Source organism: Toxotes jaculatrix, chromosome 9 (genome assembly GCF_017976425.1).
Source record: "Toxotes jaculatrix isolate fToxJac2 chromosome 9, fToxJac2.pri, whole genome shotgun sequence".
NCBI lineage: Eukaryota > Metazoa > Chordata > Actinopteri > Toxotidae > Toxotes > Toxotes jaculatrix.
In genome coordinates this window covers 3,890,032-4,141,152 of record NC_054402.1, presented here as the reverse complement: position 1 = coordinate 4,141,152, position 251,121 = coordinate 3,890,032, and the positions used below count along the sequence as shown (strand labels likewise).

Below are 251,121 nucleotides of genomic sequence, written 5' to 3'. Positions count from 1 at the left end.
TCTGTATCACAAACCAAACTACTTCTAATGGCCTGTTGCGCTTACAGACTGGAAATTTTCCATTCAAACTACTGTAGGCTATTTAGCTTTTAGCATGTTAGCTTTTTGTAAGACTTTTTTACCATTTACTTTTTTCTCCATTATGATGTAAAATGTAGCTACTCCATATTGCAAAACAATTTCAATTACTAATATCGGATTTTTCATGGGAAAAAGTGGGTGAGTTGAGTTTTGCTAAGCAGCTATATAATCTTAACTAGCCAGAATGCAGTTTTTCATGCTTCTTTTTCTTTGCCAAAAAGGACACAGTTCCATGGTATAATAATTTTATATGAGTGAAATGGTCTATTTGTTGTTTTTACTTTGTATGACAGTGCAGATAAAGAAAGACTGAATAAAGAAGTTTGCAGACAAATAGAGAGAAATGTATGGTATTTGTTTCCTTTGATCAGCTGTGCAAAGGATTTAGTTTTTGCTTGGTAAACCGTTGCTGAGGAGAGCTGTTTATCCAGTTTGCCTGTGTGGTCATCTCTACACATCTACACTGAGTTTACATTCACACAACAGTTCAGATTGCACAAATGCAGAGACACATAATCCACCACAAGATGTGGAAAGACATCATCTAAAGCATTATTCTTGTGCTATCACTGGGTACTCATTTTAAGACATGAAAGCCTGAGCCTGAGATGTAGTAAGTACCCAGTGTTAGCGCACTCTTACCAAGTCATTGTGATGTGAACAAAAGGAAACTGAGCTACTGAAACAAGAAAAATGTGTACAGAAAAGAACAAAAGAGACAAGTTAATGGAAACAAGATGGAGCGCACTTTTCTACAACGCTTAATTAGTATTTTGAGGAATAGTAGTAGTACCAAGAATAATGTGTTTAAGAATTTTATTTTAGTCCTTGAGTAATTATAGCAAACTTGAGGAAGAACAGCGTTCTACAATTATGTTAATAATTAGCTTTAAACACACCATAGGTCTTTTACCTCTATTCAAGACAATTTGTCTCTTCTTGATTCTTTTGTTTAAGGTTTGTTTTGCCTTATATTCAGTAAAAACATGCAGTTTTGTGGTAATTTGGCGCATTTCAGGTTCAGTTATAGGTTCTTCTTTTCAACATATAATTTTTATGCCCTGTCACTGTCTTACCTGTCTGACTTTTGGGTGACTGACCAACCATAAATTAGTGTAGTATGTCCACCTGCAGCAGTGGCAAAACATTAGCAACCATGCATCCTTTGAGTCTGCACAGCAACTGAGTGTGAGCTTGTTTACTCTGGCCTCTCATCTGATGGCTAGACTAAAAGCTCAGTGATCTAGATGGGAGCTTTAAACAAACATTCTTTTTTTTTTTTTTTAATTTCTGATGGATAACACCCACACTCCATAGCCTGGAACCTGTTGAATTGTTTGGCTTTTGTTCCTATTTCCTCATTAGTAATGCCTTATGGTTTTAAATTTTGCGAAATTCAAAATCATCGAACTGTGTTCAACACCGTACAGCCAATGCCTCAAATAACAGATGTATCATTTACAAGTAAATGCCTGAAATGGATTCACATGGCTAAAGCTTATTCAACTGGTGGTTACCTTTTGAACCAACTGTAATGCCTTGGATAATTACATTCTGTTTCTCAGGCTATTATTCATCAGTTAAAGGTCAAGAGCATTATTTGTGACACAAACTGAGCCTTGCATTGTATGGCCCAGCACACAGTCTTCTAGTTGCTTAGTCACTTTGATATGCATGTGAATGTCAAATTAGAAAACTGAGCCCTAATAGGCAGCCATTACTGCAAGTGAGGAGCCTTTGTGTAAACCTGAGGTCTAATCACTTATTCAATCACTAAGCATTGTGTCCCTGCTCTCCACCACCCACCACCACTGCTCTCTCTAAAAAGCAGCTGATTTTCTATTTCAAAAACCATGGATACACTTGAATAAAATATATATTTCTGCCCATAGCCAGGGCCTAATTGGTTATCTGAAGTCCTAACAAGGTTCTCTTGGTTGCTCTAATTAAATGAAAATCCATTGTCATGTTAACTAGGTAATTAAGAGAGCCATAGATGATCCCTAAGAACTTTCTTTCTCTTATAAATGGCAACACTAAATCTTACAAACAAGTATAGGAAGGATACAAAATCTGAAATACACTGGTGATTACAGCACAGGCAAAGGCTGCAGCTTCTTCTATCTACATAATCAGTGAGATGTTGAAAAGATAATAGGAACGTGACTAAAAGTAGAAACTGCCATCTACTTGTTTAGCTCTTGTGAAACTCATCTCTGAACCATCAACACTGAGGACAATGTGGAACCAAGCCAGGCAGGCAGAGCGTGGATCACACTTTACCTCTGTCAACAAGGAAAAGCACCAAAAATGGATGCTTTAGCTTGTAATAAGCTGAGCTACTGCTTTATTTGCTCACTAAAACATCTATTTTAAGGCACAATTCCAGGCCATCACACAGTGCTATCTATATTTTTAAAAGACAATACTTCTCAATACATACTCACAAGAAGAAAAAAAAATCCATATTTAGACTGATATGAATTCCAAAATAAGCCCCAGCAGGATTCATATCCTTTTAAAGAATTTTTTTTTTAGAAGTAGAGGCTTCTATTGCACCATTTTACTATTTAAATTTACTCTGCACTTCACAGTCAAGATCCATCAAAGAAACAATGAGGAAGTGTACTCATAAAGTTCCAATAATGTTTTGTAATGGAACATTACACTGTAATGAACAACCAAAAATGGTTCTTTATGGAGCCACTAAAGTGCTGTGAACCAGAGAAACACAGCGACTGCCTCATGCTATATTACTAATAGATCTGCAGACTGCAGTCACAGTCAGAACCATTAAGGATTTTAAATTGTTCCTCCAGAATGTAAAGAGTCTATAATGCACAATTTCGTTCAACTCTAAAGAGTCATCTCCTCAAGTGTGTAGGGTAACTATTACCCCGCAGATCACCTGCCCCCAGAGAGGTGACAGTCCTTTCACCTTGCACCTGCTGGTGTTTGACACCGCATGCCTCACACATCTCATCCCTGCATCTGGACTACACCAGATGTTCTTGAATAATTTCTCATACAGGTGAAAGTTCCTTCCCTTCGCAGCTGAACCTTGACTTGCTCTACATTTTTTCCAATCTAGACACATCAAGACATGTGAACGCAATTTCTGCTCAGATATTTCTTACTTTAAAATCTCCACTGCAGTGAGGGGAGGAGAAAACCTACAGGGAGGGACACAGAAGAGCCCTTTTCCACTCATTTCATTTGCCCCCTGCTGAAAAATAAGACTTTAACCCGATCCTGAAAGGTAGCATGTCTCAAATGCATCACAATGTCCAAAAAGCAGATGGCTGTCTAGCAGGGCAACAATTCTTTCTCTGAAATGCTGAATAATACATGCATATCTTGCTGTGATCCAGTGAATTCAATAGCCTATAGAAAAGGATTGCTCTCAACGTAAACCATTTTGCTAGAGGCCGTTCTCTTTCCTCAGGTCCAGTCTCCCATAAATAATTTGCCTTCAACCTTCACATGCATAAAAATTGCAACTTGTTGGTTATGAGAGAGAACAGTGAGGATGCACTTTGAATGCCAATGTGGCGATGAATAAACAATGGCTCACTGCTCCAGGAGCAATGCAGAGCTGCCAGGAGACATTGCTTTGAGTCCACAGGCTCTCTTAATGCTTTCTGCCACAGACCAAGCCTTTCAGTTAGCTGTGAATGGGAGGCTGTTTTGATGTGAAGGTTGGGGGGGGGGGGGGGGGGGGGGGGGGGGGGGGGGGGGGGGAGGGGCACTTTAATAATTTCTAACAAAGCAACAGTTCCCAAGGCATTTTGGACAACCTTGGCTGATTCCTTCTGATTATCCTCCAACCACTCAACTTACTTTAAACCATGATTGAAAGGGCTTTCTATGGCAACAAGCTTATGGTATATTAGAAATAGCCTCATGCTCAATTTCAGAGCATGTCATCTGCAGCTAAGGTCACTTCTATTGTCACCTGAAGGGATCTATGGCACTGACTAAATAAGTTCTTTATATGTTTTTACATCAAATCCTTGTAGTTTCAATTATAATCTCCACTGAAATTCAAAAGCAATTTAACAATCAGGATCCTCTGCAGTATTTCTGGACAGATTTGAGATGTCTGAGAAGCAAATCTAAGTCTGATTTCCCCAGAATGCAATAAGGAGTGTTGTGATTTCTGCAGTACTACAGTGCCTCCTGGTGGTAAGCAGACACCACTGTGCATGTTCTGGTAGTATCCTAACATATCGCTCCCAACCTGGGGGTCAGGCTGCAAGATAATTAACCAGATAAAAAAAAAAGAGGAAAAAAGATATTAGTTTCTTAAATTGTTTTCTGACTTTTCTTTTTTAGATAGTTTTACTTCCCCAGGCCTAAAAAAAAAAAAAGTATTAAAATCAAGCAGTCTGAGAAGGGGACACTACTCTGTTCACTAGCCTCTCACATATTAGTTTGTGCCTCTCACATATTATCAGATCAATCCACAGAGTATCGGTACTACCAATACAAACACTTTCAAGTTTAAAGTATAGCAGCAAAATAAGGCTCACAATATAATGTTTGCCACTGCCAACCAATCAGGTGGCTCTATTAACTTCAATGATGGCAGAGTGCGCATTTGCTAGCAGCAGGAGCTAGTGGACTGGCCTGATTCTGGCAACAAGAAACAACATGCAACATCAACATGAACCCAGAGCTAGTGATGGCTGATCCTCACTGCTGATGGTTTCAGCAGTGGGGATCACTTCCGCGTTCAAAAAGCTGCAGCTCCTCGGCTGCCGCTGGGGTCTGGCTCCAGAAGTGAGCAATTCTCCATTGACTCCCAACTTTACAGAGGCCTCCAGCTACCTCCAACGGTTGACAGGGTCTGCAGTGTGTTTGTTTGCCAATGTTCGGATAGGTTTTTGTGACTATTTTTTGTGACAATATGGCTTGTTGTAGTGTAGACTGTACTAACCTACCGTCGAAGGAGTCTGTGTTGCAGTTTTTTGTTTAGTAAATTTCTCACTATTTTACCTGGATGCTGGCACTAATTAGCATGTATTAACATATTTTGCTGCTGGCTTATGACTTGATTTTGGTCGCTGCTGATACAGATAGAGAACCGGAGCAGCTAATGTTAGGAACGCTGTTGCAGTGTGTTCCGTACTCTCAGAGTCGTTTATTGCGGGAATACTAGGCTACAATTTTATTTCATCTCATTTCTCTGTTTAAAAAATCCGACATTGCATGGACAAAGCGGCTCCGTCAGAAAACGGCTGGTGTAACTAGTGATGTTCCTCTGAGACCAGAGGCTCCGACACGTGCAGTAGCTCATGAAGCAGTTGTATCGAACCACTGTGCTGAGGTGTGGTTTGGTCACGTGAGTACTGACATTTGAAGCACTTGAGTGATGTTGAAGCAGGTGAGTGCTTCAAATGTCATACAAATGACCTGATTGGTTGTCAGGTGAATCACGTGGCGGGATCGAGTGTGTTTAGGGACAGGACAGCGGTATGTAGTGGCAGTCATTTGAATTTTTCTTTGCAGAGTAGGTTGGTTTGTTGCAGTTGTTAGGTGTTTTGAGAGATAGTAGAGATAAACCTCTTTACCAGTGAAACCCAAAACATACCATGATATAATCTGTATTTGCATACAGATTACCAGCATACCATTTGAAAATTATATCAGTCTGTATTTTGAGACATTTTGAGGCCAAAAATTTTTTTGACTTTTTTTGACCGATTTTGACGCCTTACTATAGTATGACGTTTTTTTATGACATTTTGAGGTCAAAAAAAATTTTGACTTTTTTGGCCAATTTTGACACCTTACTATAGTATGACGTTTTTTATGACATTTTGAAGTCAAAAATTTTTTTGACTTTTTTTGGCCGATTTTGACGCCTTACTATAGTATGACGTTTTTTATGACATTTTGAGGTCAAAACATTTTTTGACTTTTTTGTCCGATTTTGACGCCTTACTATACTATGACGTTTTTTATGACATTTTGAGGTCAATAAAAATTTTTGATTTTTTTGGCCGATTTTGACGCCTTACTATACTATGACGTTTTTTATGACATTTTGAGGTCAAAAAAATTTTGACTTTTTTTGGCCGATTTTGACGCCTTACTATAGTATGACGTTTTTTATGATATTTTGAGGTCAAAAAAATTTTGACTTTTTTTGGCCAATTTTGACGCCTTACTATACTATGACGTTTTTTATGACATTTTGAGGTCAAAATTTTTTTTGACTTTTTTTGGCCGATTTTGACACCTTACTATACTATGACGTTTTTTATGACATTTTGAGGTCAAAAACAAAATTTGACTTTTTTTGTCCGATTTTGACGCCTTACTATACTATGACATTTTTTATGACATTTTGAGGTTAAAAAATTTTTTGACTTTTTTTGCCCGAAAAAAAAACGGCAAACTATACTATGACGTTTTTTATGACATTTTGAGGTGAAAAAAAAAATTGACTTTTTTTGACCGATTTTGACGCCTTACTATAGTATGACGTTTTTTTATGACATTTTGAGGTCAAAAAAAATTTTGACTTTTTTGGCCAATTTTGACACCTTACTATAGTATGACGTTTTTTATGACATTTTGAAGTCAAAAATTTTTTTGACTTTTTTTGCCCGAAAAAAATGGCATACTATACTATGATGTTTTTTATGGCATTTTGAGGTCAAAAAAAATTTTGACTTTTTTTGCCCGAAAAAAACGCCATACTATACTATGACGTTTTTTATGACATTTTGAGGTCAAAAAAAATGTTGACTTTTTTGGCCCGAAAAAAACGCCATACTATACTATGACGTTTTTTATGATATTTTGAGGTCAAAAAAATTTTTTACTTTTTTTGCCCTAAAAAAACGCCATACTATATTATGACGTTTTTTGTGACATTTTGAGGTAAAAAAAAATGTTGACTTTTTTGGCCCGAAAAAAACGCCATACTATACTATGATGTTTTTTATGATATTTTGAGGCCAAAAAATTTTTTGACTTTTTTTGCCCGAAAAAAACGCCGTACTATACTATGATGTTTTTTATGACATTTTGAGGTCAAAATTTTTTTTGACCTTTTTAGGCCGATTTTGACGCCTTACTATACTATGACGTTTTTTATGACATTTTGAGGTCAAAAATTTTTTTGACTTTTTTTGGCCGAAAAAATCGCCATACTATACTATGACGTTTTTTATGATATTTTGAGGCCAAAAAAAATTTTGACTTTTTTTGACCGATTTTGACGCCTTACTATACTATGACGTTTTTTATGACATTTTGGGGTCAAAAATTTTTTTGACTTTTTTTGCCCGAAAAAAACGGCATACTATACTATGACGTTTTTTATGGCATTTTGAGGTCAAAAAAAATTTTGACTTTTTTTGCCCGAAAAAAACGCCATACTATACTATGACGTTTTTTATGACATTTTGAGGTCAAAAAAAATGTTGACTTATTTGGCCCGAAAAAAACGCCATACTATACTATAACGTTTTTTATGATATTTTGAGGCCAAAAAATTTTTGACTTTTTTTGCCCGAAAAAAAACGCCATACTATACTATGACGTTTTTTATGACATTTTGAGGTCAAAAAAAAATGTGACTTTTTTTGTCCGATTTTGACGCCTTACTATACTATGACGTTTTTTATGACATTTTGAGGTCAATAAAAATTTTTGATTTTTTTGGCCGATTTTGACGCCTTACTATACTATGACGTTTTTTATGACATTTTGAGGTCAAAAAAATTTTGACTTTTTTTGGCCGATTTTGACGCCTTACTATAGTATGACGTTTTTTATGATATTTTGAGGTCAAAAAAATTTTGACTTTTTTTGGCCAATTTTGACGCCTTACTATACTATGACGTTTTTTATGACATTTTGAGGTCAAAAAAAATTTGACTTTTTTTGTCCGATTTTGACGCCTTACTATACTATGACGTTTTTTATGACATTTTGAGGTCAAAAACAAAATTTGACTTTTTTTGTCCGATTTTGACGCCTTACTATACTATGACATTTTTTATGACATTTTGAGGTTAAAAAATTTTTTGACTTTTTTTGCCCGAAAAAAAACGGCAAACTATACTATGACGTTTTTTATGACATTTTGAGGTGAAAAAAAAAATTGACTTTTTTTGACCGATTTTGACGCCTTACTATAGTATGACGTTTTTTTATGACATTTTGAGGTCAAAAAAAATTTTGACTTTTTTGGCCAATTTTGACACCTTACTATAGTATGACGTTTTTTATGACATTTTGAAGTCAAAAATTTTTTTGACTTTTTTTGCCCGAAAAAAACGGCATACTATACTATGATGTTTTTTATGGCATTTTGAGGTCAAAAAAAATTTTGACTTTTTTTGCCCGAAAAAAACGCCATACTATACTATGACGTTTTTTATGACATTTTGAGGTCAAAAAAAATGTTGACTTTTTTGGCCCGAAAAAAACGCCATACTATACTATGACGTTTTTTTATGATATTTTGAGGTCAAAAAAATTTTTTACTTTTTTTGCCCTAAAAAAACGCCATACTATACTATGACGTTTTTTGTGACATTTTGAGGTAAAAAAAAATGTTGACTTTTTTGGCCCGAAAAAAACGCCATACTATACTATGATGTTTTTTATGATATTTTGAGGCCAAAAAATTTTTTGACTTTTTTTGCCCGAAAAAAACGCCGTACTATACTATGATGTTTTTTATGACATTTTGAGGTCAAAATTTTTTTTGACCTTTTTAGGCCGATTTTGACGCCTTACTATACTATGACGTTTTTTATGATATTTTGAGGTCAAAAAAATTTTTTACTTTTTTTGCCCTAAAAAAACGCCATACTATACTATGACGTTTTTTGTGACATTTTGAGGTCAAAAAAAATGTTGACTTTTTTGGCCCGAAAAAAACGCCATACTATACTATGACGTTTTTTATGATATTTTGAGGCCAAAAAAAATTTTGACTTTTTTTGCCTGAAAAAAACGCCATACTATACTATGACGTTTTTTATGACATTTTGAGGCCAAAAAAAATTTTGACTTTTTTTGACCGAAGAAAACGCCATACTATACTATGATGTTTTTTATGATATTTTGAGGCCAAAAAATTTTTTGACTTTTTTTGCCCGAAAAAAACGCCGTACTATACTATGATGTTTTTTATGACATTTTGAGGTCAAAATTTTTTTTGACCTTTTTAGGCCGATTTTGACGCCTTACTATACTATGACGTTTTTTATGACATTTTGAGGTCAAAAATTTTTTGGACTTTTTTTGGCCGAAAAAATCGCCATACTATACTATGACGTTTTTTATGATATTTTGAGGCCAAAAAAAATTTTGACTTTTTTTGACCGATTTTGACGCCTTACTATACTATGACGTTTTTTATGACATTTTGAGGTCAAAAAAAATGTTGACTTATTTGGCCCGAAAAAAACGCCATACTATACTATAACGTTTTTTATGATATTTTGAGGCCAAAAAATTTTTTGACTTTTTTTGCCCGAAAAAAAACGCCATACTATACTATGACGTTTTTTATGACATTTTGAGGTCAAAAAAAAATGTGACTTTTTTTGTCCGATTTTGACGCCTTACTATACTATGACGTTTTTTATGACATTTTGAGGTGAAAAAAAATTTTGACTTTTTTTGCCAGAAAAAAACGCCATACTATACTATGACGTTTTTTATAATATTTTGAGGCCAAAAATTTTTTTGACCTTTTTAGGCCGATTTTGACGCCTTACTATACTATGACGTTTTTTATGACATTTTAAGGTCAAAAATTTTATTGACTTTTTTTGCCCGAAAAAAACGCCATACTATACTATGACGTTTTTTATGACATGTTGAGGTGAAAAAAAAATTTGACTTTTTTTGTCCGATTTTGACGCCTTACTATACTATGATGTTTTTTATGACATTTTGAGGTGAAAAAAAATTTTGACTTTTTTTGCCCGAAAAAAACGCCATACTATACTATGACGTTTTTTATGACATTTTGAGGCCAAAAAAAATTTTGACTTTTTTTGACCGAAAAAAACGCCATACTATACTATGACGTTTTTTTATGACATTTTGAGGTCAAAAATTTTTTTGACTTTTTTTGGCCGATTTTGACGCCTTACTATACTATGACGTTTTTTATGACATTTTGAGGCCAAAAAAAAATTTGACTTTTTTTGTCCGATTTTGACGCCTTACTATACTATGACGTTTTTTATGACATTTTGAGGTTAAAAAAAATGTTGACTTTTTTGGGCCGATTTTGACGCCTTACTATACTATGACGTTTTTTATGACATTTTGAGGTGAAAAAAAATTTTGACTTTTTTTGCCAGAAAAAAATGCCATACTATACTATGACGTTTTTTATGATATTTTGAGGCCAAAAAAAAGTTTGACTTTTTTTGGCCAAAAAAAACGCCATACTATACTATGACGTTTTTTTGACATTTTGAGGTCAAAAATTTTTTTGACTTTTTTTGGCCGATTTTGACGCCTTACTATACTATGACGTTTTTTATGACATTTTGAGGCCAAAAAAATTTTTGACTTTTTTTGCCCGAAAAAAACGCCATACTATACTATGACGTTTTTTATGGCATTTTGAGGTCAAAAAAAATTTTGACTTTTTTATGCCAGAAAAAAACGCCATACTATACTATGACGTTTTTTATGATATTTTGAGGTAAAAAAAAATGTTGACTTTTTTTGCCCGAAAAAATCGCCATACTATACTATGACGTTTTTTATGATATTTTGAGGTCAAAAAAAATTTTGACTTTTTTTGCCCGAAAAAAACGCCATACTATACTATGACATTTTTTATGACATTTTGAGGTCAAAAATTTTTTTGACTTTTTTTGGCCGATTTTGACGCCTTACTATACTATGACGTTTTTTATGGCATTTTGAGGTCAAAAAAAATTTTGACTTTTTTTGCCCGAAAAAAACGCCATACTATACTATGACGTTTTTTATGACATTTTGAGGCCAAAAAAATTTTTGACTTTTTTTGCCCGAAAAAAACGCCATACTATACTATGACGTTTTTTATGACATTTTGAGGCCAAAAAAAATTTTGACTTTTTTTTCCCCGAAAAAAACGCCATACTATACTATGACGTTTTTTATGGCATTTTGAGGTCAAAAAAAATGTTGACTTTTTTGGCCCGAAAAAAACGCCATACTATACTATGACGTTTTTTATGACATTTTGAGGTCAAAAAAAATGTTGACTTTTTTGGCCCGAAAAAAACGCCATACTATACTATGACGTTTTTTATGACATTTTGAGGCCAAAAAAAATTTTGACTTTTTTTGACCGATTTTGATGCCTTACTATACTATGACGTTTTTTATGACATTTTGAGGTCAAAAAAATTTTTTGACTTTTTTTGCCCGAAAAAAACGCCATACTATACTATGACGTTTTTTATGACATTTTGAGGTCAAAAAAAAATGTGACTTTTTTTGGCCGATTTTGACGCCTTACTATACTATGACGTTTTTTATGACATTTTGAGGTCAAAAAAAAATTTGACTTTTTTTGGCCGATTTTGACGCCTTACTATACTATGACGTTTTTTATGACATTTTGAGGTAAAAAAAAATGTTGCCTTTTTTGGGCCGATTTTGACGCCTTACTATACTATGACGTTTTTTATGACATTTTGAGGTGAAAAAAAATTTTGACTTTTTTTGCCAGAAAAAAACGCCATACTATACTATGACGTTTTTTTATGATATTTTGAGGCCAAAAAAATTTTTGACTTTTTTTGACCGATTTTGACGCCTTACTATACTATGACGTTTTTTATGATATTTTGAGGCCAAAAAAAATTTTGACTTTTTTTGCCCGAAAAAAAACGCCATACTATACTATGACGTTTTTTATGACATTTTGAGGTCAAAAAAAAAATGTGACTTTTTTTGTCCGATTTTGACGCCTTACTATACTATGAAGTTTTTTATGAAATTTTGAGGTCAAAAAAAAATTTTGACTTTTTTTGCCAGAAAAAAACGCCATACTATACTATGACGTTTTTTATGATATTTTGAGGCCAAAAAAAATTTTGACTTTTTTTGGCCAAAAAAAACGCCATACTATACTATGACGTTTTTTATGACATTTTGAGGTCAAAAAATCTTTTGACTTTTTTTGCCCGAAAAAAACGGCATACTATACTATGACGTTTTTTATGACATTTTGAGGTCAAAAAAAATTTTGACTTTTTTTGCCCGAAAAAAACGCCATGCTATACTATGACGTTTTTTATGACATTTTGAGGCCAAAAAAAATTTTGACTTTTTTTGACCGATTTTGACGCCTTACTATACTATGACGTTTTTTATGACATTTTGAGGTCAAAAAATTTTTTTGACTTTTTTTGCCCGAAAAAAACGCCATGCTATACTATGACGTTTTTTATGGCATTTTGAGGTCAAAAAAATTTTTGACTTTTTTGCCAGAAAAAAACGCCATGCTATACTATGACGTTTTTTATGACATTTTGAGGTCAAAAAAAATGTTGACTTTTTTTGCCCGAAAAAAATGCCATACTATACTATGACGGTTTTATGACATTTTGAGGTCAAAAATTTTTTTGACTTTTTTTGGCCGATTTTGACGCCTTACTATACTATGACGTTTTTTATGACATTTTGAGGTCAAAAAAAAATTTGACTTTTTTTGTCCGATTTTGACGCCTTACTATACTATGACGTTTTTTATGAAATTTTGAGGTCAAAAAAAAATATGACTTTTTTTATCCGATTTTGACGCCTTACTATACCATGACGTTTTTTATGACATTTTGAGGCCAAAAAAAATTTTGACTTTTTTTGCCAGAAAAAAACGCCATACTATACTATGACGTTTTTTATGATATTTTGAGGCCAAAAAAAAGTTTGACTTTTTTTGGCCAAAAAAAACACCATACTATACTATGACGTTTTTTATGACATTTTGAGGTCAAAAATTTTTTTGACTTTTTTTGGCCGATTTTGACGCCTTACTATACTATGACGTTTTTTATGACATTTTGAGGCCAAAAAAATTTTTGACTTTTTTTGGCCGAAAAAAACACCATACTATACTATGATGTTTTTTATGACATTTTGAGGTCAAAAATTTTTTTGACTTTTTTTGGCCGATTTTGACGCCTTACTATACTATGACGTTTTTTATGACATTTTGAGGTCAAAAATTTTTTTGACTTTTTTTGCCCGAAAAAAACGCCATACTATACTATGACGTTTTTTATGACATTTTGAGGTCAAAAAAAATTTTGACTTTTTTTGCCAGAAAAAAACGCCATACTATACTATGACGTTTTTTATGACATTTTGAGGCCAAAAAAAATTTTGACTTTTTTTGACCGATTTTGACGCCTTACTATACTATGACGTTTTTTATGACATTTTGAGGTCAAAAAAAAATTTGACTTTTTTTGGCCGATTTTGACGCCTTACTATACTATGACGTTTTTTATGACATTTTGAGGTCAAAATTTTTTTTGACTTTTTTTGCCCGAAAAAAACGGCATACTATACTATGACGTTTTTTATGGCATTTTGAGGTCAAAAAAAATTTTGACTTTTTTTGCCAGAAAAAAACGCCATGCTATACTATGACGTTTTTTATGACATTTTGAGGCCAAAAAATTTTTTGACTTTTTTTGCCCGAAAAAAACGCCATACTATACTATGACGTTTTTTATGACATTTTAAGGTCAAAAAAAAATTTGACTTTTTTTGGCCGATTTTGACGCCTTACTATACTATGACGTTTTTTATGACATTTTGAGGTCAAAAAAAAATTTGACTTTTTTTGGCCGATTTTGACGCCTTACTATACTATGACGTTTTTTATGACATTTTGAGGTAAAAAAAAATGTTGCCTTTTTTGGGCCGATTTTGACGCCTTACTATACTATGACGTTTTTTATGACATTTTGAGGTGAAAAAAATTTTTGACTTTTTTTGCCCGAAAAAAACGCCATACTATACTATGACCTTTTTTATGATATTTTGAGGCCAAAAAAAATTTTGACTTTTTTTGACCGATTTTGACGCCTTACTATACTATGATGTTTTTTACAACATTTTGAGGTCAAAAATTTTTTTGACTTTTTTTGCCCGAAAAAAAAACGGCATACTATACTATGACGTTTTTTATGGCATTTTGAGGCCAAAAAAATTTTTGACTTTTTTTGCCAGAAAAAAACGCCATACTATACTATGACGTTTTTTATGATATTTTGAGGTCAAAAAAAAATTTGACTTTTTTTGGCCGATTTTGACGCCTTACTATACTATGACGTTTTTTATGACATTTTGAGGTAAAAAAAAATGTTGCCTTTTTTGGGCCGATTTTGACGCCTTACTATACTATGACGTTTTTTATGATATTTTGAGGCCAAAAAAAATTTTGACTTTTTTTGCCAGAGAAAAACGCCATACTATACTATGACGTTTTTTATGATATTTTGAGGCCAAAAAAAATTTTGACTTTTTTTGCCCGAAAAAAAAACGCCATACTATACTATGACGTTTTTTATGACATTTTGAGGTCAAAAAAAAATTTGACTTTTTTTGTCCGATTTTGACGCCTTACTATACTATGACGTTTTTTATGACATTTTGAGGTCAAAAAAAAATTTGACTTTTTTTGTCCGATTTTGACGCCATACTATACTATGACGTTTTTTATGACATTTTGAGGTGAAAAAAAATTTTGACTTTTTTTGCCAGAAAAAAACGCCATACTATACTATGACGTTTTTTATGATATTTTGAGGCCAAAAAAAAGTTTGACTTTTTTTGGCCAAAAAAAACGCCATAATATACTATGACGTTTTTTATGACATTTTGAGGTCAAAAATTTTTTTGACTTTTTTTGGCCGATTTTGACGCCTTACTATACTATGACGTTTTTTATGACATTTTGAGGCCAAAAAAATTTTTGACTTTTTTTGGCCGATTTTGACGCCTTACTATACTATGACGTTTTTTATGACATTTTGAGGTCAAAAAATCTTTTGACTTTTTTTGCCCGAAAAAAACGCCATACTATACTATGACGTTTTTTATGACATTTTGAGGTCAAAAAAAATTTTGACTTTTTTTGCCCGAAAAAAACGCCATACTATACTATGACGTTTTTTATGACATTTTGAGGTCAAAAAAAAATTTGACTTTTTTTGTCCGATTTTGACGCCTTACTATACTATGACGTTTTTTATGAAATTTTGAGGTCAAAAAAAAATATGACTTTTTTTATCCGATTTTGACGCCTTACTATACCATGACGTTTTTTATGACATTTTGAGGTGAAAAAAAATTTTGACTTTTTTTGGCCGATTTTGACGCCTTACTATACTATGATGTTTTTTATGACATTTTGAGGTCAAAAAAAATTTTGACTTTTTTTGGCCGATTTTGACGCCTTACTATACTATGACGTTTTTTATGACATTTTGAGGTCAAAATTTTTTTTGACTTTTTTTGCCCGAAAAAACGCCATACTATACTATGACGTTTTTTATGGCATTTTGAGGTCAAAAAAAATTTTGACATTTTTTTGCCAGAAAAAAACGCCATGCTATACTATGACGTTTTTTATGACATTTTGAGGCCAAAAATTTTTTTGACTTTTTTTGCCCGAAAAAAACGCCATACTATACTATGACGTTTTTTATGACATTTTGAGGTCAAAATTTTTTTTGACTTTTTTTGGCCGATTTTGACACCTTACTATACTATGACGTTTTTTATGACATTTTGAGGTCAAAAAAAATTTTGACTTTTTTTGTCCGATTTTGACGCCTTACTATACTATGACGTTTTTTATGACATTTTGAGGTCAAAAAAAAATTTGACTTTTTTTGGCCGATTTTGACGCCTTACTATACTATGACGTTTTTTATGATATTTTGAGGCCAAAAAAAATTTTGACTTTTTTTGCCCGAAAAAAAACGCCATACTATACTATGACGTTTTTTATGAAATTTTGAGGTCAAAAATTTTTTTGACTTTTTTTGGCCGATTTTGACGCCTTAGTATACTATGACGTTTTTTATGACATTTTGAGGCCAAAAAAATTTTTGACTTTTTTTGGCCGAAAAAAATGCCATACTATACTATGATGTTTTTTATGACATTTTGAGGTCAAAAATTTTTTTGACTTTTTTTGGCCGATTTTGACGCCTTACTATACTATGACGTTTTTTATGACATTTTGAGGTAAAAAAAAAATTTGACTTTTTTTGTCCGATTTTGACGCCTTACTATACTATGAAGTTTTTTATGATATTTTGAGGTCAAAAAAAAATTTTGACTTTTTTTGCCAGAAAAAAACGCCATACTATACTATGACGTTTTTTATGACATTTTGAGGCCAAAAAAATTTTTGACTTTTTTTGACCGATTTTGATGCCTTACTATACTATGACGTTTTTTATGACATTTTGAGGTCAAAATTTTTTTTGACTTTTTTTGCCCGAAAAAAACGGCATACTATACTATGACGTTTTTTATGGCATTTTGAGGTCAAAAAATTTTTTGACTTTTTTGCCAGAAAAAAACGCCATGCTATACTATGACGTTTTTTATGACATTTTGAGGTCAAAAAAATTTTTGACTTTTTTTGCCCGAAAAAAACGCCATACTATACTATGACGTTTTTTATGACATTTTGAGGTCAAAAAAAAATTTGACTTTTTTTGTCCGATTTTGACGCCTTACTATACTATGACGTTTTTTATGACATTTTGAGGTGAAAAAAAATTTTGACTTTTTTTGCCAGAAAAAAACGCCATACTATACTATGACGTTTTTTATGACATTTTGAGGTCAAAATTTTTTTTGACTTTTTTTGGCCGATTTTGACACCTTACTATACTATGACGTTTTTTATGACATTTTGAGGTCAAAAAAAATTTTGACTTTTTTTGTCCGATTTTGACGCCTTACTATACTATGACGTTTTTTATGACATTTTGAGGTCAAGAAAAAATTTGACTTTTTTTGGCCGATTTTGACGCCTTACTATACTATGACGTTTTTTATGATATTTTGAGGCCAAAAAAAATTTTGACTTTTTTTGCCCGAAAAAAAACGCCATACTATACTATGACGTTTTTTATGACATTTTGAGGCCAAAAAAAATTTTGACTTTTTTTGACCGATTTTGACGCCTTACTATACTATGATGTTTTTTATGAAATTTTGAGGTCAAAAAAAAATTTTGACTTTTTTTGCCAGAAAAAAACGCCATACTATACTATGACGTTTTTTATGACATTTTGAGGTCAAAATTTTTTTTGACTTTTTTTGCCCGAAAAAAACGGCATACTATACTATGACGTTTTTTATGGCATTTTGAGGTCAAAAAAAATTTTGACTTTTTTTGCCAGAAAAAAACGCCATGCTATACTATGACGTTTTTTATGACATTTTGAGGCCAAAAAATTTTTTGACTTTTTTTGCCCGAAAAAAACGCCATACTATACTATGACGTTTTTTATGACATTTTAAGGTCAAAAAAAAATTTGACTTTTTTTGGCCGATTTTGACGCCTTACTATACTATGACGTTTTTTATGACATTTTGAGGTCAAAAAAAAATTTGACTTTTTTTGGCCGATTTTGACGCCTTACTATACTATGACGTTTTTTATGACATTTTGAGGTAAAAAAAAATGTTGCCTTTTTTGGGCCGATTTTGACGCCTTACTATACTATGACGTTTTTTATGACATTTTGAGGTGAAAAAAATTTTTGACTTTTTTTGCCCGAAAAAAACGCCATACTATACTATGACCTTTTTTATGATATTTTGAGGCCAAAAAAAATTTTGACTTTTTTTGACCGATTTTGACGCCTTACTATACTATGATGTTTTTTACAACATTTTGAGGTCAAAAATTTTTTTGACTTTTTTTGCCCGAAAAAAAAACGGCATACTATACTATGACGTTTTTTATGGCATTTTGAGGCCAAAAAAATTTTTGACTTTTTTTGCCAGAAAAAAACGCCATACTATACTATGACGTTTTTTATGATATTTTGAGGTCAAAAAAAAATTTGACTTTTTTTGGCCGATTTTGACGCCTTACTATACTATGACGTTTTTTATGACATTTTGAGGTAAAAAAAAATGTTGCCTTTTTTGGGCCGATTTTGACGCCTTACTATACTATGACGTTTTTTATGATATTTTGAGGCCAAAAAAAATTTTGACTTTTTTTGCCAGAGAAAAACGCCATACTATACTATGACGTTTTTTATGATATTTTGAGGCCAAAAAAAATTTTGACTTTTTTTGCCCGAAAAAAAAACGCCATACTATACTATGACGTTTTTTATGACATTTTGAGGTCAAAAAAAAATTTGACTTTTTTTGTCCGATTTTGACGCCTTACTATACTATGACGTTTTTTATGACATTTTGAGGTCAAAAAAAAATTTGACTTTTTTTGTCCGATTTTGACGCCATACTATACTATGACGTTTTTTATGACATTTTGAGGTGAAAAAAAATTTTGACTTTTTTTGCCAGAAAAAAACGCCATACTATACTATGACGTTTTTTATGATATTTTGAGGCCAAAAAAAAGTTTGACTTTTTTTGGCCAAAAAAAACGCCATAATATACTATGACGTTTTTTATGACATTTTGAGGTCAAAAATTTTTTTGACTTTTTTTGGCCGATTTTGACGCCTTACTATACTATGACGTTTTTTATGACATTTTGAGGCCAAAAAAATTTTTGACTTTTTTTGGCCGATTTTGACGCCTTACTATACTATGACGTTTTTTATGACATTTTGAGGTCAAAAAATCTTTTGACTTTTTTTGCCCGAAAAAAACGCCATACTATACTATGACGTTTTTTATGACATTTTGAGGTCAAAAAAAATTTTGACTTTTTTTGCCCGAAAAAAACGCCATACTATACTATGACGTTTTTTATGACATTTTGAGGTCAAAAAAAAATTTGACTTTTTTTGTCCGATTTTGACGCCTTACTATACTATGACGTTTTTTATGAAATTTTGAGGTCAAAAAAAAATATGACTTTTTTTATCCGATTTTGACGCCTTACTATACCATGACGTTTTTTATGACATTTTGAGGTGAAAAAAAATTTTGACTTTTTTTGGCCGATTTTGACGCCTTACTATACTATGATGTTTTTTATGACATTTTGAGGTCAAAAAAAATTTTGACTTTTTTTGGCCGATTTTGACGCCTTACTATACTATGACGTTTTTTATGACATTTTGAGGTCAAAATTTTTTTTGACTTTTTTTGCCCGAAAAAACGCCATACTATACTATGACGGTTTTTATGGCATTTTGAGGTCAAAAAAAATTTTGACATTTTTTTGCCAGAAAAAAACGCCATGCTATACTATGACGTTTTTTATGACATTTTGAGGCCAAAAATTTTTTTGACTTTTTTTGCCCGAAAAAAACGCCATACTATACTATGACGTTTTTTATGACATTTTGAGGTCAAAATTTTTTTTGACTTTTTTTGGCCGATTTTGACACCTTACTATACTATGACGTTTTTTATGACATTTTGAGGTCAAAAAAAATTTTGACTTTTTTTGTCCGATTTTGACGCCTTACTATACTATGACGTTTTTTATGACATTTTGAGGTCAAAAAAAAATTTGACTTTTTTTGGCCGATTTTGACGCCTTACTATACTATGACGTTTTTTATGATATTTTGAGGCCAAAAAAAATTTTGACTTTTTTTGCCCGAAAAAAAACGCCATACTATACTATGACGTTTTTTATGAAATTTTGAGGTCAAAAATTTTTTTGACTTTTTTTGGCCGATTTTGACGCCTTAGTATACTATGACGTTTTTTATGACATTTTGAGGCCAAAAAAATTTTTGACTTTTTTTGGCCGAAAAAAATGCCATACTATACTATGATGTTTTTTATGACATGTTGAGGTCAAAAATTTTTTTGACTTTTTTTGGCCGATTTTGACGCCTTACTATACTATGACGTTTTTTATGACATTTTGAGGTAAAAAAAAAATTTGACTTTTTTTGTCCGATTTTGACGCCTTACTATACTATGAAGTTTTTTATGATATTTTGAGGTCAAAAAAAAATTTTGACTTTTTTTGCCAGAAAAAAACGCCATACTATACTATGACGTTTTTTATGACATTTTGAGGCCAAAAAAATTTTTGACTTTTTTTGACCGATTTTGATGCCTTACTATACTATGACGTTTTTTATGACATTTTGAGGTCAAAATTTTTTTTGACTTTTTTTGCCCGAAAAAAACGGCATACTATACTATGACGTTTTTTATGGCATTTTGAGGTCAAAAAATTTTTTGACTTTTTTGCCAGAAAAAAACGCCATGCTATACTATGACGTTTTTTATGACATTTTGAGGTCAAAAAAATTTTTGACTTTTTTTGCCCGAAAAAAACGCCATACTATACTATGACGTTTTTTATGACATTTTGAGGTCAAAAAAAAATTTGACTTTTTTTGTCCGATTTTGACGCCTTACTATACTATGACGTTTTTTATGACATTTTGAGGTGAAAAAAAATTTTGACTTTTTTTGCCAGAAAAAAACGCCATACTATACTATGACGTTTTTTATGACATTTTGAGGTCAAAATTTTTTTTGACTTTTTTTGGCCGATTTTGACACCTTACTATACTATGACGTTTTTTATGACATTTTGAGGTCAAAAAAAATTTTGACTTTTTTTGTCCGATTTTGACGCCTTACTATACTATGACGTTTTTTATGACATTTTGAGGTCAAAAAAAAATTTGACTTTTTTTGGCCGATTTTGACGCCTTACTATACTATGACGTTTTTTATGATATTTTGAGGCCAAAAAAAATTTTGACTTTTTTTGCCCGAAAAAAAACGCCATACTATACTATGACGTTTTTTATGACATTTTGAGGCCAAAAAAAATTTTGACTTTTTTTGACCGATTTTGACGCCTTACTATACTATGATGTTTTTTATGAAATTTTGAGGTCAAAAAAAAATTTTGACTTTTTTTGCCAGAAAAAAACGCCATACTATACTATGACGTTTTTTATGACATTTTGAGGTCAAAAAATCTTTTGACTTTTTTTGCCCGAAAAAAACGCCATACTATACTATGACGTTTTTTATGACATTTTGAGGTCAAAAAAAATTTTGACTTTTTTTGCCCGAAAAAAACGCCATACTATACTATGACGTTTTTTATGACATTTTGAGGTCAAAAAAAAATTTGACTTTTTTTGTCCGATTTTTACGCCTTACTATACTATGACGTTTTTTATGACATTTTGAGGTCAAAAAAAAATTTGACTTTTTTTATCCGATTTTGACGCCTTACTATACTATGACGTTTTTTATGAAATTTTGAGGTAAAAAAAAAATATGACTTTTTTTATCCGATTTTGACGCCTTACTATACCATGACGTTTTTTATGACATTTTGAGGTGAAAAAAAATTTTGACTTTTTTTGCCAGAAAAAAACGCCATACTATACTATGACGTTTTTTATGATATTTTGAGGCCAAAAAAAAGTTTGACTTTTTTTGGCCGATTTTGACGCCTTACTATACTATGACGTTTTTTATGACATTTTGAGGTCAAAATTTTTTTTGACTTTTTTTGCCCGAAAAAAACGGCATACTATACTATGACGTTTTTTATGGCATTTTGAGGTCAAAAAAATTTTTGACTTTTTTGCCAGAAAAAAACGCCATGCTATACTATGACGTTTTTTATGACATTTTGAGGTCAAAAAAATTTTTGACTTTTTTTGCCCGAAAAAAACGCCATACTATACTATGACGTTTTTTATGACATTTTGAGGTCAAAAAAAATTTGACTTTTTTTGTCCGATTTTGACGCCTTACTATACTATGACGTTTTTTATGACATTTTGAGGTCAAAAAAAAATTTGACTTTTTTTGTCCGATTTTGACGCCTTACTATACTATGACGTTTTTTATGAAATTTTGAGGTCAAAAAAATTTTTGACTTTTTTTGCCCGAAAAAAACGCCATACTATACTATGACGTTTTTTATGACATTTTGAGGTCAAAAAAAATTTGACTTTTTTTGTCCGATTTTGACGCCTTACTATACTATGACGTTTTTTATGACATTTTGAGGTCAAAAAAAAATTTGACTTTTTTTGTCCGATTTTGACGCCTTACTATACTATGACGTTTTTTATGAAATTTTGAGGTCAAAAAAAAATATGACTTTTTTTATCCGATTTTGACGCCTTACTATACCATGACGTTTTTTATGACATTTTGAGGTGAAAACAAAGTTTGACTTTTTTTTGCCAGAAAAAAACGCCATACTATACTATGACGTTTTTTATGATATTTTGAGGCCAAAAAAAAGTTTGACTTTTTTTGGCCAAAAAAAACGCCATACTATACTATGACGTTTTTTATGACATTTTGAGGTCAAAAATTTTTTTGACTTTTTTTGGCCGATTTTGACGCCTTACTATACTATGACGTTTTTTATGACATTTTGAGGCCAAAAAAATTTTTGACTTTTTTTGGCCGATTTTGACGCCTTACTATACTATGACGTTTTTTATGACATTTTGAGGTCAAAAAATTTTTTGACTTTTTTTGCCCGAAAAAAACGCCATACTATACTATGACGTTTTTTATGACATTTTGAGGCCAAAAAAAATTTTGACTTTTTTTGACCGATTTTGACGCCTTACTATACTATGACGTTTTTTATGACATTTTGAGGTCAAAATTTTTTTTGACTTTTTTTGCCCGAAAAAAACGGCATACTATACTATGACGTTTTTTATGGCATTTTGAGGTCAAAAAAATTTTTGACTTTTTTTGCCAGAAAAAAACGCCATGCTATACTATGACGTTTTTTATGACATTTTGAGGTCAAAAAAATTTTTGACTTTTTTTGCCCGAAAAAAACGCCATACTATACTATGACGTTTTTTATGACATTTTGAGGTGAAAAAAAATTTTGACTTTTTTTGCCAGAAAAAAACGCCATACTATACTATGACGTTTTTTATGATATTTTGAGGTCAAAAAAAAGTTTGACTTTTTTTGGCCAAAAAAAACGCCATACTATACTATGACGTTTTTTATGACATTTTGAGGTCAAAAATTTTTTTGACTTTTTTTGGCCGATTTTGACGCCTTAGTATACTATGACGTTTTTTATGACATTTTGAGGCCAAAAAATTTTTTGACTTTTTTTGGCCGAAAAAAACGCCATACTATACTATGATGTTTTTTATGACATTTTGAGGTTAAAAAATTTTTTTGACTTTTTTTGGCCGATTTTGACGCCTTACTATACTATGACGTTTTTTATGACATTTTGAGGTCAAAAAATTTTTTGACTTTTTTTGCCCGAAAAAAACGCCATACTATACTATGATGTTTTTTATGACATTTTGAGGTCAAAAAAAATTTGACTTTTTTTGCCCGAAAAAAACGCCATACTATACTATGACGTTTTTTATGACATTTTGAGGCCAAAAAAAATTTTGACTTTTTTTGACCGATTTTGACGCCTTACTATACTATGATGTTTTTTAGAACATTTTGAGGTCAAAAATTTTTTTGACTTTTTTTGCCCGAAAAAAAACGGCATACTATACTATGACGTTTTTTATGGCATTTTGAGGCCAAAAAAAATTTTGACTTTTTTTGCCAGAAAAAAACGCCATACTATACTATGACGTTTTTTATGATATTTTGAGGTAAAAAAAAAAAAATGACTTTTTTTATCCGATTTTGACGCCTTACTATACTATGACGTTTTTTATGATATTTTGAGGCCAAAAAAAATTTTGACTTTTTTTGCCAGAGAAAAACGCCATACTATACTATGACGTTTTTTATGATATTTTGAGGCCAAAAAAAATTTTGACTTTTTTTGCCCGAAAAAAAACGCCATACTATACTATGACGTTTTTTATGACATTTTGAGGTCAAAAAAAAATTTGACTTTTTTTGTCCGATTTTGACGCCTTACTATACTATGACGTTTTTTATGACATTTTGAGGTAAAAAAAAAATTTGACTTTTTTTGTCCGATTTTGACGCCTTACTATACTATGAAGTTTTTTATGAAATTTTGAGGTCAAAAAAAAATTTTGACTTTTTTTGCCAGAAAAAAACGCCATACTATACTATGACGTTTTTTATGATATTTTGAGGCCAAAAAAAATTTTGACTTTTTTTGGCCAAAAAAAATGCCATACTATACTATGACGTTTTTTATGACATTTTGAGGTCAAAAAATCTTTTGACTTTTTTTGCCCGAAAAAAACGCCATACTATACTATGACGTTTTTTATGACATTTTGAGGTCAAAAAAAATTTTGACTTTTTTTGCCCGAAAAAAACGCCATACTATACTATGACGTTTTTTATGACATTTTGAGGCCAAAAAAAATTTTGACTTTTTTTGACCGATTTTGACGCCTTACTATACTATGACGTTTTTTATGACATTTTGAGGTCAAAAAAATTTTTTGACTTTTTTTGCCCGAAAAAAACGCCATACTATACTATGACGTTTTTTATGACATTTTGAGGTCAAAAAAAATTTTGACTTTTTTTGCCCGAAAAAAACGCCATACTATACTATGACGTTTTTTATGGCATTTTGAGGTCAAAAAAATGTTTGACTTTTTTGCCAGAAAAAAACGCCATGCTATACTATGACGTTTTTTATGACATTTTGAGGTCAAAAAAATTTTGACTTTTTTTGCCTGAAAAAAACGCCATACTATACTATGACGTTTTTTATGACATTTTGAGGTCAAAAAAAAATTTGACTTTTTTTGTCCGATTTTGACGCCTTACTATACTATGACGTTTTTTATGACATTTTGAGGTCAAAAAAAAATTTGACTTTTTTTGTCCGATTTTGACGCCTTACTATACTATGACGTTTTTTATGACATTTTGAGGTCAAAAAAAAATTTGACTTTTTTTGTCCGATTTTGACGCCTTACTATACTATGACGTTTTTTATGAAATTTTGAGGTCAAAAAAAAATATGACTTTTTTTGGCCGATTTTGACGCCTTACTATACCATGACGTTTTTTATGACATTTTGAGGTGAAAAAAAATTTTGACTTTTTTTGCCAGAAAAAAACGCCATACTATACTATGACGTTTTTTATGATATTTTGAGGCCAAAAAAAAGTTTGACTTTTTTTGGCCAAAAAAAACACCATACTATACTATGACGTTTTTTATGACATTTTGAGGTCAAAAATTTTTTTGACTTTTTTTGGCCGATTTTGACGCCTTACTATACTATGACGTTTTTTATGACATTTTGAGGCCAAAAAAATTTTTGACTTTTTTTGGCCGAAAAAAACGCCATACTATACTATGATGTTTTTTATGACATTTTGAGGTCAAAAATTTTTTTGACTTTTTTTGGCCGATTTTGACGCCTTACTATACTATGACGTTTTTTATGACATTTTGAGGTCAAAAAAAAATTTGACTTTTTTTGTCCGATTTTGACGCCTTACTATACTATGACGTTTTTTATGAAATTTTGAGGTAAAAAAAAAATATGACTTTTTTTATCCGATTTTGACGCCTTACTATACCATGACGTTTTTTATGACATTTTGAGGTGAAAAAAAATTTTGACTTTTTTTGCCAGAAAAAAACACCATACTATACTATGACGTTTTTTATGACATTTTGAGGTCAAAAATTTTTTTGACTTTTTTTGGCCGATTTTGACGCCTTACTATACTATGACGTTTTTTATGACATTTTGAGGCCAAAATTTTTTTTGACTTTTTTTGCCAGAAAAAAACGCCATACTATACTATGACGTTTTTTATGACATTTTGAGGTCAAAAATTTTTTTGACTTTTTTTGGCCGATTTTGACGCCTTACTATACTATGACGTTTTTTATGACATTTTGAGGCCAAAAAAATTTTTGACTTTTTTTGGCCGAAAAAAACGCCATACTATACTATGATGTTTTTTATGACATTTTGAGGTCAAAAATTTTTTTGACTTTTTTTGGCCGATTTTGACGCCTTACTATACTATGACGTTTTTTATGACATTTTGAGGTCAAAATTTTTTTTGACTTTTTTTGCCCGAAAAAAACGCCATACTATACTATGACGTTTTTTATGACATTTTGAGGTCAAAAAAAATTTTGACTTTTTTTGCCCGAAAAAAACGCCATACTATACTATGACGTTTTTTATGACATTTTGAGGCCAAAAAAAATTTTGACTTTTTTTGACCGATTTTGACGCCTTACTATACTATGACGTTTTTTATGACATTTTGAGGTCAAAATTTTTTTTGACTTTTTTTGCCCGAAAAAAACGGCATACTATACTATGACGTTTTTTATGGCATTTTGAGGTCAAAAAAAATTTTGACTTTTTTTGCCAGAAAAAAACGCCATGCTATACTATGACGTTTTTTATGACATTTTGAGGTCAAAAATTTTTTTGACTTTTTTTGCCCGAAAAAAACGCCATACTATACTATGACGTTTTTTATGACATTTTGAGGTCAAAATTTTTTTTGACTTTTTTTGGCCGATTTTGACACCTTACTATACTATGACGTTTTTTATGACATTTTGAGGTCAAAAAAAATTTTGACTTTTTTTGTCCGATTTTGACGCCTTACTATACTATGACGTTTTTTATGACATTTTGAGGTCAAAAAAAAATTTGACTTTTTTTGGCCGATTTTGACGCCTTACTATACTATGACGTTTTTTATGACATTTTGAGGTCAAAAAAAAATTTGACTTTTTTTGGCCGATTTTGACGCCTTACTATACTATGACGTTTTTTATGACATTTTGAGGTAACAAAAAATGTTGCCTTTTTTGGGCCGATTTTGACGCCTTACTATACTATGACGTTTTTCATGACATTTTGAGGTGAAAAAAATTTTTGACTTTTTTTGCCAGAAAAAAACGCCATACTATACTATGACGTTTTTTTATGACATTTTGAGGTCAAAAATTTTTTGGACTTTTTTTGGCCGATTTTGACGCCTTACTATATACTATGACGTTTTTTATGACATTTTGAGGTCAAAAAAAATGTTGACTTTTTTTTGCCGATTTTGACGCCTTACTATACTATGACGTTTTTTATGACATTTTGAGGTCAAAACATTTTTTGACTCTTTTTGCCCGAAAAAAACGGCATACTATACTATGACGTTTTTTATGACATTTTGAGGCCAAAAAAAATTTTGACTTTTTTTTGCCGATTTTGACGCCTTACTATACTATGACGTTTTTTATGGCATTTTGAGGTCAAAAATTTTTTTGACTTTTTTTGGCCGATTTTGACGCCTTACTATACTATGACGTTTTTTATGGCATTTTGAGGTCAAAAAAAATTTTGACTTTTTTTGCCCGAAAAAAACGCCATACTATACTATGATGTTTTTTATGACATTTTGAGGCCAAAAAAAATTTTGACTTTTTTTGCCCGAAAAAAACGCCATACTATACTATGACGTTTTTTATGACATTTTGAGGCCAAAAAAAATTTTGACTTTTTTTTGCCGATGTTGACGCCTTACTATACTATGACGTTTTTTATGACATTTTGAGGTCAAAAAAATTTTTGACTCTTTTTGCCCGAAAAAAACGCCATACTATACTATGACGTTTTTTATGGCATTTTGAGGTCAAAAAAAATTTTGACTTTTTTTGCCCGAAAAATACGCCATACTATACTATGACGTTTTTTATGACATTTTGAGGCCCCAAAATTTTTTGACTTTTTTTGGCCGATTTTGACGCCTTACTATAGTATGACGTTTTTTATGACATTTTGAAGTGAAAAAAAATTTTGACTTTTTTTGCCCGAAAAAAACGCCATACTATACTATGACGTTTTTTATGGCTTTTTGAGGTCAAAAAAAATTTTGAGTTTTTTTGCCCGAAAAAAACGCCATACTATGACATTTTTTATGGCATTTTGAGGTCAAAAAAATTTTGACTTTTTTTGGCCGAAAAAAACGCCATTCTATACTATGACGTTTTTTATGACATTTTGAGGTAAAAAAAAATGTTGACTTTTGTTTGCCGATTTTGACGCCTTACTATACTATGACGTTTTTTATGACATTTTGAGGTCAAAAATTTTTTTGACTTTTTTTGCCCGAAAAAAACGCCATACTATACTATGACGTTTTTTATGACATTTTATGGTCAATCAGGCCAGTCCTCTAGCTCCTGCTGCTAGCAAATGTGTGCTTTGCCATTATTGGAGGTAATAGAGCCACGTGATTGTTTCCTAATGGCAAACAATGCCTCAACACAATTAGTTTATTTTTTCATGCAAGATTTTAAGGAAATTATGTTCATAACATGTAATGAGTAACGGCATAAATTGTAGAAATGTAGTGGAGTAGAAAGTACAGATAATTGCTGCAAAATGTAATGAAGTAAAATCAAAAGCATGCATTGTTATTTTTACTTAAGTAAAGTACAGATAAGTAAAAAAAAATACTTAAGTACAGTAACAAAGTACAAATACTTTGTTACATTCCACCACTGATCACTAGTAATTTTAAATCGGTGGGAAACGAACTAAAAACATTAGGGATAAAGAGGAGATGGCCTGAATTCCTCAGTAGCTGGGCACCAAATATTTACCATAAAAGATCAAAAGCACATTTTGGGGGAAATGCCCACTTCTACTTTTAAGCGGTGATAAGGCAAAGAGGTTGTAAGCTCCAACTACAACATACATCTTAAATTCTCTCCTTTAAAATATACCCATGACATAAGAGTTCAACAAGCTATAATCATTGATAATATATCTTTATTTTTTTAAGACTTTCACTAAAATAACGCATTTAACATGTCTTAACAGAATATCCTCCTCTACATGATTGGATTTGAAATAGCAACTTTAATGAATAAAACATCATAGTTCATGTAAAACACCACATTGTTAAAAGTTCCCTTAAAAGAGGAAAGAAATGTTCATTTTTGTGACAAAACCACATTGCTATACAAAATACACTTTTTCACCTAATTGAATCAGCTGATTTGCATTTATGTTGAGCATATTTCGCAATGGTAGCTTTGACCTTGAAATCATAGCACTCATTATGTTAAGATTGCATTATACAATATGTGAAAGAAAAAATGTGAAAAGTTAGAAACCATAAGATTATCATCCATTTAAACCCCCTCACCCACCCCCACAAAAGTGCTAATTTAGTATTTAACGATGATTCAGAGCAAGCCATTTCTTACAGAAAAAAATATATACTGTATATCAAGAGGCTTCATGTACACCACGTTAAGACAATGTGTTTCATACACAGTTATCCTCAAAAGTGCTTGTTGAAGTCTGAGCAGACTAGAATAGAAAACAAAATGTACAGTACATTGGCCACATGTTAGCTGTTTTATACAAATATAATACATTTAAAATGAATGTTATTTTATACACATTCCTACATGTACTTTAAAATCATATTAATAAAACCTGTTACTTTAGCTTGTCATCTCTTGTTGTTTAGACATTAAATAAAATATATAAGCCATCATTTTCTCATACATGCCCTCTCACTGTTATTTTCAAATCTCTAAATTTAAGACAATATCTGCATACGATTCATTTGTTCCCTTTGAGTGTCTTCAAGAGGCATTGCAAAATATGAAACTACCATTGATAGCCACAGTATGAATCCTCAGCAGCAGTCCTCACTTCACACTTTTTAGCAGCTCCTGAAGGTTAAAACAAACACACTTTCAACGCAACAGTCTGTTGGTCTGGCAGAGGATAAAGTGCTGTTCTCCTTTGGCCCCGATGTAGAATCAGATAAAATCCAGGGGTCAGAATCCCTCGTAGACCCCGGCCTCTGATCTCAGTGCAGCATGACAACAAGCCTCATGACCCAGAGCCTTGGACAGCAGTCTGTGCCCGCGGGGAGACATGCAGCCCTGGCCAGGCAAATATCCGGCCACAGCTTTACCGGATCTTGTGGGTTTAAGTTTGGGAGCTGCGTAATACCCCTCCATGTGGTCATATTGTGTGGGCCTGACTTTAGTGCTCTGAGTCCTTCTGTTGAGCTGACTGGAAAAGGATCCCAGATGTTCAGGATCCAGAGGGGATTTGGCATGGTAATGATAGTAGTGACGATTTTCTCTGGTGCTCTGTGACCGCCCGGGCCTCCTGAGGATGCCGGGTTTCACAATACCGGAGTAGCTGTTGACAGCATTGGTCATCATTACTCGATCCTGGTCATGACCTCGCGTATGGCTTCTGTCTTTGTGCTCGATGTTCTTGAGGTTAGGGCAGCCCCTCTCTGGGAGGGAGGGGACCTTGCGAAGCGGAGGCTGCTGTGAGGAGCTCTCTTTGATCTGAATTCGCCTGGATGGTCCTAGCCCTGCGCTCGACCGGTGACCACACAGCTGTCTGGTGTCCTCAGGGTCTGCCTGTTGAGACATTGGGGATGTTGGGGACGTAGCAACAACAATATTTTGGCTTTCTGCCTTGTCGGTGGAGAGGAGGCTGGCATTTCCAGGGTCTGACTTGCTCCTTGTGTGCATTATCTCTCTGCTTCTTGTGTCAGTCGGTGAGATAGGACTCCCGTAAGGAGTTACAGCTGGACATGTATTTTTTCGTCTGGATTTACTCTCCTGCTTCACTGGTTGATATACAACTCTTTCAAAAACTTCTGCATCTCTAGCCTCGTAAACAACAGTGCCCCTGCTCTCTATGTAAAGTTCCCTGTTCACAGGGGGGACACGATGTGGAGAATTGCTGTATTTATCTGATTGTCCGCGCTCCCTCGTGCTACGCATGGTATAAGACTGACTGTGTCGGATACTGCTTTGTCGGCAAGGTTCTACATAATACCGGGAACTATCAGCTGGGTTCACATCTGAGTAGGTGCCATAACAGTAGTCAGCGTTTGTGTTCTCAAACTGCGGCCGAACAGAGTGGATACCTGTCTGAATCAGCCTCTGACAGGGCACTTCTGGGCTTGTCTGCTCAACGTAAAACATGGTGTCAGGGGGCAAGACTTCTGTTTTTGCCAGCTCGTAGTGACTAATCTGAGGAGCATGGAAGGAGCGAGCCCTCCGGATGGCCGGGTGCCCAACTACTGTATCTTCTGACCTCTGCCATTGGCCTTGTTGCCTGTGGCAGTCACTGATAAGGTGCTCATCTCTATGGTAACGTCTGATCTGAGGTGACAAAGGGTGCCTTAAACCTAAAGTGCTGTAGCGGCTTTCAGAGGACTGCCTGTACATGCTTTTTGGCCCCGAAAGGTGATGTGGCAGAGCGTCAGGCCAGGGGTAGTGAGGTGTAGGCATTCGTCCTGCTTGAATTGGCTGATGATGATGATGATGATGATGAGGACGATGATTACTGTAGACATCCTCAACCATGCCCAGAGGTCTGTCCTCCTCTGGGCTGCAGTTAAGGATTGAGGAGGGCTGTAATGGCCGTGGAAGGACCTCCTCGATGGAGGCAGGCATGGAGGTCTCAGCCAGAACAGCACGGAAATTAAAGACATTGATAGAGTCTGCGTTCACATATACAGGAGAAGTTGACGGGCTCTGAGCCGAGCAGACAGGCAGAGTGGGTGTAGAAACGCCAACGCTTTGATAGGTGGGCTGTGCTTGCGTGACATCTTGAAGCACTTTTTCCTCTCTGCGCTCTCTCCTCTCTGCGCTGCCTTCATCCAAGCTACCTGACCCAAGAGGGCTCACATTAGGTGTGAAATTGCACAAGCTTTCCTGTCCGTCAGTGACCTGCAACGGCTCCGAGCAGAGGTGTGCGGGTGGGAAATGGACAGGGTGAGGGCAGCAGAAGCTCTCCACAGGGCCATGCGCTGATGTTTGCCACTGGGAAACAGATGCAGAGACATGAGGGCTGCAGTACTCCTGGGGGTACACTTTGAGATCGAGAACAGAGGGCCGGGGTGGTCTGTCTTGGGAGTGAGAAGCTTCCTGTCTCTGGAGAGGGTGTGATGCGATGTTATGTCTTCTTTGGGAGGCACTGCTGGCCTTCTGGGCAGATTCAGCCAGAGCCAAAGCCAACTTGCGTGCAGCACTCGTCAAGGGAGGGTGAGGAGGGAGAACAGACACTGAACTCATAAGTCTATCTGTTCCTGGGGAGGGATAAGACAAACAACGCTACAGTATGACAGGACAAACAAAGCTATGGTAAGACATGATGGGACAAGACACAAAAGCTTTCATAAGAAACTACACAATGCATTATTATTTAAATATTTAAATAAATACTAACTATATAAAGCAAATGTTATGTATGATGTAACAGAGGAGAGGTACTGACCTGGATCAGGCAGGTTCTGAGCAGATTGACTGAGGTCTGTCACGGCTGATGCCTGGCTCGCTGTGCTGAGTGGGCTGCAGTGTTGGTAGGACGCTCTTGGCTCTTTTCCATCTGCCAGTGAAGCTTCACATTTCTCCACTGGGGGAGAAGAGGAAGGGAAAGGTGGCAGAGAGGCAAACGCAGTCTGAACATCTGCTTGTGTCTTAAAGGATTTCTTCCTGAGTTTAGGAGAGATCGGCTTGGAGGTAACCTTTTTTCCACCTTTACCGAGAACCGGGCTAATATCTGGAGACTGAGAGCAGCTGAAGTTGTTGTTTGGTGAGGAAATTGGCTCCGATTCACTAGAACAACCTGCACTCTTCCTCCATTTATTTCCATCTCTGCTGTTTTGCGGTCGAGGGGTTGCTGAGGGTGGGCTGCACTGAAAAGACATGGGGTCAAAGTCCAAAGTAGAGATGCCGGCAGCCGGAGGACAAAGATCGAGATCGTCCTCCTGGTGTGGAGGTGAAATATATGCCGGAGTGCGGGCACGATCAGCACCATTTTGACTCTCATTCAGTGGGTGGGTTTTGTTGTCGTCTTTACTTCTGGTGTTGCGTAGGTCATCTCTACTGACAGCAGAAAGGGCCTCACTAGTCGAACGAGGTCTGAGGGGGCGGTAACTTGGAGGTTCCCCTGGGATGATAAAAAAAACAAGTATATTCAGACTGAGCCTTCATTAGGCATAAATATGCAGATAATATAATCCACTGGGAGCCAATTGCAGTGCAAGATTTTAAGGAATAATTACCTTCCACATTGTGCAAAGAGGTGAGAGATTCTTCACTTTTGGTAGAGCGCAATGTGCCGCTATCCCCTCTTCCACCTGCAAATGTTTAAGTTCTCAATCAAATTAATTATTACCTCTAAAAGAACATTTCAACGCACAATCACTAGTTGGTTTAACTGAAGTAACTGACAAGTTAAAATTCATTAAAAAAATGTAGAAAATTAAGCTTTGAAAAGTCAAGGGACAGAAGTCTTATCCCTTCTAGCTGTTTAACAGAAGCAGTGATCTGACCTGGCAGTGCAATGCTCTTTATCTCGTTAGGCTCGCTGGGGTGTCGCTTCAGTTTACGTTTAGACACAGAATGGGACTTGCCCAGGTGGAAAAAGGAGAGCCAGTTCCCCACAGGAGACTTCTTAGCCTTAGCGGGAGGTCGCTTGCTGCTACAACACAGAAACAAATCATTTACAACATTTGCACTTTCATCTAACACAAGTACAAGCAGAAACAGCCAAAACTGTTGTCCACACATTTTCTGTCAATCCACTACTTATTTAATCAACTAATTCTACAACTAATTAAAAATATGGCATGTTACTCACACTGCAAAGCATCATGATTGAATAGCTCAAATAACCAATGACTGCATGTAGAGTGATACTCAAGAAGCAAAGGATTTCATACAAGAACAAACGTGCAGGACTGCTCTGCCGGTCAATAAATCTACCTCTCCATCGGGAGCTCGATGACTGTGTGGAACTTGCCAAGCAGAGCTCCGGGTCCCTCCCCGACCTCAATGTAGTCACTGTGGGTGAAGCAGGGGGTGGTGGCCGGGGAGCCCAGCTGCGCCTGAGTGCGAGCCTGGGCCTCCTCCAGAGACAGTAACTTTGTGGACGGGGAGCAGACCAGCAGGGACTTTGGTCTAGATAAGGTGTTGTTACCTATAGTTGAGGTGTTCAGAGAAGTGCATTAAAGATGCATCTGATCTCTGTCATTTTGTTTCTATTTTCAGTTTCTTCTTTTATTGAGACAGATTTTACTGAGAAAGACAACGTACCAGTGCTTTCCCTTATGATGGCATTGAGTTTCGGGCTAAAGAGTGCCTCGGTGTTGTTGAGGATGAACTCCACCACCACCGACTGGATACGCACTTCCATGAACGCTGCTGTGCCACTAAAACAGGCCGACTCAATCTGTCTGGACCTGAAACACAGTTACAGTACACCACAACCTATTTCACAGCTCTGAACCACTGAGACATGCCCCAGTTCACTGTCACAGAAAGGCTGGAGCGAAACAGCAGTGCTAACAGTGTTATGCGTGCAGTCAGATATTGGTGTAGATAGTGACAGTCACCTGAGAAGATTAGGAGCCCAGACAATAGCCAGGTTTTTTGTATGCATGCTAGTGATGGAGCTGAAGGTGGCCAGGTGGGAGAGATGTCTCATGAGGAACTCCAGAGTCCTGTAGATAAAGAAATGTAAATATTTAATATAATTATTACCTCTTAATTTTAATGTATTTTCTTTTCGATTGTTAAAAAGTTCAATCCTGGGTCATAGTACAGGGTCATAGAGGTCATCTAACACTGCTGGATTACCCTTGTATTACCAACAGATGGAGTCATAATTTATGATTTTAGTGCATCCATTTGGAAACAGGATTAATGTCACTTTGCATTGACTTTGTTAAAAATGCCTCTGTAGAGCAGGAATGTTGTACTGTACTCAGTGATCATCAGAATGACATTGTTGGGAATCTAGAGCTGAGTCATATCCCAGAGAAGGATTTTCTGTGTGGCTGTTGATGTAAGTAAAAAAAAAAAAAAGGAGAAGTGAGAGTTTTGATGCACAACTCCCTTTTCTGAAAATTAAACATTTTCAATTCAGGGCACCAGGGTGCAGCAGTGAGCTTTAATCCTGACCTGTAATGTGGAGGAGGCAGCTGCTGGATGACATTGTGGATTTTGACCAGCCTCTCCTCATCTGTGGCTGCAGACACGGCCTCCTGTGAACACAGAGGATAAAGTGCACATCACTGAGAGGCTGATAATCACAGCGGAGGGAGCTGCCTTAACATTCCCGCTCTCTTTTCCCCCTTTATGTTCGCAGCAGCCAGTGTTTCGGCTCGCTTAATCTGCTATTTGGTTTTAGTATGCGCATCCCCTGCTGTTCCTAGAAAGCTCAGAAGCTCAGTTTAATGCAATGACCCCATTTTGAGCAGCACTTACAAATGAGCTGAAATTTTAGAACTGTTTCCTCTGTTTAAGTTTTTTCTTTTTTTTTTGTTGTTATCACTAAACAACCTAAAATTTGTCCTATGCAGCTTTTCCCTGCTATGCACATTCCCATTCCCATATTTAGTTTCACTGCTCTGGTCCTTACTGAGAATCTTTCGTAGAGCTGGTAGGTGAGCAGAGGGTTGGGCAGCTCTCTGAAGTACAGCTTGCAGAGGGAGCCCACTGAGTGGATATCCTGTCTGAAGACATCTCTGCTGAGGTCTGGGATCTGTTCAGAGTCAAACTCGTGCCTAGACAGAGACAGAAAAAAAGAAGAAGATATAGAACAGCGTGGGAGTCATCCTGCTGCCCATCTGTCAGGATAAAAACACAAAAACAAGGAGTGCATTTTAACACTATAAGCTACTTTTGACTCAGTAATTTGCTTGGTGAATTTATTATTTAGTTTGATCTCATATCTTCTGAAAATCTCCTTACTCTCCATACTTTGATAACAGTGCACAAAATTGGTAAATTTCTAAACATGATTTCCATCTGTAATAATATTCCTCCCAAAAAAATAACGACGTTCTTCAGTGGAGCAGGAAAAGAAGAAGGTCCTCCAGCACAATAAATGAGTATAAACTGTGAGAGACATCAACATGTCACCAGATATTTATCATTTCCTAAAACAATGAGATGTGATGTGGCGATAGTCAACACGTTTTTCATGTGAGAAAAGTCATTGTAATTAGCTGTCAACACCCCATCAGATTATGTGTCTCACATTTTATCTACTGATGCTGAGTTTGCTTCACCAATTCCTCCTGGCAAGTATAAAAAAGATCATTACAGCCCTTCAAAGCTGCACAACTTGAAACAAATTGTATTTGATGGATTTCAGATGAAGCAGCTCAAAAACAACACTTTTCATCCCTCTTGTTGACAGTGGACTCGTGCAGTCTATTTCTAATAACTGCTTTCAAGTCAGCGCTTGCTCGTGCATCATATTAACTTTTTAAAACTAAATAGAAACCCATAAACTTATCAGAAATGAGTCGCCAACCAAGTCCTCTGCCATGCAAACACACATTTTCAGTTGTACCCTTATCAGACTCTTGTTAAACAGCAAACCATTCTCTATAAAGCACATTAGTAATTACAAGAAATCGTTTTTTATGTGGGACTTTTCAGTGTACTTAAAGGTGCTTTACAAGAGATGGTGGGTCTCGGGTGAAGAGAGTTCCAGAGGGATTAAACAGCAACTAAAGAAACTCCCAGGTTCAAGTGCGCAGTCCTCTAAGAGTCAAGTGAAGCTGAGACATTGTTTGGGTTATACTCCTCATCAGTATCACAAACAAAACACACAGACACAAACCTCAGTTTCTGGATGTTGGAGGAGATCCCAGACAGTCTGTAGATTCCATCCACAACTCCATGCTTTTCTATGAATTCAGCACAGCTCTTAACAACCTGTGGGACTATAGGACACAACAGACAGTATCAGGACTGTGCTTTCATTCATTTAGGACATCTTAAGACACATGCTGGTTTATTTTGAGTGAATCCAACATGTACAGTCCTGCTGCTGTACCCTACTCACTAGCACACCAAATGTGTATTATCTGCAGCTTAAACAGTAGCTGATAAATGCACCATTTACTCCTGTATGAGTAACATTTGCTATATGTATTTGTGACCTTTCTTTTTTGAGATATGTGTCACGGGCCTTTCAACATGTTTGGGAAAGCAACTAAAGAAACAGCTTCTGGCAAATCTACAAGGATCCATGCAGAATCACACCCTGCAGGCAAACATGAAACAGTTATTCACACCACCGACTCAATTCGCATCAAATATCACAGCTATGTGCCACAAATCCACTATACAGGCAGCAGATTCACTGGGTAATCCCTTCTCGGGGTATTTACAATTTGAAAATGTGGAACATTTCAGCGTGAACAGCCAGCAGGTAAGAATTACACAATGGAAAATAGGAAAGAAAAGGAAAAAATAAACCATTGTAGGAATAATTTACCCTCATGTCCTGAGTTGTGGAGATGTTCCCCCAGGTCACAGCCAAACACTCGCTCTCTGAGGATACCGCGCTGCCGCAGCTTCTGTGGCGGCGGTCGAGACTTCATAAAAGACCTCAGGAATGTTACCAGCTTCCCATGCTTCTTACACACTGATTAAGATGGCATACACACAGACACACACACAAAAAAAACAGCCACTTTAAATCAATCCAACTCATATCCTCTGAGCAAGTCTTAAATAAGTCATCAACGGCAGGACAGACGCACACTGAGGAGTACCTGGTTTCGGCACCGCGCTTTGAACACTGGGGGGAATCTTGTCATTTATCAGCTCAACACAGTCGCAGGGGAAGAAACCAACCTGCAAGAGGAGAGAAGAGAGGATGAGTGGGCTGAGGAGGAGAGACAGAGATGGTGATACACTTATAACCTCAAAGGACCATTGGAGACCTTTAGTGCTGCAGCAGACTGTTGTAGGGTGAAGGTACAAAAATAGGTCAGTGAGCATGAGGGTACAAGCTGCCTCAGGCTGAAAATTGCCAGCTTACTTTCTTATTGTGCCGAGCATCCTTGGGTATCACTCAGCCTAGTTTGTCAGTGACAACATAGGAAGCCAAGTCGTCAGCATGTCTTTATCTCTCAGTATGAATTACCTGGACTCCTAAATGTATTTTAGATGAAGAAAAGTTCTACTTTATCATCGCAAGACGAAGATGTGTTGTTGTAGACGATTACTTTCTATTCGACACAATGAAAGTCCAGCTTGCCGTCTACGTGATATAACCACGATGTAAATGAAGAGAAGCACAGCAGATGTTTTACCTGAAAGCCATGTTTCCCCCTCCACCAGCCTGTGTCTTCTTTAGGAGGCATGTCTATCACTGACACAATGTCCCCCACCTGAATCACAGTGAGAAGATGAGAAGAGTCTGATCACAGCTGAGCACATAAAAAAGTCACGAAGATGGAATCAGAAATGTGCAGACACAAAACACGCAATGAAAAATGAATGCTCAAAGATTAAAGAGCCGTGAGCAGATTCATGATAAACTATATATCTCACAGTTTACCTCAAAGGTCAGCTCATCTGTGGCCTGAGCTGTGTAGCGTTTGGTGACGTGGGCAGCAGCGATGGCAGGGACGTTGATTGAGGCTTCTTCAGACACTAGCAGATGGTTTCCTTTATTGTCAATCTGAAAAAAAAAAAAGAAAGCATTACTTGAGGAAATGCCTTCTCCATAGTTAGAGACATGTTTGACTAGCTTTGCTCAGAGATTGGATACAACACAGTACAATAAAAGATAAAGTTTCTTATTTTACAGTTTTCTCCCACCTGAACTTTGATTCACTTAATTTCTATTTTTCCTGATATTCAGGTTCATTTACAAAAAGAAAATAAAAATAAACTTAGATTTTGAAAAGTGAATATTAAACAATGGGATCCTTTCTGTAGGACACAGAATCAATAGCCAATCTGAGCAAACAACTGATAAGAAGAAGTTATACCTCCATCCATGTCAATACTGGACCACAGTTGATTTTGTTGTCAGCGATGGCAGAGAAGCGGGACAGGTAGGTGGCCAACATGTCTGTTACTGACTGAAGAGAAACATAAGATTGTCAAGTTTTCTAAAAGTCTAACAAATTAAGTGTCATGTTCATGGAACATCAAAGAGAAAAAGATCACTTGAAATCCTAATTCATCTATGATCTGTGACATTAAGTGGTTTGTGTGTTACAGATTACAGATAAAGCCATTGTGGCTCTGTGGTACCTCAACAGTGTCCTTTAACGTGTCGTATCGTGGCAGCTCGGTGAGGTGGGAGTAACGGCGGTCATAGATACACAAGTGCAGGTGTTTGTCCAGCACCCGGAAGTCCTCATAGGACCTCTTCACCAGCCAGTTTCGACCCTGACAAAGAACAGTTGAGAAACTACAGTCGAACAGAAGAAACACACTACTAACCAGTTGGGACATCATAAATCTAATCTGTTTCACAAATGTAGAAAGTAATGGTACCTGGCAAGTGATCTGAACCAGAAAGACCAGCTCTTTGGAGTCCAAGCCAGCCTTCGGTCCTTCACTCTGCCCCTCAGCGAAGGCCAACTACGTGGGAAGAGAACCGATGAAAGAAACAGAGGAGCTAATATTGAGAGGGCCCATATTCTAAATAATGGATGCGTATTATACAACAGACTGTCTGTATGTGACCTGGTATACAACAAAAACATCATGTCCAACCCCATTTTCCCATTAAATAGTAAAACCACTTTTGCACTGAGCAGCGGAGCAGAGGACAGAAACCTTGAAAACTCAGGCAACACAGAGTCACGGGAAGAAAACCTTGACAAAAAAGATGTGAGCGCACACTTTTGAAAAATTCCATAAAAGGATTCTTTTATTTAGAAACGAGCTCCTTTAGAAATTCTGACAGATGTCCGTTGAATGTGCCAGCCTTTGTGATAAAGTTTATTTGGGAAAGAGTATATTTCCTCTGCTGCCGGCATAGAATTGATTCATATTCTCACTTCACCATAAATCCTGCAGTATGAAATGTATAATACATAAGCTGCAAATACATCGGTGCTTTGGAGGCTGTGTAGATTTAGCACAGATTTCTTCATCTCCTCACCAATATTCTATATGCCCCCAAAACCAAGCAGATCAAAGCCTCAAGGGAGTTTGGGAATACGCTGACAGACATGACTGTAAGAGACACTTCAAAGACCTGGAAGCCAAGGGAAGTTCTGGTTATTTATAAATGTGGCTCATCCAGATACAGTGTTACACAACACACAGCGACCTAGTTACTGCTCAACAGTAATACAGCAAATCAGACTGACAAAGAACCCAGAATGAGAAATTGTTGTTGAGTCCGTCATGATGGAAGAGCTTTTATTCACTGCAAGGATTTTATGGAAATAATAGTCCGATCCAAACAGCTGAATTAAGTACCCAAGAGGGTCAAAGGCCAAAAGGATGATGGGAAGCATAATCATACACAAACTTAAAGGTAAACCAAGACCCTTTCTTGATTTAACAAAAAAGCTAGCTTGATAAAAGTAAAGCAGCAAAAATCTTCAAGTTTTCACTGAAGGCATGCTTGAGCATCACTTCCTCCATGATGCTCACACCTCAAAGATTAGTCCTCCTAATCCTAAACATGCAGACACAGCTCAGACCTCAGCCCTTCGCACAGAATCACCCCTGCATTGTGTTATTTATTCACAAGAAGCTAATATTAATACGTAATCATCCACACGTTCTTGTTACCTGCCACTAAGGCGTCTCAGATATCCATCCGCAACTGGAGGAAGTGGCTCTCTCTTTGTGTGCAGCCGCAGTCCTGGACCTCAGTAAGCTCCTCCAACAAGCCAAACCTTGGCTGAGGGCAGCAGAGTTTAAATGCTGCTCCTTACTCGCCTGTTTGCCGTCCCCTGCCGCCTTACGTAAAATGCTCATTCAAAGGGCTTTGGATCACCACACGCTTACTGCGCTATTCAAAGCAGAAAATATGAAAAGAGGATGCTTCCCACTCTGTGTCTTACCCCCCACCCCGTCCTGCCTCCCTCTTTCAATCTCCTACCCCTCCTCCCTCTCCTGCACGCTGCCTCCCTCCCCCCCTCTCCATCTTGCCCTCCCTCTCTCTACTCCTCTCCCCAGTGGTAAAGGGGGTTTGTCAGTAAATGGGCTCAACCGGCACACACATCCAAAGCTCATCCATCATACAGAGGCAAGGCTGCACGGGATAGATAGACGACCCTCCTTCATTTCAAAACAATTCTCATTCATTCCACTCTCAAGGCGAGACTGGGGCTAATCAGGGGAGGAATCAGTCGGGCAGGCTGCAGACAGAGACACTCCGCTGTCCTTGTGCTTTTCTGTGAGTGGGATACATGAGACCTAATCAGTACGCTCCCTCCCTGCCGCCACAGTCTGTGAATACAGAGACAGACAAATGCATCATGGGAGATACCATAAGAGATGACTCATCTCTCAGGATTAAGTCAAGAAATTAATCAAAAACAACATACCAAAATAAAGATAAATCGCAGTGGTATGTGCCAGCCTTATGTTTGTGTACGTATGTGAGGTCAGTGTGTACAGCTTTTAAAGTCAGTGTCTCCCCAGACGGATATTTCTCTTCCTGCTCAGCTCGGCTTTCCTTCTCCCTGTGGAGCGTTTCAAGGTCACTGAAACTGAGCTGAGCCGCATCACTTCCCTCCACTCGAACGATGGAGCCACACTGGCCATGGCAACCACAGTAGGACATTTACCCGACAGGGTGAGAGCATCCTGGGACTTAAGTCCCATCTAGCCTGCTACACTGTAGCCCATTAATGCTACATGTAGGGATTCAGCACCCCCAGCATGCAAGCACTGCTACACCGGCAGCTTCTGGTTGTGGAGAGATTACTACTGCACTCTGCTGGCAAGCAAACAGAACTGCGCTGAGCTTAACCAGGCGGTTAACAGCCACTTCCACACATGACTGAGCAACCAGTACTGTTTCACTGCAACTCATTATCACCGCTGCAAATATATAATTTTTTAACCTTAAAAATGCCTACCTGTACAAATCATGTTCGTCATCAGTCGTTAAATAGATAGATATAGAATAGATAGATACTGCAGTCTGGACCAAAGTGGTGAACCTATCCCTAGATCCATGTTGCTAGTTTGACAAAAAATGTCCTGGGTTTGATGACAATAATTTGAAAACAGTGTACAATATATAGTATTTACCTCTACCTAGATTTAACTGTAACCGTGTACACTCACACCCCACATTGTTTTGTCAGAACAGGGTTTTACTTTCAAATGAGTCATCTCCTTCAGTTCCTACATAGACTCAGCTGTCTGTCCAGGAAACTACTGTATCATATATACTCACTGGCTGACATCATGCGCTCAAGTCAAACTAAAAGCCTGGATCACTGGTTTACACAGGTCGGATGACTGCGACGTTAATATACTGTAATATAGAGGATAAACACGACGCTGGAATCGGATCATAGCTTCAACATGAATGAGACTAATAAAATTTGTAGCAGTGAAAACATAATGATCTATGCACGGCGGGTTATAATTCTGGACAGATTTATATTTTATAGCTCTCCTGATAAAACAACACATTGCCAGCGCTAGCATGACATTTCAGGAAAAGGAAGGAAAATGCCAGAAATGACAAGCATGATTCAGTCTGCCACACTGGATCATTTAGAGAATGAGTGATGCATATTTGGAGAAGTTCACCAAAATGGCCATTGAACCTGAGCCAAAGACATAATTTCTAAACATAGTAACTCTTCACTGCAGAAGTCACCGTGTATGTATTTTCAGGGCTCACCTGAACATTGCCAAAGTCAACAGTCTCATAGTGGAAGTGGGCACACTCTGCCAACCTGGGGAAGTGACCTCTGGGGAACGTCAGCCTAACAAAACACAGCACAACAGCAGCTCATCAGTATTCAACACAGTGTCACCGTGATGGAGAGAAAAAGCAAAGTGAAAGAGAGCAAAAGAGGAGAGAGAGGAAGGGAGAGATTAGGCCTGTGTGTGTGAGAGCAGGGTTAGAGATGCAGCAGGCTGACTCGTCTGTCTGTACCACGCCCATCATTTTATAGGTCCTCATTTCACTGGCCTGGATAAGAGCCCTGGTTTACAGCCTATAATAGCAACAGCACTGTCACAGGGAGCACCTACTTCTTCATGTTCTTGACCTTCATGCTAGCCGTGCTGACGCAGGAGCGCAGGAGGGGCTCGGCTGGATGCTCTGTGATATCATCGCTCCTCACCTGCCAAACAGGGACAGCAAACATCACTAAGTGCCAGTCACAGGACAACTGATGGAGAAGACATCACAGCCAAAAATAATCATGTTGATCACCATAAAATAGTGGCTGCGCAGCAAAAGACACACGCTAAACTTAGATGTCCAGTCTAAGAATAAAGTTGTGCAACTGAGTAGATCATTTTCAATCATGCCGCTAATGTTATGCTATACTGTTATGTGATAACAATGTTATGCTATGCTTTGCAATTGTAAGATAAGATAAGATACACCTTTATTAGTCCCACAACTGTAATACTGTGATTCTATGCCATGCTGTTTTGTTATGTCATACATTATCCTAATGTTATTATGCTTTGCTTAACTTAACTTGTGGACATGCGAGTGGTGTGCAGGATGATGTATAATATGAAAATCTAAATTTAAAAAGCTTATAAAAAAAAGAATGCATGCATAAAAATCTACTGTTCTTCAAGCTGAAGGTGTTATGCCACTTGTCTAAGAGACACAGATTCTAAAACAGAAGGTTAATTCCCACATGAGAATGAGAATTACATGAGAATGTAAAGAAAGATGCTGTGGAGGCCATTTTCATAAAACTGGAGTAACCAGAAATAAACTGAAGGGGAGAGGAGTAGAACATCACTCGTCTATGACAATATTGTCGTAACATTACCTCAGCAGTTACCACGCCACCTCACTCTCAGGTGACACATCCTCAAACGCAAATTTACACTTGTCCACACCTTTATCACTGTGACTAATGTTTCACATGTGACTGCCATATGACCTCGGTGACATCGTGTTGACATCATTGTACGAATCACCACCAATGCAGCCTCATGGAAGACGGGTGACACGTACGTTGGTGTGTGTGTGTATTTTTTTGTGTAAGTGATGAGTCAGAGTTGTGTGCGTGGGTGTGTACCATGGCAGTGGATGTCTCCTGGGGCTGTTTCTCTTCTAGAGGATTACTGTTGGTGGCTTGAGGTAAGGCATCGTCTTTGTCCAGGTCAGTAGATGGTAGCACATCTCTGCAGAGAGACACAGGAAGAAAAATAAAAGAATGACGACGTGTCCACATCCATGTAGAGAGAGGTTTTTGAAAAAGTCTTGTAGTTCATTTAAAAATACACCAGAGGGAGCAAGTGAGGGACATGAATTCACAATGTGTGGATTGGGCTCAAATCATGACATTGCACCAGCATGGCCCAGAAAACATGTTGTACCTGTTTCCAATCATACTGTGATGTTTAAAAACATACAACATGCAACATAAAACATGAGAATATAATCACCTGTTCCAATCAGGTCTAGGTGAGAACAAATGCAGTAAATTCATCCTTGACACAGATTAGACTGAAAAACGGATGCATCTTCCGCGGGGTCAACAAAAAGCCATGGTGTCTTTTGAATGCATTCATGAAAGCAAAGCTTGTCTATTCAAAGAGTCATAAAGGCAATCCACCCACAAGGGAGCGCTTCACAAAACCTTCACTTGAAATGTGACTCAATGTGCTCGGGAGTGGAGGGTGAGGTCCATTCAGCTCAACTTTTATGAGCAACAAAGAGAGGAGAGAGACAGGCCTTGGATTTGTCACAGTGATTCAGCCTGATGAGATCAGGACATAAGGCTAAGAACACAGACACAGTATAATTTCTGACACAACAAATTACATACACATAATGTAAATTCACAGGAAACACAAGCTTTGGACCTGATGGAGCTTTTCTCTGTCTGGCTCACTCTGAACATAGGATCATGCTTTTGCCTTAACATTCCACTTCTCTGACTTCTATTCACATAGCATCTCATTCAAATGCACATGTAAATGACCATGCAGACACGTAATACTCAGACATAATTCTCTTGGTGAGCATTTGTATGGTTTTACATAATTCAGATCAGCTGACATGAAGCGAGGAAAAAGAGTAACTCACCCCTCAAGGACGTCACTACTTCCTGGTTCTCCCTGGGGTCCTGAAGCAGCATTTTCAATCACCGCGGCAACCACACATCCAGCCTCCATGATGCTGCCTTACTGCAACAGCCCGCTGTAGAGAAACGTGAGTGGGAGGGAAAAGGGAGAGAGAGCGAGGGAAGGAAGGAAGGTGGGTGGGTAAAAGAGTATAAGATGGGAGGAAGAGTCCGATGCAATGAAGCCGCCAGACGTTAACCCACTTGAGGCTGCAGCGCGTGCGACTCTCAAGGCTACGATCCACAGAGCCCAGACTGTAATGTGCGATGACATCATGCTACAGTGCCAGGGGCTGCTCCAGAGATAATGCATGCCAGGCTGCAAATTCATAGGATGGGTTCACGAGAATAGCAGCTTCTTTTTAGCAGGGCACTGACTTAGCTGGAAAACATACTCATATCTTCCTCGGGGAAATGTCAAGACTGTCATGGCAGCTTCAGTGTCCCTGGATAACATCTGCAGGTTTACTGTTGTTATTTTTGCTTTTATCACTCAAAAAAAGATATATATTTCTGTTTTTCTTTTTCTATGTGGCCCCTAACAATGGTGCCCATTCACCCATGCAACATCTATACCGGCTTATTCTTATCTAGGGGGCTAGAGCAAAACCCAGCTCACAGTGGGTGAGAGGCGGAGTGCACCCTGGACAGGTTGCCAGTCTGTCACAGGGTTAACACACATAGACAAAAAACCATTCACGCTCAAATTCACACCTGCAGGCAATTAGTCAGTCATCAACTCGTCAGTCACCCTAACCTGGATGTCTCTGGACTGTGGGCCATTTACCAATCCAAGTATTACACAGGAAAAATAAAATCATAATTCTGATATTTTAACTATTTTTTTAAATGAATATATTTATACATGCGTCTGGACTGTACTCAGTCCATGAGAGGACTGATCCTGGGACAGCCCCTATCACTGTCACTCCATAATTACTACTCCTGTCTTTATGTACTGTAAACAAACAGAAGGAATGTCCTGATGAAGTGAAACTAGACTCTGTGGGTGCTTAACATTAAACAATAACCTTAAAAAAAAGGGCCCTTCTCACACCTCAGAGGTCAAGCTACAGCACTAAGAAAAAAAATCCCTCCAATTAACACAGAGGCAGTTTTACCTCCTCCCTAAGCAGGTCCACTAATCAACATAGCCATCAGCCACAACCGCTGCTGTAGTAGCAGTTTCCCCACCAGCCCCTCTGGCCTGGAGCCTGACTGAGTTGCTGTTGACTGACTTCCACAAAGCCTCCTGACTCAGCAGAATGTGAGCAGGCAGACAGGAATACAGGCCAGATCGGACTCCACTCTATCCACATCTCATACTGTATCTCCTCTCTAATAGACCCCATAACCCTGCCAGAGGAGAGCCAATGCATTACACCGACAGCAAATTAATTTACTGTATAGAAAGTCCTGCTTTATAGGAGCCACTTGGGGAAAACATCTTTGGAAAGTCATGTGAATGAGCAGCATGCCCCCGATTTATGTGAAACTGGGAGTACTAGGAGTACTTGTAATATAATTAGTGCCTCTTTATATAGTTTCAATATGTAGGACAACACAAAAATACAGCTGTACTGCACAGTCATCAAGATACAGTGATTACCATCGCCCAAGTTACAATATTTTGGCTATGTGGTGCTAACAGAGGACAGATATTCCCAGAGGCTGCATGTAATCCATGATAAAAAAAAAAAAAATGTTGCATGGTACACTGTACAACGCCTGACCCTGCTGATTGTACCACATCAGACTGCAAGTCTTTTCAAGTGTAGGAACATGTTGTACTTCACACTGCAGAGGAGGCTGGCTAGCTGTGTGCTTTATAAAGCTGCCTGCCTGGTAAAGGAGTCATGAGCTTTTGTTTCTATCTGAAAGACCTTGTGGGAGAAGAGCTGAAGACAACAGAGATGAATATATGAACGAGTGAATGCCTTACAGCAAGCAGCCCATGGTATTGTGAACACAATACATGAAAAGTAGAGTATTTTGGAAATGCCCCAAATTGCTTGAGCTATAAAAAGTCACAATAGTAAACAGAGTTTTAGGATGAGATCTTGCTCTGTGTGTGACATTGTCCATGGCAGAGGAAAACAGGTGGCATATACTATATACTACATATACACAAAACAATGTTAAACCAAATACCACAAAATCTCTACACACCACTGCGATAAATCTGGCAAAAATAATCATTTCGCTACTTTTCTCTCAGTCATTTCCAAAGTACAAAGCAAAACTTCCATATGCAAGAACAAAGGTGACGTCTACCTGCCACACATAAAGGCAGAGACATTGTTCTGATGTCAGGAGACTGGAGCAGCACAGAGGGATGTCGCCCCGGTATCTGATGGCCTACATGGCTTTTTCAAGAAAAATAGGGCAGCCCACACAATCCTGAGCACACTGTTTATGAAACCGGTATCTGCAAATGTGTTGACATGAAGAATGGCAGCCTACATATTTGTAGCTACAAACACACAGCAGATGTATCTAAGTGAGTCACAGCTACTTAATCACATATGAGAGGAGGGCGGAAGTACGGCTGAGGAGAAGAAGAGGAAATATAAAAACTGGCATTTCACTTTTTTCTTTATCAGGTTTTGACAACACAAACTCCACCCTAACACAATTAAGTGTAACTGACACACATCATTGCTATGACAGCTCATTTATGGATCTTGGGCAGTACCTTTATGGACCTCAACAGGTGATTGTGGAATTGCAATGGCATCAAAAGGTTATCTTTAATGTTCAACGGAATGAGAATCTGGTACCTAAAATGTTCATCATAAGCTTTCCAAATCCCTGCCGGTGAATATCAGTCACTTTGTGCTACTGCATGTCAAAATAATACATAAACCTGATTTTGAAACAAGCTGATAGATAACACTTGTTAGCAAACAGTTGCTAGTTTACACATCCAGCAGATACAGAGCAGCATTATTATTCATTTGGGGTCATGTTTGCGTCCAAATGATGACTATAAGTCCAATATTCGCTGTTCCTTTAGCTCTATTTTTGGTCTCTACCGTCTCCAGTTGGACTTTTTAGCTGTGAAATGCTCCACAGTGTTTGTGCCTCCTGTGGCTGGGAATAATGCAGATGGGAGCAGTTAGACTGGGCCAGAACAGTAAAGTTGAAAGCTGGAAAACCAAAACAGTGTGCTGAAAGACACCGAAGAGCCCTGTAGAGCTGAGGGCAACTGCAAAGTTGGGTGACAATTCTCTGTGGGTTCATCACTACAAGCCACCCCTTTCACACGCACACACACACACACACACACACACACAGCTATGCTAATGTAAAAAATTTGATCACAGCTTTAACTGCATGTTTGACATCCCTTGATTTTGCTGCAGATCCCCAAGAAGAAGTAACAGGCTCATGGCGTCAATGAGGGGAAAGTTGGATTCATGCTCTCATTCTGAGCTCTGGAATGCAGTCAACACAAGTGAGAGTTGCAGTGGAGAAAGGCCCACGGTTGCCATGGTAACATGTCTCCCGTCCATTGTGACTTGATGCTCCTCCAGACCGAGGATGAGGCAACACGAGGAGGGAAATGAAGCCTTAGAGGAACCTTTGACCGCAAGCTTTGACACATCATCACCGCCATCCTCACTCAATGTGCCCGAGGTGGTGGTGCAGCATTCAGATACCCGGTGTGCTGCTTCTATCTGAGCAAGCCACAATGCAGAAAATATATATATTTATAAATCAACCATCTTTACTGAAGCTTTGTCACTTGCTTCACTTGCAGGGCGAGGAGGAGTTGTGTGTGTGTGTGTGAGGGGGGAGGTGGGGGTGGGGCGGGTTCATATGATCCTATAATCTTCTCGAAATCTACCAGAGTGAGATTAACTTTATTTCATCTGAATCGGTGTCACAGCTCAATCTTTGTCCCTGCAACCTTCAGAGTCACAGAGATCCCAGATGAAGGGCAGAGAGCAGGGTGAACAGCAGGGCGATTAAGTTGTAGACAACAAAGATCCAAATATTTAATCAACAAGCTGATCTGTCACCAAGCAAGACAACCTATGCCTCACAGTGAAGTATAGGCCTTTCTGTTTAAAGCACAAATTTACTTCCTCACAAAACAAAGAGATGTTATAGTGAACATAGAGAAAAATTTATTCTGCGGCACAAATGTTTTGGGAATGTGAGAGTAGTATTGGAGGATATCGCCATGCCACTATGCTACTGGCTCACTAACTCAATGCTGAGTGTCACAGAGACTCCCACACAGTGTTACAAGATCACAGCCAGTAAACGCAATCCAATACAACATCCCTGCAACAATTACTACCTTTATCAAGGTTATGTTCAGCTAGGTCACAGCTGGCTCAACCCTGTGGTAATCATTTTTCAGGCAGTGACTGTACTGTAACATTGGACTGCATTACATCATAAAATACCCAACAAGTACCAATTATTTTGTCCCCTGTACATTCCAAAACACAGGCACAGTACAGATACTGTATATCCTGGCAACAGGCTTCACAATAAAATGCAGGGCTGCAGCTAATGATTATTTTTTATTCTTGTCCTATAAAACGTCAAACAATTTCCTAAGGCCCAAGTTAAAGTCGTTAAATAAATCTAACACCCAAAGATTTTCAGTTTTCTAACAGATATGACAAAGAAAACCTGCAAATATTCACCTTTGCCTAGTTGGAACCTGTGAATTTCTGGAATTTTGTCTTTTGAAGAAACGACAGCCGATTAATCAGTTGTCAAAATAGTTTCCTCTTTGAAGTCGATTACTTTTCTCTTGATCCTCATCTACTAATCATTTTAGCTCAGCATAAAATACCTAACATGTAGATATTGTTTGTCCTCAACACACAAAGTTTTGCTTATTTGTGGGATATGTTGCTAATGACAGACTCCAGACTCACTGATTTATAATTTCTTCTATAAAATGGTAGAATATAGGGGGGAAAAATGCAAAACAGTTTTCCAAAGGTAAGGCCTGCTGTTATCAATATTCCAAAACCTAAAGATATTCAGTATATCACACACAGCAAAGAAGAGAAGCTAATGGCTAATATCTGTGGTGCAGCCAAATAAAAATCTTTAAAAAATGATGAAGCACTTGTTGAGGGCTGTTGCACTGTATTGCATTAGCTCATACAAGTCTTTCTCATTTACGTGCCCACCCACTGAATTACAGTGATTCCTAGAAAAACAGCACCAAAATCCTCCTGACAGATAAACTCAGATGTGTTTTCATAACCTGACGCAATCAGACACACATTACCAAGTGCTCCACACCGGCTAGAAACCAAACTGGGATCCACTGGGGAAAGTTTTACCACCAGTGTACTCTGACCTGTTGGGCCTGACAGCTGCATGAAGCCGTAAACACACACACACACATACACATACATGCAGACAGGCACACACACGATCCTTTGACAAACTGATCAATCGAAAAAAAAAGCCTCAACCAGATGTTGTGATCACAGCGTCGGGAAAGTGGCAGCAGGAAAGAAAAAAAAAACCCACAGTAACCTGATTTTGTGTCTGGGTGATAGTTAGTGACAATCCTCGTTCAAACAGCCTACCTGTAACTGTGCGCGTCGCTCCACTCCGCTGCCTCCTCTATGCTGCACAGCGCTGAGCTTCTCGACGAGGAAACATGTTGTCAGCATCGCACTGCAGAAACCGTCAGACTGGACGCGCACACACGGGCCACGGCTGATCATCTGAGGTAGATGTTCTCAGGATAAAAACTGGGATCGGGTGCGACGCCGCTGAGGCAGCGTGGGAGTCATTCCGGAGCGCCGCGGCTGGCTGCCTGTCTGCCTGCCTGCCTGTCTGTCTGACTGACTGACTGCCGAGAACCTGCACTCGCCACCAGGGGCGCGCACGACTGGTACCGTGCCCGCGCCTCGGATGTTTTAGCCCCAGGGTTTCCCACACCTTTTCAAAGTCAGGGACCCGAATATTAGGTAGGCGTGGGAGTATGCATGGATCCCCCGTTTGATAATATTCATAAGCCCGAGGAGCCCCATCTGGCAAATTGTGTGGTGTTAGGTAATGCTTGGTACTGAATTACATAACCATCTAGTGTAGGTGGGGTGGTAACAGTGAGAGGAGTGAAACCTGGTGTGCAAATAACTCATCCTAATACATCATCTCATTGTGCCTGTCCACTGGAGGAGATAATGTGAAATTCAGAGATCCTCTTTTTGCTGGGGGGGGCGCTTTTATGACCTAATTTGGTCCTGCACTGAAATCCTCCTTTTACTCCCTGAATCTACTTTCAAACTTTTTGACAGTCGATTAATCGTTCATGTCATTTTTTTTTCATGCAAAAATGCCAAACATTCTTCTCATTGCTTCTTAAAAACATCAGTTTCACATTTTTGGGAAATACGTTAACGTGCAGTGGTGAAATGTGACTATGACCGAAGTACATTTACTACATAAGTACTGCACTTATATACAAATTTGAGTACTTTACTTGAGTATTTCTATTTTATGTGACTTTAAATTCCTACTCCATTACATTTCTCTGGCAGCTGCAGATACGATTTACGTTACCAGTCATTTGCATGCAAAACATTTGACAAGCTTATAAAATGTGGTGCATTGTTATAGATTAAATTATCCAACAGTATATAGAATTGGAGATTAAGTGAACAATTGATTAATTGATTAGCCAGTCAACAGAAAATTGAGCCAACTTTTCTGCTCTTTTCTCTGTTGCATGTCATTGTAAATCCGTTGAGTTAACCTAATGCAATCGTGTTAATAGAAAGTGAAAAATACTGAACAGTTCAAACCTCTGTATTCAAGAGTCCCCTGTGAAATTTGGACAGCTCGGCCTCCAAAGGTCTTGTGTGTGTGTTTGACCAGTGGATTTCCTCAGGTGTATGCAGATGGCTGCTCATTTGTTTGTTCCCCAGCCTGCCACAGGGAATTTGAACAAAAGCACAAAGGTCATTCTGACAGACTTCATCCTCTTTCAGGTTATTTGTTTTCCTTGTTCTGGCTCAGCCGCCACACGATTCATTCCTTAACGTCTGGGTGGAGATGGCAGATCTGGGGTCACAGTATTAATCACTGACCAACATGCATGCATTTAAACACTTTGATCTTCCTTGGACAAATTTTCCTCTAAATTAAGTTGCATTTGTTGATAACAGTGATTTATTTTTGGGAGGAAAAAATTGCATTTGAAACCTGTAACTTTAACTCCATCAGGACCGCTGCAGCCTGTGTGTCCTAGAATGAAAAAAAAGAAAGAAAGAAAGAAAGAAAGAAAGACAGAAAAACCTTGACCTGATTAAGCTGCTCCAATCATCACACTATCTTCCCCACTCTCTGCCCAATACTTACACCCTGTGTCCACCATATGAACTACACCTTCTTCTTCACAGATTGGATCAGTTTGTTCCAAGATACAAAATCACAAGAGTAATAAAACCTCTTTTGATTTTTTTTATTATATCAAAATACAAAAATTTGAGAGGAAAATTTCGTATGGGACTAAGCATTTGAAATGATATGGTGACATGAATACAACACTGCTTTCATATTCTCACAGACATGCCATAGATAGAGCATAGATCATGTGCTAGGCCCATGTCTACGTCATGATGAGCTACCAGGAGAGAGCCTGCGCATTTTCCCTATACAGGCTTGAGATGGCGACTGTCACTATATTTCCAGGCCAGTTGGTAACAGGCCAGAGTGTTTTTACATCATAGTTCATTCAGGTTTCTGTTTTTACTCGATAAAGAAACGAGATCCATGGCAGTTGAACATGAAGAGTGAGTAAGACATGATCTCAGACGATACAGAATTCACTGGACAGCAGTGGCAAACGAGAGGAAAGTAATACAAATATTATACATAAGGCTTTGGTACAGCACCATACAGTATGAGTTAATTGCTCACAAAAAGTTAAGTGAAGCGTATTAGCTGATGTAGTGAGAGAACAGAATGACAAGTCTAAAAAACTGACAAAAAAAAAAAGAAAAGAAAAAAAGAAACATCAGGTTATCATTTTAAAACAGAGAAAAGTAAAAAAATGTTTTTGCTTTGAAGTATTTACATATGAACATTGTTGAATACATGTTTCAACTTAAAGAAGGGCATTATGGAAACATTATGCACAAAAAAAAAACTGAAGAAAAAACATATAATACAGAATGTAAACATGTGATGTACAGCACAGAGTTCAGTGGATGAGAATGAAATGAAATGCAGTAAATTTTCTTCCTTTTTAAGCACTACTTGGTTTGCTTGAGTATGAGCATTAGCTAAAACAGTCAACGATGTAGTGCTTATTGTAGCCTACGATAATAATACATTCTAGTTTCTCAGTGCTGGTACACATGAAAAAACAGAGAATATAGAAAATACTACATATTTCTATTTTCCGTCCAATAACAACCAGCTCGGATGTCCATGAATGATTGCTAAATAGGCGTTTTTTTTTTTTTGTATTGTCTCTACATGCAAGATTAATACAATAAAAAATCAAATCGGTTCTAAGTATCATCCTACCAGCACCTAGTGATGCACTAAAAGCTGTCAGCAGAAAAACTGGAAAAAAATGACAACAAAAAAACAAAACAAACAAACAAAACAAAAAAAAAAAATCCAAACTGAGCTAACAGTACGTCCAAAGCAGCCCTCTTAAACACTGTACATGTTTCTGTTGAATATGCAAAAAAGAGCCCGGAAGACGACATCCATTCTTAAAACCCATGGAGAGGCTGTGTGAGCTTTCCCAATATCTTTCTACTAGGACAATCAGCAATAAATACAAATGTGGTCTGGTGACTGGTCATGGTTATACTGTACAGTACTAGTAGGAATTCTTCCGTCAAAAAGGTGGTGGGATTGGTGGGATGACGTGAGACGGTTACGCCCCTGCAGTAGTGTGCTTGAAAAACAGTGCCGTTAACCAAAGATTGTAGACCTACAGGAAGTGTGTAGAAAAGATCCCCTCGTGACCTGACCATGCTCTCAGATTCCCTCCCATGTTTCCTGTGGTGTGTACTAATCTAAATCAGGTTATGTTGCTCCTTTTAGGCTGGGTTAATATTCTCAATATCATCACAAATATACTTTAGAGAGGGTACCTTGGAAGCACAGACAGACGTTGCAAACACACTATAGAAAACAGGTCATCTTGAGTTCATTTGAATGTCACAAGTCTCTATTATTTGAAGTTATACTACTATTTTCCATTATTGTCTATCACTGTCATCACATCATGATACTGTTATGAATAAGGACCTATAGTGTCTACTGGAGCTAGTTTAGTTGCTCGAACACACAGGGCCAAAAGAGTCGCTTGTGGAAACAGAAAAGGAAAAAAATCTTTAGACCTCTATTCTACAGCACCACAAAGTTAAACATAGCACCAAGTCGTAATGTTCAAAGCAACTATGCCCTAACACACTTTTCTTTATCAAACTAATGTAAACACAGTTTCCTCCACAGCACGTATTGTACATGACTATAGCATGTCTGTGACTCTTAGTAAAAAGTTTCCTTCAGTTTATTTGCTTTGGACACCTGAAGGCGAAGAGATCTGGAGTGAATCTACATGTGTGCTCATGAACGGGCAAAATACAGTATTACTTTGTTCCAGAAATATTATAGAGGGCAACACACTTCTGCTTCTAAAGCTTTTTCCAATGGGCATTCACGTACTATACATCAGAGAAAATACTACTCAACTTGTGCAGCCAGCGGGCTATGGCAATAATACATTGTACGGTACTAACATTAAGGTTTCTTTTCTTCTCAGATAAAATAACGTCTGCTAAAGTATGACAAATGAGGCACCTTAAAATGTTTTAAAAACATTATCCACTTAAAGCCGCACTGTAAGCAAATACTTTTATATATAATCTAATTTCTTTTACCTTGGGATCCTTCCCGTCTTTTCATACACCCTCATACAAGAACGTCTTCCTGTAAAACATGGTTGGATTTATCTTTACAAATACAATACACACCATGTACAGTACATAACAAATATAGATTTTTTTTTTCCTCGTATCATACATGAAACCAATTTGTTAAAGTAGAATATGCACTTTGATGCTCACTTTCAGGCAATCATCACTTACTCACTTGTCAAAAGAGTTTTCAATAAGCAGACATTGAGTCGATTCATTCATATGGATATTTGTCGGAAAACCTCTGATTGGTTGGTAGCAGATGGACATCTATCTGATATGTCTTTGAGTGATTGAACTAGCTTTAGCAATAAAAGGAAAACGGTTGTCTTTGTAGCCATCAGAGCAAAGGGATAACCTGTGCGGAGGGGGGGGCCCACCAGTTATTATCGCATACAGGAAAAACACAGAGAATTAAAACAGTTTGGACTTCGTGTGCCAACTGGTCATCTCACCAAGCTGCACTATAAACAACGTAATGAGTCATTCAATGTACTGTGACATCGGGACATTCATTTCCTGTACAGCAAAACATACATTCATTATCGGTTAGTGTCGAAAAAATTAACAAACATACAGAGAAGTAGCGAGCAAGTAATATACAGTTGTCGAAGATAAACAGTCAGGTTGGCCATTGTTTGAATATTTCCCATTGCTTGTTAACAGCTTTATGAAGCAATCACATTCTCCTCTAACAGCTGCTGTTAAACATTAACATCCTTACTGTTCTGGTTTGTTCTTTCTGCATGAAAACTCATGTACTTTTCCACTGAAGTTATATTTATTGATCTATTTGCCTTTTTTGAAGCAAAATTTCTGTATTTTTTTTATTTTTACGGGTATTCTGGTTCTGTCCTATTACTTAGATACACACAGTTGAAGCAGGTACCCATTTAAAATATAAATGTAAAAAAAACAAAACAAAAACAAACAAAAAAACAAGAGTTATGCATCCTCTGTAGCATTTTCTCTCATGTGTCCTTGGCAGAGAAAGTAAAAACACACATAGTATTGGAGTCCCTCACTCCCCCCGAAGAGACGAATATGAGAAGGCGAAGGAAAAAGGCAGTTTATGTTAGAAAAAACAAGAGAGAAAAAAGGCAAAAAAAGGCACCGCCACACGTGCCACATTTCACAAATGATTCCTTAATAATGAAATACATACTACAGTACACTTCACAATTCATCACCCTGTTCTTCTGATCCTACAAGTCCAACCTCTGTTGAGCGTGTAAGTCCCAAATTATAATAATCTGGGACTTACTTTTGAGAGTTCTCATGAAGGCCGTGATCTTTGTCTTAATGCCGTGCTGTAATGATGAGTGTAAACAAACTGAGCCACCGAGCACTAAAATTAAGACACTGTCCCCTAATGGTCGGCATTGGATCACAAATCAAAATAAACACAATATGCCAGCTATTATTGATAATAAAAAGCTTCTAAATTAGATCAAGTTAGGCCATATTATCCATTTGAATGAGCATTGTGTGTGATATAAACCTTTTTATCCATACGTTTCATATGTAAAAAGGTCAAGCACGTACAGTATACCACAAGAATTACAGCAATTCTGCGTTTACTCTGAGGTATATTTTGTGGTAAGAACCCTGTGTTTAAATACTGAAACTATTTGTATTGTAGGAAAGGTAGACTCATGTCCCTGTCCGAGGACGCACCAGGCTTAACAGTACACCGTATCACTGAAAAACCTAAAGATATGGACCCCTCAATGACCAGTGAGTGAAAAATCTTTAACGTGTTGTCACATACTCAACCAACACATTTTTATTACTGTAGGAGGAAGCTTAATTCCCTTGTTTTACTATTTATATACATTATATATTTTCAGAGCATTTTCAAGTGAAATTCCTCAGAGACAAGTCGTGGTGACAACTCAAAAAAGCCATTGTTCAAATAAGATTTTCCAACCCTGGAGTATTCAGCTGGATGTTTCCCGCTCCCCAAACACCGATGAACTTTTAGAGATTATAAGAAACGTATTAGCTTGATACAGAGACCGGGATGGAGCAGGGAGGGCTGAGGTGTGTTTTTTTTTTTTTTTTTAAGGATAGGGGTTGGGTGGGGGTCAGTTTAGTCAAGTCCAATGGCTTGGTGGGCTCACCGGTCAGCGTAGAGTCCCATAATTTGGGCCCTCAGAGTCTGCACTGGCCAGAATGCCTGTCTGGTCCTCCTCAGACTGCCTGCGGTGCAGGAAGGAGGTCAAATAGAGATAGGGGTTCTTCTTGTTTTGCCTTTTCCTCTTTCTGTGGAAGTTGAGATCCTTTCCCTCTTGGGGTGTCTGAGATTGCTGCTGGGTCTGAGAGGGAGAAACACCTGAAAGGGAGGCAAAGAGAAGTAACACCACCCACCACCCCATTTTTTAAAATGAACCATTCATCTGTTCTCTCTCGTCGTCAGACTAACCTGTTCTCTGTCTGGAGGTTGTGTTGTTATTGTTGTTGGCAGCCACTCCCTTGGCTTTAGTAATACAGTGGTGTAGCAGTGCTGGTAAGCTCTCAGACCCGGCAGGATCACTAGACGCACCTAGAGGTTCCCTGAGAAAAGGAGAGACAGCACAGCATACATTGTCCTGCATTAATCCAACAGTCGTGTTCAGTCCCATCTCAAAGTGAAAAGACAGAATGGCACTTTCATTGCTATTTCCAGTAGGTGCTATCATATGATTGGATGAGCTCTTGTACTCCTATTGAGAGCCCTTTCACTAAGATGATGAATTTCCTCTTTCTATCTGCGTTGATGGATGATAAAAGTTAAGACACAAAGAAAGCAAGAAAGAGGTAAAGAAGGAAAAAGAAAAGAGAAAGTGAAAGAAAGAAAGAATAGTTGACATAAGGTGGTTGTGGATTTGGTGAAATTATTGGCTATAAGTTTGTTCTCAAACAATCATTACATTAAAGACCCAGTCCAGGATTTACAGAGACTATGGTAGGGCAAACTACACATTGATTCTTAAAGGTTATTTGTTAGTGAGACAAAACAGGGACATTCTGTAATCTTAGCAACAGCATTGAAAAATTTAAATTTAGACAATAATTGCAATTATTGTGCTTATTCAGGTTTGGGTCTTTAAATAGTGACTGCTTCAGAAATGCAGGCAATCTTGGTCACTTTTCTGTATAAAACTCATAAAATGAAAATAATTTCTGGAACTGTAAATGGCAGTTCCCGTAACAACGAAATCTAATGGTGGATTTTATTTTAACATCCTCCAACACACCATTTTCAGTATACACTAGGTCAGGGGTCGGCAACCTGTGACACGCAAATCCATTCTGAATAGCATGTGAGAAATCAAACACTACACGACAATACAGACACATGTCACTATATTGTGAAATATTACATTAGCATGGTCCCATAAGTAGAGCTGGACAATCAAGTTCAGGTTTGTTGAGCTGTGTGTGCATTTTGAGCTGAATGTCAAGTCAAAATTTTAGGGTATAGCTAGATGCTTGACGCCATTCAGAGACACAGAATACATAAAGGAGGCTGTCCTCAGCGGTGCTTTTGTTTGATGGACTGCCAAGTAAAGACATCATCATGTCCAGAATTGAAGACTGAAATACTGAGAATGCTGACTAAGCAGCGAATGTCAGGGACAGGGATCGCAGTAATTGGTACGGCCAGTTTACATTTTACTAGCCTGCATAACAACATGGTTTTGCACAAATAAGAGGCCTACGACTCTGCAAACGCAGCTGGCACACTGTCTTTATCTTTGTGAAATGATACTCAAATCAAAGGTTGCTGACCCCTGCAGAAGGTGCATGACAGTTTCTCTGACCGTTTGTTCAGTGAGCAAACGTGTGTTTCAAAACAGGAAAATGAACAGGAATGTGTTCCTGAAACCTGAAGAACTATTTTCATTTCATGAGTGATACATGCTACCGTAAGTTGAATGAAAAATAATCAGTGTTTAATCAGCGAAACAATAATCACATCAAGTTAAAGTAGCTTCACTTTCATAGTATGCAGTATGTTTTAGAAGTAGTTTCACCTCATACCCAATACTCTGGTTTTGTTGTCCATCTCTCATAGAAATACGCAATAAAGTTAAAGTGAAATCCAAATAACCTCACAAACTCAACACTTAGGTTTGACGAGGCTTTAGGTTTCATGAGGCTCAATGTTGGCTCAATGTCTTTGCCTTTCAAAGAACTGAATACAAACAGCTTCAAAACCTGACTTAACGCTTCCATTAAGCCAAGTTGTTGAGCCAAACATGTATTGTTTCAAAAGGCATAGGAACACAAAGCTTTAGAGATGCTGTCCATCATTTGTCACTGTGGAGAGAGAGATTGAGAGCCATTAGCAGAGAGGGCGAGACAAATCTGAGAATTGCAACAGTCCTGGACAGATAGAGAACACTTCCATTATCACATCAACTGTGAGCAGAGGCCACAGTGTGTTAAAATATAATACATTTCCATAAACATGAACACTTTACAGCACACTTTCATAAACATGAACACTGCGTACAGAGGCTTCACCATGCTGACGGGAGGAGATGGCAGGAAGAGGAAATGGCCGTTAAAGAACAAGTCACATGACAGGAAGAGGAAATGGCCATTAAAAACAGTCACATGACAGAAAAACGAAAGCACTTAGGACAACAAATATGACAAAGAATTTAGTTTGAGAATTGTTGTTATTTGTTTGGTCGTAGAGAGAAGTTTAGAGAATGCATGCATGGCATTTTGCACATGGAACAAAACTTTAAAGGGGAATACTCCAGTCTATCATTCATGTGCGTCCTCTATTGATTCAAGGCTTTTTTTGGTGCAGGGAAACATGTCTGTATTCAAACAATCAAAGGACAAAATCAAATGCTTCTCCACAGTCCAAAACCGCTCCTCGTGCTTGCTCACAAGCCTAATCACTGCAGCCTACGCCACAGCATAGCAGGCTTACTGTGCCTTGGAAGTGTATTGACAAATGTGTCCTGCAATCATTATTACCATTAGTTGTACTTCACTTGAATCCAGCACAGAGGCACAACCCAAAGCGATTCCCCTTTAAAGGAGAGAGTGATTAGAGCCCTCCCCCTGCTGACCCCTCCCCTCTCAGACATGGGTCCGACCCTTACCTATTGCGGCGTGGGGGACCGGGTCACAACAACGCTGCCCAGATAGCTGAGATCAATCAAAAACAAATCAGGTAAGACCCTTACCCTCTATAAAGCAGCAGCCCTATAAGCTACTTTCCCTTAAAGGCCAGTGCAGGAGCAAGTCTCTGCCTCATGGCTTTAGCTACTACATCACTGTAGCATCTAGGGTTGTGAGGTGGGTGTGAGGGGGCGCAGGATAGAAATGCAGTATAGAAACACTAAGGGGCGTAAAAGCATATGAGCCTCAGCTGTTTTTATGTAAGCTTTCCTGCGTTATGGCTAAATTTCTGCACACAGGGACACTGATCTATCAAAATGTTGGATGTATTGGGGAAAATCCCTTCTAGTGATATTTAATCATAGGACTCCCTCGTGAAAAAACGTATTCTCAGTGGGTTTTTATCCTTGTGGTTACCACTTTCTAATAAGGCACCTCTTAAAAAGGGTTTATAAGTTGTAACTAATTCATCTGATAACTAATTAAGTTATTAATTTAATGGTTGATAAATCATTTACTTTTGCCTTAGACAGTTACAAGCAACCAACTCTGGTCGGCATGACACTTCATTTGTCTTTTCAGCTTCTTAATTCATTAGAACGATGAATCAAAGATTGTTTGACATCCAACCTTCTGGAAAAGATCTGCAGAACATTTGGGCCAAAATGTTGTTATCAGCAGCTTTTTATTATTTATACAATTACAGATGTGGATTTTCATGAGAACCACCTATTAACGACATACTAACTTTATAAATACTGTACAGATGATTTACTGTTGGTTTGTTACTCTTTATAATAAGCCTTCATGAGGCATTTAAAAGCTACAGTTAATGGCTTTAATTTAACTTTGGCTCAATAAATTGTTTACTGAAGCTTTATAGAACAGTTATAAGCTATTAATGTTGATAAGTTATTAATGGATGGTTCTTGCAATAATTCAACTCAGAAGTTGTTTTTATTAATGGATTATCACTTTTCTAAAAAGCATTAGTAAGCAATTTATTAACCAACAATAAAGCCATTAGCTACAGCTTATAAATGCTTTATAAAGGGTGTCTTATCAGGAAGTGGTACCATGTTATGTAATAGTATAAATGTAAAAATCTAAATCTTCATTAATTGTACACTAAATAGCCAAAGTTGAGCAGGAAAATTATTTCTGCTTGTGCTTCACACACGTTTTTAACTTCTATCAATAACTGATATGATCAAATTTAATTTATATCAAGCTGTGGAAAACTCTTCAATTCAAAGTTTCAAGGGTCAAAATGAGGGACAGAAAAAAAATGGCACAAATTTAAAAACAGTAAACTTGAGGGTTTCTGTGGTTGATGTATCTAAATTATTCCTCCAGTCATTATTTTTAAAGTTGACCTCATTTTGCATTATTACAATCAATATTTTGTAAGATTAAATATGGGCTATGAAATAATAAATAAATAACAAAAATACATGATCTTAAAATCAAATTGAGCTTTCACATGCCATTAAAAGTTTAGACAACTGTCATTTTTATGAACTCATACAATGTGTGCTAAATGCAATTACATGCCTTCTGCATATTTAAGTATAATATGCATCTTAATTATGCCTAAATGGAAACATCAGAGTAAAACTGTGGATAAATACTGAGGAAATTTGGACTAGAGAGCAGATGAGGAGACAAGACTCCTCTTTAAATAAATATGTGACTGTTCTCTACTGGAATGGATCACCTACCCTGAGGCTGATATCTGGAGCTGGGAGGGCTCTGAGGGTAGCATCTCCTCCTCTGTCCTTCTCTGGGATGGCCTCTGCCCGAAAACATCCCTGCCCTCCGGAGGGGGAGAGGGGGACTGGGAGGGATAACTGGCTGCAGTGGAGGCATAGGACATGTGGGCGTGGTAACTGGGGCTGGGTTGCGTGGTGCCCTGGCTCTGAGTGGGAGAGGCGGTCAGGGAGGACCTCCGGGAGAAACTGACAGTGGCCGAGGGCTGCAGGGTGATCTCAGGCATCTCCAGAGACCGAGAGGTGCGGAGGATGCTGGGGCGCGGAGGGGGCCGCACTAGAATATCTGGAGAACCTGGCTGGGTGCTAAGGGGGCTTTGGGAGAGTGGAGAGAGGCGGGAGGGCTGGAGTACTAGCGGGGGTAGGCTGGGGTCTGCCCGGCGCCCCGCCCTCGGGCTGAGCCAGGACTGAGGACTACTACTGGGGGCTGTGCTTGGGCTCCCTGCACGGGCTGCCGGGTCAGGGTAAGGCAACACTGGTACACCCACACCGTGGGCCGTGTGTCTGAGCTGGCCGAGACTTTGGGCCTGTTGCATAGCTAAACGCCTAACCGGAGGCCCCGGGGGCCTGTCTCTGCCTGGGGGAGCCACAGGGACCTCCAGCTGCAGGAGTCCAGGGCTTGTTGGATCCTTTAGGGAAGGGAGGTGCAGGCGACTGGGGGGTAGAGAGTGAGGAGGGTATGGGGGTGGATCGGGAAGGTCCTGGGGATGATGTAAGGGATGGTGAGGTGGGTATATGAACCGTGGACCCTCTAGACCCAGGAAGGGTAGCTCATGAGGCTGCCAGCTTTCAGGTGAGTGAGGAGGAGGGCTGTGTGTGTGAGACAGAGAATGGCCAGAGGCAGTGTACTGATGGTGCTCCATCTCTCCACTTTCCTCGGGGATGGAGGGGTAACCAAAGGGCCCCTCGGCCATGCCTGGGGGGGAGGACAGAGCGGAGCTACGCGGGCTGATGTCAGGCATGTAGAATGGTGGTGGAATCCCTGATTCAGCACGGCTGCCTAGATACCCATAGAATGGGCCCTGGGGAAAGCCCCTGTAGCGGGAGGCCGGGGCCTGCCCTGAGGCGTGAAGTGCACTGCCCTCTGCAAAGCTCATACCTTCCATGGGCCTGTGTAGGCGGGGGCTGTAGGTGGGGGGCTGCGTTGACTCCAGGCTGGAGGACGTTGGGGAGAGCTGAGGCCGCAGCGTGGGCATGATGGGCGGCAGAGGCCCGGGGTCAAAATCATTCTCCTCATCAGACTGCCGGAACTCAGGGTACATGTCAGACTCCTCTGCGAAGGGGAAGCCCTGGATGCGGCGGGGCGGTGGGCTGCTCTCCATGACGAAGCGGCCATCAGGGCCACGGCTTATCAGCTCAATAGGCGTGGTGACCTCTGCTTCATGCTTGGACACACTGTATTTCTTGCTGACTATGGCACGCTTGGTTTTCTTGTAGAAGGAGAGCTCTTTGTCTTTTTCTCTCTGAGGGCTGGGCAGCTTCCTGACATACAGGCCCGGACCGTGGGAACCCTCTGAAGAAAGAGAGCGCGGCCGTGATGGAGGGGAGCTCTCTGGACTTATCTTCCCCGACGATAACCTGATAAAAAAATGCAGACACGAGACACTGGCTTCATTTAACGTACACCAAAAGAAATCCAAGGGGAGAACGCCTTAAGTGTTTAAAAGAAAAATCTCTGATGCTGTAAATTAATAGGCATGATTGAAGTTTCATTGTTAAACTCAAAAGATTACACAGTACAAAAGCCAAAGCACTCTATCAAGGCAGCCATAATGAAGAGCATTATGATAATGACCGGTTTATGGCAGCAGCAGAGTCCTGATGGGACAGCAGCTAATGAACCAAGCCAGAATGACGGGATGAGAGGAGAACCAACGACGCAACCATGACAACCGTATCGCTTATCTATTGAATCTACATCTTCTTGAGCAGACGTGAGACCAATTTCCATATGCTGCACCAAATGGTGATGTGAGGAAAGCAGATGACATCTAACCAGGCCTCATTTGCCCACACCAGGAGCAGCACAGTCCACATTTACTGGGTCACTGAATGCATCACGTAGACATATATTATAAAAAGTGCATATACACAGTATCGTACTGTCCATGCAGCTGAGCTAGTGCAATTTAATCCCTGTATGGTGCGTGAAAGTCTGTGCATGCAATAAGACCAGCGGCTGGGCTTCACTACAACAAATAGTCATTGTCAGTTGATCGTTTCTATGCAATGCATTAACCATGCAGCCGAGCCAGTGCAGTGCAGCACACTCTGTATTTTGGTGCAGGCAGGCACTCACAGGGGGCTGGCGGGCGGGGGCAAGAAACTGCTCCTGGCAGGCTCGTCCCAGCAGGGCTCTACCCCTGGCAAGGGGGTGAGAGGAGGCCTGCGATGGGAGACAAACGACATGGGCCTGGTTCATCTTTATCTATGCCACTTGCAGGAAGGACTAAGTGTGAACTCCCTGACCTGCCTGGACCATTTAATAGAAATAGTCAAAGGTATGTGATACTAATAATTTCCCTGAAGTCTCAGGCAAACAAACATTTACTCTGGAATGGGATTTACATTGATTATTGTCACAAATGAGCTTCTTTTGAGATTGAAGTGCAGTCATTCATGTACACAAGTTTTACACACAGACAGACAAGTACACACACGTAGCTGATACTGTACATTAAATGTGCAGCTAAACAAAAAACAGCATTATTAAACACAGATTCATGCAGAAAGCAGACAGCGTTTGAGGTTAAAAAATACAGATGGATCAAAAATCAATACACATACTGCAGCTTGGGCACTCTGGGTAATGTGTTTAAAATGCTGACTTGGCTGGTTTGAACTCTCCTTAATCTGCCCATGATCTGCTAGAGGTTGCTACTGTACATGTTCCTCCACACCATCCAAAAAAACTCAGGCATATAATCAATGTTCTTCTTATCTTTCGCCTGAGCTGCTTCCTCGTCCGTATGCTTATTCGTTCTGTACTTAACAAACACACCGTCTCCGGACATATTACCTCATGTCTAAAAGCCCAGGAGAATGAATGTTGTGTGTATCAAGCAGCTTCACCAACAAGGCTCTAAAAAAGACTGTGTTCTTCTACTTTCTGTTTGTAGGTTTTACTGTTGCCTTGTCACAGCAGCATACATGGCGAGTGAAATTGTATAAAAGGTGCAAAAGAAGATGCACAGTAGTAGCCACCTCTGGTAGACTGCAGGGGCTCTGGAGTTGGCTTTACTTACGGTGACTCAATGCTTTTCCTGAAGTGTGTCACCGACAAGGGAGGATCTGAGAGGACAGAAATATTTCAATTTAGCATTTCTTCTACTGAATACCACGAGAAGAAGTCAGACACATGGAGGGATTATGAGACAATGGACCCCTGGGCACAGACATGAAACAGGCCTCCCAAACCTCATACATAGGCTGCACCGTATGTAGTTGTGTTGTGTCCCTTTGCAGTCGTATTGCATCTCTTTGCAGTTCTTTTGTGTCTTTTTGTGGTTGTTTTGCACCTCTAGTTACTTTCAGTCTCTTTGTAGTAGTTTTAGTCTCTTTTTACTCCTTTCTTTCTCATTAAGGTGATTTTGTATTTCTTTTAAGTCACTTTCTGTGTCGATCTGTCATTGTTTTGTGTTTCTTTGTGGACATTTTGCATCTTTTGTGGATGTTTTGTGTTGCTTTATAGTTGTTTTGTGTCTCTTTTTGGCCATTTTATGTCTCTTTGTGGTAGTTTGAATTCCTTTGGGGCCATTTTGTGTCTATTTGTAGTCCTTTTGCATCGTTTTTTGTACATTGTGAGTCTCTTTATAGACATATTGAATCACTTTGTAGTCTTTTGATAGAAATATTAACAGTCACAAAAAAGAGGCTCTGGCTTAGGGACCCCTGACTCTTCGCACCCCAGGGCCTGTGCCCGCTAGGCCTGTTCAGTAATCCATCCATGGTGAGACGTACTATATTTAATATATGTGAATTAAGTGGAGAGGGAGACCGACCTGGTTTACGCTTGAGTTTGCGACGGTGTTGTTTATTGACAAAGCAAGCTGCTAGAGTGCTGAACAGTACCGCCGCTGCCAGAAAACAGATAGTTGCCACGACACCTGCCACCACAGGCCGCGCCAGCCCCTCCTCAGGCAACTCCGCAGGAGGGAAGGGATCTGATGGAGCAGACGGGCAAATAAAATGGAGAGGTTGCAAACAAAAAAAAACAGAAATATATTCCTCAAAAGAGCCAGTCATTCCTGTGTGTAGTCTGTAACGTTTTTCTGTGAAGAAACTGACCCGTGCTAGATACTCCCACGACATTGCTGCTCTCACTGATCAGGTCATCCATGACAGCCATCACTCGAAACTCATACCAGGACTCCTGTCAGAGAGACACACCAAACACACTCTTCTTATGACCGTCTCATACACCGGTTTTTGTGTACAGATTATTAGACCATGGATAAACACACTGCACTATATTAAATATATATATCTATATTGATATAGATATATGCAACATTTGGCACCATGAAATGGGGAGACTGTTAACAAAAATGGGATTCTGTTAATAATTAGTTAACTGCCCCTGTGCCACCTACATTCAACAAAATAAAAGCATGAAGTCAGAGAATCTCCCACAGACTCGTGTTTCCACATCCAAATGTGCACGTAACTGACCTGAACGAGGTCTCTGGCTATGAGCTCGGTCTCAGTGGATGAGATCAGGTCATCCAGAACCTCCCACCTCTCCCCGAGGCGGAACTCCATGATGTATCGGTCGATGGGTGAGGAGTGGTTGGCTGGAGGGAGCCATGTGAGGAGGACACCGTGCTGCGTGCGATTGGCTGTGAGGCACCGTGGTGGAGTAAGAAGCACCAGTGGTTCTGGGGTACCCAGAGGAGAGCCTGTGGACCAGAAATGGGGGCACCGTGAATGTCTGTACCAAATGTTGTGCCAGTCCAGCATTTTGAGATATTTCACAGGATAAGTGAAAATGTAGGTGCAAGAGGAAAAAGATCACCAAAGTTAAAGGAATTCATCTTCGGGGGACACACAGTTTAATGTAAATCCATCTGACAGTTAGAGGATATTTCACTAGAATCCAAAATAGATAAAAACATCATAAAAATTCAAATTCACTGCCTGAAATTACCAAATCCAAAAATCCAAAGCAAAATGCATGAAATGTAAAACTCTTGACTGTCGTGTCATGAGTGAAAGACACTGTGTCAGTGATACGGTAACAGAGAGAGACACATTAATTATGCATGAGTTGGACCTCATCCTGGGTCACAAAGATGCGTTGTGATGTTTAGTTTATGCAGAAAATTCAATTTTATATTTTAACAAGTCAAACATCATCATTTCAAATCCTTTCTTGTCTGAGGAAAAAAATGTTGTTAGTTAATAAGTCTATGGGTAATGGCTGTGATTGGCTGATGTTTGATTTATGTTGCAAAGATATAAAAGAAAATTTCTGAATAATAAGACTGAGACCATGGGTTTTTGCTGCATATTGCATTGTTCCATAACCACTTATTTTTTATTCAGATATTTTTGTTAAATTTTCACAACATGAATCATCCATCAATCCATTGCCATCCATCTATCGGCTGCTTTCTGAGTGTGTGAACTAGGTCAGAACTTTGCAAGCCTCATTTAGCCTTTGTTGAATGAAGGAAAGCTTTGAATCAGGGTTTAGACTCTATAAAACAAGACCGGTATTGTGAGGAAGTTGCTGCCATCAAGTCTCAGAGATTATGATCAGACTGTGGAATCATCTAATGAAAACGGCAGAGGAAAGAATGAATAAGACGGTGTTTATAAGGAGCAAATCACCCAGTTCTCTGTGGGCAAAAGAGCTTTACTCAGGCTAGTGTTTAAAACTCATCGTTTTTACAACCGAGTTCTTCACAGCTCAGGGTCTCATTCATAAAATACGTAACTTAATGCACTTATTTCCATTGTTCAGGAAATGTGATACAACCTGACCTTTTTTTCACCAACTGCCAGAGTCAGGCTACATCGATTTGTTTGAGGTATCGATGCTGTTTCTTTTTTTAGAGTCTGACGTTTTGTACACTAAGAGTCTTTAGGTGTGCCTTGATTTATGCCTTCCTTCATTCAAAACCTTCACTTCTTTGTCCTGTCCATCCTGGTATGGTGGAAAATCTAGCCATGCAGTTTTTTTTTTCCCCCTTCATGCCTTTCTTTTTGCTGAGACATTGATTTTAAATACCATACACCTTTAATTCAGTTTCTGTTCAGGCAGCCTGCCCTTGAGACATGACTTGGATTAAAACACACAAGAGTCTAAAAGGTGTAACATCAAAAATACACTTCATATAAAAAACATGGGTTTCTGTATAACAGCTACATTCAGCTCAGTTGACTGAGCTATTTCATAATGGCTCTTTCGTAGGCAAACATGTTGACTCGTCAAACATAGGTGGAACTAATGAACTAATGCCTGTGATACTGTGCATGCTGGTTTACTGGCACACCTAAATGGACCAGTGCCATCATTAATGCCATTAGTTCCACCTGTGTTTTTCCTGCTATGAGAATTTAAAATCTTTGCAGTGAGAATTATCCATTACTTTGCTCGGTGGGCTAAAATCTATCCACAGCATATTTAGGATTAGTTTAACAGTTTAATGCTTTCCTGACTCACTTTGCACACATCTTTTCTAATAATACCTGTAAATCTCAAGAATGTAACAGAAAATGGCACATAACAGATTCAAAGATTTGATTGATTTTATTTCTTCTTTTTAAAGCAGTGAGGTTTTTTTGGGTAAGAAAATATGATAAATGTTTAATGTGATTTCCATAATAATGGTAACATAACAAAAAATAAAAATATAAAAAGGAATATTTGCATGTAAACTTCTTCATGATCTAACCTTACTTGATGGAGACAATAGATGATCTTTATTTCCATCTTTACTACAAGGAGCTCTTTGCTTTTCTCCCTTGTTTTTGACTGATGGTCTATTCAACCTATTTTTGGGAGAACATGTAGCAAACTCAAATTTTTTTCCATTTTCAATTTTCTTCAGGCTCCACCCAGTGACAGGCACCAGACTATATGCAGCCTAAGAGGGAAAACTCAGGGCAAAGAAAGAGAGAAAAGTGCTGCTGCTCTTTACTGCTCTGAGCGCACAGCAGTAATCGAAGCTGACTGATGAACATTTCTATCCACTCAGATCTCTCATCTGTAATTTGGCAGCTGGACAGTCAGACAGTCATTGTTTAAAGACACTTTAGTAGGATAATCAAACCGAGACAGTAAAAGTGAGTGGGACAAGCACAGTGAATAGTGAAGTGAGGGGAAGATGCCCCCCTCACCATCCCCAGTGGAAATTACACCCTTATATACATTAATTTAAACATCACTAGAGGGCAGTATCCCCCACTTCGTGTCTGATGATATTCTAAAATTATAAATAGTCTCTCAGTACAGCTCAGTGGGTTGATTCTAAAGTCAGGAAGCAGCAAACATGGAAGGAAAAACCTTTGATTAACTTCACCCACCTGCAGTGTTGACTGTCACAACTTCGCTGAATGGGCCCGTGCCCAGTTTGTTTTGCGCCAACACACTGAACTGGTACTCCGTCCCAGGCTCCAGCCCTGGCACCACCAACCAGGTCTGAGCACCAGAAACTGGCATCGAGTGCCAGTCGTGAGGACCGAAGTCGATTCTCTTTGACCTAAGAACAGAAATGAGACAGGAAAACAGAAAATTGTAAACACCATGATTAAAGGGAAAAACTGCATAATGGTGAATAATGTAACTGTAATTAATCACAGCAGTGTTATTCAGTAGGTGGGTCCTGAAGATTTGCAGTTAATTAAAGGTCAGGCACAAAAATGTACATTTTTTTTTTACTTGTCTTTGAAGCACATCATGGTCATATATACGTCAAACACAAATACATTCAATGATTCAATGATTTTTCTTTTCCTGAAAAAACAGTGCAGATAAAATTTGAAGATTTTTTTCTCTTGCCACACGTCTTCCCTGCACTCCTCTATTCACACTATTTGTCCCTTCAAAGGAAGCTGTGAAGGGACAAAGGACAAAGTCCTCCACGTATCCCCAGTGAAAATGACATCATTTGATTTGCTAGAACTAACCATTAAGCTATTTCCTGAATTCAGTTTGAGTTTAATGAGGTTTGATGTCTCACTTCAAACACTGATGATTCATAATCTCCTAACTTTTAAGTTAATATGATCACGACAGCAAAAATGTCTTAATTTTAAATTCACTTGATTTATATTTGTTTAATGTAACCTGTAATTTAAAAAGGATGACTGACACTGACGAGATAACACAAAAGTATTTAAATGTAAACCAACCTATCTCTTTGGTGCATTTTTATTTTTTATCTATTAGAGTTATGGCCATAAAAACCACAGGTCACCATTAAATAGCTGTGTTTACATCGGCAATGCTCCACTCCACTAGGCTACAATGTGAAAGGTATTTAGCATGTAATTATCTCTTACCAAAGTAATTACACAGCTTTGACTCACAAATTTGTAGCTTCAACTCCATGTGAAATGTTACTGTACATTACATACAAAGTTGTGGCAACACATTCAGAAGTGTTACTTCCTTCTTTTCAATTACAGTCAACAAATGTGTATATATTGATTCCTCGATGGATGATTTACTCACAAGCATGGAAAAAATCAAAAAATATACTCTGCTTTGGCTACTAGCAGGTGCATACCTCATGTGTGATGCTGAGTGGGATGTTACTGCCGTGACACTCCATTACTTTTCCCAGTACACAGCATGAATTATGCACATACACATAAATACCCTGAGAAATAAGCTGTCAAAACAATTCTGTGGTGAGCTTCTGACTGAATTTCATATTTTACCATCATCAGTGAAGAGGGCAGCAGAAAAAAAAAAACCCTGCTCCGACTGTGTGCCACTAGACACTAGACTGATAACCTCCAGGTAGTATCCACCCATCTGTAGACTGCTGCCATTGATTTGAAGTAAAGTAAGAGCACTCACACTGGACCGTACCACACAGAGAAGGTCTGTTCGAAGCCGCCATCGTAACCTGGTTCCCAGGACACATTAGCAGAGGTTGTTGAGGGCAATACATGGATATTGCCAGGAGCGTGTGGGCTGGTGCCTGAGCGGTTTATAGAGACAGAGACAGAGAAAGGGAATAGATTTAATACGCACAAGTACTAATTTACTTATCAAATACATAATTACAGTCATTAAGCTATTGATATCCTGTTAATGTAAACACTGTATTAACATTTTTTTATTCATATTAATGGTAATTCTAAGCCAGACTAGCTCAGATAACTATGAGCATTTAGTTGCTGTTTCCATCCCCATAATGCAGCGCTGCACCATGCGTCTGCTCTCTGTGGATAATGTCATGCTGGCTGAGGTGGTGACCAGTGTAAGGTCATGTTCAAGAGCAGCAGCACTGTGTGCGGCTCTGCTCATCCCACCCACCTAACAGCTGTGCAGTGTGGCCTGAAGCCAGCTACTTCCCACTAAAAGAGAGACCTGAGCGTGGTCTGAGGAGCACAGCCGTCTGCGTCGCCCTGTGACACCTGTCAGCTGAGGGCCGGTCACACATCTGTGTAACAGTATAACGACTCCACAGGCACAGGGGGCAGCACTGGGGAAAACTTAGTGAGCGGCTCACATTTTATGGACTAACAGACTTAAAGGAATAGTTCAACTTTTGGAAAACATGATTATTGGCTTTTTCTCCCAGACTTAAATGAAAAAAACTGACATCATCATATATCTCTAGCTAAAATATGAAGCTAGAGCCAGAAGATAGCTAGCTTAGTGAAAACTTAGCACAAATTAGGTTAGTTTTTGTACAGACAAATAGTTTCCTGTACTTCTCTCATCCCTTGTGATTTCCTTATTTTAGAATTTCAATGTATCCTCAGCCTTGAGGAAAAAAGAGGTGCTATGGTGGAGCCGTTTTATAAGAAACAGATGATTTCTGTGAAGTAGAATGCTGGTCTTTATCCACACTGACTTCAAATACTTTATTAAGTACTAGTGGGGGATCCCTGCTTAGTGGCTGAGGTGCATGATATACAGCCACAGCATCTGTGGTTCAATTCGATTCCCGGCCAGGGGACTTTTGTTGGATGTCCTCTCTTCCCATGTCTCTCTTTCTGCTCAGTGTCAAATAAAAGTAATCTGGAATATATACGTATATATAAAGTTATCTTTTTATTCTATAGGGGATGACTATTTGAATATATATTTTTTTTTATAAAAGCCTGAACTACAATTAAAAAATAAGGCAAAAATTTACAAAATGTTTGCAATGTGTGTGCAATGACTGAAAAGACTGCACTCTCTTGTTGCTATGCATATTCATATTTAACATAATCATCTCAAAATAGCTGCTACTGCTGCTGTAAAAACATCATCACAACTTAAGCAAGCAAAGGGCATAATAAGTGCAATAATCTGAAATTGTATAGGAGAACACTACAGTTAAAGGCACCATGATTAGCTATTAAAATCTGCACCCTATAATTTGCATTATCTGTGTATCTACAATGTTCAGTTTAAGGGCTTGTCGCACTACAACTATTACACACAGACTTTTCTGAGTGAATGTGACAAAAAAAGAAGAAAAAACTGTTTAACAATGTGTAACTATTACTATTACTTTATTAATGCAATCTCAGTGCATGTGGCCTTAATAACCTTGTTTAAACTTTATAACCCTGTGTGCCTTTGTCAACGCTTCAGTCAATCAATTTAAGAGTGAAAAGATGTCCTTGGCCCATTAACTGAACCGACAAAGGCTGTAGTGACAGGGTTTTAGCAGAGGAGTGGATACCACACTGTAGCTACAGAGTCACGCTTTAATGTAACTGTCTAAAGCTATTACAGATAAGATCAACTGAAATTTTAATGATGCCCAAGGGGAAATTGGGTAGAGGCAAGGAGTTTGAGGGATAAGTGTCGCTACTTCTTTTGTGCAAATCATTTAAAAGACAGAGCAAAGTGGGATCACAATGAGCTCAAAATAACTAAGAAAGGTCAGTGGTGGAGGAAGCAGAGAGCGCTGTGCAGATTGTTTGTACCGATGACTAGGATACGCGTGCTGGCAGTGATGCTTGTGACCACATTGGTGGCTACACACTCCCATTCTCCATGGTCTTCCTTGCTGAGGGACAGAAACTGTAAGCTGCCACTGGGTAGGATGTTGTGTTTACTCCTGCTTGGCTTCCCCACCTTCAATGGACACGAAAATTGCAAGTAATATGGTTAAGAAGTGCTGGGCAAACACATACTTCAATACACGACAGGTAAAATCAACGCACAAGATTATTTACTATCAGGAGAGTTGTTATTGTTTGTCTACTGCACCTTTCTCCAGGTGATGGTTGGTATATCAGGGTCTCCAGAAGCAGCACAGGGGATTACTAGCTCTCTCCCAGCCTCCTGACGGTACTCCCCCCCAGGCCTCACATTAAAATAAGGGGGATCCTTTATAAACACAGAGTGAGCAGATCAGTCTGTGCCGAAACATGGAAACCGAACATCGGACACTACCAAACAACAGCAGTGATGTACCTTTAGCACCAAAGTGGCAGGGGGGGACATGCCCATGGTACCCAGGGCGTTGTAAGGCACACAGGTGTAGGTGCCCAGGGAGTCTTCTGTGGCCTCCGCCACCCGGATACTTCCATCTGGCATCAGGCTCCAACCGGGGTACTACAAGACAAGAGGGCGTCTAAAATGCTTGATTTCGGGGTTCCTGAAATGTCAGGGTCCCATCTAAATGTTTTTCAACTGTGCAAGAAAACAAAAAAACAACTCCATTTAAATCAGATGAATGAGAAGTGAATGTTTATGCATGAAATACTGTGCGACCTCAGTGGCAGTAGAGGAGATAGTGGATAAACAGAGAAACAGATAGAGAGGTACTGTATCTGTGGAACACACCAGAAAAGATTGGAAAAGATTGCAAACTACTACAGTATATTTGGGTCGTAATCTTTGAATCACAGTGGGACAGTTGAAATGATCAAAGTTCTATTACTGTCTTTAACAAATCAGTGAAAAATCCAAACAGTCACAAAAACAGAGGAGTGGGAGTTTTGTTTTAACCTCTCATCACCCAACAGACTTTCATGGTCTGCTATCACGATAAAAAGTTACCTGAATATGAACATGTAAAATACATATCAATAGGTTAAACTCTTTTTAATTTAAATAAAGAAATAATCCTGGTAAAATGCACAGAAAAACATGGAAATAAAACTTTAAAAATATGGTGTCTGTCACAAAGCAGTCTGGAAGCCCCAACAATGCAATAAAAACTTAAAAACTAATGAAGCAGAAAAGAAAAACAGAAACATAAAAAAAAGAATGATTAATAAAGGAGGCAGACTGACCTTCTCCACTCGGAGAGGATAGCCGTCTTTCTCCCACTTTACTGATGTCACAGGAGGGTTGGCGTCCACCGGGCAGCGGATGATGCCTGGCAGTTTCCGTGGGACGTAGATGACCGGGGGCATGTTGATCACCCGGGCAGGGTCTGGATGTAAAGGAAACATCGGCGTTAGGGGATGTTGGATGCATAATCAATCACGTCTGAGCCAAATGTTTCATATGTTTGGAAAGAAATCTCTTAGCAGAAAATGTACATATGGTGAACTATCTGATGGAAAAGACCAGGGTCTCAGGAAAGGAAGGAACTTGCCAAAACTTTGCTGATGCATTTTCGGCCCTACTTTTAGGTCTAGAAGTCACTTATTTACTTTATAAGGAAATCACTTCTATCTCACCCAAAATTTAGGAGCACTCCAGAGGTGTCCTAACCCATTAGGAGTTGTCAGGAGATGACGTTCAGGTAGAAACAATCTGTGACAGGACAGATGGCTTGGGAACGCTTGATGACACTGAGCTTATTAAAAGATCGTTTTGACAAAATAATTTTTGAGATTGAGTTTGTGCAGGACGCAGAAGAGAACACATGGTCTGATCTGAAAATACAGCTGTGCAACAACGCTGATTCTGTCAGAACCAACAATTCTAACATAACATAAATCAAGCTTTGATTGTGTTTTTACATCACAAAATGTGTTTAGTGAGAACGGACCATGTCGCCTGCATGATGAAGGATATCTCCACTTAATTACAAATATTAATTAAGTGGAGATATTTATACAAGGTTTAAAATCTAGCTAATTATTATTATTTTTTATTTGTTTGAAATAATTGCTATAATATTTGAGAGACGTGTTCGGATTTTTACGGTGCATTTTCCCAGACTCTGTAACACATAAATGACATAAAAGAGGTGTAGTTTTAGGAAAATTAGTAGAGTTTTTAAGTATTATTGTTTCATGTACCTGTGCAATGTGTGCAAGATACAGTGCAGCACTATGACAGGCTGTAAAACCATGTGGGGTTGGACCAGCTCATAGGCAGCTCATATTACCCACTATTTTAATTTCCATACTACATTTACAGATTGCATGGTAACACTTTAACTCCCTCTTTAGCATTAATACCAAGTACATAAACAATTAATAAGTGGTGTGTAACACACTACGATGCAGCTGTAAGCAGCTATAAGGGCATTTTAAAGTGTTAATTAATGTGCAGCATTCGTCATCAGCTATAACCTGTCCTGTGAAGACATGTTTGGTATTATTACAGCTGTGTTTTACCATACTGTCATTTATCAAGTGTTTACACCGCAGCCTCCACTTACAACTGTCAACAGGAGGAGATAATAAAAATACATTAATAGACACTAATCTGCTTCGAGCTACATAATCGAGTGCTATAAAACATTTATTAAATGTTTTATATACTGGCTCTGAATGCTTAATAGTGGGGCTGAAAGTTAAATATTAGTGACAACATTAATTTTTTTGGCTTGGCAATGTTTACTCCCAGTCTAAATGGCATATTTATAAGTATCGATGGGCTTTAATTAATTTTGCCATTACACTTTTGAGTGGTGTAACACACACATAACCTTGATAAAATTATTCGCTTATTCCCATAAAGCCCATAAAGATGTCAGAAAACCTTAAATTCATGTAGCAAACAGATTCAGCATCAGACAATGTGAGTAAACGTGCCTGTTTTTGATGGACAAGTGGCTACGGCAGCTGATATAGTATGGAAAAGGTGGACAGTAATTATCTTTTGACTAAACTAAGTCTGCCGAATTTTCTCAGCCACCTGCTGTTGCATTCAATTTACTGTTGTATTTAAAAATGTACTTGATTTCATTTCAGTCCACCCAGAATCAGTACTTCTTTCAGGGAATGAAAGTAAGTGTAGGACATTTCATAAATGACTCTCATCTGAACTAGTAGGAGTATCTGGTTAACTTTAGCGCGATTGCTGGGAGTGATTCTCAGATGCTTGATAAATACGGGCTCAGAGTATGTTTTGCATGAAGCATCCAGGACACTGGTTTCATTACGTATCTGTATCTGAGGCCAGTGATGAAATCAGTGCCTGCATTGCTGCGAATCCCCCAGCTCTCTCTCTCTCTCTCTCTCTCATACTGTAGCACAGTAATCAATGACCAGCAGCAACTTGGGAGCAAATTAGCTCAACACACAAGGGCTGAAGATGAAACGTCAGATGGCCAGGAGTGTCGTTTCTCTCTCATCAGTCTCAGCTGATGAACAGGAAGGTCACCATTTCATCTAGCGGGGGGGCCAGATTCAAAAGAGACCAGGAAAAATGGAGTCTGAGGATGAGTCTCCGTCTCCATCTTTGCTCACAGGAATGAGGCTGGAGTCGGAGTAGATAATAATTCAATCATTAAAATCCTTTGAGAGTATGAAAATGGTCAAAGAGGCTGAGTCAAAATGACGAGGGGGGAATCTCTGCTGCCTCTCTGTAATGTCTGACCTTGAAATTCAAGAAGGTTACTTTGCACTACAGTGGTGGAGCGGCGCTGCCAAATAATACAGCAGCCTCCACCACAAGCAGCCTCCATACTGCTGCTGCTGCTCCCTTCTCCTCACACAGCCCGCTCCCGCCCCTCCCCCTCCACTTTGTTGCCACGGTAACACTCACACTGAACAGTCAGGTAGGCTGATGCTGAGGGCGAGATGCCGAGGCTGTTGCTCGGACTGCAGGTGTATTTCCCAGCATCCTCCGGCTTGACCCGGAAGATGATAAGGGTGCCGTCGATGAGAATGCGCACTCGGAGCTTCAGATCACTGCAAGAAGACACAGATGTTTTGTCACACCGTGTTGCTGAAACACACCAACAGGACAGGGCACCCATCTATTTTTTTTTTTTTTCTTTTTGGTAAATTACATCAAGGTGCCATAAGGGAGCAGCAGAGAGTCAAACAGCAGCCGGCTCTGAGAGGGATCCAAAGAACACAGAGTACAGAGCAAGAGATTCAAATAAATCTGCTAATTGTCATAATCGCCAAATGGTACAGCCTTCATGTTTCCCCCCTTGACACCATTTAAAATGAAACACACTGATGATGGAGCACAGTTTCACACAGTATTCGGTTTGCTTTGTCTTTTTAAATCCAGCTGCTCTCCATCTCCACACAGTGAAGTAATTCAACATTTAATCACACAACAGAAGAAACAGGTACCACTTCAATCAAAGGAAAAACATTTGGGTTGTTCGGCTGTGAAAAATCCCTTTGACTGATTGAACTGTATGACAACCTACTTTCTGAAAACAGACACAGGGAATCTGGACAAAAGCACATTAATTATTAGCTCCATTAACCCATTAAATATTTATTAATGGATTAACAAAGTTTATAACTGCATTATTGCCAAATAGATTTTTTTCACACCCTGCGAAGTATTGGTTAATGATTTATTAATGATTCATAAAGCCAATAGGTAAAACTTCCACAGTGGAAATTCACGTTTTATGTCATCAGCTCTACATATATATTTTTTCTTCATGATTTGCTTATGAGATAATCTCTATTTGTTCCAGAAAAACAATAATATATTATCACAAGCTGTATATATGTATAATAAATAATTTAAGTGCAGTGTATGTTATGCACACAGTACAGTAGTAATATGATGCTATGAAATATGTCTAATAGAAATGTAAGAGAATACAATGATATGCTATATAATAAAATAATATAAAAATAGAATAATAACAATGTGGAAGTAAGATAGTATTATAATTGTATAAATAATATAATCCAATGTAAAATAAAGCAGTTTTAGATTCGTTACCCAAAAACTGGGTGATTTGTAAAATGTTGGATTTAAAAAATAAAATACTTTCAAACTGAAGGGCGCTCCAGAGGTTTCATAAGTGGGTTAGGAGAGGTGATCACACATCTGAGACAACTCTGATGGTGATGATGAACAACAGGTTAATTGAAGCAACATGTTGAAGTCAGAATAATGTTTCAGGCTGATATTTGTGAGTGATTTGAACATTTCATAGGATTTTAAATAACTTTGTCTTAAGTTTCAGCATTTGTCAGGGTGTCAGGCTCTTTAGATGTTTAAATTATTATCCATCACACAATACCATGGCGTCTAATTGGTCCCAAATTCATTATGCAGCATGACAATGAACCCAAACACACAGCCAGAGCCATGAAAGAGCTATCTTCAGTGACAAGAAGAACAAGGAGTCCTGCAACAGATGGTCTGGGCCCCATAGAGCCCTGATCCCAGCATCACAGAGTCAGTCTGAGATTACATGAAGAGACAGAAGACAGTGAGACGCCTAAATCCACAGAAGAACTGTGGAAACTTCTCCAGGATGCCAAATACCGCTGGTCTCACCATCTACTGACTGACTGACTGTTGTTTCAGTTTACTGCAGTTTGTATGAAGTAAACAGACAAACAAAAACTACTCTGTGTACAGCACATGTTAATTTTCTTTTGGAGATACTGAGCATTTAAAACAAATAAATGATTTTGAAAATTAAAATCAGATTTGGTTTTGCAGAGAATCCTTGCCTCTAACTGGTTGTGTCTGCTCTGAGTATATATATGTGATTAATCATGTGATGAACTGAGAGGTTAAAGGTCAAAGGTTACTCCTCCACTTAGCTGTAAGTGGTGCGTCTTATTCCTCACACTCAGCAAAGAACTTTGTTACCCCTACAGGCGCCTTTAGACTGTGAAACAACAATCATGCAAGTTCACTGCATGTCAGACTGTGTGAAATGAGTCAAATAAAATCTGTGGCATCGGCCTGAGACATGTCAGATTGTGTGATGAACGTGTGGTGAATTGTAGCGCTACGATGTAAATCCCAAAAAAGTAAATGAGAGCAGAGACACGTCATCGGCTCCTGTCAAATGCAGCTCCGCAAGGTTCTCTTCTAGGCTAGTGTCACGGAAATTTCTTTTTGATTTTCTCCTCCGTCTTTTTGGACTGTGTGTGTGTGCATGTTATATAAATGTTATTCAAAAATGGCACGTATGACTGCGTCATTCCATATTGCACTCTGATTGGTTGGTTTGTAGGTGTGGCTTGCCTCAGCAGTCACATTGTGAGAACTTGATGCTAAATTTGTCTGATTTTTTGCTGCAGTAGTTAGTGTATCTCTTAGAAATATGATAAATGCAGGCTCTTCTCCCAAGTTGCACTGTCCAACGTATTAAACTTAATATTACAGACGCCTCATTAGAAAGAGGTACCAACACGAAAAGTACATCTTACCTACCCTGCAAAAAAAAATCAAGACAGCCACCGTGAAATCTGTTTAAAATGAGACCGGACACTTCAGAGCTCTTCCTCTGTGAACGTCCCACAGACACTTGTTTTCGCTGCCAGTCAAAACCCCATTCACTTGTTCTTCCTTCCCACTTGTTCTGTCTGTCACTTGTCCGCTGTAAAAACCCTCTCAGACTCTAAAGGCCTGCTCTGGGGAGCCCGCAGAGGTGCTGGCTACGCTTCAGATCATCACTGCATGAGAGGCACATGATGACACAAGGCCTGAGTCATGTGATATTGTCATCAGAGCGCACTAACTCGCCTGGCACGCTCCAGACAGACCCCTGCCAGGCCCCTCTCGTACTGGCCCTGGGGTCGCAGCAGGACAGGACACTAGCATGCACGCACACATACACATATATGTACGCGCACACGGCGAACACCCTTTGACAGTCACACAAAATACAGCACAGCAAAGACCTCAGAGACACAAAATGTCACTCACATCACAAAAGCGATTTACATGACTGAGCCCTGACACCCATGTGCTTAACTGAGATGTTTCTCTACACACAGAGTTACAGCCGCCACGGTACAGAAGTGAACTTGATCATAACTTTACTTCTTGAAGTAGACGTTATCCTCTTCCCAAAACCAGGTGTAGGTCAGGTTGCCAGGATACGCCTCCGCTTGGCAGGTGAAGAGTGCATTCTGGGATATGTTTACAGTGACGTTTTCTGGTGGTGACACGATGTATGGAGGCCCTGAGAGAAACAGAAACATGAATTTTAGTTTGCTGGGCACCTGTAAGACCTCAGGCTATTGTTTTAACCGTTTAATGAACCCACACTCTAAAGAGGAACTTTGCATTTCTCTGTTCATCAGGACAGTAACTTCATTTTAACTCATCATAGTTATCCTTAATAAGCAGTACATAAACACAACTTGGAAGTTATAATTGTTAACATATTGTACATTAATAAACACTTAGAGTGCACACAACTAAATATGACACAATAACACTAGCGTGTTATTAAATGTATGCACATTTACAGTGCTTACAATTAACAAGCTTAAATGGGCTACATACGGTTAAAAGAAAATCTCTTTCATGACACCTCTCCCATGTCCTTTCACACATCTCTTTTTATAGAAAAGAGCAAAGTCTAAAACCCTGCACACAAAAATTTTACATATAACATAAGCATAAAAAATGTATGAAAAATATATGAAACGAAAAAAATACTAATGGTCATTAGTGAAGTTTTGCTTTTTAGTTAAATCATTTTTACCAAATATTTGTAAGTATGAAATATCATATTGAATTCACATCATCAATTCCTGTACTTCAAAAAATCTCCAACAAATACTGAATAGTTTTTTCCCTCTAAGATGTGCAGTGTGTTGCATGTTATATGTTTGTAATAACATATATGACTGCAATGCAGTTTTTATTCTCCTGTTTAATCTCTTACTTTATTTTTATCTTCCATTTCATTCTACTCACATCTATATAACTTTTTATATTGTGTATCTTTTATATCTTACAGCCTTTCATGTCTTATAAAAAGCACTTTGAATTCCTTGGTGTTGTTACAAATAAACATGCTTTGCCTTTAATCGAGTACCAGAGATGTCTCAGTCAAGTTGACTTTAAGTACAACTACTTTTTCAACAACAAACCACAACTTAAAACATGTTCTTCCAAACAGCAGAGAAGAACAGTAAAGGGATGAAAAGTATTATTAAATCATAAAATCCTCTTAAACCACCGGCAGGACTCCACTGCTTCCACTTTAGGAATGTCAACTTTTTTTTTTTTTTCATGACTGAGAAAGAGCACACACTATGTATTATTTACAATATATCACCACAGTCTGATGTAAAATACAGTGAGCAGCCAGCTATCATAGCCTTAATAGTAGTCAGTGTTGAAGCTCATGCATGCTTCACATTGTAACCTTTCCATCCCCTGAGGTACTCTAGGTTTGCTCTTAACTCTCAATAAAACAGCAGAAGCCATGAAAGGTAAGCTGTCTTTTATGAGTGGGCCCAGATACAAGCCTCCTGGTTATTTTCCTCTCAGCGTGCACGGCTTTATACATCAGATGGGACTGCTGACGGCACTGTGCGGGTGTCTCACACAACAATTAAAAACAGATCACAGGAGTGAGACTCATGACTCCTAAGATATCTGTTTGTTATTGTTCTGGGTATGAGTCCTAATCAGATCGTCCATTTTATTTCACAGCACTTTTCATGCCAGTATTCAACTAAACTCAGCATCAGGAAAACCATTTTATTTTGGGCGTTTTTCTTTAACAACTCACTCTAGATTTCTAGTTTGAATTGAGAAGGTTTTATGAGGGAAAAGATAAAACTGTTTATGTACATGTACAGTCAGTGGTGAAACTTCTTTGAGATTCTGCTGTTATACTGGTCTAATTTGACAGAGGTCTCAATTTTGTGGAAAGGAAGGAAAAACAATAGAAGGAACCCTGATACATTTATTTTGGGATTGTCCGATGCTAGATTTATTCTTCTCTCATATTTTTGGCCTGTTTTCCAGTGCATACAAACAAACTAAAACCTCCCACAGAAATTTTTGCACGATGTGAACATTATTAGCCCCCAAAAAAACCTGATTCTCGGAGGTTGGAAAATAGCAATTCCACCTTGTTTCCAAAGTGTAGATGTTAGTTATTCGAGTAAATAAAAATCCTGTTTTCATACGATGGAGGCCACCGTTTCACCGGCACTGCTGCAGAGTGCTGTGGATGAAAGAACGGGCGTAGTAGCATCGGTGGAGGTCTGCAGTTGCATCACGCGCACCGCTGGTTTCACTGTACACTTGGTTACAACATGATTTTTTTTAATGTGTGTTTGAAGTGTGTGTGCACATTTACATTTACAAAGAGACGAGTATTTCCTCTGCTCTGTTTCCACCTACAGAAGGATTAAAACAGACCTTACGCTAACTCATAAAAGCAAGATGCTCAGTTGCTTGTTAAATACACACTGTTAACTCCCTCAAGTGCTTCGGTATCAGGAGACCGAGAGAACTGGAGGCTGGTATCACAGCCATGTATCTGATCTGTGTCTAGCAGAGAGCCTAGTTAATGGACCGGAGAGAGACAGTGACGTTCTCACAGACAGATCCTGCTGTACACACATGGCTGTGCACAAGAGTGTGCACACATGAACACACAGAGGCCCCAGACTGAGCTATTGACTGACTGATACAGACCCAGAAGGTGTGTTACATTCATCAGTGCTCCACAGAGTAGCATGACTTTGCTTTTGAATGCTACTACAGTAAATGCCCTCAAGTATAAATAATGAAACTAAAGTGATGCAAATGCAATATTAGGCCCGCAGGTAGAGGAAACATGTTTTATTTTAATTTCAAAACCTAGTGATCCATGCAAAATACATTTATGAACAGCGCTTATTAATAATCTGCTTTGTAGTGGCCTTAATAAAGTGTGCTCATTTGATGGATACAGTACCTTGAACCAACAGACGGGTAGTGTGGAGCACCTCTCCCTGGTCACTGTAGGCTCGGCATGTGTACGCCCCTCTGTCATCTCTAGTGATGCCAAGGATGGTTAGACTGCCATCGTGGACCTGCAGTTACATGTGCAGGAGAAACAGATAAACGTCCGACCTCTGACGCAAAACAGTTAAATAATGTGAAAAGCACAGGTGCTGCCAATCATCAATCGGGTTTCTGGCTATAAATGACAGCGGTGGAGTAAGCAACAGTTTTGGTAACTTAAGCAAATTATTATCACAAAGATAAGGCACTCATTAGATCAGTTTTACTGATGTATAAATGTGTAAAGGCAATTCCAATGTTTGTTTTGTCCAACCAATTGTACAAAGCAGCAAATCCTCACATTTGAGATGGAAAAATTCCTTAAGTTGATCAATTATAAAAACTAGTTGCAGATTATTTTCTGTTGACCAACTTTATGAATCATTTTAAAAACTCTTCATTTGTTTTGTGTGTAAATGCTGTATCCTCGTTTGTATCTCGTATCTGTAGCTGAAGCAGAAGAAGCAGCAGAACAAAAGTATTAAGTGGCATAAAATAAAAATACAGATATAGACAGAAGATATATGACACTCCCCCTCTTGCTCTAAATCTGTGGTTAGAGACTGCTCCAAAGAAAACACATCAAACACTTAAAAGTCATGAATGTGTCATGTTTTAATTAACTCTGGGCCTGATTCCCGCATGTGGTAACCGTGGAAACGTCTAACTCTATGTTGCTGCGCGTCCCTGTGTCCAGGCACTGATGAGAACCAATAAGTGCTGAAGAAACACATTAACCAAACCTAATAGAAATACCCTCATAAATTATGCAACAGGTTGCGAGAGGCTCTGTCCATTCAAGTCACACACAGCTGTAGTCTGTCCATTGATGCAGCTGAGGGGGAATCTGCTCCGCCTGCAGAATTATTCCTATTCATCTGTCTCTCAAATGTTTTACAGCCAAGAGATGGTACTAGTAGATCAACCCGAGCAACATTCAACTTCTGTCAGTCTGTTGGCAAACTGTATCACCATCACTCAGATTGTCTGTCGCAAGATAACACTTTGTGTATCACTGCTGTAGTATACAACATGTGTGGGGGGGCGGCTGAGAGCTCAGAGTGTAAACTAAACACTGATGTGTTGTGAAGCATCAATTCGAGGCTTGGAAGGCCTTTTTGAATTGATTAAAAAAGTTGGAAGATTAAATCAATCAGAAATTGATTAAAATAGTCTTTATTTTAATCACACACTTGCACTGAAAACTGTCTGGTTGCTTTGGCATATTTTCTGTTCCTGCTCAGCCTCCTTCACGTACCAGCAACTTTTATTGATCCTCTGTAATTTAAGGCTTTTTGTTATGTCTTAAAAATAAATGTCAATCTTGGTGAGAGCCTCTCACTGAGAAATGATGTCTTTGATTTGTGTTGACTCTTTTTATTAGTATTTATATTATTATTATTTATATATGTGGAGATGTAAAGGTAACAACAGGGAAGCAAATTTTCTATAAGGTGAATTCCCACCAAGCGTGGTGTGCAGCGAAGTTCACCCTCATTCATTTTCTATGGGACTTGAACTAATCACTTCGCAAGGTACTGTGGGATTCCAGGTGATACGAGACTGACGAGTGATGTGAAAGAGGGGCGGGGTCAAAAGATGGGAAATGTCATCTTTACGAAATTCACCTGGCACGCAGTGTTTTTGCAGGCCAATAACTTCCAGTTCTACCAATAAGGAGACGATCATTACTGTAGGTTCTGGGATCCCTCTCGTCTATGCCTTTGACCTCCAGCGTTACAAACAAAAAACTACTTGGCGAAACGTCACACGAACTGTTGGAGAAAGTGCAGGTTGCTTATTTATACACTGTTTGCTGATGAGGATGATACTTGCGATATTGCGCAATTTATTCACCTCCAGCAGGTCCTCACTGCTAGTGTTTATTTGTTCCCAGCAGCCAATGTACTGAACTGTACAGACTGTACTGAGTTTAGCCGTAAATTAGCTAGCACTGGGCGCAGCAGCTGTGTGTATGGGAGTGTATTTTCGTGTGTTTTTGTTCACCAGAAACTCTTTTTCTTTCAGTTATTTCCCTCCGGTCTCTCTCCTGCTTCCTTCTGTCTCTGTATGTTTATGAAGCAGACTGAGCCCTGGGATACACGCAAATTTTCCTCTCAAGCTGAAACTTTTCCAACTCAGTCAAATTTGCATCTAATCGCGTCTTTCCATTAACTCTGTACGCAACTGTTGCATTCTGTCCAAACACACAGTTAAATTACTTTTTTTTTTATATGCTGCACCGAAAATCAAACACAGGCAACACATGTAGTCCTTTTGGTAGCAGACAGTAAAATTAAACAGGATCTGATAACGTAATGGTCATCGGTCCAGTTCCAAAGCTTTCTGTGCCACTGCTGAACTCAATCCGAGGTGAGGGAGAGAAGATTAAAGAGGAGGAGGAGGAAGTTTGCAGTAGATGAGGAAAAAAGGGACAGAAGCAGTAGATAAGGTGAAGCATGAGATGAAGGCAGAATCTCAATTTCAGTCACATGCACTACACCGACACATCCAGAGAGACCGACACTGGGTTCTGAAACAGCGGGAGCTTGCTGTTATTTTCCTGCTTGCATTTTTTGTTTGTGATTTGAGCGCACTTTGGAGAAGACCCTTACAATCCCACCACGCTTTCCGTCCTCTCCTGCACAACTATTTAATATTTCTGTTTTGCAGCTGGAGCTCCGTGCATGCAAAAAAAAAAAGAAAGGTAATGAAGTAAAGAGAGGAGGGGGATGAGGATTCCTCCTCCTCTCTAACCCTGTCTGTCACATTCCCCTCTTTCTCCATGACGTCTCCATGGATCTGAGCATGTGGGTGAGCAAATACACCCTCATGCTCGCACACGCACGCACGCACGCACATACACACACACACACACAAACAAACACACAGCTCTCTTCTCACCACAAGAAGGAGCTTTCCCAAGTTTGAGGTCTGCTTGAACATACGGTGGGAAATGGATGAAGAAAGCTGATAAATGCACAGCTTTTTTCTATTTTTCAGAAAATAACGATAGAGCTAGTGAAGCATGGCATTTGGCTCTCACTAGCAATTTTCAATTTTAGTGTAACATTCATATTAGGACTAATGTAATATTGATGCAGGAGAAGGAGATTAATAATGCATCAGAATGTTGTCATTCATTCAATCATTTACCGAGGGGATGGTGTTAAAAAGAGGCGATTGGGGGGGAGAGATATTGGAGCAAAAAGGGAAAAATAAAAGAAAAAAGGGGAAGAGGCCCTTAACAGACACTCCTGTACGCTCCAGGCAGCTGTAAAGAGTTGATAGCGCCTGCAGCAGACTGCCATATCGGAGACACAGGAGAATGTGAAGGGATGCAGAAAAGCAAGGAGGCATCCAAGTAAGTTCCATAAACAATTACAGCAATATATATATATCGCTTGACCTCCATCACCTACTTGTAATTCCTGCTTTTGCGAGACTGACTCCTGACAATTCCCAGGTGTGCATACTTGTTGCATTCAGCTGTCAGCCACACGTGTGGGTGGAGCGAGTACTTCTGATCGTATATTAGGTGCAAGGAGAGCAAGAGTTTCTCCACTTGAGAAAAAGTGACATTTGCACCATTTAGTCAAGCCTTTGGTGATTGTGAGTCACCGGTAATGGAACGGTGTGTGAAATGTCTTTGCAAACCTTTATTTCTTTAGAGACGCAGGAAGAGCCTGAGTAACGTGTTCATGCATATTCTTACATGTAAACTTACTACGATTTATCATCAGCTAATGTCTCAGCGCCACACATTTTAAAGACTAAACAAGATGTTCACCTATTGACAGGTTTTACTACTAAAAATAGGATATTTCTGCAGCACAGCAACATAATAAACTGATATTTGCCTGAGTGAGATATAGTCCATCCATACAGATGGACTCACTGGATGACACCATCTGTGCACAAACCCTGCTTCTATTTTTGTACACGATCATGAATCAGAATTATGGCCATTGTTATTTCTTACTGAATATTTTGCGTTGGTTGCGAGCTCCTCCCCCTCTCTCAGCCAGCTGATCATTGGTTTTGGATTTCCCTGGGCAGAGCAGCTAAGCAGAGTGCTTCCCCCTTCCTTCGCCTCCACATACTGTGGCGGCGTTGCTGTAAATGAAGGTGGGGCTGTGGAGAAAGTGAAAGAGAAGCAGTCGTCATTACAACAGTAAAGCAGTGAAATTAAAGTGGAAACAGTATAAAACTGCATTAAAATGTCCTGTCAACTGTTTCTGGTTCTTTGCCAAATCTAGATTACGTTTCTGTTTTCATACACAGGCTCTGTGGAGGCAGTGTTGGTCAGTCCATTACGCTGGTCCAGACCGAAATATCTCACCAACTATTCAACGGATTACGATTCAGTTTTGCACAGATGTTCGTGCATCCCCCAAAGGATGAGTCCTCATGACACTGATGATCACCCAGCTTTTCATCTGACGCCACCATGAGGTCAAATCCTTTCTTTGGCCGATACTTTAGCAAGTGCTCCTTGAGTTTATTGTTAATTAATGAACTCGGATGGTAAACATAGTGGACATTATACCTACTACAAACCAGCATGTTAGCATTTAGCTCAAAGCACAGCTATGCTACAGCACAGCCTCACAGAGCTGCTGACATGGCTGTAGATTCTGAATGATCAACGCCACTTTAAAACAGTTTCAAATAACACGAAGGTAGAATTTTTTTTGCCGGGTGCTCACACTGTGCACACATGTAGAACAATTGTGCATTTGAGGAATGAGAAAAGTATCTCAGGGAAGCTAGAAAAAAAAAAAAAAACATACTCGTGGACAAAAGCAGATCGGATATTGCCATTTATTCTTCAAAACCTGAAGAAGCCACTCAGCAACATCACTGCATCTCCACCTGATGTTTCAGCCACAGGGGAGCTCCTCACCACCTCCTGCAGGCCAATAAACAGTAGTTTCCTCAGCCAGCTGCTTTCACTGATTCAACGTAATATTTTGATTATAAATAGTGGCACTGTGTTTAGTTAAAGCAAAAAAAAAAAAAAAGGTGCTGCTATACAAGTGGGTCAGCACTTGCTGCTGGGAGTGTTGCCACGCTCCAGACTGCACACAAACACCTGGTATGGAGTAAACAAATCGCCCAATTAGCACATTTAGACATCTGCCTGTCCATAGTGCCCTCTCACTCAATAACACCCACTACAGTGTATGATTCAGTAGATTAATGCTGTTGCTTCACAGCGAGTTCATTCTTTTATCTTAAGATACACTTTACTGATTCTCAGTGGGAGACTTGACTCATCCTAATTATTTAACAAGAGCTGCTCGTACCTGCATCCACCTCTTAGATGTATGAAGTGCTCAGTGGTGCATCGTAACTAAGTACATTCACTCAGGTACTTGAGTACTTCCATTTTCTGCAACTTTATACTTTGACACTACATTTATTTGGATACAGAGCTTAGTTTGGAGTTTATTTGTTTTTAATTATTTAGTATTATTAATCTGAATCTGCAAAGTAACTAGTGCCTAAAGCTGTCAAAAATATATAGAGCAGTAAAAAGTATAAAGCAGCAGAGAATGGAAAGTACCCCAATACTGTACTTGAGTAAATGCACTTAATTACTTTCCACCACTGCTTTTACTGTGGGATCTGAATACTTCTCCCACCACTGTAAGTGCTGTTATTAATTCTAATCCTAATTCAGATTTTTCCCAAGGGATTAAGCATCAGTTGACAGGAAATAGGTGGCACACATGGCGGTGACAGCAGCAGGTACGTTGGTCAACCTGGGAGTTGTTTCACGCCGTCAGGTACAGCTCGTCACGGATGAAGTGTCACAGTGGCTGGGAAACCTGGGAGTTGCTCTACAAAAAAAGTAAGCTGAGCATCAAATTCTCGCCCTACTTACTGCAGCTCTTCATCAATTATATACATTAAAAGATGCTTGAAGATCCTGCACTCCCACGGTTCTTCTCTGTAGACCACACAGCACATCAGCAGACGGCCTGGATGCTAAGACACAGGGTTTGGCCTGTTCTTTGAAGGTTTACATTCACTGTTATTCAGTCACCAACCAAAGAGTGTGTCTGCATCATTTCACTCCCTCACTTGGTCGTTCTCTTCATGTTTCTGCTCCTGAGAGAACACGGCGACATAGAGAACACATTTTTCATTGATTTCTCATCATGAGCCTTAAACGTTCCAGTGTAAACTGTAACAAAGAGAAGAAAGAGGCACACAAGGATGCTTTCCTTCCTCTTCTAATGTCAGTACACTCACTTCCTCACTACCATCCTCCCATCCTGCCTTTCTTTGATGGCAGGATCAGGCTACATGATATTGTTGTCTTGTGAGATGGTCACATCAGGTGAACATAGAGTCATGACGTCTTGTTGTGACAGACGTGAAGACCACATTATGGACCCTGACCAATCATCACATGCTGACTAACTTCACCGTTCCACTTCACCAACAAGGGATGTTTAAGTGTTCAGAAGTACTAACACAACAATGTAAAGATGTATATCTATACATCTACTACAGTTAACTGTTCACCTTGAAGTTCAGGTGAGCCCAATGGGTGTGTCAGGTCAGTGCACCGTGATATCGCTGCCAGGTGTGGCTACAGGTGCAACAGAGCACACTTTTGAGTGTGCTTATTATTTTCATTTATTTTTTCTATTATTCATTATTAGTCCAATGTTGTGTAGGGCCAATATTGATAAATACTTTTTTTTATTATTATTATTAAACAACAAAAAAAACCTTGTCCACATGCCCAACGTAGGCCACACACGAGTTCCTAATGGGATGACATTTCGGTCAATGTGAGCATGTGAGCATTATTTAAATTTGCACCCATGGGGTCCCATATGGTCCTGAGGATGACTGTTCACATGGCCACGTTGGGCCCATTAGTGACTGACAAGGACAGACACACATGGGGAATGTACGGAGCTGCTGGACAAATGAGCTGGCATTTGAGGCCCCAACTGGGTCAACCAAATGAGACCTAAATGCCAGACCATCACTAACCCAGTGACGCGGCAGCAGCAGGGTCTAATTTTTTATGTTTCAGTGTAGATGGTTAACTCAGTTCTGTGATGGTTTACGTTTTGATCTCTGAAAAGCCTGCTGATGCTTTAACAGAGAAGAAGGACGGTCAGGGGAGACAAGACTAAAGAGCAGAGGAGTAGACGGAGGGAGGGCAGAGAGTGAGAGAGAGAGAGAGAGAGAGAGAGAGAGAGAGAGAGAGTGGCCTTAGTGTCTTTTTCGGGCACAAGGCCTTGCCATCTGACACCTGCCACTGAGTGGGCATGAATTCCCTGTCCGCTTGGCAGGAAGTGAAGGCCAGCAAACAGGAACTCAAAGGAGGAGTATATGCAAATACCAACGGCCAAAGGAAATGGGCGCCCTTAGTGTCTGTGTGGAGGCCAGGCGAAAAAAGCACCTGCTTCCCTCACAGACAGCCATTTAGAGGACAACAGTAGCATAAAGTCTTCCTATGAATCCCCCTGTTAGATGTCTAGACACTGAAACAACTGCTGCTTTTGATATTTCCATGATAATTCCTCTATTATTCAAATAACAACCCCAAATAATAAGAAAAACTAAATATCTGTGCCTGTTACACTACAAGCGTACATGAGCTGCATCGCTTTAGCTACACGCGTTAAATACGTGAGGTCACGTGAAATGCCATCATTTAAAATGCCAAATATATGTGACATTCAGGGATATTATTAGTTCTGCTGCAGCCCGAAGAGCTCGGTTTCTGTTGAAAGGCCTGACAGGAGTGGAGAGCAGCAGAAGAAGGAGGCAGGGCGGGAGAGGTTGAAGTTAAGAGTGAATACTGATGAGGCAAGCTACAGAGATGCAGTATGCCTACACAACAAGACATTCATACACACACACACACACACGCCTACAGACGTTCACAAACTCCAAACATCACGAGAGTGTGCAGGTGACACTCGGCGGCAGAGTACGACCCATTCACCCTTCAACTGCAACTTCAACCAGCAGACAGAGATCTCATTTAGGGACATACAAACGCACACAATGGGACGCTCACATGTCAATGTTGATGTAATGCGCTATACACAGAACAAAAGTGCGGAAAGTAATTTGCAGTGCGTGACGTACCAGCACTCCCCGACACACAAATACACACAAAAGGAAACATTATGTTCTGCATTGATAATAACCATTTATACAGATCAGCATTTTTTATTCTAAAGTGATTATGCGGTGCAGTGGACTTTATAAATGGTTCTTTACACAGTATTTTGCATACAGCGCGTTGTAATCATTATTCAAATACGAGAATTGCATCCATTGTAAAACATATGCATGATCAAATCGAATATGCATGAGTTTCACACAGCGCTCATAAGTTCACAGACCAAAAATATACATGTGAATGAGCTTGACAGTACATTGCTCGCAAAGTCTCTCTCTAACAACACAGAGGATTACAGCTTTCTGAAGTTAGAGACCTGTGAAGCTTTAACGCCAGAAAAATCACCACTTTTGGCCGGAACATTTCTTTTTGAATGCCTGTTTAGGAAATATTCCACCACTGATATTAACCAGTTACAGAAAACCCAATTAAGGAATGCAGAGGAATGCAATAATACTACAAAATTAAACATACTACCACACATGAATCTGCTGCATTTACTTTACTGCATCGTGCGTCTGCAGACAGCAAGCATTTATTCAATTACATCTACTGCAAAACATATGAAGCAGCTTAATATAATATCTGTCTAAAAATCATTCCTCATATGAAACAGATACAGGGCTTAAAAAAATAAAACAAAGACACTGTTGTCTCTGTAGTGCTCGGCAACAATGTGAAGACACACTTCACACAGGCTTCTCTAAGCCACTGGGGCATTCCTGGGAAATGCAAAGGTGCAGATTTTTTTTCCGCCTGGTCATCAGTTTGATAGCTCTCAGACTATCACAGACGATCCCTGCCGGAACCGCCTTAAACAGGCCACAATCAATTCTCTTCTAACCAGACTCTCCTCCCGTTTTTTTTTTACCCGAGGCCCTTTTGAGAAGGAGCTGCAGGAGTGATCCAAGACAGTGTCTGACATTTGAACCGGGCTGGTAAAAACTTACCAAACCAAACTCTTCACACAGAACAACCAGTGTGACTTACCAGCTGTTAGTAAGGCAACAATTTATGATTAAGTCTCTTTCTTTTTCTTTAGTTTCTTTTAAAAAATTTAAAAGTATATTTTATGAAAATTGTAAAATGTAAATATTCAAATCAAAGGGGGGGGGGGGGGGGGGGGGTAAAGTAATCAAATACATATTTTTCCATATAAAATGTCAGATAAATAATAAAAAAGAATTAATTTACAGTGATAAAAGAGAAAAGAAGCATATCCTCACATAGAAGATGCTACCATAGGAGGAGTTGTGGTTGTTGACAAATTAATATACGATTACAGCTTCTTACAACTACATTATAATGTTTTATATAAACTATTTATGAATGCTGCTTATAAATGCTTAATATGGGGACATAAAGTAGAGTGTTGTCATAAAATCAAAGTTACATTTGTAAACTAAAACCAAGGCTAGGATGGGAAACAGGCATTAAAAACATACCAGTCTGTACAACATAAATATGAAAAACATGACTGGTCTGAATTTCCACCATTACACCCGATGCAAATAATAAAAAAAAATCATTATAACCCTTTCAAAAGTACAAAAGTACAAGAAAATAAATGTAATCAAAAACAAAATAACCGATTTATGCAGCATTACAATAAACCCTCAAAGCGCCATTACTGGATGGTTCCACACTGAACGGCTGAATATATGATTATCATCAGACTATAAAGGCCTGTCCTTGTTCTCCAATGTGTGACGCAGGTTTTCTAATTTATTTATTTTTTTCATTCACACCCACAAACACACGTTCCCAGGTGTGATCAGGTGACTCACCATTGACTGTCAGATGCACCCAGCTGCCGTTGTGGAAGGTGTCGTACTGTTGCTCCAGCATCAGGACCCTGCACTCATACCAGCCCTGGTCCTCGGAGCGCACTGGATCAATCTGCAGGGAGGCCTTCCCATGCAGAGAGGCTCTACCTGCAGACAGAGGGGGGGGGGGGGAAAACCCACCAGAATTTACCTCTTCAGGGCTTTACATTTATCTTTTTCTGCTTTCCGAGACAAATGCGTGCTCTTTTCCAGCGACGGTTGGCTTCTCCATTTAAACTCACACCTAGTAGCTTTGCCGATCGCCACAAAGATCCATCATAGCAGTTGGGGGCTAAGTGCTTCACTTCAACCTTTTTTTTTCCCTCCAGCATGAAACACATTTATGACATGCTGGGTTGGCCTTTTGCATCAACAGTGGCCTACAAGTCATGGTGTATTTTTGAGCAGGATCTAGAATTTTAAAGTAATGAATTGTCTTCTAAAGAGATAAAAAGATAATTTATTCTTTCAGAGAGTACTTTGCTCCATAAACTCAGATTTTGAACTACTAGTTATCAAAATAAGCACAAACACAAGCCTATTTTGATGCACAACGTCCAGGTCAGGTGTGACACCATGATGCTTTTCACCAACTTATTCCTATTCAGGGAGTAAAGCAGTCTGGAGTTTGTCCAAGCACTGGATGGAAGGCAGGAAAATATCCTGGACAGGCTGCCATTCTCTGCCAGAGCTAACAGAGACAGACAATCGCTAACACTTACTGTACATTCATATCTTCGGGCAATTAGGAGCCTTCAATCAACCTTATTTACAAGACTTTGGGCTCTTGGAAGAAACACAATGATGTATGCACACCTTGCAGACTCTAGCACACACCTAGACTCAGAGGATTATTTAGCAGAAGACTTTTGTTTGTGGATTTAGAAGACTAGTGCTGACATTTTGGGGAATACTTGGGGGGAATTATTTGCTTTCTTGCAGAAAGTGAGATGAGAACATCAGCATCATTCTCATATATGTCTGTTGAATATGTGGCTACAGCCAGCAGGCCAATTAAACTTCAGTTTCTGCACAGATTAAACAAAGAAGATATATATGGTCTTATTTTTGAGCTGTAGAGGCGCCGATAGGTGGATTTTATTATCTTTGGACAGAACCAGGCTAGCTGTTTCAATAGCTTCACATCTAAGGGACGGATAGGAGACTGATATCGATTTTCTCTTCTAACCCTCTGTCACAATATTTAACCATAAATGAACAACCATCTGGATTGAAGCGTTAGCATAAAGCTACCTTGGAGCCATACCTTCATCTAAATTAAAATTAAGTATTTGGTGTCAGGGTGGAAAAAGACCGGCCTTCTACTTCACAGAAATCATCTATTTCTCCTAAAACTTCTCCATCCATGCCTTTTTTTTTTTTTCTTCAAGGCTGAGGATAAATTGGAATTCTAAAAGGAGGAAATCACAGGGGATGAGAGAAGTTCAGGAAAGCAGGCATGGTGAAATCTTCAGCTGCTAAGCTGTCTGTCTTCAAGCCTCCAGCCTGCTGCTCACATGGCTGCCTCTGACAGCCCAACAGACTAAAACACTCGCTTCTGCTCTGTCTGACGAGTGTTCTCAGATGAAGCATTTTTCGAAACTTTGATGTGTAGATGTACTGTAAGCACTGTTTCCTGTTACTTCAGAGTGAGTGTCAGGCAAATATATTGATGTTGAGGGTGGGCTGAATTGCTCTACCAGCACTGTATATAAATGCAAGCGATAGATACCCCCAACCCTGGGATTGCTGCCATAGTTGGGGTGGAAAACTGACGTTTTTTTTGTTAGCAGAAAATCAATACAGCAAAGAGGAAGAGAGACGAGTGGGGGGACTGCAGTCTTGCAGTAAAAAGGTAGCTTGTCTTTAAAAAGTCAGGTCTATTCTTGCCTGGGCATTGAAGTGCTGAGTGGGATGGGTGGTGGCGTGAAGGGTAGGGATCAGCCTCAGCTCCCATTTGTCAGGGAGTGAGATGGTGCTGCTGTAAACAGAGTTAACGGCACTGTATCCACGTCAGGACCGTCCCCCTGGGCATACACCACTTACACAGTACAGGATTCTGTCTACTGTGAAAACAGAGGAGCTAACACCTTGTTCAGATCACATCACAAATTTTGTCAGCTCGGAAAGCTTCAGGAAGGAAATACTAAAGATCCAAAGTGACGAAGCTGGCAGGCAGTGTGGTACACTAAAAAAACAACTTTTAATCCCACAGAGCTACGATTAAAAGAGGAAAAAAAATATATCTAAAGGGCAAAGTTCATGTCTATAAAGTAGCTGTCGTTCTTTTCATCGAGTGGGTGATATCACGGCTGTCAGAAACTCTTGTTATCTCCAACTTGGAATTATTACTAGCGGGCTGAATGTTTTTGTCCCACGTGGCTGCTTGTAATTACAGTCTAACAATATGCAGCATCTTCTAGCAACAACAACAACAAAAAAATGTAGTGCCAAGCTAATCACTGACTGCATGATGAAGAGCTAGCAACTCTATTCAAGAAAAAAAAAGCAAATGACACAAAAAGGTGTCCTTTAATATTTTTTTATGTTCATCGCTCATTAACTCCCTCTTTCTTTTAACAGCAGAAAAAAACGTGGTATTTTACATCAGTCACCAATAGCCTCCTGTCTACATGTAGGACAAGTAGATCAGATCACGATTAAAGCATTACATATACGCACATATGCATATTATTCGTGCGCAGGCTGCAGTTAAATCCGGTGCTAAGAGAGATATGATTTAGTTTTCCAACAGCTTGTCCCAAAGCGGGAGAATCTGACACTAAAATTTCACAAGCTGCACATCTGAATTATTGATCGCGTCTTTGCTCGAGTAGGCACAAAAATAGATGTTTTTAAAAGTTGTAATTTCCATGTAGCCGCAATGATACAGGATAGATTTAAGTCTGCAAGGAGCTGTGAGCCAATTCTCATTTAGCAGTGAGTGAGTTAGAAGGCGAAAATAAACAGTCTTCTTACATTTGAATTACATATTAAAATGAATATACTGTAGGCCCTTTAACAATTAGAAAGACTGAGTCCCACTGAAACTGGATGGATTTAGTATCACTCAAATCTGCACTACTTTGCGTTTCATCCATACTGTAAATATAGTAATCATGGATTCAGCTCAGTTTCAGTAGCAGCTGTGTGATGGAATAAAAGCACATTTACTTTATTCATTGATTCTATTCATATTGAGTGATAACAACTCATGGGAATAACCCAAATGACCTGTTATAGACCTACTGAGCGCTCTAAAGAGCATTTCATAAACTACAATCCAGCGTCATTATCACACTGTCACCATGCACATGCAGTCCCCCAGAATACACTTTAATCTATGTAATGAGACTGGCCATATTTATGTTGCATCTGTTCACTGGTAATTCCTCAACAGTGGACTTAACGGCACATGGCAGCGGCCCACTACCAGAGCCCCAGTGAGCACAGCGGAGTGTGAGGCTGTTTGAAAAGTGCTGTTCGCTCATACCCTGCTGTTAGTCAGTAGGTTAAAGTAAACAATGAAACGCTCCAGCAGCTGCAGTATCTACAGTAGCCACCACAAAACAAAAAGAAGGGTTCCCCTGACAGCGAGTCACTGCCATTAGGTTTCTTTGCAGTGACGATCTTGCTTGAAAAATCCCACAGGGAGGAATTTCAATGAATTCAATATTATTCACACCACTTTCACTCTACTCCCATTTATTAAAAAAAAAAAAAAAAAAAGAAAAATCTGTTATGTCCACGTTTAGGATACTCACACCAGGGAGATGAATCCTCCAGCTTTTCGACAAGTTGTGCTTTGTCTTTATTTTACAGCCTACTGCCAGGTCAGGGAGGAGTTTTGTACTTGTTAAAGAGGTGGGAACAGGAGGGAATAATTCTGACCTCGTTCTGACAGTTCGCCATCTTGTCACAGACACTGAAGCAACATCAGAAGAACCAATTTCTTGCTGTATGGAGTCTGAGTGAAGACAGCCGCAGACATATTGTCTAAGCCAGGAGAGGGAGATTTTAAGGTTGTGTGATGCTGTGGTGAACGTGAAGGAAAAACACATATTTAGTGTTATTACCTAGATAGTGTTGCCCTAATTTAAAAATAATCTAAAAATAGTTTTTTGGCCACAACAGACAACTGTTTTCAGCAAAAAAAAAAAAGCTCTACAAGCTACCTGCCCAGCACCAAAGAGCAGGCTGACACAGTTAGCAACTACCTGGTGAACATTGTGGAGCATTTAGCAGCTGAAGAGCCAGATATTTCCCTCAGGGGTTGGCAGAGACCAAAAACACCAGGTTGCCAGAAACATGACTCCAAATGAATGCTAATGCTGCTCCTTATCTGCAAGCTGCGTAAATTACCAAAAGCTTTCCAACAATATCAACATAAACTGTTTTAGGGAGGTGTTCATGCAACTGTATAGTCATGTTGGAGGCTGCAGCTTGTGGTGCAGTTGATTTGTACTGCATTATGCTGACAAGTGTTTCTGTTATGTTGTCCAGAGCAGGATAAATAACAGAAACATGTCTCTGTCGTCTGAGTGTATGTCAGTGTTGTGTCACAGCATGTTTCCTCTGCCCTCAGGCGGCTAAACACTCACTCATCAATCATTTTTCAATTCAAAGCCAATAACTTGTCGGTTATAACTTCCTAAAAGCAATGATTTTTATGATTTATTTTCATTAGAATACTTCTCTTTCTAAAACCCCCAGTCTATATGTACAGCACATGGCGTTTTTGTCAGTGTATTGTACTGACTCTACACCATATGTGCTCTTTGCTGCATTGTCACTGGAGTGTGCAGGAACGCATGTATGTACTGTAATGCAGTCCCAAATTGCTGAGACACAGTTATTTGCCTCTATGCACTTAGACGCAGCAGATGTCCCTGCACAGCCCTGAATGCCACGTTAGAACAGAACGTAGCGCAGCTCAAGAACCGGCACAGCCAAGTCTTTCTCTTAGTACTCTCAGTACTTAAAGGCCTCGGTGTACTGTACCATGCCTTATACTTAAAGCCCAAACAGATGAAGTACCATTCGGAGGGAAAACACTCTGGCTCATGCTGAAATTGCAGGTCAATGAAATAGCATTGGGAGGCACATGTACACAGCACATTTGCACTGCAGTATGTTTAACTGGTTATCAGAAATGGCTCTGCTTTCAGCCAGAAGCTCATAATTAGGTCTGCAGTAGTGTGGGGAAATCTATATACTGCACAATCATAGAAATGTTTACAGAATGATTATAGTTATACAGGACATGCCGTTTGTTTCTGAAGTAATATATCATTATCATATCCATCAGTTTCAGGTAGATTAACCATGGTTGGACACAAACACCTATTTAATCCTCAGCAAGAAATCAAATAAGCATATTTCCCAAAATGTCTCCTAAAACTATTCCTTTAAACCTAAACATATGCTTTAATGCTGTTAGAGTATGTGGATTATAAGTGTTCTAGTCCCACATTGTATCCTATATGGCCACTGTTAATCAGCATATACTGTGAAATTCTGTTGTCAGCTTTGTATCTGCTGAGTCCTGTGGATTTACTGTACTTGGCAATTAAAAAGATCTTGATCCTGTTTCATCCCAAGATGCAACCAAATGCTCATTAATTCACAAGTTTTCCACTAAATCCACACACTCACAATATATTCTTTCATAATTTACTTAGCTACATTTATCTTACCGTTGTACTCTGGATCCACATGAGGAGGGTAGAAGCGGAAGTTGATGAAGAAGGGAATAGGCACTCCAAACTTGAACCACTCCACCACATAGGGGGGCTGCTGGCCGTCCAGGGGAGGGGACACGTCACACCCCAGGATCACGCTCTCTCCAGCGCGCGCCGTCACAAACCTGGGCTCCTCTCTCACTCCGTGGGCACCTGAAAGGAGAAAGACGCACCTTTCAGTACAACCAATGCTCATCTCGGTGGGGCCACAGTCTGACATGCAAGAGAACGAGGTGCAGGAAAATTCTTCTGTACAAAATTCCTGCAGACAAAGCAGAAAAATCTCATTGCATTCTAGTCATCCAAGACTAATTTACAAACAATAATTGGGTGGCAATTAAAGGTGATCGACTGCACAATGGTTAAAAACTACATTTTGCTTAAGATGCATAGAACGCTCATGGCCTACAACAAGATTCTGAACGGTCACCGTGCACATGGGTAAACCCTCTCCCTTTCATCAGCTCTCCTCATGCCTCCATCGTCATCTGTCACCTGCATCTGTTGGTGAGTGTTTTGTGGCTGTGCCATACTGTACTATAAATGAGCTGCCAAGGGGTTCCATTGATCATAGCTGGCTGCTGCTCAGATGAGCTTTACTATGAGCACCACCAGTGCTTGGCGTTTAGCCATGAATGTCCAGGCACGCTGCCGAGCGTTGACCTATCAGATGACTGAAAGGTCGGCATACCTGCCTCAGCAGAACGCTCACTCTGGGAATGGATTTTCTCCAGCTGCCACCCCCGCTTTCATTGAACCGGCTGTATCTCCACCGTCAGAGCAAGCATGACTGCCCGCCCTCACCCAGGGGGGAAATCGCTTCAGGGATCAACAGACATGCTGACGTTTCACTTCAGAGAAACACCAGCTGAATAACGTAAGGCTTTCATTAGCAGTATCATTTGCATTATCAGGCCTAATTTTTTACAGGAAGAACAAATACGCTGGGACTTGGAGGAATTATGGGCTCAAGCAGCACTGGTGTTACAGTCTATAATGGCATTTCTCTGCTTCATGTTCCACCACCACCACCGTTGTGCGAAATGGAAATTTCATATGACCGCAAGCACTGTGCCTTGTCAACTGTGCACACTGAAATTAAAACCCAAAATATTTTCACCCAGTTCTTCTTAACTCCACCCCTAAAGGCCATATGCACAATCACTTAGTGATTGTGTTTACCAGTTTAATCTGCATTATCCTGTGATAGAGTTAATCCACTTTATTCGTTTCAACCAGCACAGATTCTGGACTGAAACAGAGCAGATTTAATCAAATTGCACTTTTTAAAGTGGAGATGTGGTCAGCCAGTTACGGGCCTCAGTCCTGGAATCTGCTTTGCTATTGTGGCTCTTTAGTAAGAAGGTGAAAGCAGCCATGCTATGCTACTCTGAGCTCTGAAGAGCACCAACCAAACATGTGTATGACTCCGTGAACCCCACGTGAGCATTCAACAGCCCCTGTGGCTCCAGGGCATCAGGGGCCAGGACCAGGACCAGGACCACAAGCCTGTGCCCTAACCTGCAACAGAATTTACTTCAAACCGACCCACCATAAATAAGTGAAAAAGTAGGGGAGCAGACTGACAGCTACAAGAGCATCTAAATCATGCCAGTAATATAGCAGCATTTTTCATTAAAGTGAAACTAAGGGGGAGTCGGTGTTTGATCAAGCACACTGTAGCGTGTCAAAATGCATGAAGATTGCTGAGACTGAACGAGTGGGGAGTTGACTGTTGCAAAGAGCTTCTGTGGGCATGACGCTGCCCTGCAAACTGTACAAACCATGACCTTTTAATGTGCTTCTGAGGTAACCTGTCCCATCCAGTTAGAAGCACAACAAAATCTGAACTCTGCTAAACTAATCCTTTCAGGCTCGCCTGGAATTCACACCCGAACACACTCCACTGCTGCCTCATTTATAACACCTTTCAAAACAGTTATAATAACTCATTTTCAACACCACGTACAGTGCTTGTGCTGAGGCATATGACACCAAAGTTATGTGTTACATTCTGCTTAGAAAAGAGAAAAAAGTTCCAAATGGATGCTTTGGCACAAGGAGGTTTCTTAAAGGAACCTGCTTATTCTCTTTCTCGCTGAGAGCTAGATGAGAGGATTGATACCACTCTGATGTCTGTCCGTTAAATATGAAACAGTTGGTTAGGTTTGCTTAGCACGAAGGCAGGAAACCGCTTTTCTGGCTCAGTGCAAAGGTAATAAAATCTATCAACCAGAACCTCTAAAGCTCACAAATTAACACATTATAGCTTGACTGTTTAATCCGTACAAACGTTTAACAACTTTCAAGGCGCTGGTAGGCGGATTGTGCTACCTTTGGACAGAGACAGGCTAACTGTTTCCCCCTGGTTCCAGTCTTTGTGCTATGCTATGCTAAGCTAACTGTCTGCTGAATGTGACTTCGTAGTTACTGCACAGACATGAGAGTGATGTCCATTTTCTCACCTCAGTCTTAGTTAAATGTCAAACTGTGGAAAGTTGAATATTGCAGCTTTCACTTCATTTTCAAGCCACCATCTCTCACATATGCTAAAACGCAGTTATTAAGGGTATTTCTCAAAATGATGAACTATTTCGTCTGCAAGATATTTACTGGACATTTTTAAAAACATTTCACCACATCAAGAAGATCGCCTGAAGATTTTCGAACCAGTGGCGTTGGGTAACAGATTATGGCAGAAAGTGTCTTTTGGAGAGTCCTTTGTTTTAACTCACTCTGTGAGTCCAGCTCTTGTGTTCTATGGCTTTCAGACGGAAATAGCGAGCAGGCTCCCATCCATAATGAAACACACTGGACACATTGTTTGGTTTGAGTAAGTAGAGTCACTTGACATGAAGCACGGGCTCAAACCCTGTGGCACAATAGCGCCTGCTGCTCGAAATCCATTGTTTTCTCTGCAGACAGTTCATGTTGCAGAAGTTTAGCGTCTCAGGTTTCTCACTGACATTATTTTTGGATGCTGGTGATGAGGGGAGCACATCTTAGACCAAGAAGAGACTTTAAAGACTTTAGATAATATATAAGGGGGGGTAATAATTCTCAGATTTCTTTATGAGATCCTCATAAGGGGACAATCAGCACAAACTTGGTCACCGCTTTTGCCTTTTTCATTTCCTTAATGGAGACGCTGTGACCTAGTAGAGTTTATGGGGGTTTCAGGGGGACTATTTATGTCCTCAACAAGACATAAATGTGATACAATGGTCCATGCTTCAGATCTTCCAAATAAACACTACTGTAGATATAAAGGGATCAATACAGTTAAGAGATGATGGCAGCTCATGATTGCTTTGGCACCGTAAACATCAATTCAACTGAAGTTGCAGATTGAAGAGTGAAACCCCCCCAAATACACAGAGGCAGAAATCTGTTGAGTAAGATCTGCATTAATCAGGCAGCTAATAAATCCAGGAGACCAATATGTTTTATGTATCTATCCTCGGCATATAGTGGATTTACCGCTGTGATCATGAATTCCTGAAGGGTAACAATTCAGTCACCTGCCAGATAAATCACCCATACAGCAGGCAGTTCATGTACAAAAGCAAAATACAGGGGGAACAATTCTTCATTGCTGGGAACAGGTTAAACAGGCAGTGTCACAGCAAGTTAGTAAGAGTGAGAACCAGGGCTGCAAATAATGTTTATTTTCATTATCGATTAAGCTGCTGAGTATTTTCTCAGTTAATCCATATATTCTTTAGTCTTTAAAATGTCAGACCACAGTCAAAAATGTGACGGGTCACCTGTTACAATCTCCTAAAGCTGAAGGTGACATCTTCAAATACCTGGTTTTGTCTGAACACTAGATATTTAATTTACTATCACATACAACAGTGTCTCCCAGCCTTTTTGGATTGTGACCCCTTAAAATAAAGCAGTCTATTCCTGACCCAGGTTACAAATTTTGACCTTTAAATTTCAATTTGTTTGAAGCACAAAGTAGTAAAACGATCTTATATTTCACAAAAAAAGGGAAGCCTCCAGGACTTTCTCTGAGCACTGGATGAGACGGTCCCAAACAGAACAAAGACAGGTGCTAGGAATATAAATCTCTGTTCCAGAATTTACTATGTTCGTACCTATTCCATTAAGCATCTTGTGACACCTTGACCCCCAGATAGTGAAACACTAAGATAAGCAGCACAGCCTCTCACAAGCAGCTGGAACTATAAAGAATGTTTGTGTTTTTGCCTGAAAAATGACTTAAATAATTACTCTAATGTCAAACTAGCTGCCAATTATTTTTCTCTTGATCAGCTAATCAATTAATTTACTAACTGTTGCAGCTCTGATGAGAGTTTTGCTTTTGTAATGGCTCACTTAATCAATAATTACAGTAATATTTAATTATAGAGCACTTATCCAAGAGGTATTTTACGGTACGTTATTAGATAAACAAAAAATATCAGCAAAGCACAAATGTGAACGAAAATATCCAGAACTGAGTGAAGCAGAAAAAGAAAATTGTACGCTGGCACACACAAAGTGATGTAACAAACATCATAAACCAATAAAAGAGACATCTGTTCGAGGTCAATCAACAGCTGTCCAGACGGCAATATGATTCACCGCAGTAGAACTGCAGGGGCACGCGGGGTTAAATCTGCAAGAGATTTCAACTCGGAGCGTTTCTCAAGTGGCAGTGGCTGAAAATGGCTCTTTTACTACACTGTACTTTCAGTAATGATCACAGATTTGTACAGTAAATAGACTCAAGGCAATTTTGGGCAATAATCAGGCAGAGCAGAGCTGGCGAAATGTTTTGACAGTAATGAGGTCCAATAACACACTGAACAATATTGAGGAAAAAAATATGAAAACTGAGGGAGTTCAATGAGAGGCAATTTTAGATGAACAGTGCTTGGATTTTCTGGTCTAGGGTGCCTAAACCTCTTTTTTTTGACACCAGCGCAATATTTCACCCAGTAAAACTAAAATCTAATATTTACCTCACGCTTGGATTTGATTTAGCACGCGAGCGAGGACAACCATTGCTCACTGCAGCTGGAGATTTTGTAAAGGATGCATCAAGAGTTGAAGGGCTGTGTGTGTGTGTGTGTTTCACAGTAGTGAGGATATGAGCGCCGCTTTATGCTGGACAGAGCTCCTGATGTGGAGGATGTAATGGAATATAGACTGGACAAAGGCTGGAGTGAGAGTCTCAAGGACGTGCAGCCACTGGGCTGGATGGGCCACTGACAGGGCGGTAATTGAATGCCAGCCTGCATGTGCTGAAGGTCACATCAGAGAATGGGCCGAGTGTGTGCCGGCGTGCGTGTGTGTGTGTGTGTGGTGTTGGGGATATGCCTGTGTGTGTCTGTGCTTATCTGTGTATCAGTGTTAATCTGGGTCTGTAAAATTCAAGTGTACAACAGTTAAAGTACAACAGAATACAAAAACAGTACATGGTATATAAACTGCTTTTGTTCTGAAATGGACATTTCAGATGCATGAACAGCCACGCCTTAAGACAAATACACACCAGCATGCTGGTTTTAAGTCTAAACCAGCTTTTATATCAAGAATATGAAATTCACGAGCTTATTAATGTCCCAGCATACATAATTCTCCCTATGTGGTTTTTTAGCCACATTTTCCACCCTGCTAAATTTGGCTTCTCTACCAAATTTAGACATTAGTGGTAACACAGTTTATCCTACACATTTTACATGACTAATGTTGGGAAGGCCTGTAGTTGGATTTGAGCACAATGGCTCTCTGAGTTTCGTTGGACAGCATATACAAGAATCTGGAGACTCTGGAGCCAATCAGCTCCCTTGGGTGTTAAGTGGCATGTTGTCTAATTTAGTTTGTCTGCAAGTTCACTCCAGAGAGCTCGATGAATATGTTTGGGATAAAAGTCGTCTTTCTGGCTGCATAGGAAGTTATGTGCATCACATAAGTAGGCTTTATATTCTGTACCTTCACTTGGAGGCAAATGGTTTAAGGCCCAGGCTCCCTTTTCATTCATTATGCGATTCAGGCTCAAAAAGAAGCAGTAAGGCAGCAAGAATATCAAATTATGGATTAAAAAAGAAATGATAGAAAATGCTGGAAGTTCAGGTTTCACGTCTCTATCGGCCGACCCAGCCTAGGTGGCAAGGTAGCAGGTGAGTCCTCACACTTGCGGTTGTTGTTGAGTAAAGAAGCTGCTTTTTACGAAGTCGGCAAACATCCTTATCTTTATCTGTAATTTTGCCACCTGCACTAAAGAACCCAAAATACATCCACACACGTTTTTTTCAGGTGTTTAGTGGTCAAGCTGGATCACAAAGTGCTGTCTGTTCACAAAGGTCTGTTTTTTATTCCCATATTCAAACTAAAGTTCCCATCTGGAATTTAAAGCGATAGCCCTTATCCCTACTCATAACTGCTCACCAACATGCATTCACACTGGTACAGTCAACATGGAAACTAACACATTTTACACTACAGTCTGCAGACGAGAAAGTTCTGGCTATGATGCTGACCAGAGGGTGGCATGCATTCGGCAGACAACAACCTCAGTCTCAGCCGCTTTTACTTTTGTATAGAGACAATCCAAGATAGATCTGGTCTCTTTATTATTTAGTTCTCTTTAATGGCAAAGTTCCCTCCTCAGACAAGCAATGCTCAGTCAGGGATGCAATGGATGTGCTGACACCTGCTCGAACACACAGCGAGGACAGAGGGAAGAGAGAAAGAGAGATGTGTGAAATGGGCTTGGCTTGCCAAAGGCACAAAGGGCGAACCAACAATGCAAGACACTGCACTACCAGAGGTGCACATTACAGGGCATCTTTGGCAGAAATTCCTCAGTCCAGCCATGATTCAGTCAGAATCGCTCACAGCATTTTTTTTTTTTTTTTTATGAGTTATAAATGCTTTAGCCAAGGTGTTTTAAAGTAATTACACAAAGAGGCATATTCTTGCTAACAACGCTTATCAGTGCTTTCATGTGGCGTGTCTAATTACAGCTGGTTATGAGACTGGGTCTATTCAGCATCAATAAATCATATGTAACAGTGTGAGTGGAAAAAGACAAAGCAACACAGAGCTCCTGTATTACATGTGAACTGCACAGAGCAGCATCAGCTCCACATATCTTCCGATAAACGTATCCACTTCCACATAATTCCCATTCGCTCCCGCCCTCTCTCGCGCTCACTTCCTCTCTCTATGACTCTCTCACGTACACACTTGAGAGGCAGCTCAGAGCAACATAAGTGTGCTCAGTGTGGATTCAACACTTATCTCTGGAAATAAGTACTTCTTGGGCAGATGCATGTATGTGTTTCCCCAAAATAGAGGAAAGACATGACAGATTCAGCATTCTGCAAGTTCCTTTCAGATGCGTGAAATGTGGGCTTGATTGAAGGTGGAGCAAGTGTGGCGAGTGCAGTGGTGTTTTGAGGAACGATGAAAATAGTACTGATTGCTGTATGAATGCTCTATCAGTATATAGTGGTTGCTTGTTTACCAAATGGCTTATATGTCTAAGCATTATTATATAAGTTTAGAATCAGTAGCACCATTAACGTTGTTTGATTTTGGAATATTTGCCTAAAAGTTGTTTTATGAAACATATTCAAATCATAAGGATCACTAACAAATATGACTTCATTTATGATGAATACAAAAACTTCCCCCGTGTGTTAACAGAGGCTAATGTATGTAAATCTACCAGTGCAGCAACAATTAATCAATTAACTAAATAGAATATTGATCAGAAACTATTTTGATGATTGATTAACCATTTTAGTCATTTTTCAAGCAACTATTACTGATCTTTTATAAACATTTATGAGACAGAAACTGAATATCTTTGGGTTTTGGACTAAAGGTTGAATGAAACAAGCTATCAAACTGGATCACTTCAGGCTTAGGGAAATGTTAACAAATAGTTTTCACTAGTTTTGGACATTTCATTAACTGAGAAAATAATGGGAAGATGAATTGATAATAGAAGTAATCATGAGTTGCAGCCCCAAACGCTACAAGAGTCAAGCAAACTGCTTTCTAAATAATTATGTCTAATAATAAAGATCTAAATAATACACAGACATGATTATTTTACATAGCATATAGAGTTAGTTCATTTTTGTTTGGTTGGATGGTTGGTTTTTCTGTGTCATACCAAGCGTCTGGTCCACCCCTCATGGGATTACAAGACACTGCAGTTTTACTAAAGAAGCATTTATAAAAATGACCAGAAAAAGTTACAACACTAGAAGTACCAACTATATGCTGTATGATAACATATTTATGTCAAAAAATTCCAAATTAACTGTACACTGATAAAAAAAAATTGCAAATTACAAACCTACAGTTTAACTTGATGAAGTTTTTTTCTCTTCAAACATATTTCACACCTCCTCTTTTTCAGGACTACCAGGGTAGTTTCAAAATGAGCATGAAAAATTATGCCTGGACCACAAACAGGTGTTGGCCTACAACTAAGTTTGATAGATTATGCTTATGAAGGCTGCTGAATGCAGAGGGAGATCAGAACCAGTAGCTGGGATGTTTCAGTGGGATCTGAAGGGTTCAGCATCTGTATTCTGGACACCTCTCAACAACAGAGGTGGAAAAAGTGATAGCAATTAGTCCAAAGCAGGAATAAATAGTACTCTAAAGGAAGCAAAGTACAGTCTGATAGCTCTTAATACAAAGAGTTGACTAAACTGCTTCATCAGGTCACCCCTGACAGAATGGGAGGTGTTTTCTGGGACAGAGCCCAGTCCTCCTCCAGGATGAATGACAGTTACCAGTCTGTAGGCCTTCATCCACCAATACTGCAAGGAACCATGAAAATTGATTCCAGGAATATGTAGTTCATTGTATAAATTCAAAGACATGATCACCCTCTTGACGGAGATCCAGTCTGCCTTCTTTAATGAAGTGCCTCGATATTATCTGTTCAGTCCAGCCCAGTTCAATGATACAAGTGTCCATATCGTTATCTCTAACGCCCAACCCTGGATAATCAGAGGGGTCAGTGACTTCTCTTCATATTCAAAATCCACTACACTCAAGCCCCTCAAATACTAGCCTAAATACCAGCTAAGTTTTATGAAATTATGAGGAAAGTCTGCAGGAAATTACAGGATCCATAATATAAAGCACTGATGTTGTAGGTGCCAATTTATTGGCTGTCGATTGAGTAATTGATTAGCTAATTACTATAAGTAGCACTACATGTTTTCAGAGACATGATAATCTAGTATCTGAGAGAGTTAGTCCATCCAACCAGAACCACATGATCTGAAAAACTGGCTTTCCCAGAATGCTGCAGGGTTTGTTTGCAAGGAGACTCCACAGAGACTGGACTGAGGGAGGAGAGACGAGAGGGGAGGGAAGGAGAGGGAAGGGGGAGGGGGCATCACCGGAAAGAGCTGGCACATGCCCAGTACTGATAGTCTGCCATCCACACTTTGAGCACAGGCCCTCTCCCAAGCTTTACTCCTTATGATTGTGAGCGAGAAAGTACAGCATAGGGGGAAAAAAATGACTAAGAGAGATGAGGTTAGTACAGTATGTCTGTTAGAAAACTGGTTGGACCAAAAATCAGGGGGAAATCATTTCAGAACAGCTCGGCAGGCAAGTTAGAGGATCAGTCAGGCAAATACATTCACAGTCCAGGTGAACTTTTTTTTCCTTTTGGTTGGGATTGTTGGAATGATATTTCCTGCCTTTTAACCAACGAGATAAGGGAATGACAAGAATCAGCAACTATTCTGATAATCGCCTAATAATTTCAGTCATTTTTGTCAAGCAAAATATAGTAGAAGAATGTGAAGGATGAGAGGATTTCCTGTTTTTATTTGTCGTACATCATTATAAACTAAATGTTCTTGGACGTCTGGCTCTGCAAAGCTCGGATGGGCGTTATAGTTACTAGTTGCCTTTCAGATTAAGAGTTTTTACTTTTACTTTTACTTGTGATGGGGTATTTTTATAATGCGTTAGGCTTATTGCTACATTTACTCAAGCAAAGGCTGTGAATGCTTCCTCCACTCTGGTAATAGGTAATAATAGAAATCAGTGAATGAATGAGAAGGGAAATATGATGAGGTGTTACTGCTCCTTCTCAGGTCAAGTGTAGCCAGCAGTGACACAGTAAGTGCTACCATCTGATACCATCTAATATAACCCCATTCACTGTGTATAGTGTATCATACAAAATGGCCTTTCACTATAGCAACACCTACAGTAATGTCAGCTCAGAAAGATTACAGTCCAGGTACTCATCAGTGTGGAGCATTTACAAAAACTTCGGTGGGGGTTTTCACTTCTGCTGCAAAGTTTTCCTGAATTTCTTAGCGCATGTACTGCAAAACTGTTACTGTTTAATGAATGAGGTATCTAATCTACTCTCTTTTTATTAGTAGTATATAAAAATATCTTATTTTGAGAATCCAAAGACAGCGGGTGCAGACCAGCGTGAGCTTCAATGAAAGTCTATCAAAATTTAAGTATGTTCTCCAGTACAGAATGTTAGTGTTTGTGTGCTGGAGAAGAGCAGTGTCTTAATTTTTGATGGTACATAAAAAAACTTCAGAAGTAAAATAAAAAATAAATAAATAAAAGCAAAACATTTGCGGGGTTTTGATTAGTCAGTCAGGACATTATGTGTCTGTGATCAGGCCAGAGCAGAGAGCTAAGCATTTATTACCACAAACTCTGAAAAAACAGGAACAAAAACTTGCAATGTATCGAATTCAGAACCTCATCAAGTCAGAAATAACATTAAAACCAACTGCAGCCTTCAGATGTTGTTTTTCATTCACTGTATTCATTTGCAGAATTGATTGCTTTCAAACAAACTGACCCAACCTCCGCAGCCCTGAGTGCCAGGGCCTGCAAGAGCTCCCAGGGTTCAAGAGGGCCTTGATTCTTATAAATGGTGAGGACCAAACAACTTTATGTGAAGTGCCAAATATGATTAATTCATATCAAACATATTTAAATAGAAATTCCACTAAAAGGGATTTTTGTTGTTCTTTACCAAGAGTAGAAACACTGAAATTTGTATTCTTTTGTTAGTTTTGAGGTTTGCATTCTGAGTTTAAACCGACATGACAACGCAGTCATAAAAACGTCGTTAGACTGCTGTGAAGCTACTGTGTAAGGAAAAGGCACTCATGTGTCTCACTCATATCATTAAAACTTTTAGAAAACGCTGCAGATGTCAGACAAATTAAAACACTGCTGTCAAAACATTTTCAAAATCATCTCATGAAAAGCAGCCTCGCACAATGTCCCAGACAGTTTCAACATCCCGACAAAAAGACAGCCCAATCTATCTGAAACTGGACCCGCAGAGGCAGTAGGAGGGCTTTCAGACACCGACTCAGCACTACTGGGAGGCCTCAGATACGTGAGTGACAGTTCTGACACCTTCACAAATGCTGTCTGCTTCTATATATCTCTGTCTTTGAAGAAACGTGCCCTCAGAAGAAACCCGGTGACAAGAACAAGTGTGCCAAGGCACGGTTCACGAGGGAGCTCTGGATCCTGTGAAACATCAAGGAGCCGGCTCACAAGAAGGGAATTACAGATGAATACCATCTGGCCAAAAGCCAGCTCAACAAATGCTTAAAAAACTCTAAGTCCCAGCAGTGGACCTGAGAGGAGAGTCAGTCTGCCATCAGCGACTCAGGCTGAAAATAGTCCTTCAAATATACCACTCCCCAACACTTGCCAATGACATTTAATTACTTCTATATTGCCATCAGCGTCCCTCTTGCTTCACCTTGATTGGTTGCCAAGACACCGGTGACTTTGTTGAACTAACCTCGAGTCTCCCTGACCATATGCTGCCTCCCCAATGGGCACTTGGCACAAGAAAACTTCTTTGACTGTCCATTTGCCGTGACTGATTTCTCATACCTGAGCGACTCAGTGTAAGTGACTGACTGACATTGTTAACTGCAGTACAAGGTAAACATTTCTTATTACATTTTTTGGGGGGGAATTTTTTTTTTTCTTTGATTTTTTTAATGTAACTTGTTCATTTATTATTTAATTGCTAAACTTGTGGAATTATTAATTCATAAACTTGTGGGTTGCATCAGTTTTCTATAATTAATCTTAAAAGTAAACAGAGGTTTATTTATATCATTACGTTACGTTACGAAGTAATCCTCCAGGAATATGTGCCTTACTTTTGATATGACATACCCTCTGACTGACCTCTGCTTCAGTTTCCTTTATTAGGTACATTTGTCAATGATATGATCAACACAGATGACACTGTCTTGAAAAATCTTGACGTCCTGGGCTTGTGTGTAAGGATTTTGTTCACTGACTTCTCCTTCTACATAACACATCATCTTACTACTTCACCAAAAAATAATCCCAGCTGAACTTGACCTATTTACTGTGTTGGTGGCTTTTAGTTTTCCTTACTGGGACTCTACTTGTCAGACAGCCAAATAGGAAATGGAGGCTGCAACAAACGATTATGTTCAGTACAAATGACCTGTTATTATTACCCAAAGGTATTTTATGACATAAAACAGAGAAACGCATTCAAATCATATTTGAAAATAACAAACGTTTTGCCTTTTTTGTTTTCAATATTATCAAAAAGGGTTTATCAGCTACTCACTGCAGTATTATGGGAATCTGTGCTCTTCGATGTTGAAGCCTGTGAGCCTCAGTTTCAAACCACCCATGTTTGTAGATGATGGCACTTTAAGTCAGTGTATGGGAAGAACATGACCTGTTAGTGGCACATTGTGTTGTGCCACTAACAAAACGTCCATATTGTGCCACTGTATTGTTTTACTATTTCAGTTGGGCTGTGTGAAATAATAGCATGAGTTTTATTTTTTTTTTGTTCTGTTTTTCTGTTTTTTTAAATTCCAAAGTTACACCAGTTTCTCACTTTGGGTTTAATACGTCTGTTTGAGCTTTTCAGTTAAAATTACATTGATGTAATTATGTATTTACAATTTTCTCTGTCGTAGAACTCTTCTATTCTGTGGCCTTTATCCAAATATAGTCTATTATGATTTGGTTATAACAACAAATTCTTAATTATTATTGATGTTAATGTGGAATTTTATCTTTACTGCATAAAACTGTACATCTACAGTAGATCATGGAGCACAGCATTATATAAATACAGTGGTACAGCAAACTGATTATTGTTATACCTAATTTCATAATATATTATCCAGCCCCACAATGAAGCTGTTGAAATATTGCGAAGACAAACTATTTTACATACAGGAAATTTATTCTATTTTTAATTGTACTTTTCTACAGGAAGTTGAAGCATTTCATGTCAACATTTTGCTGCAGACTCATTGGTCCTTTGTTTACGCCTAACACTAAGCAAAGTGCAAACATAACAATACCACTCATGAGAAAGGAGCCAAGTCTCAGCTCAACTGAGCCGTCCTAATCCTACTTTTCTTTTGTTTGTATTGGAGCATGTTAGTTTTCAACCATCTGTTTTCATTCATGTCTGTTGATACCTAGAAATCTGACCTGCCTCTCCCATGCATTTATGGGAAAAAAAACAAAAAAACAAAACTCATTCAGTCACATTATCAGCACTGTTACCACTGTTACCTATGGTTTTTTCTAATCAGTAGACTGGGCTCAGGTGTTTTTATGTCCAATGTATTATATGGATGTATTATATCCAATCAAACAGGATGGGATCAGATTGGCTCTCAATGGCGAGGGCAGCTGCTAAAACAGCTAACATACACATCATTAGCCTTTTGTTTCCAACAGGAAAGTACACGATCTGCAGCTTCATACCACAGAGTAAGCGAACAGCAGTTTATTTAATTACCATTACTTAAAGTAATAGTTCAACATTTTGTGTAATATGCTTATTCACTGTCTTGCAGAGAGTTAGATGAGAAGATCGATACCACTCATGACTGTACAGTAAATCTGAAGGTGAAGAAAGCAGCAGATTAGCTTTTCACAAAGACTGGGAACAATCTTTGTGCTAAGCTAACTGGCTGCTGGCTCACACCTGAGGGTGATATCAATTTTCTCATTTAATTCTCGGTCAAGAAAGCAAAAATACATATAATTATTATATTTAATATGTGTTGCTCAAAATATCAAAGTAAACAAAACTACAGCTGAAATTTCATCTTTATGTTTTAAGACATTGTGACTTATTTTCTAGCGTACTTTATCTATTTTGTACTCTACACATATCTGTCTGCAAACAACAACCTGTACATAGATTATGCTGCACAAAAAAGTATTCGCCTGTCAGCACTCGTTTAAATGTAGTCAAAAAGGCCTTAAACTTGGATGTCACGGTTGGTGTTAACATGCGTTTCAGAGGTTCTGTGACTATGATCAGACACTATGTTCTGGGACAGTGTAACAGAAGAAGTAAACCAGCTCTCATTTTTAATATGTTGTGATTTGTGAGTCTCCGCTGCAGCCTGTATTTCTAAAGTAAATCACCTTCAGTGCAGTGCCGAAACCAGACAACACCTTTGAATCGATATTATTAAGCCACATTCGAACCTTCATAAAATGGAGTGTTTGTGCTTTAAGCAGTTGAGAGGCTGCCTTTCTCTAAATCAAATGTGTTTCACTGCATTATAAGAGGAAGTTGTCACATTGTGCTTAGCTTGGATCTGGCTGTCATCACAGGAGGAGCCAGACCTGTGAGCAGACCAGTTTTGACTGGGTATGTGGGGTCATTGGGATCAGTTACCAGGCGACAGCTTGGCACATGTCTCCCTCATCTGGGCATAAGTGGAAAAGCAAGGTTAAGTAAGTACATGGGTCAATACAGAGTGCTCAGGAAAAAAAAATATATGAACAAAAGGGATATTGTGCAGTTTGTAGCTTCAGGAATGACTAGTTTATGAAGCACTTAGATCAGCACTAGGCGAGCCTCGCAGCTCGTAATTGCTCAGTGCACCACACACAACACCGTGACCCTATCCATGTGCAATGTGAAATTCAGCATATGAATCCCATGCCTGCAGGAATGGGCTCTATCAAATTCAACAGTGCATTTTATCTGACACGTGATGCATTATTTAGTTACTTTTCCATCTTGAGGGCTGAGGCGGTCACACCCCTCTCTGGAGAACTCAAATGGGACTGCTTGCCATGATACAATGCACACATTTCCCCTCAGCAGCGGCAACGCTGTTTTCCAATTAACTCGTTGTTTTATCACACAAATGAGCCCCCACAGACATCACGATACGGGCCAAACCCACAGCCATATCAATCAGGCTATATTTCTCATGGCCAATAATTGTGGACACTAACATTTCTATCACTGGCATGTGAATTATCCCATCTCAGACATTATCATGCACACGAGCCAGGCCATTTCAAGGCAACTGTTGTTTTCCTGATACGATTTAACCAAGGCTGAACTTTCACGTGACATATGAGATATGCAGCCATTTGTTAGAATTGAAATAGCCCCCACAGTTCATATGACCTAACATACGGGGGGGGGGAAAAAAAATGCCATGCGATTATAAAAAGCAGCACCAAGCGCACACGAAGACAGCAGAAATCATATGCTATGTGCGGCACAAGATATACTGCACTTCAACTCACCTTGAGCGGCCGTTCCTCTGGTGCTGAATACACTTGCTATCAGAGTGGCCACATACCAAATCATAGTACTATTGCCGACCAGCTATTACCACGCAAAGTGCCCCGTTCAACCAATCTCTCATATTCGACCTTGCACCTCACGGTCTCTTAGCATAAGCCTCTTTTCATATCCTATTTTCTTTCCTCGTGGCGTTTCCCTTCATCCCTTCCCTCCCCCGTCCTTCCATCCGCATCCTCTCCCGAAGAGACAGAGCACCTGCACCGCCGCGTTTGTAGTAGACGGAGCCGTTTTACGAGCGCATAGTGAAACCAAGTGTGAGAATGCAGCCACAGGTCCGCCTCTTCTGTCATCGGATTGGCTGCCGATCGAGGCTTTGGGGCGTGTATTGGTCCTCCGTACGCCCCGCACCCGAATGACAGGAGCGGCGGCCGTGCGCCGATTCAAGGTGAGTTGGAGCGTGCCGTAGTAGTGGAACCGCAGTATCATGCGCATTGACAGAGAGCCGTGTCCACATCTTTAAATACCTCTCCTAAACTGGCCCCACGTGCACCATCGCTGCCCATCATCCATTCATCCACACCAGCCTTTTCCACTATTCGTCATATCAGTATTGGCACCATCCAGCCATTTATGCTGCAGGTTTTTTTTTTAAACTGTATCTGCGATGAAAAGGGGGGAAGCTGGTGGATGTGTGTGACTCATCTGTCGCTCACCCATAGCCCTCGGCTGTTGTCATGTCGCTGTCACCGACATAAAACGCTCTTTTTTTGCCGCTACCGCGCCGTGTCTGGCTTTATGTGATGGGTGTGGCGACAGATACAAAACCGTTAGCCTGTTTTTGTTTTTTTTTGTTTTTTTTCCTCGACGACCGCGAGTGCAAGGATGCAGCTCCATCACGCTGCCCACTGCGCACACATGGTTACCACTGATAAGGCTGCCTCAGACTCACTCCCTCTGTTTTCTACACGCATGACCACGGAGGATTCATAACGCCTGTGCGCCTCTGGCTGCTCGACATCAGCTCAGATCTCACACCCAAATAACACCGCTCACACCGGCTGCTGCCGTCGCCGCTGCTGTTTCTGCGTGTTAGATAAACACATAGGTGATCCATCATGTGAAAGGAATTCGGTCAAGACTATGGTCTCAGGACTATATTTTGCAAATCTTGGTCTTTTTCAGCGAAATTTGTCTCATTTTTGCCTGGGCGTTTATGTCTGTCTGTCTGCCTGCCCCCCCACCCCCTTCTGTTTTTTTTGGAGACTGACATATTCCTGTCTGAAATCTAAGAAAATCTAAAGAGGTGACTAAAAATCAAAGACATTCACAGTTTTTTTTTTCTGCAGACCGTTTTAGTCCTGCAGTAAAATCCTGCTGAGTAATACTTTCATAACACATTTGAACGTCTTTTCAACCAGCTTGGGGTCAGTTTGGACTATTTTGACAAAGGACATGCACGTTACTTACAGAAAGGCTGGCAAATAAAAACAAAAAACAACAACAACAACAACAACAACAACAACAACTAACATAGTATTAAGTGTCTCAGAGCAGCCTCAGTGCTCCTGATCACTGATTCTCAAAGTCTCTGAACTCTACTGGAGGGATGAAAACCATTCTTTCAAAAGATACTACCTTGTTGGTTGTTTTGGTCGTGGTGGTGGCGAGCATTGTCTAACCTGTCACTCCAGAAGGTGCTGGGTTGTGATCTGGTGACTGTGAAGGCCATAACTTGTGATTCACATCATTTTCATTCTCATCTCATCGCTGACTCCCTCCTGAGCTACTGTATGTTTCTCCACTTATTTAGTCAGATTTTTCTGTAATGTTTGGACTTTCTGTTTTTTTATTCCTCTTAAACAGTGGTTCCCCACGTGGACAGAATCCCTCAAGGAGATTAATCTGAGGTGTTGTCAGATGATTAACAAACGACAAAAATTTTATTTCCGTCTCATCTTCTCTCATCTTTTTCTAATTTTATTGTGAAAGGCCACCAAAAACTGTTGACATTAATGAGTTTGGGAAGTGAACATTCTCACAACTCATGGACGTGTTCTACATGTGAAAAGAGGGGACACGTAAACAGCCAGCTTCATCAGATCTGAGCAATGCGATGAAGTGATGAGATAAAGTACTGCATGTTTCATTGTAAACGGGTATAGATGTGAGACTAAGTGTTGGAAGCTAAAGAGAACTTAAGCATAAAAAAACCATCCCCTAGTAAGTTTAGCGCCTGCATGAGAGCAGCATGAGTAATGCTGGAGGGAAAGCTTTACTCTGCAGGAGACTCAATGGCACATACATCTCAAGCTATGAGTCATTTTGAATTTCAAATCCCAATTATTAATAGCTGCGCAGCATGGAGTCCTTGTTTAGTCGTACAGCTGTTAGACCAAACAGGAGAAACGGAAGGTTTCGCATTTTAAAGTGTTCTCCGCAGACAGGGCTGCAAGGAGGAACTGTTCACCACCAACGACCAAGTCATTTTAAATGTGGAACATCCGTCAGCCTCACCATTACAGTTAGCGGAGGTGTGCAACAGTGTGGTGTGAGCGCTGCACATGGCAAAGCAAGGTCATGTTACCTACACACCTCCCTCCTGCCCTCACCTAAAGTTACAGAAGTGCTGATACAGCACCAGGACATGCTGTATGCCTATGTGTTCAGTATAGGCAAGTGTGTTTCATCAGTGACGTAAAGGCATTTGCCTCATGAAGCCACAGGAGAGATTGTTTTTCTGTTTTTTTTGTTTTTTTTTCAATGATAGAATTTTATTTCCTACAAGCCAAAGCAGAGAAAAGATAAGAACAATTAAGATAATCTCTTATGCAACACAACTATTAGTTTTCCAGCTCTTTTGGGGGATGGCTGTTAGCAAAGGGCAGGGAGGGAACATGAAATGTTACTAAATTTTAAATTCAGCAGGGACCAGTGGTGCTGCCCAGAAAAACATCTTGCGGATTATTTTCTGCAGATAACACTCATATGCCTTGTTAAATGCATGATTCGACAGATTCCTCTTTTATTGAGTTTCATGTGGATGTTTGAACTTGCAATTATCCATTATTCTAGAAAAAAAAAAGCAAAGATGAGACAAAAGACCAAGAAATTAAAAAAGACTTGTGTTGCAGAACTTTGTTTTTTTATTCCTATCTGACCTGTTCATCATCTCATGACCCCTGTTTCTTGTAGCTCGTGGGAGAGGCCCAAACCCCTCAGGCTGGGAACCACTCGACCAAACTATCTAGCATATTAGCTAAAACTGGCTCCACCTCAACCAACCACAGTAGTAAACTATATATACATCAGGGTAAATAGTCTACAAAGTCTAAATAATCTTCCGCCACTTATTAAAACTTACAGAGTGGTATCATTTTGAGCAGAAATCATTAAAGGTAACAATCCAATGTTTTCCTTATCAGACAAGGAAAACTCAGAGTTTCTGCTGTATGCCAGGTGCTCTGCCAAAAATAATGGAATGAAAAATTAATAGATATTTGTCTTAGAGTACAGCACACTCGTTTATTTTTAGGGTCATAGCCCAGTGGGATCTTCTCAGTCTGTCACCACAGTGAGCAAGCAGCTTTTTGATGTCTGGGGTGGTGAAGGTTTTATTTTATGTCCTCTAAAGCAGGAGAACAATGTAAAAGTAGAATTACAGTATAGCATTCCTAATCCATAATGTTCAACCCAAACCAAAGCAAATTCCCGCATTGTTCCCTTATTCCCATGTAGTGTAAGCCCGTACATTGGCGTGACTAAGCATGGACCCAAATGCTTCCAGACGCTCATGCTTTAGTGACAGAGACATATGGATGTGTATGCTGAAGGGCCCCATCCAGCATCAGTCAGTCAGCCTGCAGCTGACTAACCTGCCTGCACCAAAACAAGACGTCGAACACGTTGGCTGCTGGACAGATGTTCTGTTACGTGTCTGCTTATGGTGTTTTATAAGCTCTGCTTGTCCTTATAGTCTCACACTCTCTGTCAGTATAATTCATACGTGTGATCAGTTATGGTCAGCAGTGTTTTACACAGGAGATTAGCCTTGCTTTTCAACAGTTGTATTTATTTAAAATGCCAAATATTTGCTGGTTCCAGCTTCTCGTTGTATGAACTTAATCAGCTGGATGTTTTTGATGTAGCAGTTGTAATGTTTTTGCATGTGAGGAAACAACGGTATCTAATTTGGCTGATTTCAGCTCACATCTAATTTACTGTTTTATTCACTTTTTTGCTGCTTACAGTATAAATCTGCCTGTAGAAATGTGTTTGAAACTGGGCAATAAATGTTCAGTAAAATCTCTAAAAGCAGGGCTGGGACGAGTCAAATTCCCTGACTTCACTGTTTTTTCTCTCTCTGTCTGTTGAAAAGCAGAGTGAATGACACATGCATTGCGCTGGCAGGAGGACTTAGGGCCTCAAAGTCACTTTCATTCTCCGCACTGCTGCTCAGATGAGAATCACTTGTCATGTTCGGTGGTCATCAGTAGAGTCTGTGAACAACCTGCTCAAATGGTGGAGCTGTGGAGAGGATATGCGATTGAGAGAAGCGCGCCACCCATCGTCCTTTTTAGCATACTAAAAAGACACCTCAGGAAGTTAAATAATGAACTGTTTAGTAATTTACTGTCCGTCCATTAAGTCTTCACATGGCATGATTCGGCTCCAGCTTACTATTCTGTCTATTTTCACGCGATATCTGCCCTCACATTGGTGTAAAAGAGCTGTACTTAGCTCTCAGTATAACCACTGCATAGATTTAAACATGTTGCTGAACCCATTTCAGCTGGAGGTAACAGTTATAGTTGCCATGGTTTCACATATCTCTCTACAGGTGTGTGTTCCTGCCATTAATAGAGCTCCTTATTGGTTAGTGTAATTAAAATACACACAGTAGTTCATATTCCAGGCAAAGAGACAGTCACAGTGTGAAAACTAAACAAAAATCTTAATTTAAAAACTGCCTGCTCCCTTTATTGTCCTGAAATCATCAAATCCCTAAACATTTTTTTTCCTGTGCATCATGCCGCCTTTCAGCTCACTTGTGAAATCTATTAATACCACAGTGTTAATTGAGCTGAGCTGCTAATTCCTGACTCTTGATCTGCACCATACAGCATGATATACTACTTTGCCTCTCAAACTATGATGAACTGTGGGTGAAACTCTGTTACCAGCATCTCAAGAATAAGGAGTTCAAGCTGCCGTGGCCGAGGGGAGAGTCTGTATTTGTGTTTGAGAAAGACAGAGAAAGCGTATTTAGAGTCAGTTATTGTTTTTCGACTTGTGATGACTTTCAGAAAGTTAATCCCATTGCGACCAATATAGAAACTTTCTGCAGTGCTTGGCAACGCAAACTGATTCAGCCTGCCAGCCAGCTGATCACTACAGTCTATTCCCAAATGATTAATACTACTGTAGCTAAGAACATTAGACTGTTTCTCACTAACAGTGGTGGAAAGTAACTGTGTACATTTATTCAGGAATTGTACTTAAGTATTCGACTACATGTCATTGTACTTTTTACGGCACTGTATTTATCTGACAGGTTTATTTATCTTCACCAAATAAGATTTTACACATGAAGACATTAAACTCAAAAATACAATATTGTATAGTCAGTGGCATCCAAAAGTATGTAAAATTAGAACTGAAATAATTAGTAATTGATTAGTCAATCAATAGAAAATGAAATAACTGTTTAAGTCATTTCTCATGCTCTGTTAGAGCTTCTCAGATGTGAGGATTTGCTTCTGTTTGTTTAATAGTTTAAATTATTTACTGATGATTTTGAGGTTTTGACTATTGATCAGACAAAAAAACATATTTTCAAATCTTCGTCAGGCTGCACATTTCTGTGAGATGTGAGCCGTCTCCCAAAAGGTGTTGTTGTTTAATTTGTGGAAACATGTGGAACTATTCAGGATTTCTCAAAAAGTAAACAACAGGTTAGTGGTTAGAATTTTGTACAAAACAAAAACAAGGTGTTTTTTCCCCCCCTTGCTTTTCCTTTGCTTTCCCATGATGGTAATCATCTCGCAACATTTCGAATCTTTACCTTGTGATCCTGTTGGGGAAGGGGTGACCAGTGGCTTACACGAAGAACACGGCAAAACCCAAATTAAATTCAAGGGGGAGTGAGCAAAGGTTATAGTTCAAACGGTAAAAAGGGGTTTTTGACTGTGTTTCATGATTCTACTTGTTTGCTTATTTAATTCATGGTTACCAAAGACTGATTGATAGTTTTTCCATAATCCATCTGCTCGATCATTACACCAAGTGCCTTAGTTTGGATCCAAACATGTAAAATTTCTATTTGTATTACATGACTACACCATCTAATAGTGTTCAAGAAATCCATGCCCATCAGTTAAAAACAAGCACAGCAGTTACAAGGTTTTCAAAACTATGCACATATTATTTGAAAGGGAGATGAGGCTGTTTTCAATCTGCCCTCCTGAAGTTCTTTTTTTATTTCAAGAACATATTTAAAAAAAAAAATCAAACAAATCTGTACTTAAGATAACAGTATAACAGTGACAAATTAACGATAATGAGGGCATCCATGAAAAGCACTAAAAAGAACAAGAAATCATGTACATTAACTGTACTGTTTTAAAGTAACTAAATAAGTCATGCTGTAAAGCCAAAGAAACTGTGGGTCCTGATGAAATACAAACCCCTTAATGGGCACATTTAAGTCACTCAGCCTCCAGGATGTGAAACTTTGTCCTCTCCTGCTTTGTTCGTTTGCCGTTTCCTTCTGATCGTCATGTCTGGGAATTTGAGCCGTCTCCCTATCTGAACCTCAAGCTGCTTCTTTAAGTCCCACTCCTGTTCTGAGAAGCCCCGCTGACACTTTTGGCTGCAGCTTTTTAATGAAATCCAAAGCTGAATGTGTGTCAGCTGCAATCTTCAGTATGTAAAATAAAACTCTAAGAGCACAGAGCAAAAATAGCCCACACATCCCGAGGAATCTGTACAGTTTTGAGTTAAAACGCAGACTATAGCTTTGAGAAAAACTTAAATTGCAGAGTTAGTGGAAGAACAATAAGCAGCAGAAATATTAGGAGGAGAAGAAATGTCTCGCTTCACAAGCTCACTAATAATAGCTGCAGGAAGGGGGTTGGGAGTTCTATGGGAATCTTCAAAGAGAGGGTTTCTGACACTCACAGAAGGTTACTTAGAGATAAGAATATCCATCAAAGAAACTGTGACAGTTATGACCAATATACAGTCGCATATCGTGTACATTAGCATTTCTTTGAATCACTTAAGACCTGGAGTGCAATTATCTATCCAACCTGTGTCTCACTCATCCTGCATAGTAAGCGTAGAGATCATGGTTACAATGGCTTACATCAACATGCACTATTACAGGCCTGATTCATTGTTTTGTATAATACCTTGCCCTCAATCACATATATTAAATAAATTAATAAAAAATGTCAATAACAGTTAACATTTAGCTGTATTTTTCTGAATTTGTTATGATGATGCATTATATGTCTGCAATGACCCACTGTGTGTCTCCCATAGTCTTTCCAATGAGATAAACATGAAATAGATATTTCTGCAAAAATAAAAATCCATTTTCCCATTTTTATAGATTACTACTGTGAACTGTCTGCTCTGTATTCTACTATAACTCTTTATAATAATCCAGCAGTTAAGAGGTAGTAGAAAGTATTTACATTTGCGGAAATAATGTCTTTTATTTAACTAATTTCAGGGAAATAAAAGTCTGAAATTTATGAGACTGAAATGAAAAAAAAAAGAAATTATAGACAAAACTGTGGTAAATTAAATGCAGTAAGTGCTGTGTGTAGATGTGTATACTTGGTGAAAATCAAAAGTGTAGAATACAAATTCTCCACAAAAATAATAATGTCTTCAAATATTCTAACTTGTTTATGAGGCTTTTGTCCACATTTTGCTCTGATAAAGTCCAACAGCTGTTGTTTTATTGATGCTGCACTACAGTGGCAATCTCTGTATTATGTTTCTTGATATACTGTAGATGTCAGCACTCATGCAGAAGAATATAAAACACAAACTTCTTCTGTTTATTCAACTTGTTATAATCTTCTTTTATGTAGAAGAAATTTGCAGTTTCATATCCCTGTTGTTTTTTTCTTTTTTTTTTTTTTTTTTTTTTTTATAATAGTGCAAGCTGATATGCTTTAATATCCTGTGCTTATTTCCACACCGTAAATAGCTTGGTTGGTGTTAGACCTGTCTGTCAAGATTGCAGGAACAGAGCTCACGGGTTTGGGACTGAATAAATGAGTGGATAAAAACATCAGCAGTTTAGTGCATTATTCATAACGTGAAAGATATACATTCAGAGTGCAAACGATGCATGGAGGCAAAAAACAAACAATCATCACCTCGTGCAGCAACTACATTAAACAGGAAACGAAGGCGCCAATGAGCAACACCTGTAATAAGAGTCACTGTGATGCAGTGGTGACGTCACTAATTTGGCTCAGAATGAGATTCACCTTAGTTGACTGAGCTATGAACAAGCTGAATATCACTATTTCCTGCACACAAGGAGAAAAACACCCAAACTAAAAGAGACACAGAACAGCTACAAATGACACACTTGTGTATAGTTGCCTTGCATCACTTTGTGGTAATTTTGAGTCTCTCTGTGGTTGTTTTGTGTATCTTTGTCATAGTTTTGAATGTTTTTATGGTTGTTTTGCTTCTGTTTGGTTAGTTTTGCATCTCGTTGTGGTCATTTTGTGTCTGTTTGTGGTCATTTTATGTCTCTTAGTGGCTGTTTTGCGCCTCTTTCAACACTTCAGACAGAGTATATTTGACTACTTGTCGGCCCTGGGCTTATATGCACAGTGAGTTCAGTAATCCTTCAGTGCCTGCTCAGACTTTTCTCCCCCTTCTATATTCTGTTGTGATGAATACATATGAAATGTCCTTGCAGGTTAATTGCAATTACAAAAACAGCTCCTTGGGTCTATTCTCAGAGAAGAATCAGTATTTTTCTTAATCGTGTCACTGTGTCTGTGAAACAATGAAAACGTATCATTTTCTAAGAGATGCAAGAAAGGGCAGCCTGAAGGGACCTTGCAACAGAAGAGTGATTGCCTAGCAACATATACTACCAACACTGCAACGGTGTATGGCAAGCACGATGGTCATATGGTGCAGGAACATTCAAACACGGCTGCATGTTCATTTATTTTCCCCTTTTTGCCTCATTTACATTTTAGTGGGTGGATCAGAGGGTTGTATTCAGAGGGCACATACTTCAATTTCTGCAACATCAGTCTGGGAGTTTAGGTGACTGTAACGTAGTTTTTTAAATTCAGCTTATGTTTTCTATGGCTAGGAATGGAAGCTGTATATAAACAGCCCCTGTAACATAACAGGTTTACTGATGAATCACAGAATAAGCTGTACATTATATGATTATCATTGTAGTTCATACGTTGCAAGAAGATGGTGCTGTTATTTGGATGTGTCTGATGTTTTGACAGCTGCAATAATGTCTGGTTTTACACTGCCACCTGCTGTTTATTTGCGGGACTCCAAGCAGCTACAGATAATATGAGCAGTAAAAATAAATACAACTCCAAAAAATAAATTACATGAATTAAATGTTAGAAGGGTCCCTTTGTTGCAAGCAGTACGGACCTACATACAGAGGGTGCTGCTGTTTTGTGCAGAATTCTGATATTGCAAAATGTTCTGCTTATGTTTTTATTTAAATTCACATTCTGTACGAGCAGTACTTTTATTTCTGATGCCTTGGTAATATTTGTTTTGGTCTAGGATTGGGAAAGAGTATTGATCCAGTGAAGACGCTGGTGTTGATTTTACAGCTCAAAAAGCACATTGACACAATGATGCACAGGCATTTCCTGTCTGTGAAGGGTCCATCTTCCGCCCTGATGCCCTTGTAGCGATTGTTTTATAGCTCCTCCTGCCCTCAGTGTTGTCTTACAGGCAAGGGATAGCTAGATAGGTAATCTAGATCTGCTTTAACAAGTCATGCTCATTTTTGTACATTTCATACATTTAGAGTACATTTAAGCCCATGTTTCAGTGGTTTATATGCGCACAGATTGTCCTCTGCTTTCAAAATGACTGAATCATATCCTGATGATGTAAATGCATTAACAGGTGCCCCTGAAATAGAGAAGACTGTGGAGCTTAAAGGGTGGCAGGTCATAGACATGATTTTTAAGGGGTGACAAGCAAAAAAGGTTAGTAACCATTGGTTTAATTTATAAAGTCTTGTACTTTATAAGACTATCATATGTTTTTAATGTAAAATTATTCTAAGGAATTCCTAATAAGGAACTAGTAAGCATAGCTGTCAAATAAATGTAGTGGAGTAGAAAATATAATATTTTGAAAGGTGGTGGAATAGAAGCATAAGGTAGCAGAAAACAGAAATAATCAGGTAACTACAATTCTTGAATAAATATACTTAGTAATGTTGTATATAACATTATATCAGTCACTGTGGTCATTGTTTTCTGCAGAATGAGTGCTTTTACTTTTAATGCTTTGTGCATATTTTGCTGATGAAACTTTAAGTAGGATTTTGAATGCAGGACTTTTACTTGTAACTAAGTATTTTTACATTAACGTATTGGTACTTTTACTTAAGCCAAGGATCTGAATACTTCCACCGTTTCCTCCACAGTTTTTATTTTTGTTGAGTGTGAAATGAAAAAGGGTAAAACAACCTCTGCAGCAAACAGGCATTAAACATGAAACAAGCCTTTCTTCAGGGGTTGTCTCTACTTCTTTTCACTCCAAAATCAACAAAACGTGCAGTTTGCCCAGGAGTGCCAAGACTTTTGCATACATATCCGCCCAACTACATTGTTTATAAATATATGACCACCACTGCACAATTTATACTCAGCATACTGTGTAGCTATGGGTCTCTATTTTTTTCTATTTCTTTTTCTTTCTATCTATCCATACTCCCATTACTCCCACAGAAAAATATAACCACTAGGGGGTGTAGGTCGACACTTTCCCACGACAGCATACGTCCAGGGCCGTGTGTGGTTTGTAGGAGGAGGAGCACACGTTTGGCGCCACCTATCGCCTGTCAGACAGCGTTGAGGGCTCGGCCCCCTCAGCTCTTGTAGCTATGGAAACTCGTCGATGGCAACATCCACCAGTCTGTTCTGCCCCCCATCCTCATACCTCTCAGAGGTGCTGAGTGTGTGCAACTGTAACCGCTAAATGAGACGCTGCAAGATGGCGATTGCGCGACTCATGGCTTGTTTTGTTCTTTACACCAGCCTGGGTAAGTTAGTATTTTTTTTTTTTTTTTTACTCTTTACAGCGCTATTGCGAACGTAAGGAGGTGCGGCAGCCGTTAAGTTAGTTAATCAAAGCCGTTACGGAGCTGTCAGTGCTAACCTTTGACCAGATGTTAGCTTGATAGAAACAGGCTGATGAATTGTCGTGAAAGCTTCGTCGTTATGCATTGCTTTGTCGCATGGGGCAGTTTTAATGTCACGGATATATTTTTTACCGTTGACGCGGTAACGTTAACAGCGTTGCTGTTGTGCGAATCGGACCTGATAAATGGCGTATATGAGTTGTCAGAGCATCCTTCAGTCAACGGTTTAATTAACGTGTGCGGTTAAGATCCGCTCACGGCAGCAGGGGAAACCGTGCGGAGCGATAAATGTCGCTTTATTTCTTTAGTGTAGGGACCCCTAACGAAGCCTCGACATCATTATTCCGTTTACTTGCCACTGGCGAGTGATTCTGGGGAATTTTCCAGAATGAAAACAAAGCAAACGTTACTTTGGGCGAAAGGAAAAAGGGCAACCCCAACTCACGGTGAGGGAGACCTGTGGTGTTGGTCCTGTCAGGAAGGGTTCAAGAAATCACAGGCCTGCAACAGCGTCTCACATAACATGCGTCCACTGTATGTCCGTGCATGCAGCAGGACAGGCCCCATACACACACCATGTTGAATGTATGGGTATCACGTTCTGATTAGGCTTTCTGAGCGCTAACTAACGGGATCATCAGCGGTTATTAAATTTAATGCTTCACAGACCAGTTACAAGCCATTAATAACTACAACCTTTGGATTGCCTGCAGGGCAGAATTGACCTCCCGAGCAGACATTTGTTGTGGGGCCCCTGCTGACCCCCAGTATTCAAGTACATGGTGGTTTCATTATTTTCTTAGGCATCCAGAAACCACATAGAGCTCTATCCTGAAATAACTAGTCAGTTCATCACTTAGCTGGTAAATAAAATGGCAATTTTAATGATTTACTTATTACTTTAACCTTTTTTTTTAAATTAAAAGTGGCCAAAATTTTGCTAATTTATTTTTTTAAGTTGTTCTTCTCTACTATAAAGCATTAGTAAATGGTAAATGAACTAGTAATAGAGCTGTTCAGTATATAAACCATTTATAACTGCTGCCTAATCAGAAAGCGGTATCACTTTGTGTGAGGGTCCTTTGGTTCAGGGTGTGATTAAGGATTATTTTCATTATTGATGAATCTGCCAACTGTTATGTTGATTCATTGATTATTTGTTCTGTCCGTTAAATGTCAGAAAACAGCATAATAGTCTATGGATCGTCTGATAGAGTAAGGTGATATCTGCACATCTTGCTTTGTTTGATTCACAGTCTAAGACCCAAACACTTTCAGAGTACGATGATATAAAACACAATCCTCACATTTGAGAAGCTGAAAATTTTTGCTTGAAAAATTATTAATCATTTATCAGAATAGTTATGGGTTAATTTGCGCCGTGACTAGATGCCATCCTTTTAACCAGCCTGAGTCCTAGTCAAGTAGCGGATTTGATAGAGTGTGTATTGACCTTTGGTGATCACATGGTGATTGACGACCGTGGGTGGGGTGCTGTCAGTGCGGCAGGTCGAGGGCATCATCTGAAAATGCAGTCAGTCATGTTGAGGTTGCGTGGCGGAGATGACATGTCTCATCGTGCCTGCCCCTAAAACAGCTGGAGCTTTGGGTTGATCAATGCAGCTGATGCTGAGTGATATGTTGGATCCGCCCTGGTGTGCATTTGAGGTCACCCTGCTGCTGCTGAGTGAAAACTGGCAGTGGAGTGGTTGGTTCCAAATGGCAGATGGCATCAGTAAGTGCTGAACTTTTGACCTAGGTCTACCACAAGTGCGAATCAAATGACTAAGTGGCTGACAACAAAGCTTACTGTTAAGGTTGTGAAACAGGTCTGACCTGAGAGCTGATGTAGTGGCTAAACGTAGCTCACAAGTGTAGTAGCGTTCATGTTTGTAGATTAATGTTTAATATTCTAAAATTGTGCCCTGAGGTTTTAGACTGCCTTTAGGGTTGAATGATGAATATGAATCGGAATTAGCATCGTTTAATTCATGCTTCACATTAGTGCATAAAGAAGAATTATTTGATTTAAATTAAGTGTGAAATCTTTTTGCCTTCTTCCTCTGGTCCTGATTTTGGACTAAGATGGTGTAAATCCCTTAACATTCAGTTTCATTAAATTTACCCTCTATGTTATTCCACACTGGCAGAATCAACCTGAAGATATGCAGTTTACAGTCACATAGAACATGACAAAGAAGGCAAATAGTCACATCTGAGAAGCCAGAGAATCAATAGTATTTATGTTTTTAAAATGGCTAAAATGATCAGTTATCAGTGCTAATTAATTTTCTAATTGTTGACTAACTGTTGCTGTTTACACTGGGTAAAATATTCAAACCCTCAGCATGTCTTTGAAAGACTATACACCATTCCATCAAATGAAAATATGGTTGAGGTTTTGTGCACATTTCCCCAAAATACAGCCTGATATATCTTTATCGTGTCTTTATCAAGACTTTGTGCAGTCTGGTGCATCAGCGTCTCAGGCTTTATTCTCTCTGGGTTCCTGCAGTGTTGGGACTTTTTCTGCACCATCATTAGAAAACACAAAGTACAGTTCACGTGTCCCTTTCTTACATTTCCCTCAAGTATTTGTGACAACATGACTGTCTCCATCTAATCTACTGGAGTGATTAATTGTTATTACACAGTCACTCCAGTATGCTGTGAATCCCAGTGGTCCTTGGTCCTCCCTCCACTCCATGTTGCTAACTCTGCCTTCAGCATATTTGCAGCGACTGCACTGGAATGTCTGGGAAAAAGGCTTTTTATAGATTCACTAGATCAACAACTTTTTGTTGCAGGGACGGGGATGGGTGGTTGTTTTCACATTTAGCGCATAAGAGGATTGCAGAATGTGGCTATTTAAGAACGCGTTTCTCTCAGAACTGACTATAGACCTACTTTGTCTATGCATTACAATAACAGAGGGATTAAAAATGAGCCTCTGTTTGCTTCCAAGCAAGCGCTGAGATTATTTTCATAATTTAAAAATACTGTCTTCTCCTCAGCCTACATCAAGTCACTGGGGGACCAAGCATTGTTGTATGACTGCCTTTATTCTAAGCTCGAATTAGTAATTAGTTACACATTGTCTTGTTAATTGACTGTGGTTATTCTTTCCCACGGCCTACTTTTTGTTTTGTTTGGGTGGAGATGGGCAGAATAAAATAAATAAAATCATGTTAACACTGTGCCTGGTTGTGCAGTTGGTACACAATTTTTGGATTTTGGTTACCCTAGTTTCTTTCCAGCCTTCTGTATCTTGCAACCACAGTATCGGTTATTACGTATTACAAAAAATAAAGACAGACTTTTTTTTTCAGTTTATTTTTTGGACGTTTTTGGCCAGAGGGATGTGGGGGAGGGTGACATGCGAGGACCTTTAATCAGTGTTCCAGAGTGCTTTACAAAAACAAATGGACTCTAACCCATTACACACTGCCATGTTGTAATCCCTGAAATGATGAGTTTTTAATGTGTATTTGTTGTTTTTTTTTGTAATGTAATACTTTGCAATGTGATTGTATCAGATTTTATTAAATTGCTTATATTAGAAAGAGGTGTAGTTTTATATTTTGTTCCTGAAAATAAGTCATTTCGATTTAGCCCTCTGCTGCACGCTGTCTTAGCCGTAGAAGAAGCAGTTTGAAGCGTAGCTTTTCAGGCTGAGGACCGAGTACGTGCATATGTCGAGGGAGCGTTTGTTGGACGAGCTCCCCTTGTGTCTCTCAGGATGTCCAGTCACAGCTGGGGTAAAAATAGCTCTTGATGCACAGGGTGGGAAAGTCAGCAACAGAGACGGAAGCTGAGACCTGAGAGTCAGATCTCATCAGTGTCCGCAGCTGCGCTTATATGACCGGATGCTTTGGCAGGACCCATGTTTTCATCACTTTCAGGCTGAGCGTCAGCTATACGCTAGCTCCCTTTGGCCCCAAGTCTTACTGTACATCTCAGGGTCACTCGTGTGCTAACAGGGCCGCCTTAAATAAACGCCGCAGAGTTAGTCAGAATGCCTCGGGTAAACAGGAGGGGATGTCTTTCTGTATTGGAAGCCTGCTGAGATGACTATTATTGTCTACTTTCAGCCTTCATTTGAAACCCTTCATACTTCCCCCACGGGAAGCGGGAAAGCCTTCATTACTCAGCATGGGTGCTGTTAGTTGCATGTGTACCCAACAATTACAACATTTGGAAGCGACACAGACACAATAGGTTGAGTGTAGGGTACCAGTGGAAGGTGGAAACATGCTTATTTATCCTCAGCATTTCAAATCCTTGTACTGCATCGTTAAATTATGTATATATTTCAAATTGTAATTTTCACATTTTCATAATTCGTCGTTGCACCTCCTCCCTCCATACGCGCTCATTTTCCGCTTAAGTTGGCATTCTGCTGGCCCAATTTTTTTTTTTTTTACAAAACTTGTGAATTATGCCTCTTGCCATTAAAGTCTGACATTTACAAAATAACACTAATTGCTTTAAGGAGTTCACTGAAGCAAAGACCTTAAAATAAGTACATCTCATGTGTTGTTTGTGCCAGAAGGAAACCAAGACAATGACGTTGATTAAATATGTTTCAGATTTAAGCACATTCCCACTGTTAAGCTATTTTTGTGCTTCTGAACTTGTTTCGGGATTGCGATAAATTATTTACTCCGTGAACCTCAGTGTAAGTTAGTGTCACCATTTAGCAAAGAAGCTCATGTGTCTTGTAAAGTTTTAGGGCATGTGGCTGGTTTTAAACAACAGTTTGTTATAAAATAAATGGATAAATATCATACCCCTTTGCCAAACAGTTTTTTTTTTAATGAATAAATGCTTTAACAACACATCGGCCCAAATACTGAAATGATTTGTTAGAGAAGAGAAATGGGAGCACTTTGTTCTAATGGGTGACACATCATTGACCATTTCAGCCATTACTCTGAGGCATATCATCACCCAAACACTAGTGAGATCTGATCTTGTGACTTACTGATGCAGATGCTCATATTATAATTATTATAATATTTGTTTCTGACAAAAATCAAGCATGCAGAGGATACATGGTCCATCTTTTCTTTTTTTGGTAGCTTTTGTCACCAGAAGACGAAGAGAAGAAGTTGGTACTGCAATTGAAATTGAAAACTCTGCATATGTGAATCATATCAGGTTATGCTGAACTAAAATAGCAAGCATAATCAAAATGAAGTCATCATAAATAATTAGCGAATCCCTTGTTTATACATTTACTTTGTGTCATTCTTTGAAAACCTTTGCCAGGCTTGGCTGTACTGCAGCACTTAGTACAAAGACTGCAGTCTTCTCACATGTTTCAGGAGCAAATGCAAATAAAGTGAAATACAATACAGATTATTTGTATTTGCTTTTTTGTTGTTTGCATTTACTGTTAGTCTTGTCTCAGGAGCTTTTTACCCACAGTCTCAGTCTTCAGTAACTGAAACAAACTGACTTTGGCCCTCAAAAACTCTGTGGTTGCCCTGTTTGTATGCTTATTGTTATTGCCCCCTACACTGTCCTCAAACTGGAGGGACTATGTATAAAAAGCTTCCTACAGTGGCTCTTCAGTATGCACAGAAACTCCCTCAAACAAAAACGCTGAAAAGCTGAAAGTCAGCACTTTAACCTCAGTCAGGGTTTCACTCTGGATGCAGCGTGCTGGAGCAAAGCCAAAGCAATAAAAATGTGCCTCTGTCCAAATATTTACAGACAACACTGTATTAATATTTTATTGCAGCAATTTAACTTTTAAAACCTGCTCTCTCTTACGATGATTCATCACTGGCCAAATTATTTAGCGGTTAACCACTACAAAGGGACTGATCCAAATACTGAAGTCAGAATATTTCAGCTGGGAGTCAGTTTATACCAAAAAGGCTCTAATGCGCAGAGCACATGTTCATTAAATATGTACAACTTACACATTTTGGCCTTAGCTGTTAATCTTCTTAAACAGAAGTGGGAATTAAATAATAAGATATGTTTACCCTAAATCAAATCCCAAGCCTCTCACACTCTCTTAGTTTCTATATTTATCTCTCTAATCCACTGTTTATTAGGCAACATGCCCAGTAGATAATGTATTCTAATGAAAAAGCTGGTGTGTGCCATCAGGGTCATTCACCGTTCAGTGTCTTTCTTCCTCTTTTTTTTTTTTCTCCCCACAGGCCACATTCCATCATCAGTAGGGGTAACCCTCCGAACCACGGACAAGATTGTGTGGGCAAATGAGTTTGAGCGTAAGTTTCTGAAAAATCACTCTAACATATTTAGTCAAAGTAGCTTTTCCTTTCTTGATTTGGGTTCCCTTTCTCCCGCTCTCATGCATCCTCTTTCCTTCACAGCCATCGAACTGACCTGCTTAATAGAGTCCATCTCAACAAACAACCCAAGGATTGAATGGAAAAAGATTAAAAACGGTGTCCCCAGTTACGTGTACTTTCAAAACAAGATAGCAGGTAAACCGCTTGGAAACTCTTTTTGAAAACCTCATCAGCCAGTAGGCCACAGCATTTCAAAGCAATGTCTTAGGATTCAAAGCTTAGCTGAATGAATGGTACCTTTAAAAAACTTGGCACTTAATCCTGTTTTTGAACTGTGAAGTCATGCTCTGTGTTTGAATGAGCAATTGTAAAGTGTTCTTTTTTTCCTATTTCTCTCTGTAAAGGGGACTTGGAGCACAGAGCTCAGCTCAGAGAGCCAGCCAACATTCTGATCTTCAACACCACTCGGTCAGACACTGCAGAGTACCGCTGCGAGGTGGCCGCCATCGATGATCAAAGGGACTTTGATGAGATACTTATTAGTCTTGCAGTGAGAGGTATGGTGGGCGGGTTCTTTGTGGGGATACCACACCACTGATGACTGTCAACAGCACATCTAGATCTACATTCTTGTGGGTTAACGGAAGAGAAAGAAATGCTCTATTTCTCACTAGTAGATCTTTCAGTTTGAGAGAAATGGAAAAAAGAAACTTCACAGGACTCCCTTATACTCCTTCACTTATTAACTCATATATAATTTTTTTGTTGATGTTATTTCTGTTTTATAAATTTGTCTTTGTTCCTTAACAAAGATAAATTGTTAAAATAAACGTGTCACTAGTTGTCTTGCCTTGTAAATGTGGTAAGGCCTGTTTCTGATGGATGTGCGTCTGTGTGTGTGTGTGCAGTGAAACCTGTTGTACCTCGGTGCAGCGTGCCAGAAGCAGTCACAGTGGGAACATCAACAGAGCTGCGGTGTCTGGAGAACGAAGGCTTCCCTGCTTCTCAGTACCGCTGGTTCCACAACAACGAGGAGCTTCCTCAGGACCCCAAAAACAGCCCGAAGTTTGTCAACTCTTCTTACAGCATCAACCCGGACACTGGAGGCCTGGTGAGAAAGACAGGGACATAGCCTGTTATTGGTGCATTTATTACTTGTTTATTTTAGTTTTCATTGTACAAACCTTTGCTAAAGCGTGGAAAAAAGAATATCGTTATTACTATATTATCAGAAACAAACTTCTTTTCCCTTTGTGCTCTTTGTGAATGGGACTCTCTTTAGTATTAAGAATATTCAATGGCAGCTTATCTAATGTAAATATGAATAGCTTAATCCAAATAAATCATCGTATGACTAATAGCAGGATTAATTCATGCGTGTAAAGATAGCCAGTGAGGAAGCTAAACCAAGCATTTGGCATATAGTATGAGAGGAGGATAATGTTGCATCCAAATCGAAGATTATGGGATGTGTTCACTTCACATTTCAAGTCCATATCATAAAATGTTACAGAACAATTAAAGACAATCAGTGACACATGAATTTATCCACAGGCAGACACCTTTAAGCATTTTGTTGATAATGCAGCTGCATGTCAATGCACTGAAAATTTTCTAAAAATGTCTCCTCAGAAATTTCGAAGGGTGAGGAAGCAGGACGCAGGGGAGTACTACTGCCAGGCAAAGAATGATGCGGGACATGCACAGTGTCCCCCACAAATGATGGAAGTCTGTGAGTGACACGTGTACATGTGCACAGAAAAGTTTTGAGGCAATTTCTGAAACTTTCTGAGAAAAGATATGCCTTGTTGGTGGACTATACTTGAACCCAAAGCAATCTCAAAGAAGCCAGGTGAAATTTACATAAAGATGTTGTGACACATTTCTTGTTCCTAAACCTGACTTTGAAATACAAAAAAATCACAAAACAACTTAGGCAGCCATCCTCAAAGTTTCAGGTTAGTTATTGCAATATAGTGCAATTGTTGTTCTGGTTGTGTCCAGCTGTCAACAGTATATCTGTCAACAAAAAACTGTTGTTGTAAACTGTACACAGAAAGGAATGCGTTTCTGATTGTTGCCTGGTCTTTGATTAATCATATTCTATGTGAAATGTCAAAATCAGTGGCTATTTTCCATCCATGAAGACATCTACATCAAGAAGACATCACAGCCCATAGATTTATCTAAAGTTCTCTTAATGAATGTGATCAGCTGCCAAAAGATATTTATTTCATAATGATAATGAAAGTTTTCAAGCTGTCAGCAGCAAATGTTTGATATCTTCACTTGATAACTGGCTGAAACTCATTGATTATCAAATTCATCGATTATCAAATTCATCAAGTGATGATTTCAGAACCATGCCAAATAAATATAAATAAAGTATACATTATATATCCCTCAGACCACTTCAATCTGCTAAGCTACCATCTGTGTTCTGTTGCAGATGATGTCGACATCCTTGGGATTTTCTTTAAATCCTTTGGTGCTGTGATTATAGTCTTCTGTTTGGCTGTATCCATTTGTCATTCCCTTAAACGTGGATGCTTCCCCAAAAAAGGTCACAATGAGAATAAGTGAGTATAAATTAATTACATCTCTTAAGGAGAGAGAAAATTACTCTATGTTATTCTGTCTTAATTTTTTCTTTTTAATTTTAATATGTATCTCTTTATTTTTTGCAGTCACAGTTGGCCAGCACAGACTGATGGCGTTGACTATGGTGAGGCAGATGAGGTAAGCAAAATCTGTGATACATACACAGCAGTTATTGCATGTATTATATGTAATTGCTAATTTTCTAATTCTTATTTTTCACAGGGCCATTTTCGCCACAAGTCCTCATTCATCATTTGACAGCTGAGACAGAGGATAAGACAAAAACAAAAACTGTTGAGGTTAATTTGCAACAGTGATGCTCCAGATTGTAATGTTTGAGGTGTAACATGGCACATTATTCTCTGATGCACATCAAAATAAATTATAATCAACCAACTTGCCAAAGTAATTTTAATATCATTTTATGGCACCCTTTCATGTTTTTTATAACATAACAGTGTTTTTTATTCTCTTCTGTTAGTATTAATTTCCATTGGAAGCACTGGGGGTTTACACCTTATTTTGGTTTTTTTTGTTGCTGTTTTTTCCCAGCATATTTTAAAGACATAACAAAACCATTTCAAAGCTGTGAAATTTGATATTTGGCCCACAGTGTCACCATGCTGGAAGCTACATTCCTTATTCCTTGTTTTTTGGACAAATCCTCTTTTGTAACTCTTAAACTTTTTACAGTGTACACTGAAATTGTTTTACAAAACTCCTTTACGTTGTCTTTGTTCACAAGATAAACATGTTCTAAGTTTGTTTGATGTGGGGCAGAGTAGAAACTTGTTTTTGTATATACTGTAGTTGTACAGGCAATAAGTAGCAGACTGCAGACGGCTGATTAGCTCAGATTGATATGGCACAATTTATTAGCCTTTATGTACAAGTACAGATTAGTATTATTTGAATACCATATATCCCACTATGCTGCAAAATCAATATGTACTATAAAGGTGATGAAGTATGATTTTTAGAGTGCTGTTTCTGTGTATAAGTGACCTTCTGTACTTAACTAATTATTTTGTGAGTATTGGACATATTGTCCAGTTTTGACTCAGTATTTAATGTACATAAATATATAAATTTTTTGAACTTTTAATTTTCATACATTGCACTCCATACCTTATTGTAAATAGGGCAATAAAACTGTTTGTTGGAAATAAATTTACAGTATTTACTGTTCAGTGTGTTTCTGCAGTGTTGAGCCTGTCAGTGATAACAGTATATCAGTTCAAACATTAGTGTCAATGATTTGTGTAACAACTCAGGAACTGTTGTAAAATGTCCACTGTTCATTTGATATTGATGCTGTATGTTCATGTTATTTTTGTTACTATTAAATACAATTGAACAGTAAATGTCTTGGAGACTCAAATGTTTCACGTGTTTAGTTGTGGAAAGTTATTTGGATTTTATCTGTGTAATTTGATTTTGAGAAAGGATTAAAAAACAATTGTGTTGAGAAAAGTGACAGGTGACAGAATATTGTAAAAAGCATTTACAATATGTGAGGACTGTACGCAGTGTAGGCAAACGTAGGCAGAAACTGGAACTGCTGATGTGCTACCGCAAAAACAAGGTGATTTGTAAACTTAGAGTTTTAACTATGTGAATTGTTACACATTTATGTGAACATTCATTGCAGCATTGAGCATTTTGTTGGAATGTGTCTTAGTAAGCTGATGGATGATAAGAATACACAAATACACATAGGGCTGTCTAATAGTGAGTATATCTGCATGAGTACAATTTTGAGGCACTCTGTTTCATGCTACTTTATACTTCTACTCCACTACATTTGAGAGAAAACTGTTATGTGGCTGTACTCCACTACATCTTTTGACGACCATAGGTAATTGGCATGTTTACATAAAAACCCTGTGATGAGATATCATACATTATATATTAAACTCCCCATCAGCATATAAAGAAATCTAAATCAGCTGCACTTCAGCCAGTTACAATAAATAAATCTCTGAAAGCAGGACTTCAGACAGACTTTTTGTGGTACTGCTACTTCCACTTAAAGTCCTCAGTACTTACACTATCCATGTCTCAAAACTCTACTTAAGTACAGTAGCCTAGTAACTCTACTTTCCATTACAGGTGCTACTTAATTAAAAACAAATTCACATAGAAAGCATAAAGCAATAAACAACACTGAAGATTTTCATTTGACTGTGAAAAAAAAAAAAACAAACCTCCCTTCCGGCGTGGCGCGCCAGTCTTTTCAATTTTATTTTGAAAATCTCCACCCGGAAGTAGTCGTGCCGATACAGGTGGCGTACATCCTGATCGTTTGACAACATTCGCCGTTTTTTTTCTTACAGAAAACAAACATGTAATATCTATCTACACTGCGGGGGGTTTGTGTCCGTTAAAGCGTGATTCGATGCCGTTGCAGACTGTTTATTGGTGACACCGAGGTCAGCAGAAGAAAAAAGAAAGGGCTAATTTGCTGATGGACGTATTATTGTGCGTTTTCCTTGTGCCACCGTTTTGCTATTTAGCTTCATCGGTGGAAATGAGTATGTACATGTAGCTAACGCGGAGTTTTCCGTGAAATATCTTTTTCGGGTGCAATTGTGCGTTGCGTGTGCTCCGACAGGGAACTGCAGGCCTTTAATTGTGTGTTTGTCTCCTACTTTGAAACATTAGCAGTTAGTTTGGGTCGATTTAGTTTGCTAACAAGGCAAAGAGATAAGAGTTACCGCCGCACAGACGTTACGTTACAATGAGTTTCTTTAGTTTTGGACAGAGTGCAGAAATTGATGTGGTCCTGAATGATGCTGAAACGAGGAAGAAGGCTGAACACAAGACTGAGGATGGAAAGAAAGACAAATACTTTCTGTTCTATGATGGCGAAACTGTCAGTGGAAAGGTGAACGTCACGCTGAAGAACCCCGGGAAGAGGCTGGAGCACCAAGGGATCAAAATTGAATTTGTGGGCCAAATAGGTACGAAGAAAAACTAATATAATTCATGTTAACATGTTTACCACACAATCCAGCTTCTTTGTTTTTTTTTTAATTTAGCAGGATCCAGTGGTGGAAAAAAATACGTTTTACTTAAACTAATAATAATAACAACTAATAATTGTCAGTTGGCTATTTTTGTAAACGATTCATCCTTTGGATAATTTTTTTCAAGAAAACTTGTCAAAATTCTCTGTCATTCTCTATCAGCTTCTCAAATGTGATTTTTTTTTTTCTAATAGAAAGCAACTTTATTTTGGCACCTTTAACACACAATTTAAAATTTAGAACCAGAAGTAAACGACAACACAAAGTAGAAACTATGCAAACATATAAAGTAGCTACATTAAAAGAGAATAAATTAAAATTTAAAAAACATAAATTAAAAAAAAAGTTAATATATAAGAGGAACTGGAAGATGTAATGACATAATTTGTATTAGTCAATCAATTGATTAGTTGAGCACCAGAAAAATAATTGCAACTATTGTTAACTGATATTAGTTAATTATTTCATAAGAAGATATGTTAAAATTCTCTGGTGTCAGCTTCTCAAATCTGAATATTTTCTGGTTCCTGTAGTCTTCTATGATATTTAAGTCACAATAAATGCATCTGGCTTCATATTATAAAATCAGTAAATTTTTTTGTTATTGTCTTATTACAAGGGTAAAAATCTCTACATATGCAATAATCTTACAATGGATTTATTTTGCTTTTGTTGGTAACATGCTTCTTTTCTAGAGCTGTATTACGACAGAGGAAACCATCATGAGTTTGTTTCCCTGGTGAAAGATCTTGCAAGACCTGGTGAAATAACTCAGTCACAGACGTTTGACTTTGAGTTCACTCATGTTGAGAAACCTTATGAGTCCTACACAGGCCAGAATGTCAAGCTAAGGTAAGTTTGATCATTCACTCTACTTTACAGTAAAATGTGTGACTGGAGGTGTCACTCTTTAACTTGCCTGTCATCTGGTAACACTCAAAGTGAGCAGTTAAAAAGAGTTGTTGCATTTACATTTACCCTGTAGTGCACTGTCTGTTTCATGGGTTAGATGTGTTAACAGTGGGAGCAGTACTGCTTACAGTCTGTTTGCTCCATTTGCAGATATTTTCTTCGTGCCACAGTGATCAGAAGACTAAATGACATCAGTAAAGAGATGGACATTGTGGTCCATACACTGAGTACTTACCCCGAGCTTAACTCCTCCATTAAAATGGAAGTTGGAATTGAAGATTGTCTCCACATCGAGTTTGAGTATAACAAATCCAAGTAAGATTTAAAGAGCTGCAACTGACCATTATTTTCCATTGTCAATTAATCTGTGGACTTTTTTTTTTTTCCAGTTTATCCAATTGGGCGTCGGAGTTAATTTATGCTTTTGTTTTTATTTATAATTTTTTTTGACAGGTACCATCTGAAAGATGTTATTGTGGGAAAAATCTATTTCCTGCTGGTAAGGATTAAGATTAAGCACATGGAGATTGACATAATCAAGCGTGAGACAACGGGCACTGGCCCGAGTGTATACCATGAAAATGACACAATTGCCAAGTACGAGATCATGGACGGCGCTCCGGTCAGGGGTAAATGACTCGATTGTAATTTTTAAAGTTTTTTCAAACATAAAACGTCTTCTTATCCAGTTAAGATAGATAGTATTCGACCTGATGCAATGCATTTCATATCGCAGGAGAATCCATTCCCATTCGGTTATTTCTGGCTGGTTATGATCTGACTCCCACCATGCGAGACATCAACAAGAAGTTCTCTGTGCGCTACTACTTGAACCTGGTGCTGATTGATGAGGAGGAGAGACGCTACTTCAAACAGCAGGTTAGATAATGATGAAAGACAGTACTCAAAGCAGAAAGGGCAACAGGCCACTCTCCTGCTCAGTGAGTGGGGTTTTCATCTGTTAAAATAATCTGAATATTCCCTACATCTGTAACCTGAGTTTAAAAACATCCATGTAAATGTAGTAACCGGTTTGACTAACATTATTTATAAAACAATTATTTGATTATCAAAATAGTTTTTTTCTTTCGATTGAATTCACCATTTGATGCAGCTGCTTTAGGACTTCTTCCAATTAAAGAGCAGCTGAACATTTATTTTCTTCTCATGTTCCTTACCTTATTTAATTTTTATCTTTAAATGTACCTATTTCATAGTTTAAAAAAAAAAAAAATTGGATATGATTCTTTTGAAAGTGTGATTACTGGCATGCAAACTGAGAGCACTAACACAGTGTTTAGTTTTCCTGGATAAGGAGTCAATACACAGATGACAGTAATATCATCCGTACAAATAAAGCACAAAGTCTAAAGACCTACCTACACTTCCTTTTCTCCATCTATAGGAAATCACACTGTGGAGGAAAGGTGACGTGGTGAGGAAGAGCATGTCTCACCAGGCCGCCATCGCCTCTCAGAGGTTTGAGGGCTCGGCTGCGTCAGAGAGCGCATTGGAACAAGCTGCAAAGGAAGAGAGTGGGTAGAGCCGCTGGCCTCCAGTCTCCTCACACAAGACTCATCTGCGTTGTAGTGGAGGAGGTAACTGTCAACTGTACATCTGGCCAAGCAGCTGTTTTATTTGCTGGTAAAGGGAGGAAGAAGGGAGACCGACATACTATAATACAGTTTGTGAACAACGAAACAGTTTGCATGAGGCATTCTAAGTGGCTTCAGGCTGCTGGTCTTGACCTTCCTCATTAATATATATTTTTTTTCTTTATGGGAATCAAAGTAATCACCTGTCGCGTTATCCACGGTGTAAAATCTTTCATGTGAAACTCTTGGATTTTTAGCCTTTTGTTTGTTACATTCTCACGCTTTTTGGGGATAAATTGATTTCTAATCACTTAATTAATGCAACTGAATTATCATGAAAATGTATCTCCAACATTCCACGTTTAATGAATGCATTCCTAACATTGTTAGAAGGTCAAGAAATCTCAGATAACTTTGCACTGCTAAATCTTGCTGAACACGTTTTTCTTTTTTTGTGTTTGTATGTGTTTGCACAAAAAAAAATGGTGGAAGTGGAAACTGGAATCCTTTTCCTTTTTGGCCTTTTTAAGTATTATCCCACCCATTTTTTTTTTCTAAATTCTGTAAATAAGACCAGCTAAATCCTGTTATCCTGTACCCTGTTCCAGCTTGTGTACATCGATTATATAGTACACAGTGCCACAAAATGACCTTACATGTTCATATGCTTTACCTCAGCATTCCAGTGGTATTAGGACAGAGTGTCAAAGTGTTTGTATTAAGGTCTGATAGTAAGAAGTCTTCTGTATCCTCTTTATTAGAGACTTGAAAGTTGTGCCTCTGTGTATCAAGCAAATGAAATCCTCCTGCCTCTAACATAATTTTAGTCTTTTAACCAGAGAAAAGTTACAGTAGAACTATCTATCTTTTGCAAAATGCTAATCACTTATTCCTTGTCCCCAAAAGTTCAATAAATTGATGCCAAATGGAAAAAACTGACTTGACACTGAGTTTGTATTGGTTGCGTTACATAAATGAGACAATGCATTTACACGATTAACCTGAACGGACAAAATAATGACAGCATCATGTGAAAAAGAAGTTGCATGTCAGAATGGCTGCATCTTAATAACACTGCTACATACAGTACATGAGAGTCGTACATACAGCCCGGCAGAAGTGGTTGGTCCCTGAATTACTCATGAGCCAATTACAGAACTACAAACTTACCCTAAAACAACAAACAGACAAACTTTATCTGCAGGTTTTTTTGATAATAAATTATTTCAGTAGTTTTTTAAGCAACAACGGGGAAAATTCACTGTGATTTCAAGTTGGATATCTTTTGGTTGTGGATTGTTTGAAGATGAAAGCTTGGTCTATAGGAATTTGTGACATTCTCATAGACCAAACAACTAATCAAGTAAATAATAATCAGATTAAGCTTGCTGCACTCTTACTGCAGATGGTGGAATGTTACAAGGAATACAGAAACAAAAATGAGTAAGAGCCTTAATCCACATTATATATTGCTGCTGTTTTGTATTCAACCTCTGTGATGTCAAGATTTTATGGTTACACCAAAAACACTCATGGGAGTTGTAATTTAAAAAAAAAAACGCATTTAATAATATTTATGAACATGAAACACTAAAAACACAACAGTATTTTATACTGATTACACTTTGCATACATACAGTGGCTGATGTTACAGTAGGTTTCAGTTTCATGATTTCACATCCTCACAGTGGCTGTTTGTTCTCCAAACTCAGGACAAAGTCAAACTCCTCTGCAGAGAAAACAAAATTCATTTTCAAAACTAGTTCATGAGTATGTATTAAAATAAAACAATAAACCAGGACTGCACAGTTTACTTCTTTACGTACCAGCGGTGAGGGGCTGCACAGAGAGCCTGGCCCTTGTAAGAAGCGCCATGTCCTTCAGAGGCCCTCCTTCAGCGCGATGCTGCAGGTGGTACTTTTTAAGCTCAGACAGAGGAAGAAAACGCTTCATCATTCTTTGATACTGAACATCTACCTGCGGGAGAAGAAGACAAGTTCAACCTTCATGCTTTGCTATCATCAGTAATTGTAACTGATGAACATATTCATGTGTTTGCATTAGCTGTTAATCCTTAATCATTTTACCATGCTCCACTTTGGGTTGTCTGGTTTGCTGCTTGGATCATAATGAACATCCTTCTTGTCAAACTGAGTGTGATCCACGTAAGCTTCCTTCACAATCTGGAAAAGGAAATACAGTTGAATGTCATGCCTGTTTGTATCTGTGTTTAAATCACTAAAATATTCCCAGCAGGGCAGAGGGAGAGTGACTTACTTTCAGGACTCCTGCTATTCCTGGTTCCTTGCAGTTGCTGTGGTAAAAGAAAGCCGTCTGCCCTTCTTTCATCTGTCTCATAAAATTGCGCGCCTGCAGGTGATGGATATGTTTGTGGGACATTTCCACAGAGAAATGGAAAAAAAAAATCTGTATTCATTCTCTTCTTGAGAAAAGAATACACCCAAGGCTGGTAAGAGTAAGATGACAAAATGCCTTTTTCCGAGTGGTTTTGTGCATGTTTTCATTACAGGAGTCAGTTTTTGTTGCTCTACCTGATAATTGCGGACCCCATCCCAGCAGCTGGTCTGATTAGGCAGAGCCTTCAGATCCTCAATCCCAAACTGCCAAATGAACCAGAAGCATCAGACGAGTGCAGCCCACTCACATTTTACAACAAAAAACAACAGGCTGTGCTGATGAGACTGTCACCTTCACATCGATGCCGTTCTCAAAGCGGCTCTCAGGCTCAGACTTCATCAGCCAGTGACTGTACTCTGGAGGACCAGGTCTCTCCTTCTTTTCTCCAGCCTGAACAGAAGCTGCAGCTTTCCTCTTACCACCAACTCTTTCTTTTGCAGGAGACACTGTTTCACCAACATCGCCTCTGTCTGCGGTGTTGAGGCAACAATCGTCACTAATTAGAAAATAAGACACTAAGTTTTACTCTGTGATTTCATTTGCTTACCTGAGTTTGCTGTTCTTTTACCCACTCTGGCCTTTTTCGCTGGTGGCATCTCTCAAAATCTGTAAAGAGAGATGTTACAGTATTACAGACATGACACATCATCCATAATAGGTTTGGGTGATATGGTGAAATACATCTCAGATTTTCTACCATCAATTTATAAACATTATTTGTACCACAGTAGCTCTCCCTTTAACATCTCTATGAACAGAATGACACAACAGTTATTATGAGGGTGTCCGCCTCATGAACCCTGTAGACTCGCCTGCTCTCTCACACTCACAAACAAATCCGTTCTCAAGCCATGTTATTTTACTTGGTAAAACAGGTCAAGGGCCATAATTAAGTGAGAGGGGTTGCTAAGTATTGGTGAGATTAGTGGGATTATATAGTGATGGTGGCTGGACAACTGAGCTGGCCTGGCTCTCAGATGAAGCTACCTAACAAGCCAGATGGGCCAGCCGTAGCTTAACCTGAGCAAATGCAATGCAGACATAAGGCCAGGTCATGCTGCCAAGTATCTGCTCTTTGCTTGGAATTAGGACAAGACTCAAAAACGACACTGTGTCTTACTGATGGTGCAGCCTCAGGAGCAGTTAGCGGTTCAGTGTCTTGCTCAAGGACACTTCGATACGCTCTCAGGGGGAGCTAAGGATCAAACCAGGAAGCTTCCAATTCTGACTGCTCTACAGCCTGAGCCTCGCTGCCCCCTAGTAACAAATTTTTTGTGTCTTAATTGTGATAGGACAACAAGTAAGAAAACATGCTAAACGAAACTCGAGTATTATCTTTACTCTGACACCATGGAAACACATGACCTCTGAAAGATTTCGGAATTATAAACAGTTTAACATTGAAAAAATGAGCTTAACAACACAGCTGGAAATGCACATAATCTTTACATGACACTGGGGTGTACTAGGCCAGAGAGTGGGAACTTCCTCATATACCTGGTAACTACTAGTAGAACTAGTGGAGCTATCTAAGCAGGGGTAACACCGCTGGTCGACTGAGTGAGCCACGGCTTTAAAATGAAACTGCTGATCAAACCACAGCAGCTTAGTCTGGGCAGGTGAAGTGTGGATATAAAAGCAGCAGTAAGTTTGTTAAGTAGTGCAGATCAGGGCTGGTGCACAGTGTCACCACAGACTGTATAAAAGCGCTGCGCCATCTTGGATTTTAGTGGGAGTGTGCTTTCCATATTTGGCGAAGAGGCGGTTACTCTATGGGTCAGCCGGCCGAAAACCCGGCCACTTAGCTCGGAGCAACCGAGCTAGCATAAGGCTAACCAGCTAGGCTAACCAGCTAAGCAGCTACATCCACCACACGACAGCGAGTCAACGAGTCCGACCCGGCTAGCTCGAAACACAAACAACAGCAGCCGCTTACTGACGGAGCTGCTCTGTCCATGTAATGTCGGACTTTTTAAACAGAAAATGAGCCTAGTATTCCCACAATAAACGGACTCTGAGAGCACGGAACACACCAAAACAGCGTTCCTAACATTAGCTGCTCCGGTCATCTATCTGTATCAGCAGCGACCATTGGCAGTTAAGTCATAAGCCAGCGACAATATGCTAATACATGCTAATACATGCTAATTAGTTCAAACATCCAGGTAAAATAGGGAGAAATTTACTTAACGAAAAAACAACACAGACTCCTTCGACGGTCGGTTAGTACAGTCTACACTACAACAAGCCATATTGTCACAAAAACCTATCCGAACATTAGCAAACAAACCTACAACTCTCCCTTGAGTGTCACCTGTAATGGGGCCAAGCAGCCTTAAAATGGCACCACCTGATACCCACAGCGGGGCCCATTGGCAGGTCAAACATCATTTAACGTGAATGCTGGGCTTCCATATGCTTAATAACAACACAGGAAACAGAAACATATATTCCATTTGAACTCCAATCTCCTTGTTTCTTCCCTCCCTTGGTTTGCACGAACCTGCATTCAGCTCTTGAAAGCAGCATCAGACACGGCAGAGATTAGCTAGAGCTTTAACAGCTGTACACAAACCTGAGCGACACATAACGTAAACTGAACGTTCATTGCGCAGTTTGCTCGTTAAACACTTTGCACAGTAGCTGTAGATAACCTCTACAAACGCTGATAAATCCTACCTTCAGCTCAGCAGGGCTTCTGGTAGGTGGTCAGCCGCCAAAACGCGCGGAAAAACTCATAACACGTGACCCGGACAAACTTCAAGGTGCATTTGATTTATCCACCAGCTCCTCCCAGCGATGACGCTGTTCTCGGTTTGACGGGCGGTGAATGAAGGTTGGTTTAATATCGTCTAAGGTTAGGGGCTCGGTTAAGGGGCTCAGTTAAAGGAAACAGAAAATACAAAGAGGAGGACTCTTTGTTTTATTGTTGAAAAAAATATTTAAAAAATCACTTCCCCCATCCAGACCACAGCCCCGCTCTTAGCGTGTGGTTAACCCGGTAACCCAGATTAGAGCTTTTGTAAGAGCAACAAGCCCAGACCTGCAAAAGTACAGACCTATTCACGGTTCACCTTAGACCATGACCTTCTTGGTCATGAGATATAATAATACAATTTTGATATTATTCTGATATAGATAAGAACATGCAGGTTTATTGAGAAATCAGCATAATATATCTGGTGGTGCAGATACTGTGATCAACTGAGGTACTTTTGCTGAGAATTGTTTAGATTATTAAAAGTGTTTTTTGTAAACAGATTTTAGTAAACTGCCACTTATATAGCAGGCTTATGATTATCACTTAGAAGTCTCGTTTTTTTTTCATCTAGACCACACTAGACCAAGTTTAGATGAAAAACCACTAGACCTTGACTCTTTTCAAATCCAGACTCCAACAAAAGTGTACTTAAAGTGTCTTTCAAAGGGCTTTAACTGGGATGTCTAACATCTATTCACGACAACATATGATGCAAAAAAAAGAGAAACACACGCTTACTATTGTCACTGACATTAAGTTTCCCCCAAATTTTACCATTACCCACAGCGTTATCCCTCCCTGGTGGTAAAACTACATTTCCCAGCAGCAGCAGCGGCTCAGTGACATAACTCAACACTGTGGAGGTAAACATGGCGGCGGTCGGACCTCTAGCAAGAGTCGCCCGACTGGGCTCCAGCATCTGTAGGAACCAGCGTTTATTATTGAACAGAAGCGCGCAGAGACGAGGAATAGCTTCGTGTATCGACCGTAAGTCCCTGAAAATGTGAACTTGTTTGTTACCTGACAGCTGTTTGTTGTTATGAAAGAAAACCTGACGGCATCTGACGTGAACACAACGAACAGCCGTAACTTAACTTTTACAGCTCTCCAGCACCCTAATCAATATTTTGAGCTTCAGAAGAACAGCAATTAGTAAGCGCATACATTCAGTTTGAAATAGTTTGATATTAAATTTACCTAGCTGTCATTGGTTAGTTTTGGTCCTCCTGGTCCTCCAGTCATGAGGCAGAGGGAGCTACACACCCCTCCTTAACACCGCCCCTCTACTCAGGCAGGTTGTATGATGAATGAAGGACTCTCACAAAACCTGTATTTCATCATTTTTTTCCCTTCCGAGTCTGGCTTTCCTTGCTGTTTCCTTTTTCTTAATCCAGTCAAGTCAATTTAGACACGTCAATATCACAAATGTGCTTCAAGGGGTTTTAACTAGTCAAACTAGTCCACATCGGCATCCAAAGATACTCAAAAGCAGTCTGTAAGACCTCTTATGTCCTTTGTGGTCTCTGCTCTTTGTTGACAGCTGCTCATGGACTCACAGATGAACAGAAGGAGTTCCAGAAGGTGGCCTTTGACTTTGCAGCCAATGAAATGGCTCCACACATGGCAGAGTGGGACCAAAAGGTATTTTGCAGCAAGGTGTACATTTTTACTAAGAAAGTGTGAAGGCAGCAGACTTAAGCCTTCACAGGCTGTACTTTTTGTTAATTAACTACTTGTTGAGAAAGACTGTTCTTTGGCTAGATTACGCTTCTATAGATGCAATAATCCTTTGTAGCATAGCATGAATAAGCAGCTGCAGAGGAAGGAAATTCAATGCCCCAAAGGAGATGACTAAAATCACCCATCCTAAAACTGAACTATTATTACTATCATTTAGAAATTATTGGTATGGTAGGAGGCTTTCATATCTTTGCCAGTATCTCATAGCAGTTTTCATATTTTGTCAACATCATCATTTGTCATCATATATCGAACATCTACATCTCCCTCCTAAATCCAGTATCAGTTGTGCTATAATAATTGTTAATTGTTAATTTTTCCTTTTCCTTTCCAGGAAATCTTTCCAGTGGAGACAATGCGGAAAGCAGCTCAGCTGGGGTTTGGGGGGATCTACGTTCAGCCAGATGTTGGAGGATCAGGTCTTTCTCGGTTGGACACATCAGTCATCTTCGAGGCCTTATCCACAGGATGTACCAGCACCACGGCCTACATCAGCATCCACAAGTACGAAACCCCCATACGGCGACAGATAACGACTTGTACCTGCCATTAAAATTTGATGAAAAGATTGTTTTGTTGTTTAGAAGTTGACAAGATGGCATTCTTAGATAACTTAGATAACTTGACTTGAGGCTGGTTGTGTTGTTAAGATCTCTTCATGAAATTGCCCAGATAGCAAAGCTTGCCAGTTTTTTTGTTGGTTGTAAGAATACATATCGTTACATCTTGAAAAAGTCCAAACAACATAAACAGCATTGTGTCTGGCAGTTTATTTGTACTGAACAAGGATTTTCCTCAAGTAATCAAGTTGGGAAATTAGTTATGACATAATATATTTCCTTTGCCTGACAGTTTGCGGGGTTGTTCTCCTTTCTTTGCAGCATGTGTGCCTGGATGATCGACACTTTTGGCAATAATGAGCAAAGGGAGAAGTTCTGTCCTGATCTCTGTTCGATGGAAAAGTTTGCTTCTTACTGTCTCACTGAACCAGGTCAGTTAATACACACTTCAATGAAATATGTGCTCCCAAAACATATCACCAGCAATCATATTTTGCCAGCGTACTAGTTTTTGAAGGTGGTCGTCTTAATGTATTCTTAAATAAAGGACTGACTTTTGACTTTAGGCAGTGGCAGTGATGCTGCTTCACTTCTGACCTCTGCACAGCGGAAAGGTGATCACTACATCTTGAATGGCTCTAAGGTACTTTTTTTTTTTTTTTTTTAAACATGCATATGCACACTTGTGGCTTGATGCCTAGCTGACCATAAGTTTTTGCTTCAGAAGGAAAAGTGTGAGCTAGAAACACGTTTCTTCTCTTGATGACTTTCCAGGCCTTCATCAGTGGAGGAGGAGACACAGACGTCTATGTTGTGATGTGCAGAACAGGAGGTAAAGGCCCTAAAGGCATTTCGTGTTTGGTGGTGGAGAAGGGAACCCCAGGCCTCAGTTTTGGCAAAAAAGAAAAGAAGGTAGAGTTCACTGGTGTTGAGATAGCAACACTTTAAAGACAGTGTGTATTTTTGACTTATATGTACACACTTTGACATAATTACATCTAATTATTTTGCTCTCTCGAAGTGTTTTCAGGTAACCACTAGATGGCAGAATTAAGTCACAGTCTCTCAGCTGTTATCCAATCTGTTCTTCAGGTGGGCTGGAACTCTCAGCCGACCAGGGCGGTGATATTTGAAGATTGTGCGGTTCCAGTGACCAACCGGCTTGGTGAGGAAGGACAGGGCTTCAGCATCGCCATGAAAGGACTGAATGGAGGCAGGATTAATATTGGTGAGGAGGAAAACACTATCCAAGTAGTCAACCCTCTATTGCATAGAAATGTATGATACCCAAATATGTCAATTATCCCTGTAGCTAGAGAGCTAGTGGAAATGATTACATACAGTTATAGATTTTATAAACATTTAAATAATTAAACTGAATTGTTTTGTACACAGGTATTATGTCAAAGTTGTGAATGAGCCTGTTGACAACAGGTTTACCCATAAAATGTGCACATGCTCTGAAGAATGGAGGCGTTAAGTTGTTAAGACATCAAGCTGACATTAAAGCAGGACTATGACTATGTAAGAGGAGCTACAACATTCTTTCCTTTCAGTTCAAATTAAATTCATAAGAAGTAAAACACACTCTTCCATATACTCAGATTTACTTAGTCTTGTATCACAAACACTACTGTGTTTAGAAAAAGTTACAGACTCCACTTTTGAACAAAAAAAAAAAAAAAAAACTTACCCTGGTGACTGGCTCTATTATCTGCTTTACACATTGTTAACCATATGCAGCATCTCAGTCCGCGGTTTTCCGATAAATACTCTGCCGACAGCTTCCTGTTCTCTCGGGGCGGCACATGCCTGTGTACAGCTGGCGAGGGATCACCTGTTGGTTCGCAAACAGTTTGGAGAGACACTTTCAAACAACCAAGTAAGTAGTTCACATTTTTACACTCATTTCAGACACAGATACAGAGAATCAAACCTTGAAGTAAAATTAATCTTTCCCTCCGTTGGTGTTGTGTGTGTAGTTCCTTCAGTTCAAACTGGCAGAAATGGCCACCAAGTTGGTTGCGTCTCGCCTACTTGTCCGTGAAGCTGCTACAGCACTGCAGGAGAACCGGCCCGATGCCGTCTCTCTCTGCTCCATGGCCAAACTCTTTGCAACAGATGAGTGTTTTAATGTGAGTAGAGCTGAGTGGTAGTAGTAGTATTAATTGACACTGAAGTTTTTTTTGGTTCGCCTTTTTCTAAATGACATGTATCCATGCTCCGTGAACAGATCTGCAACCAGGCTCTTCAGATGCACGGTGGGTACGGTTACCTCAAAGACTACGCAGTGCAGCAGTTTGTCCGTGACATCAGAGTACATCAGATCCTAGAGGGTGAGCTTTTTTTTTTTTTAACAATAAACATCTGTTCTGACTTGGACTTTCAGAATTTGAAATTAAATTAAAAAGCTGTCAGACTGTGACTTTGTAATGTCTGTGGTTTGTCTGACTCTCCTTTTGTTTTTCTGTTTTCTCACAAAGGAACAAACGAGGTGATGAGGATGATCATTTCCCGAAATCTACTGACAGAGTCGTGATAAAACTCCTTCCCTGAATCATTAAGTGACTTCGGTAGTGACCATATTATTATGGTCTTCATCTTTGGTTTGTTACTGTGTGACTGGTTTCCTAATTTGTCCTGTGCATTGTAGTTTTTTTTTTGAGAGGTGGCAAAAGTCATTGGTGAATTTGGGGTAAACCAATCAGTAAAACATGGGTTGTTCCCTGTTAAGCTGCTAGTGTGAATGTAGAAGTTTAGGGTTGTTATTCTATAAAAAGCTGCTCTGCACAGCATTCTCACTCAATTTGGGGAAAATTTCAGTTGTTGAAAACAAGTTAACATCAACTGAAGTGCTAATAAAACTGTATGGTTGTTTTACATCAGACATGCACTGAATATCACATGCAGTCTCAGTGTCTCTCTCCCCAAAGTGGCTCTTAAGATCTTATTTATGTTAATGGTTACTCCACTGTTACTGTATTTTACCCCACTGTGTGTTCTATGTACAATGGCTGCAGAAAAACAAACACACAGTACTACCACATGTAGTTTTGTATGGGTTGTGCATTAAAATTTCACTTTGCAATTTGCAGATCACACTCCAAATAAAATGATCTCAACTGTCACAGAAGCAATCAGCCTTTTCACTGGCATCCTGAATCACACCAAACTGGGAATTATCGTTTGAATCTGCTGTTATTGTACGTGGTTGTAGTTCAGTTAAATGCTAAAATCAAACACTCCAGAACACTTTATTGAAAAAAATGTCAACACTCAGAACTGTACTGAAAGTGCTACATGTAGCCTGTCAACATCAATTAATCACTGTCACATTATTTCCAGAGTTCGGTATAATTACAAGAAAACAAACGAGCATCAGTAGGAAGACTGGGCGAATACTCTCAACCGCTTGTCTCAACTAATGGCCTTGCATGTTTACAGTAATTATATCAAGTGTTACCAAGCACCTTTGAACAACTTAACTTCAACACTGTTAAACTCACTATTTTGGTTACATTCCATCTACCAGAACAGGCAATAAACTCATACAGTATGTTCTCTCAGTAGACACAAGTGTCATGAAACCATAAACCATTGTTACAGTAGGTTAAATAAACAACCCTTAAGTGAACACAAGTAAATGTGGGTGAAAGAAATCAAGATATTCTAAAGAGAGCAACTTGTAATACCTGAATTGTGACTTTGCTGGGTTTTCTTCTTTTTTTTTTTTTGCTTTGAAGTAGTGCAGTTAGCCTGAGAGAAGTGACTGAACGGGATCCTTACATAGGCAGGTACAGTGAGATAGAAATTAAATTATAAAAATTTGCTTATGTTTAATTTATACATTATACAAATGTAGCCAAAACTTTATACTGTATTTGGCAAGAACTGCAAAACTAAGCACACTCAGAGAGCTTTCTCTGAATTTACAAACCTCTCTTGAAGGAACTGGCATTTTAATGCTACTGGATTCCATTTTGAAGATCACTTTCTAAAGGTGTAAATAAAAATATATTTGTCTTTAGTGAGCCAGAATGCAGCATACGAAAAGAAACTGAAATGAGCAACACTGCACTCACTCGTATTAACAAACAGAAAAGAGAGTTTGTGCAAATGAAGCACAAACCGCCTGCGAGATGCTTTGTTCTCGCAGAACCTTTCAGGTCTTCATGGAGAAAGTGCTTTACATTCCAAGGCATTCTTTCTCTCCCTCCATAACTGCTGTCTTTATACTTTCCATCAGAGATGCCTCTGCAGGCTACACCAGCGAGCCGGCTTGGCTTTGAGCAGGCACCATGACAGCAACAGCTCCCATGCGCGTCAGAGTGGAGGAGCTGATCTGAGGGGACGCAGTGACTGGAGGTGGCACCTGAGGCTGAGCCCCCTCAGTCCTGTTGGGGATGGCGACAACAGGGCTCCTGAGAACCTGCAAAGGGGCCCCGTTTGTACAGGGAGGCCGTCTGTGTTTACGTGAAGGAGTGCCCCCGATGTTGTAACCGGGAAGTCCCTGTAAGGTGTTGGCTTCTCCAGGTCGCAGCTGGTAGGCGTTGATCACTGAGCCTGTGTCTGAAACTGAGGTTGGGGAGTACAGGTAGTGGAAGTTAGGCTGATGTGGGTCTCGTGGTCGAGGACTGGTGGCTATGGACGACAGCGTGCCATTCTTGGACACAATGTCAGAGCCGGTGTTACTCTTTGCCCATGACACTCGCTTCGGTGCCTGAGCATCCTCCCTGCGGCAGAGAGAAAAGAGGAAGGCAGAGAAAGCAAAATTTTTTTATTTTATTAAACTGTTCTTTGTTCTTTCTCTTCTTGTTTCCATAAAATAAAAACACATTTTGACCTTGAACTGGGAAATTTCATTCAGCTTCAGTGTTTTCATGGTATCATGGTGTTGCAGTTTGCAGTGTTTGGTTTGTCAGTTGTCACTAACAAAGAGAGCAGCTGACCTTTGAATATTAGATGTACTGTTATCTTCTCACCCCAGGACAAATCTAGGTGGATAAACTCGTGTGTAGCTGTAAGGTTTAAAAACTGTATGATTTCTCTGTCTCGCATCTCACTCTGTCACTCTGACGCTCTCTGACACTGAAATCCACATGCACGTGTTATGCACACACGCACTTAATTGCAATAAATGTTCTGGAAACGAAGCAGTGTTGTGTCTTAGTGTCTGAAGCACCTTCTCACCTGACCTGAATTTCCACAGCAGTAGAATTTATGACGGAGCTATTGTATTGAATTGCATTAAGTTGTAAAGGTATATCTAATGAAGTGGCCACTGAAGGTATAGAGAAACTCTCACTTGATCTCATTGGCTATCTCCTCCTCAGTGTCCCGTCTCCTTCTCAGTATGAATATGAGGAAGAGCACCATGGCCATCAGTCCCACTACTGACCCCAGGGTAGCCGCTGCAATCATACCCGCATTGGAGGCTGGGAAAGGGATCATAGTCAGTATTTACACTCAGTAAGGGTCACAGCTGTGCCATTTAAAAATACACTGCTGAACACACTTGTGTGGAGTCAAAATAGAGCTTTCACTGTGTACGTACAGGTGATAACCTCCAGGTTAATGGAGCAGCTGTCGGAGCCGGCAGTGTTGCTGGCTCGGCAGACGTACTTCCCTGACATGCTTTTAGTCAGGTTGCTCAGCCTGAGGGTGCCGTGTCTCTCGTCTGCAGAACAACCACACAGTTACACACACAGTTACACACACTTCACAATCACATATTTATGTTATCTGGGAAAGTGGGCTAAGCAGAACTAGCCAAGGAAACTATACGAGGTTAAGATTATTATTAAACCACAAAATTACCTGTTGGGGAACTACTGTCACAATTTCACGGTACGTAAGATAATACTGCAATAAACTGGATGGAAATTTAGACTTTCCAGCATTTTCCAATTCCTGATCATTTAGTTTGTAATTTCAGACGTATGATTTCCTCTTTATTTACACAGATATCATGAAGCACTGTCATATCATGATATCATTACTGTGTGCAGCATATCATAACAGTACTGATTCATTAGTCACTGATTCTCATCCTTAATCCAGGCTTTGATCCAATATTGGCCCATTCCCAGTGCCTACTGTATATGGTTTGGCACTGGTGCAGTTCCACAGCAGACACTCTGCAGATGATTCTGCAGTCTCTCCACATAATGATGCTGGTCAGCAATGTTTGTTTTAATATTTTCATGACCCAGCAGTGACTGTGTGCGCATATGTCTCGGTGCTTTCACAACTGGATGTTTCCATTCAACACAATCTGTTCTTGGCACATCTGGCTTTAAAATGCTATGTTGCTGCAAACATAGTCCGTAGAAAAATAAACAAGCTTTATGTGGGACTTATCACAACAAATCCTCTCAAATCCAATCTGAGACGTCACATCGCAGCATGTCTTCATCTGATGTGTTCTTGCTTTCGTGGGGACGTAAGGAAATCAGAGCGGAGGTGCGTCCGTTTTGTGGAATCACCCTCGTAGGGTGTTGTTCGGAAGGGGGGGATGTCGGATTCTCACCCATGCGCGGCTGTGGCACTGTGCACTGAGTCGTTCCCCAAAGAGAGAAAAGTAATGCAACCCAGGGACTCATCCAAATCGTCCCTGATGAAAAGCCAAGGTTCACATTATGCCAGCAAGCGACATATTAATGCAAGAGACCAGAAAATCCTTGACAATCATTGGATCCAAACAGCTGCCTTCATCCCAAAGTTTAGGTGAGCGAAGGGTGAACTGAGCTTTGGGTTTTGTCTGCACCATCTGCCACTGCACCACCAGGAGCGGGGTTAATTTAGGTAGGTGCACACAAACCACAGTCAACAATACAAGTACAGCAAAACTGTTTAAGTGTTTAAAATAAAACAAGTGTAACTGAGTGAAAAAGTCAGGAATTATCTGTTGTTAACCTGCTGCTGACATGTATTCCCAGCTGGGTTTCAGTCACTGTGAGTACACGTGATCACATAATACGTAATTATTAACAAATCAGAACTGGAATATGTTATTGTTAAGCTTCTGAACAGACATTAAAATCATGCCTCAGATACCAAAACAAACACAGGTGCCAGGCAAACTATTGCAGATGAGTCCGATATGCACCTGTCCCTCTCTGATTATTTAATCCCTGGGCTTGAAAACCAGCTGCGAAGAACCAAACCCAATTATGACAGATTAGCAGAACATCAGCTGACTTTGAGCTTGGAGCAAGTTCAAGCCTGCAAAGCAAACGGATCCCAGCAGCGGCAGAGCTCGAGGCGATCTGACGTCACACTTTGTGCTGCTTCATATCAACACGAGAGCATTACTCATATTATGCTGCCATCACTGCAAGGTCAATGAGCGGCATTTGTTAAAGCTCTGACACCTGTCACGTGATTAATGGAAATCAGCAGGTTTCCTATATGAAGCTCAAGCTACGGTTTGCTACCTCACATGACAGTTTTAAAAATTAATGTAAAAAACCACACACATTCACGTGTCGAGAACACACCTTTATGAAGAGAAAGGGATAAAAAAAAGTAATGTACCAATTACTGTAATTTACTCATTAACATTTATATTCATCTTGAAGGATTAACAGATGAGGATTAAAAAAAAATTCCCATCTATGAATGCAGATTTTCTGCTAAATTTAATGAACAACTGAAACAGGACGGTTCAGGAAACACTCCTCTATTTATTCACTGTTCTATTTGTGTATTCATTCACGGCCTCCATTTACATGCTGCTGATTATAAACTAATGAGTGCACCACAAACGATGCCTTCAAACAACAGACCAAACCATAAAGATATTCTAATCCTAATTAAAACCACATCTTGTTGCTTTTACAGGTTTTAAAAGCCTGTGAGTCTAAATATAGCACAAAACGAAAAGATGAATGAACGCAATGGGATGACAGCTAAATCTAACACAACATACTTTCTATAAAGATTTAAAGGACAAATTCAACCCTTTATCACAAAATATTCACCTATGCAAATCAGAAAATCCATCTTATAGATTCGTTCAGGAAAATACTAGAAAGTAAAACAGCTGTTCATTATTCCATATCATCATAACATGCTTTTTTTTGATGATTTAATCTGTGAATGTGCGAGGAGAATGTGAATCTTTGTAGCTGAATGGGATTATCACCTGGCTTGACACCTATGCTAACCCCCCCACTCCCCCTTTTTTTTCTTTAACAGTAGATTGTAATCATTTCTGAACCATAATCCTATAAGCATGGTTATAAATTGGGTTGATATTTTTTTCCTTTAAAGCTTCTCTACAGCTCATGGCTATGATTCGAGTAGCGACATGACTCCAGAAACCGTGACTCATGTGAAGGTCACGGTTTCTGGTGAGGGTGGGATGGAGCTGGGGATATAAGTGGAAAATGTATGAGTGAAAATCCTTACCCATGAACCCAAACACAAGCATGGGCTGGGGGCAGGTTCTCCATTCTGTTTTTTTTTTTGGTAGATGGCAGAGAAAGAGTGAGCATGAATAAGAGGCAGCGAAGGAGTGATATAGACCGATGGGGATGGGGTGGGAAGAGGAAGATGCGCTGAACTCTCAGTCCCAAATCCAACTTATGCCTCTTAGAGGGGTTGGCCAAGTAATGAAATGGGGCTTGTTAGATTAGGCATCAAGGTCAACAGGAAATGAGGAGTGCCAAGAGAGGATCAGCAGAAAGAGAAAACAGAAAGAGAGAGATTGCTGAAAGAGATAAGCAGTGATGGCAGAGTAAAGTTCAAGTGTCAGAGAGAGAGAGAGCAGATAAAAAGATGAGAACAGGGTTTGAACTCGAGTGTCGATGGCATGTAAGAGGGTGCAGATACACATGTGATGTAGACATGATTGTGCCTACTGCACTACAAAACCCTGGGTCAGTGCACAATCAGAGGGAGTAGTTTTCATTTTATGAGTCTCAGGACTTGTATGCTATAAAGAGATGAGGGCCAGAGATCAAAGCAGTTAAGTCAATACTCAATCAATCAGCCTAAGTCCTGTTGTTCAGAAACAGATGGTGTTTTCTCTGCAGCATCATTTGGAAACAAACATCTACAAAATCATGCAACAATAGAAGCATATGCACAGCTTACAGAAATGCATTTTCTTCTCTGCTGCATGGGCAGTTCTGTGAGAGGAGTATGCTGTGTGTCTCAATCTGTAAAGAGGATTTCACGCTAAATGTTATGGCATGATCGAGGATCTTCCTCTGAGGTACATTTGGAATATCTATCAGCAAAGTAAAGCCCATAGGCTGGATCTGGGACTTGAACTCAGCTTCATCTGCATAAAAGATCAGCAGCAAGGTCCATGACCTTTAGACCTGCATGTAAACAGGCTTTAATGATCACTTGTCTACTACAGTTGCTTCTGTTTGATACATATCTGAATAGAAATGCTAAATAAATTTGCTCTGTTAATGCACTAATCCTTCTTCAAACCATGTTTCTATAATTTAAGATGGATTCATGTGGAATTCTAGCAAATTTTAGTGAAAATATGAAACAATTTTTTTTTTTTAAATCTGAAAAGCATGCAGACTTTTTTTCAGTCGTTCTGCGGTCTTCCTCTCAGGCTGCATATAACCCCTTCACCAATGAGATAAGAGAACCTGTACGTAACCTTAGAGGCAAAACCCAGGGCAAAAAAATATGGAAAGCATCTGCTACACCTCTGCTTACTGCATCTTAAGGTTACTTGCTGTGAGCATGTGGTAATAAGGTGCCATAGATAAGCCCATCAACATTTTATCAACTGCTCTCTTCTCTCATCTGGATTTTGACACCAGGACAGTCAGAATACGATATTCTGAGAGATTTTTAGTAAGAAAATCAAACATGAAACTGTAAAAGTTGGGGGGAGGATTTAATTTTCTAGTGAAAATCAAATCCTTGTTTTTTGTGTACAGTATGATACCTGTTTCTGGGAAATGAATGTGAATCATGTCTCCTCTCATCAGTAAAAAAAAAAGCAGCATCCTTATTACTCTGGATAATCCACAGAACAAGGTACAGCAAGTGAGAAAATATGTTTTTTTGTAATATGGGTCAACTCGCAATCTGAGTACAAGAGTTCATCCTTGCGATGTGCTCCGAAAATACTCACTCTGCATTGGTGAGAAGAAGACCTCGGACATGGGTGCAGCCTTGGTCCATTTGTACTGAGGGACGGGTTTTCCATAACTGGACTTACAGCTCAGAGTAACGTTGCCCTTCACCACTGGATTTCCTGTCATGGTGCATACCGGGGGAGAGGGAGGGACTGGGGCAAGAGACAGACAGACAGGCTGAGTGTTATTAAACACATGTAAGATAAGGATACAGGATCAATGACCCCTTATTGAACTTGTACATTAGCTTTAATCCAATGCCAGCGACATGGAGAATTCTGGGGACAGTAGCCATTCTGTAAAGAAGAAAATGTTTTGCCCCCCCTCTCCTCCTCCTCCGTGCTCCATCTGCTGCTGGAGGATGACATAATGACCTTGGAGCCCAGCGAATCCCTAAACAGCAGATGAGTTTTATTTGTACAGTGCTTACTCACATAAATATATGATTTTTTAACAGACTGGTCCAATCCAAAATCCTTCAAAGCATATTCAGCATTTATTCTGCCTGGATTTCCAAATCCGAGAAAACGTGCGGGGTTCGTTGCAAACTATTCGGATTAAGTCTGGCCTTTGAAATTCCTCTGATGCTGTGACCTTTTACCTTTGACATTAAGGCGCATTTCTCCAGAAATGCCAGTAGCTCTAGGGATGATGACATTGCAGACGTAGTGTCCAGAGTCAGACTCCTGGGTGTTGTTGATGTAGATGGAGACGTTGGCTGAGGGCATGGCCACACTGAAGCCCACTCTTTTGGTGAACTCGTTCTGGCCGTGCCCGACCTCACCTGAGCTAAAGTTTATCACCTGCACAGAGAAAACACATTCAAATAAAACACTTTTTAAATTTTATTTGCTGCAGACGTAGTAAGATATACAGATTAACAATATAACAGAAATCAGCCTCCTGCATAAAGATAATCCTGACATGTACAGATGGTGGAGGTTGAATTTTAGGCTGATTTTCTGTTTGAGATAAGCTCACATGCATCAGACACTGAAACTGTTTAGATTATGTTAATCATGCAAAGCCCCTACACACTCACTCTGACCCACACACACACACATACTGGATGTACAGATATGTAGCACTTCATGCTACATATAGGAAATGCATTCTAAAGTAGAGATGAAATGTCATTAGTGGCATCCTTTCATTAATAACACTCGTCATCTTTCCTTCCGCTATGTATTAGACATCAGCAGTGCTGCTGGCAAAAATCCTAATCTCTACAGATCATCTTTTTTCACCTTGCACATCACAAGATGGGTTCTCAGGATAAACAGTGTCATGCAATACACTGTTACATACTATATAAAAATTTATTTAAAAAAAAAATTTGTATCTGCAAATAATTATTGTCATATCAACGATTTGACTGTTAATTTTCTAAATAAATCCATCTATGAAATGGCAGAAGATGTTTCCTGAGGCCCATGTTGTACCTTCACATGTCCACTGAAAGTAAATTGTTTAATCTCAAAGATATTGATAAATAAATTAGAATGATATAAAACAAGGAAAGCAGCAAATCCTCACAGTGGAAACAATTTTGCTAAAAAAAACAACTTAAAATCTTAATTAATTATCAAAATAGCTGCCTATTCATTGTTTCAGCTCTAATATTTTGGTTTGTAGATGTAAGGCTTCCACTACAGTAGCACGAGGATCAGCAAACACACTGTACTTTATTTTAATCCCTTTAAAGAAGCTCTCCTTTCTCTACTCCAGCCGAGGTTAGAGCCGGGCGAACTATGCAGCAGATCACTGCAGATTTATCTCTTGACCTTCTCACCTGCTTGGACTCATTTCCCATGAAGTGCCAAATGACAGAGTTTTTGGAAATGTCTGAGTTGGGGCTGTACCAGGCGTGTAACACCACCATCTGGCCTTTCACCACCTCCATCTCTCTTCTGGGGATCTCCACCTTCTGGGAGTCACCTGGAACAACAACACAGACCAGTATGGAAATGATTAATCACATCTGTTCTGTAGCAGAGACACAGCAGTATTCATTGTTATCATGATTTGGAGTGAGCCAGTTAACTTTTAGTGTGTTTCTCCCATATCCATTTTATCCATAAAAATGGTTGTTTGTGTTATTTTTTGTTTTTGAGTTTGCATGCTTGATTGAATCAGTGTGCTTTGTAGGGCTGCATCAATTTATTTTTATTATGGATTAAGCAGCCAATTATTTTATTGATTGAAATACTTTGAAACAAAAAAACTGGTTACAGTTTCCTAAAACTCTTTTTTTGTCCGAGCAACATTTCAAAACCCAAAGATAATCAGCTGCAATGGTGCAGGTAATTAAGGGAAATTTTTTCTTTGGTGTTTTTCTTCAGCTCTAGTTTTCTATTTTGTTTTTAACATCTTATGTGTTTTATCTTCATGTTCTGTATGACAGGATCAATATGTAACATTGCTTAAGTAAGCTGACTCTGTTGGCTGCGTTCGTCTGAGGCACAATATGAAAAGAGCTGCGCAGAGTGAAGTGGTATGACAAGTGAAAAACAGGGACATGAGGGGATTTTGTGAACTGGGGGGAAAAAAAAAACTCAGGAAAACATTTCCAATGGAGTCTGTCATCAGGCTGAGTTTTATAAAAGTAATATCAGCTCATCTGATCTGTTAACTCCTTGACTCCTTGTTGACGCGTGTGCTGTCGCTCTGGCTCAAACATACAAATGTGTCACTTCATATGAGAGCAGCAGAAAACTGAATGATTACAAGCAGAGACTGTGCTTTACTCACTATAAAGCTGAATGACACTGAAAAAATATCTCTGCTGCTGTTGAATTAAATAAACGTTCACATTTGAAAGTGCAAAGCCGACATTTGAGCTACGAACCATGTTTTGCATTTTAAATGGTTCATTTATCTGTAGAAGTTGGAGAGTTTTCTTAACGAATAAAGGAGCATGTAATCCTTCTGTTTATATGAAAAAATATAAATCACCAAAGTGGGAAATACAAGGTTTTCACTGGATGTACAGATCTCACTAATTTGCAGCGATATTTAATTATTTTTTGTGATGACCTCCTTTACCATCAAACTTTACTGGTCTGTATGTAAACTAAGATTATTTACCATGCAAAAGAGAGCGAAGCCCAACATATACAGCAAGCGTATCACATTTTCTACGTGCATCTAAGAAAAAAACAGCTAATCTTAAGATTTTAAAGGGTAAAGTAATACATATATCTCGTAAAAAATCTCAAAGCATTTTAGTTCAAAGCAAATAAGTTGCAAGGATTATCTGAACATGATAACATCAGTTTCAATCGCTCAGATCAAGGATTTTGTTGGTCTTCTATAACATGCAGACAGAGACATGCTCATAAATGTCAAGAAAATACAAAGCAGCTGGGGCGTCCTGGTCGCATCATCTCTCTCTCTCCTCATCTTCTGTCCTCGCTCTTCTACTGACTAATAAAAAGGCATTAAAGGCCAAAAATGTATGTAAAACAAGGAAATATAAAGCTGTGAGGGAAAGCTTACACACATTTCCACGCAGAAAACAAAGCAAAAGAAAGTTGTTACAGAGACGGAACAATGATCATGACGATGACGATGTGAAGGAAGCATGGTCAGAAGAGCCAGTGCCAAAAAAATGGGAAAGATGATGATGATGAAGATGAAAAAAAAAAAGAGGAAGATGTCCAACTCACAGGGTGCCCAGTCACCTGAACCAGACAGCTGGAGCTGGACCAACTGATCCCAGCAGTCGGAGTCTGTCTGTGTCTCCAGTTTGAAGATTGGTTATAAAAAATACTCAAACAAAATAAAGGGAAAAAAAAAAAAAGGAAAAAAAAAGGAAAAAAAAAAAGTAAGTAAGAAAAATCTTGTGGCCAAATCCTCAGACTGCAGAAAACTAAGTGTCCTTCGTATACTCAAACAGATAGACGGGGTAGAGAGTTAGACAGAGGAATACACAGAGAGACAGGGAGTGTTATGATCCATAAACAGGCAGCTGAGATCTCCACATCTGTTCATCCAGGCACGCCTTCCTTCTTTTCCAGACTGAAAGCGTGTGGAGGCAGGAGAATTAGGCGATTGGTGGTGGTGGTGGTGGTGGTAGGGATGGGCAGTGGAGTGTACAGATGAACAGGAGTGTGTGTGTGTGTGTGTATATATGTGAAAGAGGCAGAAAGCACAAGAAAAAAAAAAAGACAGAACTTGTTTTTGACTTGTAGTTTGGCTGCAGTGTCCATGTGCTTTCTTATTCCTCCTGGGACAATGTGACCCCCACCGTTGTGGCGATCCCGTCCCTTAATTTCTGAATCTCTGAATCTGGTAAGTCCTGCTGACTAATCCCTAAACAATCCCAGGCTCAATCCTCTCACCTCATGTGAGCAAAAGAACTCAGCTGGACATGGATATGATGTAACACATGGTCACTTCTCTCACCGACGCTGCTGTCACTGCCATCAACATCATCGCTGCAACAGCATTCATATTCTCTAAATTCCGATTAGCAGATCGCTTTGCTTTGAATTTAATCATTCATGTCATGCGATCTCTGCTGAGCCTGTTTGTGGATACCACATGTTGTGAGTTTGAAATGAGGACATGAAAATTTGTTGATGAAAAAGATGTACTTAGCAACATCTGGTGGCACAAAATTTAATTTAAAAAAATGCAACTTATTAAGAACAGGAACAAGCCTGTCTTGACGATAGAGTTATAATTGTCATGTTTTTACAAAATTATAGATACTGAATGATAAACCAGAGAGTTTTCTTTGAAGTGGAGTCACATTTGTCTTCCCCCAAACAAAACTGTCCTACATTCAGACCCAAAACCGACGTGATGTTAAGATTAGTTAAGACTGTCCGGATAAAACTAGAATAATGACTCCCTCCACCTCTCCAAACAAAGTCCATCAGCATTTATATTGGCCGAACGTGCAAATTCACAAGGCAAATTTGCAGGTGGACTAAAATTCTCACAAAAGCAATGTTGACATACTAGTTTTTAGTAGGCGTATGTTAAGCATCTTAGAATAGCATGTTAGCATGTTGATGTGTGTTAACTAGCAGCGGACACAAATTAGGCCTGAGGGTAGTGGTAATTTTTTGCAGGTATTTAGACATGAAGTATTGGATAAATTGAAATGCTGACATGATGATGGTGCTAAATGAAAAGTTAAGGGATCAACAGATTCATCCTGAGGGAGCCTGATGGGACGTCTACCCACAGCAATGTCAGTGACAGTGCTTTTATCATCAACACCTGAAAAGATGTCAAAACTCTGATGTATACTCTGAGACATAAACGCAAAAATGTTCCTCCATTTAATCATAAAGCATGTCTTCATATCCATCCTGTGCCATGTCAGTGGTGTTGAGCAGTAAAGCCATCTACTGGACATGCATGCACGAGATTAACATCTTTATCATCATCATCACTCCTGCAGCTGTCATCATATCGGTCTGTTTTTGATCCATAATGTACAGCAGCCCGTGGTACAGAGGTATTATCTTTTTTTTTTCTTTTAGATTTGAAACATAGTTTTTCCCTCACAAATCCCGTTTGGGCGCCAATTTCATTTTCACCAGGTATTGTCTTTGCCGTCGCGCCGTCCAATGAACCCATGTGTATGTATGTAACAATTATGCAACAACGTTAAAGGAACGGTATTGTTTGTTGTTTGGGATACGATTGTGTCTACATGGACAATGACAGCCTGGACGTTGCCGTTGGATCTTGATTAATATAGATTGTGTACCAGAGACCACACAATCAGAGAGGATCAGGTTTTTCTGTAGGTTGATGAGACTGTGCTGCTCCTTGATGTGAATGAGCGCCAGCTGTAGGGAGCATGCAGCGATGGAGGCCGACAGTAATTCTGAATGATACACAGATATTCCATGATGAAGTAGGATAATGCCCTGTAGTCTCCTCACTCCAACTATTCTTGTGCTTCTTTGAGCAGGTTTATCCGCGGAATTGTGTCATTCAATTGTTTATTAAATGAAGGAAAATCTTCACTAATCCGTGGCCGTCTCCATCTGGGATGTGTGTGTTTGTATGGCTGCAGACACAGACAGATAGAGAGAATTCAAGATGTGGGTATGAAGTCAACTTAAATCCTGCACAAGACTGGAAAAAAAAAATCTGGAAAAGCTGCCAATAAATGGGATGCAGATATGATACTATGTAGTCTCACTCAACTCTGTCCTAATTATATTTTGCCAAAGGCTATCGCTCAGCCTAGCCACGCTTTATATCTGCTAATTGGATTCTTCTCTTTAGAATAAACAATGTTTTTTTTTTGTTTTCCTGCAGGGCATCCTGGCTATGAGATACTGGCAGAGCTGCAACACCAATTAAGGCAGCAGGGATGCTGGACTCGCAAACCTGCACAGAATAATCAAAGAAAAGTCAGCCCTGTCATGCATGTATGTGCCGGGGCACAATTAAGAGCTCAAATGTGCGTCTGCTGTAGTATCTTAAGTCACCCGTAGGGGGCAGCACACTCAAATGAAAAAACAATTCATCTGATTATGAGATAAAACCACAGTGGAAATCATCGTATCACCAGAGCAGATGAATCTCTAACGATTCAACTCAACAAATGAAACAGTGTTTGTGCAAATTAAATTTTGGGCAGGTAGGTGTAAAAATAAACAGATGTCTTATTTATTATTCAAACACACGTAATTTGCATTATTAACAAGGCATCCCAACCAAAGTCTGTTGTCTGCTGTCGTGATCAAGTGAAGGATAAAAAGTCAGTCCCTCTCTGGAAGCCCTTGGGGAGCCGTGTAGGCCTTTGTGAAGATAAACTGATCCTCTTTAACCAGCACCACTCTATCTCCCCGAGTAATCTCTGCTTCCACCCATGTCTCTCTCCCATGTGAGTCCCTCTCTCGAGCTAAAGCTTTAGCTGAGGCTCTCCATTTACACCTCACCCCCCCGCCCCCCTCCCTTTTCCCCATCGATACAACCGGGGTGGGCGTGCTGCCTTAAAAATGAACTGATAATCTAAAGCACGTGAAAGCAAATACAAAGGTTAAAAGGTCTTAACGCAGCGAGTTATTTTAAACTTTTTAAAATGCTATGCTGTAAAAACGCTTCTTGTCCACAACTTTGAAGTCACAGAAAATGCTTCATATTTATAATCAAGCTACCTCATATAAAAATCATAGAAAAAAACTCTGACAGTTGACAAATTTCTGTCATCTCACAGAATATATAGTGATATGATCCAACTCTATACTACATCATTAATTGAAGAGAATGCCACAGTTTTCTGCTCAGACAAACACTGTGGATGAGAACATGCTTGTCTGAGCTGTACAACATGTTTTGCTGAGCTGGGATCTGTGTCAGAGCAGGGATAACAAAGTCTTCAAATGACCCCATAAACGTTCTAGCCATGCACGAACAGACAATACAATAATAAATTATTTAAGCATCAGATTTCTCTTCCTCATTAAAATCTTTCCTTAGTCTGGCTGGTTATGAAATCTGGATGACCTTGAGTTTTACTTTTATTAAGAAAACTCGCCGCAAACTGATTTTCCAGATTTGCTGATGTCAAACGAGGACAAACACGAACAAAGATTATGACCGAGCCAGAAAAAATAGGGATATTCTCTGAATTTTTGACAGACAGGACAGGGAGGAATGTAGGACAACAAAATAGCCTTGTTGGTGTAAAACTGCATATTGGACTGACCCTACAGGCTTCAAACAGATGGTGCTTCAATAATAAATATTTGGGGAAGGCTCCTTTAAATTGGATTACATTAGTGTAATCTCTGCAGCTATTTTAAACCATTTTGAGTGTGCTATCTCATCACAGTAGCTTTAATCCCTCTTAACTTTTGATTGTGTTTAAATTGATTCTCCTCGCACACATGGCTCCAAACTCCCACAACCTCCCTCTGGTTCTCACTGCAAACTTGCTCGTTTTTTTTTTTCTTTTGCACAGACAAACATGCACACATGCAGACTATATATATATACACACACATACACACACACACACACACACATATTATTTGTTTTTACAGTACCACCTTGAGCTCACAGCAGATGTACTAACCCACTCAGGGCAGAAAAGTGGCAGCTTAATTCAGAAGTGGAACCAGTTACTGTACCACCCAGGGGAAGGATTTTAAACCCGCTGACTTAGGAACCAACTTCAGTTTGAGTCTGCATAAGTTTTTTGATGCAAGTAAGTCATTAGCTTGTGTGTTTATTACGAGTGCTGAACATAAAGTGAGTTAAAACGCCTCACAATTCTGAGGGGCTTAAAAAAGTTCCTGGAGATGTTCACTGTTTTCTAAAATCACACTACAGCATCCCTAAAAGCCAGATCCTCATCAACAACCTGCTAGTCTACTTCGTATGGCTTCCAAGTAGCAGCCACTAATCCATGTTTTGAAAGGCTAACACATTTCACATGTTATATGAAGCCTTAAACCAATACTCACACGCCCATTTAAACACTAAAATAGACACTGCTTGCTGTAATCATTCCCCCCTGTTCTGATTTGGTACAATGAAGGATCCCTTACTGGCCAGCCTTACTGGTTTTGTTGAATATATGAGGACCAAATTTTGGCCACTTGGGGGCAGTACAACAAGCTGTAAACATGAAAATGACATATTACCACCGAATAAAGTTGATATGGCGAACACCACAGCAACACAATGTTGGCATCCACCTGGGAGTTGTATTTCTGGCCAAGTGGTAATTTAACCTCTTTCACAGCCAAAGGCTCTGCTCTGTTCAACAGCTAATTCCTAACTTTGTCAGTCTGCTGCTTGGTGCAGGACACAGACGACAGTGATCATTGAAGGCGTACCAATACAGTAAAGTTGAGGGCCGTAAAACCAAAACAATGAGATGAAAGTTGCTCTAAAGCTCCCTAAAGCTGAGGCGAACCTCAAATGTCTGTGGGTTCATCACTAAGAGCTTGTTACACTTGCTCTGCAACAGGCAAGATCACTGTGGACTCGTGTAGGAGTTAAACAAAAAGACACAACATAAAGAAACAATAAAAAACCCAGTGATTCATGATTTCCTTTCTGCAGCCACATCATTCACCGTGCCATTGTTTCTGCTGCCTACACAAAAGTGAAGATGCTTGGGTGAGATATGAAACAGAGTCACGTAGTTTTTGTGAGGGCCAATCAATTTGGGAACCTTGTAATTTCTCATCGCTGAAACTATTTATAATATTTAATTCAGGAACATTAAATCATCAGAAACACGATTACTGCCATCACAACCTCTGATAATCATCTTTTCTGAACGCTCACATCACTGACACACAAAGCCGACCTCACATTTATTCATTGCACAGTTGTGTGTATGTCTTGTGTACTGTCCCTCCTGTCTGTAAGACCTCACTACAGTTCAGTGTCCCTTTGAACCTTTTCACACGCTTGTCATTTGTCCTCTGACTCTCCTTACAGCATTTATTTACCTGCATGGTTACGCACTTACAGCCACAGGGGCACACATGCTTGTGTGTTTATGCTGAATGCCTTTCGTGTCTTCTTACAGCTCTGACATCCAACACATTTAACCACAATGCCCTCTGAGCTGAGCACGACATGAGACAGACAAGTAGGAAACAGAGAAACGGGTTTCTATAGTAAGCGAAGGAAGGAGGGAAGGAGGAAGCAGTGGGCTGCGGTTTTGATCACATGCAAATACCACACACAAGGGGCATATAGGTGTTTATGTGTGAGAACAAAGACTCCTATTGTAGACCAACTTTGGTGAATTATGCATGTTGGGGAAAAGCTTTACATTTGTTTGTGTGTGGGTATTAATGTATGAGCTGTAAAAATATTTAAAACCCAAGAAACAGTATGTACAGTGGTTGATGTCTTCCTGCGGTTGTGGTGTGTTGGTCAGTCTGACTCGGAGTAGCGGATGCCAGCGGCCTTTTCATCCCAGCTGTCCATCACCAGTCCCACAGCGCCCTTCCTAACCCCCCTCCCAATCCAGCTCTTGGGTCCTAGTGGCAGGGAATCAAAGACAAACTGAGAGCTTAAATGGGTCTGCAATGTTACACCACAACAGAGCCCATAACCACCATGCCACCCCTCACACCGTCTCGGGTCTTTGAAGAAGATATTTATAAACCATTAGTGTGGCAGCGGGGAGAGGGTTGGCTGTTTTATCTCCCAGATCTGTCATGTGTTACCATGCATGAGGCGAGCTGTGCTGACAGAGTGACAGAGTAAGGGCTGATAGGGCCGCTGCCGCACAAGTCCAGTGTCGAGCGAGGCGGCTGAGGTCCCCCGCCACTTCACTGCCTGTGGGACATGGGGACGGCTTAATGCAGTGAGACTGTAATTAAGAAGTTGAGTGATCTGATTTCAGACTTCAACTGAGCTCTCATCAGAGAGGAATTACAGGATGAGGCTTATAATCTGTGCACAGCATCAGAAACGCAAATGCCTCCCAAGTTCATTGTGAGAGACGTGCAGGGCGAGAACTCGGATGCATGCGTGAACATCTGGAGAGTGAAACTGTTCCCTTTCGAAAATGTGTCTGCTTTATGTCTGTTTTTAAAGGAACAGTTTTGCGGGGGGACACACATTTATCCTCTGAATGTTTAATGTAAGGACTGAGCCAACAGCCAATTATCTTAGCTTAGCACAAAGCCTAAGAACAGGAGGAAACAGCTAGCCATGCTCTGTCAAAATCATAGCCGGACCCATACTGGACTTTTGAGGCCAATTCCAACAACAATATTCGGAAGTTTCAAAAGTCTGATAACAATATATGATGTTTTAACTAGTGAGCTTTCGAGGTGCTGGTTGGCAGATGTTTTTTTTAGCTTTAGCTTTTGATTTTAGGCTCAGAAGGCCATGGCATTAACAGGAAAAGAGAAGTCTGGCTTTCATCAGGCACTCCAAGGTTAAATTCTGGTCTATGCGCCCACATGCAAAACCAAAGCCTTGTGAGAATCATCAGTTTCCCCAGCCAGAGCCACTCCTAAAACCCCAGGTATAGATTGTTTTTGAAATCCAATCCATAGGACTCAGTTTGTCATAACTAATCAATATGATTCAGCAGAGTTCTCTTCATTGATTGAACCTTTTATTTAGTGGAAAAACACTTGGCATCAAACCTTCAAGGGCTATTTTACTGATACCACAATTTTTAAACCATAAGCCTGCAATAATAATTGTTTGGCCACTAGAGGGCAGCGGAAACAAGCCATAAACAACACAGACATATTATCATAATATACAATATATACAGCAAAATTGTTTCAAAATCCACTCTCGTTTAGCTCTGCTCTTCCTGAGGAAAATATCTGGTTCTTTAGCTGCTAAAGGTTTGTCACTGTACATTACACACTCTCATTCCATCCACTGCCATTATAAAAATATTATTCTATTATATATTATATATAATTTTAATAATATTATTATACAAATTCAAACTGAACAGCTGCAGAAAGATTTTGGGCTTTCAGGATTTGGTGGACCTTTTAAAATGCTGTTCATATTCTGAATATAGATTGAAAAATTAAATTCAATATAGCAGGTTAAATTATACAGCAGTGACGCACATGCCCACCTCACCTTACATCTCAACCTCTATCTTTACCTTAAGCACAGAAATGAGGTGATTAATAATTCACTTCACCTCGTGCACAAGCCATTACATAGGCTAAATCAATATTTCAAAAAAATCCTAATTATAGCATGCCATTTTAACATGTATTTAGGACATGGGAGGCACAATTCACTGCACATATCTTAAAAGAGCAGGAACAGGTATAGGCAAAGAGCGTAAAAAGTAGATAGACGCTAGCTTTGTAAAACATACGACCTTTGTAAAGTTAAAAATGCTGTGATGAATTTATCTGGAGTGCTGAAATCTTCAAAGAGACAGAACATGCGGGAAGACTCGGGCTCAGATGGTCAATAGTGATGGTCAGAGCCCTGTTGGCCCTCATCTCCAATGTGCCTTATATCAAACAGCCTGTTACACGCAGATGACCCTCGCATCCACGCACCCCCATGTCCACCTACAGTCCAGCTGAGGGGCCTGACCAAAGGTGAGAGTGTCAGCTTAGAGCCTATAGAGACCACAGGAAATAACTTGGCCTGTCATGTCTCCCACCTGAGCCCTGACTGCTGCTCTGTTCTCCTATTTAGAGCAAGGGCACATTAAAGGGTCAGTACACCCAAATCCACAAAAAGAAATTTTCCAACTTCCAGCAAATGTTTAGTCTGAAAACAGCGACGGGAAACTCAGAGTAATTAAGTACTCAATATATCAATCGAAGACTTAGCATATAGGTTTTTGCAGCCCTGGAACGTTGCCAGTTTGACAATAATTTTGAGGTCATGTTGTGATTATGGTAAACAGCAGAAATATGCATTCACAGTATTATGTAATCTACCAGGAACTCTGCATTTAAACATACAGTGCAGCGCCTTTCCTCGTGACGTCTCACTGTGTTGATGCAAAAGCTGAGCCGGGATCAACTTTGCTATGAGACTTCTTCCACAAACCCAATACAACAATGGTGGAAACCTCAGCAGCAGCAGCAGCAGCATGTGATTTTGAGAAAAAAAAAAACACGTCCAGATTACTCTGAATAATCCACAGAGGTCACTGTGTCGATGATTACCATTATAGTTTTTAAAAATAGCTCCCAGTGATAACTACCAACCGTAAGGTCTGTGGATTATCCACAGTAACTTTCACAGTAAACAGATGAATTTTCAAACGTTTGTAATTTGGGTGGAACTGATCCTTTAACAGTTGCTTTACCTTTGCCCCCGTTTCACTCACCTGGTGCACACGGTGCAGGACACCTGCTTCAGGACAACAAACTGTGGCTAAAATTGCAGCTGTATTGTTACATAATGAAAGGACGTGACACAACGAGATTATTTTCCAACCACATTTGCCACAAACAAATGTGGGTATTAAAAACCAATTTATCCTCAAAGTATTTTTCCTGTTAATAACATTAAACTAGTTTAATAACATTAAACTAATGTTATTAACTTGTTTAAACTGTTAACCACCTAATTATGTTGTTATTATTATTTCTATAAAACCAGTTGTTCAGTCTGTCAGCAGCAGTTATTACTGTCCACTGCATCTCTTCTCTCTGCAGCGGTGTTCATGTGTGACATTTTACCGCTGAGTGAGGTGGCTTGTGGTCGTCTTGTTTGGCACGCTCACAAATCACAGGCATGATTAATGTGGCGCGGTGATTTGTACAGGTAATTTCGCTCTTGCTTTACTTCCCTGCTGTGCATTACTGTGCTAATGTGACACTTTATTGATCCCTGTAGGGGAATTTTCTTTTCACAGCAAGGTCTAAGTGCAGGGTCAGTAACAGGAGAGCAGTCCTGCAGCTGATAAAGATTCAGTGTCGCGTTGAAGGATGTTTGCCGTCATGGGGGCTTAAACTCGTGGCCTGTGGTTGAAGGACGGTCACCAAACTCAATATGCTGCCAAAAGCTGCCTGTTGTTACAATTTCAGTATATTTTCCCCTATAAGTAAAAGAGGAGGCACAGCTTAGTAATTTCACTGCTTTGTAACCGCACTTTAAAGGCCACACTGGTGATCACAACTGGTTTTGGTTTCACTTCAAATAAGTGCTTTACATTTGAATGTTATGACACGTTCACCTCCCTTTCCTCCCTAAAACTGCATTGTGATTTCTGTCACATGACCTTTACTTTAGCGATGAAGAAACATGCAGCACAGACAGATCAGGGTTCAAGGTCACAACCAAAGAAACAGCCTAAAACAGCCTATGAAGTTGTATAACTATATACAACTTTTTATACATTTATTTTATTGACTCCAGAGCTCAATAAGTTGATTAATTGACTACAGAAAATGACAGAAAGCTAATTTAACAATAGATTACTTTCTTCAGCAGTGTTCTCCCGGTTTTCTTTGTCTTATGTGAATTTTTAAAATTCCTTTTGGTTTTATTTCTTTTGGTGTTATACATTATCAATACCAAAGACATAAATAACATTCACAGCAGACTGCTCTCCCAGAATGATTAGCACTGAGTGAGTGAAGGTTTTATTTTACAGCCACTGACAGACTCCCTGCAAATAACAAATAGATTCATAAACGCACAGCACAGAGAATGTGTTGCGTGATGGACCACGTAATTCAGCTGTTGTACCTATAATAGTGCCATTTCTATTTCAAAGAAAATGAAATAAAATGGTTTCAAGCCTACACGCAGGCAAAGAGAAAACAAGATGGTACACAACAGAGTGGCTCAGTCAATGCATGCTTGCTTTCTACACAATTAAGAGCAGCAGTGATTTAAGAGAGGTGAGAGGACTGTAATCAACATGGATTATATCAGAGTGTAAAAGGATTCGATGGCTCCCACACCCTGACATGACAGATTAAGCGAGAGAGGCTTTTAAGGCCTCTCGAGGGTCCGCTTGTGAATGCATTATAAACTGTGCCTTTGTCAAAGTGCTCCCTTCAGTGTTGGGATTAGATGGAGAACAGTCGCTCCCTTGAGACTGACCGTGTGGTGTCTCTGTGCGATGGTCAAAGACATATGAAAGAGGTGTTTTGGGGCGTTTGTGTAATCCTCTTCAGCTACTTAACTTTTCCCTTCTACATTAAGTTGATAGATAAAAAGCTGGTGCCTTAATGATAGCAGACATGCTAAATTGCATTGACTCTGAGATGCGGGCCAAAAAGAAATGGGTGAAATAAATGAAACAAGTGTATGCTTCAATCTAGGGATGCAACTAATTATTATTTTCATTATCCATTCATCTGATGATTAATGTGTTATGTATTGTGTCTGTAAAACCCAAGAACGTTCAGTTTGGTTTCACATATGACAACAAAAACAATAAAATCATTTTTATGAAGCCGGGGACATCTGGCATCTCTGCTTAGAAAAATGCTTCAGATGATTATTTGCTTATCAACACAGTTGCTGAGGAATCTTCTGTTGATCAATTAATCAATTAATCAACTAACTGCTGCAGCTCTACTTCAATCCAATTAGTATAATAATCTAAAGTACATCTGATTTGTAGCATTTACCTGTGATAGCATTAGTCATACAGCCAGGTATCAAACCTTACCTGCTGGTATCGTCTGAAATGTGTCATTAACTCCGAGTATGGTCACATACCAGTCCAGAGCTGCAACTAATGATTATTTTCACTATCAATTAATCTGCAATTCATTTTCTATATGAATCAATCATTTGGTCTAAAAAAAAAAAAAATGTTGGAAAATAGTCAAAAATGTCCTTCACAGTTTTCTTCCTCTAACGCTTCACAAAGAAAAGAAGAAAATCCTTAAAATCAATTCAGAGGCCTGACAACTGACACAAGCAATTAATCGACCGTCAAAGTACCTGCAAGTCCAACTAATCAATTCATTGACTTATCATTTATCTTAACAGGGATCAAATGTTTGACTATTGTTTGTTGTTGTTTTTTGCCCTGACGTGAAAATAGATACATAGACTTTAACTGAGTGGAGACCAGGGCCATTTGGGTTAATGCTTTCAGATGTTCCATGCATTCATTTTGCCTTTGTTTAGACCTTATAAACTGCCCTGACCCCACGCATGGTGTCCTTTATTCAGCACAAACTCAGCTGTGTTAGGATAAAACCACCAGAAACCCAACATACAAGAAAAACACAACAGGCATCTTTAAAAATGTAAAGGTCTTTAGTGATAATCACTCAAAATATTACTCTAGAAGAGTTCAAGGTTGCAAAAAAATAAACTCTTTTACTATCTATACATGCAAACACCACGGAAAATTGTAGGAAATAAAACTAAAATACAGCCTACTTACCGGTACATGTAAAGAAATGTTATAACTTGTTTTTGTGATTTTGTACAGCTGCTTGTGTTTCGACAACATGCAACATTAGTGCAGCGTGGGTATTCCTCCAAGCAAGGAATCAAAAAAAGTATTGTTTTAGTGTCGGCGCTCAAACTCAGGAATTGTGTCAGCACTGTATTTGGATTAATGAATCGTACTTTGAACTGTCACCAGAGTTTTAAAGATGGATGGAGGAATTAACGGCTACGTGTTCACTTCAAAAAGTGACACAAATCCCACATTGTTTTTGTTGTGTGTGTGTGTGTGTGTGTTTTTTATTATTAGTATTAGTATTACAGGAATCTGACCGTTACCCGTCAAACACAATAATCTCACATGAAACAGATGTGAAAAGTGTGTTAGCCTTCACTGTGCAAACCTCCTTTCCTTGGTTTCACACAAATTTCAAAGTAACAGTAATAACTGACAGGTTTGTCTTGTCAATCAAACTATTTATTTAACCCAATGTTACTGATTTATTTCTAATGTTAATACAGTACAATGTCAAAATTGTAGATAAAAACACACTTTTTAAGGGGCACTCCCATGTTGGGTCCCTGGGTAGTTACTTCCACTACTACGCCCCTGAATACAATAAATACATGTAAAGAAAAAACTTCTGTATTAGAGCAGCTTTTTAAAATCAGAACTAAACCTATTGCATAACTGATTCAGAGTTTAAACCCTGGAAGCTCAGTGATCTCAGTATTTTCATGTTGTTGTATGTGGCTTTTGCTCCACAACAGAGTGCCTTCTGTTAAGATCTTTGTAGCCAGTTGGCAGCAAAGGGGTTAAGCTTTTAATTCTGCCACAGTTCAACAGGGCATTGATTAGTTTGGATGGGGCCACTGATGGAGGCGAACGTTTGCTGTGGAGGAGGCGATTATAGATGGTAAACAGAGTGTGTGTATGCACATAAAATAAAGCATTCAATTTTATTTTGGTGCATCTTTCAGTGTTACGTATATGTGCGTGCTGCAAGCCGTCTCTGGATGTAAGTGCAGGTGCACTGATTGCCTTCTGCTCTGGCAGTTAAAGCTGAGCACATGTTGATTTTATGGACAAATCCAGTGTGCAGTGACTGAATGGCACTTGCTGGCCTTTAACCTCTGCAGCCTCACACCCACTCACTGCTCTGAGACCCCTTTTTCCCAGCCATGCCTATCCGCAGCAGCCTTACAGATAAACGATCACTGTTTCTTAGGCCAGGTCGCTAAGCTGCCTCTCCACACTCTAATCTTATTATCAGCCCAAGCTGTCTTTAGCAGGGAGGGAGACGGGATAGACAAAAGTCGCACACAAGGAGAAAACATAACATGACCACTGTCCTTTGACTCGGGAGACAATCGCATTATAGCAGAGAAACAAACCTGGTGGTGAGGCTGCGTCTAGGAGCGAGGCTGTTAAATGAAGATTTTCAATATACAGTGAATAAATGATATCCTTCTTTAAAAGAAAAAGGAAATTCCATACTGTTTAAAATTACAGTATTTTCACCTATAATACCGGATCATAATGTCATGTATAAGAAATAAAACCAGTAATAGACTTTTGGATTGTGCACTTCCATCAACTCCACCATTTAAGATGGAATTCATTTAGATCATACAACCAGTAATTTGTTGTTTATCCAGTCTTTGAAAAAAAAATGAAATTTATCCAACTCAGTATCATCTGTGATTCAAATTTCAGGTGTTGCACAACATGCAAAAATGCAGCCAACAAGCCATTAGCTCTGGACACCATTTTGTTTTTCTGACCACAAACTCAATTTAGATGTGAGACATGAAGCTGCTGGGATTTTTGGGCTTTGTGTCATGAAACACTAACCTGGTTTAAGGAAGAAAAAAAAAACTCCCTAACCTTTGTTTTAAAGGCTTTTCAAAGAAAACAATCTTCTAGGAAGGAAACCAAGCTCCTGAGGGCATAAACCATTGTCCAGGCCTCCAGATAAACCAATTAGGTCTAAGTGCTGGTGAACTGCTGCTCTCCCCTCACCCCACCCAACTCTCTCAAAAGACGAATAAATACACCTGTAACAGGGTAGAAGTGTTTGCTTTTACTTTCCAAAATAAAAAATACATACATTTTGAGTTCAGAGCAAAGATTCTCTCCTCTCCTGTTTTAAACAGACCTTTTTTAATCTGCCTTGATCTCGGATGGGATGTGTTTATAATTTTCAAGCATTTTTTTCCTGCTTAAAATGGCCATCACTCATGAAACAGAGATCCTACATGGCAAGTAACTATCCTTCCTTTTTTGCTCAGAGTAAGGTGAATAATTTAATTTAGAGCTGCAATGATCAGCTGATAAACTGATTAGTCAGTCAACAAAAAAATTATTGACAGATTAATTGATGATCAAAATAATCATTAGTTGCAGCCCCAAAATCTTTTACACTCTCTTACTGTACTGTATCTGATGAAAGGTGAATTTCAGAAAATAAAAGATCACACTGGAACAAACTTTCAACACTATTTCAGTAATTAAAAATATCCTGCCACACTTTGGGAGAGAAAAATTATTCTAAAAATAAAACTTTGACTAAAAAATGTAAATAAAATGAAAATGCATCGGAAGTTTTATGTGCTTTAATACTGAAACTCTATTTCTGTGGCCGAGGCAGTTCCACTAATTTTCTCATTTTAAATTAGTGAGGATGGACGTCTGCACTGATTAGAAGATCTAAATGCACGACGGTCATCTCCACTGCTGGATTTTTACAGAAAACTCCAGTCGGGGGTCTCTGTCAATACTTTGTTCGTCTTTTGGGTAATTAGTCTCAGTGAGGAGGAGAACAGATGAATAATGAAATAAAGCCCTTAAATACTACAAAACCAGGAAATGTTTTAGTCTGAATTGTTGATTAATCACAAACTGCATATGACGTGCTACAGTCTGAAAATGGAGCACTGGTATTTTTGAAGGATAAGAAGTGCTATTTTCCACCTTAACACTGAACATAAAAGCATCTCTGTGATAAAGTTTATTTGTAGCTTAACTTTTATTCTCTCAAGCTCTTGAAAGCAGCTGTTAATCTCTACTTTGTTTTCGGTCAATGCTGTGACTCTAAGTGATAAAGACGAAAAAGAGGGTGTTTATCTGAAGGTGACGCCTTTGTAACTGCTTAAAGTCAAAGAGCTAAAAACAGAAGCTGAAAAAATATTATACTTTTATCTCCCTCAGCCTGCAGGCTTATTTTTAATAAACTGTAAGAACGGCAACAATCCTGTCATCTGTAAATACAAAACAATTTCTGAGATTATCTCCACAGCTTTAGCGTATGAAAATCAAATATGTTTCACAATGTGCCATTACAATGGCACAGGTACAATGGTATTTACATAGTTAATGAAACAACTGGCTATTTGCAGGAACACTGAAAAATGTAAATTAACTTAAATTAATATGAAGAAATAACAGTGTTATGTGATGTTAAGTCAAAGACATCTATGTACTGCGAAACGGAGACGTTTCCTGAAGTTAGCAAACCTAACTTCATAACTTCATGTCTTGCAAAGTTTAATCTGGACACTTTCTGTTTGCAGGTGTCTTTGCAGCCATCAGGGTCAGTCCCTTGGTGGAGATTTTATCGTGGATGGCTGAGGGCTTTCAGCAAAGATCTAGCACATGTTCAGAATTTAACCTGGCAAAATTAAGTTAGTCAGTAAACCTCCTTCCTGTCTCACTGTACAGCGAGGGGAGACTGTCGGTTTGAAAATACCACAAGTTCTGCTACTAAGAGACCTACACAACAAGCAATGCAACTGTGAAAAGAAGCTGTCCTGAAAAAATACAGACATCAAATAATAATCTGAGCAGCTCTTTAGAGAACAAATACATGGTGGGAAACTACCTAAATAAAAGCCTGCTGGTATGATTTTTTTGTGGAATTTGTCAAAGCAGAATTAGGGTTTTTTTTTCCCTCGTTTCTCTGAATCTAGTGGAAGGTGTTTCACAGAGAGGAGTCATATGTCAAAAAATGGAAATGACTTTACGTATCTTGTGTGCAGAGCATAGGTCAACACATCCGAAATGTGAAACAGCGATAGGATGAATATAACAGTCTGTAGTATGTCACACTGTATGTGCTGCACACAGCCAGGTGCAGCTTTCAGGGCTGAACCATTCCTCCTATGTCTCACCAGTCCCAGGATAAATTCTACATTTTCGTGGTAGACCTGATACCAGAGAAAGTTTATGACTTCATGTTCACCATCTGAAATGAAGCATATTTGATGTCTGAGCTTTGCCGGTAAAGGTGCCACGGCTGCTGTGCTTATCAGGTCTGAGCAGGTTCCTGAGAAGCAGCTGTGTTCGTCAGATCAATTTAGAGGACCAACCAACCTCTGGGCTCGAAATAGAAATGAGAAAATTCCCCTCCTGGGAGAAAAAATATATATATATAAAAAATATATATATAGAGAAAGAGAGAGAGAGAGAGGTAAGACTCACTCTATAGACATCAATATATGTAACTTAATGCACAACTGTCTGCTGCCACTTTGGTGACAGAGATACAGGAGAGGGCTCAACAAAGCAGTTCATGTTTTTGGACACATGTAAGCTAATTTAATTTCAGTTGAGATAAAAATTCTATCATTTGAAAAGCTACTTTCAACAATCACAACTATTTAAGAGTGGCTATAAAACAGCTGCACAGGTTTACAACCCAGCTGCTGTGTAAGCAAACTGTCTGTTAACATGGTTTCAGACTTTCATGCACACATGGTACCAGAGAAAGTAGAGTGGACTTAAAGAAGAGTTTATTAAAATAACTTTTAATGTTTATATTCAGTATAATCTATATCTGCTGTATGCTAATAGTTAGTGAACCAGTTCTTATTTATAAAGTTTCACTCTTTTTCTTCTGCCACATGTAGACGATCTTTAAGCACAGCAGATACATAACAGCCATTTTCAGTCAACATGTGAATATATGGCAGTGGAGTGTATGTATTTTAGCCACCACAAAACTTCTCATTTGAAATTAACCATAATGAGGTAAGTAGGTACCTCGTAAAACAAAGGTGTGCATTTAATGGCTATTATTAACAATTAATCAAGATAAAACACACAACATCACGGAATTCTGAGGTGACGTCCTCAAATATCTTATTAATTTCAACAAAATGTTCAAATCCCCAAAACCTAAAATTTACTGTAATGTAAGACCAGGAGCAACCAGCAAAACATTCTCAGGAATTGAGGCAGGAATGAATACTGTGTGGTCAAGAAGGAAAAATGGAAAAAAAAAATGGCTCTGGGCAAGATTGAAATTTTCAAAAATGGCTCCAGTCATAATTAAAACACTCTTCCTACTGAGGAGAAACTAATCCCATTCCAATGGGTTCAATCCTGACCTCTGGGAAAATCACTAACTCTGGCCCTAAATGACAGAAAAGTAAATTTTCAGTGTCAGTGACAACATGAGAAACAGCGGCAGGATAAATGACTGTGTTTTCTATTGAGCCTTTAGATGCAGAAATACACTTAATAAATGGTTTGAGTTTTGCTGTATTCTCATTCAACTCCAGCCTCCGGTTATTGTTGCCACTGGAGGTGCTGCAGTCATCATCAAATACATTAAGAAACACATCAGCTTACAACTACATGACAGTAAAAAGCTGCAGTGATCGACAGAAAATTAACTGACAACTATGCTGAATCTTCTTCTAATGATCATTTTAGTCTTTTTTTAAAGCCAATATTTGCGGGATTGTATTTTCTTGGAGAAAAAAATTGAAGATCTTTGGGTTTTGGACACCTGAGCAGACAAAACAAGACATTTGAGGACATTGTCTTGGGATGTGGGAGATTATAATGGGCTCGTTTGAACTCGTTTGTAATATAGTTCTGTTCCTCACTAAATGGAGAATTAAGATTCTCTCAGGAACTTGCTGGTGTGTGTAAAATGAATCTCACCTGGATAGGAATACAGTCTTTGCAGAAACGCTAATATTAGTGATGATGCCAAGGAGAAATTTCTCTTATCAAACCTCCCTGGTCATACTAATGACATCTGGAGAGGCTTACAGACAGGAGTGTCACTTCAAGTGATGGTAAGGTCATTACTCTGCGCGGCTTCAATTCTCAGTCATCCCAAAGAGCCAATTATTCCAGGGTTTGACAGATCACTGAGATTATAAAACACTGTTTGGCTTCGTATTCTGCTTGGTAGGTTGTTTCTATTTTGAGCATCAGCGCCCCGAGGTATTAATTCTAATGGCAATTCCCTCACCACCGCCAGAGGGACCAAACAGAATGAAAATTTGATCCACAAACTAAATTGATGTTACAGCTCCAATAAACACTCGAGGGCTGGGAAAAACTAAGCGAGGAGATTCATTGAAACAACAAAAGGCCATTCCACGAGGATCTGTTGTAACACCTGTGGTGAGCAGATGAGGTTAAGCAAAGAAAATAGTCAACATATTTTGTCAAAAATTAGTCAGCCATGTGGCAATAGTTTTTATAGCTCACATGGTTTAGGTTTTGTTTTGTTTTTGTTTTTTTAGATTTATGCATTAATGACCCTAAAATTTGAAACCAGAAAAAGATCCATCTCCGAAGCCATAAGGTTCAACCTGCAAAGAACCAATCAGCGCTCAGAATAAACACAGGTGGACCAATCAAACTCCACCTCTTTACTGTGTCACCTCATTGCACTGTGACTGAGGTTAAAAGAGAATGAACATTGCACTTATGTTCACCATGTGGCCAAAAACATGACTCCAAGTTAAGGATAATGTTGCTCCATAACTAAGGGAAAGAGAAACAAGACCAAGAGACCACAGCGACGCTAGCAGCTCTGCGAGGCTGTGCTTAGGCAATGCTCTGCTTCGACTTACTGTAAATATTAATGTCAGAATGCCAACATGCTCATAACGGCTCTAGATGAAAAATCAGAGGGTTCCAACACCAACACTGCAGAGTGAAATCATTACTTTTAAAACAGGTAAAAATCACACAGATCTCAGACGAAACTTCATTATTTCACTGTCAGTAAATCCTCAGTAAAGAAAAATAAAAAGGCAAGCTTTCCTTGAAGAGTGCATTACATGAGACAGAGTAACATTACAGAGGCACAGTGTAATGCAGTTTTAATCTGTGAGGAGGACTAACTGCAGCCTGTGCGGTCGAGTTGCCTCGCCACTGCAGGATTGACCTGAGGGACCTTCTTTAGCCTCACATAACCACGCCTGAAGCCTGCGAGGCCAGGTTACACCTCAAACCAGATGACAGCATTAATCTGGCCACGACAACCCTCCCCTCCATCTGTCGAGACAGTCGAGCAACAGGAGAAAGGAGCAAGGATGCCTCTCACTCCTCAATGAATACTAATCTCTCATCTCTGCTCAGACAGAAGCCATCCTGCTTCCAAACACACCAATTCTGTCCTTTTACATATGTTGGAAAAAAGCTATCATCTACCATTTTAAAACAAACCTATCACCAGTATAGCTTGGCAGAAAACCCATCCAACCCTATGACACCATAGTGAAAAAAAAAAAAATCCCATCTCCTTTTGCTTTACTATAACCACCAAACAGGGCTATAATCTTGTAGCCTCTTAGTGACAGCCCATTTCCCACCTGCACTACAAAGTCAAAAGAATAAAGACTTTTATTTCTTTTTTCCTTCTTTGCAGACGAGTGGTTTTCACGCCTTTTACCCCTGAAAATCAATCTTACTCTTTGGATAAAGGCAAACATTTTAAAATGCTGATGAAACACATTTTTTTTTTACAGTCATACTGCTTTTTAAAAGAAAAAGAAGTGTAACAGCATCTTGCAATTACAGTTCTGACGCTGATTTTCAGATGGAGGAACGGAGTGATGAACCGCAGAAATTGCCTGAAAATTAATTTCAGCAGGTTAACAGGTTCTCCAGCCATGAGCACCAACAATAATAGGATTTCTTTGTCTCTAATCTCAACATAAATGCCTCCTGGCAAATCAAATGCCGCTGCAGATGTTAGTTAGTGGCCTTGCATTGCGTACGTGTGGAGTTCGCACACTGGTTTCTACCGAGAGCAAAGGTCTCGTTTACAGAGGGAATGTATGTGATTAGTGTGTGCCATTTTCTCAGAGTGCACCTGGTCTAAATCATAACGACCCTCGCCTACGCCTGGAGTGTAAATGACACAATCCTCCGAGATGCATCATTTATGGGCTACGATCGGCGGGGAAACCGCCAGCTAGAACAAACTCAACACATCTCATTTGGACGCTTTTTCCTTTGCAGAATGTCTGATTCAAATGCTGAGAAGGTGCTGTAGCTAAGGCAAGACTGAGGCAGAGTGGGAAGACTGAGGTGGAAGTGTCTCATCTCTCTGGCGCCCAGACCTGACTGGTCTCCACTGGCCACATCATTAGTCTCATGGAGATGGAGCATGGATGGAGAGGTGCCGGGGGCGGGAGGGGGGTCACATGTCAGGCTGCACCACCACTCTCTCAATCAGCCTGGACTTCATTATGATTCACTGCATTGAATATTTAAGTTTAATTACACTACAACCTGCATTTGACTCAGTCATTCTGTAGGTAGGTTTACAGGTGGATGTAATTAACTAACAGAACACAGAATATGCAGCGGCTTCTGCTCTGTGGTTAGCTGCAGAGGATCTCACCACCTCTGCAGCTAACCACAGAGCAGCGTCTCAGCATCTCTTGTGATGACACATTATCTCTGAACTGTGAGATTTAAAAACAAAACATAAATATAAAATACATTAATACAGGGGTGTCAAACCTGTCCACAAAGGGCCGGTGTGGCTGCAGGTTTTTGTTCCAACCAATGAAGAGCACACAGTTTGACCAATCAACTGTCTGAAGACTGAGATCAGTTGATTAAATGAGTCAAGTCTGGTGTGCTGCTGCTTGGTTGGAACAAAAACCTGCAGCCACACCGGCCCTTTGTGGAAAAGTTTGCCCACCCCTGCATTAATACATTTCAAGACCTTAACATTGGCCTTTAAATCTAAAACTATTACTCGTGTACTCAATATTCAAAGACTTATTTATGACATATGATATGTTCATACATAATTCATGTTCTTAATTTGAGATGACTACACATGAAGATATGGAGGTGGAGGGTAAATTTATTTGATGTACACTGTATAAACTGGGAAATCTAAATAAAATCATAACAGGTGGCCAGTAAAATCCAAAGTAAAATCTAAATCTAAAATAAAAGCAAAATATATTCAGCACAGTATATGTTGTATATGTCTTACCAGCATGGGTATCTACCACATAATGCACCTGGCTTCTGTCTTTTTACAACCTGCCACATCTGTTGCATTTGACATGAGAAGCTCATTTCAGCCGGTTCAAATCTTACGCAGTATCTGCAGCTGTTCCATAAAGATATTAATATCTGATCGGATTAGATAAACATATCACGAGATTAGTTGGACAGGTTTTTAGACAAAAAACATAAAGAAGCCAAAGAGCTTCTACAGCCACGGTTACAGAAGTGAGCTGGTGACATCTGTACATTTTGTGTCTTCTTCTCTAAACGTTTTCTTCAGTCAGGAGGATGAAGTTATTGCTAAAATGCCTCCAAATCATTCCTCACTGAGCAGCACAATGAAGAGTGTGATTGGGCTGTTAAAGTGTGCTGTGGATAGCAAATCACTAACGCGCTTCGTGTACCTAACATCAAAGCAAGACATCCAGCAAGCAAAACGCTGATTAGTTTGTGAGCATAGTCGTTAACACTGTGTGCTGTAACGGGGGGGAAACACGGACTGTTCATTTAATGTGCATCAGCTAAAACGTGCATGGCTCGATTACAAAGCAAAGCAAACTGTCTACGGCAGGAAAGTAAAAATATTGAAGACCTTGGTAAATAAAATTTAAGTTTCAAATGACCTGCATCCACCGTAATGAGGCAGAGTTTATGTAACTGAGTGTAAAAATCTCTACTGCGTCACTGTTAACATACTCTAAAATCAATCAACATTACCTCAGCACACTCAGGTTGTTTTGATCACCTGCCTCAAAGTCACATTAGCTCAATGAGCCGTCACGCAAAGCTCCAATCAACGCCTGTCGACCTCCACTACTGTCACTGTCACTGGAAAATCAGCACGGATAACTTGGTGTTTTGATGCATCCGTGTCAGTATGAAGTCGAACACGCAGCAGCTGTTGTGTGTGGGAACATAAAAATCTGAGCATCACTGTCCGCGCGAGAGTGAGCCAATTAATTTGACCTAGTTTTACATGAGAGAACCCTTTAGGTAGCTTTGGCTCTTTCTGCCTCCAATCAGTGTCTGTAGCCTCTACAGGGGTCCTCGGGGTGTTCATGGTACACAGACTGGACTGTGGTCAATTAGGAACACCCACACTAAGGTATGTGTCAGCCTAACAAATGCAACCGTGTGTGAAGCTGGTGGCAATTTACCGGTTTGAGCCAGAGAAGATAAATTCAGCTCAATGAAGTGACTCAGAAGATGTACAGCGTCAGGATGTTTTCTCAGCAGCAGACTGTACTGGTGACGAGGAAGAATGACAACGGACACCTTTGCTTTTAATGGTTTTTGGCTTATTAGGTGAACATTCTCTAGTATATATTACCGTAAACTGAATATCGTAAAGGTTTAGACTTGGGCTATCACCTTGGGCATTTTTTTCCACAACACATAAGAAATACAGAGCAGATTAAATGATAATTAGAATTTTAAGTTAGAGCCCTAAAATGAATTCAGAAAACTTCATCATCAAGTTAATATGACCAGTAGGAGTCATTCCTTGGCATTCCTTGAAACAGCTGATATAACAAGATAAAAACAAAAACACTGGACGTTGAATGAATGACGTTCAAATACACCGGGGGCAGCAAATGACCCTGAAGCTTATCAGTCCTACGGCTCTGACCAATCAGGAACCAGCACGTATCGCTTCATAACACAGGCAACTATTCAGTGAAATCTTTATATGTCTTTATATCCCGTTGTCCTTTCTAACCCCATTAAGGACAACGAGAAACAACCAAACTTTGATGTGCACATGTAGTTTGCCACAACAACGCACAAAGACAGGTTACATCAGCTCATAGCCCAACTCGTTCATGTGCGAGCGTCACTTAAACAGCGGGCATTCTGCTATTTTAATAACCACACGTTCACACAAATACTTTGGAATCGAGAAGTACTTTGACTTTGACTTCCAGATATCTCCCAGATCTCTGAGACTCCGTTCTCTGGCTTTGCACAGATCGTTAATTCTCATGCAGCAGCCTGCCGGGAACGCTGTTTGCTCCAAACACCGGACCACGGCCGTTTAATTTCTTGTTTAGTTAATCACGCGATACATAATCAGAATTACCCTAAGCTCTGTGAGTTATTCTGTGAAAAGGGATATAGCTGGCTCACAAACATCAGCTTACACCAGAGCCAAGTGGCTCCTGTCTCCTTATAAACCAGCCGTCACTGAACACAATCAGCTGAGGACATGACAATATTTTAATAGCCGGGCTAAAGAGAAAGGCATTTACATCGGGAGGGGGGAGGACTGGCATGCTAACCTGACTCTACAAACAGACTACTGGGTGCCAAGTCACCTTGTCACTGTCCTCAGGCCAATTTGAGCTATCTGATTGGCAGCAGTAGCATGTAACAGCATGGACATAATATATGGTACTGAATAAGTAGAATGTGATTCATTGGTAGCAAAACTTAAAAAAAAGGTCCATGGTCTGTCTCAGATCAGCAGAAACAAAAGGATCCCAGAGGCAGCTGGGTATTAAGAGATTTATTTTAACGTTTAGTAGCCAATTAGCGACAGTATGGATCTTCTCATGCAAAGCCAATGAGCTGCTGTGTTTCATTAATACAAGCTGAGTCTTCTTGGCTCATTTGAAGTTCTAGCGGACAGACAGGCCCTTCAGTTTAGTGCTGCGGTTTCTCGAATGTCTAATTCTGAAGTTTCTGACAGGCAGGATTGGCTTTTGACAGGCTACTTAGCTGCTGTCAGAACCATGAAAAGAAATCCATCATGCAAATGAAGAAATCCATTCGATCATCAGAACAGGAAGCGGCTGTAGTTGCTTGTCAGTGAGCCACAAATCGAGTTCATTCATTTGTTTCATTCCATTTAGCAGTTACACCAAATCAAAGGATGGCAGATGTAACGTCACGCCACAGCAGCTTCCATGATGAAGCCCATAAGAACAACACAGATTTTAACGCGCATGTCCTCTGCATTGTTGAGGAATGAAATATAAATGCTTTCTAAGTAACTTCAGCATGCAAAAGTAAGTTGAAGATGGATATGATGTCCCCCTTTTTGTCTTTTCCAAAGCTGCTCCTCAGTGAAATCGGGAGTTTGAACCAAATACATCCTGACATAAAAGACACAAGCTGTAACAATCTCTGATTTCCACACTGGAGGAAAGCTAACATCTGGTAAGAAATGATGCAGCGGCACAGCTGACAGCAACAAGATCGGCCAAGTCAGAGGAGCCTAAAGGTTTTTTTTTTTTGGAGTAGAGCCTGAATGATGCAGATATGTGTTTAAAAAGAGGAAAACTGATCATATTTAATCAATATATTTGTATGAGTTTGTGATAATGTGGAGAAATAACATCCAGCTGGAAAATGGCTCCCTGTTTTGGCTCCAAATAAAATGTTTACAGTTCCAAAACTCTTTTTATAGCCAGTTACTGTTCCACTATAAAAGCTATGCAAAATATTTAAACTGTAATGTTTCATTTTGACACGTTAGTGGTGTAAATTTGCAGCATAATTCACAAGTTATTCTGCCAATTAACTTGAAATGTTATTAGTTCATAGCTAACTATGTGCATACAAGCCATTCCAGTTCAAAGCCAATATTTAATGCAGGACTTTGAAACTGTAAAACCATTATGTTACTTAAGCAGCCTTTTTTTTTCCTAAATGTGACAGGTGGGACTTCTTGTCCAGAATCTTTAAAATGACATCAGCTCTCTCAGGTAGACCCGTGCTTTTATATTATTTTTAACCTCACAGGGGACAATAACCATCAAAAGAAAGAAAGAAAAAAAAAAACATCAGACTTCCTTGAAACTCATTTCAGAGTATTCAACCATGCAACAGCATTATGCCCTCTTAAGATGAAGAGTACTCTGCTGTGTGCTTAAAAGGGGACCTCTAGTAAAAACACAAGCAGCCGCAGCCACTGAGGAATTCACAGCGATAAAAATTACATATTTCATGAATTGTCAGCGTGCTTGTTCCTGCATTTGAATTCAAAATTTTGCTGGAGCATGGAAGAAAAAAAGAAAGGGTTTGGGGGGGGCTCAGATCTGTGCAAGCTAATAGCTTCTCATAACTGCCAATAAGCCTTCTTCTTCTGGGAATGAATCTGAGTCATTTGAATGAATTTACACTCGCTCAGGATTTAAAGCAAAGTGGATCAAAATCTGGAGCCTGTGTGAAAGGTCACACAGGCGCAGGACACACTTCAGCCTCTCACTGAGCTGTATTTCACTTTACTGACTTCATTCATCATAATTAACCCTAAAACCCCACTAATCTGTATGGAACAAGCTGGTTAAAAGAAGATTTGAGTTGTTTTCTTTGTAAGTTTGGTAACAGGAAAAGCTTTTAGGAGAAACCATGAAATGTTTCCTCAAAACAAACAAACAAACAAAAATGTTTGAAATACACGTGTTTCACTTTCTTTAATGCCAATAAACATCCACTGGGCTCTGGTTTCACTCAAAGGCCGCCGCTTGCAGCAGCTCGCGGTTTAATGAGCATCGAGTGAATTAATTGGCTTACCTTGAAAAATCCATATGAACATCAGCACAGCTCGAAGTCTCGTCTTTATCTCCATGGCGCAACATCCACCGGCGTCTCCAGCGGACGGGAGCTTCTTTAAAGTTGACACCAAACACTCGCTTCACTTCCCAAACTGCTGCTTAATTGTCCTCAGGTACAGAGACACGGAGAGTAAACGTGTGCGGAGTAAAGCTTCCTCTCCTCTTCCCATCCCGCCTACAAACGGCGGCTGACATCACAGAGCGCACCGGTGGCTCCGCTCGCCTTTACTCCTCAAACCGGAGGAAGGAACAAAGCGCTCAGGCTTCCTTTTTCTTTCATTTCTCTACTGAACCCAGCCTTGTCTTACTTCTGCTACGCGCCTGTGTCTGAGCGTGTGTCGCCACTTCGTCCTCTTCTCTCGCAGTAAACTGCACAGGAGCTTATTCACCTGCCTGAGCTGCTCGGTGTCGCCCCCTGGCAACAGAAACCTCAACTGCAGCTCGTCAATCAACAAATATCTGTTATTGATTAGTCAGGTAAACTGTTCTGTTTTAGTCCTGCAATCCAAGCAGTGGTGGACGAGGTGTATTCAGATCCTTTGTTCAAGTAAAAGTACTAATACTTCATTACTAGTAAAAGTTCTGCATTGACATTGTTACTGAAGTAAAAGTATGTAAATACAAACAAGAAAACACTGGAAGTATTGAACAACGCTCCCTGAGTGTTATGTTTTTTTAATATCTGTGTCAGATGATCATTACTCATGCAATAATCTGTAAGCAGCATTTTAATGTTGTAGCTGCTTGAGGTGAAGCTAATTTGAACTATTTCACACAAGGCTACCACTAATGATTATTTTCATCATGGATCAATCTCCAAATTATTTTCACAGTTAATCAATCGATTGCTTGGATTGTAGACATCCTGAAAATTCCCATCACAATTCAAATCCCAGATCCCAGATTGGTACCTTTTGTCCAAGCAATGCGGGTAATTGAAACCTGAAATATATTTTTAAATAAAATAAAAACACAGCACATACTAAGAAGCTGTAACCATGAAATGTTTGGACCTTTTTTCTTGGCTTTTCTTTCCTTTTTCATTCTATTTTCTCCTAAAACTAGCACAAACTGTTCACTTACATTACACACTGATTGACTCTATCTACTGTATACCAAAAAAAAAAAAAAAAAGAAAGAAAAACCTTCCAAAAACTCCCTAATGACAACACTCAAATACACTCAGGCCCAAATAAATGTACTGTCAACTCAATTATTATGCATTACCTGATGTATTACAAAGTCTAGTTCAGAGCAGAAACAAGTGTCACAGGTAAGAGTCTCACAGGAAAACGCTGTGCAGCCACTTATACCAGAGAACAGGAGCTGCCGTGGGATTTAACATTGTAATGTCAGTCTGAGGTCCCGGCTCAGCTCACAATAAATGGGTCGTCGGGTGAAATATTAATGGAGGTGGGGCGATGTGTTGTATTTTTAATGCAATATAATGGATTTATTACATGATATCAGGATTCACATGTTTCCTCAGAGCGTCGCCGGCGCTGCCTCCTCCACATGCATCGAGGTTTACAATTAAACACGCAAGCAGCCACCAAACCTCGTTCAGACACATGAAGGCAGACATGTAAGGCTCTCCATGTGTGTGCGTGTGTGTGAGTTGTTTTGTTTTTATCTTCTTCAATAGAGTTACTGTCTGACAGGCAGTCATACTCCTGACTTATTTATGTTGCTCTCATATAGTAAGACCTTTAGTCCCCCCGTCCTCCTGTATCATTGTCTGATTCTAAGGTCAGGCCTGGTTGAGTTTTCACTGAAAACACTGTGTAAGTGTTGTTTTATCCAGTAACTCAGTATTATTCAGTCTAACGAGTCGGGAAACCTTTTATGAATTATACTGCCCTTGAAACATTAACGCTGTATTCAGTGCAAGGGAAGAAGACGAGACGTTATGAAAGCTTGAAATGAATTATTGTTTGCTGTTCCTTTGGGAGGGAAACACTGAAAACTGGGGGGGAAAAAAGAAGACAAGATGTTAATGAATAAGGAGGTAACAGTTTGGTGTTTAGGAGAAAACTACACTGTACTGTACTGTACTTTAGAATCACTTCTTAGTACTTATTTAATAATTCTGAAGTACATTTTTCGGGAACACCCTGATCACAGTCACACAGTTACACACATTCACACCTGGAAGCTGCCCAGTACAATCACAGTCTGACCTGCTGGTCACTGAGCACTGAGCTGTTGAATGTTGACAGGTGTTTCTATTATTTTGCCCACCCCATTTATATCAATGAGGGTAGGATAGATAAAAAAACCCCTGAAATACCTCTCTGTGTAATATATAATACACTCTGAAACAGTTTAAACACAAACTGAACAGAATATCCTTCATGAAGGGAGGATTTATTGTTGGGCTGTTGAATTAGGGTGCGTTAGTTTTAGGTTTGTGTACCAAACAATCTGAGTGTAGGTTTAAAAAACAAAAAACAAATTTATGGCATGGACAGAGTCAGAGATCTGAGGAAACACCAGGTGAAAAACACTCCAAAAGTGCACAAAATAATAAACGTATTGTTCCTGTAACCTTAAATATGGACGCACAATTGACTAATTTGATGTTTCATATGTAGTAAAAAGATATAAAGGTATGTTTTTGAAGTGAACGTGTGGAGACTGATCTGAGCTGACATTAGATTCCCGACCTGAACCAATATCCCAGTCCAGCCCTGGCTTTAAAGTAGGTCCCCTGTCTGTAATTATTTAATATGTACTGGGTAAGTAAAAAAGTCCTTACAGTGTAAGTTGTATTTCTAAGCCCCCCCCCCCAGCTCCCCACCATCACCCTCACCAACCCCCCCCCCCCCCCCCCCCCCCCCCCCCCCCCCAAATCAAACCTGTCTGAAGTGTTTCCTATGGAAATGTGACTTTTATGTCTGTGTAACTCTTGGACACTTGAACATTAGAAATTTGATGTCACTGCTACGTGTGAATAATTGATTGCTTGAGCGTGAAAGAAGTACTGATATAAAACTGCACCGCTTGCATGTTTGGGCCTTTCCAACCCCGTTCCCCTTCAATAAGTTACATTTTCCGTAGGTCAGGTAGATTTTCTGCAAAAATGTTAAACGCTACCTGCGCTTTCATGCAGTGCACACATGATAAATTGCTGCACGAAAGACACCGAAGCGGCAGAATCTAATCTTCTCTGGCATTTAGTTGGAAAAATGTTTCTGTGGTAGATTTTTCCAGTCGCTCTGATTTGTGTCATTTTCTGCAGATATCTATATTCGGAGAAACACTCCCCGCTGTTTTCCTGAATACATCCATTGTCAGAATTGTCAGAGATGCTGTTATTTTGCTGCCAGATGGTGGAAGATGAGCTTAGCCTTGACAGTCTACTCCTAGATAGCATGACAGGACTTCTTTGTGGCAACCATTTCCAAGGGGCGTTTCTAGCAGCTGACAAGGTCTGGGGCTAAGCCCAGGCCGTCTGGGGCTGAGGTCGGTGTGTGTGCATGCTCTGAAATTTGATTTATTTATTTATTTTTTTGATGAGACTCGAGTGCTCCTGTGTAACAAATGAAAATGTGTGTCCTCGATAAACCTTGCATCTCTTAAGCTTAACTTGATTGGGGAATCGCTGCTTGTGCGCTGGAGTCTGTAAACAGAATGAAGGCTTTTGGCCACTTGTGTGTCAATAGCTTTGTGCAAAATCAGCACATGAAAGTTTTGAGAGTCCAGCTACAGTCATTTCAACATCATCCATACGGAACTGTGCTGAAATGCCGTATGCCGCTTTGTTCCTATGGTCTGGATGTGACTCCTCATCACCAGGCAGCTGCGCCAACCCAGAGCCAAACAACTCTTTTTCTATTATATCTCTAAATTTATATGATCAGTACATCAGCTTTCATTCAATACCTTTTACTGATAACAGGAAGGATGGCTCTGACCGTCCCCTCCAGCAGCAGATATCACAGTGGTATGGGTTTGCTCGGCCAACAACTAAATACTCGCCAACACTTTGTGTTTTACAGTGTCTGAAGACTACAGTCTGAATCATTACTGGTATTTCTACATGCAAAGAGTTTAGATTTGTGTATTCTTTTGTGCCACCTAGTGGCGTACTCCTGAAGCACAGGTCTCTGCGCCTTTATTCATCACCTCTATCTACTTTTTTTTATTATTTTTAGACGTTGGTGGGGGCGTAGCAGTCGAGTGGCTGCAGGAGAAAACCTGTGGACAGGTCAGCAGTCCCTCACAGGACTTGACAGACAGATTGACAGACAATCATTCACACTCATACCTGTACCTGCTGGCAGTTTTTTTAGTCTCAGCTCCCGACCTGAGTGTCTTTGGGCAGAGGGAGAAAACACCCAGGAGGGCAAAGTGAGAACATGCAATGTCCTCTTGGAAAAGGCCACAGCGGGAGATCAAATCTGTGGATCTTAATGTCAAAAAATGTCAGTCTGTGTTCCCAAACCTTGATGAAAAATAAGTCAGCTGAGGGTAGAATTGATTAAAGTTTAAAGTGGCTAGGCTGAGCCGCTTTGATCCTTTATTCCCATGTAAAAGTTGTGTTATCAGGCACTGATGTCTTTTTTCAGCAGCTCGTTGAAGGACAATCCTGCACTTATTCTATATAACTCACTGCCAATGCATCCTGACCTTCCTACCCTGCCTGTGTCCCCCAGCCCTAAGACAATTTGTTCCTGCTGACCGTGTAAAAAAAAAAAAAAAATTTCCACAGGATACTTCTGTTTAAAATGCAAAGTAACATTAAGCAATCATAGTCTCACTCACACAGGGAATTTTATAATGTCACGGTCAAGTCTGTAAAACATTTTGGAAGTGCAGGAGTGTTTAGAGTAAAATGTACTCAATCTATAGAAAACACCCTCTGTCACTGATATATTATTGTACTTATTTCAATTCAATGGTTCCAGACTTTGGGGTCAGGCTCCTCCAAAGGGTCACAAGATAAATCTGAGGGGTGCCGAAATCATCAAGGAGGTAAAAAGGAAGAAAAATGAAACTCTGCTGCACAAATGTTTCTTAATCTCGTGTCTCTATGATAGAATAACTCACAGAAATGTCACAAGGACACTAGGTGCTAGACTCAACACATTTGGAAATCACTTGTTTAATCTATAGCAATGTTTTGCATTTTAGAAAGTCATCACAGGTTTAGTTTTTTTTTTTTTAATGCAAAACGATCTCAAAACTAAAACAATTAAGTAACTACATCTGTCAAAAAACAAAAGCCATGATGAAAATATTTGGTCATAAACCAAAGTAATGGACATATTGTAATGTTGACCTAATGATGGCATAAGATGAAAAGTTAAGAGTTCAGTAGAATATATGATTTGGAAACCATGAACCAAACTCTGGGAATGCATCTAATAGTTGTTGCTATAGTTACCATATATGAACCAAGCCGTTTGCTTACAGGGCTAAAAATACCTGAATTTGGGGAAAATTATATAAAATGAGGCACAATACATCTACAGTGTTCCCAGCTGATGTAACAGTGCAGTCATGGTGTACATGAAATTTCTGCTGCATTAGCTTTCTAGCTTTTCACTTTGTGTACAGTCAGCATTCAGCAGCTTCAATAAAGTGTCAGAACAAGCAGATACAGAACATTTTCAGTTTGTGATAACCATATACAGAGCAGGAAATGTGTCTTTTAAGCTACTTAATGTGAAATAAATCAAGAGGAAAATCGGTCTTTAAGAGCCTAATTACTCGTTTCTAGAACATTTTATGCTCCACATTAACTCAGGACCTCAAAACCAAGCTCAGCGCAGCAAATGTGGGCGCAGAAGTGCTTTCTGAAGACACGCAGAATCAGATTTGCAGTTTGTCACTGATAATAGATTTTCTTTTCTTTCTTTTCTTTAACCATCTGTAATGTTGTTGACTTGCTCTGTTATGCTGTGTCATGTTCTTCATGCACCGGTGTGTGGCTGTGTTGCCAAATACTGTGACATTTTCAGTGCATGGGTCAGTTATTTTTACATTTCTGTGAATCAGTTTTGGCCTTGTTTAAGTTTAGAGAAGCTGGTTTTCACTGATAAGCGCTTTTCTGATAAACTCACCTCACCACCTCTGCCATTTCGTATGAAAAAGCATAAATACAGGTGGTAATAATGGTGTTTTTTTTTGGAAGATTGCGAAGGTTGACATTTAGATAAATTACATTAAAATCCACCCACACCAAATCTCAGCAAACATTGACAGCAGTTGCTTCAGTGACCTGAAGATTTACCTGCACACCTTGTCATTGAATTCTTTTAAATTAATTCTCCTCTCTGTTATAAAAGCCTTCTTTCTTACAAAGAATGTGCTGGAAACATCTGCGTTTAAAGGTGACGGGAGTTTGAAGGATTCTCACTGTGAAATTGGAGCTATTAGTTTGCTCTGGACACTGACTGCTTCCTTCCTACATTTCCATTAAAAATTTAGGAGCCACACTGACTGACTCATATTGTGCAGCAGGGACGTGCAGCAGTGCGCTGTGACGGTCGGGCCAGTGAATAATCTCAGGGGCTGTTTGTGTGTGAGGCTGGATGCCTGCCACATGTTTGGTGATACGAGCCCTCTGTGTAATGGGCCCTCGGTCATTTATCAGTCTTTACCATCATTACAGAGGAGATTAGATTTGGACGAGCATAAGGGATATGAAAATGACCTTGTCTGAGCCTGAGACATGCATCAAAGATTTATTTTTTTTCAAGAGGAGATAATACACTTGTGCCTGTGCAGCACAACAACATGTATTCTCAGCCACTCTCTATGAGTTTGAATCTGCCTTTTTACCTTATGAAATTCTCCTTTTTAGTCAGAAGTACACATCAGTCCTCACAGGCTGCTCTAATGTGACTCAGCAAGATCATGCGGTGAATCTGCCCCATCCTCGTTCTGTTTCTCTCCAAAGGCTTAAAACAGCCGTGATTCTGGTTTAATCCTAATTGCCAATTTGCTTCACACTAGCATTGCATCTGTTTCAAGCTCTCCCCGTGATACTTTACGTGACAACTGTCTTGTAGCTCTGAAACAAAAAAAAAAAAACAACAAAAAAACAAACTGTTTTCTGAAGATTTGACATCCTAAAAACTAAACCTGAGTCTGCGTTGGAGCGAAATGTTTTCTTCTGCAGACAGATAAACTGGATTAGGATTTACAGACAAGAAAAAGAAACATGAAAAGATGTTCAGAGTATATAAGAAGTCACATCTGAGCCTTGTCGATGTCGTTGTACACCTCAGACAAAACTCTTTCTTCCATTTTTTTATTAATAACAGAAGCCTGGAGAGAGTGCTCTCATTCGCCCTCTCATGATGAATTTCTTTCAAAAGAAGGTGACAACAACAAGCTGAGACAGATAATGAAAAAAGGCTGCATATGTACAATAAGATGTTTGCTGTTTATGATGATATAATCCTGGATAATATAATACACTGATGCAGCACAGATGTTGCTCTGGCCATAAAGTCCAACTGGTCATTTGTCCTTTGGTGGAAACACAGAGGAGATTTACTTGAGCTGCTGTTTTATTGTTTTATCTTTAGACTGATTGATAGTGGAAAGGTAAATGAAAGATCTGTCACCAGTAGATGCAGATAATACTGAATAAAATGTGCCTGAATAATAATAAGTATTGAAAAATTGTCTTGTAGCGCTGTAACTAATGCTAATTTTGTTGTAGACGATTAGTTGATCAATCAGTTAGTCAGTTGACAGAATATAAATGGTTGGAAAAATCCTCTTATTCCACACAGATGATCGCACGACGTATCGTGCATTGTTTTATACACGTTTCCCAAAATACAACTTTACAGATGTGGTATCTTTGGAAAATCATGGACCTCCACGAGAATTACAAATTAAAACTTCAGTGGATTTTTGAGCATAGTTTAGCTGCACAGCAAGAGCGAGCAAGAGCGCTGAATGCCGCCCTGTGAAACTGTGGTGGACATTTTTTCACTAGTTTGTGAAATTCTACAAACCAAACTGATCAATCAAACCCATAATGGAAATAACTGTTAGTTGCAGCCCTGCTGTTTTCTGTATGTAAACAGTTTTTATGCTGCTCTGTACTGATGCAGCTGATTTTGTCTGTGTGGGCAGGGTTGTATTTTATTACAACTGTTCCTGAACTTGTTGTATTTTAGAGGATCTGTATATTGCCTGCTGTTAGGTGCATTTAATGGATAAAACATATGACGTCTGGTGTGAGCACGGTGACAAACCTACAAGCTACAAACTCAATTTAAAACCTGTCTCGGCGCTGGCACATGTGATGACTTGTGCAGCTCTGAAGTCTCACAGGAAATGCATGTAGTTATAGCTTCAGGCCAGCAGAGGACTCCCCTGAGCCTCTGCTGGAATCAGCTCTGCTCTGAGGACTGTTGAATCTAAAATGAAAGTTATTCACTGTTTTCAATACTCCTGCCTTGAACATTGTTGGATAAGGTCATTACAAATGTCCACATGCTGTTGTGTGGGGAATGGCATGTGCTGCAGAGATGAAACTGCACACAATAAAGGTACAGAAGCACAGAAAATCAGTTTGCACAAACACAACCTCAGCAGATGAACTCAGCTCTGTTTTAGCTGTAACAGATTCTGTAGCATGTTTGATATTTTCATCACAGAAACATGGAGGAGAGGCAAGACTTGAGGCCTGTGACGTAACGCTGTAGAACAGATAAATGGGCTCTCAAGCATAAGTGGCAATTAGATAGATCTATTTGCACCAGGCAATCAGTGGCTGAAGATGTGGAAACTGAGATGTCATTTTTTTTCTCTCTTTCTTTTCTGCAAATATCTGATTCAGTGAATGCTGCTGTTTAATGGAGCTCATTTCATCGAAACTCTGTGTCACAATGTTCCACAAAACGAGTTTCATTTTAATTGCTGTCCCACAAAATGCAATTTTCCCCAAACAACACGCACAACTCACCAAACAAACTTCTGTGATCTCTAAAAACACCAAACACAGCTGCCTGGAACTACATATGTTATCATTATAGAAATTACAAAGTCAGATACCATGGTGAGATGAGACGACAAAAGCAGCACTTTGGAGCATGAATCTTTGACTTTCTCTCTTTTTTTTTTTATTTAATATGATTTGGTTTTTCATTCAGTTATTTTTAAATCTCATATTTATGATTCCATTTCTCAGAATTTGGACTTAGTGAGCCAAAATTTCATCTTTTTATCTCATAATTTTGACTTTCCATGAACCTACAAAACCCTATCTTCCACACCAGTAACTATTTTGAGAGCATGAACCATCATTTGGGAGGAAAGTACATGTCATACGAGTGGAGAGGAACTGTAATATTTATCACGCAGTGTACTGTAGTGTAAGCAGCCTCATACGGGCTCATTATATCGGTTTATCAGATGCACCAGGAGTCAAGGCTCCTCCAGGGCTCTTCCAGCTCTGTGCACAGCTCGGTACAAACAACTCTTAGACAATGTGACACTGCCATTTAAGAGCATGACAAAAGAGGAGCTTCGTTGCCATGTATTGCTCCCTCTGCTGGCAAAGGTCCCAAAACATTAAAAAAAAAAAAAAAAGCTGAGCCTTTGCTCCAAATGTTGCAGCGATAGTAGCTGCTTACCTTTGCATTCTGGTCTGTTGGATGTAAATGACTTGCTGCTGTGGGGCCTGCGCTGCTGTGACACTCAGCCTATAAATAAACTCTGGAGTCCTCCTGGCTATCTGAAGGTCCTTTGCACTTGCTTATACACACTTGCACACACTCACCACAGGGAAACAAAAGCCCTGCTCCTGTGACTAATGAAATCTGCTGACAAGGTGTCTTAGCAGGTCAACAGCTAAGACCCACGACTATGTAAAGAGAGATAACAGGAGCTCAATTAGAGACAGCAGACGAGTCCTGAGAGGTATTTCAGCCTTTATCAGCGCCACAAGGGCCTTTTTTTTTTTTTTTTTTTTTTGGAAACGGAGTTTTTTTTTGTTCGGTAACTGTTGCAGCTATTTTGTGAGAATGAAGCAGTATGGAGTTTGTCATAATGAGACGGAGCCAGACGGTGATCAGAGACGCATAAGGTCAGAGCCAGGGGGGTGAGAGGCCGACAGCTGAATCTCACATTCTTCACCGCAGTCAGACAGACTGCCACATCCCACCATCTGTACCTCCCTGTACTGTCAACACACACACTTTAGCACACATACACACACACACTAACCTACCGACAGCAAGTGGAAAAAGATGACCAAGTGTCACCTTAAATCCTGTTAAATCCTAAAACTCAGACGCACACAGGTTAAAAAAACGAGAAAAAACAGGGAAGAAGAACAAAGAAATAATGAATCTCCATTAATTGTTAAGAGCTGCAAATGTTTTCATGATTTGTTGCTCATAATATTCACAAATACAAGGAATAGTTCAAACATTTTGGTCTGTTTTGTCTATCTGTTTCTTGCCAAGAGTTAGATGAGAAGATAAATACCACTCACAGACTTCAGGAGGTCACTGGTCCCTGCCAAGAAATATTCCAACACGTAACCCCTCGTAAATCGACATCTGTGTCGTTTTTTACACTTTGGTTTTTGTACAAATGAAAACAAATAAGATGTGATGTGTTGTTTAGTGAGCTTTAGTGGTGCTGGCAGGGGGATTCTTTACTGTTGGACAGAGACAGGCCAGCTGTTACCCGTTTGCAGTCTTTATGCTAAGCTAAGCTAACTGTGTAGAGTCAATATAGAGTATCTATCAATCTTCATTGCTGACAAATGGCAAGAAAGTGCAGAAAAAACAAAGAGGAAATGCAAAAAAAACAAACCTCAAAATATCACAAAAAGATTTTACGCTAGCCTGAGGTGTAAAAGTTGTTTGTGCCTCTGAAAATATGACAACTAAATATCATGACACACATGAAACATGTGACTCACTGTACATGCCCACTGAAGTTTCCTCTTCACTTCAGAGCGTAAGAATATTGGCAAACAGAAACATCAGATCTGTGTGGAGCGAAGAGGAGATTGTCACGTTCCAACAGGTTTTTCCACTATTTGAGGTTTGACTGAGACTCTTTTAATAACACCATCCTACTGCACGCTCTTCTTCTACAGTGGTTTAATGGCGCCCAACTGGAGAATTATTCTCACAGTGGTAGCGGATGGAAAAGGACATTAATTCTTATTATTCTATGTGAAATTTAGTTCAATTTTCACTACATCTGTATGGAAACCCGGCTGAATTTAAAGACCAGGCCTTATTATAATAGGCTCAATACTAGACTCTGATTGACTGACAACATCTGCTCCTTTAATTGAAATGTTTCAAACCCGCTGAGTTTTCCAGCAGGGAGGACGCCTGTCCAAATGAGACAAAATCTCATGCCTGGAAGAACTTGATTAAATGTTTATTGGCACCATGTCCACTTGTGACACACTGACTAAAGCTGGACAAGAGACAGATTCTTGAAAATGCTTTCAATTTGAGACAACATACAAAACTGTGTTTTATTGGAGGGAAGAGCAGTCGGAAAATTGCATCCATAATCACAATCACAGTTACTGTTTTTGCACATATGAAAAGGAGGTTGGGGGGGGGGGGGGGGGGGGGGGGGGGTCGGGGGGTCGGGTGGGGGCTTTGGGGCAACCCAGGCATGACTCAACCCACGCAGAGTCTCATTAAGAGATTTTAGAGTACTAATGGTTTCTCTGAAGTTTCTTCCTGAAAATACGACCACCGTTTCCATCTGACACCTCCATGGCTCCAGCCACTCTCCTGTTGAGATGCCTCTGTCTTATGCCTGTTCAGCCTTTGTGGCCCTTAATAATGTCCACACTTCCACTGAAGCTGAGATTGAAGTCATTGTGGGCCCCTCTCTGTGTCACGCCTTTTCTACAGACATCTGGACTCTTCTGTTGCCCAATTTCCAGTCCTATTCAAGGGGGACAAAGGAGAGCAGGCGTCCGATCGTCGAGAAGCCACTCTCCATCATGATGAGCTCTCACAGCCTGACATGGAGACAATGAAGTGGAGGGAGAAGAAGCAACAGCACCGAGGATCCGGTCTGGTCTGTGTTGGAGGAGGGGGAGTGAGTGAAACAGAGCTCGTACCCCCTTTGGGAGCTGTTTGTGTCCACTACTCTCCGAGAGGATGACCTGGCAAGGCCAGATTGTGGAGTAGTGGGTGTGAAACAACAGCTGCTCAATAAATCACCACAGAATCAGACAGTGGATGCTAAACAGCAGGACTGCAATGATCTGTATGGGTGAGGATGCAGGGCGGCGGTTAACGGGCACATTTAACGCTCTCCATCTTCATCAGCAGCAGCAGAGCCGATGATGATGAAACTGAGAAAGTAATGAGTGTGTTGAGGTGTCGATACTGCACTGCAGTGCGATTATTAATAAACAATGGCAATCGTCAGAATTAGAGCGTCAAAGCAAGTTTATTTATGTAGCACAAAACCACAAATGCGTCTCCAAAGGCTTCACAGTCCTCGAACATTAGATGCATGGTTCTGAAAAGGAAAATCTTCCATTGAGAGGAAAAAAAATGCTTTTCATTAGTTAAATTACAAGCTGACCACAGAGGCGAGCATGTGGACCATGACTGTCCATATGAATTTACATATAGCAAAAGAATCATGCTGCAGATTATCTGGAAAATTATATGATAATATGTGTGCAGTGTAGAAGGGAAACTATCATGGCTGTGAAACACCGCTGCGCTGTCTTTAGGTAACCAAACACAATGGAGCTGAGGCAGGTATAGGACACGGAAAGCTGCATACTTGTTCTGAGAAGTCAGAAATTGGTGTTTAATGAAAAATGTGAAAGTAGACTGCTTATAAAACCCATCACAAGGACCCTGGTACAACCACCTGAATGAGAATGAGAAGATTTTTTAAATTGGTATGAGTATGATGTTTACGTTACCGAGAGTATTTCTGGTGTTCCTTTTGTATAAACATAATGGAAAGACATTCAATTCAAAGGAATAATTTCACACTTTGGGAAACAAGCTTATTCACCTTCTTTCCAAGAGCGGAGAAGATCATTAAACTTGAAGGAGACGAGTAACTAATCTTAGCATAAAGAGCCTGGCAAGGTCCAAAGGTGAAAAAAAATCCACCTATCAGCACCTCAGACACCTTTAATCTCGTCTGTTTGATCTCAACAAAAACTAAAATTTAAAAACTACACATTATAGTTTCATGGGGTTCCAAAAAAAAAGAGGCTCAAAATCAATTTCCCCAACCATAAACCCAGACATCAAAGCTATTAACAACCATAGCTTTAACCTGCAGTCTGCACATACACAGTTAAACCCGAAAACCCAGTGACTCCCAAACATTTCTACGGCTTCTTATCAACATGTGACCCCACCCACTCACCCTTATCGCAGGTTGGGGTCTTCGTATGTACATGAATTGAGAGACATTCAAAAAAAGTAATTTTCCCTCTCAGACTGTCTGATTTGTCCGTGTCCCAGCTCCCACGTTGGAATACGACCCTGAACTAAAACCCAGGGCTAATTTTCTTGAAGTCTTACTTCAATAACATACCTAACACCATTCATAAGGACTCCACAGTATCCCTTTTTATTACTTTATGAGGTTCTTTGCTGTTGGGACTTTTGCTCTAACAGAAGATTTTAGACTAAAAACCTCTTCATAAAATAAAGAAGAGGTAAAAATTAATTCATTCTTTAGTACACTTTAGTTACAGCAACTTGCATTGTCTTTTTAAGGAGTACACAACATCCGCAACAAAACATTTCTGACTTTAAAGGTGCTCCTTGCCAGAAAAAAAAATAAAAAGATTTTAACCTCAAAGTCAATTTTCCACCACTAAACCTTAAAATCAAATCTATTCCGAGTTTAAACGCATAGCTAAGCCAAAACCTGAGCCTCTTCTAATCACAACCCAAATCCAAATATAACTCTATATAAAACAGGCTCAGGGAACATGTCCTGCTTTTAAAAGTTTTATCTAATTCCACCGTCTTGTGAGGACTTTGAAGGGTCCTGATGTCGGCAGAGACGAACAGGGCGCAGATGTCGTGTCTGTCTCTTTAAAACACTGACTCCTGGAGGTTGGCGAGGATTTGTTGCGGAGAGCAGGGAGTGCGCAGCTCCGGCTCGGCATGTGCAGCGCTTCATATTCGCTCAAACTGACGCCGCAACCTGCAACTGCCCGGATCAGAGCACTGAGAGAGAGAGAGGAGAGGAATTATTTTATTTATGACCGGGTTATATATAGTTAATCCTCGCTTTTTATGTGTGTTTTCAGCAGCAGCAGCAGCAGCAGGTCATCTTAGAAAGAAGTATCTGTGTATGTGTATGTGTATGCGTGTGCGTGTGTGTGGGACCATGCGGGGACGGAGAAGTGATGCTGCTGAGTTTTGTTATTAGGTTTCTCCGGGGCGGTGCTGCCGCTGCCGCCGCCGCGATCCTGCCGCTGCCCATGGGTCTCTGGGAGTGACATCAAAGTTTTTTCGGGCTGATTTTACTCGGTTGAAATATTCCAGCTGAGGCTCGGGCACCAAGTCGGTTCGGTTTACCTGGTTTTCACTCAAATCCGGGCGCTGTTTGATGACTGGAGGTTTGATTTAATTGGTGATTTGACACTGATCGGACTGTCGAGACGCTGCAGACTACAGAGGATTTGACACCGGGAGCGTGTGGAGATGAACTTTGGAAATTTTCTACTAGTGACTGCCTCATTCATAAGCATCGCTTCAGGTAAAATATGAATATAAATAAGCAGAAATGTCTTTTAAAGATGCCTCTCCTTCCTCTCTCTCTCTCTCTTGCTCGCCCCTTCTCTCTCTATCTCTCTTTCACACACGCACACACACACACACACACACACACACACACACACACACATAGCCCATATGGCGTGACAACCTCATCGCGTGTTTTACTTGTCTTATCGTGTTTTCTGTCCCTCCAGATGGATGTAAATGTTGTTTATAACTGGATTTCAAACACGTCTCTCAGGCAGCTGTGGGAACTGAACGCACCCCCCACCCAAAAAAAAAAAAAAAAAAAGAATTACGCAGGGAAATGTCACACATGCATTAATTTGTAATATTTAAATATCACTGGTGAATGCCAAGAAGATGCACATTTTCTCACTGAGCTCTGAGGTGGTCACCGAGGGAGGCCATTAGGCAGCAGAAGAGGTCAAAAGAAGCTTCACTGTGACAAAAGTGAAACCATTTAACTCTCACTTTTAGCCCAGAAACTCTCAGGGACAGTGTCATAGTCTGACAGCCCCCCCCACACCGCCCCCCCCCGCCTTCCAAAAATATTTATGGAGATGTGCATGTTATTAATAAATGCTTTTAAGAGCTCATATTTGATTACCTTTGAGAAGAGGATTATATAATTTAATCATTGCTCTAATAACAGTTTAAATTTCCAAACCTTAATCCAAAAGCCAAATAAAAGCAGGGATCAGAAAAACAATTCACGAGAGTGCCATTGTTGTTGTTGTTGTTGTTTTTTCATTGCTAGATCAATTGACACAACATTTAAAACACAGTATATTGTGTGTTAGTGATCTATTTAAGGTCTGGATGGTGTATTGGTGTATTTCATTTAACTGAACTTAAATATTAGGAAATCAAACCAAGAAGGGCAGTAAAGATATTGGCATTTCAGTATATATCAGTATATCGGCTGATAATAGGGGGAATTGAGCGTCAGCCAAAACATTAAGGGTGGGGGCCAGAAAAACCAAAACAATGAGCTGAAAGATGCTAAAATGCCTTAAGAGCACTGTGCAGTCAGGCCATTTTAGTCAGCTAGCATATACACTGATACTAACATATCTACAGTTAGCTAACATCAGCTGATATATTGGTCCAGCCAAGTTATTGGTCTAGCTCTATTTCACATCTTCTTCAACGATTAATGACAGTTTCACCATAAATCCTGAGCTCTGTGGCCCCTGTGACTCCTCTCACCACTCGTTCTGCCTCATCATATAAACTGGTGCCACCTCTCAACATTAAAGGTACTTTTGAACGCCCACACTATCTGCCTACATCTATTTATCTGGAGTGCGTATTTCCTGTCACTCCCATTTCGATTGTGCTGCACGTTCCCGAGGGGCGATGCACATTTTCATAAAAATACTTGACAGAAGAGGATTCAAATGGGCTTCGTGACCTCTGCGGGAGCCGTGTTGCGACAAACGCCCCACTTGTAGATTTTATCGAGTTGTTTTTATATAAAAGAAAAAAAAGAAATGTGAGAGTTATAGCGAGATATGTTTTGTTTGTGTTGGTGTGTCCAGCCATGAAGTTCCTCTCTGTTGGCGCTGAGATGCGTGGTGGGGGTTTTTTGTCCGTGTTTTCTCAAACCTCAATGTGATTGTAGGGGGAAAACAACAGTCACCTTCACAAACTGCATTCAGTTTAACACAGCAGCACCTTCACACACACACACACACACATATTCAGACAAACACGCAAACAAAACAAATCACAATTAATATGCCATCAGTGTAAGCCCTAACATATCTCACTGAAATTTCAGTTATCTTGAGCTGCACTCAGACTCAGCTGTGGAACTAATTGATGCTAAACAACCCTTAGCTGGTGATTTGTGTCCAGTCTGTCCTCTCGCTCATTACTTCGTGACAAATATGGCTGAAGGCTGACTAAAACCTCTCACAGTCCCTCTTGATGAAATGACTGTAGATGATGAAACCGCTGCAGAACCTGGTTAGTTGTCTAAAGTGCCACAGGCTTGAGTCATGTCGTCGGATGTTGATGATGTCCCACTTCTGGTACAGGCGCTGATGACATCATTTTGAGACTGGATGACGGGCGACGAGGACAGTTGCCAAACAAAGCCTCCAAATACCCAGACTGATGCCAGGAGAAAATCAAACCTGACTTCTCTGCTTTGAAATTTAGTTTTGCTGTGGCACGTTATCGCCCTCCCGCAGAGATTGCTTGGCAGTGTCACAAGAGCTCCTTGAATGTTTTTGGCCTTTTTAAGTATGTAAATGAATTGAAATCGAAAAAGACACGAGTAAATCTCCGCAGACAGCCCTACAGACAAGCTGCCAGCCTTCTGCTGCTGTCTCACTTGTAAAGAAGAGCATGTAAAATCATGTAAAGTTAGTCTCTGAGCTTTCTGCCTAACAGGTAGATAGTTGTGCTGCTCAGCAGATATCAAGCTGTGAGCTCAGACAGGTCCAGGTTCTTGTATGAGTCTGGTTGTCGCTAAAAGGCACCGAGATCTGAAGCAAAACAGGACGTCCCTCTGTGGCTTTGTTGTTTTCACACATTAGCATGACAGCAGTACACTTCTGCCCCTGGGGAGGATGCAGGGTTAATATTTGTAAATACTAATTAATGAAAACGGCCCCCGTTATGTAATTCAGCAGCTAGGAGCCAAGAAACGCCAAATATAGCCTAAAGCAACAGGGTTTTTCAACGCATGATCTTGATCAGCCCCTCAGCTCTTACCCTGCTAACTCTGTGTGTTAGATGAGGCAGAAATGTAGGAGACGCCACGAGCAAACATGTGGGCGTGTGTCAGAGTTTGTAATTAGGACCAATGCGATAACTTGTCTATCAGAGCCGCGTGCGGCACTAATGGGTTTTCTTTTGACTGTGGCTGCTTGCTTTCTCCGGATGCTCTTTCATTTGCTTTGCGAGTAAATGGAGAAATTCTCACAGATCGGATGCAATCACGGCTGTTACCGCGACTAATCAGCCGAACACACATGATCAGATCATAGTGAGCTAAGTCTGCAGCTCTAATTCTATTAATACCACTGAAAAGAAAACAAAGAATCCCACGTCCTCACACCTTCATGGTGGAGCTCATATAGACATACACCACCGTACATACACTATACAGGCTATAAGCTCTCACCAGGTAAAAAGCTGCCAGTCAAAAGCCACCAGCAGTACTTCCTGAGGTGCATACAAATCAAAGCTGCTATGATCGATATTTCTTTAACAGCAGTGTATCAGATGACAATGTGAAAACAAGGAGACAGTGTGAAAGGGGTTGTAGTGATGACCTGACTGACAGTTGCCACCTGTAGCTTCTACAGCTATTTGCAGCTGCCCTCAGCTTTACAGAGCTCTATAGCGAGCTTCAACTCATTGTGTAGCTGTCTGGACCACAGCTTCACCGCTCTGGTTCGTTCTCACCACTCTCGCAGTGTTGCTTTTGGCGGCAGCAGGCAGATGTCTTCAACAAGAAAAGGTCTAAAACCCCGCTGTACACTACCTGTTCAGCATTAAACTGCAGACAGACAGTTAGAGACTAGCCGATGAATGTAGCGAAGCATTTAGCAGCTGAAGAGCCTCAGGAATCGGTGGAGAGCAAAAAGAAAAAAAAAAAAACAAACTTAAGAAGAGAGTGAATATGGACATGGACATACAGCATAAGCCCAGGAATGAAAGGAGCCTCAAATAAATGCAAGACACAACAACGTGATTAAAAAATAAAAAATTCACATCACATCACAGATTAATAGACAGAAAAGAGAGAAAAAGCTTCAACTTGAAGGGTCAACATGGATCAACCGAGTTGCATTTAGTTTTTGTTTACTGTGAAAGCACCTCTCGCCCTGACACACTCATTTGTACACATGATAGTCCTGAGGGTATACTGTGGAGCGTTAACCTTGTATGAGGCCAGCGCACTCATTCACAAAGTCCGCTCCACATTGGACGACAGCTCAAGGTTGACTGCCATTCATTCTTATGGATTATTTTAGCTCTCTTTTGCCCCTTGCGCTGAAGGTCTGCGAGGTTCGCAGCAGCGAAGATGTGTTTAAAAGGGTTTCATTGATTTGTCTCCTCAGACACAGCTACAGCACAAAGATGCTGTGTGTTTCGTAACTGCTGGGGCTAGAACAATGATTTGTTTTGTATTGTAACATTCAATACAAGGCTCTTGAATTGTTTAGTGTACTGCCTGTTTAGTTAAAAAAAAAACTCTGTTGAACAGTACAGAGCTGTGAATGTTGAGCTGATATCTCCAGTTGTTTTTTTGTCACCTAGCTGTATTTTTTCATTGGTTTTGTGTTTTCTTTGCTGCTGAGAAGCCACTCGAAGCAGGCAGACGTGACTCCGACCGCTTTCGTAAAGTTGAATGTACAGGAAATTGAAAATATTCTTGGTGAAAACGCTGTAATTTTCAGCAACATATTGATGATGGCCGTGAATTCTGTGTGAATCAAAACAACAGCTCAAATGAACTGAAGCAGTACAATGCGAAACATCTCTTCCTGTGTTTGTGTAATTTGTTCTGAAACTCTGCTACGCGAGTGGCCGATGTCCTCCCTTACTTGTTCATCCCTTGGAAATTTGAAAGTCATTTCACACCAGAATGCCCCAGATTAATGTTTTTCACGCAAATCAAGGCACACTCTAAATTCCCATATGCACTTGGATATCTCTGAGGAGGCACTGTGGGCTCTAATGGGTTGAGTCTATGATCCGACTGAAAACATACCTTCACTAAGGTCCCCATTATGGCCCGAGACGTTTATTTTTCCATGTCACAAACGGGGGGCTGACAGAGTTTCTTTTTAGCTGAAAGGTGCTTTCAACCACTGCACCACAATCTTCCTGTCATGAAGCAGACATTACTGTGAAAATATTCCTTCGCACAAAGAAAATATGTCGCTGTCGTGCTCAAGGTAGCTTAGACATTTTACTGATTGCACACTTGTCACTAGAGCAGGTTGTTGCTTGTCACTTTGGCCACCTGAAGCTGTTTGCTATTCTTTTTTATTTTTTATTTTTTAAACAAGACCATTTTCTCTGTAATACATCGGCAAGGCGCTGCATTGATTCTGCAGCACGATAGCTGTAGCTGTAAAAAGAACCCATTAACTCTCATTAATAATCCTCGGTGACAAAAAAAAGTGTTTCTGATACAAGTTTAATTCTCAACTGTGCCTGCACAGTCGGAGCAGTTAAATATTATTACACTTAATATTTTCCAAGGCGTCTCTCGCATTCTCCAAATAAAATGAATACACAAGAATTTGTCATGGTGACATTTTATGCTATTCAAACCAGCTCAAAGCAGCCAGGACTTCACAGTACGTGCTGACACACAGAGTACAAGGACAGCTGGGTTTCATAAACATTGGAAAGAGAACGCTGCAAAACAGAGAGCCTCTGCAAATGTGTATAATGATAGGATTAAAATTACTCATTGTTAATTGATAATGGTGTTGTTAATGGCAGATTGATGGTTTTACTGGGTGGCTGAAGTAATGAGGTAACCACTGAGATTAGCCTGCGCTCCCGGGAGTGAATGTAATGTTTGTTGGTATCAAAAGGAGACCATCACATCGAGTTCTCTTTCCATTTTCCTTGTCAAGGTTGGCGATCATCATCAAAAGGAGCTGATCAACATAATCCATAACTAAAAGAGACAGAGAACAATACAATACAGATCTAATATAACTAATATTGATCTACAAGTTGATATATGGTTGATTAATAATTTGTACTACATTAGTTTGTTAGTTAGACTTATTCAGGAAGTGTTCTTGAGATTAAGATCTCTTTTGCAAGTAAAAATTCATCACTTTTACTCCTGCCTACAAACTTAAGAATAAATAATATGTTAGCTCAAGCACCATTTTTTCATTTTTCTTTTTTTCTTTTGGAATTAATCAGGGTTGCAAAGCAACAGGCATCTTCATTGTCATTGTGGTACTAAATTCTCATTATAATATGATTTCTCTGATGTACCTCGTCTACCAACAACAGGGCTTAGTCACCCAAACATAAACATGTCGCTTTGGGGGCATTTGCTGAAAAGACTGATGTTGTCTCACGTGACCGCTACATGTTGCTTAACAACAAAACGTAACTATTGCTTGTAATAAGTTGCTTTCACTGACAACTTATGGCGCCGATTTTTAACAGTCTCAGATTTTCTGAAGTCCAACATGGTGCTTACTAATGCAGAGCAGCCTCAGAAACAAGCAAACTGATGCCTCACATCAGCCAAAGCCATTCAAAGTAATAAAACCCAAATTTTATAGATATAGAGCCATATTGTTATTGAATAGTTTTATTATTCCTCATGCAGCTATCTTGAGTTGCACAATGATGTGAACATTCTTAAGTTGTTAAAATGGGAATCTTTCCCATTTCTACCATCAGTCCCATATGGCATGATCCAGGAATTGTTCATTATCGTTATCTGGGTTTTGGCACGAGTACGTCGAGCTAAAAGCCAGGATATCTTGGCCTCTGCCGCATCAATTTTGTCCATTTTGTATTTTAATCTGTGTCTCACAAGTCTCCCATTTTCACGGAAATGCAATGCTGAACCACTGGAGTGCTTCTTTTAAGAGGTCAACCCTCTCTCAGTATTTGTTTTTGTGATAAAATCCAGTTATGATTGAAGTGGAAGGCAGCTCAGTGTGATGTAACTGTGTTACATGAGTTGGGATTTGAAGCTGCCAGTGAATCCTGTGCGTGCTTTAAAAACGCGGTTCACCACCAGGACATCACTGGGCTGTGGAGACACTTCCTCAAAATCAAAATGATTTTCCTGTGGACAAACAGAGGCAGTTTGTGTTGATATGCACTCTTCACAGATGCCATATGGATTTGATGAAATATAATCTAAAGGAAAGTACATTATGATATCGTAAAATCAGCTTACAGGCACACAGCATAAAATAATCTACGGTATACGGTTTTCTTTCTGTAAACAAAGTGTATTTTTACACTGCTATGGCACATTTTAATGGCTCGATTAGTATTCATCCACATCCTGCAGTAGGGTTTTGAGCTGCCCTGGTTTGTGACCCCGGGGTGTTAGCTGAGAGCGCTCATATCGCGCTCTAGATGTTTGCTCCAGGTTTATGCCATGATGGCGACTCCTGACCCGCGGGGATCAAATCAGTCCATGAAAAGACATAAATCTGCTTACAGCTGAAAAGTGAGGGTTTATCCTGATGCCTCAGATTTAAGTATAATGCAACAGCAGCATGTGTAACAACATGTGTGTCATTAGGTTACTCCTGACTGCTCCTCTCCAATGGTAATGGAGGACTTTCACGCAGCCTGGGTTGTGTGCTGAAAATAATGCCTCAGACAGAGCAGCACAATAATCAGTGGCACAGTGACCATTTCATTTCCTTTTTTCTTTTTTTTTTTTTTTTTGGAGAGTGAGGGCGAGGCCATCTGTTCCTCAGAACCAAAGTAAAAGCAGCGGCATTTTGAATTATTCATTTTTCTAACTGTAACACATTGTTAGACACATTTGGTCTTGCTCTAAAAGCTTACCTTAGGTCTTGAAGCAGTGTGCGTTTCCCCTCGCAGCTAAGGGAAGATAGTAATGGATCCCCAGAGAGAGGGGTAAGGGAGTTATCTGTATCTCTCTGCCTCGCTTATTCTCTCAACTTAGGTCTCTCTTCCCTTAAATGAATAGGTCTGCCTGTCTTATTCTCACCTTTCCACCAACTATCATCCCTGCCTATGCAACAATCCTGACTGGCACAGAGATTGGCCATTACTGTGTCACATGGGTGATTGCATTCTCGGTATAGGTGGTGTCTTTTGTGAAAATACTCTGCGATATATCTATCTATATATATATATATATGTACTTTATACCAGAAAACATCAGCAACCACTGTGTTTTGCTTTCTGCAGAATATCGAAAGAACAAATGGATTTTACAGGTTGTTATTGGAATATGTGATGTCCTGCCCCGAATTCAGAGTCAACCTTCAAAGAGAGAGATTATCCACGATTCGCTGCTTCGCTACACACAAATTTATCCAACACACAGTCCGTGTCTTTGTCTGGCATCTCCAAAGAGAGATATTCAAATGGCCTTTCAAATGGCTTTGTTGCTGTACTGCAATCTTACAAAGAGATTATGTGTTTTCATGAATGGTAGGTGGTCAGCCTCATAGATAACATCAACCCACATCTCCACATTACAGGGTCCCGGGCACGGTTTGAGGACAGCGCTCCTCGAATAGTGGAGGATCCCTCGGATTTGATTGTCTCCAAGGGGGAGCCCGCCACCCTCAACTGCAAGGCAGAGGGACGACCCACTCCCGGCATTGAGTGGTATAAAGATGGTGAGCGTGTGGAGACCGACAAAGATGACCCCCGCTCTCACCGCATGCTGCTGCCCAGTGGCTCCCTCTTCTTCCTACGCATTGTACATGGACGACGGAGCAAGCCAGATGAAGGCGTCTACACCTGTGTGGCCCGCAACTACCTCGGAGAGGCCATTAGTCGTAATGCTTCTCTGGAAGTTGCCAGTAAGGCTCTGTGTTATTGATCATTGTCCTAAAAGTGTGTGTGAGTTCTTTTGCTCTGTGGGTTGATGTGTGTGTGCGTGTACAGTGTACAGATGCTTCACACTGTGTCCCAGATCTTTTTGCAGCCGCCTGGCAGCTTTATGGAGGTCCACTGGAGAGTTGGCTGTGCTTAAAAATAATGACATGAAACAACCAGACTGTAGGAAGTAACCCCAAAAAGATGGTGGTGTAGGTGGAGATAAATTCAGTAATAAGTGCTGGCCTGTGGCTTTGTTCCACATTTTTGGCTGCTGTGACGATAAATGAATGTATTTTGTCTTCGGTTTTCTTGGATTAGGTCTGTGATCGCAGCTTTAGAGGCGTCAGCTCAGTGATTCAGTGATCATAAACAGCCTTTTTGGGGACCATCATGGTAACATGAATATAATAATAATTTATTATTTTGCGTAGGTGTCGTGAAATTGAACACCCCTGTGACTTTGCTAAATAGATAGAATTAAATATAATTTTGTGAGATTTTGTGTATCATTGTAAGACTGTAAAATAGCTTTTAAAGCTGGATTTTCCTGCTATTAGAATCAGTTTTCTGAAACAACACTATAAAAGTCTTCTTAATATAATCAAGGGGCATTCTGGGTCTATATTCTTGTATTTTTATGTTAATATTGGTCATGATTACATTTAACTTAGGAATACGCTGGTCAGATACACCAGATTGGTATGGCTGCCAACACTGACCTTAGTAAGCAGACTGGGTGTCTGCTGTGATCTGTGATGTCCACAGATTTTGGAAATATACTAGCATATGGATCTGGCTGTGGGAGATACCCTGAACTGAGGTAAAGGAATCCGGATTAGGAGAGAAAAAGCTGGACCAGTGCATCCTGACTTTAACTCACCGCTCCTTTTACAGAGGTTTGGGAAACGCAGACTCTGACAAGGTCTATCAGTAAAGGACTGCAATTCTCCTACAGCTTTTCAAAACACTTTAACAAAAATTCAAACACTTGTCTTTGTGTCATAGTGGATCCATTATGCTGTGCAGTTCACTACAACAGCTACAGGGATTTCCAGGGGTCTATTTTCTGTGTTCGCTTTCGTTCAGACTCAATGACAAGTGCTTAGGATGATTTCTGTGAAACTGAAGTGTTCTGGAAAGCTTTAGAAGGCTTGTGCTTCTTGCCCTAATCGGTATCTTTGTCTGAATTTTCCTCAGTTTCAATATCTATTATTTTCTTTATTAACTGATTCATTTTTGTCTATAAAAGGTCAGAACATGGTGAAAAAAGAAACAAAAAAAAAATAGAATTTCTCAGAGTCCAAGGTAGCAAGCAGCAAATCTTTACATTCGAGAAATGTTGGCATGTTTGCTTGAATAGCAAGACAGAAAATAAACATTGATCAGTTATGTTGGGACCAGTGGTGGGACGTGACTGAGTACATTTACTACTAAGTACTGTCCTTAAGTCCAAATTTGAGATACTTGTACTTCACCTGAGTATTTCCATTTTATGATACTTTATACTTCTATTCCACTACATTTTACAGGGAAATTTACTTTTTATGCTGTAGTCACTATTTACTGTACAAATTAAGATTTTTGCATACAAAACATATGAAGAGCTTGAGCAAGAGCAAAAAAATAACCTAATCCATAATAAAAAAAACACTGCTACTGCTAATAACTAATGCATTAGTGATAATAATCTAATGATATATAATAATATAACATTCCCAGGGGCCATTTTTCTAGTCGTATTCCTGGTCATACAAACCTCTCCACGTGTACCAGCACAAGTGTGTGAGCATTGCGTGTAAAGCTGTGTTCTCTTTGTAGAGACATGTTGCTGAAGAGTACAGCAGGGGGGTATGAGCTCTCTCATATCTTGGTGTGTGCGCTGAAGTAATAAGCTCCCACTAGGAACCGTGTCTATTATTTTTCCTCCTTGGTCCAGGACACGTGCCATTGTCTTCCCTCCCTCCTAATTGTGCCAGTGCGGTTCGGCCCTGGGCTGAACTGCAGCTCTCTTTGGCATGCGGAAATGGATTAGTCAGTGGGTTGATTAGGGGAAGGAGCATAACAGATTAGCAAGGTCGAATTGTCCTCATTAAAAAAAAAAACAAAAAAACACACACACACACACAAAACAGCAATTTGAGCATGGTCTTATCTTCCACCATACTGAGGCTTCCTTACTGACAGTGTAAGTGCTCATGGCTGGCTGACCTCATCTGTAGCTCATGTCCAAAAATAGGGACAGCCTCCTCAGATGTACTGTATATTGGGAACCATCAGCAACTGCAACTAATGCATGTATCCAAGCTGGGACAAGATATAATGTGTATACGGTCATATTGCCTCTTTTAAATTGTTGATAATGAAATTTGGCTTTGTGAGGAGCTGCAGATTACAGTACAGTCATACCGGTAAAGGGATGATTCACCTGCAGGCACTGAGTGACTAACAGTATTAATAAGTGCCTGTTTTGTTCTAATCTCACTGCCTCCGGCTTGCGAGGGCATATGCTAAGACAGCATGGTGGTGGTCTTAGACTCCCCCTCCCCTCTGTGCGAGGTTGTGCTGACTGTGGGGTAAATAGTGACCCAATTAGCTCTGGTAGGGAGGTGGGGGGGGGGAGTATGCAGTGTTAATGAGGGGCCAGTTTTAAGCTGGTGGTCTTGCAGAAATGTGTGTGTGTGTGTGTTGGTGGCGGCTGTGTGTGAGTGCAGGAGTCTGAGGGACAACAGGTGGGAGGAGGAAGAGCTTTAAACTCCCACTGAGCAGTAATTAATACCAATGCATCTGTTCGGCTGTTAGTACAGCTCTGAGTATGGAGCAAGCACTAACCTGGTTTTAACCACATTAATTACACATTAATTGCCAGTGAATGATGCATAATGTATTTTGCTGCATGACTAAGACTTTTCTCTGCAGTGCACTTACAGGCTCGCACTTTACTCACTCGATCCACGTTAAGATGGAATTGCATCTGCGGAGATACACGTCTCTGTAAATCTATGTGGCTTATGAGTCACGTTGCTCTGGCACCATCACAGATCAGAACTCAAACACGCCGAGTGAAGGCCAGATGCTTACATGTGCTTACAGTGTTGCTGACTATTGTCGTAAATATGTTTAGGGCAAGTAATGCCTGTAATTAAATGTTTCACTCTGCGCCTGTAACATATGCGGAGGCTCGCAGAGGAGCCAGTACACAAATCTCTCCAAAACATAGCGCAGACCTGGATGGCTGATTGGTTGATCCAAAATCTATTAGGAAATTTTCTTTATTTCTTTTTTTTTTTATTTCAGAGTTTGTACATTTCAGCTTAGTACCCAGTAGCTGAAATGTACCTCAGCACTTTTTGCTTAATCCTACTGACAAACCAACAAACCATTTCCCAAAAAGCTCTAAGAAAAGTTAAGAAACCTGTAGCAGACTCCAGTTCAGTGTAAGATATATCGGGAAGCGGTGCACATGCACAGCACTGTATGGGGCTGGGAATAAGGTGGATATGGCTTTGTATCTCAGATAACAGAAGAAAATATAGCTGAGACAAATGCTGACTTCATCTCTGAGTCATAGAGGTTTGTGTCAAAGCACAATTCCTCAAAAGGATTCAAGAACTTAGATAGATTTCTTTGCTCAGTACAGTCAGTCCCTATTTGATGTACATTTGCAGTTGAAGTGATTTGTTTTTTTTATGCTCAAATGCTTGTCGCGAGCACCCTGAGGTCCACAAGTTATGTTTTTTGTATACTTGCTGTTGCTCTGGAGTACTGCATAGAAAGTAGCTTGCTTTGCTTGGATGTGCCAGCAGTATTATTCATTATTCTGACTTTTTCTCTGCCTTTTTTACCGTAAGCTCTGCCAGTGATCAGCTGACTTGCTTGGCTGTTGAAAAACCAGTATAATGAGATAGTGGGAGTGGAGAGAAATCCATTCCTCCATTCTCCCAAACTCTGTTTTTTGGCTTCTAAAGAAAACAAAGATGGGGATAAAACAGTAGTAGTGTCTATTTCAAAATGGTGCTTGTCTGCCTGTCTCAGTGAGGAGACAGTCACATGGTGTGGCGGGATTAGAATAAAGTAGGACAAATAAAAAATAAAACTTACTTAAAAGGCTTTAGAGCCAGATGTTCCTCTTACTCCTGATGAGGGATTACGAAGGAATCAAAGTTCTGGTTTCTGTCTTCTTCTGCTCTATGTTCTCTTGTCACTGGAGAGAATCTTTCGATATAGATCAGCCCTGATGAATATGGTTTAGACATGCAGCTTCGAATATCTGTTTCTGGGTGCATTAAAACTGTCAGCCTAAATTTCAGTCTGCAGTTTGTGTAAATCACCAAAGATATGGTTTATACGAGCCCTGTCGTGCCTTACAAATAATGCAGAATGGGTTGTCTCCATGCAATGTCTGTTTGTAATTGAAACATCATTACATTTTTGGAAAGTGGAGGAATTTATGGCCAGGAGTTTCTCATAAAGACCATTTGCCCCGGAGTCCGTACTCATCCTCCATCAACACAATCAGACAATGGATGGATTAAAGCAATCTCTCTTCTCTGTAGGCAAAGCCTCCATTAGCTGTGACAGGGCAGTATCATGGCAATAGGATTAGACCACCTCCCTAACGGGTTTACTGCTCTCCGAAATAAAAGAACAATAGGAGGCAGGCACTGGGACGTCTCAGGCTATCAAAAGTGTGCACTTCCGCTGTCCTTTAACCTCTCCACCCCCCCCTCCTACCTGCCAGCCGTGAAAACACAGAGCCTGGTCACCGCTCACACATCTGTCCGGCCCACACTGTCTGCTCTGCCTGCTACCCACACTCACTGTCACCTCATGTTAAGTACAAAAGCTTTTTTTTTTTTTTTTTTTTTTTTTCCTGTCCTGTCTGTCACACTCACCCATCATGTTCCTTTCAGCTTGCTGGGTATGTAAATGGTCTTTGAACTGTTAAGTAATTTGCCCTGCAGCTGCTTGATTTTCAGTGAAATCACAATCAATTAACAAAAAAAAAAAAAAAAAAAGCAGCAGTGTCAACAACACACATTAATCAGGCCTACATGCAATACAAAGTGTGAATGCAGTACATACCATTTTCTGGTGATTAATGTCTTTTCCTCCCCCTGTTCATTTTTTCCAAAAACACAAACAGATGGCCTTCCTGCAGCTCCTTTCTGCTAAACGCGATATTATAGAGATAAATGTCACTTAAAAATCAAGTGATGAATATTCTCGGGGAGATTAAACCTCCTAATCTGTATATCCCTGAAATATTAAAGTTATGAAAATGAATGGGCACTCTCGGAACAGAAATAATGATGAAACTACTGAAAGTCATTTAGCCCTGCTTTGCCATTATTTAAGCTCAGAGGAAGTGCCTTGGGGAGTATGAGGATTTGTCTCTGCAGAGGCAGGGTCAAACCTCAGCTGCCCTGCAGTAACAACGCTCCCTGTCTGAGCCCAGCATGGACGGATGGAAGCGAGAGTAGGCAGGGCCTGGTTTAGGAGATTATTTGGCAGACCTAGTTGTGTTATGTCTGAGAAGTTAAGTTAGGGACAGTTGCCCCTCAGGAGCAGGTCGGGCGGCGGGGGGAGGGGTATGTGTCAGTGTTTCTGAGGAGATTGGTCGATTCTGCGGTGGGATCATCGTCACATACAAACATCCATGGGAAACTCTGTTTGGCGTGGCAGGCTTTAAAGTCAGAGCAAAGAAGGATCACATTAACTTGAACACAGCTTCAAAGAAAATTTTGGAGCTTGTGTTGCGCAGTGTTTGGAGTAGCAATGTCAGGAATATATTCTGCTCTCTGGCATGTGTCTCAACCCTCAAATGTCCCACTTTCTGAGGGCCCTTTCTGTGCCCGGGGAATCTGGGTTTCAAATGCTCAAGGTGTGTCCGTGCATGTGCCTGTGTGTCTGTGTGGATTTGTATCTGTGGGTGCGGGTGTGTGTGCATTTCAGGGATTAGCTCCCTGCCCATAACTTTTTCACTTCAGTCACCATGGCAGTGAAACAAAGGTCTCTGTGCACCCATCTAACCGGGCCTTACAGACGGAGGTCTAAAAATAATGCAGTGCTTTCAATTAGCCCCTCAGCTCTGCAAAGCATTTGAAACGGGCAGCCAAGTGCACAGGGTTTGGATTATTTGGTGAACAGACCTTTGGGAGCAGTGTGAGTGCCTTTACTGGTTTTAGCCCATCCATGTCTGTACCATAGCTCCTGCAAAGGCTCCATAATTGCCCTGTTTTGTGAAGATCTTTAGGGTGTTTTACTTTACTCTGTGGGAGGTGTGCACACTGTGCCTACAAGCTCCCCTCAAACCTCTGGTGAGATCCTCCGCTGTCACATAATCACCTGCTCTGAGATGTATTACAGTGTTTGACTGTGAATAATAATTAAAATATCACTGCAGCGTAATGAGAAATTTAATAATGTCAAAGAGGTTAGAAGTTCTGAATGAGTCTTCATTTTGTAAAGACTTCTCACTTCTCCCTAGCCTAAATGTCATGGCATTAAGAAAAAAAAAAAAAAGAAAAAAAAATCCATTCTTCCACAAGGTAAAGAGTAAACGTCTACTTCATTTCAATAAAGTTCAGTTTAAGAAGGTAAGGTAGTGGGGGACTGATTAACTCATATCTTGCAGCGAGTTAAAGAAAAAGGGCGAATGATATACGAATTGACTGATGTTCAATTCAGACCAGAGGGAAAACCGTCTGCCACCTCACTAAGTTTTGGAATATTCATAGACGTTTGCCCAAGACAATTATGGCCATCAAATGAGAATGAGGAACGATTTTCCGTCTTTAAATAGCTGTAAAACAGTCACTTCAGATGGGATTTTATTCAAGCCCAGTGGGTGTGAATATTGATGTTATATTAAAGGCCAGAGCTGCCATGTTGACACAGACCTGTCAGGCGAACTGGCATATAATTAATGTGATATAGATTTAGTTATATGCTCAAAGTAATTGGCTTAGAACTTGGTTAAGTTGATTTAAGGTGGATTACAGTAATGTCACTAAATCCTAATGAGTAAAGACTAACTGAGATGACACCACCTGATTGTTCGCTAGTTACTCTTGCTAACTCTGCAACTTGGCAGAAAGCTTTGTCTCCAGCTGTCTTTTAATGTTTCCTGCAGACAAATAAACCTGAGAACGTGTCAGAGCGTCTTAAATACGCACCTGGTGGTTGTGTACGTGATTTAATTCTAGTTCTAAAGCTAGGTGCTCCCCACCACTCGATGATTCATGCAGAAACTGAAATAGAGAAACAGCTTTGTGTTTTTCAGGATACTGCTTACTAATTAAAAAAAACAATTAAAATTTGATTTGGGTGCTGCAAACAAATTTACCTCTAAACAGTACTTTTACTTGTTTTGAGAAAACTTCATTTCATAATGCTGAAAATGTCAGTAATTAAAGTTAATGTTTAGTTTGTTGCCATGGACTGTAGACTGACAGAAAAGCAGATAATCTTTGTATTAATGAAATATCACTAAAATATTCATGGAAGTGTAAAAGGAGATTGCACTGATTGATTATGCTGCAATATTACACTTAGGTTGAGAAAAAAAAAGAGTGTGCAGGCTGTATAGCTACAGCATGTGTGTGTGTGTGTGTGTGTGTTTGAAAATGTGAGCCTGTCAACATCCAAGTATGAGTTTCCATTGTACATGAAGTCTCATGAGAAGGCTCCAGTTCACAGTTCACACTGAGGCTTTAATCTGTCAATCACAAAAAAAAGATTAGAAGATATCAAAGGTCGCCATGTCAAACTTCTCATCCCGTCGTCATCCACAGGGTGGCTGGAGTGCAAACCTCGGGGTTGATGTAGGGAAAGGCTCTGCTCGTTCAGTGCTGATTTCATTCGACTCAGAGAGTGCTGCAGATTTGTAAGATAGCGTTTGGAATCAGAGACGCAATCCTTTCATTAATGCAGAGGCCATTTTTTCTCCCTCACACATGAGCTAAATTATGAATGCGCTGTTATTTGTTTACTCCATGTTGGACTGAGAGATGTGCATTATTCATCTGCTCTGACAGGAGAGACAGCAGAGTAGGACAGAGGCCTGGGAAAACATTAAAACAGAGCACAGACTAACAAGGACGTTGCCAGGGATTTGAGCAGTCATGCACATGTAAACACAATAAGTGACTTTCTCTCAATAAGCTTGTTTTCAGCCAACTTTCAGCAAGAAGATGGTTCATTCAAGAAAACAAGTCTAAATGATTTCCAAGACAAATTGGTGTTTTGCTTTGATGTGTCTGTGCTGCTGCTTGACGATCTGTGGTCTGACTTCCAGTCTTTGTTTTAAATACATCAGACAGACAGGGCTTCTGAAGCTGATTAGATTTCTCTGTGTTTTCATCTTAGTCCTGAGAGATGATTTCCGGCAGGCCCCGAGCGACGTGGTGGTGGCTGCTGGCGAGCCTGCTGTGCTGGAGTGTGTGCCTCCACGTGGCCACCCCGAACCCACCGTGTCCTGGAAACGCAACAACGTCAGAGTCAGCACCAAAGATGAACGCATCTCTGTGAGTACAAACAAAAAACGCCGAGCAAGAACTCTCAAGTTTCCATTTCAGAATAACACAAGAGTACGAGAGCAAGATAGCTGCTAAGCTCGACAAGCTCATGTTGCTGTCAACTTCATGCTAGATTTTAGTTTATATACCAAGTTGATATTGGAAAACACTGAGAGACGGACTAAAACATTGTTGGGTTTTGGTCTTTCCACGGGATTTGTTGACAGTACATAAATATAGACTATCGCCATCTTTATCTTTCAAGCAGAGAATCAACGATGTTAGAGGTCAGCCTTTTGATTTTGGGTCTACTTTGTTGTCTTGTTTTTCATTATTTCGTGGATACGTGGCCAAACAGTAGCGAAAAATTATAAATTTTTAAAAAGAACTACAGTAACTGCTATCTAAAGCATCAACGATAAGAGTTTTTCTCCAGGACTTCTTTATAAACCCACCATTTATTGCCAACATTCTGCAGTCTAGGAGAAAGGTCGAGATACCCATTTACAGTGACAGTGTTTTAGAATGTTTCAATAGCCCATGATTCAATACAGACATCTTGTCTTTTTATGCACTGGAAAATGTCTCTGATTCTGCTGTCACTTTTTTTTTCTCTCCTCTCATGTGTAAAATCAACAGCTGGGCACAATCTCTGGTGGTTTTTGACAGCCATTTTTCGACATTTGGTAAACCACATATCGCACAGAAGCAAAGGTGGAAATGTAAAAATATCAAAAATAAAAATACTCAATTCAGAAAATGGGCCTCTACCAAATATCATTTTATGAGGTCACTGAACTGTAGTGAAGTATAAATTAGCATAAAACAAAAATATTCAAGCAAAGCAAATGTACTTCTACCACTTTACAAAAATACACCGCAATGACTCATACAGTGCTTTGAAAATGAAGGATTAATGATTTATAACAGTGCAAGGATATCCAAATTTTTCCCATAAAGGCCGGGGTGATAGCACTGAGTTGTTCCTATCCGGTGTCTTCATCCAGGGCACCCTGAAGACTAATCTCTCAAGCTGTTGCTATTCTGTTTTTCAGATGCGTGGGGGCAAACTGATGATCTCTCACACCAGAAAGAGCGACGCTGGCATGTATGTTTGTGTGGGCACAAATATGGTTGGAGAGAGGGACAGTGATCCCGCAGAGCTGGTGGTCTATGGTGAGTTCCTGCCGTGCATGCAGTAAATGTTTACGCAGCAGCGTCACATCTTTCAAGGAGCGTCTGTTGAGCAGGTTTGAAACTTTCTCTCTCGCTGCAGAGCGTCCTGTGTTGGTAAGAAGGCCGGTGAACCAGGTGGTCATGGAGGAAGAGACGGTCGACTTCCTGTGTGAGGTCCATGGAGATCCTGCTCCCACTGTGCGATGGCGCCGAGAGGAAGGAGAGCTTCCCCGCGGGAGGTGAGAGTCATGGGACATGAGCACAAAACAAAAACAAACAGAGAGTCAGGCTGGTGATGCACATACAGCGTCTTATGAAGCTGAGTGAGAAATACAGCTTTACCAGAGACGAACCGTGTGTTGGATCATTAGCACATGTGACCCAGAAAACATATGTGGAGTAACTGTTCATTAATTCATGTCTTTCTATCAGTCTGCTAATATATATTCATAAATGGGAAGAGTCCAGAGAGGATTCATTAGTTGGAGGAATCCTCCTGAGAGCAGTTTCATCCTATTTCCATCTAAACTCAATATAATGTATATTTAGCTAAGCCTATTAAATAATTACATTTTCTTTTTCAGTTTCCAACATTATATTACTGTAAAACTTAATATTATAAAATAATACTTACTTACAACTAATCACTTATGCATTAAAACCAAGAATTATATTATGTATGTGGTTTAAATTGAACGAGCTGAAGTGTTACATCATAGGTCTTCCATTATTTATTTTTATTATTAATTAATTAATGCAGATGCTTTTGTTTGTTTGTTTGAGTATATTGTTCCATTATGTTGCTGACACCGATGTCAGATTTAATGCCTGTGGTGCTAATTAAATGCAACAGGGATACATTTAGTCTTGAGCTAGTGGTTACTCTGTTAGAGGAGTTCGGAGCTGAACATTTTTGGAAATACACTGATACCAGATAGATTCCACCCTCATGTCTGTATGTTAAAGCTACATCCAGCGGCTGGTTAGGTTAGCTTAGCATAAAGACTGAGAGGAAAGAGAGGGAAACAGCTTGCCCGGCTGTTTCAAAGGTAACTACACTGCAAAAAGGACATTTTGCTGATAGTGTTCTAAATTCATAAATGGACTTTTAATTAATTTAATATGTTGCAGCTAGCTGGGAATTACTGAAAAATTGTGATGTTCATTAAATCAGTGCATTTACTAAATAATTCTGGGCTTTATTGGGGTTTTTTTTCCAATACTTTTCATACTTTGGCTTTGACCATGAAACGGGTATTAGATTAGATTCTGTTGTGTTAAAAAGGTCTTGAAACATCTAAAACTCAACTCAGTGATCGCTGCAGAAATCTTTTATAAATGTTTTTATAGTGAGATTTCAGCCAGTGATCTGAAACCTAATGAATAAATATAGGCATTGAACAGCCAGATACAACAGAGTTGAGTTTATTTGTCCACTTTGAGAACAACCAATTGTGATGATGACAATCTTATGCAATTGCTGTTTTTCATGTTTGTAAAGAGCTATATTGTGTTCTGTCTTTTATCTTTTACTTGTTATCTTTTATTTCTTTTATCTTTTACTTCTGTGATGCATGAGTCCATGAAATAAAGTGAATTTATCTGTTTTGATTAATTTTATGCCTTACATAGAGGAAGACGGCCGAATTTGCTTTCTGTGCTTTGGTTATACGCAGTAATTTAAATAATTCTGCTCTGCAAAGTCAGTTTATTGAATTTACAGCTAAGGAATAAAATGTTGTTTCTCCAAAATCAAATGAGAAATCTTCCAATGGGCTAAGATAATCTTCTTTGTGTCTAATTGATTTTCAACTGTTTCAAGAATTTTCTTAGAACCTGTGGCAATATCTAAGGCAGATACGACACACTATTCTACTCGTTTCAAGATAATTTCACCTGATTGGAGAAAAAAAAATCCTTGCAACAGGCTGATTGACAAGGAAAGAAAAGATATTATCTTGTACCACTGGCAGATTTTCCTCACTTTGTGTACATTAGTATGGCCATTTATTTTTCGCTTTGCTTCTCTGTTAGATCTTTCATTATCTCCCTGTTTCTCATTCCCAGGTTTGAAATCCGCAACGGCAACAGCCTCCGTTTGTTCCGCGTGAAAGAGCAGGATGAAGGGACATACACCTGCACATCTGAGAACAGTGTGGGCAAGACGGAGGCCTCAGCCATGCTGCAGGTCCACGGTGAGAAACACATCATGCGTACTCTATACGAGCACGCACACACACACACACATGCTTAGGCATGCATAAAAAGGCTCTCATACATAAGGTAACATACAGCCACATGGCAGCAGCATCATACAAATGCTCTGTGTTTTTATATCAGTGTGTCTTTGTGAGTCCCTGTCCAGTGGTGCTGCCAGGAGCTTATGCTAACCCGTATGGATTACGCCATTTGACAGATGTTTGGGAGATGTGTGCTTTAACTCACTGCCAGAGAGCAGTCCCAGTATTAATAAGACATGACTCTCTCCCGCTCTCTTCCTGTCTCTTTATCTCACTCCTCTCACCACCTTGCTCTCTCTGCCATTTTTTCCTCTCGCTGTGTGTGTGTGTGTGTGTGTGTCTTGGTTTACATTGTCTCCGATGACTTCATCCACTAATGCTTTTATCAGTGTAAATGAAATCCAAACCGAGCAGTTTTCCATTCACTCTGCTTCTTCTCCTTTTTTTTTTTTGCTCTTTTCCTTGCTATCACCGGTTTTGTTTTGTAGCTCAGCGTTTCATCCATCTCATTAATTTTCCATCTCTCTCCATCATGTTTCAAACCCTATCATCATTCCAGTTGGCCCGTTCCGTAAGTTCACTTTCCATCTAATTCTTCTCTAAAAAAAGAAATTTGTGTTATGCTCAGTTATTTTGAAAAAAAAAAAAGAAAATTCGAATTTCTGTATGGTATTCTTAATTGTTTTTTAAACCAAGAATCAGTGCCTAATGGTGTAAATAAGTTCTTCCATTAGTTACTGACATGTTGACGACATGCCTGTTGCCGCAGTCAGGCATTAAGCAGGCCTCAGACGCAGTGACTTAATGTACACCGGATTAAGGGCTCCTATCAAACACGCATCTGTTGTGTCGAGGGGAGCGTGTCAGGATAGTGTGACACCGTGTAAATCCCTCTCTCATTTGCAGCGTTGGTAGTTTAAAATGCTGCTGAAAGGCTTTGAGTTACAACTCCCTGGACGTCTCTGACTTTATGCTTGATGTAAGGATGTGGTTTGACCTCAGTTTACACTACTGACCAGTTAACAAAGTAATAAAATAATAATTAACTTAGTGGCATGAACCTTACTAGAACCTTACTTACTACTAGTAGTAGTAATAGTAGTAGTAGTAGTTATTGTAGCATCTTTTGGGGCCCAGATTTCTGTGCTTTGTCGCTCAGTAGTTGTGTTTTTTTTTTTTTTTTTTCATTGTATGACGTGATTAAATACCTGTTTGCAACTGACTGAGATTTGAGTCGGTCTGGGCCTGTTTATTCTGATTGGGGTGTTTATATGGAGCGTTTCTATTCTGTTTGGGCTTTTAAACAGATAAAAAATGGGAATATTAACCTCCATATAAACTCACTTGGTGACTTAGACAAACAGTCGGCAGCTCCCCTTACAGGACGGTGTTAAATAATCTGATCAGATAATGTCCAAAAAACGCAGATAAGCAGTAAATCAAATACAAGAGAGTCCACAGAGAATCATAATCCTTCCCACTTCAGGCACCATTCTCTATCATAACGTCTCCACCTGGGAAAGAAATCCAAGATCCTATGCTACATTAAAACTATTGTCTGTGTGAGACTTGTTCATATGAAGCTGTTTCACACACCAGCTAACTGTCAACACAGAATATATCACACGATTAAAACTACAATCCGAAATCATATTTTATAAAATCATAAATAACGATCCCAACAAGGGTCGTACAGACAAAAAGAGGCGCCTCAAAGACAAACTAAGAGATGACTGTAAAATACAGATTACACAAGACCAATCTAATGCCATGTGTGTGGGACAACAACGCAGCAAATGTGTTTAAAGACATTACAGCATCTCAAAGTAAACAAAATTCACAAAAACATCATCAGAACACTCAGATGCTGATCAAAGTGTGAGACATCCTCAGTGTTTGGGAACACGCGCTCAGTGAGAACATTAAGACACGACACAGATGACTCAGCTTTCTTGTGTCTCGAGCCAAATGTGTGTCTGTGTGTCTCTCGTGCGCGTCTGTGTGTGCGTGTTCCCGTGCGTATGCACCGATTTGTGGGGAGCGTGAATCCAGACCGGGGGAGGCCCTCATCTGACGCGAAGTGTGAGCCAATTATTCAGACGGGAGGTAAAAGCCAGTGGCCAGTGTAAATCTGTAAATCTACAGAGGATGTGATGATGTGGATAAGGCAGTGATCTGACCTGAGCTGGAAATTGGCAGCTCTGCCCAGCCCTTTCCCAAGATAACTGACTAAATGTCATCAGGGTGGCGCTGCCGTGTGCTGTGATGATTTGTTTTTTTTTCTGAGGATACAGAGGTGATGGCTGTAATTAAAGATGAGAGGGTGATTGGAGTGTAGTGGTAGATCAAACAGCTCAGAAGGTTAAAGAGAGAACCACTAAATCTTGATTTTAGGAGCTGATGAGGGTTTTATCGACACAGGTCAAGCAGTGGTGGGAAGTAACTAAGCGCTTTTACTCAATTACATTTCATAATTTTGGGTTTTGTACTTCACTGCATGTATCTGACAGCTGTTGTTACTGGGAACTTTTGATATTACAGTACATTTTTACATAAAAAACTTATATTATGATGAGCTTAAAAAATACTATGCATTGCTTCAGCTTGTGACCTCGCCCAGAAAAATAATGGTTCGATCTGAATAACTGTTCAAGGCCCAAGGTAAAATGATCTTTCACAAAAAAAAAAAACACTTCTGTACTAGTAGGATTTTAAATGCAGGACTTTTACTTGTACTGGTAATTTTACTGCAGTAAAGGGAATAAAAACTTCTTCTAACACTTGAAGGTGTTTTTCTTTCACAATGCAAAGACAGAATTCAAAAAGCAAAGTACTGGGTGGTGACACTTCTATTCCTCTTCCAGTGCCACCTCAGATTGCCTCAAAGCCCAGAGACCAGATCACCACCCAAGGGAGGAGCGTCACCTTCCAGTGTGGCACCACAGGAAACCCTCCACCTGCCATCTTCTGGCAGAAAGAGGGCAGCCAGGTAAGAGGCTGAAGGAGGGAACAAGACATCCTGTAATGATGAATACTGCAGAAACACTTCCACTGGAGACATCCAGTACAGTACATTCCTCTTTAACAATCATCAGATGAGTCCATACGAGTAAATATGCTCCCTAACAAGCCTTTGGTTGTTATTTATTTGTGGTTAGAGTAATACTGTATTGTTTATCATATCAATAAGCAGGGTTTCAGAAGGCGAGAATGACTCAACGCAGCATGAGCAGGCTTTGTCTGATTTAATCGTACTTTTTCTAACACCTTTCTTTGGGTTGCCCACACTCTTCAAGACACATTCTTCCAAGTGAAACGGACGAGACACGAACAAGAGAGTGCAGCACATTTGCATTTGGCTCACAGATATGAGTACAGACAAAGCGTTGGAAGGCATTGTGGTAATGCGTCGGCGAGAAACGTTTCTCCTGCTTTGCGACCGCAGCGTAAAATAACGGTGACGGGGGGTTGACGAAGTAGAAGAGAAGAAGAGAGGGATAGCAGGAAGTACACCAGGTGTGGGAAGTGCGTCTTCAGGGCAAACCTGCAGATAAACACTGTCCTCCTTCCACACTGTACCCAACTATAAATACCCTGTTGCTCAACAGCAGCTGGGATCACTGAGTTGGAGGAGCAGCTTCAGATGTTTTTAAGAGCTTGTCAGAGAGCAAACAGGAAGTTCATCTGCAGATTTTCTGAATAGGCTTCGGTCTGCAGCATGGCTGAGGCATTCCTTGGCTGTTTGTGGAGCTTTTTGCTGTATTTGGGGGGATTATCTGTAGCCTTATAACCTTGGTCCCTCCAATGACGTCTAAGCCTCTTAGAGGAATGAAATGGATGGCTGGATGGACTGATGTGCATCCCTCCCCCTCCTTGTTCACATCCACCTTGCTTACAGAAAAACAGAATGGGGCAGCAATAAATCGTCAGTTAATGGACATCTTCCCAAAAACACCAAAACAAACTATCTCTTCCAGTTCTGGCCTCGTTGCCATGCCAGTGTTTGTATACCTCGAGGTCCAGACTGAAATTTCTCAGCGACTATCGAATGGATTGGCACGAAATATTTTTTTGGACGGACAATTATGGCTCACAGATGAATAACAATTAGGCAATTAATCAATTAGTTGATCACCAGAAAATTAATCAACCATCACACAGTGTTTATCCAGTAGTTGAGGTGTTTCAGTTTGGACATTGTATAAAGACCCCAAACATTTGTAACTTTGACCTTCTCAATGTGAGAATTTAGCTTTTTAGGGTTTGGATTATTTTTTGTTTAAGTTTTTCTTTTCTTTCTGTTTTAAAATTAAATATCTTTGGGTTTTGGACAAAACAAGAGATTTGAAGATGCCGCTTTGGGCTATTGGAGATTGCAAAAGGAAATTTTTACTATTTCTGACATTGTATAGACTTAATTGAATAACTGAAGATAATCACCAGATTAACTGACAACAAAAACAAATATTGCAGTTGGTAAGTTGATTGTTGATGTCATATCAACGATCTGTTCTGCTGTGTGTGTTTGTGTGTTTAGATGTTGCTGTTCCCCGGCCAGCCGCCGTCACAGTCTGGTCGTTACTCTGTCTCCATGAGCGGAGAGCTGACCATCACTGACGTCCACCCGGAGGACTCTGGTTTCTACATCTGCCAGGCCATCAGTGTAGCAGGAAGCGTGCTGACCAAGGCGCTGCTGGAGGTGGAGGGAGGTGAGACTTGAACCTGGTTTATCCTTCATTCTGTACCATCACCTAATGAAGGGAAAACAAATTAAATACTTAGTAGGTGCACAGCAGTAGGGCTCATAAAGACCAAGAAAGAACGTAGTTAGAGACCCCGTGCTGGATGATCAATGATTTTCAGGCTTAATGGTCTTTCTTTAGGCAGCTTGTAAACACCAGATGTAAGCTCTTTACGTTTTGTTTTTCTTTATGCAGCCTATTGTTTTCTGCCTACTAAGCATCTAAATATTTTCACCCTTTGCAGTCTAATGGCTGGCAACTTCAGAATCTCGTATGCCTTCCAAATAAGTTTTTCTCCACTTTTCTTCCACCGTGTAGCTGATCAGAAGAGAGATGACACACCTAACATAATATTCTGCTTCCTCTCCCATCTAACCTTTAGGCCCTTCAGGGCGCGTACCGCCGATCATTCGCCAAGGCCCAGCCAATCAGACCGTGTCTCGGGGTGCGACCGTGCAGCTGCACTGCCGTGTAATCGGAGGGCCCTCAGTCAAGATTTCATGGGAGAAGGATGGAGAGAAACTCCAAGGAAATAAACCTCGACTGACCTTGATGGAGAATGGCACTTTGCAAATCACAGACATTAAGGTGTGTGGGTTTGGATTAAGTGAGTGTTATTTATTGGAAAGGGCATGAAAAGGATGAAGTTTGAAAGGTTTAAACTGGAAGAAAAACAGGCTGTGTGATTGATGGAAATTACAAAAAACGGCAGTGAATACAGTAAACATTCCTATCTGATCTATGACCTTCTTTTACTTTCTCTGCAGCCCGCGTGGCTACATATTTTTTTCTCATTTCCATTATAAATCCAGTTTCCGTTTGTAAAATTAAGGTGAGACTGAGTTTCAAAGACCAATCTCTCGAAGGCTGTGCATATCTCTCCAGTGCAATTATGTGCTCATGCGGTGTGTAATTGTAATGTTAATGAAGGTGCTTGTTTGTAAATGCTAATGTGTTCTGCTTTGATGGAGGAGCAGTCACCAGCCCCTTTGTGCTATAACCCCACCTGCAGGTCAGCGAGTGCACGCAGGACGGAGCAAAAGCAGCATAATTTTTGTTAATTGAGTAGCGATAGATGATTAATCGTCAAACCGCGTTTTAATTAAATCTCCTGACTGAACTATGCTTATTCACTGCCTCTCTCATCCCCGTTTCTCGGCAGTGGTGCTCAGCAAACTTGGAGCATTAAGATTTGGTCCAGTGCACCACAGAGGCGGGGGAAATCTGCCATGCCAATGTGCTCAATGGAACAGAAGACATGCATTAGTGTGGCATCAAGGGGATGACAAGGGAAAAAAAAAAGAGGGGAAATGGAGATGACGAGTGAGGGACTAAAAATATTTACCCTGCTGATGCCCCTACCCACCATCAATATTTTAGTAGTAGTTGGAGTCATTTAAGGAAGTTCACCTGCCCACATGCTGAGCTGTCTGTCAGCCAGAGGTCAACACTGCAGTGGGTGATCTCATATGGTCTGATGATAGTTTCATCTGACTGGCTCTCAGCCAGAACAGGGCTGGAGCAAGCACCAGGAGTGTCAGTGAAGCATGCAGGCGTATACAGTTCATAATGTAAACAGGAGGGTAGGTAGAGTGTGGTGCGGTGCCTTGTGGTTTGTAGTAGTGAAGCTTTTAGAGCTGCTGAGGCTGATGTGATGACTACTGAGGGGAAATACTATATGGATTACATTTAATTTTAAGGATGATGGCAAATCCGACTGCAGTAATTGAAAAAGTATTTAGATGCTTTGCTTAAAGCTGCTAAATGTTAATATTTTTATATTAAGGATGGAAAAAAAGCCCCTTTTATTAAACTCAAAATCACTGGATAAAGTCAAGGGCCAGGAAACAGAATCTAAATGACCATCCAAAATGGAGGACAACTACAGAAACAAACACTCTGATCCAAAACTCAAAAGTCTTTACTTTTGGGAGAACAAAACATCAGAGCTAGTCCAAAGGGGGAAACAAAAGGCAAATCAAGGTAGGTGCGTGGGCAGGGACACAGGAAAGAGTACTAACAAGAGAATCCAGGAAATGAACAAACACAGGTGCTAGGACACAGACAGAGATGCAGACGCAGGTACAGACACAGACAAACTGACAAGGACACAAGCGTTCAACGAGACTTATATACACAAGGTAGCAGGCAGCAAGTGAAACCAATTAGGGCGGGGTAGACAATCACAAAAGGAGGGAAACTAGACAAAGACAGGAAGTAGACTAAGACAAGATTAGGGAGGCTTACAAAATAAAACAGGAAATGTAAATCCTAAACTCAAGAGACCAAAACAAGTCCACATGAATTAAAACTCAAAACAGGAAACTACCAACAAAACTTAAGAAACTCAACAAGAGTCCTCAAACAGTCCACAATGAGTTTTAACAGAAATCCAAACAACATCAAGTCCAAACTCCATAACAGTTCATACAGTGTTCACAACAGAAACTTGTTTTAACCAGTTAACATGTATATATCACCTTCAACATGTAGTCTACAGTATATATCATTTAAATCTGTAAAGTAACTTGTGGCTATGACTGTCAGATAATAGTAGTGGTAACAGTAGGTTAAACATTCATGCATTACTCTCTGAAATGTAGTGGAGTATCTCAACATGGTACAGCAGTACTTAGAGTAAATGTTCCTGCTTACTTTCAAACACTGACATACAAATTGAGAGTCTAACTAGGAAACGATTTTGCTGTAGACATTCTTGATCTTTCTGTCATCTACAAAAATCCGAAGCGTCCCTCAGATATTAAACACGGCTTTCAAATGCTGTCTGCTGTTTGACAGGACACGGACTCAGGGATGTACATGTGCGTGGTATCCAGCGCCACAGGGGAGACGAGCTGGAGTGGGATGCTGACTGTCAGAGGTACTCACACCAAAAGTCTCCACACACTGTCTCTCTGTTACACTTCACACTCTATCAGTCTCACACTACACCTCCTGTGTTCAAGAAACTACACACTCATGTAGCCAAAGTTCTTCATAGGAGTCATACGAGTTTCAGCATTGGTTCATTGTTGGGTTATAACAGTTGTGTTTTCCTATTTCTCTGACAGAAAACGGAGCTTCTCCAGTGTCCAGAGTCTCTGAGTTCATCCAGCTTCCAGGGCCTCCACAGAAGCCCGTAGTGACGGAGGTGACCAAAAACACCGTCACCCTCACCTGGCAGTCGAACCCACATGAAGGTGGAGCCGCTGTCACCTCCTACATCATCGAAGCTTTCAGGTATGCAGTGACACTCACGCTCTTATTCCCACTGCTGTAGTCAACTAGAGTGCTGTATTTTTCAAGCCCCCAAAATGATCATAGACTTGAATCAACATCTCTGTAAAACACTAACTGAACATTAGAGCGTTCATGAAGGGAGGATTTATTACAGGACTGTTGTATGAGACTGAATTAGTTTTAGCTAGGTGTACCCAATAAACTGCCAACTGTGCATAGTTACTGCATTTTGGCTTTGTATGGCACCATTTTTTTACCGGCTACATAGTTCTCGTATTGTAAATCTAGTAAATCTTCTTCTTCATGTGAAACTGGTGGAATGCCTCTCCATCTATGCAAACACTACATTTGTTTGCCTGGTTGTTTTTCTACTTTGCTGGGCACAGTAGCCTAAAAATCAGCAACATAAACTCTGCTTTTTTTTTTTTTTTTAAGTATTATTTATGCAACGTTTACCAAAATTTTACTCCTGCTTGAGATGAATTTCACTATCTGTAGGATAGGTCTCACTATCTGTAGCTGCTTCAACTGTATCAACACTCTGTCTGCTTCTGTTTTATTTGTTAGTATTCAAACTATCCCGAGATAATGAAGTCTTCCTCATTTAGAGTCATTAGAGTTCAGAAATGACTCATCTCTGCCCGAGGGAGCGACAGCTCTGTTAAGTGACGTCCTGAAGTGAAACCGTGACACTCGCTGCATCAGTATTTAGCTGTGGCATCCCGAGGAGAGCCATAGCAACTCTAACAACCAACCACAGGCTTTAGCGAGACAGACAGTGAGTGAAAGAGGAGACAATCACTGCAGTGGTCAGCTTGGCAGCTCTGTCCTGTCCTGGGGCAACGGAAGGAGGGGATGCCAGCACAGTTGGAGAGTTCACTCGTTACAGAAGCATGAGAGAGGGTACAGACCAAGTGTACAGACACAAATGCACACAAAAGTCCAGTCAGTTCTGTGTGGACAGAAAGCTCAGCGTGGCAGACTTTCATGCGCAGCTGATCATTAAGATCCACTCACTGTAGCACGCTCAATCACCAACAAATGCCTTGCAAATTTTTGTTCTGGGGGCATCAGCAGAAACAAAGAAAGAAATACAAACCAGTATTTTTCTATTATGGTATCACTTCTTGTATATGGTACATAATAATGCTTACATCTCTGGTTTTAATTTGAGGAAAAAATCTTTACGGAGGATTTATGCAAAAGCAGCCACTGTGACTTCCACTCCGGAGCCATTTGCAGCTTTTTAAAAAAAAAAAAAACAGGATGACTCTGTTTAAATGGCAAAACTGTTTCTCCAGAGTACATTTGGTGAGAGAGGTTGCGGAGGAGAAAACATTGATGATAGGAAAACACTGTGGCCTGTTGTTGTAATTACCTCACCATTTTCTCCTCCACGGCTTTGAGGAAAATGTTAAATTGTGCTCATGCTGTTTGATAGTATCCGCTCCTGCACAGCATCAGGCTGTTGTTTCCTCACTGGGCTCATTCAGAAGCTGTTGTCATAACCTGGAGCAATAAAAGGAAGGAATAAAACTTGTCATTGTTGTGTCCGCAAGCTGAGACTGACCGTGTGTTATTGGATACACAGAATCATCGTGGATATCAAGCGATAGATTTATTCATTCGTTCATTCAATTGTGGCTCCTAAGAGGCATGGCAGTGTTTTTAGACTGTATTTAGGTCGCCTTGCATTTCTGACACTGCCCTGGTTCTTTAAAGGAGTTGTTTACATTTACATTTTGATTCGCTTTCTTGCCAAGAATACAATGAGAAAATCGATATCTCGCTGTTAAATGTGAAGCTGCACAGTGGAGATGACAAACAACGCCTTAATTAGTGAGCATTAAAGATGCTGGTAGGCAGATTTTGGTGACTTTTGGAGAGAGCCAGGCTAGCTGTTTCCCTCTGCTTGCACTCTTGATGCTAAGCTAAGCTAAGGATTGGACTGATGAAAACAAAACTTAACTTACTGGTGAAAATAATCTTTAGTTCCAGCCCTTAACCTTAACTAATTTCCCATCTTAACTTGATATTATATTTTGCTTTCTCATAACCATAAGGTTTTTTTAAAAAAATGTTTTCATGACTTAAGAAAGGTGACTACCATTGTTGTGCCACATTGTCTTTGTCTTATCCAGTATGTAAAATTCAGATCTCTCTCCCTGACATTGCCTGCTCCACTTTCATCCGTCTGTGCTGTCAGTTTATCAGCAGTGGGCCAAGAGTTGTGATCAAACCCATTACCTTGTTATCTCAAAATTACATGATAATGAAGCTGTGCTTTCAAGATAACACGAGTGAAAAAATGTTCACACAGAGGGCATCACATTTGCCTGGTGAGACAACACTATAGACTGCCTGCCAACTGTATGTCTGATAATCAGCGTACTTTTAAAGGCAGCAAACACCCTCCGGATAAAGTTCTTGACCTTCAAGTGCGACACCATCATCGGACCTTCCCAAAATCCTTTAATAATTAAGATCAAATTCACTCGTTAAAATAGAAAGGAAAGCGACTGATATTTGGAGATAATGAAATTTATAGACTTGTTTCTTAAGACAAAATGTCACTTTTTTCCTGCAGCCAATCAGTGGGCAGCACCTGGCAAACGGTGGCGGACCACGTGAAGCAGGAGAGGCACACGGTTGTCGGACTCTTCCCCAACACTGTTTATCTCTTTATTGTCCGAGCCGTCAACTCTTACGGCCTCAGTGACCCCAGCCCGATCTCTGAGCCTGTCAGGACGCAAGGTGAGTTATACAAGCAGAAATCATCCTTTTCATCTGTATTATATGATGTAAAATCTGGTTTTCTGTTTCTATTTTTAAAGAAAGAAATTAGAGATACTGGATGTAGGGCTGAGGCAAAGCTAATGGTTTAGAAAAACTTGCTTTGCATGTGCAGTCTCAAAACTTATTGCTTTCTCAGTGTGATGCTCTTGTGCCCTGAGCAATGTTGAACTTCATCAAAAAGCTTTTCCTTTCTTTTTTTTTTTTGCTGAATAGTTTCTATTCAGCTGTTTTATGGGCCCGGACTGAATAGAATTCTTTGTTGTTTCAGATGGGAGTCCTACAGAACAGGGTGTGGACCACAGACAGGTGCAGAGAGAGTTAGGAGAGGTGTCTGTCTACCTTCAGAAGCCTGTGGTTCTCTCTCCCACCAGCGCCAGGATTTCTTGGACTGTGAGTTGAATACTTGGCTGATGAAAAAGTCTACTTTTCAAAGTCAGCTTGCAGTGTGTGGAGGACACGCTAATCCCCAAACATTAACTTCAAAAACTCCTCCATACATGTCTTGACACAAACAGATTAACTTCAAGTACAAACACATCTCGTTCCGCCTTTGATTACCGACGTAAATGTGAAACGTATTTCTGTATTTATCAGGTCGCCCGTCAGTCTCGATATGTTCAGGGTTACCGCGTGTTTTACCGGACTATCGGCAACTCCTGGATGGTCCAGGATGTGGAGTCCACGTCTGACCACAGTACCATCTTAGCAGATCTGCACAGCAACACGGAGTATGAAATCAAGATACGCCCTTACTTCAATGAGCTACAGGGACATGACAGTCTCATGGTTCTGCTGCGTACCCCTGAGGAAGGTAAGAAATGCTTATCAGTTACTTTGTCAATATCTCAGAACTGTACTTCCATTTTCCCTTTGGGAATAAAGTACTCTATCTAAAGCACAGAAAGCTGAGGTTGAAAAGAGGAAAAAAGGGTTTCAAGTTTTCAGCCTGACTGGCAACAAATAGATGGGATAAGCAAACTATTCCTTTCAATGATTAATAATGTCAGTCCTAACATTAGATCTTTTTTTGTTTGTAAGTTAAATTAATAATAATAAAAAAAAAAATAGACCAAAAGATTTTGAGAATAAAGGAAATAAAAGTGGGTAACGCTTAACACACTAACGACACTTAATTTTAGGGATCCATAATTTCCAAATGACTTCCTATTCATTTCCAAAACGTTTCCTGAAAAGAACTACGCAATTTGGTATGTAATGTAAAGACAAAATTCAATTAGTATACTTCAGATTAATCCACTGGCTAGCATAACTTAGAGAGCCCTTTAGTCAGTGAAGGCCAGATCAGCAGAACAAGCAAAAATTCAGGTGGAGAATAACGTTTCCAATAATAAATGAGAACGGAATTAATATTTATCTTGGTTCAAATGAAACTTTTCTTTCAAGTTAATTTCCATTTTCTCTAAAAATTAGTACAAGATCCCATCATTCATCCAGGAAACTTCTTCGAAAATATTCGAAAGTTATTGGCCTGTAAAACAGAACATTATCATAACGCTGATATCAATTAGTAATAGTCCTCATATCATCTCTCCTCTTCTCTCTGTCTCCAGTTTTAAGTGCTCCTCCACAGGCTGTATCAGTGGTGCAGCTCACCAACAGCTCCTCTATCAGTGTGTCCTGGGAGCCGCCTCCTCATAATATTCAGTGTGGCATCATCCGAGAGTACAAGGTGAGACTACAGCTATCAGCACATGACTCCATCTGACTCCTGAGACTACACCTGACTGTTTGTTTTCCTCTCGGATGTTTGTTTCTTCCTTTAAAACCAGTGACACAGCTGGAGACTGATAAAGTAAACATGGAACAAATTGTTTTTTTAATCCATGATGTTTGTATTTTTATTCTGTCATTACTCTGTTGTTCAAATTTGTTGTTTTGATACTTATGAAAAACACTGATTTTAATGGACAATTAGTAATTACTCATTGCCTCTTATCCTCTGCCAGTACATGTATTGCTGTGCCCGAAAGAGACTGAATTTTGTCATCAGATTCTCGGCTGAACACTGACTGTCCCTGTCATCTGTTTGCTCTGTGAAAAAAAAAAAAAAACACTCAGTTCTGATTATCGGTCTCTTAGCATGAGCACAACACTGATTACTAATCATCAGGCTGCTATTCTCAGGAAGAAAAAAAACACTGAAATGGAACACACAGTTCTATTGTTTCGATTTATTCTTCCCAATCTGTGTCTGCATGTTGAAAGTCATGATCAGCGGCTCGTCAGCCAAAGACATGGATCATGAGAACTGCACACAATATTTTGTGCAAGGCTTAAATGTGAAAAATTTAATGTTTAAGTCTGTAGCAATGTATTTCAAGATACAAGTTCACTCAGTGTAGATGGTGCAAATTATACCACAGGTGGAAAGAAGAGTACATTTACTCAGGAACTATACTTAAGTAGTGAGGTACTTGCTTGAGTATTTGCATTTCATGCTACTTTTTTCTTCTTTCTTCTCATTTTAAATGGAAAGATTCTACTTTTTCACCCTTCTCTCACTTACTATTAAATTTAGTGTTAGCCTCCCCGCTACAAAACTACAAAAGAAATATTATGCTCATGTTATTACTTTAGATTAAATTATCGGATCATATATAACAGGGCAGTTAAAATTAGCTCATCAATTAGCTTAACATTAAAATACTACTAACATTCTTCATGAGTACTTTGATTTTGAAACCTTTCGTACACTTTGCAATGTGAGACTGTGTAACTTATTTACTTTTTCATTTGGTACTAACGCATAACTGACATTACCGAGACAGTTTTCTGACTCAATGACCCCTGTTGTCCGACTGTTATAATGCAATACAGTACAACACAAGTATACGCACTCAAGTGCTGTGCGGAAGATTAAAAGCAGGACCTATGCTAGAGTGTTATTACATTATGTTGTTGCTTTTACTTAAAAAATCAGACTATTCCTTGCACTGCAGGGTTATATAAAAGATAAATCCAACATGCGTGAACATTCACAGGAGAGTAACAGATCCAACACCTAAACTGTGATGCCTAACGGCAAATATCTCAGGATTTTAAATCTGACTTTTAGCTGACATTGACATCCGGTTCTCTTTGATCTCTGCTGTATCTTTGCTGTCATTCTCCAACTTGTGCCACAAGATAAAGCTTCAGTGCCAAAAAATGAAAAGCACCCTGTCTGTCTTACGTGTTTTCATGTTTTAAAATTCACGTCTGGTGTCAATCAGGTCTGGTGTCTGGGCAGCGGCGTGGATCAGGAGAACCAGATAAACCGAACGGTGGACGGAGCGGTTCTGTCCATCCTGCTGACGGGCCTGCTGCCTGACGTCCACTACTCGGTCGCGGTAGCTGCTGTCACCAGCCTGGGTGTGGGCGCTCAGAGCCCGCCTGTCAGCCTGCTTCTCAGTGAGTCACTCAAACTGTTACATCTACTACAGATAGAGAAATATGGCAGGATCTGCCGACTCAGTTTACCACAGGTGGCATCTGTATGTGAACGCTGACTGTGTTGTGTGAATGACTTTACAACTGAGGTGTCGTCAGCGCTGATGTTTTCGAGTGCTGAAACGTAAAAATGTGTGAATTCACAGTGAATCAGAGAAGTTTGTTAAAACTGTATTTTAAAGATTATTATTATTTCTTTGGATATGATAATAGATAACATTTAAGGGACGGGCTAGATGAGCAGGACCTCTAGCCTCCATTTTTCTGCTTTTATCATTTCAAAATAAAGTTACACAGCCAGTTGTTAAGACAAGTAGTTGTCCAGAGGAGGTGTGTTTTGAGTTTTATCTTCTACTTCATTTATAATATAAAACATTTTGGGAAATGGCCTTATTTGTTTTCTTGCTGAGGGTAAGGTGCAAAGATTGATTCCACTCTCATGTCTATACAGTAAAGATGCAGCGAACAGCCAGTCTGGAAACAAGACTGGAAACACAGGGAAACAGCAAGTCTGGCTTTGTCCAAAGGCAATAAAACAAGACAGGAAAAAGTCCAGTACAACTCCCCGTAAAAACCACAGAGGGAGCACAGTTCAGGCAGAGCTCGGAGGTTGTGCTTGTATTGCCTGATTAGCTCCAGCGCTTTGCAGTATGCTTTACAGTGATGGGTTCATTCACAGCTGTGCAGCTAATCATACTCATTCAGGTATACGTTGCAGATATTATAACCTGACACTTTCTCACTGTGGCTCTGACGATCACGCTCATGCCAGCACCATTTGCCGCAGCAGCTCCTGACGCCGCCCCCGACCTCCTCCTTATGTGATCTTTTGTGTTGTCAGTTTAACTAAGATTAATGTTCATGTTTTGGGGGATTAGCTCTCAGCAGAATCCACATCGCTCCTTCTACTCATTCTGAGCTCCCTCAAACAGCAAAGCCTTTTCTACCAAATCTAACTCTACAACCATTTGCTTTAAATTGTTACTTCCTTCATTTAAGTGTCTCTGATTTTACACTTTGGTGTCTGCCTGGATTAAACAGACAAGATATAATGTTGTTAATTAGTTAATTAATTATTGTTGCTTTGGGAGCTTTACTGTGAAGACCCGCTGGAAGCAAATAAATCATACGACATCGCCTCCGCCACTTCTTGCTTGTCGCTGCGGGCATGGCAACGCTCACAAGCTAGGGAGTAGCAAACATCGTGTAAATTAGTAGCATGCACTTTCTACAACAATATATGTTGTGCTAAACAGCACTCAGGCGAGAGGGATCCCAGAAAAATACAACAATGAGCCACAAATCCTTCTATCCACAGATGTGTATCAGGTAAAGACAGAACTCACTGGCCTAGCACTGCTGGTCAGTCCCACATCAGCAGGTATTCCTATAATGCCTCGTGAAGCCATTCGTGCTTGCCCCACAGAAAATGAATGAACTTTCCATTTTGCATCCTGCTGTGCTCAGCGGGTCTTCATCTTATTCAGATCTAGATGTCTTTGGACAGGCTAAGCTTAAGCTATCTGGCAACTATTTATTTCAGAGATGTGAAAGTTATAATATTCTCATCTAACTTTCAGCAAGAAAGTAAATGTTTATTTACCAAAAATGATGAACTGTTCCTTTAAATTGTTACTAGATTGTTGTTACAGCATCTAAAACACATAGGATGGCATAAAAACACATACAAAGGTGTGTTTTTTCTTAACAATAAAGATACCAACAGCTATCGGCTTTGCTTTTCAATCATGAGTCTGCAATGACTTGCCTGTTTTTTCCTTTCAGCTGTCCCTCTGGACAAGACGTCAACGCCTGGGAAGAAAGGTGGTAATCTCAGCATATCAGAGCAGATCACAAGTGTCGTCCGCCAGCCGGCCTTCATCGCGGGACTGGGCGTGGCTGCGTGGTTGGTGCTGATGGGCTTCAGTGGCTGGCTGTACTGTCGCCACCGCAGGAGGAAACAGCTGGGACACTATACCACATCCTTCGCATACACACCTGCAGGTTTGTGGGAAGAGAAGCTTTGATTGGTATCATGACAGGTGACGGCTGTTCAAAGCATTAAATGGACAGTTCCACTAAAGTTGAATTTCTGAAATGTGACTTTTTTTATTTTTTGAGATGATCAGTGACTTTATGTCACTGATGTTAGATTACTCTTTAAAGAACAAACTGCAAAAAGTAGAAAAGGTTAAAATGACATGACCCAGAAGGATCTTCACTGCTTTTTGATTTTCACAGTGTCATTAACAGACACCTTCAGACAAACTCTGTCATATATTATTCATTATATATCTTTTGTTCATGAAAGAGAGAAGTTACAAAAAAAAAACCCATCAAATTTTATTTTTATTTTCTGGGGATAGCTCCAGCTGTGATGAATGTTTTCAATTTTAGTTTGTATTTTGCAAGGCAGTGCCTGCACTTTCATCACATATTCGGTCAATTAAAATGTATTTATCCCCAGTGGGCGGTTTTCACAGAATAAAGGAAATCAGTGAAAACACACTGAAGCATATGTAAACAGTAACCACTACATACAGTTTATTTTAGAATATGCCCTTTGGCACATAAGCACGTAAACACATCAGTTGTTTTCTGACTTTGAGAGATATTTGTTCATGGTCATAAATACTCGATGGACAGCCCAAGGCCTTAAGAAAAACATATCAAATTAGATTTCCCCATAAATATTTCACAGTGACTAATGCTGCCATACTAATGACTAAAGATTGTTCTATGTCACATTTTAGTATGGATTCTATTATCATCTTGTTAATTTAAATGGTATAGATCTCCAGATACAGCACTAGAAGCAAGAAATAGCTCCAGCAATTCATCAAATGACATCTGCATTTTTATGTATTGCAGGCATATTGTGGAATATTGATTAAAATCTGCACTCTTAAACCCCTGTGTGGGATAAACTGTTTATTTGGAATGGAGCATAGTTCAGTTCAAAAAATTTTTTTTTATCTTCCAGTGAATCTTTGGAAAACAATCTTGAGACAAAAGTTTTATCTTTTCTTCTGTAAAACGCGATTTATAACTTGAATAACTGGAATCTTTTTCTTCTTCCAGTTGGCTTTGCTCACAGTGAAGGATCTGGAATCATAAATGGAGGGTAAGCTGAACGTTATGATCTGATTCCGATAATACTTGCTGCTGTGTCTTTTACGTAAAAAAAACTATTGATAAAATCTCACCCCTCTTTCCAGGCCTGGCTTGCTGGGATCAAACATGGGTAACTACCCCTGGCTAGCCGACTCATGGCCCACTCCGAACCTCACTCATAACAGCAAAGACTCAGTCAACTGCTGCTCTGGCAAACTGGACTCAGACAGATATTACAACAGTAAGAGCTCCCTGACCCCCTGGCTTGAGCTACTGGTGAAATAGCAGATTTTAGATTTCTGAATAGATGATCATCTTTAATGTAACACTGTGTTTCGCTGTTCAGCAGTTGGCATCGTCAACTACCCGAACCAGTCAGAGAAACGCAGCACAGCGTCCAACGACAGTCCCATCTACAGCACCATCAACACAGCTGCTGAGGACGACCTGCTGGCGTACTATGACACCTACTCCAGCACGTCCTACACCCAGGGTCCAGACCCATACAGCAGCAATCCAGTACTGTCCAACTCTGGACTTGTGGGTCTAGAGCAGGACCTGGACCAGTGGACCATCCAGTCTGGTCAGTCTGGGTCTGAATATGCCAAGCTCCAGTATACCAAGAAAAGCAACGGTGAGGGTTTCCTGCCTCTATAATACAATTATTTTCATAAAACAGGGAACTGAAGTGATTCCCCTCATCTGATACAGGTGGACTGTGTAATAACATTTCATTTCTTATATAAGGGCAAATTTACAAAGAAAAAAAGGAAACTGTTTCTCCTTTTTTGTTCAAGTGCTAAGTCATTTCTTTTCATCAGGGAGTTATTGTGTAATGTAGCATGAAATATGAGTATTACTGCCATGGTTATCTGCAGTTCAGTATACCTTGTACAATTATTTAAAACAATGGTTTTACTGATGACTGAACTTACATTTGATGCATATTGACACACAGATTTTATGCCTGGGTGCCAAACATTTTATGGCCATGGTGCAATTTCAAATATTGCTACTCCAAGAATATAAAAAGCAATAGTGCAAAACTTGCATCAGCATTGTTAGATGTATGCATTAATATACACAGCAAGTATGCTTCCTCCCACCACCCTCCTCCCTTTTTATCAGTTTCAAAATAAAATACAAGTACAATAAATATTTCACACTAAGACACCACAATCCCCAGCATTTCAAATTACAAATCTACAAGATAAAAGCAGAAGACACAGAACAAGTAAAGCACTCACATTTAAAATGTTCACCTAAGACAAACCCTGAATGCTTGAAATTTGCAGAAACATGTAAATGATGAAGGTGACAAAGGTGGCATTTTGAAAGCGATGGAAAGAGATTTTTACAATGCAATTCAGTGAGCTGTCATATGACTGACAAGCTAATAAGACTGTTCAAATGTAAACATTAAAACAACCAGAGACTAATGCACACAAGACACAAAGTAGTAATTATAAAACCAATTTAAAAAGATTTTAAAATAAATGTAAAAAATAAATACAATAAAACAGAAAAAAAACTATGGCAAATAAAATGGATAAGACGCAGCAAATGCAAAGATATCAGAACTTTCAGCTGCTCTTAGGATGTAATGAAATGCCATAATGTAAAAGTTACAGAAGAGTTATTGAGGTTTCTCTGGTTATATAATATATGTTGTTGAGAATATTTGCATGGCATTAGTTGTGTCTTTGCAATCTTGTCTCAGTACCTTTTTTTGTCTTATGTAAAGCACTTTGAATTGTCTTTTTGCTTGTTGCAGGTGCTAATCTAATAAACTTGCCTTGCCTCAAAATTTGTTCAACATTTGGACAGAAATCTACAGTAAATAGTGACATAAAAGAGGCAGACTAAGCGCTCAACCAGTTTCACATGCAGTTATATTAGGCAACCTTAAGGTGCTCTTGAAGATGAAAAAGTGTTTCTATTTTACTCTATTTTACTAGGCAAAGCAGGGTGGAGAAGGGTTTTAAAAGTATTTTTTAAATTGAGTGCATTTATCATCTAAGACAGCCACTGGTTTCAAGCTCAGGGTCAGAGAGGAGACAATAAATACACAATGATTATACCTCGCACACTATATGACACACTGTATTTTGTCTTTATAGATAAACTGGTAAAGCAGAGGTCTACTGGGTCCTCGTCCAAGTCAGCTCCTCTCACTTGGGTGGATGTTTTGTCGCTTCCTCTTCCTTCCAACAAAGACAAGGGTCATACAAAGACAGAACAGGAGCAACACAGGTGAGGCTCATCGTTACAGTCTGAAGTATTTTTCTAGTTCTACATCAAGGCCCCTCTTCTCCTCCTCCGAGAACAATTGCTTTTTGTACTGCCTAATATTCATTCAGTCAGTTTATTATTAGCATCAAGGCCCCTGACTTCACCTACATGACAGAGAGAGTTAAGGGAGATGGATATCAAACCTGCCCTGTAACTCAACAAAGGCTGTCAAACAAAACTTGAGTGAAGTTTGGAGTCTGGTGAGTTTTCGAATTAACAACAGTTGTGTCTGCAGGCAGCAAGTTGATTGCGCTTGGGGGTTATGGAGGGGAGCGTCTCCTCTAACTAGTTCTGACAGATTAGATTGTGGACATAACAGGGTGGGATTGGAGGGTTGTTCATGTCTTTTGTAATGACATTAGCCACCATCTGACAGTCTGGATTAGTACTTTTCTATTTTCTATGACACGTCCATCATTAAATTAGCCCTGACAGCACAGAAGTGACAACTGAAAGTGCAGAGGTGGTTCTTGTTCTCTGTAACTCCATACTGGTTCCCTTTTTCTTATATTATTTTTCAAAGAATTCTTTCTTTATTTATGTACATGTATATGTACATGTATATAGATATAGATATGTATGTCTCAATAGATGGCAGTTTTGATTTGTCTGTCCACCACCTGCCATGCCATAGAACACACATTCATTGGTACATTGGTACACACATTCACGTCCCCCTTAGACCAATTTGGTGGTCACCATTATCAGGTCAAAATTTTAATTTGTCCAATATTTTGGATTAAGATCAGTGGCGGCTCCAGACAAATCTAACCTGACCTTAGCCATGGGTAAAATAACCAAAGTCACTTTACAATGTTACATTGCATTGTATAATTTTGTTTTCCTGGTCACCTTTCCCGTTCAACCACTAGCAGAATCAGACATGTACAATATTTTTGTATAGCTACATCAAGTTCATAGTTAATTTCTTGATGAAACACTTTCACTGTGGCCATCAACAGATACACTGTCATCTACTAGTTTGCCCTCATTTATGCCTCTGAAAGTGAAAAAAGACCTGCTTTGCAATTTATCACAACAACCCCACTCTTCATCTGACAACATTTTATTTTAGGTGTAGCAGCTGTTTCGATGAATGACATCAATGTTGGCATAACCTACTATTTACAGTCATCATCACAGTAACCATGGCACCACACTTAAGAGAATGATGCCACATTGAAAATCGAATCAAATTATACTAAAACCAAATCATCACAGAGCATATTCAGTATATACAGTGATATTCAGCAGGCAATGTGCAATCAATACAACTATCCACAATTCAACATTTAGAGACTGCAATAACAAGGCCGTTTTTAAGTGCTCCTCAAACTCCTCGTCTAGCGACTCCACTAAGTTGACCAGTCCACGAAAAATCCCGGGGTTGCTGGACCCCTCGATTTCATCATTGCCTCACAAGGCCAACTCAAACACGGCACAGAATTTGACACAGGCAACAACGCGGCCAAGAAAATGGCGGTTCTTACTCACCTCATCGTTGTGACGACACACAGCTATCATGTAGCTCTCATCCAACTGTGTGGCTATGTTAACTCTTCCAAAAGACCAAAGTTTCAGGCAGCTGTCCGTATGCGTCTTCGATGTTTCATGTTTTCTCATTTTCTCCGAGAGACGGTGCATGTCGGTGACACCCGTGGTTGTCCAGGCGGTGTCTCTGTTTCCATCCCGGTGAATCAGAAGGCAGGGGTAGCAGAACAGCGCGTTAGCTACTTCGCACCCTGCTAGCTGCGTTTTCCGCTCATACTAGCTCCGTGAAAATCCGCGGCTGTAGGTTTTCCCCGCCTTTGAAGACACCTGCTTGATATTTAAATTTTGTCTGGGTGGTCCTAATTATTTTATAGCCAATTTATCTTGATTGCTCCTACGACAGAATGGTAATTCCCGCAATGACACGATGGTGCTGCTCCGTTAAGCTGCAATGCTAGCCATGTTGCTCGTGAACGTGAACGCGATACTATGCGCGCGATGCGTAAACGCTGCGCGCACCAGAGAAGCACGTGACTTCATCAGTGCGTATGACGAAAGCACGTTGCCCTTCCGGGGCCCATAGAAATGCATTGCAAGGTCTACATTTTGAAAAAAAAAAAATAACAGGTAAGTCTATGAGAGCGCCTGGGGCGATTTCATAGACTGTATAAGACATGGACGTAGCACCCGTGACCAAATCATGGGCATTTGAGCTGCGCCATCTTGGATTTTAGTGGGAGTTTACCATATTTGGCGGAGAGGCGGTTACTCTACGGGTCAGTCGGCCGAGAACCCGCCCACTTAGCTCGGAGCAATATTTAACAATATTTACCGGCTGTCACCGCTGCCTCCATCCACTATCCACTTACAGTTACAGCAGCACACAAACAACAGTCGCTTACTGACTGTCCATGCAATGTCTTTTGGACTTTTTAAACAGAAAAATGAGACGAAATAAAATTGTAGCCTAGTATTTCCGCAATAAACGGACTCTGAGAGCACGGAACACACCAAAACAGCGTTCCTAACATTAGCTGCTCCGGTCCTCTATCTGTATCAGCAGCGACAGTGAATCGGCAATTAAGTCATAAGCCAGCAGCAAAATATGCTAATTAGTGCAAACATCCAGGTAAAATAGTGAGGAATTTACTTACCGAAAAAACTGCAACACAGACTCCTTCGACGGTCGGTTAGTACAGTCTACGCTACAACAAGCCATTTTGTCACAAAAACCTATCCGAACACTGGCAAATAAACACGGACACTGCAGCTTCAGTCAACTGCTGGAGGTCTGGATGTAGTCGCCTAGCCCAGCTGATGCTTTAGTAAAGAGCTAACTGCCAGTGCCTGTCTATGGAGCTGTCACTCAACGTAACCACGCCCTAATTTATGTAAGAATTTTAAGCCTAAATAACACTGAAACGGTTGTGGTACAAAAAACTCTCTTCAGCTGGGCTGAAGTACTGTTACCATGGCTGTAGACTCTTAGGCTTGTTTTTCAATGAGAAAGTTTTCAGGCTATTTTTGGTGTAATAAGTTTAACCAAGTTGTGGTTTTGCAGATATTTGTATAAGTAGGTTTCACATGTTCAGGGTTTCCTTCAGAGACACACGCTAATGCTACTGTTACTTATGGTCCGTCCTTTAGTTCTGAGGAGGAGGATGACGACTGGTGTCCTCCGCTGCCTGCCAGAACCTACCTGATGGACACTTCCAAGGAGGAACTCTCTAGTCTGCCCTCCAAACCAGATGATCTGTCCTACGCAGCAACATTGATGGCTTCTCCCCAGCGAGACACACAGAAGCCCAGCGACAGTCCGCGGCTACAGCACTTTGACCTCTTGGCCCGTCACCACTCAAGCTCCAACCCAGATCTGTTTACCAACACCAAGGCCCGGGATGCCACTGAGGTGCACCACACCAGCCAGTGGGGAGACGATTTCAAGGGGGAAAGCCTCGGAAAAGGTCCGTTTGAATTCAGTTTAATGCCTCACATCTTTAGAAATGACTTCCCAAGAGGCAGCGCACAACCACGCAGTGTCATGTATAATTTAGTCTATGATGTTACCTAACAGAAAGTATTTGTACACGAAAATCATGTTGCATTTATTCAAAGTGCAGCTCACTGTTCCTTAGTTTCCTCCAAGTGTCCTGAGGATGACATCAGTGTGCTTTCTTGTCAGGGCAATCTCCAGCTCCAGCTGCCGAGTCCAGCCCCGCAGCCCAGGCACACAGATCCAGGAGTAAGAAGAAAACGCCCAAGGAAGGACAACTCAAGCGGGAGCTACACAGCCAAGCAGGTATGACACATTGTAACACATCTAACTTTGTTTTCATGGTGAGAAAAAAAAGAAAGAGGAACATTACTGTTCATCATCAGACTCTTTTTCAGAACCAGGCTAGCTGCTTCCCCTTGTTTCCAGTGTTTATGCTAAACTAAACTAACCAGCTGCGGGTTGTAGCTTCATATTTAACACAGAGTGTGAGAGTGGAATCAATCTTCTCATGTAACTTGCAACAAGAAAGTCTTAAAAGCATATTCTCCAAACTGTCAAAGGATTATTTTAAAGTAGTATTTCTCTCTGTGGTTTATTAATCATCAATGATCAATCATATGCAGAACTCCCCCCTCCACCAGCCCCTCCCCCTACAGACGACTCCCTGCAGCTCTTGGCGGATGTTTTGAGCCGCAGCCGAACAGACGGTGAAAGAAAAGAGGGCAGCCACTCGCCTACTCTTTCGAAGAGAGGAGAACATTTCTCACCCCAAAGGAGAGGACCTGCAAAGTGGTTATCAGAAGGTAAGCACGATATGTGATCACCTCTGTAGCATCATTGCGTATCTGACAGCAGACTCAACAGATAATCTGTGAAAAAAGAACAGTTTCTCTCCCAACAACACAGGCCATCTTGCTTCAACAGCTGGATCTGAAATACATGTGTATTAATATTATTGTGATGCTTCATACAAATCCCTTTGAGCTTAGAAAGAACCAACTGCCACCACTGTATGAACATGTATTATCCCATAGTAGTAGCTCTGCTTTTAGTAGCAGGGGGTCTATTTTCAGTCTACTCCATCTCTTGGGATTTAACCTATATAAACACAGCTGTAACTTTGAGTGATTTGTTTGTCATCTGCAGATGAGAATGTAATCCCATATGGACAGTCCAGCTTCCTGCCCAAGGTCCAGATGTCAGGCTACGGGTCCCTGGGTGGAGGAGTCTTTCCGCGACCCTCCACTGCTGGCCGCAGGAGAGATGAGGTATGTCTAGACTCTAGACATACAGTAGGAACAGACAGTGTGGTCTGCATAGTGTTGAACTGCACACAGTTCAACAGTAAGCTGAGGGCAGTTTGTGCTTCTTGTCAAGTTCCTTGAGACTGTAAATGGCAGAAGTTTCCAGTAGCTTTTGCACAAGGGCTGAAAGTGGTTCTCTAACACAGTCATTCAAGAAAAGGACAAGTTTCCAGCTGTCTCTAAAATGAATCTCCTGATACAAAATAGGGAAATTAAAAATTATTTGGTTCTGTTAAAAACTTTCTCCAACTTTTCTTGTGTGTAAAAATAAAGTATGCGCAGGAATAAGGGTGGTGTTTTAAAAAAAAGCATGCATACTTTAATATATAAAGATGAAATAAATCATTAAGTACTCCTTCCAAAATCTATGTTGAAAATTGAACTCAGTTCCTGTATGGTAAAATGTTTGCTCAGTGAATGGAGGAAGAAACTGTAATGGCATTGGATTCAGGGAGGCTAATGATGTAATGCTTTCACAGCTGAGGAAAAAAAAGGATCAAAATGTCAAGAGAAACTTTGCAAATATACTCAGTACGTCCAGTATCACTTTAAAAGCTCATTTTGAAATGGTGGTTTGGCACCTTGTTTTGAGATAATATTTGTCGCTTTACCTGGTATAAATACAGCTGAGATTAGTGTGCAGGGTTAGTTACACAAAAGCATAAGTTGATTTTGAAAGTACTCTTAAAAAGTCAATTTTTTACATTTAGAAAATTGATTTATAATCTCAGCTACGCGGGAAAGCAGGATTACTGCAGTACTGCATTAGGGCCTGACCTATATTTTGCCACAGACAATATTATCAGACATTTTTTACTCAATGCGTATCAGTTTCAGCATACTGCATATGTCCGCTGATAAGTAACAAGACATTGCAGAACCATTACATAAGCAAAGTTTCCATCCAAATGTAGCTCAAAATTTTAACGGATTTTCCAGAAAATCATCAAAGGAAAATGCAAATTAATGCACATTTCCATCCACTACTGTAATATGAATATTAGGAGTTGGTTCATTGAGACAAAAGAGCTGGTGGGGATAATTCTCCAGTCCGGTACCATTAAACCATTTCAGAAGACGAGGACACAAAGGGATGATGTAGTTAAAAGAGAACAAGTCAAAACCTCAAATGAACAAAAACGATGTGGAAAACATGATGGAAATACTACATTTATGTTTGTGTCATGTATTCATCTGAGGATTTTTATCAGAAATCTGGTAATGCTTTATTTTACAAGTCCATTATTTCCTAATCATTATTTGAAAGTTTTCTTGAGAGACAAATTTAGTTTGGTAGTAATAACAGAACAAACCTGCAAGACTGTTACTGTAATCAGGTTGAGGAGTTATGTTGAGTTTATTATTGACTTTCAGTTGAATTTTGATGAAAGAAATTGTTCCGTTTAAGCCCCAATGAATCATTTTACTCACATTTATTACTGGAAACTGTATTCTTCACGTATGCTTACTTGTATGTTTGTTTGTTGGCACGTTTTTCATCTACTGGTGCTATCCTCTGAATGAAGGCCTGAAAGTCTGAGCTAGAAATAACTGCCAACACTCTCTATTTTACCTGTAATTAGAACCAAATTATGTGAGGGGGGGTTTCTAGGAAACTTCTTGGGTAATTATTTGGAAATAAATTGGAATTTACAGACCTGTAAATTAAAGCAGTAGCAAAAAGGTTTGCTCAGTATGTGCATATGAATAAGAAAACTAAGACAAAATCAGTTTCTGGAGCTAACCTGTATTAAATGACACTCTCAGTACAGTCCTTTGCACTTGGCCCATTACCCTCTGTTCTGTGTGTTCTCTTTCCAGAACCTCATGTAGACAGAAGCTGATCTCCTTTTTCTTCTCCGATTTCCTGTCTTTGCAAACCATCAATCTGTTGCCATGGTATCTTACAGAAAAACTGAAGACGAAAGGGAAAGCGTCAAGGCTTGCCATCTGCCTTTTCACAAAGTATTTGTATTTTTCTTTTTTATTTTATTTTAATGATTTAATCTTTATTTTTTGTGATTCCCTTCACCCCGCCTCTGTGTATATAGACATCTTTGCAATTTTTTAAAAAATGTGATCAGATATATGAAATGAAAAATGGATCTGGGGGGGGGCGCGAGTATTGTATTTTTAGGCAATGGAAAGTAAATGGAACTATGACATTATTGTACAGCAGATTATTGAATGTATCTTCTGGTTATTCCTGACCTTGAAACCACAATGGTTTGTGTGTTTGATAAAAGACTGGAAAAGATATAAGGCAGAAAATTTGTTAATATCCCATCATGTTGGTGTGTGTGTGTGTGTGTTTTGAGTGTGTGTGTGTGTGTGTGTGCGTCAGTGCATGTGTGTAGTGTTTGTGTGTGTTACTGTTTTTATCTCTCATCTCTGTGTGACTGTGTACTGTGGTATCCCTGTAGATCACCAGTGTGTTGTCAAGCTTTTTAAACTGACCAATAAAACATTTGTTACAAAAGTGCTTTTGTCCGTATGTGAATTATGATGAATATTACATGCAGGCAGTGAAGGCAGTGTGAGTCTGTCGGTATGTCTGTCCATCCAAACCATTCTCATGGCAGTTTGTGAAATAATCACAAAATTTTACCTATTCTGACTTTTCATCTACTGCCATCATCGGGTGGTTTAAGAAGAAGATATTTATGACTTGCTACAAAACCCTGAGATTTAGCTTCAATGACAGACAACAGCCACAGTATTATCAAAGTTCTTATGGAGTTTTCTTCAATGAAAGCTCAAACCCAGTTCCATCAGAATGTACTTTGTATTGAGTGCTAATTAGCAAATGTTAGCATGCTAACATATTAAACTAATTTGGTGAGCATGGTGAACATTATACCTACTAAACATTAGCATGTTTGCATTGTCAGTGCGATCATTTTAGTGTGCTAATGTTAAATAAATAAAAACACAGCCAAGGCTAAGTACCAGCATGACACTTAGTCTTGTTAATGTGTAAAATACAAGTATATTTTAGAATTATACGTAATTTGTCTCAGACTTTGTGCTGGAAAATATTGAACCATACCTTAAAGATAAATTGAAATATTACTTTCAAACATTTTGTGAACAACAGCTGTCATTCATTCATTCATTGTTTCTTTGTGACATGAGAGTGAGTGAATGTGTGTTGGATAATTCAGATACTTTTCCAGCTTTCCACTACAGAATTATCAAGAGAAGACAAAGAGTAAGAGGAAACAAAGAAGACAGCGGCGTGAGCTCAGATTTTTCTATCAGAGCCAAACGTCCCTGAGGTCTGAATGAACTCAGAGTTAGTTATCTCATGTTCCCAGTAAAATGACTTCTGGGATGCCTTCCTCAGATTGCAGTATTGTGAGAAGGCATGTTTGTGAATGCGGTTTAATGAGAGGAGGTAACCTTCATCTCACTGTATGACTCGTGAAACGTGACAACTGCTGGATTTGAAAGGCTTTCTTCATGTCTGCACCTTCATCTGCTATATATGTGCCTCTTGGTTGCAGATTTTAGTTGAAGTGCCAGAATATTCTGGCAGAGAAGAAGTCGGATGGCGTGGAAACTGTATTGGACTCCACTGCCACTGGCAAACATCCACTGGGCCCCCCCGGGCTAGGAGGATAATGGTAATCCGATGCAATTTAGAAGGTTTCTACAATTTTATGCTTTCAGGCCTGTAGTGTGGATTAGGGTCTCTGTGGTTTACATGACTAACCCCCCTTTGCACATACTGATGCTTC

At 39.7% G+C, this 251,121-nt stretch overlaps 8 protein-coding genes across 10 annotated transcripts; 4 read left to right on the top strand and 4 right to left on the bottom strand.

Annotated features, from left to right (window-relative positions):
• Window positions 1–28,944: 28,944 nt before the first annotated feature.
• Window positions 28,945–51,062, bottom strand: arhgap32a (Rho GTPase activating protein 32a). 2 transcript variants are annotated; one of them, XM_041047169.1, is made up of 22 exons: window positions 50,829–51,062; window positions 45,222–45,335; window positions 44,209–44,314; window positions 43,193–43,284; window positions 42,837–42,921; window positions 39,506–39,592; window positions 39,260–39,397; window positions 38,992–39,084; window positions 38,556–38,678; window positions 38,308–38,385; window positions 37,765–37,846; window positions 37,485–37,634; window positions 36,825–36,927; window positions 35,613–35,757; window positions 35,153–35,235; window positions 34,585–34,692; window positions 34,286–34,431; window positions 33,956–34,169; window positions 33,523–33,671; window positions 33,253–33,327; window positions 32,463–33,137; window positions 28,945–32,274 (listed from the first exon to the last, which is right to left on the bottom strand). In XM_041047169.1, exons 2-22 carry the CDS (start codon window positions 45,308–45,310, stop codon window positions 29,990–29,992), a joined length of 5,106 nt encoding a protein of 1,701 aa, XP_040903103.1. In that variant the 5' UTR covers window positions 45,311–45,335; window positions 50,829–51,062; the 3' UTR covers window positions 28,945–29,989. The 2 variants fall into 2 exon arrangements, with proteins under 2 accessions (XP_040903103.1, XP_040903104.1); XM_041047170.1 differs by having other exon boundaries at window positions 33,523–33,668.
• Window positions 51,063–57,304: 6,242 nt separating this feature from the next.
• On the bottom strand, window positions 57,305–114,863 carry igsf9ba (immunoglobulin superfamily, member 9Ba). Its single transcript, XM_041046722.1, has 21 exons — window positions 114,674–114,863; window positions 99,050–99,247; window positions 93,315–93,461; window positions 87,346–87,497; window positions 83,275–83,392; window positions 80,388–80,529; window positions 77,166–77,311; window positions 74,510–74,652; window positions 73,686–73,826; window positions 73,479–73,598; window positions 73,193–73,343; window positions 71,118–71,241; window positions 69,617–69,792; window positions 66,758–66,984; window positions 66,374–66,458; window positions 66,088–66,249; window positions 65,332–65,377; window positions 64,386–64,472; window positions 62,039–63,664; window positions 57,616–57,746; window positions 57,305–57,525 (listed from the first exon to the last, which is right to left on the bottom strand). Exons 1-21 carry the CDS (start codon window positions 114,735–114,737, stop codon window positions 57,317–57,319), a joined length of 4,395 nt encoding a protein of 1,464 aa, XP_040902656.1. The 5' UTR covers window positions 114,738–114,863; the 3' UTR covers window positions 57,305–57,316.
• Window positions 114,864–125,848: 10,985 nt separating this feature from the next.
• Window positions 125,849–136,243, top strand: jam3a (junctional adhesion molecule 3a). The gene is made up of 9 exons (XM_041046312.1): window positions 125,849–125,973; window positions 132,249–132,320; window positions 132,426–132,539; window positions 132,749–132,901; window positions 133,253–133,455; window positions 133,977–134,076; window positions 134,794–134,923; window positions 135,032–135,083; window positions 135,168–136,243. The coding sequence occupies exons 1-9, from the start codon at window positions 125,910–125,912 to the stop codon at window positions 135,201–135,203; spliced, it is 924 nt and encodes a 307-aa protein (XP_040902246.1). The 5' UTR covers window positions 125,849–125,909; the 3' UTR covers window positions 135,204–136,243.
• Window positions 136,244–137,225: 982 nt separating this feature from the next.
• vps26b (VPS26, retromer complex component B) lies at window positions 137,226–141,411 on the top strand. Its single transcript, XM_041046311.1, has 6 exons — window positions 137,226–137,908; window positions 138,670–138,826; window positions 139,037–139,201; window positions 139,340–139,515; window positions 139,623–139,765; window positions 140,292–141,411. Exons 1-6 carry the CDS (start codon window positions 137,686–137,688, stop codon window positions 140,427–140,429), a joined length of 1,002 nt encoding a protein of 333 aa, XP_040902245.1. The 5' UTR covers window positions 137,226–137,685; the 3' UTR covers window positions 140,430–141,411.
• A 6-nt stretch (window positions 141,412–141,417) lies between these two features.
• On the bottom strand, window positions 141,418–145,690 carry thyn1 (thymocyte nuclear protein 1). 2 transcript variants are annotated; one of them, XM_041046313.1, is made up of 8 exons: window positions 145,579–145,690; window positions 143,447–143,505; window positions 143,191–143,369; window positions 143,034–143,102; window positions 142,759–142,851; window positions 142,569–142,664; window positions 142,308–142,458; window positions 141,418–142,210 (listed from the first exon to the last, which is right to left on the bottom strand). In XM_041046313.1, exons 2-8 carry the CDS (start codon window positions 143,493–143,495, stop codon window positions 142,164–142,166), a joined length of 684 nt encoding a protein of 227 aa, XP_040902247.1. In that variant the 5' UTR covers window positions 143,496–143,505; window positions 145,579–145,690; the 3' UTR covers window positions 141,418–142,163. The 2 variants fall into 2 exon arrangements, with proteins under 2 accessions (XP_040902247.1, XP_040902248.1); XM_041046314.1 differs by lacking the exon at window positions 145,579–145,690 and adding an exon at window positions 145,403–145,422.
• Window positions 145,691–146,514: 824 nt separating this feature from the next.
• acad8 (acyl-CoA dehydrogenase family, member 8) lies at window positions 146,515–151,088 on the top strand. Its single transcript, XM_041045557.1, has 11 exons — window positions 146,515–146,647; window positions 147,201–147,301; window positions 147,735–147,904; window positions 148,282–148,391; window positions 148,527–148,603; window positions 148,735–148,872; window positions 149,053–149,188; window positions 149,745–149,842; window positions 149,943–150,095; window positions 150,194–150,296; window positions 150,444–151,088. Exons 1-11 carry the CDS (start codon window positions 146,530–146,532, stop codon window positions 150,497–150,499), a joined length of 1,260 nt encoding a protein of 419 aa, XP_040901491.1. The 5' UTR covers window positions 146,515–146,529; the 3' UTR covers window positions 150,500–151,088.
• A 206-nt stretch (window positions 151,089–151,294) lies between these two features.
• Window positions 151,295–187,753, bottom strand: esamb (endothelial cell adhesion molecule b). Its single transcript, XM_041046787.1, has 7 exons — window positions 187,699–187,753; window positions 159,868–160,013; window positions 158,677–158,878; window positions 158,072–158,227; window positions 153,515–153,637; window positions 153,266–153,395; window positions 151,295–152,693 (listed from the first exon to the last, which is right to left on the bottom strand). The coding sequence occupies exons 1-7, from the start codon at window positions 187,751–187,753 to the stop codon at window positions 152,222–152,224; spliced, it is 1,284 nt and encodes a 427-aa protein (XP_040902721.1). The 3' UTR covers window positions 151,295–152,221.
• A 14,643-nt stretch (window positions 187,754–202,396) lies between these two features.
• Window positions 202,397–249,359, top strand: zgc:77784 (uncharacterized protein LOC402947 homolog). Its single transcript, XM_041046163.1, has 26 exons — window positions 202,397–202,451; window positions 210,679–211,005; window positions 219,392–219,549; window positions 220,596–220,716; window positions 220,817–220,955; window positions 222,784–222,911; window positions 225,821–225,945; window positions 227,494–227,665; window positions 228,081–228,286; window positions 230,498–230,579; window positions 230,770–230,938; window positions 233,526–233,692; window positions 234,003–234,124; window positions 234,329–234,545; window positions 235,306–235,424; window positions 236,968–237,145; window positions 238,970–239,188; window positions 240,266–240,308; window positions 240,403–240,539; window positions 240,645–240,932; window positions 242,419–242,551; window positions 245,729–246,045; window positions 246,264–246,380; window positions 246,701–246,880; window positions 247,224–247,345; window positions 249,203–249,359. The coding sequence occupies exons 1-26, from the start codon at window positions 202,397–202,399 to the stop codon at window positions 249,212–249,214; spliced, it is 4,053 nt and encodes a 1,350-aa protein (XP_040902097.1). The 3' UTR covers window positions 249,215–249,359.
• Window positions 249,360–251,121: the final 1,762 nt, after the last annotated feature.

Bases quoted from the DNA above. Each gene is read 5' to 3' on its own strand.
- jam3a (XM_041046312.1), top strand. From the start codon at position 125,910: ATGAGACGCTGCAAGATGGCGATTGCGCGACTCATGGCTTGTTTTGTT. The intron at 132,902-133,252 runs GTATGGTGGGCG...GTGTGTGTGCAG, and splicing joins TATTAGTCTTGCAGTGAGAG to TGAAACCTGTTGTACCTCGG. The intron at 134,924-135,031 runs GTGAGTATAAAT...TATTTTTTGCAG, and splicing joins AAAGGTCACAATGAGAATAA to TCACAGTTGGCCAGCACAGA.
- zgc:77784 (XM_041046163.1), top strand. From the start codon at position 202,397: ATGAACTTTGGAAATTTTCTACTAGTGACTGCCTCATTCATAAGCATC. The intron at 225,946-227,493 runs GTAAGAGGCTGA...TTGTGTGTTTAG, and splicing joins GGCAGAAAGAGGGCAGCCAG to ATGTTGCTGTTCCCCGGCCA. The intron at 239,189-240,265 runs GTTTGTGGGAAG...TTCTTCTTCCAG, and splicing joins CTTCGCATACACACCTGCAG to TTGGCTTTGCTCACAGTGAA.
- acad8 (XM_041045557.1), top strand. From the start codon at position 146,530: ATGGCGGCGGTCGGACCTCTAGCAAGAGTCGCCCGACTGGGCTCCAGC. The intron at 146,648-147,200 runs GTAAGTCCCTGA...CTTTGTTGACAG, and splicing joins AATAGCTTCGTGTATCGACC to CTGCTCATGGACTCACAGAT. The intron at 150,096-150,193 runs GTGAGTAGAGCT...CTCCGTGAACAG, and splicing joins CAACAGATGAGTGTTTTAAT to ATCTGCAACCAGGCTCTTCA.
- vps26b (XM_041046311.1), top strand. From the start codon at position 137,686: ATGAGTTTCTTTAGTTTTGGACAGAGTGCAGAAATTGATGTGGTCCTG. The intron at 138,827-139,036 runs GTAAGTTTGATC...CTCCATTTGCAG, and splicing joins GGCCAGAATGTCAAGCTAAG to ATATTTTCTTCGTGCCACAG. The intron at 139,766-140,291 runs GTTAGATAATGA...CTCCATCTATAG, and splicing joins GACGCTACTTCAAACAGCAG to GAAATCACACTGTGGAGGAA.
- thyn1 (XM_041046313.1), bottom strand. From the start codon at position 143,495: ATGCCACCAGCGAAAAAGGCCAGAGTGGGTAAAAGAACAGCAAACTCA. The intron at 143,103-143,190 runs GTGACAGTCTCA...TTCATTTGGCAG, and splicing joins AGAACGGCATCGATGTGAAG to TTTGGGATTGAGGATCTGAA. The intron at 142,459-142,568 runs GTAAAATGATTA...CTTCTCCCGCAG, and splicing joins ACAACCCAAAGTGGAGCATG to GTAGATGTTCAGTATCAAAG.
- esamb (XM_041046787.1), bottom strand. From the start codon at position 187,753: ATGGAGATAAAGACGAGACTTCGAGCTGTGCTGATGTTCATATGGATT. The intron at 158,879-159,867 runs GTGAGAAGGTCA...TTCTCTGTGCAG, and splicing joins TGGGAAATGAGTCCAAGCAG to GTGATAAACTTTAGCTCAGG. The intron at 153,396-153,514 runs GTACGTACACAG...TCCCTTTCCCAG, and splicing joins TAACCTGGAGGTTATCACCT to CCTCCAATGCGGGTATGATT.
- igsf9ba (XM_041046722.1), bottom strand. From the start codon at position 114,737: ATGATTTGGTATGTGGCCACTCTGATAGCAAGTGTATTCAGCACCAGA. The intron at 99,248-114,673 runs GTGAGTTGAAGT...TTCTCCTTTCAG, and splicing joins CAGAGGAACGGCCGCTCAAG to GTGCCCACGGAGTGAGAGAG. The intron at 69,793-71,117 runs GTGAGTGCTCTT...TTCTGTTCTTAG, and splicing joins TCTGTGTGGTACGGTCCAGT to GTCAAAGAGAATCGACTTCG.
- arhgap32a (XM_041047169.1), bottom strand. From the start codon at position 45,310: ATGGAGGCTGGATGTGTGGTTGCCGCGGTGATTGAAAATGCTGCTTCA. The intron at 34,693-35,152 runs GTCAGGATTAAA...CTTTATCTACAG, and splicing joins CTGCCTCCTCCACATTACAG to GACTCTGGAGTTCCTCATGA. The intron at 33,138-33,252 runs GTAATTATTCCT...TTATCATCCCAG, and splicing joins CTCTTTGCACAATGTGGAAG to GGGAACCTCCAAGTTACCGC.